The 224,559-nt window shown below is 39.0% G+C and overlaps 1 protein-coding gene across 2 annotated transcripts; it reads left to right on the top strand.

Moving 5' to 3' along the window:
* The first annotated feature begins 29,496 nt into the window (after positions 1-29,496).
* Positions 29,497-181,805, top strand: khdrbs3 (KH domain containing, RNA binding, signal transduction associated 3). 2 transcript variants are annotated; one of them, XM_077195035.1, is made up of 10 exons: positions 29,614-30,006; positions 112,140-112,258; positions 128,747-128,863; positions 132,412-132,558; positions 133,022-133,161; positions 137,995-138,181; positions 160,092-160,174; positions 176,504-176,562; positions 179,262-179,383; positions 181,780-181,805. In XM_077195035.1, the coding sequence occupies exons 1-9, from the start codon at positions 29,916-29,918 to the stop codon at positions 179,351-179,353; spliced, it is 1,035 nt and encodes a 344-aa protein (XP_077051150.1). In that variant the 5' UTR covers positions 29,614-29,915; the 3' UTR covers positions 179,354-179,383; positions 181,780-181,805. The 2 variants fall into 2 exon arrangements, with proteins under 2 accessions (XP_077051149.1, XP_077051150.1); XM_077195034.1 differs by lacking the exon at positions 181,780-181,805 and having other exon boundaries at positions 29,497-30,006; positions 179,262-180,626.
* Positions 181,806-224,559: the final 42,754 nt, after the last annotated feature.

The raw sequence follows: 224,559 nt of genomic DNA, 5'->3' as shown, positions 1-224,559 counted from the left end.
TATTGAAAACATTAGTAAAATATTTATTAAAAAATAATTACGAAGAGTGTGAAGAATAGTGAGAAAATAATTGTAAAAATCGATAATTTTTACTTTCCCCTGGTTATTTGTCAATCTGGTATGAGGCCATTTATGTCATTATATCCTGTATCAAAAAGGAAAAAGAGAGGGAGGGAAGGGAAGGTGAGGAGAGAGAAAATATCTGAAGAGAGATCAATTTGAAATGTAATGGAGTGAAACCTTGAGATTGATTTTATAGCCGTTTTGTGGTGGTCAGTAATTTTCCTGGCCGTTGAGTGATAGCAGTTGTGTGTGTGTGTGTGTGTGTGTATGTGTGTGTGTGTGTGTGTGTGTGTGTGTGTGTGTGTGTGTGTGTGTGTGTGTGTGTGTGTGTGTGTGTGTGTGTGTGTGTGTGTGTGTGTGTGTGTGTGTGTGTGTGTGTGTGTGACGCCCCCTTTAGTCTCAGTAAAAGCTGGTCTTGTCGCTACAGGTGAGATATGAGCCAATCAGCATGGCTTCAGCACACAATCAGTATGAACACATACATAATATACAGCTCCCTGCTTGATTAGCAGGATGAACGACTGGAACAGTTGCTCTAAACTGAGGCAATTATTATATTTCATAGGCTTTTGTAAGACTTAGTCCAAACGTTGCAAGGGATTTTTGTAAAAGTAAACCGAGAGCATACTAGAACATTTCAAAATGGAATATCAGATGTGAATGTGTTTAATGAAACAGATCACTCATAAATTAACATTTTGTCATTATTTTGTGTATTATAGTGCCTTCAAGGTTATCAGCCCTTGTGCAGGGAATCAAGCTCATGACCTTGGCATTATGAATGCCATGATCTAGCGGTTGAGCTACAGGAACACAAAATCAATTCTTTGTCGTATTCTGTTGTCATTCAAGTACACTCAATGGGCCCTATCATAAATCTGGTGCAATGTGGTTTTTGTTTTGTTAATTTCAGCCTGATGCAGTTATCTTTTCACGTCCTGCTCACGACTTTTTCACGTTGTTTAAATAGCAAATGTATTTGCGCCTATTTGTGCGCCCGTAGGTGTGCTGTTCTGAAAACGAGGTGTGTTTGGGCGCATTGCTATTTTGAGGCAACTGAAATAGACTGCGTATTTAATTTAATTTAAAGGGCGCATTAGTAATATGTGCCTATAGGTGGTTCCACAACGCGCATACACTTACACTCTGCTTACTACACACACAGGGACGCCCAGCAGCACGAGCCCGTCCTCATCCCAATGCGTCATATACGACGCTTTTGCCAAAGCGTACATATCTTACGCATATGGCACCTTTTAGCATAAATATGAGACGCAGATATATATGGGGCAGAAGGCTCCTCCTAGTGGTCTAACCCTAACCCTACCCCAGACCTAAACCTACCCATACTCTGTGCGTGTTATATTTACGCTAAAGGGTGCCATGTGCGTAGGATATGTACGCTTTGGCAAAAGCGTCGTATATGACGCATTGGGATGAGAACGCGTTGGCAGCACACAAACATGCCAAATATTAAAAATAAAAGGATTACAATGTAACAGATTAATATTGTATACATAAAGATATGGTGGAATCCGGCTTGTCCCGTAGATGGTCTGCTTAGGAGCTTTAACCTCGCGCACGAGCAGATCCGTTTCCTCTCTGGAGACGCGTTCAGTCTTTCCACTATCAAAGTCCGCCATGTAAATAGCGAATCCACTTTAAGGTAGATTAACAACATTCTGAGCCTTAGTAGTACAATGTTAAAATATTAAAATTTTATATAAAATATATATAATATTAAAATGATAAAAATCTTTGTAAAAGAAAGCTGCTACAATCTAGCGACGTTGCTTGAGATATCCCGCCCTCTGTCTGAGCTCCTTGGCACTGTCCTGCCAGATTTATGTTTTGTATAAAGTAAATGCGAAGCTACTCATGTTGTCTCACTCTATCAATGGTAGATACATTAGTGATATCTACTACGTGCGAGAACACTATTCATTACCTCGACCTGTCCCTGCAGGGGCGCAAGCAAGCTTGTAGGAGGTAAAGAGCTGTATCTGCTTACTCCTCGATGGGACCCGGGCGTCAGGCTCTGGGTAATCGATGCCCATCGAATGGAGGGAGGGAATAGAGGGGAGGTACAGAGACGGTAGGAGAGGAATCAGGATGAAGGCTCACAGACTTTGCTTCCATAGACTTGCATTTTCAGGTTTTTGTGAAGTCTGGCCAATATTGCATCTTACATGCCAGGGGTGTAGAGATCAGCTCCTCAACATGTCTGCCTGGAAGTTTAGTAGTAAAACCTTGTTTATCTGTTCAGGTTTAATTAACTGGGGTTGGAGCTGAACTCTGCAGGACAGTGGCCCTCCAGGAGGAGGATTTGACATCCCTGTTAATACGCCAGAATATGGAGCTACTGTAGCAACACCATGGCCCATGACAATCATGTTGCTACAGTTCGATTTCCCAGGAATGCAATGTAATACAACTAATAAAATGTGTACCTTTTATTTCAAATAAAAGCAGTTCTTTTGAACATTCTATTCTAAATACTGAGACTGGAGCTTTCAATGTTGCTGCTATAGCTTCAGATAGATAAAAGAAAGAAAATAAAAGACTTTGCAAATGATTTGTTGAAAATCAGAGAACAGCTCAGCCGTTCCCTTCAACTAAAACAACTAGATAGTGTTGCCCATATGTGTGTGTGTCAGTTTATGCACACACTGTAGGGTTGAAGCCACTGGGCTATAATAATATTCATATATCTAGCATATATGACGTGGTTTTTTATGATCTGGCTATAGGCGACAGCCTATACACTGGTCAAAATCTTAAAAATGATCGGGAGCTTGGAAGGTGCTCGTAAGGTACTCTGCTTGGCATTTTATTCCTCTCACACAATGTAAGCCCTATGATTTCCATGCGATATCTCTCGTCTGATGCATATGGAACACATATTTAAAAACACTTTAGAAGTTTCGAAGTCGTCATTGGATTGGTTGAATTCTACAGAATTTCTGCGTCGCGTTCTTTAATGATCTGCAAACCCCCTCATGGAAGAAGAAAGCTGTGGTGTTTACTACTGTGACAATGAGCGCTTATCAGGAGCAACTAAATACTGGATTTTATAAAGAATGATCCACTGCATAGACTCTGTAAAATACACACGCCGGTCTGTTATTGTAGGGATGACTTTATAACGACTTTCATAAGGCCCAAATTACATTCGATCCTCCACTCTATTTGAAAGTTGCTATGGACTCCAGATCTTCTGCCGTCAGTCTGAAGGTCTGGCTACACGAGACTAGGAGGATAGAAAAGACACAGGGGAAAATGAGCAAGTTAGTGTTCTCTGCCTTTTCACTCTCAGTATTGCACAGCATGGCCGCGATGAAAGGCCTCAATAATAAGAGAGTTTGCACGTTTCTGTCAGCACCAAAGTGAAGCCACGACCTCTATTAGAGTTGACGCTTACGTCCAGTAAAGTCTTCAGCGACTGGGAGTGCTGTTCTAGCATTCAAACCGCCTCTGTGTATATGTGTGGTTGTGTATACATGAGGAATAACAGGCTCTTGAGTTGTTGTGTAAGTCTGGCTAAAGGTCATTGTGTGGGATCTGTCAGTGAGGAAAGCCTTGGCATTTATAACCTGCAACTTCAAGCCGCAGTGTGCAGAATACACACACGCACAAACTCAGTTTGCTTCAAATCATTGTAATGATGAAGTTGATGCTTCCCGAAACATATTGCCGTACAATGTCGAAACAGTTTAAAATATGTTCAAATATAGAATATGAGATGATTGATTTAGTGATTAGCACACATGCTCTAGATATGTTAAACCATCATACAGGTGGGGTATCCATGTTTGAATCTGGCTACTGTTTTTTTTTATATACATACATAGTTTCACTACATTGGATATTCAAGTAAAACTTTTTTTAATTAAGCATAGACCTTCAATTCTATTTGAATTTTAGAAAGAAAACTATTTGCCAGTATGGTAAAAAAAAATACATGAACATTCTATGTAATTATGAAATTCAAATACTATATTTAATATGCAGAAAATTCCCAGAATGCACTGTGACAAAATAAGTTTTGATTATAAATGTAATTACTGAATAGCTTCAGATAATAATTCATTAATACATTCTCTACTGAATAAAATAGTTTATTTTAGGTTATAGTTTATTTTACTCAATATTTGTGTGTGCTGTGTATTTTTATGTTTACTAGAACTGTCCAAAAAAGCATACAAATACACAGTGCTCACAAATATTGAGTACCAAAAGTTCCTTTTTAATTGCATTGAATTATTTTAGGACATCATGGAAATTCCTGAAAGGTGGCCCACTTTGTGCCTGATAGGCTTATGGCCCTTTGACGTGATGATGCTCTTGAATTGAAACAATAGATCCCTATATATGGAGCTATTCACACCGGGCACGATCAATCGTGGCGCGACAAAAAAAATTTTTTTCTTTTTCGACCAGTGTGTCGAATATCTGCATTGTGCTCTATTTGAGTTGCTGCAAACATATGAAGACAGAGCATCCAAGTCAGAGATCTCTGTTGCTTGTATAATCTAAAAAAAAATCTAAAATGTTCCACACAACTTTGCTTCTAAAGCTGTCTTGTTTTAAGGATGTTTAGATGTATTGGAAAACAGGACAAAAATATTGATTAATAAAATAATATTTTGTGTGCTTGATTCAGGGAGGTCCCGAGCAAAAGGTTGGCTTCTGTTTGGATAAGCTCTGCACGCTCTGGATGTCATTGGCACACAGAAAGCAACATTCTGACGGAGACATGCTGAGTTATGATAGACTGAGTGGTAGAAAGAGAGCAGGAGTCACGCAGGAGTGCAGAGAGATGATCCATATGACCAATCAATATCTACTGCACTCCTTCTCAGCAACCTACACTCGCAGTGAGTGTGTGCGTGACAGGAACAGTTGTAGAGATCCCTTTAACCTTGTATATGGACAGGTTGTTGGAGCCCTGCGGTTTGAATTTAATCACATCCTCTGGTTATTCACCGTTACAAGAATGAGATACTGCTATCTGCAAGAATTTCTCTCCCACTTGTGTCTACTTTTTTTGGACCCAAACTTCCCGTACAAAGAAGTAACACATCAACACATAGTTTCAAGCCAAGAATAAGCATGTGTGTGTCTTTCAGCTAGGGTGTGTGGTTGCAAGTGAAGTTTTTATCACGTTCAGACCATCACCAGTAATGATTTTTCTATTGCTGTCATAACATGACATTGATTTGACAGATTCCATTTCAGATGCACACGTTTAATGAGATATTTTCAGCCTGGAGCCAAACTATGTGATCACCTTTTCCCGATGGAATTGCACACTGATGAAATAATCATGCTAAAAGACAGTTAATTGCCTTTGCATTAAATGTCATGTTACCAACTTTTTGATTTACCAACACTTTAAGTTAATTGGTTTGTCTGCAAGGACAACATATCAAGACCTATTTAGATAAAAATGTTTTGTTTGTCATATTTCACAAACTTTTTATTTAATTTCTTCAGTTCGTCTTTGATCAGTTAAATTTCTTCTAAAAAACAACCTTCACTCTTAAAAATAAAGGTTCTTTACGGGTTCCATGATGTGGATCCAAATGCGCTCGTTGTGTGTGCGTAGCCTACATATGGTGGTATTTTGACCAGCTTAGAACTCATGAAGAGTTTATAAAATGTCAAGTCTTTTCAGTGGCCCCGGTCCGCTTGTTTGATGCACACCAGGGTACAGATGGCAGTGTTCACACTTATTCAAATTAACCGCACTAATATGGCAATCGCACCAGGGTTCATTTTAATCAAACTAAACATGCCAAGTCTGAACACACCCCTAAGAAAAAAAATGGTTCTCTCAAGAACGGTTCCCAGATGGGTTCTTTGGGGAACTCAAAATGTTCTACAATTGCATTGTTATGAAAATTCCCTTTTGCAACCTTACTTTATTGAAACCGACTGATATTCTCAGAAAATAATTTTCTAATACTGTTTTAAGGATGAAATATCACTTGTTTGGTTAATCTTTGACAAGTTCACATTATTTTCTATTAAACAGTGTCTGTCTATATTTAAGAACATATGGAGGCATATTTACCATCTCTTGCTTCCTGGATTTCTTTATTTAGCTTCAGTCTCAAATGCGGCATGCAGTTTATAGATTATTTTTCCCTATTTTTTTCTCCACTGTTGCATGTTGATTGTAGCTCCTTTGTGTTGCTTCATTCATTCTCAAATGTTCAATCATGAATACTTCAATATCGCTGAATACATCAGTCTTTGTGGAGCATTATTATTGTACATTAAAGTGTGCAGTTTGTGTTGTGAGTTTGCTATTACACTTGTTACCTCCAACTGAGCCCAAATTGTATGAAAGTGTGTGTATGAGTGTGGGAATTTATAAATCCACCTGCCTCACGTCTATGCGTCATATTCCACCCTGTGACCTCTGTTCATCAAACCAGCTACTTACACAGCATGCATCTGGAAGCAATTGAGTAACACTTTGTAAATGGCTTCTCCTTTTTTTCTTCTTAATGCTAATGCTAAGTGTGCTGTCAGTTTTGTCAGAAGTCTTCTGCTTCCTGCAGAAAAAGGCAATGGTCAGGAAGAAGACAGGCAACTTGTACTGTGAGACTTAATGCCGAAATCAAATGCAAATTCTCTTGCTTTTAATTAATCGTGGGCGATGGCTTTAGTGCTTGAGCAGTTATTGAGAGATGCTCACATCTGGTATGTAAATTCTATGTTTTTTCTAAATGTGAATGTTTTTTTTATTGGACAGTGAGACAAACTACAGAATGAAGTTGGTTCCTGTCGATGGCCTATGATTGTATTTTTATTCTACTAAACAAAACTGGCAAAAACGCCATAAAAGGTCTCAAAAGGACTGGATTAATTATATTCTTCATTTATTTGAACCCCTTCAGTGAACATCACATTTGAACCAACCGACTGGAGCAAACGTCAAAACACTCGGTTAATGGTGAGGACATTGCAGAATAAGTTCTGTCATTTTCCAAGATACAAAAGGCTAAGGCCCCCATCCACACTACTACGTTCTAGTTTAGAAACGCAGACCTTTTGCTACGTTTGCACCTCCCGTCCACACTAAAACGGCAAAAACGAAGACCTAAAATAGAGAAGTTTAGAAGCGCTGCCGACCCCGTTTTGAATCTCCGGAGGGCGTTTTAGTGTAGACGGCAGTGTTGCCAACTATTTTCAAAGGAAAGTAGCTAACGCCTTCCCTAAAAGTCGCTAAATTTTGCTAGATGACATCATACGTCAATTAGTACATTTGTGACGCCATCGCGTAGTACTTGCGTTCTGCTTGTCTAATGTTTTTTCTCTATAAATAAATGCTCAGCTTACATACTGTATTAAACATATTATAATATAATATAGCCGAATGTAATATAAAGCTGTTCTCATTTCCTATATATGTTTTCTCAGACAATTGAACGAGTAGCTATGATATAGGCCTAGTGAATGACAAAAAAATGTATAGGCCAATGTGGAAAATTATCTGAATTGAGAGAGTTCGGGAGCCGGATGAACAAAAGCTCTGTGATAGTGAGTATTACAAGTAATACCGTAAGCACAAGAAAAGGAAGGAAACTAAATTATTTAAATAAAATAAAAAAGAAAAGCAGATAAGTGATAAATCCGTTGAAAAACACTGCTCATTCACGTCTCTCAGCGGCCGTGCACTCAACAGATGAATGTGCTACTGCTCCTCTCAGCCATTTACTGAACAGGGTAGACGTAGCTAGAGTGAGTGACGTTTGAAAAGTCGCTAAAAAATAGCGACTCATTTGCGCGATTCTTTTGCACTCTGTACGCGGAGGGGTGAACATCTCCTGCTCTGACTGCAGCTGGGAGAGGCTGCTGCGCGAGGACTGGGACGACCGGTGAGTGCCTTGGGACAGGGGTGGGACCCACGGCAGCACCCGCTGCTCGTTGAGAAGAGTAAGAACGATATGTGCTTTCACGTCAGAGAGTCTCCAAAAGTCTCCAATAACAGCAGAAAAAGTCGTTAGATTTGTCGCTAGTAGCTTTTTTGAAAATGTGTCGCTAGAGGGGTCTAAATACTTGCTAAATATAGTGACAAAGTCGATAAGTTGGCAACACTGGTAGACGGGTCAAAACGGAGGACTTTAGAAACGATGACGCAGAGGCTCACGCTCGGCTCTCTGGTTGGGTGTCATCAGTCATGGCGTATCCTTCCCTGATTCGTCAACCACCCATCACATGACCTGCCCCCCGGAAGAAAACATACAACAACAGCCTGGACTACCAGTTATGTTAGTGACTGCAACATGGATAGCGAATTACAAGCGTTACTGACTTTGATGTCTTTGCTAGCTGCTGTTGTGCTGCTGTTGTGTGAAGTAAATTCTGCATTTTACAATGCTATAACTTGCTACATACGCCGGAGGCAAGCTATTATTCGAGCGATCTATGACAATTCCCGTGTGCAGCAGCGGTATCGACCGTACATGGAGCGTCGGTTTTGGCTTAAGCCGGGAAGAACCAGCGCATGGTGGGCTAATTTTATCAATGAAGTTGTGGTTCCTGAGGAATGGTGCGAAAACTTTCGAATGTACAGATCGGCACTAATCAACCTCAGCGAAAAACTACGTCTGCACGTGGAAGGAGCAAAAACAAAAATGAGGGACCCGTGGATGTAAGAACAAAGGAGTGATGAGGGGAGACTTCGGAAAACCGCAAATGCATTTGGTCTATCCCGACAAGTTGTTTCACTAATCATCCGACAGGTCTGTAAGGCCATCACCATTTTCATGTGTCCAGACTACATTAAAACACTGAGCACAGAGGCCGAGGTGAAGGATCTTGTTGTGAACTTCTATCGGACACACGGGATGCCACAATGCCTGGGGGCAATTGACTGTACACACATCGAAATCAAACAACCCTTAGCCAACCAAACAGACTACATCAACAGAAAGGGAAAACATTATTTGAATGTACAAGCTTTGTGTGACCACCAATATCATTTCATGGATGTTGTTGTAAAATGACCGGGGAGTGTACACGATGCGCGCATATTTGCCAACTCGAAACTGTGTGCTGACCTAAACAATGGGACAATACCCTCCTGCCCTAGAGAGTTAGTGTAAGGTGAAGATGCTGTCCCTGTGTTTCTTCTGGGGGATCCAGCTTATCCCCTTATGCCGCACCCCATGAAGGAGTACCCCAACGGCGGAGTTACTCCACAGGAGCAGTATTATGGCCTATCTCTTTGCAAGGCGCGGATGGTGATCGAATGTTCATTCGGATGTTTGAAGGCATGGTTTGCGGCTTTGAGAAGGCAGATGGACATAAACATGAAGGACCTTCCTTTTGTGATCTATGCTTGCTTTGTTCTGCACAATTATTGTGAAATGAACAATGAACCTGTAAACGAGCAATGCATAAATGCTGCTCACCAGTACGACAGGGATTTCCAGCCACACATGAGAGATTGTAATGTGAGAGCAGATAACAATGAATATGAAGGGAAACGAGTGAGACGTGTGTTGAAGACATTTCTTGACCCTTAACTAAAACTTTTATTTTTAACGTTTATAAAAAAACAGGTTTCCCAGTACAGTGAAAGTATTCCTTTGCCTTTTGCTCTGACTGCCATGTGTTTTTAAATGTGTATACTGTTATTAAATGCAACCTAAAAAAAGATGTGATTGAATAAAAAGAAAAATTTTTGACTTGAGTATGTGAGTTTGTACACTGATTTACTAGATGTTGTCATCCTCTCTCTTTGGTGTGTATACATGTATCTAAGTATCTCTGTAGAAATATCAATATACCTATATATATATATATATATATATATATATATATATTGATAGATGAAAAAGACAGCAAATACACAATGAATAAGTTGTTTAAATGTCTTTTTTAAAATAATTTCTACTGAGCAAATAACAAATTATTAACAACAACACCCAAATAAACACACCATTAAAAAAAAATACATATATATTTATATATATATATATATATATAAAATACAAGAGCACTGTTTTTTAAGTTGCCTGTACTAAAAAACATTTACAAATGTGTGTAGTATCTGTACTTTGCAGGTGGACTGCTGTGTTGGCTATTAGAGATGCATGGTTGGTGGTTATAGCCGCGGACTCCGCGGATAAACCGCGGATCGGGCGGATGACGTGACGGAAAAAAATATTTTAGTTAAATACGGGCGGGTGGCGGGCGGTTTCTAGTCTCGCGGCTGTCATCAACAGCGCCATGTATCAGCGGATGGCGGGCGGGAAAATTGGTCAAAAATGTTGGTGCGGATGGATGGCGGACGGATGATGAGTTTTGTGATGCGGTTGCGGATGAAATAATAGCCCATCCGCGCATCTCTAGTGGCTATGTCCAGGGGAATTGTATTCCTGGAGTGGCCTACTTAAAGGTATATGTCCATGGTTATGGGTTATTGTGAATGGTGTGTGGTGACTGTGGAAGCATATAATGAGGGGTAGGGCTACCTGAACCCACAATATGCTGCACTAGCAGTTCAATATTTGAGTTCAGTCGGTCCATTTTAGATGACCACCGGCCCATTGTCTGCACAAAGTCGTCATCTGTTGCCTGTAGTCTGTTAAGGAGCTGTCTCTTTATGTCCTGGTCTTCCTGTGCAACGGAATCTACGGAGAGTTTTCTCTTCAGTCGTTCTCTCCTGTGGCCACAAAGGGTAGCGGTGAGTCTCTGGCGTCGATTCTCCGTCATCTCGGGCAGACACAGCACTCTCTTGAAACTGGTCCGCAGATGACACAGCGCCAGTTGGGCTGGAAAACTCCTCCGGGGCCTCAACCGCCACGGTTGCAGGAGAGCCTCCCCAAATCGACTAGCAGAGCTCAAAATAGAGCAAAACTACTCGACCATGGCCAATTCGAAAGACAGACTTCAGACTTCAGCTTCTTTCTTCTTCTTTCGTCAAATCTGAGGAATAGTCGATCTGTTTCCTGTTTACACCGGCACGCGCATGCCCAGTGTAGGTGAATGGTCACGTGATCCACGTTTTTAGTCGTTTTAATGTGGACGGAGATCAATTCTAATACGCATCTAAAACGCGGTGTGGACGGAGATCGTATTTGTTTTAATTCTCAGTTTCTAAACTAAAACGCAGTAGTGTGGATGGGGCCTAAGAGCAAGCAAGTATCAATGAGCAAGAGGGCCACGGGGGACAGAAAAAAGGTCTAGATTGAAGGAATTATGGGAATTACGACATGTGACACTTTCTATTATCCGCTGTGATCAAACGGCCACTGTGTAACTGACCCTGTGAGATAATAAACATGGCTCTCAAATTTATTATTGCATTTAACTTTGTTTCTCTCTCTCTTGTTAGTGTAGCACTGCCATAAGCTGTGTAAGTCTGCCTGGAGTAAGTCTTTTGTGTAAGTGTCATTCAGAGCTCAGGGGAAATTGTGTCTTTTGGCGCTTTTCCATTACCAGTATCAGCTTAACTCGACTCGACTCGACTCGACTCGACTCGCCTCGGCTCGCCTTTCACTCCGTTTTCAATTACAGACAGTACCTCCAAAATAGTATCTGGTTGTCATAGCGACGCCACAGGAACTACGCGACACACACCCGCTACCCACACACACACAGGACAATGGAGGAAATCGAGTGTATGCTGTTTTTGATCCTCGGGATGTGGCTATTTTTCACAGCAAGAAGACAAACGTTGTTTCAGGACAGTCTGAGGGCAGCAAAACGAAACACTGCTGGAAAAAATAGCTCCGTGTAGTGCGTGCAATGATGTAACGATCGTCACTATTCACGCGATGGCGTGTGAATAGTGACGATTCTCTCTGACCAATCAGCAGTCTGCAGTGTTTCACGTCACATTTTAGTATCGCCTCAGCTCGCCTCAGCCCACTTAGAACCTCGCCGGAGGTGATACGAAAAAAAGTACCCTAAAGCAGGTACAGGTACAACTTTTACACAGTGGAAAACCAAACAAAGGCTAGTCAAGTCGAGTCGAGCTGGTACTGTGTGGTGGAAAAGCGCCATTTGTCATTGTCTGTTTGGATATGTTTAGAGTCTTGACTCTTGACACAATAAACACTCATTGGCCTATTCAAATCTACTGCACAAGTACTAAGCCAACAAAATTTGTTTTTTTTATACCGATGACTTTTTTCTGACTTAAACTCCTCTTAGATCTTTCAGCCACAATACTGTAAATCCAACAAATTCAGAACAGACCTTTAGCTTGTTCTGACTTTTATAACTGATCAGACTTTTTCAGAAAACTCTGGAGTGCAATCTAGAGCTGTAAAGCTATTAGGCTTGTGTGATATTCAGCATTGACTTGAATCCCTTCTAAATTCCTATTCAGTTCCTGAACTTGAACAGGTTGGAGAATTGAAAATTACATTTTGTGAGGAAGTAGAATGAAAATGAACTGAATTTCAAAGAAATTCACATGACTGTTCACATTTTAACTAGAAATGCAAGGTTTGTCAAGATAAACTGTAAATGTTGGCTTCAAACAAAGCCTTGTTAGAAAGTTTGAAAATTTGTTATAGATAGATGGATGGATGGATGGATTAAATACAATTGCAGTAAATTCCTCTTGTAATTCTAATTCAGATTCCATTTCAACTTCCTGTGGTCTATGGGCAATTCAGTTCACCTCCTTTTCTATTTACAATTAGTGTTTATCATCACTGTAAAAAAAAAAAGGGGGGGGGGGTTTGAAATTGTAACTAAAACAGATCAATGGAGAATGTTTAGCAAGACAATACCATTTTAGTTTTTCTACTTCAAAATGTCATGTTTAATTCTCGATGTTTCCTTATAATTATTTGTTGAAAAATTTTTCATTTACAGTGTTCTAACATCTCCCTCTATCTTTCTCTGTGTCTGTCTTACTCTCACTGGTCTGATCAGCAGTTTAAATCACAGCTTCTCATTACTGATGAGCTTCACTCAGCAGCACAGAGAGAAAAGTCAAAGGTCAGATCGATATATTTGGTCTGTAGTGCCTGTTTCATTCATCTGACCTGAGAGCACACACACACGCACGCACGCACGCACGCACGCACGCACGCACGCACGCACGCACGCACGCACGCACGCACGCACGCACGCACGCACACACACACACACACACACACACACACACACACACACACACACACACACACACACACACACACACACAGTGAAATGGACAGCACATTACTGTCCTCCTGTCTGTTACTAACTCAAGACTCCTAGAATGTGAAGGTGTCTGAATTGGAACTGAACTTAAAAACTTCAGCCCCATCCGTCCGTCAATATTCCGATTCATCTCAATGCCAGATGCTTGCCTATGTGCATACAGCTAGAAGTATGCAATCTGGATCCTACCATCTTTGCTCTTGATTTAATCTGATTTGAAATAATTATTTCATTCAAATCATGCAAAGTTATTAACGGCCAGACTTAAGTATTCCAGAAAACCATAATAAATGTTGATATTGTGACTTTGACTCATGACACATTTGACAGGGGGCAAGAACTGCATTTTATATAGGGCCGCCATATATTGTTTCCCTGTTACAGTTCACACAAATAATCTGCATTTAATATGATTCAGTTTTTTCTCCTCCACTAAATTGATGTAAATGTAAAGTTTAGTACATCCTTTTTCCTACATACAATACTAAAAGTTGAAATCTTTACTTGTAAGCCATTGTGTTTTGGTGGTGTCTAAATAATTTTCTGTCGGATTGAGTTCTCCAAATTACAGTATGTTCTCTCTCTCTTTTTCCTTTAAAATGCCAACGGCATTTCAGTCGAAGTAAGACATGGTGCAAGAAAGAGTAAGACAGTGAAACTGTCCTGATCCAGAGACCTTTAATTATATATTATTTTCTTGATACAGAGAATCTAAGTAAGCATTTCTGATTCTTTTTGTCAAAGTAAAAGTGCAGTTGTTGCTGAGTAACACCATGTCAAGGTACATTCACACTGACCAGGGTTCAATTTTAGAAGTTTTCTGTTCTGTATTTTGCTAGTAGGCGTTTCTACTCACAGGAGAACTGCAGTATCCAACGAGTTCTATAATAGCGAGAGAACGCTATTGGAAAGTATGTGAATTAAATTCTGCCATTTTGCCCATGGGAACCACGTTTAAAAAAAAGAAAACAATCACTTGAGGGGTAACGTACTCGGTTACTAACGTAACCTCGGTTCTCTCTAGAAGAGGGAACGAGTACTGCGTAATATCTTACGCTATGGGGAAAACCTATTTTCCACGAGATATTGAAGCCAAAAATTATCCTTCATTTTGAATTAATGTAAAACGCTTTGCAGCAGCATGCAGACAGCATAGGCAAGGTGGCTTGGGTGCCTATTGGCTGACCTGCGGCAACAGCAGCAGCCTATCGAGAGAGGCCCTGCGTGACGCCATAATTAATGGGGGCGCTTCGCGCCCACTACGTCACGTCCCGCCGAAATAGGTGTGGTCTTGACCTATAAATATAGGTCGACAGGCTGATACAAACTGGTTTTTCATCGCCGAAGTGAACCAGAGCATGTTGTAAGCATGGCAAGATACTCAGTACTCATTCCCTCTTCTGAGTACGTTCTCTTACGAGAGGTTCTCTCGTACTGCATAATATCTTACGCTATGGGGAACACAGTGTAAAACGCCATGCGTACTGGGAATGACACCAAAGGCCCAAGGGCAGTAGCCCGGGGCTCATATAGTGCATAATCACCACGGACTCACAGAGAGTCATAGAAGAGAGGCTAGAAGCATCATTCCCTGTAAATAGCATCCTACTGGAGCTAACCATATTAACATTGTACCACGCAGTCAGGGTGAAAGGCGTTCAGCCTGAACTGGGTAGCAGTACGGGTCTTTCAATACCCATGGAGTTGTTCTATCGATCAGTGAGCGATGCACAAGCAAAACTCAGCATTCTCAGCCGGAACGGGGCAGACAGTGCTAATTTCTAGACCGACAGAAGCTTAGCCTGTAAGGCGGGAACCTCTAGGTTATAAAACCTTATAAATGTAGACGGCGAGGCCCAGCCTGCCGCCGTACAGATATCCTGCAAGGTAATCCCACTAGACCACGCCCACTATGAGGTCACGCCTCTTGTGGAGTGCGCTCTTACACCCAAAGGGCACTGAAGGCCCTTAGAAGTGTAAGCCAGCACTATGGCATCAACTATCCATTCGGATAGGCTCTGTTTTGATGCGGCTCGTCCTTTAGAACGTCCGCCAAACAAAACAAAGAGCTGCTCAGTCTGTCTAAAAACAGACAAGCGGGACACATATGTTCTCAGCGCCGTAAATCCCCAATGCGCTTCACTGAAGCGAGAGCCATAAGAAACAGTGTTTTGAAAGACAAATGTTTCATGTCTGACAAGTGGATTGGGTCGAATGGTGCACCTTTCATGGCTTCCAAAACATAGAAAGGTCCCACACGGGGATTGAAGGGGGTCTGGGAGGATTCAGCCTCCTGGCTCCTTTGAGGAAGCGCACGACCAGATCGTTCCTCCCCAGTGACTGGCCAGACGCTGGTTTAGTAAACGCTGCTATGGCCTCCACATAAACTTTGAGCGTGGATGTGGTTCTGCCCTTATCCAGTAGCTCTTGAAGGAAGGAGAGAACTTCCATAACCCCGCAGTCTACGGGTGAAAAGCTCTGAGCTTGACACCAGCCAGAGAACACAGACCATTTTGAGGAATAGAGCAATCTAGTAGACGGGGCTCTAGCCTGCCTGATCGTGTTTAACACTCCCTCCGGGAGGTTAGCGGGTACCCGTTGATGGCCCATGCCTGTAGGGACCATAGTTCCGGGCGAGGATGCCAAATCGAGCCCTTGGCCTGAGAGAGGAGGTCTTTCCTCATCGGTATAGGCCACGGTGCAGTGCTGGTCAGCTGCATCAGGAGTGGGAACCAAGCCTGGTTCGTCCAGACCGGAGCCACAAGCAGCACTGAGCATCCGTTTTCCCTGATTCGTTCCAACACCTGAGGCAGGAGAGAGACGGGGGGAAACATAGAGAGGGCAGTGGGGCCAGACGTCGGCCAGCGCATCCCTGCTTTTGGAGAAAAACTTCGGACAGTGAGCGTTCTCTTGGGACGCGAACAGGTCCACCTGCGCTCTGCCTAATGTCTCCCACAGCAGTCGGATCGTCTGCGGGTGCAGCGACCATTCCCCTGCTGGAACATTGTTTCTGGACAGTCTGTCCCGGTCCCAGATTCAGGTGACCAGGCACATGCGCTGCTTTCAATGAAAGCAGATTGTGCTGAGCCCAGACCAGGAGACGTTCCGTCAGCCTGTAAAGGTTTCGGGACCCGATGCCACCCTGGTGATTTATATATGCCAACACTGACATGTTGTCCGACCGGACCAAGACGTGGTGACCTTTTATCTGGGGACAAAAGCGCCTCAGCGCGTTTTCGACTGCCATCATGTCGACATTCCATCATGTTCAGTCCGCGTCCCAGCGACAGACGCGCTGTCATAGACAGAGAGTCCAGTTCTGTGCCCAGAAAAGAAATTTTCTGACTGGGAGACATCAAACTTTTCGCCCAATTGACTGTGAGACCCAGATTCTCGAGATGCTCGAGTACTATGGTCCTGTGTTCTATGAGCTCTGAGTGTGAACAAGCTAGAATCAGCCAATCGTCCAAGTAGTTCAGAACTCGCATGCCCCAAAGTCTCAGGGGTGCGAGAGCCGCGTCCATGCACATCGGAAATGTACAGGGTGCCAGGGACAGGCCTAAACGGATGGACTGTGTATTGATATGCCTGGCCCTCGAAGGCGAATCTCAAGAATCGCCTGTGACGTGACGCTATTTGAATTTGAAAATACGCGTCTTTCAGATCTATTGACAGAAACCAGAAATCTGCAAGAGGATTTTCCTGGTCGTGAGCATTCTGAACTGGCGTTTCACAAGCACTTTGTTCAGCTGTCTCAGACTTAGAATGAGTCTGAGACCCCCGTCTTTTTTCGGTACCAGAAAATATCTGCTGTATAAACCCCCCTATCTCGGCTCGAAGTAGATGAGCTACTTCGCTTTTTACCGTAGTTTCGACCCGCACCGTGTAACGGCAGGGGCGTCGAGCGAACTGCAGCAAATAGCCTCTCTCTATAGTGTTCAGCACCCATTCTGATACCCCGGGAAGTTTTGCCCACGCATTTGCATGAATGGCTAGGGGTAAAATGAGATCTGGGCTCTGGCCGCAACTGAACGGCGGCCGCAAGGCCCCGGTGTGCTGTAAAGTGAACACTGTGCTTGCAGCACCTGAGGCGGGGAGCGCGCTTGTCATAGCGGGCGGTCTGGCCGCGCTCGATTTCTCTATGGCAATTTGCGACAAGGAAATGAACGGGGTGAAACCCTTGGGTTTTAACATATCTGTGAGTGAATGTGGGCGCGGGACAGCGGGCACATTTACTGCACTGAAAACACCGTCGGCCTGAGCTGACTGAATGTGTGTGTTGGTTTCGTTTTTACAGAAACCGTGGGACATGCATTATGTAGTGTTTGTGGGCACTGAGTTGTGGGCACATTCACTACATGTAATGCACAATTGACATGAGTCGATTTTATTTGTCTGGGTCGCCGTGAAAATGGCTTGTCTGTGCAGGCAAGCGGACCGTGGTACCAGCTTGTTTACTGCAGAATAGACTGGAACAGTCGCGTTTTCTGGAACTGAACGAGCTACAATTTTTCGGTGCATTTTTTTATTACACTCATAACACCATCGGCCGTGGCCGGGATACCAGAAATTACATTCTTCATGTGATTTATCTGGGTCACCCTAAAAACGGCTTTTGCGTGCAGACAAGCGGGCCGTGGTACCGGCTTGTTTACTGCAGAATACACTGGAACAGTCGCATTTTCTGGAACTGAACGAGCGAACACATTTTTGGTGCGAGTCTGGCCACGGCGAGACTTAAACACCGTTGCTTACCTAGGAGGGCTAGGAAGACTTTGAGGCCTCAGGCTTTATCTCAATCTTCGGCCGAGATTGGCACACGTGGAGGGGGGCGCCGTCCGGAAGAGCGAAAGCGCGCAAGAACGGGCTGCGCGGGCGCCTTCCACTCAAGGCCGAGGCTCGCCGCTGCCTGTGAGAGCAGATGTATCAGCTCGGATTCGATGCTGGCCCGTTTCCCGGACGACTTGCTGACAGGGCGGGAGGTCCACAGAGCTCGCCCAATCCTCACTGTCCGACGCCAGGATAGAGCAGCTATCCTCCTCCACAGAAGCAGCTATCTCGTCGTCACCAATGGCGGAAGCGTCGGCGGACGGCGGCCGCTGTCCGTCGGTGAGCGACTCGAGTGAAGCTGGCGAAGCTGGTGGGCGAACCGGCGAGCTTTGTATTTATATGGCGCGGCACTATAGCGGGTGGAAGTGCAGACTGAGAAAAAATGCCAGGCGAGTCCTCAGAGTCACCATGGCAATAGCTCACAATGATGGCAGCCGCCATCACGAGCGCGAGAGCTGCGTGATCCTCACCCAGGCAGGAAACGCAGATGAAATGGCGGTCCTCGTCGCCAAGTGCGGCTCGGCACGAGCCACAGGAATGAGGCATCTTTAAAAAGACGCTTGCTCTTTTAGATAAGAGAGAGAGAGTGTGAGCCGCGGCGGCGAACACACACTCGGCAGAGTAAAAGGATATATACGCCGGAAAGCGTAGCAGGTATGGCGTCTGGAGGCGGCAAGATGAAGGCCAGCGGCTTCGGATGCAAAGGCTCGTCCTGCAGAAGGCTTTTCTCAGACGGCGCGGCTTCTTCACTCTGGATCCAGCGATGCGTGTGCTTCGCTGAAGAGATGAAAAATCAGTTTGTATCAGCCTATCGAGCTGTATTTATAGGTCAAGGCCATGCCTATTTCGGCGGGACGTGATGTTGGATATGGCGTCACGTAGGGCCTCTCTCGATAGGCTGCTGTTGTTGCCGCAGGTCAGCCAATAGGCAGCAAGCCGTCTTGCCTATGTCTGCATGCTGCTGCAATGCGTTTTACATCAATTCAAAATTAAGGATAATTTATTAGTCGTATTCCTTAGTCGTAGACCTCACGGTAGTGTGCGATTTTATCTTTAACAGGAATGAAACCGAGGCTGTGAGGAACAGAAGTACATGTGTTCAGTTGAGGCGACTTTCCAAATAACATACATTAGACAAAAATTTTGAAAATTGCATGTCACCTTGTTCCTTTAGTGCATGCCATTGTAAATCCCTCACAGTCTTGTTTTCATCTGCATTGACTTCAGCATGGAAAATACCCTGACTAGGGTCTAATTGTGTACTTCTTATTTATGTGCATTATGGGATTGAATGACTGTGATATTCTCCTCTATATTTTCGGACACCCCTAGAAAATGGCTGACACCCAAAATTGAATAGTATATACTCAAAAGGGCGTGTATATACTACACCCCCTTTATATAATATAGTATATACTCAATGTAAGGGGGTGATTTCAGAGGTTGCTCCCATTATAATGAATGATGCTTAAGTACAGTACACTTGCAGTGTAGACATTTTTGTTGATTGTAATGGGAACAATCTAGTTTTGTCACGATATGTCGCTCGCTCTCAGTGTAGATTGGGGGGGCTGTAAAAGAGAGAATGTGAGAGATTAAGAAAAAACGTGTAACATCACACAGAATACAGATAAGCATGTTCCATTTATCAGGTCTTTCAGGATGCGGGTTTAACGTAAACCTGTTTTATCTTCTCTGAAGAGCTGAAGTGCTGTCTCTACAGATAGGACGCTTTAGAAGAAGACAAGATTGTGTTATCGGGTGACACCTCCCAGGACAAGGTGCGTACACAATGTTTCAGGTTTTTAAAAGATAAATATGACATAAAAGAAAAGTTAGACAAAGTAGAGGTGGCTCTGAATGAAAACCGAGAGAGAGAGAGAGAGAGAGAGAGAGAGAGAGAGAGAGAGAGAGAGAGAGAGAGAGAGAGAGAGAGAGAGAGAGAGAGAGAGCATAATGAGTGGGAATAGGCTGATAATTTGTGGTAATTTGCATCTCTCCCTCAAACTCTTTGCACCCCTCATCTTAATTTAACTTTTTTACTTGACTTTGAGATATGAACAACCTTTTGTTTGTTTGATTATGTAGTCAAATCCAAAATTACAACAGCAAGCATTTCAGACTTCAATTGAAGTGATGCATTGTTGGGCCATTCTAATATCCCCATTATGTCTTCATTTTTTTTTATCCTAATATTTAGGAAAATCATATTGTTTAGTTTTAAACCATTATACTACTTTGGTTTGAGTGGATGCTCATTTTTGACATGTCTCTAGGTGCCCCAATAATGCCTCACATGAAAAATGCTTAATTTAGTTTGTCTAATCAAAATGCTTCAAAACATGCTGTTTATGAGTATTTACACCTAAAACTGCATTGAAACAAAGACAGTCTCAAAAACGCGGTTTGAAATCGCTGGTGTTTCTGACAACACAAACTACCTTGTCAACCAATCTTGTCAACGTGTGATTGTAAACGAGTGGATCTCTGAGCTGGTGTGAGTGAGAGGAGGCGGGGCTAATTAGCATATTCATAGAACCGTATTCTAAATTAGGCAAGGGTGTAGAGTTACATTCAAGCTATTTTAAGGCATGAATACTTTTTTTTCAAGGAAAAAATGGGTTACACTTTATTTGAAGGTGTCATTGTTACAGTGTAATTTATATTTAAGTACTGAGTAATATTAAGTAACTACATGTACTTAGTATAAGGTTAAGGTATGATTAGGATTTGGTTGAGGGTTAGTTGCATGTAATTATGCATAATTTACTGTTATTACTATGGTAAGTACATGTAACATAATGTAACAAGGACACCGTAAAGTAAAATTTTACCATTTTTTTTTTAAATATGTAGTTTTGGTGATCAAATAGGAGTTTTAAGGGGTTCAATTATTGACTACTAGGGGACTTTAATTTGTGATCAATTAATTGGTTTTCCTATGTCCTTGGTATTACTCGTTATTTTAGTAATTTGCAGAATCTATTAAAAAAACAAAAGCAGTTCCATAATAACATCTTCTTCCAGGAAGTGACAATATTTTAGAAGAAAACTATACCAGCATCAGTAAGTATTGGCAATTTGTGTGATGTTTTGTGGTGCATTTAGTATGTCATTGTAAAACAGCTATTTTGTTTAATGAAATGACAAAAATCAGTATGATTTTCAGAAGATGAATAAAAAAATGAAAATGTGATATGTAAGATTACTATCAATCCCTTTAAAATTTAAATTCTGTTCATTTTCTTACCATTGTGTAATAAAGTTGTAATTAAAAAATGTTTAAGTGCAGGAGCATGACCAGAACAGGTCTACAAGTATGACATATACTTTTACAGAAATACTTAATTTACTTGATTGAAGAAGGTACTGCCCTAAGAGAGAGGCAAAAACAGAAGCCAGAGTAAAAATGCAGTATTTTTTCTTACTCTCTGTATCTATCAATACGCCCCCATACTCAAGCTGGAAGACTCCTTGGAGAGAAGAAGCAGTGAGAGAGAGAAAGAGGAAGGAGTTGAGGCAGAGGAGCCGGTCCTCCCTCCTACCTGCTTCCCACACAGAGAGCGGTTCCTGAAGATCTGGAGGAGGAAGCACTCCAACCTGAATTCTCCTTCTTTCTAAAGTCTGCTAATAACCCTCTCAAGCAGACCATCATGACTATTTTAAGTTTGTATACATCCCACTCCTGGCCGCGTCATGCAGTTATTCAATATGCTTTTTGAGAAATTGTAGAATGTAAAGAAAAAATCCACGAGCTGATGTTTTCTTAAGGAGAATTGCATGTGCTTTTGTACTGAAAGCAAAAGCAACTTTGAATATGTTCTGTGTGTGTATAATTGCTTCATACCTTGTAGCTGTTTCAAAAAGCAGAGTTTTCAACCAATTTTGAACCACTCTGATCTAATCAATTACTGTGCGCCCTCCCAAAAAGGCTTTGAAGTTGAATTATTTCAGTCATTTTCACACTCAATTTTTGTTTCTTTGCTGAAATTGATGCAATCTATTAGTGTAGATTCGACTCAAAATGCTGAGGCAAATTCTCATTTCTGACGACACAAAATATAATTACTTGCATCGCAAGTGGTCCGTTATTACTAATATTAGTTCCGTCCTATTTGGCTGGAGTTTTTAACCAGTTTTCACATCGCTGACAACCTAAAATCACGGCTGAAATGCCTCAAAATGAAAGAAACTTTTACACTGATGAATTTAAACCACAAAAAATTCACAACATCATGTCTGCATTCTCTGCAAGTAATCTGGGAGCTTACCACAACAACCGAAAAACATTGATTCTGGGAGGTATTTTTACTTTTATTTTTATGTTCATTCGTTACCAATGGCTGCATTCTCCTCACAGATTTCTCTCCATAATCACAGGAATTTATGGGAAAGAGCCATCTCACCTTCTGCTGCCTGACAGGGATTTTTGACAGCCACCATTCGCTCTCGAAATCTCACTCTCCTTCTACTTTTTCTCAATATCCACTTCTCTCCTCACACTCTTCCCTCACTTTTCTTTTCCTGATGCCCCCCTCCTACCGGGTTTGATGGACGTGTGGATTTCACAGACTTTATTCTATTGCGTTAAAATCCTGACAGGCTAAGACATGCAGGTGTCCCCTCTAGCTTCCATTCAATGCTTACAATGAGAAAAATATGTTAATTGCATTTTGAGTCAGCTCTAGTTAGGTTGACTTATGAAAGGTTGAGTTTTTGACATTTCTGCTCCAGGAAGAGACCTCGGTTTGTGTAATTTAATTAAGTCGAATGTTTCTCAGCTCATCTGAATCTATGAGGAGAGGTTTTTTTTTTCTTTCTTTTTTTTTTTGCATTTAATTATACAGCATGTCCTCTTTTTAAAATAGGTATTATGATATTAAATTTTTTATAGTGAGAGAGCCAAAGCCTGATCTGATTTGTGTCATTTTGTGCCATCTAAAAAAAAAAAAAGAACAAAAAAATTTGCATCAAAATGTTTGACTTTATAATATATCAAATAGTAGTAACTTTGTCAGTCAGTGAAACAATATTCTTTTTGGTTAGGCCTTACCTTTCTTACCTTTTAACCAATTCAGAGCTCAAGAACAATTCAGAAGTAGAAGCCAATAAAAATAAAATAAAAACCCATGCAGAGCATTATGGGATTGTCATTTTTCTTGTAACGCCCTGGCATCTAAAGAGTTTGCCCAGTCCATATAAATAATATTAAATTATGTCGAGTTTCAAGAGTAATATTATTGGCCTTCACGGCAAAATGATAATTTCAAATGCATTTGAAATGATCATATGCAATGGCAAATGGAGACATTATTTAACAAACAGCTGACAGGTCTTCCTGTCTGAGATGCAGAGAAGAGGAGAGATCAGGTTGAGTCCCTGTGAAACCACAAACTCAGTCAGGGTTATGAAAGGGGAAAATGGAAAGGTAGAGAGAACGTGTGAAAGAAATAGATCATAAACACAGAGGAAGGGTGAGAGAGACTGTTGACCTTGTGAGCGCTTCCAGTCTGGGTGCCATTGATTTGTTTACCTGTATTGAGCTGACAGCTCCTCATTACGATTTCCTTTAGAGAATGAGAGAGAGAGAAAGAGAGTAAAAGGGGGAAAGAGAGGAAGGGAGATCAATTCCTGTGAAGGATCAGGGCGTGCAAGATCACTCTGTTTGAATGGCCATTTAAAGGATGGGTTGTGTGTGTGTGTGTGTGTGTGTGTGTGTGTGTGTGTGTGTGTGTGTGTGTGTGTGTGTGTGTGTGTGTGTGTGTGTGTGTGTGTGTGGCCTGGTAAACCCTACCTTATGGCAAGGTATGCAAGATATTGCCACCCTAAGGATGGCAATATTTGAAATCTTTGTTCGTGTGGGGACATTTTTTGGTCCCCATGAGGAAAACAGCTTATAAATCATACTAAGTGATGTTTTTTGAAAATGTAAAAATGCAGAAAGTTTTCTGTGATGGGTAGGTTTAGGGGTAGGGTTAGTGTAAGGGAATAGAGTGTGTGTGTGTGTGTGTGTGTGTGTGTGTGTGTGTGTGTGTGTGTGTGTGTGTGTGTGTGTGTGTGTGTGTGTGTGTGTGTGTGTTGGTGTGTGTGTGTGTGTGTGTCACGAGTGGGTCACAAAGGTCCTTTTTAAGTTATTCATAGAGCTGAGTTTGTGAAATGAGTCAGTTTGGTCACTGGTAACTAGTGCTAATACTTACTGGGTGTAGCAACCATAATTAATAAGACATTCTAATCATTGTTTATATTCATTTTATATCAAGATTAATAATTATTATTATTTACTCCCTGGGTTTTACTTTATTTCAATGGTCCACTTATATAGATACTCAACTGACTATACCTAAGTACTTTGCAACTAACTCTCATTAGAGTAGACTGTAAACTGTAGACTGTTATACTGTAGGTTGTTATGATTGGGGTTAGTGGAATAAGTTGACATATAGTTGCATGTTACTTGGCCTATAGACAGTAGAATGTCAGAAGTGGACCATCAAAATGAAGTGTTAGCAAATATTAAGCAGACAGTCTCCTAATACTCCAATGAACATGTAGTTGGAAAGATAGTAGAATGTCTAAAGTGGACCATCAAAACGTGTTACCACTTCTTGGGAAATAATCATCAATAAATAGTCAAATAATCATATCTCAATCTGTTCGCTTTTGGGATTGTTTCTCTTGCAGAATATGTTCAAATATATTCAAAATATCTCATTTTCCTTACAGAAAATAATAGCATAAATATCTATAGGCCTATGGAAACCGGACCACAGAAAACAATGTGAACTCCTAGTCGGAATTGCCTTATAAATGAGCATTTTCTTGAAGGTTATTCTTCAATAACAATACAACGAATTCAAAATTCAAACTGTCAGAACTCAACATTCACACTTAGCCCCTATAATCAACACTAGTTTATATTTTTTCTGTCATGACAGACTGACTCTAAAACAGATTTTTTTTGTTGCTGTTGTTGTTGTGGCTTTTATGGCTTAAAGGCAGCTTGGAAAACAAATAGTTACGTAATGTGGTTACAATTAGGTTTAATATGAGCTTTAACTGAGCTTGACTCACTTTGTAATTCCAAAACAAGCGGAACTACTTGTTATGGCCACATGGAGCCAGTGTTGCCACTTCAAATTCAGGCGCGCACTTCTCTCATCAGAATTCGCGCCTTTTTTATGGGCTCTACAAGACGTGCACGTGTTATATTTTAATGAGCATTGTGTGATTTCTCCTCGAGAGCGGCAGGATACAAGTGAAAGTCACGCAGGCTATAAGATCCTCCCAGTGACAGGCGTGAAACTTTCAAATGAACCGCTAAATGCCTATATGTCAGCACTCTTCATTCCTAAGGTGAGACGGAAGGTTGTCATGAGAGGAATTCATTTATTCGTTATAAGGCATGTGTAGCCTAGTCTATAATAACTGTTTTTATTCATTAAATGTGTATATGTATTTAAACTTAACATTATTACTAAAATATAGGCTTACAATTTGGAAAGCTGAAATGACTATACAGTTGGATTTAAAATTGTGACTTTCTTTCATAGTCTTACTTTTTACCTCAGAAAACATAGCTACACATTCATACTCTAATGGTTTTATAGTGAAAACAAATGCCTGCAGATGTTTAGCTTCTTGTGAGGACAAAAAGAATCACAACACCCAAAGGTGTCAGTCATTTCCCCTTGGCCGTGTAATTAACGTAGTATTTATGAGACAACTATTAAATGGAGATTCTCCCGGCAGCGCTGTCAAGCAGGTAACCTCCCTTTGCGATGATTAAAACCACTCTCTGTCACAATAACGACCACTGGGACGCAATTGTTTCGCTGCGCGTCTAGAAACAACCAGCGTATCATAACCAACAAAACCACTCAGCAAAGTTTATTTATCATTTTATGGTGTGATATATTGCAATTAGGAGCAGGATGCTAAGACAAGAGCCCATTAATGGAGCAGATTTATCTTGTGCCGAAACGTTGGAGAAGAACAGCACCAGATGGCAACCATATCTATAAATAAGTCATGTTTCAGAGAAGGAGATTAGTGCTTTTATGCTTGTTTTTAATGGTCTCTTTCAGAGATTAAAATATTGACTCGTAAGCTTTACAATAACCTTTTTTCTTTCAGAGGCAAACATGTGTAAACAGGTACCATAATCCAAGATTGCCATGATCATGTAAGAATTTAAAGATTGCAACCCAGCATACATGTTCCTGTTTTTTTCTCTCTTAAAGGTGCAGGAAGACTATACTTTCATTCGAATGCATGTGAGCACTAGACCAGAAACACAAGCACAAGTGAATAAGTTTTGTCTTTGAAAGCAGTCCGAAGTGTAAGTCTGGTAAACTCTGACTTGTCAATTTGACCAGCAGGGGATGTACAAAAATATCACAGATTGACCTCCTTGCTGTCATATTTAAAAGCTGCATGGTTTGTAGAGTTATGGCATTCGAAGTGATTTTGTAAAACTTTGATTGCTGCCTAAGGCTTATTTAAGGTAAGGATGGATAGTCCTAACCTTCTCGCATCCCTGATTTTGCATAGTGTATACAATAGCAGTTAACTGTCTCCTATCTCTAACTTTAGCTGTTCTCAGAGCTAACCTCTCCATGTACTCAACCCACTGGTACCTATAAATAAACATTTCATCGATTGCTTGAAGCTTCCCATCCACACAGTAAACATACAGAGCGTCACCTCAAAGTTTGATGTGGATGAACATAAAAGCGCTGATATACATATACGTTTTTTTTCTTCCGGTTTCAGAACCATGGATCAGGGTTTGCGAAGATAGAGTGGGTTTGGCTCATCAGAACTCTGACATTCTGAGTTATGCAACTTGTTTCCGCAGCCTAGAGTCCAATACGCCCACCTAAGCCTCCACCTTTTTATTTTTCAATTTCTGACAACTGAAGAGTGGAGAACTGCCCCTGACTGGTATAATGAGACAGCCCACTTCACTACTGGACGATTTTGTCTCATTTGGCTCTTCAGCCTCTCGTTTGGGGGGTGTCTGTTGACAAACGTATACTGTAAATCATCACAGATGGTAACAGAAAATAGCCTTAAACAAAATTGTGACCTGAATTCTCTTCCGTGGGTTTCCTTTGTGGTGACTCTTGAGATCGGTCATTAGCAGTGAGGTGAAAGAACCTGCTGAGAGTTTGAGCCATTAACGGAAGATGAGATCTGATTAATCACACACACACACACACACACCATGGTGCAAGAAGATCGGACGATTTCACCTGAGTCTAGTGGAGACCTGGCCCAAACATCATATGCCCAGTGAATTGTGATTCTGTCTTTTAGAAATGAAAGTGAGGTGTATTTATTTCCTCTAGATAGATAGATGGATAGATAGATAGCATGTGCTTAATCTAATGCAATGCAAATCAGTCAAGACAGCATACAATTCCTGCATTACTTTAAGAAACATGTCCAGATGTGCCGTAATACATTTCTGCAAAAATATTCTGGATTGGTGATGGGATGAGATGCAGGATTTGAAAAAAGGTAAAAAAAAATGTATCCTACTTAATTTAGTGTGGATTTTTGATTAGCTGTATGCGATGGTCTGACAGCGACCTTTAACCTCTTCACCCACTCTTCTCCTCCAAACAGGAAAAGAGGTGCAGCGGGGAATGGATTTTTGCTCTTCATTTGGCTGTGTCTCTCTAGAGAAAGTAATCTGAGTGCGCTTTTGCCAAAATAATCAATTTTTCAATGACTGGATCCGGGAGACAATGAAAGGAGCAAACATGGTAAACTACCACATACATGGTGCTACCAAACACAATAACTCAATAAGTGGGCAGATAGCTCCCCTGTGAAATACTGGCAGCATCTCTTTCCCGTTTTCAATCTCTAGTATTACACATGCATGACCTCATCAGTAAGATCTGAGCTGGTATTTTACAGATACATGACTCACTCTTGAGTTAAGTTTAGCCTTCCCCAGGCTGAAGATCTGTAGAGATCAGGCTTTACAGTAAAATAGCTCACATTCCTATTTTTGACATTTTAGCTGTTCATTTGAAAAATCTTAATTTGGGCATGTCTCTTGCAGCTACTGACCATGCATGTGCCATGTCCCTCATGGCATCACACATCAGTTTTGACTGGCATCTAATGCTGCTGCATATTGACATGGAGGCAGAGTAACTCTGCGGTTGGTAGGCTAAGCCTGCAGCCATGAGACCACTTTGACCTTACTTTGGTACGAATGTTGTGGGCTACACAGATGTGTAGGTTTTTCTGAATATATGCATTTTGTTATATTTTATATAAGTGTTTATTTGGTCTGTTTATCTTCTGGGACGGATATCCAAATTCTGTTTTGCACTTGTAGTTCCAGAGTAAATTCTGCCTTGAACAGCTCTGATAAGCCCTTTTGTGAACTGTCTCACAATTTAAGGGCTTAGGGTAAGTAAAAAAACAAAACAATAGAAACTCATGATACACATCATGTTAAAATCTGCCAAATCAGCCCAAGGTCTTTTATTAAGGTATCTTCCCACCACATTGCAAAGATCACCACTTATTCAGAACGGGTTATATTAGGCTAGATATTTTATTTTTTTTAATATAATTTTTATTCAGAACCAATTTCATTTAAAATATTATAGAATGATTTAAGGATGTTCAACTACTTCAGAACACTGTGCTAAAATGACTCTTGTGGGTCAGTTATTGTAGTGAAGCAAACCCATACAGTCCGATTTCCTGAATCCATCACTGATGAGCCGGTTCTTTTCAGTGAATTAAAAGCACACAGCATGGCCATCTATTGTCCGAATTCCGAACATGACACGAAAGAATAGTGATGAGACGGTGCTTTTTAGCTTATTGAAACAACTTGGAGTTGACTCGCTAACTGAACCGTTAAAAGTGATTTGTTTCGTAATCTCCAAACCGACAACGTAATCAACGTATGTTGCTCTTAAGGACCGTGAAGCTATTGTATGTCGTGTTGACTGTGATTATCATAATAGAAACGTGTGGTTAAAGATTGTATGGACACATTAGGGTTTTGTTGTAGCCTAGTAATCGCTAGGCTATTCTATAAAATAAATTAAATATTAATCTGATTATTTTTATAGGCTACGGAAGAAAACCAAGCATTAGTTTGTGTTTACCTATAAAATGGTTATAAATAGCCTAATGTAAACCCACCTTTTGGAAAAATTCTAGGGAGATTAAATGCAACAAATATTTTTTCAAACCAAATACAAATAGTAAATGGAACCGTTAAGTCCTCGGAATGTTAAAGATGATTATTATGATTCAAAATCATAAAAATCATTCAAAATCACAAACGTCAGATTCCTTTCGATTCCCATCTCTCAACACATTTCGCGAGAAACTGCAGCACCTCGGACAATTCCTCACCCGCCCCGCCCTCAGGGAATGATTGACATCTGGGTATCCGATATCTCACGAGCGGCACCAGCTACATCCAATCAACGGAAGATCTGGGACTTGCAGTCGTTGCCCGTGGATACAACAGGGGGAGCTTCAAAGCGGTTGTTTACAGTTGCGAGCGGCAGTCTGACTGGACGGAGGCATCGACATATTCCTGCAGATGGGCTAAAGACAAACCATTTGGGAAGCGCATGGACAGTTATCTTCAGCACAACTAAAAAAAAAAAAAAAAAAAAAAAAGCCAACTCCAGGTTATGTTGCAGATGCTTACCGACAGCTAATAGAATCCCTGGGTTCTTTTCATAGTACGACTGGTGCGCATTTTGCCTGGGTTGCTTTAGGACAACAGCAGGATCTAACATTCTCTTACAACTGACAATCTTTTTGTCGGACCAAACTCACTGGGCAAGATGGATAACGAAAAGTACTTGCCAGAACTGATGGCGGAAAAGGATTCTCTGGACCCGTCCTTCCAGCACTCATTGCGTCTTCTTGATCAAGGTAAGTCCCGCTGTCTCCTGTCAAACTATTCGTGTCACACCTCTTAAATTCCTCTACGCGATGTTCTGTGCGTTTTGCGCGATCACTCATTGAAATACTAAGGAGATGATGATTATGATGAACTGTTTATTTGGTTGTCCTATTCGCTTATTGTAACATATTCAAACATACCTACTATAAATATATGCATTTGTACATTGTGGCAAGCCGTTTTAACACGAACTAATTTTTAATTAGAGTAGCCTAGCCTAATGGCGGCTTTTTTTCAGTTTTACTATCAATTCATTAGGCACTAGTTATTCCAGTAGTGGATATCTATCTGTTGAATTTGTTGTTGTTGAACCACTACTTTTCTATTGCATACTAGTACTTGTTCCTTTGCTTTAGTCACAAATAGTGTTGGTGGTAACAAATAGCATTTTTCTTTAACTATTTGCTAGTAGTACTAATCTCATAGAAACTAATACCCCTTAGGTATTAGTGTGTGTTCATATTGTTTCTATAGTAATATATTGCATCTTCCTTTACCTTTTTTTTAATTACAATTGAACTGCAAACTAACCTTTACGTGACAAGTGAAATAAAATGTAACAAGAAATGTTACTAGTGATATTTGGGTTAGAGTCTCTCTGGATATGCTAATGACTAAATGTAAGGGAGAATGCAGTAATCTAAAGAGGAAGCATAAACATACTGGTTTAATTTTTTTTCATATGTGTATTTTTCTGTTCTTAAGCATGTTCATTCCTCAAGAGCATGAGCTCATTTGCGCTTCTCTCAAGCAAGCAGAGCAGATTTTAGTCTTGACTCTAGAGAGAGAGCGCAGACTCATTAAATAATCCGTTTTAAGAGCACTGCACAGAACCAATATCATTGATAACGAATGTAGCAGGTGCAGTTATTCACGTCTCTGGATTGGATGCAAGACTTTTGGGGCTCTCAGGCAAATAAGCGCTGAATGGAAAGTGTGTTTAAGCACCAGAGAGTTCCATCCAGATATTTGTGTTTTAGAGTTTTGTTTTGGCCTTTGCATTCAAATGCAAAGACATAAACATCTGTCCATTCTACTTATCTTTATGAGCAGCTTAAAGAAAATGTTAAAGGGATGGTTTGCCAGTTGGTGGGAACATTCATAATTCAAACAAAGACTCGCATGTCCGTGAACATGTTCAGAATGTCGGTGTTGCATGGAGAATGTTGCATGAAAGTAAGTCTGGCAATATAGGCAAAATGTCATTGATTTATTCCAAACCTTTCTTTATCCTACCAGTTAAAAAAGTTTGGCATGCCATAGCGCGCTCACTTGCAATGCACATTGCTGTCATAGATGTGCGCTCCATCTCTTTCTCTCATCCGAATGCTCTCTGTTGCAGTGTTGCACAAGTAATAAGTCAAAGTTATTTACTCATGAACATTTTTTATGCTGTTGCTTGAGATGTGTTCCTCGTCGTGCGATCCAATGAAAAATTCCACTCGATTCACTGGGCAGAATGGGCTGTAGTGTCTCCAACTAAAACCGTAGAGCTTTAAATCTGGTGAACCAGTGCGTAAGAGAGTCCGTTTGCAGCTTTAGGCATGATGCAGCCATTCTTCAATTAAAGCTGCACTTATGCAATAGAATGTGTTCCCTGTCTGTTACTCTCGGTTGCACTTTGCCCAAGGGGGTGACTGAAGGTTTAGGAGCTCTAACACTAAGGCATATGAGGTTTGATAATAAGTTGCAGAATCAGCATATTGTGGAACATGCTCTTTCTGTGCAACTGTTCATATATAAATGGGGTATGGCATTGTGACTGTTGTTTGAGTGTTAAAGTAGTAGTACAACCAAAATGAAGCCATTTTACTCATGTTGTTCCAAACCTGCATGGTATTTTTTAAACCAGAAATATAGAAGTTTTTATTTTATTTGTATGCTGTTTTATTCTTTACGGCATTGAATAGTGAACACGTCAAGCTCCAAAAAACACAAAACAACAACAATAAATAAATAGATCACTATAACTCATCCGCTTTGTTGCACAGAAAAAAATAAAATTGTAACTGGGTGGTAAATTTTGGGTGAACAATTTCTTTAAGATCACAGGGCTGATGAATATGTGCAGGGAATTGTGTAAAATCAAATAAAACATTTAAGAGATTTAAATTAAAGAGAGAACAAAGTTTCACTTTTTCATAAATGTAGTGATACTTTTTGATGATTTTTCCTGTATTCGATATCCAAAACAATATGTCTAATAAGGGTCATTCCAGTCTAGCTTTGCAGCTTAAAGCTGCCAAATGCAGATGTCATTAAACATCAAACCTGGCTCATTTCTCAGCAAAAACGGTGTGGTCTCTCTATCTCTTTCTCAAAGCCACATCAAGATGCCAGCGTGGAAGATATTCAGATGAGTTCTGTCGACAGTAACCGAGATTTCTGCACAGACCGCTAGGGTTTGCCGTGAGGACGGTGCTTCTGTCAGAGTGAAGAACCGTGGGGTATGACCAGCGTAGCGGATAACATTTTTCACACTTTCACACTCAGCACTTTTCTTACTTATCACTCCATCTTGCTTCCTTTCACTTTAAATTGCAAGCCCTTTTAGCAGGATATTTTGAAGTTAGAGGCATGATGACAGAAGGACAGAGTTTTAACCTCTTTTCAGTTCTTGAACAGTTTCGCTTACAAAAATGAAAATGAGAGTGGGAGCGAGAGAGAGAGAGAGAGAGAGAGAGAGAGAGAGAGAGAGAGAGAGAGAGAGAGAGAGAGAGAGAGAGAGAGAGAGAGAGAGAGAGAAATTGAGCAAGCCAGGAAGAAAGAGACTGCTTCATAAGTGTATTTGCTTGTTTATTAAGAAAGATGCAATTTGCAAGTAATTAGCTAACATCTCTCAATGTTTTATTGGCAGAAATCAGCATAGGCGTCCTGGGGTTTGGAGATGTTTGCGTGGCTGCCAAATCTTGAGAAAAACTTGCGCTCTTATCTCCAGTATACTACAGATGGCTCATGATGTCATGTCGAGTAGCTCTCATCTTAGAATCCTTAACTAAATTATGTAATTGGCAGGAGAAGAGGAACACAAAGAGAAGCAACTTACAAATACACATTCACACATGCATTCACACAGTTTGCAATGCTACACAGGCCGCTAAACAATTCTTAACTGGCTAGAAACAGATGCAGTGGGAGTTTTATTAAACCAGCGCACACAAACAGCCACCAAACTCCATAAATCCCACACAATCTTTTTACTTAAATGCTTTAGAAAGGCCTTTCTTAAGAGAATGTGAGGTGCTAATTAGGTATTTAGTGTAATTACACTGCATTAAATGAACAACGGATCCATAATTGGGTCTCAGAAAAGTAAAATTGAATGTACCAGTAAAGACTTAGACCACATACCTGTGATTACTTGAATTATTTGAATTTAGTAAGCAAATGTTTTTCTGAAGATGGTTGTGTATGTACAGTTTTGCAAGTTTGGGTGTCACTTGATATACATCATGAATAAATGCATAGTAAATTATGCCAAATTTACGTATTTCAAGTGACATCACCAAATGCATGAGGATGATTCAATGTTGCACACTTTCTACACTTTTGGACTTTACAGTACTTGAGTGCGACACTTAAAAAAAAGGTTAGTTTTTAGAACTTCCACATTAGACAACTTGCTTCTACATTATTGAACTCAAAATATCAATGCAACGATTGATGCAATTTTGTGAGAAAAACAGTCAGCAGTAATTTTGCATGGGCAGATAGCTGTGCTTTACCCAGCGGTCAATATTTAGCTGGTTAGCATAAATTAACTTCTGATGGTTTATTCTGCAAGCATATACATTGAAAGTATTTCATTATATTATAGTAGATGTTTTAGCAGTGACAGATTATATGTGATGGTCTCATGTAGGGCTGCAGGTAACGATTATTTTGATAATCGATTAATCGGACGATTATTATAAAAAGTTTTTACAAAATTCAATTTGATATTTTGTTTATTATAACTAAATAAAACCCTTAATCAGGGTATTTATGTGTGAAAAGTGTACTTTTAAAAATGCAAAAGCCACACATTGAGTTTTACTAATATAATCTTTAATTTTGACATTTTAAACCTTAATATATTGATAAGTTAAATATAAAGACCGAAAACAAGCGTGAATGTAGTAGAGCCGCAGTAGGTTGCGTTTGAAAAACAATTAAAACTTAGTAAAAGAGAACGGAATGGAGGTACGCAGCAAGCTAACAGGCTTGATTAAAAGGACAGGAAAAATGATGCATTAGTGCACAAGCATTCACTGAAAACAACTGGCTACAGTGACTACAAAACAATCTTTTACTGCTGCTGTTATTAACTGCCTTTATATTTAGCGCTTCACTTTGTAAACACCGTTTTAATTTAACCTATTTCTGCGGTAGCGCTATTTTAATCCATCACTTATGTTGCAAGCGAACTGATTGCCCAACCTGATGCTCGAGACAAAACAGATCTAGTGTGACTGTCCCGAAGTTAGCAAACAAAGCTGTTTACACAGTATTACTGAATTAAACTATACTATACCATTTTCACATCTTCATATATTGAGGATATACAGTTTTTGCTTATCGTGCTGATGTGTCACCTTCATCCGCGACACCAACATGTTCCCTCTTCATGTGTTCGTGCATCTGTGGTACTTCCATGCCACACAAACTCAGCTTTGCATAACTTGCAGGTTACAATCTTCTTTGCTGCATTCAATGTAAAATGCCTTAAATGGCAGACTTTTTTCTGCTGCCGATTGATCTGTACTCTCTGCCATTTCGCGTGTGACTGTGTTGTCATGAAAGTGACGCCATCAGTAAACGCTCCCCGTGACGTGAGCAGACCAACTAATCTATAATGACTTTCGTTGACTACGATTTTCATAATCGATTAGTTGTTGCAGCCCTAGTCTCATTTACCAGCTGAAATCCAATGGATCACTTTCTCCAGGTATTATAGACCATCTTGGTTTTGCCATGTTTATATCATATCCCAGCCACCGTTTACCCAGAGGAAGGAGAAGAGGAATCCTTTAGCTCATGCATGCTGCATCCCTGGTTGAAGAATAAACAAATGCTTGTGCAAAATCCCCAAAACACAGCATGTGCTGTGTAAGATGGTCTATAAGATACATTTAAGATTCAGGAAGGGACATTGATTCCTGCTATGATAGAGAGTTCTGTAAAAAATGTGTTATTTTCTCTCTCTTTGCCCTTTGGTCCGTGGCTCTGGTCTGTGGCTATATGCCGGCTTACAAAACCACCCACTAGCAAACAGAAACAGCGCCTGGCAGTGCATCAAATGCCTTGTGAACAAAGATAGATAGAGACAGTTAGAGAGACAAATTGCAAGTAGAATGGCACTTGATTGAGATAATCGCATTAATATCTTATCAGTGTACGTGGATAGCTGTCAATGTGAGTTTCTGACCTGAGATCAGGTCGGATTTTGTTAATATCACAGTACTGGAGAGCATAGGATTAGGATAACTGATCTAGGGTCAGATCTCATGAGTATAGATGCTCACAGGCAGAGTGAACAGATCTTTACAATCTCTTTTCCATTTTAATGAGTGTGATGACGGGTGCTAAGATGATGTCATCACTACCGCGATAATGACAGCATGTGAAATCTTTATTAACTGTTTGTGGGCTTATGTTTCTTTACATTTGTTATTTATGGTTTTGTGTGTCTGTTGACTATGGTACGGTTTATTAGGTCTATGATATAATTGCTTAATCTGGTTTATTATTTTATAACATGCATTTATAATAAGTTTAAGATATGCTGTTTGAGTTGATTGCAGATAGGTGTACATATCAGCGGTCATACAACATGTTATGTATTCTATATAGTTGCCCTTTTATGTATTTTTTCCCATTAACCACACAGAGACAAGTTAGTGATGTATTTTTGTTATTTATTATTTCAAATCTGTATTTATCCCCACATGGCAAACAGTTACCTCACATGCTGTCTACTCACCATATCCTGTTCCTGTGACTCCTCAAAGGAGGGGCTGGGATCACAGCTTCCCTTTTTCTTGTGTTGGCTTAAACCATTCTTATTAATAGGATAGGGAACTTAACCCTTGGTGATGTAGTATCATAGATGTCTTATGGTGTTTACATTTAGTTTAAGTTGCCGAATGAGTTTATTTTGTTTATTTTTGGAAATTAAATGGTCCTATATTTAGGCTACAAACTTTTTGATATTGATGCCCCTGCAGTTGGTACGGTCTTGGGTGTAATGAGCCTGTCCTAGGCTATATAAGACAGTCTAAACTGCACTTTGGGAGGTAAAAGATGGGGTCATATGGCTGAATGTAGCAATTTGTTTTCCTTTGGTTTGTTGATACCTCAAAGTTAGCACTGATTCCAGTGTTTGTTTATTTTGTAAATATATTTATTTTTGGTTTAATTTCATATTCCTCATTGGCATATCATTGTGACTATGTGCACCCCTACTTCTTTACTGGCATTCAATAAAAATCTTCTTTGGATGATGTGTGAGTCCTGAGCCTATCTACCACCTCCCCTTGGTCTCTACGGGACATGTTATGACAATGAGTGACCTTAAAAAAAAGAATGACAACATATCTTCAATATGGACGATGCATCAAGTATCTCTTGAATATGTATTGCTCTCTTTTATTGCAGTGAACAGATGTGCTGCTATCTTGAAATTAATGTTTTTTATAGTTTGGGAGTGATTTTTAAATTTAAAGATTGTGATTTATTAGATTTGCATGCATCAGAGGGATACAACAATAGTGCTTTCACTACAAATGAATGTAAACCAAATGCAACACGACAGTAGGATGGTGTGTTTTCTGTGTATGACTCAGTTTTTTTAAAGGGCCCCTATTATGCTATTTTAAAGTTTCCTAATGTTGTTGTGGAGTCTCCTACAACATGTTTACATGCATCAAAGGTAAAAAAATGTATAATTTCCTCATAATATACATTTGGACATGATCACATTTTCACTGAATTTTCAAATGACTCGTCAAATGAATCAATCCCTCTAAATCCCACCTTTGCGCTAGCTACTCTGCTCTGATTGGCCAGACAGCTCAGTCTGTTGTGATTGGCCTACCGTGTACAGCGCGTCGAGAACAAAAACGCCCATTGCCATAACAACGTCAGCTCTGCATGTCCTGAGGCTTCCTACACTGTAAACTAAACACAGTAACGAACAATGACCTTGATTTGACCATATTAATGTGAGCGCGAGTCCGATGATGAAACACTGTTATTCAACCCGAACCTCCATCGCAAGGACGACTTGACGTTTCATAGTGATACACTACTCAGTTTGAGGTACATTATAAGATGTTGCAACTGTAATTCCTCACCATCAGCATTAACAAGTGCATGTTTTTTACTTGTATACTAATTTATTTACCGAGTATTTTTCTAATATATTGCAGTGAATACGTGGAAACTGTATCAATAACAGTGCATGTATGCAATGTACATTAGCCGAGCTCTAGAGTGAATGATCTGATGTAACATAAACGTTGGTAAAACAAATAATTCCTCAAAGTAGTGAGAACGACAGATAATCTGCATTAATAGACAGAGTTTTAGGTAAAAGTGGCCCACAGCTGATCAGCAGAAGTATTTCAGTAATACAGTAATAATGAGAGTTAGCCAGTTAGCTGGAGACCTACACAATATAAAGCTCAAAACTAATGTTTTTGAACACCATCTTTCAAGAGCAAGCGGTTTGCGAATCCTGCATTGAACTCCGAGATTTGAGAAGCTGTCATCAGTAAAATAAAGGGAACACAGCAAAAGTTTAGGATTATACTGCTGTGATATCGTGGTAAAGATGAATTTTAACCACTGATTCTTCACATGCTCATCCTTAGGGAGTGAAAAATAACTGTCTGTACCGTGTACCTTCACATTATGGAGCACAGCGTCTTCTCGACATGATGCTGTCCAGTACAGGAATCAGCTGAAGTGCTTGAGGTTTAAGTTTCCCTGGTGTCTGCGCGTGCAATACATGGGCGGGCAATATACGGGCGGCCCATATACTAATGTTTCGTCTTGACATCACAACGAAACGGCTAATGACTCATTTGGAAAATGATTCATTTCATTGACTCAGAGTCGACTCTTACTTTTGAAAGACAATAACTTTATATACGGTGCACTTTCAGATTTAAAACTTTGCAGGATGTTTTCATTCACTTAGAGCTATGTTGCACACTACATGAAAGGTCATTTTCAAAAATCCATAATAGGGGCCCTTTAATTATTCATATCCTTGTAACGAATTGCCAGAAGTTCGCATTAAAAATACCTTACTTTTTATAATCTCATGCTATTTTTTTTAAAATCTGCTTTTGCTCTGTAACTTCTTGATCCTGCTTAGGCAGCTAATGACAAGTTATTATTGCAGGATGTATTTTACCGAGAGGATTTTAGACACGCAGCAATGCACTTGCTTTACCTCTGTGTGAATTGAGAACTGTTTCCTTAGAGACTTGAATTGTTCCTCATAAAATCTAATGACTGCTCGTTAACTGCAGTCAACACATATTGATTTTACCCTTAACATCTGATTAAGGTTCCACGTTATGTCAAATAAATGACTAGACGCCAGTGTAATTTACTGGTTTATGTCTTCACGTTGTGCTGGGTATGTCATTTCTTGCACCATTAGCAGCACCAAACAGGTTTACACAAATAATGACAAGCTTGTTTTCCTTTACTGAGTCCCACCCTTAAACTCATGGCGTTGGCTGAGCCGATGTTACTATTTCCTCAAACAAACAGATTGCAGGTGCTGCTAGTCGTGCAGAAATGGCGGGGTTTCACCTTTAACAATCAAATAAATCAATTCAAGTATCATGAATCAGGTTTACAGGACTTTTATGAGAGGGAGTAGTCCGTGCGTGTCAGATGTGACATTGTTTTCAGAATCTATTTTTACGTTCGTATTTACTAAAATGCAATAGATGTTTGTGCGTCACCTCAGATTACTCCTTCCCGGTCTCAAGACGCAGTCGTTTCGCGGCTCGTCTACAGGTATAATCATCTCCAGCGGCCCTTGCGTGATGGGATGGGTGATTTTAAAGCATTCTCATCCCCCATAAAACGCAGCGATGTGGAAAACGTGCCACGCTTCTCATTTTCTGTTTGACGGTACAGAAAAAAGCGGCGTTTTTGTGTCTGCGTTTGTCAGTCTCAGCAGTTTCTATGTGGGGGGCTTTCTCAGGTCAGCTCGAAAAACAAATGAGCCTGGATTCTCAGACGCCGAGCTTTGATTCGACACGACGGGTCAGGGATAATGAGCCGGAGCGTGTAGCTGTGAAATACTGTCTCTGTGAGTTTGAGGACGAGAGGCACTCTGTTCCCCCTCCCTTCCTCTCCACCTTGCCCTTGAGAACTGGAAATCTGTAACGTAATATGTAGCGGTCTTACCGAACAACCTGCGGTGACCAATAAACCCCCTCGACTGCAATATTTCCATAGGCTGCTGTGAGAGAAACTGAGTCTTTGTACAATTCACCCAAAAATGAAAATCTTGTCTTCATTTACAAACTCTCATGTAGTTTGAAACTTTTCTAAGACAACCCCTTATTTTGGCTACATACATCAATGTTTAAAAGGGGGTCAGTAAGATTTTTTAGGGCAGTAAAGAATTTTATATGTTACAAATAGGGGTGTAACGATACCCTCATGACGTTTCGATACATATCACGATACTGAACTCACGATATGATATTATTGCGATACTCCAATGGTAAAAGGTTAACAAAAAATATACTGTTGATTAAAATGGTAAATTTGGTATTACATTGGGTGTGTAAATGAATAGGCTTGGACTTGGTGTTGATATCCCAATGCACAGGACCATGGTGACACCAGAATAAAAATATTTATGATTCTGAAGCTGAAAATACAGAATTATTTTAGACGAATATTCTTTTTACTGGTATAAGACATTTGGCATTATCAGGACCCACAAATATTCCCAAATTGTATTATTATACATTATATTAAACATATAGAGTTTAATGTACTGACACTAAAACTTTTTAAAATGAAATTTTATTTTGGGTGAACTATCCACGATACATATTGTCACTATCCACGATATTGTAGCATTTTTGTATTGCAATATATTGTGACACGTTATATTGTTACACCCCTAGTTACAAAATATTTATATTTCAAATAAATGCTGTTCTTTTGAACTTTCTATTAATCAGAGAATCCTTAAAAAAAACAAAAAAAACATCACAGTTCCCTTAACAACATTAAGCAGCACAACTGTTTCCAACATTGATGATAAGAAATTATTCTTGAGCAGCAATTCGGCATATTAGAATGATTTCTGAAGGATCATGTGACACTGAAAACTGGAGTAAGGATGCTAAAAATTCAGCTTTGCTTTCACAGAATAAATTATATTTTAAAATATATTACTTTAGAAAATAGTGATTTTAAATGATGTTTTATTAACAAGGTTCGGGAGGAGCGGGTGCAGATAATTAATCCAATCAGCACAAGTGGAGATCAATCAGTAATCAACTCAGGACAAGATAAATAACAGCAGAACCCACCTGTGTTTTTTGACGGTTTATCAGCATCCCACCTCCACCCCATCTCCTCACTTTTAGTTCCATCTCTAGTTCCATCTACTCTTACCAACGGGGGGAGTACTCTGGGTTCGGGCAGAAATTCCGAGCTTGGAGCCATCCACCCTGACAGCACGCCAAGTACGCATAACCTTTACCATAATAATTATATGTAGATGTGAAATTGTAATAATATATTTCACAATCGTACTGACCCCAATTGTTTTGTAGTATCTGCATAATCATTTTTTTATAATATTACATTTGATTTATTTAAAATCTAAATTCATTAAAATACTTTATTTCTCAAATTTCATATGCACGAGAAGAATTTAGCATGTCAGTGTCAATTCTGAAACGTGAAAAACAGTGACATTTGGTGATTTAGTACTTTCAGCTCTAATTGTACTAAGTTTAAATCCATTCTGCATATTTAACCAGTCTGTAGATTCCGTCTGGGTTGACTTCAGAAGTCTTAATTCTGTCAAGTGATGATACAATTGTCATTTTTTGGTGAACTGTTCCTTCGAATCACACATGCTTGCTTTGCTTTAGGATGAACATGACATGGGTTCGACACAGCTAATCAATCCCAATCTGTGCTCAGGATTGTTCGGTACTTACATTAGGGAGCTCGCGGTGAGGCTGTCTGGCAAACCTTCAAACCGCGGCACTCTAATGTTAATCTAGGCCACCAATCCACCCCTGTGGTGCTCCCCTCCTCATTTATACGGTATTAATCTTTTACTGCTGCAGGATGTTAATGCATCGCTCAGAAGAGCAAGGGACAGTACAACAGCAGCCCTGGATAACAGAGGATTAGAGAGACACTGAGTGAGAGAGAGAGAGAGAGACTCCGTTAATCAGTATGTCTTTGTGCTCCGGGCTACAGTTTGAATAAGGCCGCACTTCTCCGCAGGGACAAAGTTATTTATGAAGGACTGCCACCAAATTAAATTTCAAAAGACAGGGAAAAGGCAATAGGAGCACGAAATACAGGATGAAATTGGAATTGTAATGGGTGAAAGAAATAGGAGGAGGGAAAACAAGCAGGAAAGATAGGAAACCAATAAAGCTAGAATGAAAGTAAGATGAGAAATAGAATATGATAGTATGTAAATAAGAAGGCTCTTCTTGGTGCTTGTGATTGCTGTGTGACTGAAGATGGCTCTCGGAGACAGACAATGTGGCGGAGACTCTTATAGCTGGCAATGGGTCCAGATTCGTCGGACTCGCTGGGTATCACCGGAAGGCGGGACACGCTTGAGTGTGATTTCAGAGAGTTCTGTGATCTTCACAGATCCAAAGGTGTTTTTGTCTCTTTTCCCCATGCAGGGTGTTTCTCAAATGCAGATGCTTCCAAGCTAAAATCTCTGACAGTACTCACAGTATGGGTGTGATTTGTTAGTGTATTTGTGTGTTGATGTTTATAGTGTGTGCGTTACATTGACACAGTGGCTGACGTTAATTCCTGTTAAGACGTTTTTTCTTTATTCTGAAGAAGAACAACAGAAGGAAGATCTTGAACCACGTCTGAAAGTTTGAGTTGTGATCAAAAATACATTGGAAGTCTACTGAATGTGAAATTAATAGTTCACCTTTAAAATGTTTGTCTGAGTTGAGTTTGAATCTGGATCATAACAATTGTCAAATTGCCATTTCCTTTCCCTTGTTTCCCATTATTTCCTGTCATCTCTCCACTGTAGCTATTAATAAAAGTGGCAAAAAGGATTAAAAAACAGATTTGCTGTATTTTTTTCCCTCACTTGTGTTGACATATTCATTTTTTATAATCGTAGTTTAGTTTAGGTTAAAAAAAAAAGTCTGTTCCACCACAATATGCTATGCATGTTTACACAACAGTTCATTTCATGTGTACAATATGCAGTCCAACAGCACTGGAACTATTAATGTTTATCACTTGTTAGTATTTATTCCAGACGTCAGTCTGTGTATTAGTTGTAGAGATCAGTGACTCTGTAGGTTATATTGTTACACTAGTAGGTGACTGTCTTTAGTGAGTCACTGAATCATTCAATCATTTGAAATTATTTGTTTAAATGCTGATTCATCCATGAACGAAACTAGTGACTTTAAATAAGTCATTGATTCATTCAATCAATCAATCAATCAATCAATCAATCAATCAATCAATCAATCAATCAATCAATCGATTTCTTGATAGATTTGTTGCACTTCATTCAGGGATGAATCATCACTAATGCAACCGCACAAATATATTTAAGCCATCTTTATATAGCAAAATTGTGAAAATCAGCGGCTGCATTAATGATGATTCATCCCTGAATATAGAGAATGTCTATTCATGATATTCATTTTGAATTTAAAATTAATTTGAACTAAAAGTGAAAGAGATATGAAGTGTGTGTATATATATATATATGTTATAAATGCAGTTTTTCAAGTCATACACAACAGAGTGTTTTATTGTTTTAAGCACAAATCTAATAAAATGTAAAGTATGGATTTAATACAGAAAGAACAAACATTGATTTATAACTTTATCAAGATATTCTCTGAAGCCAAGTAGATTGACTTTTTAAAAAATGTTTTATGTTTTTTGTTTAAAAAATGGTTTTACTGCTAAACAAGACAAATACTGATTAATAGCATTTTTTCTTTTGTCAGTGAAAGTGCAATATGATTTTCTGCTCAACGAATCTAATATATTTTAATAATGAACTGTTTTTAAACTTGTGTCTGTCTAATCAGATGAAGAAAGAGCATGTGAGGATGAGATAACGCTTGTAATGGTCAAGGAAGGGCCTTGAAAAGTCAAACCTCTCTCTCTGTCTGTTTCCTACGCTACACTCTGCACATTACCGAATAACTTCTCTTTCTACAAAAGCCTGAAAATCCACTTAAGTTTCATTTACTGATATCCTGTTTCTTCGCCTCTGTGCTATTAAAGATTTATGCCCCTCCATAACCCGGCGAGATCCTCACTTTTCCCCATTATACCCTATAACGGTGTGTGTGTGATGTCGTTCCTCTTGTGGATGAGAGTCTAAAAGCTCTGCAAGAGAAGCTTTATGCTGTTATTTTTTTATTTTTATTTTTTTATACAGGCTTGCAAAGAGAAGAGGAGCTTCCTCTGTCAATTTCAAATGGCTCCTGGGGGTCTGGTTTGCTCTGCTCTAAAAACATGATTACAGGGCATTTTTCCTCTTTATAACATGGTCAGTAAAATCCAAAATAATTATTGCAACAATTATACACTTGAATTGTTGGCCTTGGTGCTGATACAACACTTTTGAATGCTAATGAATCATGGGTAATCCAGATACAGACCATCTTGTGTGTATGCATTTTCTCACAGTCTTTAATGGGGGCCATTATTCTGCTCCTGTTTTCCCCAGAAGTCCACGTATAATGCTTTTTTGTGACCATTCTCCACCAGCTCTCTGACCCTGTATATTAAACAGGCTCTTTTTGATGCTGTACCTTTAAGAGTTTTGTTTTTATGGATAACCTTAAAATAGGGCAGGTTAAATAGGTATACTGCATGTGTTGATGTGTCTTAATGAGCTCATGGTTGTGATATCATAAATATAAAGATTTTTGAATGAGTCAGTTTTGCACTTTAGTTTCCATGGTTTCAGTAGATCTTTACATTGTGCATTTTAGAGCGAAGGTGAATTCCAAACTGCGTTTTTGCGACCTTGAAGGGCACTTTGGGAAAGGGATGCCATTTGCCATTGGCAACTTGCGTTCACGTCTCAGCTCGAGGTTCAGGCTTATTTGTTTATTAATTATATCATCAGCGACTAGTCGGCGTCGACTCGACTTTAATCACTTAAGCAGGGGACACACTTAACAACTGTAAGGCCGATTATGAATGTAACTTGATACTTACGACTGATCATGCCCAAACGCAGCGAGTCAGAGACAGTTGCGTTCAGTCGGTGTTGACAGTCGGTGTTTAATATCTGTTCCAGTCAGTGGAAACAGTCTGTAAGTGTGTTCAGTTCAGTCTTAGAATGTTTTAGCTAGTCGTTAAGTGTCCCCGGCATTAAATGTCGACTTAAAAATATCTGTTACATAGTATTCACAAAACAATAGGCGAAAAGTCCTCAGATGACTGAATACTTCTGCCGAGATTCTGAAATGTGCATACGATGGACACTTTACTATCCCATGAGGCCATGGAAGAGGGTTTATGAATGGAAGTGAAGCGACGCAACTGACTCTGGTAGGTCACGTGACAGTAACAACATGGCGGATGTAGTGCGTCCGAATTGTATTCACACTATCCATTCATACTGTATAGAGCAGAGACGGAGAACATTGGTTCAAGAGGATGAATACTCACCTGATTGTAGCCTTAGTGATCCTGAAGACATTGATTAGCTTGTTCAGGTGTGTTCGATTAGGGTGGAAGCTAAAGTCTGCAGGACAGCGGCCCTCCAGGACCAACGTTCCCCACCCTTGGTATAGAGCGTACTTTTTGAAGGTCACCAAGTAAATTCTAATTCTAATATAGTACTCAGACAGATTTCGGAGGCAGTGATTGTCTTTAATTGCTCCCATTGTCAATTGCGGGTCCAAACGGCTACATTATGACACACAAGTGCCCTGCTCCCTCCAAAGTCACACTTCAAGGGCTCTGCCCTTCGGATTGAGTAGGGCATAGGGATGCTCACTTCCGATTGTAATTCACACTATTTCTACATAGTACATCAGACTCTTATTTCAAAAGAGGAAGAGAAATCCTGTTCTTTTTCCCCATAATTGTGCAGCTTTTCCAAGTACCACTTTTTTCAATGAGTAGGTTTGTGTTGCAATCATAGATAGACTGTAAAAATGTATGGACATAGTGTCCGTGACGTCACCCGTAGGATTCTGAAGAGCATTTTTGAAGCCTAAAGTGGGCGGAGCCGGCCTTTGTCATCTTTGTTGATGATGTAAAGCCAATAGTTAAAAGTTCCTGTTTTTGCGCTCCGAAATATTTTAATAGTTAAAAGACATAGCTACAAGTGAGACTATGTATCGTGATTCTGTACTATTCTGCTAGTTGAAAATGTATTATGCAGTAACTTACAATATTACTCTGAGGGTGTGTGTGTGACAGTGATTTATGTGCATACATGTCAGTCACTCTTTTTTTACAGTCTATGGTCAGTCAGCGTGTTAAATAAAAAGTTAAATAAGCATACCGGTAGTCTCTTATTTCAAAAGAGTAAGAGAAATCCTGTTCTTTTTCCTCATAATTGTGCAGCTTTTCCAAGTACCACTTTTTTCAATGAGTAGGTTTGTGTTGAAATATCTTTTTTTGTCAACTTTGTATTGTACACTATTGTATCGCACCTTTGTTTGAACCTTTATTATTTATAAGAATTTTATGAAAACTCTTCAAAATGGTTTTAACGATGCTATACATATTAAGATGTTTCTAGAATGAAACGCCTCATTCATTCTGTTCATTCATGCTGGAATAGCTGCAAAATGCTAGAAAGTGGAGCAGGCTTTATGCTAATAGGAATGTGAGATTTATTTAATGCTTCATTCTTTTTTATTAAATTGACAGTGTGTCTTTTACCAACCATTATTAGATTAATGTTAGATATATAAGCCTGCAAAGAAACCTTTTCATTTCAATTCAGATTTCCACCATAAATATTGTTTTAAAGCAGCTTTACAGTCGATTGTGCCTCACAACCCCCCAGAGCGAGCTAAAGGTGACAGTGGTGAGTAAAAGGATCACAAATAAAGGTATGTAAGGACATGAAAGTAGGTTGCAAGGAAGATAACTTAGAAATAGATAGCCTAACCCTAACCCTAAAATAAATAAAATAATTATAATCAATCTTATGATTGCCAATTGTTTTTTAGAAACCTGAATGAAACAGTAAAACAGTTTCTTGTCTTTACTTCTGAAATATTATTTTGAAAGCCTTTGGACTAAGGTATACATTTAGTGTCAATACCAAGGTAGCAGAGGCCTGTATATCATACAGAATTTTTGCTATTGATCCAAACCTACTACTGTATTCTGCTCTACTCTTTTTCTGTAATACCACATACAACTTGGCAGTGAAAGCTCACCAGTGTTTTTCGCAGTGGGAGAGACCGAGAGAAAGGTCTCTTATATCAGTTGACATAACCAGCAGGCAGATGATCATTTTGTCTTAAAGGTCACAGAACATACTAAACAGCAGCTCCAGTATTATCGGAGCAGCCGATTGTATTTTATTCGTATTCGCCCACTGGGTCTTCAGCTGTATTTTATGGCATGTAGCTGTCTTCCATTTAGCGAGGTTGTTTTATTTTACCGCCCTGCCTGACTCTTCATTTTCTCTTCCTTTCTCTCTCTCACCTTCTTTCTCTCTTTTTAATGAAAGTCTTCTTGTTCCTCATGCTGTTTACTATTGTTCTCCATTCAAGCCATTTGAGTCCTGACCTGCTGTTGGGCTTGGTTCTCGTTAAGGTTGGCACACGCTTTGGGTCTTTTGGCTCGTTACCTCTATGACCCCTAAGCAGGTTTGGTCGGTGTAGCTCATTAAAGACAGCAGTACGCGCTCACCCCTCCTCTCCTCGTCGGTTTGCTTTCCTTGTCTGGAAACTTTTAACGGCAGGCAGTCTGTTCTTTTGCTCGCTCTTTCTCTCCTGCTTTTGTCTGAAAGCTCATTAGCTAAGATGTCTTGGTGGTGCTGAAGCCAGCGAGGGTTTTCAGACCAGTTGCTGAGTAAAGGGGAATTAGAACTACCTGAAAAATTAGCAGACATGCAATTAAAATATACATACTGTATATACCGTATATACACACTGATGAGCCAAAACCAATAAGACCAATTAATACCATTTGACCACCTGCCTAAAATGCTGTTTAGCAGGAGATCCTTCAAGTATTGTAGTTTGCGAGGTAGAGCCACCGTGGATTTGTTGACCAAACTTGTTGGTCCAGCACAGGCTATCTGTTAATTTGATTTAATGGAGCTGAGTGAACATGAACTAATGATGAACATTTGTATTTTTTTGTTAACAAAAAATTATAAATACTTTTTAGCTTTATTTTTTTATTTCAGATTTAGTTTTAGTAATTGTAGTATTTCATCCTAAAATTAATTCGTTGTTTTTTTTACTTTTTATTTACGGTTTTCACCTTTAACTTTTTCATCGATAATTTATTTTATTTCAGCTTAATTTGAATGAATAAAACCAATTTTTAACAAGTCTTAGTTAACAACCGTCTCAAACTGTGATTTACTCAAGTAAATGAAGACATCATAGCTGAAATGATCATTTCTTTATGACATCCGTTGTGTTCGCACCAAGCTTTTCAAGCTGTGATTAGAAAAGAACTGAACATTTCCATTGATTTCGGCTTGAAGTGTCGCATCTCTTTCTCTGGAGACATGATTATGATTATCCTGCAGATGCTGCAGTACATACACGCAGCCCAAAGCTCCTGTGAGAGCGATGTAAGTGAGAGCTTGCTGAGATAAGGGAGATAGATGCCGTCCTGGTTATAGATCTGCGGTTGAGAGGTGTTGAGACACTGGGTCTAATTGCAGCCGAGGTGTGATTTTACTTTGCTGAGGTAGAGGAGAGAAGAGGATGTATTTTGGACAGTAGAAAAAAGATGTCACTTTATTGTACTAACACATAAAAATGCAGGAAAAGTAAGTGACCAACCACCATCCCACCCATTGCGAGGGCTATATATAAAATGAAGCATTCAATTGACGATTTTTGTTTCCTTGGAACATTTCATTAGAGTAATTTCATGGTCCTTTCTTGTCTCACAACTTGCAAATATGAGATTTTTTAGACAGATGTTTCAGCGTCTTGTTAGAATTAAAGTCCCCTGCAGACAATAATTTTATCCCTTAAAGGGTCACTCCACCCATTTCAACATTAATCTTTATTGAAAGTGGGTTATATATGTAGTCGAAATGTAAAAGAAATTTTGAATTTGGTGCCCTCTTGACCGAGAAAAGACAGAAAATAACTTTGGGGCGCATTTGTATGTAAGACAACAACTCCCACAATGCAGCTCCGCAAGCCACTCCCACTAATCCAGAACAGCGCAAACATCAGAGAAATCACTCTTCCGTCTACAAGAAAGCTAGCTGCCAAATGAGTTTGAAATTCATTTCACAAAAAATGTCTAGTTAGTTGGCTGTGGCGAGCAGGACGAGGGCGAGGGACGTGAGAGGACGACGCGAGTGATAATGAATGACACCTGTGCAGCGGTCTCATATCTCTCACGGAGGAGCGGAAGCACAAAAGGAACAGGCCTGATTTTATGTTTTGTTTCTGTTGTGTGTGGCCAGCTGGCTTATACTTTTGTTTTGTATTTGTTTATTTTACTATTAAAACGTTCAAATGTTCGCCGGTTCCAGCCTCCTTCTTCCCACAACAACGAACCCCGTTACATTGGCAAACTCATTAGTGAATTACTCGTTTGTATTTCTTTCTATATGGTGAATTATTGCATGATACCTGGATGTTCAGTCAGGCGAAACTAGGATGGTTCACATCACAACACAAACGTCCGTGTGGTCGTCTGATTCAGAGATTTCGTCCAGGAGAAATTGCGATCGTTGAAATTCTCTGCAGCAGACAGACTCTATCTGTGTCCGTAGCGCACAGCGAGAGCACACGCACCAGCAGCCCGCCTCAGCTCGACCCAGTCCGGGCTCCTCGTCCGCGACAGGCAGCCGCCTCCTGATCCTCCATCAGCCTCAGCTGCTCTTCACTATATTGCGGCTCGTAAAGATAGCCACGAACAGCGGATTCGAGCAGCAGAATTTCAAAATCCTCTATTCCATATCATGTTTAGTTTCTTCCGTCATTGTCGTAACTTCCTATATCCACAGCGCTTGTTAGCTTAGCTTATAAACAAGATGGCTGATATTGCTTTCAGTATCTGCAAGTGAAGTCCCACCCACTGATCTGTGATAGCTCTGTTAGCGCATTAGGCACAACCCCCTATGGGCGGGTTTGAAAGGGTGGGAATTTGTGCTTGTAGTCTATACAGAAATCTCCCCTTTTTACACTTCCTCCTACAATGACGTCAAATGACGATTTTTGCGTCATTGTAGGAGGAAGTGAAAAAGGTAAATAGTAGATTTCTCTCGTCTCAGGGGAAAATGAAAGAATGTCGACGACCATTCAATAGTATGACTGGTTGTCTAACAATGGACCTCTTAATGCAAATGGGTGGAGTGTCCCTTTAAAACTCATCTTTGATCACCAAAATGAAATATTTAAACCTTTTTGTCCTGTGAAATTTTTTTTTCATGCCTTAAAATAGTTTGAATGTAACTCTACACCCTTGCTTCATTTAGTATATGCAGATTCATGAATATGCAAATTAGCCCCGCCTCCACTCACTCACACCAGCTCAAAGATTCACTCGACCAACTTTACTTAAGTTACTGTAGTAAACGCTTGTAGAAAATTAGCTCTAAGAAATATTAATAATAAATAATAACTTGTTATAATTGATTATGAATATTTGTATCAGTTAATTGAATTAACTTCATCAATGTTTGTCCTGTGAACACTCAGTGTTAATTGTTTATTAATTCTAAGAAATGTACATGGGAAATGTCTTTCTTACTTTACAGTATTACTAAGAGCAAGTAGTCAAAATCTATGATTAACCCTCAAAGGGGTTTTTGGGGTCCTTGAAGTGTTCTGACATGCTCTGACATTTGTGCTTTTTTCAGTTATTTATAAACATGTTAATGGCAAAGGTGTAAATTCACTCTATATAACACAAACGTGGCTACCGTAATATGTGAGCAACATGTATGTACATGTTTGTATTTCTTAGAGAATAATGTTTATGCGTGGTTATTGAAAAAACTAAAACTTAAAGTGTCTTAAATAAGGCCACAAAACACATACTAAATATATGTTCACAAGACTTTTGACTAATGAGTGTTGTTGCCTAGAATTTTTGCTTCAAAATGATCTGAAAATCATCCTGCCTAATCATTTACACAAAACAATGCATTGATTTAAATTTTATAAGACACCTTTTGTTTGGAAAGGCAATATGCGTGGAGGCGTGTTCACACCTGAGAAGACAAAGGCCGGATAATGTGCCACATATATAATGAGATGCATATTAATTAGCCTTTCACACAGGTGTGTCATAGAATCCCAAAGAACGCAAGGACAAAAGAAATGATCTATATATACATATTTTACAATTAGAAATTGTAGCCAATTACAAATAGGTTACAATTACAACAACAATTACAATTTTAACAATATTTCAAGTGTATTGCTTTGTAAAAAGTATACATTTTATCATACGTATTAAAAAAGGTAAGGATTCATTAGTTTGAATATTGGAACAAACACTATAATAACATCTTAGTTAATAATTCAATATACCTACTTTATTTTTGACAAAACATCATACTATAGCAGGGCTCGACATTAAGGCTTGTCCGCTTGTCCGGGACAAGTGGATTTTTTGTAGGACAAGTAGAAGAGAAAATTAGTTGTCCGACCGGACAAGTTAAATTTCAAACAAAATAAAATGCCATGTTACTTCACGTTATGTGCCACTCGTTACGTCTATTTTACAGATTTAATTTTACAGATTTGAAACGAAGACATGTCCTGAATGTGAATGGCCTGTGAATGTCCTGAATGTGACTCGCAGAAAGACGCGCACCAGTATGATGCGCATGCACAGACCGCGCGCCAGAATACAGTTCTCTTTCGCGCTTGAACGAACATCAACACACACAATTAAGCCAAAATGTCATTTGTCGAGTATCTTCATAACACAAGAGCAGTCTTATGATGGACATAAAGAGTTGTGACTCGTGAGAGAATGAGGCGCGTGTGAGATCCGCGTCTCTGTCCACAGCGGCTGCTCTTAAAGGGCCAGCTACCAATAAAGTGTTCTGTCAGTAAAGTTAATGAAAGAACAAAGGGAACAGAGAAAATTACTCACTGCTCTTGACTAAAGAACTTGTGTAGCTTTAATAAGGAGTAGTCTATATATAATTTATAATTTATGCTGCGCAGACTGTTTGATAACTTTATTCAATTTCTGTATATGTCCTACCTGTTAGACAGTTCATTTTTATCCAAACATCAATGGCTTATTGATCATTATAGGTGTTATCAATCATTTAGTTGTTATTGCTAATTTCAGAATTATCACTAATCTGTGTGTGCATTTGGTTTAGAACCAAACAAGTTGACTCATGAAACCATTTGTTTATTATATCGCAATAGCATATCACAACCGCAATATTGATCTCAATAATAGGAATATGACATTTTCCCCAAATCGTGCAGCCCTAGATAAAATTATAAATCTTTACCCGGACAAGTGAGTTTTGTGCATGGACAAGTGAAACATAAATTTACTTGTCCGAAGGACAAGTGCCTCAAAAAGTTAATGTCAAGCCCTGCTATAGTATATTTAACTATGAGCAGAAATTGGTGAAAAAAAGCTTACCTATTTAATGTGACAGTAGTCTTTTTTTACAGTCAAAACTTTATAATCTATCCAAAACTAATCACAAAATCTTGTCTAAACATTCATATTTAGTCTGTAACATATTGTGTATGATATATTAGCATATACATGTGAATTTTCAGTTCGTTGCTTATAAAGACATTTTATTTCAACATATTTCAGTCTATTTTTACTCATCTTAGTAGGCTATAGCAATACAGTTTGGATGTGTTCATGTAAACATAACGTTTACTAATGTAGGTGCGAGAGTGAATGAACGGCACAGACGCGCTGTATAACTGTAGTAAACAAAGCGCACGCACGCCTGTGCCGTTCATTCATCATTTAGCCTACACACAGACACGCAATTCATATTTAAACAGTCTTTTTGCGGTTTACAGTCAGACACTATTCAATATCGTGATTACAACAAAGCACTTAAGAATAAATGACTTACTACGTCAGCTGGATCCGTTGCTCCTCGAAATGAAACTACCAGCACTTCTGGTACATTTTCCAGGGTTATTAGATAGTATTATTGCTCACAGCGTAGATATACGCTGTGTACACGGCTGTAGTGAGATACTTACTAAACACGATGTGTTTTATAATCCAGCTGGTGGGCGTTGGCATGTTTGAATGGCTTGCCTTAGATAATTTGCGTTTGAATACGGTGCGCTCTCCGTGGGCGTGGCACATTAACGCGTGATCAGGTATAATGAGCTGGAAAGAAAAAGACTGACATCTCTCTCTATTCATACAGATTACATAAACTGAGAATATTTGTTTTTTTATATAAATTAATTAATTTAAAAGAAGAGAGTTCAAGCTTCATTATGGAAAAACACTCATGCCTGTATGACAAGTATTTGCGGAATTACAGTTAATTTTCGGACGCATTTCAGAATGGACTTAACTGACAGAGAGAAGGCAGAACGCGCATCATGTTTGTTTTTCTTTATTTGGCGAAGAGCACAACACTTTGTTTTTATTGTGAGTATCCACAAAAAAAAATAGACACTTATCAGGATCTAATGATGTACAACACTTAATATGTAAGATCAAAATCAACAGAGTATTTTGAGTTTCTTTTGCACTGATAAGAAAAAAAGCGAGACTATCACGCCCGCGTGATAGTCGACCTCAGAGGGTTAAACTTGTCCCTCAAATCTGATTGGTTGATCTGAAAGTTGTTCCAGGATCAACAAAGATGTTGATCCAGGAACATGTGGTACTTGGTGAAATCATGTTCTCCGTATTTGCTCTGGAGAGCAGAACAGCGGCATAGGGATCATCGTCGCCATATTTGGGTCCACCAGACCCTCCAGAGGCGAACCCAGTTTGGCGAGTTTCACCATTTGCTCCAGGAGCTGCGCCTGGTTGACGGCCGCTTTCAGCGGTTACTTCCACCTGGCCCGCGCCCAGTTTGATGACCTGTTGTCCCGCATAGGAGCGAGGATCACCCTCGCCCTCACTCACCTAATCTGTAATTTATTTTTGTTTTGATGATAAATGGAGCCAGCCTACTACAAAAGTGATTAAACTGTCCTGCTATTTATTTTTCTCCCACACAACACTGTCCAGACACGAACTAGGTTCTTGCACTAAAGTATGTTGGTTGTCTTTATATTAGAACAATAATGCTTCATATAATCTAGATTAGATATGGAATAAATAGCATTCAATACAAAATTAATGTCTCATATATTAAAATCAGGTTTTTATGTGATAAAATATTTACTTCACCACGTGACAGCAGCAAGCAGGCTCCTGATTGGTTAGCGCGGCGCGGATTGACGCAGAAGTTCAGATTTTTCAACTCGGGCGGCAGACGCGAATTCGCGTCAAATGCGTGAATGCACAAAAAGCACTAAATAAAATCATTCTACCCAGTTGCGCTCTTCGCCTCATTCACGCCACAGGAATTTTTTACGCGTGCAACGCGTCTTTGCATTGACTTAACATTGAAATCACTTTCGCCAGATGCTCTATTCGCGTCTGGTGTGAACGCACCATTACATACACATACAGACATGCATACAGTTTACCAAGGGAAAGCTGAAGCAGAGTACAGTAAAGCAAGAAGTTATAGCATTGTTTGAAATTCAGCAGATCAACAGCCTTGAGCAAACCATCAGTTTAGTTCTAACACGCCCTTCTTTTAAAGGGGGTAACGATACTTAATCTATCAAATGATGAGACTAAGTTTGACACGTGCATGTCTCACCCATTTGAATTAAACTGTCCTGATGCAATTTGTTGAGGCTCCAGTTGATCTTTGCTGATGTTGTCTTGATGAGAGAGAACCAGTGGGAGTCAGAGGATCTTTGGTGAATGGAAAGACAAGGCCGCAGCCTGGCACACGTTTGGGGGTCCTTAGAAAACTTCTAGTTCAGCATCATCTTTTCACATCAGGATTTCAGAAGGGGACTAAGAGAGTTAGAGGCTAAAAGGCGTGATCTTGTGATCAATGATTTTTAAAGCGTGAAGAGGTCACACCCTCTGGATGGTTGTGAGCCAATAAGAAGTTGTTCCCTTTGGAGGGAATTTCTTTACGACCCTTTGTTCAAGCAGGCCTTTGAACATGTAATTTGATTGGATGTTAAACAAAAGAATCTTCAAGATTCTTATAATACTAATGTGTCACAAAGTTAGCAAAATGTAATGAAAATTAACAAATGGCGGGTGAAGATTGGAGTTTATAGAGACTAAACATGCCACTCATATGATTTTGGTTAACCATAGTGTGCAAGTCTGAAACATTAATCCAAAAGAGTTTAAAAAAGTACATAGGCCAAACCACCTAAAAGGAAAATCATGAGATGGGAAAATTAGATACATTATTTCATTTTACATTTCTCAAGTGGTTATACATAGAATACATAGGATTAAAAGGGTTTATTTCTCCTTCTCAGCAAGAATTAAGTGAGATTCACAACTCTCTGCAAATTCCTTTTGGGGTTGTAAAATTCTTATCAGTCTTAATGTTTCCTGTAACAGGAGACTGGGTTCTGCCAGTGTGTTAGCTTCATATTAGTTTTGGGAGAAGTTTCATAGACCTTTGTTGGGAGAGTGAGTTTGCTGGATTATTAAATATAATGAATAATTTGTGTGTGTCTAATTGGTCCAGATGCAACACGCTGCACAACGTGAGACACATAACGGTAATTAATATGATTAGCCTTTTGCTTGACTATGTTATCAAACAGCTAATAATGTGTTGCTAATGTTGCACAAGTCAGCATCCTCCATACAGCCATACAGTTCATCATAACATCGTAATATACATCATACATAATTCACACGCTATATTGCTAAATCTACCTGATTTTTCATGTCAACAGAAAATATACAGGGATAACCTGGCGTCTCTTGAGACTTGAGCATTTAATTATATGCTAAAGCCCGCCCCCCTCTTGATGTGATTGGTTACACGGTAGTTTGTGCCGTAAGAGTCACCGATGATTTCAAACCGTGTTTTTGAGACTGTCCTTGTTTCACTGGACTTTTTAGGAGAAAATACTCAGTAATGGTGTTGAATCTGAATTTGCACATGGTTTGTCTTAAAGCCTATTAAAAACACCACATAAAAAACTTGATTTTCACAACAGGGGGTCTTTTAACTTCAGTAGCAAACTCTGCATTAGACATAGTAAGCTAATTTCAAACTGTTCAAACGGTTTATTTCAGTGAACTGATTCAAACCACTGATTCAACGATTCAATTGCTTCCGAGAAAAGTTTACAAATTCTGTGTCTATGGTCTAAAATTATATAACTGCTGTTTATTTTTTACTTTTATTGTTATATTTATTCAATATCGTAGGAGCAAAGGTGTGGAAAATGTGCCTTATTTTTAATTCGATTTTTTCATGAGTCTGTTTGATTCTAATTGGCAACAGAGGTGGAAATGATGGACAAACTTTCTGAATTGAGTAAATGCACAAATATTGATATGGCCAGAAAACGTATAAATATTTAAATGTAACGCCAAATGCTGTACAGCAACTCTGCTGCGGTGGGGAAAATATTGAGTGTTGGTTGTGTGTATAGTTACTTGTTTAGTTTGCAAGATGGTAGTTGTATCAAATGTTCTCTGTGTTAGTTGCTGATAGAAACAGGAGATGGCTGCGATAGGAAATGGAGAAAGTGTGTGTGTGTGTGTGTGTGTGTGTTGTCTTTGTTCTCCTTTCAGTAGAATCAGATAAGGGTTTCAGAGAGGCGATACAAAAGCCATTCGAGCTCATTTTACACATCCAGAGACATAAGCCCAATCCGCAGCGAGACACAAACACTCAGGAAGATTGAGTGTCCGGCCTCAGCCGAAGAATGGATCAAAGAATCAGTCCCGCATCTCAGACAGATAGAAAGAAACAAGGGCCAGACGGATGAGCATGAACGTAGTTTTGTAGCTGCGAGAAATTGAAGGAAAAGGAAGGACAAAAAAGGGGGGGGGGGGGGGGGGGGGGTGACAAATCAGCTCCACGGGTGAACTCATTATGAGAAATCAACGAGGCACAGAAATGCTCTTTTATCAAACTCTGACGCCTATAAACAGGACAACAACCCACTGGGATAATGCTGTAATGAGAGGTGTGTGCGAGTGAGAGAGTGTTTATGTTGCACCCTAATAGTCTGTTCTTTGAAAAATAACACTTAGAGTCCACCAACGGTTGCCACAGTCCCTTCTAAACACAATGTAGGCTATTGCTTTAAAGAATGAATGCATCTTTCACGTTTTTAGTTGTATGGATTATTAGTCACTGCTTTCAATGCAGTGTAGATGAAAAGCTCTTTTGAGACGGGGTCAGTCACTGATTACAGTTGTAAAGGCATTTCTGAGTAAAGTAATCTGTCTAATTGATTTAGCTTATTTATTCAGACATGGATCCAAACACATCGCATAAGATTTATTCTTTGTAAAATTAGATTGCTTGTGCTATTTTGCTCTTAAAATTAGAAGATTTGTGTAATGCAGCAGGTCTGAAAACACATCACTGATTTTTCACTGAATGTTTTAGGGAGTTTAAACAATAGAACTTTTGATGAATTTGTTGTGTTGAAAGCTGTTTTACGAACTTGTATATGCATTAAGAAAACATGCCTGAGAATGCTTGAAAACAAGGGTCTGGTATACAGTTTTTTTATGTACTATATGATTTGCCTTATATGTTGTATTGATATACACTACCATTCAAAAGTGTGGGGTCAGTAAGATTATTATTATTTTAAAAAGATTAAAGAGTTAGATCACCCAAAAATAAAAATAAAATTCCATAATTTATTGACCCTCAAGCCATCCTGGTTGTATATTACTTTCTACTTTCAGCCAAACACAATTGGAGTTATATTAAAAAATATCCTGGCTCTTCCAAGCTTTATAATGGGACTGAATGTTGTCATTTTATGAAGCCCAAAAAAGTGAGAGTCGAGTTCGGGGCGTATGACGTAGGTGTAGCTTAAAGGGCACCTATTATGCCCCTTTTTACAAGATGTAATATTGGTCTCGGGTGTCCCCAGAATGTATTTGTGAAGTTTCAGCACAAAATACCCCACAATTAATTTATTATAACCATTTGAAAATGTAATTTTTGTTGCCTGTTTTAAAAAGAGCTGTTTTGGTGTGTACCACCTTAAATGTCGGTAGAAGCAGAATGGCTGACATTGAGAGACCCGCAGTTTCGTATGGAATTCAGCCGTACATGTTTGAACCGGAATCAGACCCAGAAGATGAAGAGACTCCGGCAGAAGAAACACAAATGAGAATGGACCAGGACGTCTCGGAATGGTTATTTGATACATGTATGTACTTATAGAGTTGTAATCACGTCATCTTTGCAATTATGGATGTGCAACACACACACAGACACACACAAACTGAGATAACGTTGGGGCAATTTTTTGAAACTACAAACACAAATACTGTGATAACGTTTGCTACGTACAAACGAAATTACATTTATGCGAGGGACATTTTGCGTCATGTTTACATTACTTGTCGTACAGGAGCTTATGTGCTAAATGTGAGAAGATGGCTACAAGAAAATATATGCTGCAGGGAGATAGAACATAATATTATATTATTTACATTTGTAATTGTTGCAAAAAATAATACGTGACAAAACTGTCTGACGCTATTTGTTGTATGAAAGGTTACAAGATGGATGAAACAGCAATTTTGATGTCTTGTCTTTACAGAAAACATGCACAGTTTTTAATACAATATCTTTAAAAAATATATTTATAAATGTGTGGTTACACACTATACAAACAAGGTTTAAATTATTACACAGACATCCTACGACGACGACAACAACTTTAGCCGCATTTGTTGTTGAATTGGCTGACATCGACTGAAATGACTATTTGCTCAAAAATCATAAAATACACTTACTTCTACCGGAGGTGACGTTGGATCGCGAACAGTAGGCAACGATCAACACTTGAGGATTAACTTTGAAGCAAGACCTGCTATGAATTGACCCTCGTTCACAAAACAGTCTGTCAGAAAATGATTTGCGCAAACATAAATGTATTTTGGAAGTTTAAGTGGCGCCTTTACTTCCTAAATAAAATCCATCCACTGCGTTTTCAGTGGGTCTGATGTCGGAAGTAAGTGAAAACTACTATGAACATTACTACATCCCACAACAGAACAGTTATGTTTCTTAGGAGACATTTTCGACAAGGCAGCACAAATCGTCAGAACACCGGCTGTCGTTGAGACAATGGAGGATGGTGAACAGATCACCGAGGGCGGGGTCTATGCCAAAACCACAGTGTCAATCAAACCACGTCGGTGGGGCTTGCTCAATTCTACGTCACACTGAGCCGAATCAGCTCGTTCTGAGACAGTGCTTATGATTTATTGAGATTGTAAAAAAACCACTGGGTGGATTTTTATCATTCTAGGGTGGTTTTGCTCACACACTGCCAACACAGATTTATGTTCAAAGTGAATTTTGCATAATAGGTGCCCTTTAAGGTCTGGTGAGAAGTAACAAACGTCATACGCCTAAGTCATACACTGGAATTTGACTCTTTTGTGAACGCGTGGACAGCGGTTACCGGAAGCCAGAGATTTTAGACTATAAAGTTGTAAATATGGATATTTTTTCTTACAAAAACGAAATGCTTCACTTCACTTCACTTCAGAAGGCCTTTATTAACCCACTGGAGCCGTATGGATTACTTTTATGATTAATGGATATGCTTTTTTGGGCTTCAAAAAAATGGCACTATTTACCCATTATAAAGCTTGGAAGAGCCAGGATATTTTTTGATATAACTCCGATTGTGTTTGGCTGAAAGAAGAAAGTTATATAAACCTAGGATGGCTTGAGGGTGAGTAGCCTAAATTATGGCATAATTTGACACATTTTTGGGTGAACTAACTCTTTAATACTTTTATTCAGCAAGGATGAATTAAATTGTTCAAAAATTATAGTAAAGACATGTATAATGTTACAAAACAATGAAAGAATCCTGGACAAAATGTCACATGGTTCCCACAAAAATATTGAGAAGCAAAAACTGTTTTCAACATTAATAAGAACCATTATTAATAATTAAGCATCAAAACAGCACATTCGAATTATTTCTGAAGGATCATGTGATGATGTGGTTGAGCCACAGTTTCCATTCTTTGTGCTTATATCAGTGGTGCAAAAGTGCTGCGTTTTAAAGCACAATTTTATGACAAGAAAAAATATGTGCATAGTTGGAATTCAAATCTGGTTTGGATCATGCAATCAAACTCGTGAAAGTGTGAAATGTTTTCTTGATCTGCCACGCTGACTAAATAAAGACTGACCGCATCCCAAACTCCAGATTCTCCACCTAACTCCCAACGTCATCCGGAAAGCGTTTTCAGGCTGTTGACTTTCTTAAGATTTCCCACATTCATTTGTGCATTCGCAGCAGGGGAGTTCAGGCACCTCCAGAACGCACACAACTGCAGCTCTAGCAGGACTACTATTTCCTTGCGTGTAGCAAGAAGACGTTCAACCGGAATCCCAGCGGCGTCCATCAAACAAACCTCGCTGTCGTTCGCCAAATATTACCCAAGCTGTTTATCCAGGCTTTCCCCGCCTAGAATAAACAAGCACTGATTAATTAATGACAAACACACACAGAGATGAGATGCAAACAAACACAAATGAATATCCACAGAATGAACAGACGTGCTCTTGCTCTTGTGTAGTTTAGATCAGCGTGCTGCACTCCTGTCTCGGTCTTATTTAAATTGGCATACTTTGAAACAGCTGGGTACAGCTCTGTCAACCACACACAAATAACAAACACCCAGCCCATAGATGGATGAATTATCATATTTATGGTGTCTTGTGACCCCGTGAGCTCTGTAATAAAGAGCCCTGATTCTGATCGGATGGGTATTTGATGCACAGATGATGTGAGTCTAAGTGTGTGGAGATTGAGGAGAAAAGAAAACACATGGGGGTTGTGAATTTGCATCCTTGTATGTGTTTGTATGCATTGCGCCGCTCCAAGAAAGAAGCATATTGATGTGCATCTTGCACTTGTCTCTCTGATAGATTAAAGATATTTTCTCTTATGATATTCTCTCAAACATTTGGTTAACGTTCTGGCAAGGTTCTCCCAAAGTTATGTATATATAACAAACGTTCTTCCAGTAATGTTACTTGAATGTTCGTTCAAAGTTATCTGGTCTTTAACTCTTTCCCCGTCACTGACAGAATTTTTCCGTCATTTATGATACAGTGCCATTTACGATACACCATTGACAATTTTCCAGAAATCCATGTTTCACTGTTATACGGTAGGGGCGCTATTATACGCATGCAGCCCCTAAAGGGACATAAAAATGAGATGGGAGGAAAAATAATAAGTCAATGCTTTTGCGCTTTCTCGCAAATGTTTTCCGTTCCTTCGCAAAAATGTGCGTTCCCCCTGACAAACTTTGCGTTGTCTCTGCACTCTCTCACAAATGTTTTGTGTTCCCCTGAGAAACTTTGCGTTGTCTCGCAAAACCTTTTGAGGTTTGACCTTTCTTGGGGGAACACAAAACATTTGCGAGAGAACGCAAAAGCATTGACAAAAACTTTTTCTTCCATCTCATATTTTTTTCCTTCACCATGTCCCTTTGGGGGCTCCATACTATTACGCATCTCCTGAATGAGTACAGAATCTCTGGATCAAAACACAGATGAAAAAGAATGAGCGTGTATGAGCTTTTTTAATGAAGCCCTGTTATTTCTTTTGATATATTGCATGTTCAGATATATTCATACAAAATATTCTGGGGGCCAGGAAAGTTTTGTGAAAATGATCAAAAATGCTGGTGGTTGCTGGCAACTTAAAAAAGAAAAGAAAAACGCTGGTGGGGAAAGTAGATTATATTTAGCTCAAAAACATTCTTTATCGTTCATGGAACGTTTTTCTGAAACCATTTCAGTTAAATTCTTTTTAAATGTTACTACTTGTTTCAGAATGTTCAGAGAACATTCAAAAGTAACATTCCCATGTTTGCAAAATGATCAAATGGATTGTTCCCTTAATGTTCGCATAACCAAGAAAGAATGTTTTGAAAACATTTAAATAATTAACATAACGTATACGTTAGGGAAACGTTCTTAAGGTCCTTGCAAAAGAGTCCCGAAATTTTCGCACGTTAAAAAATATATATGACCTCACGTTGTGTCAATCACGTTTACACACTGTCTCCGAAACTTTCGTCCGTCATAAAAAAAAGTTTTCCGTTTTTCGCATCTGTAGCAAGCATTTGGGAGGTGTTTTGACAATTGATGAATACGAAAAAACGCATACGTAAAAGCATGTTTCCCAAAAAAAAAAACATATTGTTTTTAGTTGGGTAGCATTAAATCATACTAGGAGAGCCATAATCTCTCCCGTATTATAGTCATTACTACGTTTAACTAAGGCTGATTGTTTTCCCAGTAGCAGGAAAGTAGCGCTGGGCTTTGAGCAAGACATGCTATTAAACAGTCACATTTCCAACACAACTGACAGTGTGTCACCGTCTAGAGCATTTCCGATATGGCCGCCACCCAGCTGTGATAGGAAGGACGATCCATCAGCGGAAAAGCATTCTGTCTTTGTGAGGCAGTATTGAGTGAAAGCACAGTTGGATGGGATTCTCTCCTTCCTCGTCTGAGCTATTGATTCGCCTCAGGTGAATTTATGGTGACATTCCTGTAGTTTGCACAAAGGGAAAAGCATTGTTGTCTTTGTGGAAATCAATCACCAAACTGAACAGCTCGTCAATAGGCAAGAGTGACCTGTTTGGCTTGGATTTGAGGATGTCAAAAGTTTTAAAGTGTACACACAGACATGCTTTAAAAAGAACTATACTCTCAGATCAGTTTCAGTGGACTACTCAACTGAGTGAAGGGGAAAAAAGAAGTGAGTGAAAAAGGTCTAAGTGGCCCTGTCCCAAATGGCACACTTTATATGCACTTACGGTCTTGTGGGCTTAAATGGGCGCAGTGTGCGCATGATTGCGCAGTCCATGAGACCGTGGGATGTCCCATTTGTCAGTTTAGGTTTCAGAAGGGAGCTTGTGAGCGCCCCCTTTATGACCAATATGCGCCCTAGGAATGCACACTTTTGCTGAGCCTTCACGAGGGTGAGCTCCGCGGCAGATTTCTAATTGACAGTCAAAGTGCTGTTATTTCACGAAAGTGTGGACTAAGAGGAAGACACTGAGGGGTTAGGGTTCCATTTGGGACAGGGCCGGTCTTTACACTTTACACTCGTACTGTACTCTACATTAACTTGCAAGCAGGTAATAAATAAATAAATAAATATATATATATATATATATATATATATATATATATATATTTATTTATTTATTATCATTTATATTATTGTATTGTTACTATTTAATGTCAATGTCAGTGTCACCTTTATTTACATAGCACTATTAAAACAACATAAGTTGACCAATATGCTTTACATCATCACCGAAAAGTAGAAAAAAATACTACAATAGTAATAGAATAAAACAAAATAAAATCATTTAAAAAAAAATCCATCAAAAGGATGAATAGGCCATGGCAAACAAATATGTCTTAAGTTGTACTTTAAAAACATCTACAGAGTCAGCGTCCCTAACATGTAATGGTAATCTATTCCAAAGTCGTGGCGCTCGTCCCCGAATGCACAATCCCCTTTCTGGCTTAACTTGGTCCTTGGAATTTTCAGCAGATTTTGAGTTGATGATCTCAAAGTTCTTCCTGACTGATACTCCATTAACAGAGCTGATAAATAAGTCGGTGTAACGTCATGGAGTGATTTATACACCAATAAAATAAGTTTAAAATCAATCCTATATTGTACAGGGAGCCAATAGAGAGATCAAAGATGGAGTGATGTGTTCACGTTTTTTAATATTCAATAATAATCTCGCTGCCGCGTTTTGAACCTTGTTTAAATGTGTGCGTTGCTGCCAATGAAGCGAACGAGAGTGTGTTGCGGAAGGAACGACGGGTGTTTGTTGCTGCGGATGGAGCGAACGTGTGTGTGTTGCGGATGGAGCGAACAAGTGCATGTTTATATATTAATGAGAAGGGTTGGCCTGCTTATTCAGCATAAAATAAATTCATTACGGGCTACTAATGTCACTGAATATGTTCATCATCTCATGGGAAAAAAATAAAATGGCTGCATATCAAGAAAACTGTGCACAAGGTTTTTGTTTTGGTGTTGCCTAGGGCTACGTAACTGTAAGGTCGGTCAGCCGGTCAGGTGACATGTGGATTATTTATTTTGCATGAATTTTAATGTTTTTTTAGTGTACTTCTAATCAAAGCTATTATTAATAATATTAATATTATTAGAAAACACTGAAAAATTAAAATCACTGGCGACCCATTTTTTAATTCTTTAATTAGAATTAAAGAATTCTTAATTCCATTTTTTTATTTCAATACCCAGGGTTTGAAAACCACTGATTTAATCTATTTATATTTATTTGTATTTATTAATTAATGAATTACTATTATTTCTATTATTATGTTTTTACTATTACTTACATTTAATTTATATTATTTCTTGTATTATTTATATTTATTTATTTTTATCTATTTTAGATATAAATGTCTAATCTCTTTCTGTGCATGTCATCATTACCTTTGATTTAACATTTGCCTTTATAGGGTAAAGTAAAGTGAACTTGGAACGCTTTGCATTCAGAATGCATGTTGTCAGCGAACCCTGCGCAGATTTAAAATGAACTGTACAGAGAAGGCATCCCAAGATGGTTTGAGTCTGAATCGCTTTTCAGTTCAGTTCACTTCTAGTGTTCATGTATGTCATATATGTCAAAATTAATTCAAATTGCTTTCAGACTCTCACACAACCGTTGTAGTCACTAGAACCAACATCTGTCGCAGGAATGCTGCTGTGCCATTCTAGTGGATTTTAAAGTGGATCAAACGCTGCAGCTTTGCTCATGTGCTGTATTCCACTAAAAGCATGATATTGATGAGTGGCTTGGATTTCCCTTGTGTTTGAGCTTTTAGGTTAAAACTATTACATTGCTTCCCATAGTCTCCGGTACACGTGTAATGAATAAAAGTGAATATCTTTTGTCTCCCCAGAACAATAAGGACATTCCGGGATTCCGGGACCATAAAGGTATTTTTTAATGAAAGTAGTGCAACATGTTTTTAGATGCATTTTTTGCAGCATCATTATTCAAGCCCTAATTATTTTAATTCTCCTGAACAGATTTTGTCAGATGGTGTGTGGTTTGAGTTGTTGACGTCCCTGGGATGTGATGGTTTACTTTTGTAGAAGAGAGTGTGCCGTGGTTGGCATGACACATTTGTGTCGTCTGCAGTCGAGAAATTCCACTTCTTTTATTAGAACAGCAGCTATTATCAACTCATGAGATTCCGTCGCCACCTGAATCTTTTGTCATTCCTTTATCAGAGAAACGCTCTATTTTTATTTAAAAGAATTCCAAGGCTTGTTTACCAAGGCTTCATTTGTTGGAAATAATACAGTAAACACAGCTAGTATTCGGAAGCATTATTATAATTTAAAGGGGTTGTAACATGAGAAATAAAATTTGCCTTGATCTTTTGACATAAAAGAGGTCTTTGTATCATTAAAACATCCTGCAAGTTTCGTAGCTTAAACATCCTCTTCATTATAAACAAAGCATTTATTTAATCAAGCTCTAAAAACTGTTTCCTATGGAATGACGTTAGAAAAAAATGGATGCCTTAAAAACTGATCATTTCAGTCAGAGGGTCAGAATGAGGGTTAAAATAATCGTTTTTCCACATATATTAAAGTATAATACAATACAGTAAAGTGGAGGGCAAAGCTGCAGCATCATTGCTCCAGTCTTCAGTGTCACATGATCCTTCAGGAATCATTCTAATATGCTGATTTTCTGCTTGTTTTTTTTTTAGTTTAATCGTACATGGTCTGGCTTTTCAGGCTTTTCAGGGAGCTTTGTATTCTGAACTTTGTGCACAAAAGAGCAAGGAAAATTCATTTTTTTTAAAAGATTTTTAAGTCAATTTCATTATTACTTCTGTCATTGTTTGATTGGTAGTCTGATTGGTAATAACTGGTGTTTATTTATTTATTTATTTATTTATTCTATCAGTGTTTTCATCATTGGTACTGGGATTGTAAAACAAATCTTCGGAATAATTTTTATATGATTGTTCAAAGCAGAAAAGATATTCCAATTTCATATCCCTAGAGTTTGGTGATTCTCAACTAGTTTAACTTCAAGATCCAGATTTTACATTAAAAAACAAGTAATCTAACAAGGCACCAAAATTTCTTACTCCACAAAAAGGATAAAACAAATCCTTAAAACCAGATGATGAAGTGTTGTTTTATAATAATAAACTATGAGCATGACAAACAAAAAGGCAATTTTTGTTTCCAAAAGTTAATTGGCTGATCTGCTTTTTCTGTCCTAACTTTGCATGATTATAATTTTATTATTTGCATTTAGCATCCTTTTCCCCCATTGTCAATGACTCTTATCAGAACCCGGGAACTACAGTATGTTTGGGCCACAGCCCAACAGTTGTGAACCACATGGCTTATGTTTTACAGATACTGTGTGTTAAAATAAGAGGATATAAAACAGAGGGCCAGAGAGATAAATGGGACATAAAACCTGCGATGTTCAAGTGCTGTTCTTTAAACACATTACTCACTTGGCAGGCGCTTTGCCTCACAGTTAGAAAGCTGTTCCAGTGCCCAGCGGCCTGTGGGTTTAACTCCCCAGATTGGCAGAAAAAAACAAAAAAACAGCGAGAGGGAATCAGGCAGGTTTGAGCCATCCTACTATGATTGAGCTACCTGGCTACCACGGTTACTTAAAACCTGACCATTCACACTTCAAAAGTAAGATTTATGCATGTAAACGTGCAATATGAAAGGGTACAAGATATGAATGGGATCGTTCTACTGCTATAAGGATTTTCTCTCATCATGACTGCACAATTTTGCAATCAACCAATCAGATTTGAGGGACAAATTTATAGTTGATGTCAAATTTAAGCTTACAACCTGATTTAAGTACTTCTACATCAGTGTTATTCACAATAATTTACCTCTGATAGTAGGAATAAGTTATGGTTGAGTTAGGTTTAGGCGTAGGGATAGGGTTAGGACTAAATTTTTTGGCCCAGGAACATATCTGACTTGGCAAAATCACAGTGTCCCTATGACTGCTGATGAGTTTGGTTGAATCTTACCTATGTTTTCTCATCACAGACCTTTAGCATTTGTGTGCTTTTTTTTAAAGCCTACACACTGAAGAAATTTGTATATTAAAGCTTTTTAGTGATTGACATGAATGTCTCGGTTGTTTTTAGCCTTTAGATTAACCCTTGTAACACACATGCAGACTCATCTCAGACACATCTAAATGGATCTAAATATAGAATTGGAGCCTCTTACACAGTCTCAAAGAAATAATTCTATCAATCCGTTATTCATTAAATTTCACATGAGATATTTACAGCCACTCAAGTCTCTGGCCAAACACTTAAAACGTATATGCTTTACCAAAAATGCACTTTGATGATATCATATAACTGCTGATACCTGAACTACCTTGATATAGCATAGCACTTAAAGGGTCCCATTATGCTTTTTCACTTTTTCAACTTTAGTTAGTCTGTAACGTTGCTGTTTGAGCATAAAAATGATTACCATATTAATTTACCATGGTATTTACATGGTTCTCCAAGGTACATGCCTTGGTACATGTCTAAAACCACATTGGTTTATATGGTACCATGTCTAAAATATAGTATTTCAATATAGTTAATTTAGTCATTTGTTGTTATTCTAGTGAAAAAAATTAGGGAACTGGCTGTTTTTTTATTGATGAAAGCAATGTGCATGTGTGTATCTTAACAGCCACACACTCTCTTTTCAAATAAATCAGTGACTGTCTCAGAGTTTTCATCATGACTCACTCACAAATATGTTTAGACAGATTGACCAAATGAATGTAGCAATTGAAGGCTTTATTGCGTCGTGTCCAAAGTGAGAGACTTGTATCAACAGTGCTAACATGGCTTAGCTTGACAACTTCCCCTCAGTGATCTAATTCATGTCAACGCTACTATAGACCCGTGTAATGAAATTGAAAGATTGAGAATCTCTTTTTTTGTGTTCTTTGTCAGAAATAAATCCAGGCGATTTCACTGGAAGATTAGTGCCAGTTTGATGGTTCAGATTAGCAGTGACAGCTCTGTTGTGTCGGCTAGTTTCTTCAACAGACTCCGGTAATAACAGGATTGAGACACGTCTGAGCCGGATAAAACATTTACCCCACGGTTTGGAGACTGAGTGAGTTTACAGTTTTCTATCGGTAATACAAACAAAGATTTTAGCAAGATTTGGGGTATGATAGAGATGTTAAGAGAACTTTCTTGTGTTTTCTCAGGTTGTCTACAGCACAATTTGTGGTACCTTTTAGTTAAGTTGAATTTGGCTTTTGGCAGATTAAGCAGTGTACTGTCAGTGGGTATTAACCACATGTCTGTTTATAGCAGTTTTTGCTGATTTTGACTGCCAGTTCCACACAGGAGACATGTCAGGAAATCCAGCAGGAGAAATAACTGTCAGCTCATGTGTATTGACAGATCTGATGATAAAAAATATTAAAAAGTCCAATCTTTTGGATCCAATCTCCTGAAGACATAATCTCAGTGGGCTTCCTAATATCATGCAGAATAAATATCTCTGTTTGTTTGTTTGTTTGAGAATATTGTTAGAGTACAATTGTTTTGCTCTTTTTTGAAACTTAGTGTGCTACCTTGCTGGCTACTTCCTACATACACAACATTTGTGCATAAAAATGAAGAAAAAAATAGGCCATTTAAAATCATATTTATCTATTTTAAACTGCCATTTCTTGAATTATATACAAATAAACAATTTAAATGAAGCATATGTATAATCTAATATTAAATGGTAAATGGACTGCATTTATATAGCGCTTTCACAGACCCAATGGCCACCAAAGCGCTTCGCACATTCATTAATTTTGCCTCACATTCACCCATTCACTCACTCATTCATACACCGACGGCAGTGTCAGCTTGTCGGGAGCAGCTGGGGTTAGGTGTCTTGCTCATGGACACCTCGACACTTGGTCATGTGGAAACGGGGATCGAACCACCAACCTTTCGGTTTGTAGACAACCACTGCCACCCCACTATCATTAAAAAGTTTTGGGTTGCTAAGATTTATTAAAGTTTTTAAAAAAAAAACTCTCTTATGCTCACCAAGGCATCATTTATTTGATCAAAAATACAGTAAAAACAGTATTAATGTGAAATATTATTACAATTTAAAATAACTTGTTCATAAAGTAATAAAGTAATAAACTTCAGCATCATTACTCCAGTCTTCAGTGTCACATGATCCTTCAGAAATCATTCTAATGCTGATTTGCTGCTTAAGAGAGATTTCTTATCATCACTGTTGAAAACAGTTGTGCTGCTTAAAATTTTTGTGGAAATTAATATTTTGTTCAGGATTCTTTGACAAATACAAAGTTCAAAAGAACAGCATTTGTTTGACATGGAAGCCTTAACTGTCACTTTTTATCAGTTATGCATATCATTTAGCCAAGTATTTAGCCAAAATAAGGTTGCTTAGAAGCAAAAATATGTTGTCTACATTTTAGAACAGCAACAGGAGCAAATTTGTTGCCACAAAACGTTACCTTTGTCACTAGGATTTGGAACAGAGCCGTAGATTTTCATCAACTACGAATGCGCGCGAGGCTCATAAAACATCCCGCTGTGCGTAAGCGACTGAGTTAATGAGCAAACACTCCTATATGACGAGATGGGTTTACACCATTAATATGACACTTCAATCTACCAGTCTGTGTGTATCATGACAATGACACAAACAAGCAATCACAGACTTGCTTTGAATTTCAGTGTGCCTTCAAAGGTAATTTTTAGAACACTGCAGATGAAAACAGTCTCATCAGCGGAATACAGCGCAAAGCGCGACGCAAGTGTTTTTTTTCTAGTTTCAGCCTGACGCAGTTATGATTTTCACGTCCTGCGTTACGTTGTTTAAATAGCAAATGCATTTGCGCCCGTTTGATCGTCCATGTTTGTTCGTCCACGCAGTCTATTTCAGTTGCCTCAAAATAGCAACGCGCCAACAATGCGCCCGAACACACCTCGTTTTCAGACTGAAATAGACTGCGCCATTGACCAACAAAAAAAGTCTTAGGTGCACTTTTTGGTTATTTAAAGGGCGCATTTGTAATATGCTCCTAGGTGGGTGCACAACGCGTGTACACACACAACGCTTATTACACACACAGGGACGCCCAGCAGCACGCAAACATGCCAAATATTAAAAATAAAAAGGATTACAATGTAAAGATTAATATTGTGTACATAAAGATATGGTGGAATCCGGCTTGTCCCGTAGATGGTCTGCTTGCGTGCTTTAACCTCGCGCACGAGTAGATCCGTTTCCTTTCTGGGGACATGTTCAGTCTTTCCATTATCAAATTCCGTCATGTAAATAGCGAATCCGCCATGGTGGGAGCGCAACTGGCTTTTAAAGGGAATGAGAAATGGTTGGTTTATTTCACGTTACGCCCAAAACACACCCATTACTCATTAAGAGAATTGGAACAACCCTTTGATTCTTTTTCCCGACGTTACAGTAGCAAAAGGGATTCGGACAAGCCTTAAGTGCACTTACACCTTGAGCTTTAAACCATGCGCTTAGACCGTTAAAATAGGGCCTATTGTGTCTAAATAGCTATTTGATTGGTGAATCATTTATTGTAAGATCAGGAACGTGCATTCAAGTAAATACGGTCAGTTTTGATTGAATGTTGACTTTGTCTCCACACTTAGGGGTTGTTGAGTACATCCGTGAGTGTGTGTGTGTGTGTTTCTGAACCTCTTCAGTCACCAGCATGTGGTCAATAAGGACGTCTCTACATCAGCCCAGCTGGCTGGATGATCCAGCTTTCATCTCAATATCCTGCTCTCCTCTGGCTCCTCGAGGGATCTCAGCACAATGCCTCATTATCCGGAGAGAGATCATCCGCTGCCTGGGTACATGTCGCCTCTCACCAGCTCCAGTCAGGGTTAGGAAAGGAGATCTCCCTCTCCAAATTAAACATGGCTCCCGTAATGTAAGATCTCCAATAAAAGATGCAGAGCTAAGCAGCTTCCACAGGATTTGGGCTGAAATCAGTTAATTACTTTGTGATATGGCAAATCTTAAGCCTGTGTAATTGGAGGCCCCCGCAGCAGACAGAAAGAGAGACCGATAGAGCCTCAGGTTAGGCTTTTTACAGCGTGGCACAATGCCGGCACACAGAGGCATATTGTCCACGTCCGTCTTTGTTCCAGACACACACACACACACACACACACACACACACACACACACACACACACACACACACACACACACACACACACACACACACACACACACACACACACACACACACACTTCAAAGGCAGCATCCTAACTGAACTGCAAACTCATAAAAGTAACCAATTTGGAATGCTCTAAATGGGCAGTAACTTTATCCTCAAGCAAAGCCATAGATTGTATAAAACACTCAATGATTTCTAGCTAAAGAAGCCCAATTTATGATACAATATTTTTCCTGATTTTGTTGTTGATTAAAAAGTGTATTATTGACATAAAACGGAGATTTTGGTATTTCACTTCTCAAGTAATTATCTGCTATACTACATGCATGTATCCCACATAGAAAAGCTGCCCTGGGTTGTTATCTAGATGGCCGCCGAGTGAACTGACTTCACAAATTTAAATTCTGTGAGTAATTACTCACCCTCATCCAAATCCGTAAGACTTTCGTTCATCTTCTGAACACAAATGAAGATGTGTTCGCTTTATTTATAAATTTAGGCTTTTATTCACATATAAACATTCATCAGCTCACACATCAGTTGTGGTAAACGGAAGCTCAAGCATGTTTGCTTGAGTGCAAGAACCAATGATGTTTATTCTCGTGTTACGCAGCACGTTTGACCTTCAGCAAGAACCAATGAGGTTCATTCTCATGTTACGCAGCATGATTGAGCTTCTGCAAGAACCAATTAGGTTCATTCTTGTGTTGCGCAGCACGTTTGAGCTTCACCAATGAGGTTTGTTCTCGCACACCAAGCAGGTTCACTTGAGCTTCTGTTTTTATTATATTTTTTATATTTGCTGATAAATGTTTGAATGTGAATAAAAGCCTAAATTCAATCTGTTCATCATATAAAGCGATCAAGTCTCATCAGAAAATTCGGACTAAACCGCTCAATTCTTATTGATTAGTTTTATGAGCTTTTTATGAACTTTTTGAAGCGTCAAAAGTGTCAGCTGCGTAGCTGTCAATGAAAGGACAGAAATCTCTTAGATTTGATCAAAAAGATCTTCATTTGTGTTCCGAAGATGAATGAAATGTTTATGGGTTTGGAACGAAATGAGGGTGAGTAATTAATGACAGAATATTCATTTTTAGGTGAACTAAACCTTGAAAGGTACATGACGAAGACTTTGACTCAACTGATATCAACAGAGTTTATATCATATTATTATATTATATGAAATTATATTATATTATATTATATTTATTATATTTATTATTTTATACTTTTCAGTATCGAATGAATTATAATCATATTTTAAATCAACACTTTTCATTGTTTGCCAAATTGGGTGATATTTTTCCCCCTCTTAGATCATTGTAGAGCATTCTGGGATTGAATGTTTCCTTCATAGAGAAAGCAATGCTGCCTTATGGCTGATTTATACTTCTGCCTCGGACCTACGCCGGAGCCTCTACGCCGTAGCCTACGCTTTGGTTTTAATTTATACTTCTGCGTCGTTGTCCGCGTTGACGCACGCAGAGGGAGCATGTGAAAACCCGAGGAAGCATTTTGAGCAGACCAATCACAGCGCTTGTGTCCGCGTAGAATAGACGCGTTGTTACATTTTTGGAGAGGTGCACGTCAGGGTACGCCGGAGGGAACGCGCGCTACGCACAGCCTACGGCGTAGCTACGGCGTAAGTTCGACGCAGAAGTATAAATTGGGCTTTAGAAATGGGACGCTACAAAATTTGAATGCAAAAAATTTGAGGCACATTTTAATGAGCACATTTATGTTTAATTGCAACTGAATATTAAAACAATAGATTGACAAAATGATTGCATTGTTAATGATTGCATTGTGGGAGATCAGACTGGCTAAATCTCAATTTTAAGGGCATTTGATGCATCTTTTCATGCTAGACTAATTTAATCCTAGATAATACCATACTTAAATGTTTTTTTTTTTTTCAAAAATCATGCAATTTGTGTCTGTAATACTGTAGAAACAAGTAATAAGACACTAAAGTGTACCATTTTCATGTAACGTGCCAGGCTGCTCACTAGGGTTTGGAACAGAGCTACAGTCTCTTTCCTTTTATCCCTGTTGATTTTGTCTTTGGCAGGTTTCCTGCTCGTGTCTCACTGGTGTCCCTGGTTAGTGGTGGCTTCCAGGGAATTGAATGCACGCTGAGTGTGTGTGTGTGTGTGTGTGTGTCCATGTTCCAATGCAGCAGTCTTGACAGTCTCCATGTCTCAGCACCTCTGTGCTAATTTAACCACTCACAGATGCAGAGCGGGGGAACAGGGACCCACATGTGAGCCCTGTTCATTAAAAAAAAAAATCTGTAGTTTCTTTCCTCCCTCTAATAGATTAGACAAGATGAACCCAAGAGGAATTTGAGCGTTCTTCGAAAGGCACTGTGACTCTGGCTCGCTTTGGCATATCGGATGTCCTTGCCTTTTGATTTTATGGGTACTGCATTTTTACTAAAGATAAGCTATACACTAAAAGCACTGTATACGGACAGACGACTGTACGATTGGAAAGGATCCAATTTCTAAAACATCCTCTTTTGTTAATTTGTTTTTTGGCAGCAGCTTTCTGAACTAAACTCTTCGCTTTTCCAATGGAGCGGTACACTTCTCTACCTTGTTTTCTAGGCGGAGTGTCAGAATTCAAATGATTGTTGTAACTTTGTATGTGTTCAAATGTATTGTATTTTATCTTATTTTCATAGGGCTTCAGAAGCTTTTTGTAAACCTAGTAAGATTGCTTAAAGTCTGTTAGCTTAAAACACAAGCTCAGTAATGGATTTTCCTTTTTCTGTTAGAAAATCTATAGATCAAATGTATATATATATATATATATATATATATATATATATATATAAAAACATATATATCTTGAAAAAGAAACCTTTTTTGCTCTATTTTCGTCTACTGTATTTAAAATATGAATATGACATAGATGTGAACTGTGATTGCACAGGTGTTGCATGGCTTCCTTTGTGAGCTGTGGCTTGCAATCATGGCCAAATTTTTCGATATGTTTGTGTGTAACAAGCATCATAACAGGACGGTTTCTAGATTTATGGAGAGGTCACCTGGGTCCTGTTTGAGACGTGGTCTTACACTGAGTTTTGGTAACACAAACACCATCCATCCTCACTATGAGTGTTTATACAGGTCACACACCACTTACATATGTGAATCTCATTATTTGGTAAAGAATAGAATGTCTAAAGATCTTCTAAATCTGTCAGGTGCCAAGGAGCAAGAGAAATCTAGAGTATATGGATGTAAGCAGTTATTACTTACACACATATGACGTGTAAGTTTGAGGTCTTGAGCCAAAATGATTCAGGGATTCAGCTTATTGATTATATAGATGTCACAATACTATGTCACGGACTAGTATTAGTTTGATACCCTCATCGATTTGATCCCCTGATCTCTAGCCACCCTTGCGTTGACCAGATGTCAAATCTCATCTTGACGAACGTCCCGCCCCCCTCTGCGGTTTCGCAGAGTAATGGCCCATGTAGGCAGGGCGGCAGAGGGGGAAACAAAAATAAAAATATATGAAAACAATACGGCCATCGCTCCTCATAATTAGTGGGCAGCCGATCAATGGCTGATAGGATGGTCTGGCCTACAAAATGATTTCTGCTGCATTTGTTAGTGGTATAGATGCATTAGAGATGGCCATCCTTGAGCAGGAAGATGAGACTCCATGGTTCTTTTCCAAAATATGCACTGCAAAACAGGATTTCCCAATGAGCACTTTTGTACTTATACTGTTTTCCAGTACAAATATGTAAAAATATTTTAAAACCAGATTTATTTTTAAGTTGACATTGCATAACATAACATTATATAACAAATAAACAATATAAATAACAATATAAACTATTTTCGCCCCATTAGCAAATTGCTTTTTTTCTAGTTTTAAGCATGAATCGGACAGAAGTTAGAGACATGTATGTGATGATGTGATAAGATGAAATATAACTTCTTAACACAATTATAAGGCTGCACAGAGTAAGTGCTTTTTGTGTATGTGTGGTTTCAGTTGTTCCTGTTTTTTTTTTTTTCTTTGGGATAAAAGCCTTTTGGTGAATAATTTGTTCATGAATATGTTTGTATGCAGATTTCATGCACAAATTTATTGAGACTTGTTTCTGCCACGAAATTTTCTTTTATAAAGATAATTGTGACTTTTTATCGCACAATTCGGACTTTTTTTTCTCAAAAATGCAAGATGTAAACTTGCAATTGCAAATTATAATGTCATAATTGTGAGATATAAATTATTTTCTCTGAAAAGTGAGATACAAACTCGCAATTGCAAGTTATAAGCAAGTTATCTTGCAATTGCTCGTTATAAAGTCGGAATTGCGAGTTTATATCTTGCAATTATGACATTATAACGCAATTGAGAGTTTTTATCACACAATTCTTACTTTAAACTCGCAATTGCAAGAAAAAAAAGTTGTGAGATGAAATGTCGCAATTTACCTTTTTAAAATGTTTTTTAATTCAGTGGCAGAAACAAGCTTCCATACATACGTGTGTATACGCATGCTTAGTGGATGAGACCCATTTCCTTTTTAGAGCTGCTTTACAGCTGAAACTGTTCATTTCATAATAGGAGAATTTTCTTATTACTGTGAAGCTGCTTTGAAACAATCTGTATTTTGATCAAAGCGCTATATAAATAAATATGACATGACTTGACTATAAGACTTTACAGCGTTCCATTTGTTGTTTTAGGTTTCCGTTGGACATGGAGGATGACTGGAAGGGCTTAGTGTGCCATTTAGGACACATCCTCTGTAGGCAGACAGCAAGGCATCTCAATAGGATTGGAGCAGAGCTCATATGATTAAAAAAAAGATATCGCCATCCGTGGCTGCTACATGTATAAGAACATTTCATTAAGCCTTCTCTCAGATTTCACCTTCACTCTTTTACTCTCATCCTTTTGTCTCATATTTCCTCATTCTTCATCCATCCATTCATTAGTCCTCTTTCTAATCCTCCCCCGCTGGTGTCAGTAACCTTCATGTTTAGCTATTCATCAAAACCCCAGCAGAAGCAAAGGTGAGCTGAGACACAGGTGGAGTGTCAGGTTCACTTTTATAACAGCTTGCATCCCTCTTTTTCTCTTTTCTTATCCTTTCTTTTCCTTTCCTATGAACACTGCATTTAACAAGCTTTATTTTTTTAAGTGCAATTGCATTACTGGCTGAGTAGAAATGAAGTCCGCTCACATACTCTAGTTGGTAAAACATGAGCAAAGAATGTCCCTGAGATAAAATGATATAATTGAGTAATCACTGATGACTTCATTATTTCTTTTAATATGTCTATTAAGATTTTCTGAAAATTTTTAGTACAGAAAATCAGGCAGGAGCTTAAGAAAGACTGTAATATCAGCTGATCGCTCTATTTTCATTCTATACTTTGCTTCTTGCAATACTTGCAATTTTACAGTGTCTTTTTAGTTGATCTTTCACCAATGAGGAGACATAATTGAGTGTTCAGTTGAAGTATCAGCTTTGTGACAAAGTAAGATTTAAAAACAACATGTCTCAACATGGATTTCTATATTGATGAGAAATGATGTAGAAAAATCTGAGAAGCATGAGCCTGAAGTCTCAATTTAATCTCATTGTTCTTCTGGAGTAAGTTCAGATATAAACGAGATCTCGTACATATTTTTTCTTTTGTTTTATTTGGATGAAGCCAGAACTACATAAGTCGGGTGGATCTGAGCGTAATATTATCAAAATATTTGAGTTCAGGCCACTTTCACACAGCAGCAGAATACGGTTGTTAGTCCTGTATTTGAGTTTTTCATCACTCACAGTCACAGTCACATCCGCATTCTCGAAAGAGTGGACAACTAGTTGTCTGTCACGTCACACAGTGCGAGAGAGCTGCTCTGCGCTGCAAAAACGTGTCTACAGTGTGTTGCAGTTGCGACCTTTTGGTTTTGGTAACTTACAGTGATGGAGATACAGTATGAGCTGTGTCATCTGAAGGTTTTACATCCAGTCTGTTCTCCACCAGAGCCTCTCCCATCAGTTTTGTGTTCTCTCATTCTACTAGGGCTATGGAGCCCTCTAAAGCCTTGTTATCAGGGGTTTCCCTTCAAGAGGTTTGTGATGCGGCAGGTTGGTCCTCACCACTCACATTCGTGAGGTTTTATAGCCTGGACCTGGACGCTGCCCCAGGATCTCAGGTGCTTTATACTTAGATTGCTGACAGTTTTCTTACAGGCTATTGTAAGTATGGCGTCTTTGATTCAAGGTTGATTCCCAAAGCGTCATGGACGCAGCGTGAGTTCCCTTGAAAGGGAACGCCTCAGGTTACATCTGTAACCCTGAGAAGGGAACGAAACGCTGCATCTCCCTGCCATACTTCCTGCATCCCTGTGATCGACTTTGCTTCGGCTCTCGAAGCTAGCGTCGGTTGCACCGGATGTGCCTTTATCCTTTCCTGGTCATGATGTCACCTGCCCGTTTTCTTTCCATTGGACTAGTTGACATACGTGCTTCATACTCGCTGGTTTTTCTGACGTCACAAACTACCTTGTAACCAATCATGTCAACTTGTGATCGTCAACGAGTGGAGCTCTGAGCTGGTGTGAGTGAGTGAGTGAACCGCGTACACTCAATGAGGCAAGGGTGTAGAGTTACATTCAAGCTATTTTAAGGCATGAAGAATTTTTTTTCCAAGGAAAAAACATTTAAATGTCATTCTGTCGATCAAAGATGAGTTTTATGGGATGAAATTATTGACTACAGGGGGACTTTAAGATAATACGGGCTTGACTCCTGTTGTACACTCATACAGAGAATATTCAAGACGCTACTCTAAGTTGATGACAGTTTGACACATTGTTAAGATTCTGAAACTCTAGAAGAGATATGTGAGATTAGCCCTTAATGATACTTTTGGTTGCACTTTGTTTTACAGCCTGTGCACAGTGTACTTATGTAAGAATGTACTGGGTATTGTAATATAAGGTAACTACATTGATTAATGTTAGATTTAGGTGCAGGTTCAGGCTTAGTTATTACCCAGTTATTGCAGTTACTAAAATAAGTACATAGTATGTGGGGAACAGGACTGTAAAGCAAAGTCCTACCAAACTTTTTGCTGTCTATAGGACTAATAGTTAAGAGATTAACAAGTTGATTTGTTCCTTTCCTACAGAGTAACTTGTAGAGGAAAATAGCAAATTAAAAAAATCCTTGTAGATCGAGGGCCAGAATTATATTGGAGACAATTTTTGTCTTTCACCTGACAAACGGTTAGTCAGGAGATAAATGAGCCACATCCCGTGCTTGTGAATGCATAATCAGCGAGAGTCAGTTTGCTAAATGTCTATATTGGATCAGTTTCCTGGACACGAGGGCATTTACAGTCTGTGCCTCATTAAACATGAGCTGTGTCCTGTTCCCATGCATTCGGCTCTATATTTAGAATCATTTGTCCCGTTTCTCATTAGAGAGTGAAAAGAGAGCGAGCGAGTGAGCGAGAGAGTGAGTCAGATCGCTATTAGTGGATCTGATTCCTGAGACTGATCAGTTTCTGTAAGAGGATCTGCGGTGAGTGGCCCCTGAGCCGGCTTATCAGAGGAAATGTTCACCTCATCAGTCTACTATTCATCATTCTGTTGGAGAACACCCACATCAGTCAAACGTTCAGCTGTAATGACATGAGTGAGGAATCCAGGCCATGATGTGGTGGCTCTGTCTAAAGGAAAAAAAAAAAACTTGTTTGCTGAAATATTTACGTATGTTATGAGTTTCACTGCAAATGCTCTTTTGTATTTTTTCCTGTCACTGTCTTATGCTTAAATACTTTCATCCAAATCCGTTTGCAGTCATCTACAGTATTGTTCAAACATTTTGGGTTAGTAGGTTTTTTTGTTTTTGAAAGTAGGTTTTTTTGTTTTTGAAAGTAGTCTCTTAATCTCACCAAGGTTGCATTTATTTGATAAATTATACAGTAAAAACAGTATTACTGTGAAACACTATAACAATTTAATTTAACTGGTTTCTCTGGGAATATATTAAAATGTAATTTATTCGTTTAATGTCAAAGCTGAATTTTCAGTATCATTACTCCAGTCTTCAGTCACATGACTCTCCAGAAATCATTCTAATATGATGATTTGCTCCTCAAGAAACTTTTCTTACTATTATCAATGTTGAAAACAATTGTGAAGTTTTTGTGGAAACATGATATATATTTTTATATCTGAATAGAACATTCAAGAGAGCAGTATTTATTTAAAATACAAACTTTTCTATGAAACCATTTGTTATAAATCAAAAATCAAAGTTTTTTTTTTTAATTATTGTATTCAAACTTTTGAACGGTAGTTTATTTAGTAGTGTACTATTTAAAAGGTTTTCCAGTAGATATACGTACATATTTAAAAAATGCAGTATTAATTGGATAGGGAACAAAAAAGAAGCTATTTTAAAGAATGTCTGAAACCAAACAGTTGCTGCTCCCTGTTGACTTCCATTGTATGGAGAAAAAAAAATACTATGGAAGTCAATGGGGAGCAGAAACTGTTTGGTTACACACATTCTTCAAAACACTTTCTTTTTGTGTTCAACGGTAGAAAGAAACTCATACAGGTTTGGAACAACTTGAGGGTGAGTAAATGATGACATGGCCTAATTTTTATTGTTGGCTGAACTATCCCTTTAAACCCAATTAAGCTTCTGAAAGATGAGTTGCTATTATATCGTTCCTATTGCCGTTGCTACTAATGTTCATGAATGACATAAGGGGATGTCTTCTCATGTTATTGTTATCAAATCATTTTTTTGCCAATACAAATAAACATTCTGAAGGGAAACTATGGTAGATAAATTGAATCAGTGCACAATATCAGAGAAACAACACATGCTCTTTGTTATTGCGGCTATATATGCAGTAAAAAAAGCTACAGTATCTGGGTTCCTGAGACCATTCAGGCTTGTATAGCCAGTATGACAAGTGACACTGACTGGGATGAGGTCCGGTTCCAGCTGTACTCAATGCTCGAGAAAAAGGACAATTCAAACACAAAGCCATATCTCTTTACAAACGGCTGACAATTTGTTTGTAGTGAGAGTAGTCTTGATTTAATATAAAAAGCTTATTTTTTACCTTTACCTGATAGGATTTACTTCCCCAACATGCCGACAATGCACTGCAATATCAACCAGACGACAGCGCATGTGCACTCATTTCCATTGGTAGTCAATCCCCAAAGTTACTGCTCATTTGCATAAAGTTCAACTTTTCTCAACTTTGTCTTGTCGCTGTCATTTGTGTCACTGGATGTCGCCAGCTCTCATTAAAAATGAATGAGATCGTGTCTTTGGCAGTGTGAGCTTTAGTGATCTCTGACTTTAGGTAGCAGACTTTGTTGCCTTGGCACAGTACGAGACTTCATCGGGATTCTTCTGAAATCCTAGAGGAGACCTGCGAGATTACAAAGGTCGTAAAAGTGGGCTCAATCTCATTGGTGTTTTATTTGTGAAAAATAATGGTCTGTTTGGGAAGATTGTATATATTTCAAGTCCAGTTTAGTTTTGGATGCCGGTGCAGAATATCTTCAGAATATATGTGCCTTGTTCCTCACTAGAATTGATCAAGGTTGCTGTCAAGAATGCAATTTGTGCTATACTATACTTTAGTCCTTTAATCCTAGACTTGATTTAATCATGAAAACAAATCTCTGACAGTGAACACTCAATGCAGCTGCTCTCAGGAATAAGAGGATTCTTGGATTTTGTAGTCTGTTCCACACAGACTCCCCTCGTACATAGATCAAATTCTTTTTCCAAACCAAATACTGCAGATATGATTGTTCTGCCTCTGCTGTTCTTGAAGAGCACTTGTTATTCTATTTCAGCATAGATAGTATATCTTATAGAGAACATGGCGACACGCACCCTCAATCTGATTTTGACCACTAATGAAAAGTCCTGCTCTGGCAGCCAAACTGGATTTTAAAGGGGTCAAGTGTCTTTAGATTGGAGGAACCTGGGACCAATCTCCATGACAACCAAACTTTCAGAGAGACATGAAGCCTATGATATCTTCCTCCTCCCATAAATATTTGATCATATTCATCTCGTATACTAATTACATTTCGGACAGCTCATTAGAGACATCCTAGAATAGAGATCTGAAGATAGTCCATAGGTACTTTTAGCAAGTCTTTGGTTTTCTGATTAACATTTATTTTAATATTTCTTTAATGATAAAATTAATCAGCGTCAGTATACCGTTAAGTATATGCATTAGCTGTCCTGAATCATTTTTTTGTGTGAAAAGTTTTCTGTTTTAAAGATGTCTTGTATGCTCTTACATTCTGGGTTTGTATGTATATAAATTCTTTTAAAATATCTTGAAGTGGTTATTGATTCCTTTGAAATGTTTTGAAGTTGCTTGTCGAAAGTTTTTCGTTTGAAAATATTGCAGCCGCTATAAGTGCACTACAGAATAAATTCAAAGTATGCTCTAAACCCCATAGAGAATATGTTGTTTGTATTTTCTGCATTTCATGTTTAAAAAGTGCAAGTCAATATCGTATGGTCTATTTATCTCAGAAAATCATCACTTGCTCAGACTGTATTAAAAATTTATTTAAAATATTTATAACAGAATATGTGCATTAACCAAACTTTAGAACTGACATTTCCGTTAATCAACCAAAGGGGCCACGATAATCTAAAACAGCCAAATGAATTGGCCTGATTATTTTTAGGTCTATCATTACACATTTTTATGCATCAATTGACATTTAATTATATTTTGTGACATTTATAAATAATAGACTTATTTTGGAAATTCCACTTTCCTAATTTTGCTCATCTGCACAGATTGATAAAGATGGAAATTCTCCATTGAGTTTTTCTTGCATACTCTGAATATTTCATAGTGCACTTCGAGTAGCTTTTATCTTTCAGATGAAGAACTTTTAAGAAGCCCCTTCAAAACCTTTATAGGAGAAGAATCTCTAGGAAAAGTTTTTTGTTTTCTATTTAAGTGAATAGTTATCCCCAAAAATTTAGGAGAATGAAATTGAAGAATATTCATTTTGATCACTTTTATTCAATGAAAGTGAATGGTGACTTCCGGCTGCATAGACCCAAAATATGACAAAAGACACCATCAAACATTGTCCATATGACTCATATGCTATATAAATAAAGTCATAGAGTAGTTTTGTGTGAGGAACAGTGAATTTGTCTTAAAAATCTTGTGTTCGCCATCAGTGTTGGGGTAACGCATTACAAGTAACGCGAGTTATGTAATCAGATTACTTTTTTCAAGTATTACTTTTAAATTTACACAAAAAATATCTGAGTTACTTTTTCAAACAAGTACCACAAGTTACTTTTGTTTTCCCATGTATTGACTGACAGCACTCCTGTCCTCATATTGAGAGAAATCGTAAGTGCAGAGGTGTTGTGTGTGAACATGATGGATATTGTAGATCTAGACTAAATGTGAGCATGCATTTACTCAACTCACCTGCACAGAAACAGATTTAGTATTCCTCAAAATTAATAAAATCACTGAAACAAAAACTCAGAATATTAATACAATTTTATTTTTTAGGGAGTAATGTGTAACACATTATTTTAAGGTGACACTGTACTATGTAGGCCTACTATAGTAATAACAGTAAATGATGCATAATTAAAAGTAACTAACCCTAAACCAAACTCTAACCGTAACTCTATAAGTACATGTAGTTAATTAATATTACTCAGTACTAATGTGAGTAAGTACAATGCAACTACGTCCCCTTAAAATAAAGTGTAACCGAGTAATGTAATATTGTAAAACATTACCTTTAAAAGGAACTTTCCCCAACACTGATCACCATTTACATTCAATGTATGGAAAAAAGATAATAACACTAGAAGAAAGAAAGTAACTCATACAGGTTTGAAATCACACGAGGGTGAGTAAATGCTGACAGTATATTCATTTTGGATGAACTATTCCTTTAATTGGTGTATTGGAGAAGCCATTGTGATATTCAAGAGGTCTCATTTGTGATGTGTTCTAGCCTTTGATGCTGTATTACACATCATATTTTTCATCTCTTGAATACAAGCTGTGGGTTGAAGCAGCATCTGTTGAGCTAATTGCATTAGTGAGACTGTAGGAACAGAAGAGCTCTCTTGCCTCTCGCTTCTATTTCTAACGCTGCACACGTTGTGTCGGTCGAGCTCCGCTCCCCAAGCAAAACGCCCGGATGTCTCAGGCTACATTTCAGATGTCTGACCCCCACTTAATCAAGATGTCTTGTTGTAGCTCTGCGCTTCTGTTTAAATATCTGAACATATGCCATTGTGCTCCCAATAAGTTATTTCTCTCCTTCTCTTTTTCATTTCTCTCATTCTCTTTTTGCTCTATTTGAACCTTCAGACAAGTCATTAGTTCTTCCCAACACTTTTCTATATTAATTTCATTAGATTTGAGACTAGGAGTGTACTTTTAAATATCTTGAATTGCAAAAACAACCCAAAAGTAAAACTTCTGAATGCATCAGCATAGTGAGAATAACATCACAATTAAAACTAGTTGATAATGGTCCTAGAAATATACTTTGTTTTATGTATGCCTGCTTTTCTTTTTTAAGCTTTTTTGGATTCAAGATTCAGAAGCTTTTTTTTTTTTTTTTTTGAGTAAAACTATAAAAAGGTAATTGTATGTTTTAATCCTTTAATTGCGATGTTATATACCACAATTGTGATTTGTTTCTTGAAATTGTACTTTTTTATCTCTCACAATGTAACTCTTATTCCTTATTTAGTGTCACATTTGTTTTGTTTTTACTCTGAAACCCCATGGAGAATATATTGCTAAAAACTAAAAAGTAAAGTGCAGGTCAATAAATCATGATCTATTTATCTTTGAAATGTATCACTTGCAGAAACTGTATTAAAAATCAATTTAAAATATTTAAAAGAGAAAATTCCAAATCTTAGAACTGATATTTTGGTTATTCAAACAAGGGTGGCATAATCTAAAAAAATACTGAAAATAGGCAAAAAATCTCAAAATAGGCAAATTAATTGGCCTATATTTTTATATAAATCTATCACTAATTGTAACACCTTAAGTGACATTTATTATCATATGAGAATTGTATTGAAATGCCATTTTCTACATTTTAATCATTTGCACAGATTGATACGGATATAGTTTTAATTTACTCACTTCCATTTTGTCTTTTATATGAATATGTAAAAATGAGGAAATACAAACAATACTTTCCTTTATTTTTTTGACATTCAAATCTGTGTTTGCACTGCCGCTGACCATTTCAAATAACGATTGTATCAGTTGTGCCACCCGGTGGTGTAAAAAAATGTATTTGTCATTGAATCATTCATTCAAGAGATTTGTTCAAAAACACTGATTCATCAAGTAGTATTTATGAGTGAGTCATTGAATCATTCACTCCAATCGATAAAAAAAAAAATTCATTCAAATGATCAATCAATCATTTTTTTATGTTGTGTATATGTCTATGTGGTGTTTTTAATATGCTTACAATAAATTGTATTAATTATTAATTGTATACAATTAACATGCACATAAGACAAACCATGTGCAAATTCATAAGTCAACCATCAGACCATTGCTGAGTATTTTCTTTTTATAACTGCAGTGAAAAAAAGAGTCTCAAAAACGCGGTTTGAAAATCGCTGGTGTTTCTGATGTCACAAACTACCTTGTTACCAATCACGTCAACGTGATCATCAACAAGTGGATCTCTGAGCTGGTGTGAGTGAGTGGAGGTGGGGCTAATTTACATATTCATAGGACTGCGTATAATAAATGAGGCAAGAGTTTAGAGTTACATTCAAGCTATTTTAAAGCATGAGGAATTTTATTTTTTAAGGAAATGTCATTTTGGTGATCAAAGGTGAGTTTTAAGTGATAAAATTATTGACTACAGGGGGACTTTAACAATTTAAGTTGAAGTGACTTAAACATCCAAGTTGATTGTACTTAAAAATTTAAGGCAGCAATTTTGTTTACACTGTATTTGAAACAAAGATTGTGATTCTCGGTTTATTCAGAATAGTGCAGCTCAACTGTGAATGTTTTCTGTAGTGCACTTCCTTTAGTTTTTTGAGTAAAATGTTTTGAAGCCTGTTTTCGCCCTAGAGTTGAACATTAAAAAAGGTAATTGTGACTAACAGTATATAGTCCCTTAATTGTGACTTTATATCTTACAATTTGACTTTATATTGCACAAAAGTAACTTTGTTTCTCATAATTGTGGCTTTATATCTCACAGTGTGACTCTTATTTCTTATTTGAGAGTTTTTTATGTTTTGCTCTGAAGCGGAAACAGAGTTCCATAGAAATTCGATGTGAACATCATTTCTTTCAGCCTTCTAATTGGTGAATCAGTGGATACAGGAAATGATTACTCATAAATATAATAAGCATATCCAGAAACAAATAGCCAAGCTATAAATAAAACACATTTTCAGCATCTTTACTTAGAATTCAGTTTTTAAAAATGGAAACCACAGCTGTACCATAATTAAATTTAATATTGAATCCTGTCGATATGGAGGACGTGCTGTCCTTAACAGCGATTCCTTTTGTTCATTAGCCCGGTTCAACCGCCTTCATGCGTTTGTATAACCGGAAAGACCTAATGAGCTTTTCCTCATCAAAAGTTCATCTGTTCGGCTCAGCAATCATCCGTATTGTAATATTTTCCCTGCCATCTCTCCTCTAATTGTCACATGGAGTCTCTTTTAGGAAGATGGAAATACCTTGCAGCCTTAGTTCAGTCCAGTCGCTCTAAATCAAATAACCTGATACAGTATTTTAGTGTTTTTCTCCGTAAGCCTTTACGGTGGAAATCGACTAGAAGGCAATTGCTATGCTGGACCTTTATGTAGGCATGAGTGTATTTGAGAGAGAAAATGCGCTGAGGCTGCATATACACAAGATATTTTCTGCCTCATATCCCCAGTCAGTGTCAGTATATAGTCAACAGAGCATCTTTGCCGTGGTTTCACCTGATACCAGCACGTCTTCAGATCAAGACAGCGATGTACGCTGAGAAAATCAGATTTCTCATTTTGCTCGTGTCTCTTAAAACCGCAGCTTTTTGTGCAGAACGGACGGTCGTACGTGCTTCGGTAATTATGGGCAAATGCACTTTAAAGTCAGTGTTGGACATTTGTTTTTGTTCTTTATTCCATGTGTGAGGTCTGTCGAAGGTGTAGTGTTCATTTTGAGTCGAGTTGTTTTCAGTGTAGAGAGAGATAAAAAAAGATTAACCTTCACATACAGTATGTGGTTTTCGTTTACACTTATGAGAGAAACATATTGCCTGTTCATATACTCAAGGTCAAGCTGTTATTTTAGAGAAACAGAATGATGCTCAGAAACGCTGCTGTTTTCAAAGGGGCCTTTTCATGAAAAAACATGATTTTCCTTTCTCTCATGAAAATAAGTGTAAAAATATTGTGCTGACATTTCAACTAGGGGTTCAACGGGTTGTATTACATCTGTATTCACAGATTATATAAAGCAAATCTATATTAACACAAAATTAGCATCAGCAATTCATTGTTAACTTAACTTTAACACACACTACCATTTAAAAGTTTGGAGTAAGTAGGATTTTTTCAAAATAAATTACTAATTTTATTCAGAAAGGATGCCTTAAATTGATCCAAAAGTCACAGTAAGGACATATATAATGTTACAAAAGATTTACATTTCAAATAAACGTTCTATTCATCAAAGAGTCCTGAAAATAATTATAAAAAATGTTTCTTGAGCAGCAAATCAGCATATTAGAATGATTTCTGAAGGATCATGTGACACTGAAGACTGGTGCTGAAAATTCAGCTTTGCATCACAGAAATAAAATGAATTATAGTATATATTACAATAGAAAACAGTTATTTTAAATGGTAATAATATATCAAATTTTTTACGGTATTTTGATCAAATAAATCAGCCTTGGTGAGCATAAGAGACTTCTTTCAAAAACATTTAATACTTTACTATATACAAGTGCAGATCTATAAGTTTGAATTTGCCTTTTGAATAACGCAGGTTTTTTTGCACGACTCTTCTCTTAAATGCATCTAGTAACTTGCATTTCTTTTTGAAGACCAGCAATAGTGATTTTCAAGTTCCTACAGCCTACTTTGCCTACAGCATTTCACAAACTTTTGGAGGGACTCAAAAAGGTGCCCGTTTTGTTGAAAGACCCCCTAAAGTTCCTCTGTCTCTCCCCCGCTGCGTTCTGCGTCTCATTCAAGTGCATCATCACCCAGCCAGCCACCACTCTTCCCTTCACTTAGGCTATCGATCCTTGTTTTTTCTCATTCTCAGCGCTTTGTGTAATGGAATAGATCCAACACCAGCTTACAGGACCAGCGTCGAGCAGTCGCAGTCTATTAGCGAATATGAATAATTAATCAGGTATAGCTAGATTGGAAAAGGATACGCGCATACAGAATCCATATTAATTATGATGTATTGTGTCAGCGTATCGCAGCGAAGACGGCTAGGACATCATTCCTATAAGTGCACATTTTGAAGTTTCGCTGTGTATCCTTAGGTGAAATGATGTTATGCATCGATAGAATGATTACTTGACACAAAGGGACAGGAGGGAATGAACCTCGGGGATATAAACGACAATACAGCTGATTAAATTCTTTTCATGAATGGGGTACAAATTAGGGTCGATGAGCTATTTAACTGGCAACGTTAATGCTAATTGTCAACCTTATTTTTTTAATAGAATGATATAATTGTCAAGTAATACTCGAAACAAGGAAAATTCAAACAAAATTTAAATATCTACAGTTTACATTTGCAATATTTTGTGATTTAAAAAAGAAATTTGGTAGTGTCTAGCAGTTATTGTGAATGAACAATATATGCCTTTAAACAATTGATGTGAACCGTTAAATCAATCCCCAGTTAGCAATTTATGCTATGCATACACACATTTTGAGCAAATGTAATCCTGCGACATAATATTAATGGAAAGACTAATTTGATTTTTAATCAAATATAACGATTTTAAGGACTTTCAACACGAATCAATTCGGTATGCATATAGTGATGCAGTAAGCGTATGACACACTGTTTATGGCTATAGCACTGGGAATTTAATTCGCTATGGGAATTTAACTATATGCCTGACTAAACTTTTGAATGTTCAGTCTAGACTTAAACAACAAGACTGTCTGAGTCTTAGGAGCCACGGATAAAAATGCTCTTCCTCCTCTCCACATGTAGAAGACATTCTTGGCACTCAGATGATATGTTTTAAAGGAACCTGAACTGGCATCAGAGGTAATATGGTGATCTGCAGACTATTAAGAGCTTTTTAAGTAGAAGCATTTTATAATTCATACAGACAGATAACCAGTGATGATAGGACTGGACAATCATATAGCATAATAGGATAGGATTGATACAATCATATTTTCCAGTTATAGCTCTGATGGCTGCATTTTGAACAAGTAGCAGATTAATTATGGAGACATTGGGGAATCTACAAAGTGCATTGTTATAATGAAATATTGACATCATGAATGTATGTTCTGACCAGCATTTGCCATTAACTTTGACATAGTTAAAGTTGAAATTAATTGGTAGTATTTGCTGATTGTTAGTGTGAAATTACAGTATATTCCAGGTTAATAATTGCACGACTTTCACAGTAAATCCACTGTAGGACTCTTGTATATAACTGCACTCTTGGAATATCATACTGTATTATTACAGTATGAAGGTACCCAGCATTGCGGCATGCATAGATTATGCTGTATCTGTGCTCCTGAACTTATGGTTCACTTTTAGCAGTTTGTGTTGTTTGATTATTTTGTAATGTTCAGAATATATCTTTTCTATTATTATGATTTGTTGAGTGTCACCATTCACACCTTTCAAAGATAAATCTCAGCAGCTGCTTGAATATCCGTCTGCAAACAATTATGAATTTGAAATAAGATATTGGTAAATCTTTATCCTGAAGTAACGCTAGTAATAATAGTATACTTTATAATAATAGTATAATTTAAAATCAGCCATTTAGCTTATTTTTTATTCTAGCTTGTCATTGTTTTAACACATGTTTTCATTTGTCACACTTATGCCTTAGCTAGATCAGAAAATACTCTTACACTACTAAATAATATAATTTTTTTGTGCCATGGTTAAATACAACTTTTTAATGTGAATTCACTGTAAAACAAGAGCAGTGAATTACTGTGATGTCAGCATCATTTTGCTTCGTAAGAAATCGACCCAGCATGCATTCATTTCACTGTACATTTCTGACTACAGTAATTTATTGTAAAATAGTACTCTTTAATCCTGTTAATTCCTGGGTCAAGTTGCTGAATATTTATTGTTGATATGAAAATGTAGGTAGAAATTTCAATATCTAAAGTTTACATATGTGATTTCTGATTTTTTTTTCTAGCAAAAACTATTAAAAGTCCAAATAGAATATTTGATATTTATATTATATACTGTATATGTATTGATATATAAATGTAGTAGGCAGTTGAATGTTAATGGGTGAGGAAGCTTTGTGCTATGAACTCTTTTATTTGAAAAGAGCAAGAAAAATACAGTTTTTTTTATAGCTATAAGCTACTTTACACTTATAGATTAATCTTTCATTTATAAAGGTAAAGGAATTTCAGCACACATTTTGTGCATAAACACTTTGCACAAAGACAGTGAATAAAAAGGCTCTGTATTTGTGTGATATAGTTTACACAGGCCTCACTTCACCCTACACCAGACCTTAAAATTGCCTGCTGTAATCACGACAACTGGCAGGCCATTACAGCATGTCAACAGCAAAGGCTTTTAATGAATAACAATGCTGTCGTATCCTTCATGTTGTCTCCAAACACAAGGTGATTTTGGAAGCTCTGATGCCAGTGGCTCAGCGATTCAGGATCCCAGAGGAAATTTTTATTGGCTTCACTTTCATCACTCAGGAGACTTGATTTCTCAGATATGTTTTTTTTTTAAATATCAACTTTGTCATGCTTTAAATCTCTTAGGAGAAATACAAATAGACATCGACTTACAATAATCAAATACAGTCAATAAAGTCAGTTATTTATATAGTGCTTTAAACAATACAGATTGTTTCAAAGCTTCTTCACAGTAATAAACAGGGAAACGAAAGAATCAATGATGCAAATTTCATCAATTATGAAAATTGAGCTATAAGCAGCTCTACATAAAACAATAGTCTCTTTATTCAGCTCAAGTCGGTTTAGTGTTTATTTAGTTCTGTTCAATAACTGTCGATGTTGCAAAATTAATCAATTATAAAACAAAAGCGATTCAGATTTCATCATCCAGCTGAATTCAGTTCAAGTTTTGTTCTTATCCGATAGTGCAGTCAAATTGATAATATTTTATATAGTATTATATCGATAACATTCAGGGCCAGATTTACTAATAGCTTGCACCAGCACAAACCCTCTTTTTGTGGTTAAAAAATAACTACCGTCAGGATTTACTAAAGACACGAAGATTCTTGTGGTTGACCTTATTGCATATGCATTTATAAGAGTTTCCCCTTCAGAGCCAACATTTATGGGAGGAGAGTGTTTAAAGTAATCATGCAAGATAGTTTACTAATGTTTGCGCTAATCAATTTAATGCGAAGTTCTGGTATGAAACTGATGGTTCAAGCTGATAGCATCGCCGATCGCATCACCATCATCTGTAGCGCAACTGATTTGTTGCTGTTGCATCAGTGGCCAATGAGCTGCGGCTCAACATACAAATACCGATAGATAGTGTTGCTGTTAGCGGTCTGCAGCGCTTTCAGAAACCCTCCACCTCCCCCAGCTCCACCTGTATAGATCTGCTGCGGGGGTTATTTCATGTCTGTTATATGTGCAGCAGCAGTGTGTCTAAGGGTGTACTCACACTAGCCAGTTTGAACCGTGCCCGAGTGCGTTTGACCACCAAAGCGCGGTTCGTTTGACTAGTGTGAGTGCTCCGAACCGTGCCCGGGCGCAGCTCGATTGGCCGGCCCTGGCCCGCTTGGAAGAGGTGGGCCAGAGCACGGTTCAGTTGGACTCGGGCGCGGTTCGCATGCAGTGTGAGCGCTAACCGTGCTGGAGCACGGAACAGGACGCGTGATGTACGGGAACTGTAGTCCGTAATCAAAGCTGCAAAGTCCTTGCTGCACTTCAGCTGGTACCTTGCAAAGCTCCTCATACGAGCAGCACGATTACGTGAAAATTTTCGCGCCACTAAGGCGACACATCTGTTTAACAAGAGGCTGTGAGAGGGCTGTGGACCAAACGACACAAAATTATCCACAAAGAAAACAGACCGATGGACTCCATTGTGTTCAGAGAGCGCCGCTCGTCTTGTTTATTCCGAAACCGTCGCACCATAATGACGTAAGCGTGCTCCGGCACGAATCCTGAAACCCTATGTGAGTGCAGGCCAGAGGGGGAGTGGGGAGGAGGGACAATCGTACTCGGGCCCGGTTCATGGCAACCGTGCCTAGTGTGAGTACACCCTTACATACTCACAGCAAGGTCTGTGAATGTATTGGCAGAAGCAAGTCTCTGAACTTGCCCTGCAGCAGCAGCAGCATAGCAGATCTAATCCGCCAAGTCTAAATACATTAACATTGCCATATCCATTACCATTACCATCCCAATCTCTCTGAGAGTTGTCATGATAGAACTGGTATTTGCGCAATTATTTACCACCCAAAAACAGCATGTCTTAAACCAGACACTAACTTGCGCTGCTCTTGGTAGATTGCGTTGGTCATTATGGAAACGATCCAGCCACGTCTGTGTTCCTTCATTTGCACGTCGTCAGTAGATCATGTGCAGAACTCTCCACTCGCATTGGTGCTTTTTTTGGAATTGTTACGCCAATTTGCCCTATTTAGTGAATCTGATCTTCAGTGTTTTTTAAACCCCAACTAAGCAAGCCAATGGTAAGAGTATAGAGCTGTAAAATTAAAGTTTAATGTAAATGAAAAATTACATTTTCAACTTTCTTATGGTGTTAATGTTTCTGTTTGAGCATGGAAAAGGTCTGCAAAGTTACAAAGCACTAAGTTACTCCAAAGGGTGTTGTTCTCTATATCTCGTAAGAACTGCTTCTGAACTCTCTGAAATGCCTCCATTGAAGTCTTGAATTCTCTTCCGGGAACCAGCACATCACAATATTCCTAATTTGAATGATTCCAGCCCAGTGCATATTAAAAAAAAGGGACGAGGCCTGATTGAGTTGTGTTAGTAGTGTGCTGAAAACCCACGGTTATGGGAAGGGACGTGACATTTCCGAAATGCGCTCAAAGCCGTTGACCAATCACAGCACACTGGTCCAGCTGACCAAGGGATTCATAGAGACAGGAACTTAACAGAGCGTGACTGACAGACTGGGATGAGAGGTGCTGCAACAATGTCAAATTGAACATTCAAGCATGAAAACCGCAAAACCCCCAAAACAAAAAGACTTTACAAAAGGGCATAATATGGCCTCTTTAAAATTAGATCATTTAGTCTCAGAAGGAACTGATGAGTAATGTTCGAGTTCATATTGAGATCTCTGTGCATTGTTTTTGGTTTCTTAAAAAGGTTTATAATGTTGTAGAGATTGCTTCTGAAACTAAGGGCGATGTGTGAGGTTACTAAAGTCTTGTTCCCAGGAGAAACATATCAGACTTTAGAAAAATTGTGTTTGATTTTCATTTAAACTGGTTGTATAGAAGAAATAGCTGAGCTACTAAAGAGATCCCCTTTGTAAATGTTCTATATTTCTGGCTTTACCTTTAATAATTAGTGAGGAGAACTGACAGTCTGCGTCTGCTGCAGCTTTGCTCCATGCGAGCTCCATTGAGGTCTGACCTTGACGTGAAAAGTCTGCCTCTTTCTGTCTCTCTGTCTGGAATGGCAGCTTTGCCCTGACAGGACGACAATACCTTGCTCACTTGACACGTACCTAGGAAGGGTACTGCACCTCTGTCCCCGTGTTTTATCTCCTCTCTCTTTCTCTCCAGGGTTCACTCCCCTCAAAGGTCCCGTAGCACTAAATAATGGAGAGGTAGGAGCAGGACGGTGTCCCTGAGAAACTCAAGCCTGCACAGTGAGCTAGCCTGGCTCCTCGACCTCGTTTTTAAAACCACAATCTTGGAGCATCACTTTTAACTTTCATTCCAGTGCTTAAAAGATGAAGCTTGTACAAGCACGGAGATGTTTTAGATAGTCTTTAGTGCTCAGGGTGTTTACTGTGCCACGTTAGTTGACAGATTTCTGTCTTCACTTAGAACAGTATGTGGGGAAGATCGGCTGTAGTGCTCGAAGTAAAGCGTGAAACACTGAGAAGACGAGAGAATGACAGATGTTTGGAGAACACAGCATCGTTTGACTGCGAGTTTCGGCCCACACAAACCGTTTTGTAAAAGCCCTGAAAAACTTCTAAAAGGAATAGTTTATCCAAAAAGTAAAACTCTGTTGTCAACCCAACAGCTGGTTGTTCCAAACCCATGTGATTTTAGAATTTATGTATTAATATTTTGAATTAGCAGTTATTTTTATATTTTTAAATTTCCTTTAAATTTCAGTAATTGTGTATGCTTTTATCATTTTTTTTTTTTTTAAATATATATATTTTTATTTCAGTTTAACTTTGTTATTTAGTACAAAGTTTCAACTTAAATTATTTCAGTTAGTTGCCATTTAAGTTAATTTTTTTCCGCTAACATTTGCAAACGAGATTTCAGCTAACATTAACATTTTTTTCAGCCTTCTTTCAAATTAGGAAACCAATTAATTTTTAACAGCCTTAATTTTAGTCGCAATTAACAGTAACAGCACTAGGACATAACTAGTTGTATGGTTCTTTTTTGTCATTATTTTTTGTCCACATCTATTTTCATTGTGTGGAAAAGAGTAGATATTTTTGCAAAATTATGGCAGATTTTTCTCCTTTTTTACCCTCCATTTGCTTCATGTTTTTTTACTTTTGCTTTTTAAAAATTCTCAGTTCCCTTTCAAGGGAACTCGAGGTGCGTTAAGACGCGGTGGGAACGCTCTGCGTGATTGCGTCGTGAAGCACGTGTATAATCAGTCCAATGGAAGAGCGAGACGTCATAGGCGGGTGACGTCATAGACCAGGAAGCTATAAAGCACCCCTGAAAACAGTCCGCGACAGCTTCTGCGCCTTCAGCAAGCGATCTGTGTATTCTGTCCTTGTCATATTTATTGTTGTCTGTCAAGTTTCAATATATATATATATATATATATATATATATATATATATATATATATATATATATATATATATTTTTTGGCAAAAGAGAGCAAGCAGCTTTGTGTTGTTCCCTGCCCACGTTATATCACGGGTGGAGACACACACATCAGCTTTTTGTGGGAGTGGAGCATGCCACAGTCAGTTCTCGAGGGAGCTGACTGTGAGCATTGCGAGAAGCTGTCCATGAGGACACTCCGCTCCCGCCGGGCGTTCTTCGAGGAGGACGGTTCGGTTCGTGCTCCCCGCGCGGGTCCCGCTGTTGCCGAGGCACGGCGGTGACTCACATTTTGGGGTTCGCAAATGGATCTGACAGCGGGGGTTGGGACGGGCTCCGCCCTATCTCAGCTATCACCTGCCAGATCCAGTGTGCTGCGATTTCCAGTTCCGAGGAATTGGTATCGTTAGTGTTTTGTTGAGAAAAAGTGAACAAAACAAAAAAAAAATATTAAGAAAAAGGCAGATGTTTGAGTTTTCAATAAATAAGTCAGCTCATAACTCTTTTGATTAAAGCGGAGCTTTTAAAAGGAGGTTTTATCTAGTGCTGTTAGTTAAATATTTACTGGTCAGCTGAACATTATGAGAGTGGAAATAAAACGAGTTTATTAGATTAAATATATCTAAAAAAAAGCAGGAAAACTCTGTATCTCAGCCTCCTTGTCGGGGACTACTGTTTTTTCCCTATCTCCACACTGAGGTGTCGAGATCGTGCAATAAACCGGTTTCTATTTTATATGTTTAATACCCAAATGTCTAAATATAGTTTTGTTATGGGTATTAAGTATCATGGTATGACAGTGCCTTGGTTTAAAGAGACGCTTGCGAGCTTTCTCTCTCCCGAGTCGACGTCATAATTTCTAACCCCGACGTTACCCACCAGCCATCTTTAATAATAAATGAATTTTATTAGGCAGCGCTAGTGGGTAAAGTATATAAGGACATGGATGAATGTGAGGATGTCAGCACTGACGCTATTCGAGAATTGCGTCGTGCAAATACGGATAAACTATACCGGGGAGGGACGGTTTCGAGAAATCGTTTCTCCTCTGCGTCCTCTGGGAGGCGACTCCCTGACGAGGGTCGCAGCGCTGCCAGTTTGGTTGTTTTCCTGCTGGTGGCCATGGAGTGATATATATATATATATATATATATATATATATATATATATATATATATATATATATACGTTTTTCTGATATAAAATTAAAGATAAAAATATGTCTTTTCTTCTGACGTTCCGCTTTCAAGAAAACTAAGAAATAAACCTTTCAGCGGCGTTCCAGACGTTTCCCTACTCACCAATCTAATGTTCCTGAGACTGCTGGGCGGGAGCAGTCTCGGCCTACTAAGCTCCTCGCAGCACAGAGTGCAAAGAAGAAGACCTGATGCCAAGGCTATCAGGCTTCTAAGGGTGGTCCATTCCGGGGTAGGGACGGTTTTGAGAAATCGTTTCTCCTCGTTGCCCTCTGGGGTGCGACTCTCTGAGGAGGGTCGCAACGCTGCCAGTTCGGTTGTTCCCTGCCGGTTCCCATACGATCCTCCAAGGAGGGTCGTAGAACGGTCAGTTCGGTTGTTCCCTGCCGGTTCGCCGCTTTAGGGCACCGTAGTGACTGTTCAACCAAATCCAGAGGCCAGTCTTGAGAAACTGGTTCCCCTGTAGAATTTCTGGCAGCATGGAAACTACTGCCACAAATTTTTCAGTAAGGCCTGCACACTATAGAAAAGGGTTCAGAATTCAGTTCGGTTCTCGTCCACCCAGATTTCTAGGGGTCCTCCCCACTGTGGTGTACCCGGGCAGGCTTTGGTTATGGAGCAGGAAGTACTGACACTTCTGCAAAAGGAGCTGTAGAAGGGGTTCCTCCTCCCAGGAGACAGCCAGGGTTTTACAGCCATTACTTCATTGTTTCCGAAAGAGGATTAGGGGTTGCGTCCTACTCTAGACCTGCGTCAATTAAACAGCAGGTTTCAGAATCACAAGTTCAAAGTATGCTTATGCTAAATATGATTGTGTCACAGATTCATTCCGAGGACTGGTTTGTCACAATAGACTTAAAGGACGCTTAGCTATCTATCCATCCTCATCACAGGAGGTTCCTGAGGTTTGCTTTTGGGGGCAAATCATACCAGTATCGGGTTCTTCCATTCGGCCTAGGTTATCACCCCGCACCTTTACAATATGCGTGGATGCAGCTCTGGCTCCTCTGAGACTCCAGGGCATTCGCGTATTATATTATATCGACGATTGGTTGATCCTAGCTCAATCTGAGCATATGGCAGTTCGGCATCGAGATGTCGTTCTTTCTCATTTAAAGATGTTGGGGTTGCCACTCAACGCCAAGAAGAGTGTGCTCCTCCTAGCTCAGAGGACCACTTTTCTAGGTGTAATATGGGTTTATCTAGGCCAGTCACTCACTGTGAAACAACTTCAGACTGGTGGGTCTCATGGCAGCTGCGTCCAACGTAATTACTTTTGGCCTTCTGTATATGAGACCCCTGCAGTGGTGGCTCAGGACCAAGGGATTTTCTCAGAGGGGAAATCCATTTTCGCATGATCAAGGTCACGCGGCTATGCCTACGTGCCTCGGTCATGTGGAAGAACCTTGGTTCCTCGCCCAGGCCCAGTGTTGGGGGCTTCTTGTCGACGCATAATGCTATCGACGGATGCTTCCCTCACAAGCCGGGAGTGATCATGAGTGGTCGCTCGGCGGAGGGTCCGGACAACACACTGATGGTCTCGTATATCAGAGCAGATATCCTGTTGAGGCAGGGGCTGTGGCCCGGGGAATGAGGACTTCACCCTGTGGTGGTGGAGCTCCTATGGGAGAACTTTGGTCAAGCTCAGGTCGATCTTTTCGCATCATACGATACAACCCATTGTCTGCTATGGTTCTCCGTCACATATCCAGCTCCTCTCGGACTGGACGCTATGGTGCAGGTGTGGCCGAGGCTGCACCTGTACGCATTCCCCCCGATATCAATGCTCCCGGGAATTCTGGAGAGGGTTCGCCAGGAAGGGGCTCATCTATTATTAGTAGCCCCGCACTGGCCGGCCCGAGTGTGGTTCTCGGACCTAGTGTCCCTTCTGGAAGGCTCTCCTATGGAGATTCCTATCAGAAGGGACTTGCTATCCCAATATTTCACCCTCACCCGGAGTTGTGGAAACTATGGGACTGGCCTCTGAGGGCGCCCAGCTCAAAGAATCTGGTCTCTCGACTGAGGTCGTTGAGACCATCCTTCAATCCAGAGCTCCTTCCACGAGAAAACTAAATACATTGAAATGGAAACTGTTCTCTACATGGCGTGGAGAACGTTTTTTTACATCCTGTTAACTGCCCGGTTGGTACAGTTCTCGATTTCCTACAAGACCGTTTCTCTGCTGGATTATCTCCCTTCACCTTAAAGGTGTACGTAGCGGCTATATCTGCTTATTGCACCCCTCTGGGGGCTTCTTCTCTTGGTAGAGATCCTCTATTATTCGTTTTCTCCGTGGTACATTGAGGCTGAGGCCTGCACTGCACTCTAGAGCACCGGCTTGGGATTTGGCCATTGCACTTGAGGGTCTGGCCTTGGCCCCCTTCGAGCCGATTGAAGAGGTTTCAGAGAAGTTCCTTACACTAAAAACTTTATTTTTACTTGCTATTTCTTTCATCAAGGAAATTGGAGATCTGCAAGCCCTGTCGGTGGCTCCTTCATGTTTGGAATTTGCACCTGGAATGGTGATAGCATTTTTACACCCTAGACCGGGTTACATTCCTAAGGTCCCCACTAATGTGGCGGGCCCTATTGTGCGGTAGGCTTTTTGCCCTCCACCTTTTAATACCCCAGATCAGGAAAGTCTCAATCTGATATGTCCCGTTAGGGCTTTGGATGCCTACGTTCACAGAGCTGCCCTGTGGCGTAGATCAGAGCAGTTATTTGTCTGCTTCGGTTCAACCAAGAAAGGTTGCCCTGCATCGAGGCAGGTAATGAGCAAGTGGGTAGTTGAGGCTATCTCACTTGCTTATGAAGCGGCCGGACAGCCTTCACCTATGGCTGTTCGGGCCCATTCTACAAGGAGAATGGCTGCCTCTAAGGCTTTAATTTCGGGTGTTTCCCTTCAGGATATTTGTAATGCGGCAGGCTGGTCCTCACCACATACATTTGTCCGATTCTACGACTTAGACCTCTCCACTCTCGGGGCTAGGTTGCTTGCTTCTTAGTGTGCGCAAGGACTTCACACAGAACGGGCATTTCTCATTATGGCGTAGTGGGTATGGGGTTCCCACCGCGTCTCAACGCAGCTCGAGTTCCCTTGAAAGGTATGTAACCCTGGTTCCCTGAGAGGGAACGAGACGCTGCGTTCTCCTGCCATACTTCCTGCATGCCCTGATCGACTTGCTTCAGGCTTATCAGAAGCTGTCGCGGTCTGTATGCAGGGGTGCTTCATAGCTTCTTGGTCTATGACGTCACCCGCCTATGACGTCTCGCTCTTCCATTGGACTTAGTAAACACGTGCTTCACGACGCTATCACGCAGAGCGTTCCCACCGCGTCTTAACGCAGCGTCTCGTTCCCTCTCAGGGAACCAGGGTTACGTACGTAACCTGAGACGTCTTTTTCTTTAATTAAATTTTTTTTTGGATGAAGTATTTCCTTCCAATGCTAACAAAAATTACAGTGATAACCATTGTTTCTGCCAAATTGCAATAGTTGTTGCAATAAAAGTTACTGTAATAAAACTGCTAATTTGGTATTAGCCACCACTTTAAATAAATAAATAAATAATATGTATTTAAAATAAATATATTAATAAATAAATATTCCGAAATCTCCTTACATTTGAATGATAATGTTCATTTCAAATTAATTTATTCTAACAATAACTGCATTAAGTGAGCATTAATGGGGTTAATATGCTAATCTTTCTCATAATGAATGGTATAAAATTTTTGTTACTCAGCATATTTCAGATGTTTGGGTCATGAAAATATTGCAGATTTTTCATCTCACATAAGTTCAAACTTCATATTTCCTTCTCCGCGCTTCTTCTTGTATTGTGAGTCAGAGCTCCAGGCTGGAGAGCTCAGCCCTGATAAACTGGAGAGTATGAAATTTCATTCATAACAAATGATTATGAACATTTGGACTGCTGCCGCTCAGCCAGAATTTTCTGCTGTCTCATTTTCCTCCTTCATTTCTCCTTCACAGATCCTCACCGGATTTAAAAGGTTTTAAAAAGTCAGCCACCCGCCATTTTTAAAAAGCCGTGTAAACACACAGTTTACATATACTACTCCACGAATAAGGAAAACAGCGATAGTTAGCTTTTACCTGTTGCCTTTTTCTGCGGCATTGAGTTCTTTTCTCAGCCTCGATGACACTGCAAGTCGTAGGATATTTTGTCTCTTAGCACTCCTTTTTGATCTTTCAATCACATAACTTGTAGATCTACATTCCATATCTGTTATCACGAAACCCTCGACACACAACAAAAACACTGCTCCGATCACGGCATCCTCCAGTGTCGCTGTCGACCGGCTCACGTCACTTCAGATTTCCAGCTGGCTGTGTGAATGCAACCAGGAAAATGGCCTATGGGAACATTTTGTTCTCGGGGGACGGCCCTGGTGGCGAGTTCCTATAACTACTCGAAGCGAAAGCTCTTTCATATGCTGATTTTCTGCTTGAGAAACATTACTTATCGACGTTGAAAACTGTTGTGCTGCTTAATGTTTTTGTTGCAACCGGGATCAATTTTTTCATGAATTTTTTTTTAGCTGCATTTATTTGAAATAGAAATATTTTGTAACATTATAAATGTCTTTGCTGTCATTTTTGATCAATTTAGTGCATCCTTATTGAATAAAAGCATTAACTCTTAAAATTAAAAAAATCTTACTGACCCCCTTATTTTGAACAGTGGTGTATATACTGTTTAAAATGAAGTTAGTTTTCAGAAAAGGTCACAAAGCATTTGTTTGAAGATGCAATTTGGTTAAACATTTTCTATTTCCAAATACTTTTAGGGGTCACTTCAGGCGATAAACTTTATATTCATGTAAAGACTTCCACGAGTTTGCAACACTTTGATTAGCATAAAACGATTTTTGGAAATTTTGTGCGCTCAGAAACCAGATAAATGTTTTGAGGTGCATAGGAATGATTCGAAAAGTAGGTAGATGCATTATAAATCTCATCAGCTTCTCCTCACAAACATGGTTTTCAATGCCTAATTGCCACTGACAATCTAATATGACAGACCTTTTGTAAGCTTACAAACGTAACTTTCAGAAATGGCGACCATAAATGGTAATAATAATAATAATTGGGCCTGAAAAATTGTTGACAACTATATGAATATAAAAGGCACAATCTATTTCTAAGCTGACTTCTCTTTTCACTGTTTTTCTAGTCTCTCTTCAGGATGTTTACTTTCTGTCAACTCAAACTGTGCCAGGCGCTCTGTAGGTCATGAATATTAATTACGTAATGCGAGGTTTGCCCTAACTGATTTGCTGAAAGGCTGTTGTGGGTAGGTGACAGAGGGTCAAGGTTTGACTGGTTAGTTCTTGCTGGCATATACAATAACTGTATCATAATGGGTCACGTCATCATGTCGGTCATTCAAAATTGACAATGACATCCAAGCTACATTATACAACAGTCCTTCAATTTGATTGGGCTGTTTGTTTGCTCATGTCTGTTATACACAATCCACCTCTAAAGATAATTAGAAAAAGAGACTGATACAAAATGTGGTTTTTTTTGCAAGCCCCCCCACAAGATAAGAGTTATAAAATATGATATGACAGACAGAAGAGGCCGACTTCTGGTGGAGAGCAGAACAGATGCCCTATCTCATCTGGATCTCTCTCTCTCTCTCTCTCTCTCTCTCTCTCTCTCTCTCTCTCTCTCTCTCTCTCTCTCTCTCTCTCTCTCTCTCTCTCTCACGATCTCTTCGTCTGTCTCTCCACCTGCATTCTTAACAAGCAGGTCAAATGGAAATGAGAAGTAACCAGGATAGATGTTAAACCCCAGTTTAACATTTAAACACACATATATACATAAAGCCCAGGTCAGTAATGAAGTACTAAAGTGTGCATATAGTGTGTACACCTGTGGGATTGTGTGTCTGTCTTTGCTCATGTTATGTTTTGTTGCAGAAAAGGGAATATATGACGAAGAGTAAGACTTTAATAATACATAGGGAATTCTCTTTTGCTTATATAACGTCTCATGTGCGTACACACACACACACACACACACACACACACACATATATATATATATATATATTTACTGAAAAATAAGAAAATCATTTTTTCTGCAGTGTGTTTCTGTATTACACCGAATGCAATTACTGTGATTAAATGTGTGTTTCCGCACATTCTTTTTTATTAACATTTCATGAATCACTTCAAAGAAGGGATAAAAGAATATTATTAGCCATAAAAGTTGGGGTCCCCTGTTGTTTTGTTGAGAAGCATATTATATATTTCAGCAGTCTTTGAAAGAACTTAAGCCCTTAATGATAAACCAGAAAGCATCAAATAATAAGAGTTTTTTCCCCCCACAGCATAAAGAAGTGAACGTTTCCCTCCTGAAATCTATTATAATTCCGGATAATTTTTTTGCAACTGAATGCCTACGGCATTATAATATTCATGAGCGAATGGCGTGTTAATGTTTGTGTTCCAAATAATTAGCATTTCTCATATTCCTACAGAGGACATTGTCTCACATTCCATCTTATTAACACGTTCGATTCCCGTCATCTTTTAAGATTCACGGGTGGAATTGTTCGCAGATTATTCCGTGGCGTAAATAACCTTCAAAAAACAGACAAGCTTTTGAGTTTTTCTCTCAGTTCTGTTCTGATGAGCTGTGCTGATCCGGGAAGCGGTGGGAAGGCGAGATTACGGCCCGCACATCTCAGACTTCTCCCTTGGCCTCTTTTTTCGGGCTCTGAATGGGACGTCTGTCAGACGCTAAAGACGTGGGGCTTAATCTTGCCAAGGCTGAAGATCAGACTAGAAATGCAAGTTGCACAAGGTCAAAGCAAATATGTTGCACTCTAATCGTACATGGAGAGAAGGACATGATAGCTTGAAGAGAAATTAGATCTAAATAACCGGTATGAAAAGTATTCGTTGCAGTTACGTTAATGCTACCATTATATGGACTATTAAGAAAATATGTATTTGTTGACAGAGACATACACCATTAAGAGTTCACCAAGATTATTAATGGATATTATTCATTAATAATGATTATTATTAATGTTGACATTTATTCATTATTATTCATTTAATTATATTATTATTATTATTAATGAACACATCACTCCGTCCTTGGTATCTTTAAATGGGCTCCCTGTACAATATAGGATTGATTTTAAACTTCTTTTATTGGTGTATAAATCTCTTCATGGCCTTGCACCGACTTATTTATCAGATCTTTTAATGGAGTATCAGTCAGGAAGATATTTGAGATCATCAACTCAAAATCTGCTGAAAATTCCAAGCACCAAGGTAAGCCAGAAAGGGGATTGTGCATGTGGGGTTGTAGCGCCAATACTTTGGAATAGATTACCATTACATGTTAGGGACGCTGACTCTGTACATGTCTTTAAAGTACAACTTAAGACACATTTGTTTGCCATGGCCTATTCATCCTTTTGATGATCATTTTTATTCTTTTTATTCTATTTCTATTGTACTCTTTGTCTATCTTACTGTGATGATGTAAAGCACATTGCTCAACATGTGTTGTTTTAATAGTGCTATACAAATAAAAGTGACATTGACATTGACATTGATCTAGGTCAATCACGATGTCAAAAGAGAAGGTTTTCATTGGATAAACAGGTCAGTTGTCTTTTTCAACTACATTTTCTCTTTGTTATTTTGGTTAATGTGACAGACTCTCAACCTTTTGACATCACAATGATAAGGATTAGGAGGTATTGATTATTAAATTGTAATAATTAATTAATACTCCGGTGTATGATTTTAGTACATTTCACAAAAAGTTGGGTCATTGACAAATAAAGCTTCAAAAATTTTTTTTTTTTTTTGTAAAATCTTTTCAAAACTGATGTAATGTATATTTTTAGTCGTGAACAATGTGTTTAAACACGCTTTTTTGACTCTTTTTATGTCTGGCGGTACAACCAAATAGTTGTATGAGTATATAGTGTAGTTTTACCACCTGACATGGAAAGTGTACCAACCTACCCGTACTTGAAATGAGCCGTTTTTGCCAGGATTTGAGAGAGATCTACAAACCTTTTCATCCTGCCACAAGGATCAGTTGGGCTCCTCTGGATGATGCGTTATCATGTTTACTGCTAATATCTTGTCAGTTCATAATAAAATAATGTTTTAAAAACATTTAAATGTGTAACTTCGGTGATCAAAGATGAGTTTTAAGGGATTCATTTACTGACTATAGGTGGAATTTTGAAAAAAGTGTTACCAAATATTATTTACATATTGATTTATTAATATAATCAATATTAATTATATTCATATTATTGCATGTGTTTTTTCGAAAACACAAGGGCACCTCCTGTGTCTACATCGGACAGATCAACAGTCTAAATAAATGGCCATTGAATATCAGGCAGTGATGAGCATATGTATAGTGAACGTAAAGTCTACTCAGTGATTTTCTTGTCTGGTACACTAACGATATAATTAATTAATGGGCAATTAAAGGCAGTTAAAAAAAAAATATTACATTTTTCGACATCCCTACTTAATGTTAATAATGAAGAATTGTCGAACTCTTTATCATTAAGATGCTATTTAAAACAGGCAGTGATGAGCATATGTATAGTGAACGTAAAGTCTACTCAGTGATTTTCTTGTCTGGTACACTAACGATATAATTAATTAATGGGCAATTAAAGGCAGTTAATTAAAAAAAATATTACATTTTTCGACATCCCTACTTAATGTTAATAATGAAGAATTGTCAAACTCTTTATCATTAAGATGCTAATGCTAAATAATTCTAGAAGCGCGAACATACAGAACAGCTGTTCTTGAACTGTGTTCACGGCTCCAGGATTTCCCTAAACATTCCTTAGTAATCTCTACAGTTGAGTTAATTTATCATGTAGAGTACACTACTGTACCAACCCATTAAGTGGTTAGTATAAAAGGGCAGCCTGACCCCACTTAATGACATCCCAGTGGTCCGCACGAGATGGGAATTTTAATGTGGTTGCACAGCACGCTGAAGGATTCTTATGAAAATGAGACTTTGCTGAAGAACTTTCACTAATCAGAGTTATTGAAGTTTCTTTCAATGCCTTTAAAAAGAGTAATATGATCTACCGTACAGTATATCAACTAAATAGCTTATGATGATAGCTTGAGGATCAAGTTTGTCTGTTTAATACAGAGATGATGGGAACACAAATGCATGCTATCACATGGATCTGTTGTATGTTTATTATAGGTGTAACGGTACATGTATTTATCCCAAACCGTCATGGCACAGACGTCACGGTTCGGTGCATACAGTCAGACGACAAATACAGTCAGTCACAGGCGATCCACAAGCTTGGTAGTAGATTCATTTTTGTGACATGCTCCACAAACTTCACGGAAAGGAAACCAGGACGGCAGAATGTGGCATCCTGTTTGTTTTCTTTATTTTTAAAAAGTTTACACGAATAAAAATAGACACTTTACAGTTTCGAATATTTGTAAGACCATAAATGACGAACAATTTTAAGTTGTTTCTGCCGTTGTAATGACACAAAATAATTTGGCCTTGTGCCGATTTGTGTCGTGGAAGTCTCTCTACAGTCCTGTGATGAAATGTGCGTGTCCTGGAAATGGGAAGCCTCAGGAGCAGCTTCACTTGATGTCTCCTTGTGGGAAGGTGAAGTAGGCTCTTTTTCTCCTTCTCGCTCATCTTTCGGGGATTTCTTGAAAAAAAAGCGTAATATTGAACTTTGTAAACGTAAATGTACCAAACTCGAATCAAACCTTGACCCCAAAACCAGGTACGTACCGAACCGTGACTTCTGAGTACCATTTCACCCCTAATGTTTATGTGTGTCTCTGTAAACCATGATGGTTCCACTGTGTAAGCAATTAAACATTTTATGGATTGGTGTTTGAATGGCAGTGGATGTGTATATATTTGATGGTGTTGGTCTTAAAGGGACCATGTTCTTTTTTTTAAATATATCTTTCTTGTCTTGTCTTGTCTTTCTTGAAGATTTAACCTGTTTAAACCCAAAACAGTTTCTTTAGTTTCTTGGGAGCGTATTAAAACATTTTTGATTTGGACTTCTGACCGAACATGTGACATTAAAGACTGGAAATGCTGAATATTCAGCTTTGCATCACATGAATAAATTACATTTTTAAATATATTTGAAATAAAAACAGTTATTTTAATCTCTGATAATTTCCCCCAACATTGCTGTTTTTATTTTATTTTTTAATCAAATAAATCGAGCACTGGTGAGCATAAGAGACTTCTTTTAAAAACATTAACAAAATCTTAACTATTCAAATTTTTCTCAAGTTTTGTAATTGCTAATAATCATTAGGGTTTTGTTTGTGTAAATAATCAAATGAAAGTAAGTACATCTCATTTACCATTATATTTAGTTCATTGCCCCCCCCCCCCCCCCCCCCAAAAAAAAAAGTATTATCACATGTACTGTATGTTTAATGTAAAAGCTATTTCTTAGATTGAATCTTCAGAAAAAAAATCACGTTGTTATATGTACATTTAGATTCAGTATTGCTGTGATAAAATAATCTGGTTGTGCCATCCATCCATTGTCTTATTATTTAGGATGGATTGTTTTTGTGCAAAATGATTCATGATTTATTAGAAAGCAGCTGTAGAAATATCACAAATTCATGGAAAGCAGATCAGCGTACGCGCTGGTGAGTGAGACCTCCCGCCGTGCCGCCGTCACCATCTCCCTGTGACTTATCTCCTTTTCATTACAGCTTTGCTTGTAGACAGAATTGTTTCATAATGAAGAAATATATTTTCCCTCTGCCTCATGTTCATTTGCTTTACAATCCGAGCGCGTTGTGGGAACACGGTGTGGTGTGAGAGAGACACCAGAGATTATGACAAAAAAAACGCCCTGACGATTGCTCCGAGTTAGTTAAAAATGCATACAGATAGATATTCATGTTCGTCGGGCCCCACTGAAATAGTGGCACAGGAAAACCGCACTGAGAAAGCGTGTGTGTGTGCCTCTGAGGGCACACTCTCTGTCACTCCAGTCTGCAGCTTTAACACATCACATCTCAACATGCTTTTCCCGTGGGGGAAAAAAAGAAATGTGTTGGTTGTCATGGAAATCTATAGCCATTTTTCTTTCTCTCTCAGCATTGAGCGGGTCTTAGTCCAGAGGGAGGGTTGCAGGAATGAGATGTGGGCAGGGTGACACGGGGCGATGACAGCGGGCAGCCGCTGGTATTGATCTGTGATCTGTCACGGCAGCCCACTCTTAAAAAAGCGCACTAAAGTGTTTCACAACACGTATCTTATTTTTCATTTTCAGCCACTATTCTGTTACGCGGGCGCTCCACGGGCCTGGCTAAGAATTTGACTGCATGCAACCGTAAAAACAGAGGAACTGGAGACTTCAGAAATATATGGAAATCAATAACTACACCAACAATGTTTTGCATGCTTCTTTCAGCCGATAAATATCAACATGGAAGCTTTGTCTCTTTGATTTAGAGGTACATTTTGCCCTTTTAAATGTGCCTTCTGCTCCTCTCAGAGCTGAGTTGTGGCTTGAATATTGTCTTTAGATCCTGGTCACCGGCATGAGATACTGGCATTGTCGCCAAGCACCAAATGCACATAAAAATGGCTGGCATTACTCACCAGTTGGTTTTAACTCTTTCCCGGCCATTGCCGGAAATTTCTGTCAATGCTTCCCTTCCATTGATGGAAATTTACGGCTTTCCGTGTTGTCACTGTTATACGGTAGGGGGGGCGTTATTAGGCATCTGCTGAATCTCCTGATCAAAAGACATGTGAAGAACAAGCTGAAACAAGTGATAGCATATATAAGTAGGCTATATGTAAAATAACTCGAACATCAACATTAAACAGCATATAAATTGAAACTGCTTAATGTTACTGAATGAAATGTCTACTCAGGGCGAGCTGTAGGACTGTCCAAGCTTTTGCGGTGTTGATGGACTCGATCTACTCCATCTATGTTTTGATCATCGTTCTGAATGCGATCTGGATGTAGTCTTTGACAAAAATGCGATTTACTAAACTTGTTGCTCAAAATGTTTTATTTTTATGAAACTTACCCACATTCAAGTGTTGATAAAAAATTTGTGTTTTACCAATTTTCGTCTCATGGGAAAATGTACTATTTATCTTGGATGCCTATAGTTTTTTGTTTTTCTTTGAGAACTCCATGTGGTGGCACCATGTGCAATATTCTTGCCACCAAAACTTTATGACTCCGTCTATCTCTGTTTGACTGCCTCATCTTGTATATGGTGCTGTTGGTGTCAAAACTACTTGTTTGTCACCATTTTACAAGATTTTTTTTAAGTCTTTTTACTTACATTTATCATATAAATATATCGTGATTTTTTTGTTTTGAATTAGATTTTAGAATATTTAGAGATTATTCTCATTTGTAAGTCTCTTTGAATAAAAACAATTGCTAAATTAATTAATATAATGAAATGAGTCTATAGCTTGCCCCTTGCAGGGTGTAAACCTAAAGTTTTTGTTACAAGCCATGCTCTTTAACCGCCAATCTGTGCCAATTTTTAGAAATGGGATTTGAGCCCACGTCTCTTTTTAGAAACCAGAATAGTCCTCACCTGAGTAGGTTGAAGCACCTCATGGATTATAACTCTTAAGGAAGCAGACTTTTTTGTTCCGCCTAGTTAAATTCGAAAACACTCTGTGGTTGGTGTCTATTTCAAGAAGCACAAGACATTGTTTGTGAGCTATAATGCAACACGGGCTGAATTCAGCAGCTGAATGCCGCAGTTTGACACCAAATTCTATGCACTTTGACATTGTTTGCCATCACAAAGGTTCACATTTGATTGTGATCGTGCTCTGTTTGCTTTTCTACAGGGCAAGAGTACAAAAATTAAATGGAAAAAAAACACAGAGAAAAGAGAAAGGTGGAGAAATGTTTGTACTTGAGCGTGTAATGTTCAACATTTGTCAGCTGTTCTGTCAAGTGTGACCAGCATTAGTTTGGATGTTTGACACATCTTTCATCATGAGAAGTATAGCTTTGTATTCCAAACATCTGAAAATGCTTTTGTTGTTTTTTCCTAAACACATATGTTGTTGTTTTTGTTTTTGTTTTTTTTTGTTCAAGCTTTTTTCTCAGTAACCAGTGAGGTTGTTTTTGGACCTGTGCACAGACCATTTTTAAAATCAGCTTTAGTTTCAATAAGTGATAGGACAGCAAATGAATTTCCACATGTGTAAAAAATGTTTTTTTAAATATACATTTTTGTCATTTACATGTAACACATGCTACCTTTAGAAGAGTATACTCATTTCTTGTCTTCATTATATTTATTTGTATATGAAAAATAAAGTCTTAATTCATTTTGCTTAGAATCATGGATTCCTGAGCATTTTCAAATCTCAAAGAGCTTCTCTTTCTGCCCCTTTTTGTAAGCAGGAAGTGTAATTTGAGGAGTCAATGGAGCGTTTTGTGGCTCTCCTCTGTTGGAGTCTTAAGAGGGAGTCCTCCATAATCCCACAAAACATACCAGCTTATGAATTTTAAATTGAAATGTCAAAATGTCTTTCCTTTGTACTATTCATTTTGGCCCACCTGAGCTCCGATACTATGATACTGGCCTACACGCATTACAAATGACTGGAAGCTTTGGATGGAAATTAGATTATCCAGACATGTTAAAGACAAAAGGTGAGACCCCATCTTCTCAAAGCAATAAACAGCTGCGCCACTTCATAACTCCGTATTTCAGCGCAAACCCCAGAATCGTATTCACCAACCACCCGCAATCTAGTTCAAACAGGTGCAAAATGCACTAAACTTTTTTATTTATATATATATGTATGAGTTCAATAATTTTCCAATATACTAATATAAAGTGCATGTTATGGTCTATGATCCCATGCTATTGTTCCAGAGCTTAGATTTGTTGGTAGGTCACAATCTTCTGAATGGAGATGATTCTGCTGTAAAGGCTTCTGGTTATTTAAGGAGGGAAATTTATATTTTTTAAGTATTCTCTCGGGTTTGTTTTGTGCCCCCCGACTAAAGTAATAATGACATGAAACAAGGAGATGAACCTCTGAATCCTCTGTCTCTGTGGACCTGGGAAGCAGAGTGAAGAAGGCAGCATTTGCTCTCTTACCAGCTCTGAGCGTAGCTATACATATAAGCTAATTTGATGTTTTATGAAAAATTATGAAGCACAGATCCAGATGAGACATGATAACATACTCTAACTAGGCGACGTCAAATTTCCAGCATCAAGTAGTTGTTCTGTCCTAACTTAAAGAGAGAATGTTCCAATTTAACGGTTAACTATTAGCTTTGCAGTTCTTTGATTGACATCAAAGTCTCCTAGAAACCCAATTGTAAAGGCTATGCAATGCTAGCATGAATATTCACTGATTAATATTTATGAAAGTTTATTCATAAATATGAAAAGACTAATCTTGAAAAAATATAGATTAATATCATTCATGCTTATTTAAAGAAATACATTAAAACAAAATGGTTCATGGTCATATTGGGTGATCTTATTAAGTCTTATCTGGTTTAAGTCATGTCATTTAAATTTTAAGTAATTGTAATGTCATGACATACTAAAGTATATTATCGCTGTAAAGTTTATTTTGTAATAATGGCCAAATCTGGGCCTCAGATTCATGGTCTAAAATGAATAGTATTCGGCTTTATTTTTGATGACTCCGTAACAGGTTGAATAGAAATGACAGAAATGGCAGATTAGTCGAGGGATTGGAGGATGTCTTAATTTTGCATAAACTATCCATACCAAAGTTAAGAGTTAATGGTCAGGGTTTACTGGATAAGTTTTTGGAAGTTTGGAACCTCAACTGGAACTGATTTTGATTCAATTGAGTGAGTCATTAAAAGTGGAAAAATAGACTCCCTATATTGTTACTTGGTGTGTCTTTTTTATCTTACACCCTTTTATCTAAACCAAAAAATTATTCAGGTAGGGTAAGGAATAGTCAAATCTAGCCTAAACCATAAAATACTCACCCGGTAACATTGCGCCCAACGTGGGGCAATTTACTGGTATTTGTGGCATTATTTACCACCCAAAAAAAGCATGTGTTAAACCAGACGCTAATTTGCGCTGCTGTTGGTAGATTGCGTTGGTCATTGTGGAAATGATCCGGCTGCATCTGTGTTCTTTCATTTGTGTGTCGTCAGTAGATCACGTACAGAACTCTCCACTCCAATCCAAGTTTTTTTGGAATTGCGCTCGCACGCTAATTTGCCCTGTTTAGTAAATATGGCCTAAGCCTCAAAAAAGAACAACCACAAGTCTTCTACGTCATGCCTACTGATGTTACTTTTTGGTTTTAGACTACATTTTCTTTAAATCAATATTTTTGAAATTCTCCACTGTTTAATTTGATTATGTAATTCCCAAAGCTTCATAGTTCTTTCCCTTATTCTCAGATTAAGTACACCGTTTGGTACCTTTGACTTTTTGGACAGTTTTCAAATACTATTTTCTTCAAATCAAAGTTTGTAACATAACAATTCACCGGTTGGTTTGTTTCATGGCTTATAAATCTTAAATGAAGACTTTGCCTTTGGGGAAAATGAAAAAAACTAAAAAACTTCCAGAACCAAGGCTGATGATACAGTGGATGGGCTCTGTTGCATTCTTTTGATGACTTATCTCATTTTTAATTAGTAATTGTTTCAGAAACTTATTAATATTCATAAGCAAAGCTTTTGATATAGAAAAACTGGTGTATTGCAATGGGATGAGAGAATTGTATTGTGCCAACTTGAGAGGACCTTCTTGAGGTTTGCTTAAATATTTTTTCACAGCCCTTTACTTTTTGGATAAATATTTGTGAACACGCAATTCTAACTGAAATCAATATGTTCTGATCCATAAATCAGGTCAGCCGTAGAGTATTTTCACTTAGACATTAAAACTGTACTGTCAAATTCAATGTGAAATCATGGTTAAAAATAGGTTTCTGGCTGTTTGCTGGCACAAGATAAATCTTGCTGTTGATATAGCAATTTAATCATTGTACTCTCCAGATCATGTGAACTCAAATTTAAAGTTTGATGTTTTGTGTGATGGACTTTTTGATTTACCTATCTGCTTGTTGTCGTATAAAAACATTTTCCATATCGTTTTTTAAGTACCTCAATGAACCAACTCTGTCTCAATGCAACGTATTACGAGTACCCACAGTGATACTACGACCCTCACATACAATATCTCATTAATGTGACTAATATCTCAACACCCCACTGTGTGCCACAACAACAAAGACTTCTGTGCGTCCTCGAAGAGCTCATTTACACACTTTAATGTCTAATCAGACGTCACTTGCCACAAAGACAGAAATATCCTCCAATCACAGAGAAATGTCTATCAGATATGATTATAAGCACATCCAATCGAATTACAGCATGGCCAATGGAAGCTATTTCACAGTCCACTGATCAGTCAAAATACACTTGGTACGAATGACATCGGGCAAATGGCAGGACTGTTATCTGGGCTTATCTGAACCTGAGATTCACTCCGATAAAAAATCATTTTACCTAGATTTGACTAACTATCCCTGTCTTTCTCTCTCAACAGAAATTGAAAAGATTCAGAAAGATGAAGACAAAGAGGATGAGAAGTTCATTGATGTGGTCATCAACAAGAACATGAAACTGGGACAGAAGATTTTGATCCCTGTAAAACAGTTTCCCAAAGTGAGTACAACAAAAAGTTTTTTTTTAAATTGTGTCGTATCATATAAGAGGTTACACTCAACTGGTCACATACACTAAAGGTCAAAAGATTGTGGTCGGTAAGATTTTTTGAAAGAAGTCTCTTCTGCTCACCAGGGCTGCATTTATGTGATCAAAAATACTGAAAAACAGTAATATTGTGAAAAAGTATTACAATTTAAAATAACTGGTACTGTCCCTTTTGATCAATTAAATGTGTCCGTGCTGATAAACCAGAAACTGATTCATAAGAAGTAGAGGAGGAGTGAAGTATACAGGGTCATCTACAAGTCGTTAAATCAGAATGCTAATGCATTTTATGCCAATGTAATATTATAGGTGTTATGTATATTATAGCTATTATGTAGCTATCTAATATTATATGTCCTCAAAATGTTAACATTGTTTCTTCATTTACACATAGCACCAATATAGAAGTTTTCTGGCAAAATTCCAGTCCATAACCCAATGAATTGCTGTAGCTGATTTGTTGTTCAATTTGACAACAGGTCCTGTGCTCACTTGACTGTTAAATATAGCTAAATTTCGCACTTGATATTTTTGCAGTGATGGCTAAATTATTGATTTATCATAATATTTTATAAATATCCATTGACGATTTTCAAAAAATCGAAATGATTTTATATATTTGCATAGTACCAGCCCCATCTCTTTATCTATTGATGGTTCCTTTTTAGAGCCGCAAGATGAGTTGAAGAATTTTGGAGTCATTTTTGACTCATGTTTAATGTTCAAACCCTCAGTGTTATTAAGACATCCTACTTTCATCTCAGAAATATTGCATGATGACGTCCAGTTTTGTCCTTTACTACCGCTCCAAGATTAATTAACTTCTGTTGTTGTCTTTTGTAATGCGCTACTAGTCTGCGTTTTGAAATCAACTCAATAAATTACAGTACTGTATATGCAAAACTCGGCAGCTTGTTTCCTAACTGGAGCTAAGGTAGGTGATACATAACTGGCTCCTGGTCATGTACCGAGTCGATTTTTAAAATCCTCATGTTAACCTATGAAGTACTGCACAATTTAGCTCCACAGTATTTACCAGACCTTTTAATTCCTTATATGCCCATGCGTAATTTGCGTTCTTCTCAGAGTGGTCTCTTGGCTGTCCCTAAACACGACTTCGCTCAGTGGATTACAGGGCTTTTGCGTTTTATAGCCCAAAATTGTGGAATTCTCTTCCAGCTGACATTAGGGAAGCCAAATCCCAGGGTATTGTTAAATCCCATCTTAAAACTTTTTATTTCAGGATGGCTTTTAATTGACTTTGGTGACTTTGGCATTGTGCATGCTTTATTTTATTAGTGGTTATTATTGATGTTTTTTGTACTTTGTAAAGGCACTTTATAAAATAATGTTATTATTCTATGTAGTGTTATGGTGTAAAATAATTCGATGTTGTATTTAAATTCAGTGGCAGAAATTCCTGAAGTTCGTTGTGTTTTTCGCAGCTGATAACCTTTCATTTGTTTAAAGGGATAGTTCACCCAAAAATGAAAATTATGTCAGTATTTACTCGCCCTCATGTTGTTCCAACCCCGTAAGACGTTCATCTTCGGAACACGAATTAAGATATTTTTGATGAAATCTGAGAGCTGGATCACTCCTCCATAGGCTTCTTCAGGGATTGACACTTGCCAGCCCGGAAAAGTTATTAAAGATATTGTTAAAATAGTCCAAGTGACTACAGTGGCTCAATCTTAAGTTTATCAAGCGACGAGAATACTTTTTGTGCACAAAAATAACGACTTTATTTCAACTCTTCATTTCCTTCTCTATGGGCCTCTAGTCAGTTAACTTAGTGAGATTGCGTAGAGCTACGTCACACGTAGGCTCAATATTGGCCGACGCTGGTCATGTGTGTGATGCATGTGACGTACAACAACAGAAGCTTACGCTATTATACTAGTGAACTGATGGAGGAGTGATCCAGCTCTCAGATTTAATCAATATATCTTAATTCTTGTTCCGAAGATGAACTAAGGTCTTACGGGGTTGGAACAACATGAGGGTGAGTAAATACTGACATCATTTTCATTTCTGGGTGAACTATCCCTTTAACGTGTTATCTATCACACGGCATGGCAACACTTAACTAGATATACAGACCACAGTCATTTCAAAGAATGAAAAGCACTTGTTAAAATGAACATGAGTTTGATAATGAAGCATGCATGGGGCGATTCCAGCAAATGGTCCTAATTTCCATGTTCTTGCTGTTAAATGTGTGTTATTTGATTATTTTTTTTCCTCTTTCCCAGACATAGAGGTGAACTTGACCTTGACGGCTGACTATCACATCATCATACTACTCAGCGTGTGTGTGTGTGTGTGTGTTCATGTGATGTGTGCATATATTCCCGCTGTATTCCCAAATGATTCGCACACAAGGACCAATCCTTTCTGTACATCATTTAGTATGTGCTTTCGTAGTTCTCCAAACATAATTTAATGGGCTTCTTTGTTTGCCTGGTTTTTAATTCACACCGTTCCAATCTTGAGAGGATGAAAAGGTGACACACAGAAGGAGAATAGAGAGAACTGGAGAAATTGAAGCAGCAGGTGTAGATGTCTGACTGTCTCTTTTAGGGCAGTGAAAGGGTTCACATTCTAAAACTTTTTGAGTTTAGGTGTACTATTAGGTACCCAGCATGCATTGCAACATAAAGCTTTTCATTTTTCATGACTTTTAATCTCTATTGATGACAACATCAATGTGCAGTCATCACTGGATCACTTTTCTATAGCTTTTTAGCTATAACAATTTTGCCTTTTTAGACACATAGGTAAAGCAGTCAGGTAATAACTAATTTTCAAATGTCAAGGGCAAGAGCCCAACTAAAGCCAACACTTATCACCATTATGGTGAATATTTTTAAATTAAATTAAACAATAATTCATCAACATCTAAACCTTTGTTAATTCTCAATACCGTCTGTTGCCGAGGCCTGTGCTCGTCCAGCCAGGTGTAGAGCCCCTTGGAAGCAGGGGTAGATGCGGGTCTTTTCACGTGACCAGGCAGGTTTTTGAATACCAGTGGTTTTTTCTGCCTTTTGATTTGTGATGTGGTGTTTGAACCCCTCCCCTTCCTTATGAAACTAAACATATCAAGTAATCTCTGCTAAACTTGATTAGTGCGATGAATCTTTCAGCTAAATAGTACAAACAACTAACGTTGTTTAGTAATGATAGCAGGTTTTTACAAAACATAAAAGAATAAGTAATGATCACCCGTATGTTTAATTAGAAACAAAATCTGGGTTTACAGTGAAACAGCGTGTTTATGTAAGTGTTTGAGGAGGCGTTTTAGGGAAGAAAGAGAGGAATAAATGAACAGGACATGTAGAAGGAGAATAGCATGTGCTCACATTTCTTTAAGTATCATAGTCATCACTTTCCACTCACTTTTATTATTATACTGAGCTATTGATATTTTCTGAATAAGCAATAAATAAATGAATAAAAAATATGAATTATTACAAACTAATATATATATATATATATATATATATATATATATATATATATATATATATATAAATTACAGTAAGCTTTAATTTATTCTTGTGATCAAAGCTGAATTTCCGATATAAGGCCGTGACGTAGTTGTGATTTAGTTTATTTATTTTCTTTTTTTTGGTTAGTAGAAGTTCTGAATGGCCGGTAACTTAAACATTTATTAGCCAAATTGGCCAATTACGGCCAATTTGGCTACTAAATGTTTAAGTTACCGGCCATTCAGAACTTCTACTAACCAAAAAAAAGAAAATAAATTAACTACGTCACAACTACGTCACAGCCTTTTATATATATATACCGAAAATTCAGCTTTGATCACAGGAATAAATTACAGCTTACTGTATATTCACATAGAAACAGCTGTTTTACATTGTATTTCACAATATTACTGTTTTATTTTTATTTTTAATCAAATAAATACAGCCTTGGTGAGATTCTTTTAAAAACATTAAAAATCTTACCGATCCAAAACTTTTGACTGGTAGTGTATATAATTTCTTTTGGATTTCATACATTCATTTCTTATTCAAAAAAAATCTATCATCTAGCCATCTCCTCTCGTCCAACTTTACCCTCATCTTTTTCACCAAAAATGTATCAATACAGTACAAAGAACATCAAAAAAATTTAGGATGTTGAAAATAACATAACATTTTTGTTAACTACCGGTAAATTATTTTTTATCTACGCAATTTCTTCAATGCAAATGAACATGCGTGCCGTTATTTGTTGCGTAGTGACGAGTATGTTCAAATAAGTCAGACATGCGCAGATTCTGCACAATACGCTGTATTTAATATATCATGATGACTCACGAGTTGAGTATTTGCGCTAAATCTGCGCAGATTTAGCTTACACGAACTTTCCAAATCCGGGTTGGCGGGTGTTAATTTAAACTCCAGTCTTCAGTGTCACATGATCCTTCAGAAATCATTCTTGCTCTAGAAACATTTCTGATTATTATCAATGTTGAAAACAGTTGTGCTACTTAGTATTTGTGTGGAGACCGTAATACATTTTTTTATTCCTTTTGATGAATAGAAAGTTCAAAAGAACAGTATTTACTTGAAATAGATATCTTTTGTAACACTTTAAATGTCTGTCTCTTTTGATCAACTTAATGCATCCTTGCAAAAAAACGTTTTAGAATGATTGGACGGGCTAGTACTGTATATGTAGCTGATGCAGGCAATAAAACCCTACTTCAACAAGTGAATTGGCATGACAAAATTACGAATTGGCCTCTTTCATGACAAATGGACCCTGGACAGATGAACAACTCATGCTTCTTACATGAGAGCAGAGGGACTTTTGGCAGCTACATACATTTGTGCACATATTTAAACACGTGGTATTCGAGCAGCCATGTGTGTGCGCACACATTCAGAGAGTGATAATGTGTGTGTGAGCTATTTTTGAAGAGGGTTTGTAAATGGGCTCTGGGATCCCAGAGGGAGTGTGCTGTGAAGGGTAACACACACAGACACACACACACACACACACACACACACACACGCACACACTGTAATAAAGTCCGCTAAAGTCAAGTTGAAGATCCCAAGTGCAGTTTATTTAAATCCAAAAGTGAACCAAAACAAAAACTTGAAACAAACATGATTTGAAACATAACATAAACAAAAACATGAACTTGACTTGGTTACGTGAGACTCACAGACAGGTGGTCAGAACATGACACATAAAAAGGAGAGCACATGGCAAGAGCAATACATGACAGAAGACAGGAACCAGACTACAAAATAAAAGACATGAAAACACAACACACACACACACACACACACACACACACACACACACACACACACACACACACGCACACACACATGGTCTCATGGATTTTGTCAGGTCACAGGGTTCCGTTTACTGCTGCATTGTGCTTCAATTGAGTTCCCATCCAGACCTCTACACTGTCCAAATGTTAATCAAACACAAATGTCAGCTTGTGTTATTAAACACAACTCCAGCTTTTCTTGTGACTCCTCCACCCACAGGAGCCCCCAGTCGCCCAGAGATGTTTGTGGATCATGAAGCATGTTGGCTGTGTGGTTCCGTTATAGCTGGACCTTATAATGAGATTATTATCTATTCAGTATGAAATTTGTCACAGTGCAGTGAGTCGAATGATCTAGTTGTATGATGCGTTTCCACGCTGCAGTGTCGTGAATATAATTGTCTTCTGTTCCAGAGCCTCTCGCTTTCACTGGATGATCAGCCGATTACTTTAATCACAGTATATGGTAGAGTGCCTGCCAAACTCAAACAAACTCTTCCCACTGTCCATCATGTGCACAGAAGCGGTTTGCTGCTTTAGATTGTGAGTGATTCATTGGTATCTTTACTTCTAGTATCTTCTAGTGTCTTGATATCTTTATGTCAGCACGTTGGAGCTGTGGTGCTCACATGGAACTCAGAACTCAACATTTCCATCCTTAGCATAATTATGTTTGCATTTTATGCTAACAAAAACATTTGCATGATCCATTGTAATATCATGTTATTCAAATATCTTAGAGTACCTCATACATACCTTGGTGTATGAATATGATTACCCGTAAAAAAAACCCCCATAACAACATGGTATTGTCACGGGTGGTGTATGGCAGGAAGCACGAGGAGACGAGGAATTCAAATAAACAATAAACTTTACTATAAATCAAAACAACAAACAGGTACAGGCAGACAGAGTGGATGCAAACACCAGTTAACATAGACGACAACCGACAAAGACAGACTGAAACGAAGAAACTAAATACAGAGACAAATGAACCATAATGATGTGAAGACAGGTGACACAGATGATGATAACGAGGAACAGGCTGGTAAGTGAGGGAGTGAGTTCAGGTGTGGAGACAAGGAGGATTCTGGGAAGTGTAGTGCAGACAAGGACAGACAGGTGCAGACGAGGACTGTGACATTACTCCCCCCTCCCGGTAGGCGTGACCTCACGCCTTAAAACAGGGGTGGGAGGGTGGGCATCCTGGAGTCTGTAACGGGAAGGCGGACCGGGTGCAGGAGGATGGACTCCAGGATGGACCAGGCGGCCATGGCGGAGCAGGACGTGGGCGTGGCCATGGCGGAGCAGGACGTGGGCGTGGCCATGGCGGAGCAGGACGTGGGCGTGGCCATGGCGGAGCAGGACTTGGGCGTGGCCATGGCGGAGCAGGACTTGGGCGTGGCCAGGGCGGAGCAGGACGTGGGCGTGGCTGAGCAGACGAAACCTCGGGCGTCCAGGGTGGAGCTGTCGGACCCTCGGGCATCCAGGGCGGTGGGGACCCTTCGGGCGGCCATGGCGGTGAGGACCCTTCGGGCGGCCATGGCGTTGAGGACCCTTCGGGCGGCCATGGCGTTGAGGACCCTTCGGGCGGCCATGGCGGTGAGGACCCTTCGGGCGGCCATGGCGGTGAGGACCCTTCGGGCGGCCACGGCGAGGGCCTATGGCCCCCCCCAAAAAAATTAAAGGGGAGAGTGACAGAGTCATTACCAGTCTCTGGGCTGGACGGAACCAGCGGTGAAGGGGTCTCTGGGCTGGACGGGACCAGCGGTGAAGGGGTCTCTGGGCTGGACGGGACCAGTGGCAAAGGGGTCTCTGGGCTGGACGGGACCAGCGGCAAAGGGGTCTCTGGGCTGGACGGGACCAGCGGCAAAGGGGTCTCTGGGCTGGACGGGACCAGCGGCAAAGGGGTCTCTGGGCTGGACGGGACCAGCGGCAAAGGGGTCTCTGGGCTGGACGGGACCAGCGGCAAAGGGGTCTCTGGGCTGGACGGGACCAGCGGCGAAGAGGTCTCTGGGCTGGACGGGACCAGCGGCGAAGGAAGCTCAGGGCTGGACTGGACCAGCGGCAAAGGAAGCTCAGGGCTGGACTGGACCAGCGGCAAAGGAAGCTCAGGGCTGGACTGGACCAGCGGCGAAGGAAGCTCAGGGCTGGACGGGACCAGCGGCGAAGGAAGCTCAGGGCTGGACGGGACCAGCGGCGAAGGAAGCTGAGGGCTGGACGGGACCAGCGGCGAAGGAAGCTCAGGGCTGGACGGGACCAGCGGCGAAGGAAGCTCAGGGCTGGACGGGACCAGCGGCGAAGGAAGCTCAGGGCTGGACGGGACCAGCACATCATGGGACTCGGAACTGGACGGGGCCAGCACATCATGGGACTCGGAACTGGACAGGGTCAGCACATCATGGGACTCGGAACTGGACGGGGCCAGCACATCATGGGACTCGGAACTGGACGGGACCAGCACATCATGGGACTCGGAACTGGACTCATGGGCCAGAGCTGATGTGCGTGCCGCCCACACACACAGAACAGCCACAATCAGTACCGTGTCCTCATGAGCAGATCCAAGTGCGGCGTATTCAGTCTCTGGCGGGCAGGCGATTGGCTCCGGTTCTGGCAAACAGGCGACGGGCTCAGGCTCTTGCTCGAAGACTGGCTCTGGCTCTTGCTCGAAGACTGGCTCTGGCTCTTGCTCGAAGACTGGCTCTGGCTCTTGCTCGAAGACTGGCTCTGGCTCTTGCTCGAAGACTGGCTCTGGCTCTTGCTCGAAGACTGGCTCTGGCTCTTGCTCGAAGACTGGCTCTGGCTCTTGCTCGAAGACTGGCTCTGGCTCTTGCTCGAAGACTGGCTCTGGCTCTTGCTCGAAGACTGGCTCTGGCTCTTGCTCGAAGACTGGCTCTGGCTCTTGCTCGAAGACTGGCTCTGGCTCTTGCTCGAAGACTGGCTCTGGCTCTTGCTCGAAGACTGGCTCTGGCTCTTGCTCGAAGACTGGCTCTGGCTCTTGCTCGAAGACTGGCTCTGGCTCTTGCTCGACAGGGCGGATGAGATGAGGATTGGGCTGGACGCAGAGATGTTGATACTGAAAAAGTCTAGACCCATATCCTCCCCTGTGACCTCAACGGTTCCCACGGAACACAGCTTGGCGGGTTCCCACAAAGGCTTGTTTCCAGATCTCCATCTTCCTTTTTTCCTTTCTTTAAGGTTGGTCGGTTCTTCTGTCACGGGTGGTGTATGGCAGGAAGCACGAGGAGACGAGGAATTCAAATAAACAATAAACTTTACTATAAATCAAAACAACAAACAGGTACAGGCAGACAGAGTGGATGCAAACACCAGTTAACATAGACGAGAACCGACAAAGACAGACTGAAACGAAGAAACTAAATACAGAGACAAATGAACCATAATGATGTGAAGACAGGTGACACAGATGATGATAACGAGGAACAGGCTGGTAAGTGAGGGAGTGAGTTCAGGTGTGGAGACAAGGAGGATTCTGGGAAGTGTAGTGCAGACAAGGACAGACAGGTGCAGACGAGGACTGTGACAGGTATCAGATGGTAATACCGTGGTACTTTGAATTATACTATATACATGGTTTTATATGGTACTACCATGGTACATGTCCAAAATACCATGGTACCATCTCCAATAAACTGTAGTAGTACCATACTCTTCAGCACATTTACCCAAAAGTACCATAGTATTACCAAATTATTTTTAGATATGTACTGTACCATGGTAAAGACCATGTTATTCTTTAAATTTCCTTAGGGTACCATATAAATACCATGGTATTTGAATATGATAAACCTTAAAAAAGACCTGTGGTAGTAACATATTACTTACCATGGTATCAGATGGTAAAACTGTGCTGATTTGAAATATATTAAACTATATTATGTGCCATAGTTTTGTATAGTGGTAGATGTCCAAAATACCCAATTTCAGAGTATTTCCGAAATTCATTTACCATGGTTTTTATATGCTACTACCATGGCATATGTCCAAAATACTATGGTACCCTCCCTAAACACCATGGTACAATGTCCAAAAAACATGGTTATACTAAACTTTTTGTAAGTGTAATCGTTCAGTACATTTACCGTGGTGTTTAGACGTGTGCCATGGTATTCCTGGAAGTACCTTGGAGTACCATATTAATACCATGTACTGGATGTGAATATGATAACCTTTTCAAAAAGTACAGTGGCGGTAATACCATGGTATCATATGTTAATATGTAGTAATTTTAGATACACTGTGGTACTGAAATTCACGCACCATGGTTTTTATATGCTACTACCATAATACATGTCCAAAATACCATGTAAGTATACATATTCATCATAATTTAGTACATTTATCAAAAAGTACCATTTGTATTGTACAACCATGGTTTCCAGACATTTAAAACTATGGTATTCTTGAAACTAACGTATAAAAACCATAGAACATGAATTTGGCCATGGGCCAAACTCAAACCTGAGCTCCACCGTTCAATGTTGAACAGTTAGCTTTGTCATAGCGGTGCATTATTGGACGAGTGTTTGGAAGAAAAAAGATCTGGACATCAGGTTCTGTAAATGAAACTTCATCTCAGAGCTAAAAGGAATGTCAGGGTACGTGAGCCCTCAGCGTTACAGCAGTAATGATAGGCCTCTTCAAATAAAGCAATTATCAGCGACGGAGCGAGAGCGCCAGTGTAATGTCATACGGCGCGGCTATTCACGTCGCCCGCATCACACTAAACAGATTGCCTTTGACAGCTCTGATGACTGCAGACACTAATGCGCTGTTTAGAGCCTCAGAGAGCTACTGGAGGAAGACAAATTCAATTTGTCCAGTCTGACAGGTGGATGTAGAGAAAGAGCGAGCGCTTGAAGGGTGAGTGTGATGAATCTGATTGGAACAGTTTTCCTCCAGACGTCACCTCTAGCCTCATTTATGCTGCACGTTTACAAGACAGGGACACTTTCTTGGCTAATTTCATCTCGTGAGGTCAGGGGAGCTGGTTATTGGGATTAAAGAAGAATCTAATATTAGAGAGCAAGAAATATGCATTTTAAGTGTTTGTTATAGGTGAAGCATGTCTTTTCTGTGCCACCAGTCATAGATTTGCCGTTGTTTTCTCAATCTGTCTGCCATTGGTGAGTCAAACAAATAGTCCTGCCCCAAACTCACGCTATTGGTTGAGCTGCAATGCAAGTCTGGTTGGGATGCTAAAGGGGATAGTTCACTCAAAATTTTTAATTCTGTCATTAATTACTTCCCATCATGTTGTTCCAAACCCATAAGACTTTCGTTCATCTTCGGAACACAAATGAAGGTCTTTCTGATGAAAACTGAGAGATTTCTGTCCCTCCGTTGACAGCTACGCAACTACCACTTTGACGCTTCGAAAAGTTCATAGAGATTGTAAAACTAATCCATGTTAGAGAGGTTTAGTTTATTTAATTTAGTCTTTTATTCACATATTCCAAGTCGTATAGCTATTTTTGTGAACAGCAGGTTAAATTACTGACAATCCCATCTCTTTTTAGTCCGGTTCAGATTCAGGATGAAATGTGCCAGTTTTGAGAGCTACAGAAAAAGTTAAGATTTTCAGCGAAAAACATGCTAAATGTTGATTTATTTCTCACATAAATTTATGGCTTCAGAAGACTTAGAAGACTTAAGACTTAGACTTAGATAGTAATTTAATGTAACTTTGCATAAAAAGGCCTGCATATTTTTTCTTCAGAAATCATTTTTTTTTCTACTCTATGGATAAAATAACAGCATACGGGTTCAGAATGACGTGATGGTGAGTAAATAAGGACATTATCTTCATTTTTAGATGTATTATTCCTTCAAATTAAAGTCTTATCAAAACTTGGTCTCTGGCTGTTTGTCTGTGAGGTCAGTCTCATTGTGAAGGCTGTGTAGTCAGACCCAAAGTGTGCCGGCTGTTTCGTCTGAAACCGAGAATGCAGCTTTCTTTTCAGCTGCGTCATTTTGTTTTCCAAACCGAGCTTTATTAGCGAGGCAGAAATTTCCATAAAAAGTAAACCAAGCTTAATAGCCTAAGTGACACGTGGATCTCTTTTGAAAGCTTTTGAGTGAATACTCTATGTGATTTAGCATCTGCGCCAGGACAATATCAGCTGAACCATCTGTAAATTGCCCTCATTACCTGATGTAATCTGCAATTAAAATTAATTCATAATGAATAACATGGTGGGATATCAAAATTTTGCCTGTGAGCTATTACCCCATTTTTCCTGTGCCTTTCCTATAAGCCTACACACATTTTCCTAAAGCCGCACACAGTTATAACAGTTATTATCCTCCTCTAGTTTTTTTTTTTTTTTTTTTGTCGTTAGGCGGTAATATTTAAAGGAAGCTCTACAGATTGAAAATAATAAAACTTGTACTTTTTGCCTACTCTTTTATGAGTGCTGTGTATTTTTGGACATACTTATTTTGTCACATACTTTTTTGTCGCCTACTATATAGGGAAGTTTGTGATTTCGGATGCAGCCTCATTTTTCACATTCAGACAAACTATTGTCAAAACGATCCCTATTCGCACGGATCCGTGAAAACGAATAAAAACCTGTGTATTCTGCTGCCATTAGATGGCGATGAAACAATATAGACATATAGGTGATGAACTCGTAATACACATGTACGTGACGTCATAGTCTTCAGAGATTCGTGTTTTTCAAAATCTTACACTTTGAAACCCGTTTTCAAAACTTTGCGTTTTCAGGCACCCAAAACGCAGTTGGCGTGTAAACGAACGTCCAAAACGTTTTTAAAAGTTTTACGTTTTTGGTGTAGTGTAAATAGCCCCTCATATGTCAGCAAATTTATTACCACTTGTTAAGCAATTGTCATATTCCCAATATTCACTGTAAAGCCTCTACGCTTTAAAACGACATCTATTTTATGTTGGTTAAGCAAGTGGTTATTACGTAACGTGATAACTTACTACTGCCCCCGTTTAGGATTTATGAGATTAAGGTAAAAGATTAATAGATTAATTGATTATTCATTTAAACAGCAATCGATTATGGGAATTTATGGCACTTCTCAGGGGCAAACATACACGACATGTCAGTTGAAGCATTTTATATGTGTGCTTTTTGAGGAGATGTGTGTTTTAATGTGTGTGTTGGGGTGCGTTTAGAAGATTTAGAGCTTTCCGTAAATCCTCACTCAGCTCGGTGTTGTGTTTAATGTCCAGATTAAGGCCCACGCTGTCATTTAAAAGCCTTAATATCATCAGATTACACCATTAAAGAGCAGCCAAACAAAAACCTCAGTAAATAACAGGCATCTAATGAAAGCATCGAAAAAAACAGCCATCAGCAGCAGAACAAACCGCGCTCTTAAAATCCCACACCCACTCACTGACACTTAATGGGAGTATAAAGCAGAAATATACGTTATACTATATAGGTTACATTTATAGGTTAATGTTTCTTATAAATGACATGGATATGTGGCATATGCAAAAGATCTTGCTAGCATCATAGATTCAGTAGTAGATCTTTACAGTGTCCATTATAGTCCATTTATAGTGACATCATAGTCATCAGCTCCATCCTAATTTGCATACTTCCAGAACTACAAAGTATGCGAGATTATTATGTCCCACAATATGAGGATTAGTGCATCTCAAATCAAAGTGTTTTCCCATTGGAATTAAAAAATATATATATATTTTAACATCTCAATTGTTTCGTCTAGAGAGCAATGAGATTTATAGCAAATGGAAGTTTCATGGAACGTTTCTCCGTTAGAGTTTCAGAAGAGATCTCAACTGTGTCTTATGCAAAGACTTGGCAAGATACCAAAGTCTACATTTACAGGACAGAGAAAAACTCAAACATTTCTCATTAACACTTTTGTGGTCTTCAGGTGATTTTGACCCATGCAGAGAAAATCTTCTTTTTCACGAAAATGTTAGTTAATTTTATCTCATTGGACAAAAACTTACTGACTTTGACTCGAACATGGTTATAACTACTTGCCAAAATTACGATCAATCAGTTTAAAAAATAAATAGAAAACCTGTCCTAACTGAAAGAAAACAAGTTGACACAAAGATTGAACCCAATATCTGGTGATAATATAGCATAATGAGAGATTTAAAACCTTTTTTTTTTTTTTTTTTTTTGTAAAGGCTGGTCATTTTTGACCATTTCGGGAACACCACAAGTGTGACATCTTGTACAAAATAGAAGCATTTAAAAAAAAAACTTCCTGGTTAAATATTAAAGCACACTAGTGTGATAAATTGCATTTTTTCCCCCATATTTTGTTGAACATTGACAAAATTATCGAAAAATAATGTTTTTTTTTCACTCAAAAACTGCAGTGCATAAGCTCATATCAATAAGGCCTACAATCAATCCAAATTCAATATTTGTTGATAATAATACAGCATGATGAGAAATTTACAAGCAATTTTTAAAAGGCCGGTTATTTTGACTGGAAACATCAAAGGTGTTACAGGGTTTTCAACACAGCCAAAGGGTTAAATTCTTCTAAATGCAAATACAAATTTGAACTTCTGTATATATGTATTGTATAGTTATGTACTGTACAGTGTGTCAACAATATCTCTTCAGATAAACTCTTCAAACTCTGAGCAGTAAAAGTTGAACGTTGTAGATAGAAGAAGTTTGTCTGTTGGAACTGTCAAAGTATGCATCCATTCTTCTGCAGCAGTTAACCGAAGTTCATGAAACAATGCATTTTAATGAAAGTAGTTGAATGCTTACGTTCACATGCGTACTGACATACTATGAACTCAAAAGTGTTTTTTTTTTCATGCTTTTAGTATGTAGTAGAGATACAGCCATTCCGCACTTTCTGCTAATTCTGGGATTCGTATTTTACCAGCAGATTCAGTGAAGCCTTTGTGTTGCTGTGAGTTTCAGAACATGTCACTAGTCTTTCTCTAAGGTCTTTATGGGTGGCAGGATTTGATCTCCCACTCCAGGTTCAGCGCAGAGGCCGCTAACAAGCCTAGACAGCAGGCGCAGATGAAGCGGTTTAACAAGAACATCCGAGAAACCGTCTCACCTCCTCAGCCTATACGCTTCCTCTTTCTTTTGTCATCCTTTGATCTCTCTGGGGTGTTTCTTCTTCCTTTCTTTCTCTTTATTCTCTCTCTTGTTTCTTTGATCCTCGCCACCTGTATCCATCTGAATGTGACACAAAACTGTGTGTGTTTTAGATCTTGAGTCTCTTTTGATTCAGTAAAGCGTCTTTTACAGATACAGTTCTGTCAAGAGTAACTTTGTGGTTTTGTCCCCTCGCAAGCACTAAATACTGGAGATGTAGCACGGTAATTTAAAATTGTTATTTATTAAAAGAAATGAATATTATACATATTGCATAATATTTTTCTTTTATTGAAGCAATTTGAAGTTTCATCTTAATTTTTTTGGGACCTCAGTGATTAGTTTATATTCGGTTAGATGGAAATAAAACTGTTCTGCATATAAAGCAATCGTATCTCTTTAGAATATTTTTACTAAACCGCTCAATTCATATGGATTAGTTTTAAGATCTCTTAATGAACTTTTTGAAGTGTCAAAGTGGTAGTTGCATAGCTGTCAATGGAGGGACAGAAATCTCTCAGATTTCATTAGGGCTGCACAATTAATCGCAATGAAACCACACGCGATTTGGCAAAGGGCTGCGATTATTTCGATTAAATTTACGATTATGCGCAGCTTGTCAGTGCATTGCGGCTGATCGGTAGTAAATGCTGCTCCATCTGAACACCAGAGGGCGCTCTCACGCAGACACTCCAAATATGCCCCGTCGCAGAAGTACGATAACGAACATCATTCCAGGATATCCCTACTATGGGCAACATACTATCCGTAGCTGAATAAACAGAAGATTGAAACGCTTTGATTGATTAAACAGGACTAATAAACACACAACTGTCTTATTCTGTGTAAGAAGCCACATCATCTCTCAGAATGATGCTCAACTGTCATTTTGAAGTGAGTTTGGAGTTAAAGCATGTTATTAAATGTTGTCTTTTGTTGGACAAGAGGTTCATATATGTTTCTCATGTTTGGAAATATGTTTGCTTTGTCAATATGTTTGCTTAGCAAATAAGTCTGAATCTGTCAACGTGTTGCTTTTTCAAATGCACATTATTTCATCAAAAAGATCTTCATTTGTGTTCCGATGAACGAAAGTCTTACGGGTTTATTATTAGTTAATATTACTAATTTAGTAATTAATAGCATAATTCAATTTTTTGGGTGAACTATCCCTTTAAGCAATATCACATGAGTAACGACTGCAATATTACAGGAGTGCTTGTTCATGTCCAAAAATGAAAATCAGGTTTATTTACATTTACTCACGCTAATGTTGTTTTAAACCTGTATGATTTTCTTTCTTTTGCAGAACATAAAAGCTATTTTGAAGCTATTTTTGGTCTGTAAATATATCTAAATACCAATTAAAAAAAATGATGGCCCTTGTAGTCTAAAAGTTTATGTGTAATAAATTCTAAGTTGAATCAGATACAATATTTATTTCTAAAGCTACTTTTTGTAATGTCTATTGATGATTTTCTTATTTAACACAATAATGACTTTAAATGATCTTTTCAGGGTAATTTCTCAGCCAAATTTGATGTGCAATTAATTAGATTAATTAATCGGCACATCATGTAACTGTGGTTTTTTAGTTTTTTTATAATTAACTAATATTTATAGAATTAATATATATATATATATATATATATATATATATATATATATTAACTAGCTAATTTTAAAAAAATCATAATTTGTAAAATATTAATACAAAATTTGAACAAAGAAGCTAGTACAGTGTCTTACATAAATATTTGATCATTAAAGCATACATAACCAGTAAAAAAAGGGGGATCATGGGTAATGGAAAGGAAAGTGGCGCTGTTTAATTGGTTGATGTGGGCAAGAAAAATACAATGTTTAACATACCAGTGTGTGTTTGATAAATGTTTAACTACTTTTGCAGAGGAAATATTTAGCATGTAATTCTGCATAACTGATATAGAAAGGAATAGTAATTAGAAGACAGTACAATGAAGTGTTAGTAAAACTCTTTGTTTTTTCCCTCTTTATTAGTTTAATTTTGTGGGTAAACTCCTGGGCCCTCGAGGGAACTCATTAAAGAGACTACAAGAGGACACGCTGACCAAGATGTCCATCCTCGGCAAGGGATCCATGAGAGACAAAGAAAAGGTATTCTTTTTCCCCTTATTATCAGTGTTTTTCCTTTGGGCCGTTAATCAGAGTGTACGAGGCAAAGCTGGTGTTCCTGTCCCGTCTTTCACCGCATCGTCTCATTGTCTCCGCTGTCACGGGTGAAAAGCGCTCTGAACGATCTCGACTGCGTCTGTCGTTTTTCTACGTGCTGCACCGCTGATTGAATCGATCGATAGTTGCTGATGCCCCCCCAACACACACACCTCACCTGGAAAGAGGGATACAATGTCATAAAGAAATGCTAAGCTCAGCATCCTGTCAGAGAGAGAAAGAACACAAGAGACAAAGGGACAGAGATATATTGTCTTGACAGGTTTGGGGTTATTGGAAAACAACAGATTATTTCTTAAAGCATTTCATGCAACTGACTTTGGCTGTTCAAGCAATTCAGAGGCATTCTTCTATTTAAAGTGGTCGTTTTGTTCGATTTAGTGGTTTTCCCCTCATATTATTTTATGCAAGCCAAGGTTTCTTGGACCAAAAACAGCCCAGTTCTGGTCTATAATTGTTTTCAATACAAGCTCTAACTACCTGGATACTACTACCTAGATACAGTTGGCAAATTGGATTTTCCAATGTCCAAAGTATATATTTTAACACTGTGGGGTTTGAGGTGTTTTCTGGGCAGTGGTTGTGTTTTGACATGCCCTAACATTTGTGCTTATTTCAAATACTTATAACATTTGTATGGCTTAAAACACTTTAGGGTGTAAACTGCATTTGAAAACTGAATTCAATTAAATAATGCGTAATGATGTGCTTTAAGCACCAGAAACTGTTGGCAGATAATGAAAATCACAGCTTTCACCCCACAGTGATTGGCTGCCGTCCAGCATTTTTGCACTTCTCATTTGCATAAAGGTTTTTCAATCCCACAATCCCCTCACTCCCAGCTCCAATAGAGAATACAGTTAAAACATACACTACTTTTCAAATGGTTGGTAAGATTTTTTTGAATGTTGTCATAAGTATTTAAGACTTTCATGCTCACCACGGCTGCATTTATTAGGACAAAAATACAATAAACATTAATGTTTTGAAATGTTATCATAACTTATAATAACTATTTTCTATATTAATACATTTTAAGTTGTAATGTATTCCTGTGATGCAAAGCTGCATTTTCAGCATCATTAATCCAGTCTTCAGAGTCACATGATCCCTCAGATATCATTCTAATATGATGATTTGCTGCTCAAGAAAGCATTATTTTTTGTAAATCTTTCGCACCATAAACATTTAGAAAAGGCTGTACTTTTAAGACTGTTCTAAATGACCTATGCTCTAATTCGTTAACTTTTTTTTTTTTTTTGTGCGAAATGTATTTCAAAAGAGTCAGGAAATTCCATGACATGTATCCTTTAAGTGATTGACATTTCCCCCCAGCATATTTCTCACAGATTTGTGTGTGTGTGTGTGTGTGTGTGTGTGTGTGTGTGTGTGTGTGTGTGTGTGTGTGTGTGTGTGTGTGTGTGTGTGTGTGTGTGTGTGTGTGTGTGTGTGTGTGTGTGTGTGTGTGTGTGTGTGTGTGTGTGTGATGTTGATTTTGGGCCCCTTCTGAATAGCTCGACTGCAGATGATTTTGATGTGTGCATGTATAAGCGTGCTCGCAATTACATCCCCTGTTCGCACAAGCAATCTTCTCCCTTCAGACAGCTGTTACAGAGCTCAGGGTGTTCTGGAAGGTTTTATCTACTAATTGGGCGTGTTGTTATTGACTGCTGCTCTCCTCCGGTCCTGTCAGATTTAGGTGAACAAGCTCTCCATGGAGAAAAGTGAGAGAGGGAGAATTGTGTGGTGCAAATTGGACGGTTTGGATCTGGAAAGCTCACCTGCGCGATTTTAAGCCGTTTGGAGATTCTCCTGCAGTGCCGTCCCACAGCAGAGAGGAGAGATTTGCTTAAAGCTCATAATTCTCTTTGATGTTCTAGAATTTGCAGAAACGAATTTCACAGAATTTACCAAACGATTTTCATAGTAAACATACACGCTCCAAACCCTACAAGAGGTTGTTTTTTGGAAGCAGTTTAGAAAACTTAATATGTATATGTGTGTTCACCGATAAATATGAAAATATGCTCTTGAAAGCACTTTTCTCAAAGCTGTAGACCATACAAATATAACATAAGTATTTTTATAATGAAAACTTTTACGTCCTTAAAGGTGCAGTAAGTGATTTCAGGAAAATCAACCCACACAAACACACCCCTCCCTTAGTTGCTCCTCCCCCAAAATGCGCAAACACACAACGCAAGAGTGGATGTCTCTTTATCATATCAAAATAATGCTTCGCGAAAGCAAAGATGACGAATGAACGACAAGGAAGAACAAAAAAAAGAGCCACAAGTGTAAATACAAGCATTTATTGTCGTTATTCGTCAGAAACTCCAGACAAACAATGACACTCAGAACTGTACTATAGCTAACATTACAATAACAGCATATCTTGGTTCTGTGAAACAGCAAAAACAATGTTCCATTCATACTGCCATTGCACGCACACACTCTGTTACCTCACCATATCTGCTCTAAGCTCACCTCTTTCAGTAAACAGCCGATGAAATTAGCACCTCATTTGCATAACAGCGACTGTTTTAAAGAGATCAGATTAACTGCATTACATCAGAGGAAGCACAGGAGACATACACACACACACACACACACACACAAACACACACACACACACACACACACACACACACACACACACACACACTTAACAGCACGTTTTGCTCTCCAGTGAAAAAACATGTTGGATGAAGGAATCTCACCCTGCTTCATCTGTGCATTTGACGGGTTGGCTGATGTAATTCTTTGCCATGTTTTTGTTTTGTGTTCCTGTTAAATTGCTCTTTTGCTTTGCGTCAGCTCACAGTTCTGGATCCCACCACCACCACCACCAACACACACACACACACACACACACACACACACACACACACACACACACACACACACACACACACACACACACTCCCTGCCCAGTGTTAATGGATTTGCATATGGAATTTCCATTTTAATTGAATTGAATATGCATGGCATAATTACTGTAGTTTATTAATTTTGCTTGTTTATTTATTTACATCCCTTAGTATCCAGGGTGTGGCATTTCAAAGGTGGAAAAGGGGTCTTTCCTTCCTGCATCTTCTATTTTTAGATTATTATTTAAAAAAATTATGGATTCTTTGATGAATTTATTTGAAATAGAAATATTTTTTAACATAATATGTCTTTACTGTCACTTTTGATCTATTTAATATGTCTTTGCTGAATAAAATTATGAATTTCTTTTAATACATTTTTTTTACATAAACTGTAAAAATTTTGAACATAAACAGGCTGTTTTTGCTACTGTACTTTAAAAAAAAAAAATATATATATATATATATATTTAACTTTTTTAATAAGTAAAACTGATGGAAAAAAAAAGTTGACAGTTAATTTACACATTTTTAGTTACTGAAGCAGAGGACGGTGCTGGCGAAAGTGTGCAAATGCATAAATGTTTGGTTTTGCGTTAACAGGAAGAAGAACTGCGAAAGAGTGGAGAGGCCAAGTATAATCACCTCAACGAAGATCTTCACGTGCTGATCGAGGTGTTCGCTCCCCCCGCCGAAGCGTATGCGAGAATGGGTCACGCTCTGGAGGAGATCAAAAAATTCCTTATCCCGGTACGTTTGCACACAGGTGTGAGTGCGATCTGCGGAACAAAAGTTGAGCATCAGCATGTTTGCTGTTACCTAATTGCAGTGTTTATTACCTTGAGACCAAAAATTTTAAATTTAATTTTTACCAGGCACATTTTGCCGAAGAAGGCCTGGTGCCCAGAGGACAGTTTTTTTTTTTTTTTTGAAAATCCTATTTTAGTTAGACCAACAAACACTATGCATATGTACATGTCTGTGCACAGTATTGGCTTTATGTATTTAACATCTCACAGGCGCATCTGTTATGCTAATGGAAAGCTATATTAAATGTTACTATTTATATGCAGAATTCTTCCTCTTGGGGAAAAACACGTGTTGGTGCATGTTTGGGGTTGCAGGGGGCATATATTTCCCCTTGAAAATCAAGTGGACCATTATTGCACGTTCCAGCTCATTAACTAGTGCCCATATGTGTGTGTGTGTACAGGACTATAATGATGAGATCAGACAGGCTCAACTACAGGAGCTGACGTATCTGAACGGCGGGTCGGAGGACGCCAAAGTCCCGGCTGCGAGAGGCAAAGCCAGCACACGAGCCAGAGGAACACCAGCGCCAGGACCGCACAGGTACGATCAGATTTGATTGTACTTGCTATGTTTCCAAAGTTTGTCATCAGAATGACTTGGTTTAATTCCCTCCCAGAAGCGTCACCTGATTGCATTCCCAAACACCAGGCGTCCGAACGCAAGAAAACATGACTGCGTTTATTGCGTTTCATCTGTGCAATGATCATTTATGTCATGTATGATATAGGAAGAAAGATAATGGCAGCAACATCCTTTTTATTACAGATATTTTGTGCCAGTTCCCATTCTGTTCTCTTGAACACATTGGAAGGAAATGGTGCTTTATTTGCAAATGTTTTATGCAATATTCCAATTCTGCTCATAAGTTAAATTCGCAAGTTTGGATGAAAACATAGCTACTGAGAACATTTACCGCTTAGACTACAAAACGTCTCTGGTTACGTATGTAACCCTAGTTCCCTGAAGGGAACGAGACGCTGCGTGACAACGCTTTGGGAACGCCCCTGCGTGAGTGCGTCATGAAGCACGTATGAAATCAGTCCAATGGCGAGACGGAACGTCATAGGCGGGTGACGTCATCGACCAGGAAACTATATAAGCACCCCAAAACACAAGCGCGTCAGCTCTGTGGACCTAAGCATCTAGGGCCCTAACAGGGCACAGCAGATTTAGTTTCTCTTGGTCCGATGTCAGAAATGGAGGAGGACAGAAAGCCTGCAGTACAATAGGCCTGACCACATTGGTTGGTACATTGGGAACGTATCCCGGCCTAGGGAGGAGGAAAGCCTTCATGTCGATATTGTCCCAGGGATCCCCTGGGACAATAGAAGGATCTGCCGAGCCAGCTTGTATAACGGGCAGGAACTCAGACCCCCCTGATGGTTTATATAAGAGACCACCGATGTGTTGTCTGACCGGACAAGAACATGGTGACCTCTCAGGTCTGGGAGGAAGTGTTTCAGAGCCTAGACAATGTATGTGCCAATGAAGATGATGGTCCTGCCACAGACCCTGGGCCGAGCGACCACTCATGATCGCCCCCCAGCCTGTGAGAGAGGCGTCCGTCGTTAGTGTTACACGACGACACGGAGCCCCCAACACAGGCCCTAGGGACAGGAACCAAGGTTCTTTTCACATAGCCAGAGCACGGAGACACCGTCGCCTGGAGTCGCAGCGGAGCCAGAGCTGCATCCATACATTTCGTGAAAGTTCGGGGAGACAGTGCTAGGCCGAACGGAAGAACCCGATACTGGTACGCTTCGCCCCCCGAAAGCGAACCTCAGGAACTTCCTGTGTTGTGGAAGGATGGAAATGTGGAAGTACGCGTCCTTTAGATCTATCGTGACAAACCAGTCCTCGGACCTGATCTGTGACACGATCTGCTTGAGAGTAAGAATCTTGAATTTGAGCTTCTCTACTGAGCGATTTAACAGGCGCAGGTTGTATTAAATTGGATGCAACCCCCCATCCTTCTTTGGAACGATGAAATATCGGCTGTAATAACCCAACTCTCTGCTGGGAGGAAGAACTCGTTCTATAGCCTCCTTCAGCAGGAGAGTTTTCACCTCCTGTTCCATAACCAGAGCCTGCTCGGGGCCCACCACTGTGGGCAGAACCCCTCTGAAGCGAGGCGGGCGTGATCTGAACTGAATCGCGTACCCCTTCTCGATAGTCTGCAGGACCCAATGAGATACATTTGGAAGGCTTTTCCACTCTGCCAAAAATTCTACTAAGGGTACCAGTCTCTCGAGACTGGCCTCTGGAATATTTTGAGTGGCAGACACAGTGCCCTGTAACGGCGCACCGGCAGGGAACAACTGGTCTGACCACTCTAAACCGCTCCTCAGAGCGGGCGAGCGTCCCTCGGGAAAGCGCTCGCTAGGACCGTCTACGCCCCGGCACGCAGGCGGGGTTGGCAGAACGGGCCCCTGAGGGCACCGAGAGAGAACGGGCGCTGTGTACTGCAGCGAACACCTTTCTCTCTTGGTGGGGACCACCCTCAGTACCCTGACATTTCTGGCGTCAGGGCTTCTTCTTCGACGAATGCTCGCAATGCTCGCAACCAGCTCCCTCGAGAGCTGACTGGGCATGCTGCACTCCCATACAAACAACACACAGATCGTGAGTGTCCCCACCCGTGATATAACGTGGGCAGGGATGAACACACTTTCTGAACTGCTGTTCGCTCGCCATATTATATATATATATCGTCTCCTTATAGTTTTTTTACATGTGAAAAACTCCTGCCTAGCAATTTCTAAGGACAGACGAAAACACTTGAGACACAGACTGATATATTCACACACAGAGCGCTTGCTGAAGACTCAGAAGCTGACGCGCTTGTGTTTTGGGGTGCTTATATAGTTTCCTGGTCGATGACGTCACCCGCCTATGACGTTCATACGTGCTTCATGACGCACTCACGCAGGGGCGTTCCCAAAGCGTTGTCACGCAGCTCGAGTTCCCTGATAGGGAACTGTGAAACACCAGAAAAACATGTAAATAAGGCAAATTAACTCCTTAATATCACCTTTTCTGTTCATTCGAATTTTGTCTGCTGTTTATTGAGCAAAGAATTTTAAACTCCACTGAGAGTTTAATGCGGCATAACTGGCAGATTTATGCTCACACGGACTGACACTAATGTCATTACCTCAAATCATTCTCATTTTCATCATAGTTGGAGAGAAAAATTCAATAAAACCATTAAAGCAATCTTCCATTAGAGCAGTGGTTTCCAAACTTTCCAAACCTCCTGAGGCGTTAACATCCTTCTGCGCACCTCCTTTTTTCTTCTTACACTTCACTCACACCTTTTTCATTAAGGGACTATATTTGTCCCTTTAAATTGATTTTCAGGTGCGTTTTTTTATCTCTTTCCCCTCCAGTGTATTTTTAAAAAGTTGCCAGCTGACGCCAGCATTTTTTATCATTTTCACAAAAGTTTCATGGCCTCCACAATATTTTGTTGCGTGAATATCTGAACATGCAATACATCAAAATAAAGGACCTAGCCACTGCTTTTAAACAAAAAACATGTTTTATTCAAACTTCATGCATTCTTTTTTTTTTTTATTAACACTTGAATACGGGTAAGTTTCAGAAAAAAGCAACATTTTGAGCAAAACGCTAAGAAAATCGAGTTTTTGTCAAAGACTACTTCTGGATCATATTCCAGAAGTATATGATCAAAACACAGATGGAGTAGATCGAGTCCATCAACACCCCTAATGCTTCACAGTCCTTTAGCTCATCTGTTAGAATCATTACTTTGTTGCAAAATAGAGCTAACAATATTGACAATACTGTGTTTAAAATCCACACCATTTTTTATGACTTTTTTGCATTTTGAACTGTTGGATTTATTTAGTGTCACATATGCAATTGTGAGGATATTCGGGGGAAAATTGTATTCTTGCTCGTATAATATGGACATTAAAAACAAAAACTCACATAGGGTATGTTTTTGTACCAAAGAGAGTTTGAGTCTATAATCGATCCCTATGCACAGTCTGTGTGTAAATGTGTTCTTCATGCAAGTGCTAAATCCCCACTTTTACAAATGTATATTGTCGAGAACAGCAGTAATGTAGCAAAAAAATAATAATAATCTGCACACAACCTATTATATGCACACTGCTTGTGTGGATGCAGTCAGTTTTGTAATTGCATTGGATGTCATGTATTTTACCTTTTACAGTACTCCAATTTTCCTGTTTTTACAAATTTTGCCTGTTAGAAATACATGTTTAGTTTTAATGTTATTTTAAGGTGGGACAGAATCAAATAAACGCAAAACTCAGCATTTTGTTTGCGCACCCCCTTGGTCACCTCACGTACCCCATTTTGGGAACCACTGCATCAGAGGATAAAATATAGTTTTATTTTGTAAATAATAGCCAGAATATAGACTAGATCTGTCTGATCTAGCTGAAAGATTCATTGAAAATCCAGTGATTTCTATATAACATTTTAATATTATTTTAAAATTTAATTTACTCCTGTGATGGCAAAGCTCCAGTCTTCAGAGTCACTGAAAGTTCAACTCAGCATTTATTTGAAATTTAATTTTTTGGGATAATACATGATAACACTGCCAAATGCTTTATTGTCAATTTTGATCAATTTAACACCTCCTTATTGAATAAAAGTATGAATTCCTTTTTTTAAAAATCAACAAAATAGTCCCAAAACTATTGAACGGTAGTGTGCACTATAGTCGATTAAAGGAAAGTCATCAAAACTGTGGAATTATGGGAATTACATAGGGACAAGCAAAATGTTAAATATATTATGACTTATACTTTAGCTTCTACTTAGTTTTATCTATAAAACCAGTGGCGCAAAAAGTGGGAATGCACTATATGCGACGCATAGAGCTGCCAAAGCAATGGTAAAAAATATCGCGAGCGATCGGGGTCGCCGTGAGCGCTGAGCGAGCTGGTACGAGTATTGAATTGTCGTCGAAAAAACGGATAAAGCAAAAAAGCTGTTGGGAGCTAAAAATAGAAAAAGAAAGAGGGAAAAGGAGATGGCAAGTCAAGGGATTCGACAGCAGCTAAATAAGTGGATGCTGACAACTGTAGCTGCATACTCCTCTGACACTGGGTAGTTGTGCCCCTGTATAAAAATAATTCAAACATTTAAGCACATATTGTAGTTGAAATGTTTTTTTAAACCACCAATTTCAGGCAATTTTTGTAAAAAAATGTCAAATGTATATACATTGTTTTGGGCTTTTTTTACACTATTTTGTTCATTATTGTTCCTATTGTAATGTTTCACATAGGCCTATGATTCTTTCAAAAAATTGAATTGATTGACATATGAAATTTCGTTGATGTATATTGAGCTGAAGTGTTTGTCCTGCAGGAGTAGAGGGGGTGTTCCTCCGCCTCAGGCTGCAGTCCCCCGGGGGGTGGCGCCCAGAGGAGCTCCGCCCAGCAGGGTCCCGTCCAGCAGAGGGAGGGGGGTTCCCTCACAGAGAGCACGAGGAGCTCCGCCCCCACCTGGGTACAGACCTCCTCCTCCAACCGTGCAGGATGCCTACGGTGAATACGTAAGTAACTGTAACATCCATTACTACACTACAGAAGTCACTCTCCTCAGGGACTCTAACAAAGCGTATATAGTATGCAAGCTCAGAATGGTGGCCAGATGAGGTGCTATTTCTGCTGGACTTTTGAAATATTGATGTATGCTTTTAAAGCTACACCTTTTACCATGCAATTGAATTTCGGATTTTCATTACACTGTAAAAAAGTTGCTGCCTTAAATTTTTAAGTACAATCAACTTGTTTTGTTTCATTTCAACTTAAATTAGATTAAACTGACTTAAAAAATGAGTTGAATCTTGTATAATTTATTTTGATGAGTTTTGATAAGCTATGTAAAAACATGTTGTCATAACTTATTGATCATATATTTTTTTACAGTGTAATTCATACGTAATTGCGTACTTTACCATCAACTGTGCAGATCTGCGCACTTTAAGATTCTACCATAGTCTTTTGCCAGTGCTATTTTATTATCATTATTTGATAGTATTATTGTATTTATTAATACTTTTGAGCATTATCATTTCAATTGTAAGTTTTACTAATTTTGTTATGTGGCTTTGTCATATATATATATATATATATATATATATATATATATATATATATATATATATATATATATGTATAGGTTTAATTTATTTTTATTTCAGTTTCATTTATGTAATTTTAGTACTTTATATTTAACATTTTATTTAAGGTTGGTTGTCAATGTAACATTTAAAGTTTTTAATTTTTAAGTTTGTCATCTGGTATCTATAATTTATTTTATTTTTGATTTATTTAAATTAACAAAAGGGATTTTTTAATAGTTTTAGTTTTTATGAACAATAACTGCAATGCTATATGGAATTTTATATACCGGTATGTAAACTTGTATATGGAATTGTTTTTGTGAAAATAATTCTTATTCCTCTCTCTAGACAGAAAGTGTTATCTATGATATATGCCTACAATAGCTTGTTTTTTATTGTTGACATTTCTCATATCGATAAATATATAAAACAAACTCAATAGCTTGCCAAAGCTCTCACAGAAATTAATGTTTTCCGACACAGATCTCATTTGTCAGTCGTAATAGAACAGTTCATGATGCGGCTGTCTACCGGAGACATCCTAAATCATTTCATCTGCTTGATTTACTTGTTTTTGTTTGCGATTATGTGGGAAAAAATCTTATTTGTTCATCTGCTTCTGACACCAATTTAGATTTCCTCTGCTTTGAGTTTTAATTTATCAGAGAGAGTTGCAAAATAACCAGTTCAAATACATTGGAGCTTATTTGAATGTTCGCCAGCCCCTCTTGATGTTGCACGTCTCAGAGGTCTCCTGGCTCGCGTGTGGCATATTTAACAGATGGTGGGCCCGGAGAGGTGGGTGGAGTTGGCACAACGCCCCGCAGTGCCCGTATCAAACCGCATCTGACAGGTTTATTTAGGGGGCGCCGTTCGAATGCACTGGGGTCAGAGGAAACGACTCAGTCGCCAGCTGTTCTCTATCGTTTCAACGGCCTCGAATCACGCGTCTGTGCAGGAGCCTGAAACACCGGGAATGATTCAAACATCTGTGGGATGATAAATCTGAAGCTGTCACTCTGAATCAGTGTTTAGATGTTCCTCGTCAGGAGTGAACTGGAAAAAGATCTTTTGACTATCTTGAGAGTTTTGACAAGTCATGAGAAATTAACAAGACATCTTTTTAGAGGAATAGTAATGGATTAATGAAAAGGCTGTCATTGTTCTCTCACCTTCATGCCTGTCACGATGAGGTGGAAGCAAGGAGGAAGCAGGATCCAATTGCAGCACACTTTATTTAATAAACTCAAACTACATAAAGACACTGGCTAGGGCACAAGACTAAGGAACAGAACCACCAACATCAAGGTACAACAACAACATTATTAAGAACTCACAAAGACTGGACTGAAACACAGGGCTTAAATACAAGGCCAAACAAGCTAAACAAGATAACAAGGGGGCGTGGTATACATGAACACAAACGAGGAGCGGGAAAACTGAACAGGACTGAACCAAAAGCACAAAGACCGGGGGAACACAGACAGACATTACAACATAGCCCCCCCTCTACGGGCGGCTCCCGACGCCCATCAAAACTAGAGACATAGTTCGGGAGGGTGGTGGAGCGGAGGCGGTCCCGGGGGAGGGATGGCGGGCCAGGTCCGTGCAGGGAACGGGACCGGGGTCTTGCGATGGCGGACCTGGGCCATGGAACATGGGCGGAGCTGGACGAACAGACTGCCAGGGCGGAGCAGGCTGTGGGCGTGTCCACGACGGAGCAGGCTGAGGGCGAGGCCACGGCGGAGCGGGCTGAGGGCGTGACCAGGGCGGAGCAGGCTGTGGGCGTGTCCACGACGGAGCAGGCTGAGGGCGAGGCCACGGCGGAGCAGGCTGAGGGCGTGACCAGGGCGGAGCAGGCTGTGGACCCTCGGGCATCCAGGGCGAAGCTGTCGGACCCTCGGGCGTCCAGGGCGGAGCTGTCGGACCCTCGGGCGTCCAGGGCGGAGCTGTCGGACCCTCGGGCGTCCAGGGCGGAGCTGTCGGACCCTCGGGCGTCCTGGGCGGAGCAGACCCTTCGGGCGTCCAGGGCGGAGCTGTCGGACCCTCGGGCGTCCAGGGCGGTGAAGACCCCTCGGGCGGCCACGGCGGTGAAGACCCCTCGGGCGGCCACGGCGGTGAAGACCCTTCGGGCGGCCACGGCGGTGAAGACCCCTCGGGCGGCCACGGCGGTGAAGACCCTTCGGGCGGCCACGGCGGTGAAGACCCCTCGGGCGGCCACGGCGGTGAAGACCCTTCGGGCGGCCACGGCGGTGAAGACCTTTCGGGCGGCCACGGCGGTGAAGACCCTTCGGGCGGCCACGGCGGTGAAGACCCTTCGGGCGGCCATGCTGGAGAGGACCCTTCGGGTGGCCATGGTGGTGGCCTACTGCCCCCCCCCAAAAAATTCTTGGGGGTAGCTACGGGGTCGTAGCCTGGAGAAGGCACCGGCTCAGGAGAAAGAGGCAGAACCAGCGGTGAAGAGGGCTTTAGGCTGGGCAGGACCAGCGGTGAAGGAAACTCTGGGCTGAACAGGACTGGCGCAGGATCAGCGGGCTCTGGTGCAGGATCAGCGGGCTTTGGCGCAGGATCTGCGGGCTCTGGCGCAGGATCAGCGGGCTCTGGCGCAGGATCAGCGGGCTCTGGCGCAGGATCAGCGGGCTCTGGCGCAGGATCAGCGGGCTCTGGCGCAGGATCAGCGGGCTCTGGCGCAGGATCAGCGGGCTCTGGCGCAGGATCAGCGGGCTCTGGCGCAGGATCAGCGGGCTCTGGCGCAGGATCAGCGGGCTCTGGCGCAGGATCAGCGGGCTCTGGCGCAGGATCAGCGGGCTCTGGCGCAGGATCAGCGGGCTCTGGCGCAGGATCAGCGGGCTCTGGCGCAGGATCAGCGGGCTCTGGCGCAGGATCAGCGGACACCGGCTCAAGTGTGTGCGTAGCCCACACACACCACATGGCTGTGGCCATAATGGCCAGTGTTGCGGTCACTGAGGGCTCAGGCGGCGCATGCGTGGCGTGATCAGTCTCTGACTGGGAAGACGTGACGAGAACGGTCTCTGGCTGGACGGTCTCTGGCTGGACAGGCGGGACGTGGATAGGCTCCAGGGATACTGTGAACTGGCAGGGTGCTTCATCAGCCAAGCCCACCGTAGATGCCGAACCCCCCAAGTAAAGGGCCAGGTCAATATATCCCTCTAGGGTCCAACCGGTATAATCATCCGGCATCAGTTGCGCGATATCCGCATCCAGCCCGCTCCAGAACAGGTCCATGAGCTCAATGTCATACAGCGATCCCAGATGGCAGCAGTTCAAAAAGTCCCTCACATACTTCTCGATCCGCTGGCCATCCTGAAACATAGAGGCTAGAAATCTTCTTAGTACCTGGTTGCTAACAACTGCTGGATCCATTGGCGGTGAGTTCTTCTGTCACGATGAGGTGGAAGCAAGGAGGAAGCAGGATCCAATTGCAGCACACTTTATTTAATAAACTCAAACTACATAAAGACACTGGCTAGGGCACAAGACTAAGGAACAGAACCACCAACATCAAGGTACAACAACAACATTATTAAGAACTCACAAAGACTGGACTGAAACACAGGGCTTAAATACAAGGCCAAACAAGCTAAACAAGATAACAAGGGGGCGTGGTATACATGAACACAAACGAGGAGCGGGAAAACTGAACAGGACTGAACCAAAAGCACAAAGACCGGGGGAACACAGACAGACATTACAACAATGCCATTCCAAACAATTATGGTCCTATTTTTTAAGTGGAACACAAAAAGAGAAGTCGAAGGATTTGGAGGCAAGTATATTTGTACAATGACAGAAATCAGATTTAACAAGAATCATATATGAATCGAATGTAGTTGTATGGACTATGTTTATAGTGCGTGTTTGTCCTTTTTGTTGCTTGATAGACGTGTTTAGGATGAACTGTCATTGTATGTAAAGTAAATGCAAAATGTGTTCCATGGGAATGGGGTTTGGAACAAAATAACCATCCCTTTAAGAAGATGTCTTAATCTGTTGATCTTGCATTGAGAAGCCTCCATGTTTTTATGCAGGGCTAAGCTTTGGCTGTGTTGATCACGTTGTGCTCATTGTGTTGTCATTGGTTTTCATGTATCTATTGAGACAGCTTTAGACTCAAGAGTGTCTTTTTGCACCCATATTGTTGGAAATGACATCAGTGTTTCAGGGTTGAACAGAAGAGTGTGTCTTGAAGATTTACAATATGATCAAATTTTTGCTGGCTTTGAAAATGCCACTTACTATTTATTCTTCAACTTTCATTCTTCATCTCTTGCATTTCCAAATTCAGGCCTATTTATGCCACTTAATAATAATTTGATAAGGAAATATATTAAGTTTATTCAATATATAATAAAATATACAGGCCTACACTGCCTGGCCAAAAAAAGCCACTGTTTGGATTTAAATAGGCAAATGCTTAAGAGTCTATGGATGATTATTACCATATTTATTATATTTCTAGCATGTTATATGTTTGGCAACAGTTCTTCTAACCCTAATTGATGAAGTGTAGCTTTTAATTTCTTAAACAACCATTTAGGAAGACATCATGACCATATTCCATGATTCATCAGGCTCAAACTGTGAAAGAATGGTTGGAAGGGAGCATGAAGAATAATTTTCACACATGAATAGGCACACATCAGTCCAGGCATTCACTGAAAGTCTTTGGGATATGCTGGAAGAGACTTTACAGAGTGCTGGACTCTTGCATTGCCAATACAAGATCTTGACCAAACATGTTTGCACATCTTGATGGAAGTAACATCACAACATTTATTTCAATCAAGGTGCATCAATTTTTGGTCAAGATCTTGTATTTACAATGCAAAATCTCAAAAATCTTTCTGAACCCCAAACTTTTGAAAGACTATTTCAAAACTTTTTTTTTGTTCTTTATTGTAATACTATAAATGGCTAAACCGAATATTTTATTTTCAGTATTTTTATGAACTAATTTATAAATTACTAAATTCTTAATTTTTAATTCTTACTAATACTAAACGCTTAACCAAATGTTATTGTTTATTAATTGATTATTTGATACATTTTTAATATCTCAACTGATTTATTTATTTATTGATTGATTATTGAGTGACACATTTGGGTCTCCATATACTTAATCTCTTTTCCTTTCATTTTCCCCAAATTTGCAATTTTTTTACTTTTACATTTTTACTTCTTACCTTGCAGTTTCATCTCCACCCCATGTGGCATCCCGTCAGCCAATCACATCTAATCTTACCATTCATATTTACATGGATTACCGAGTTATATCTGCTCTCAGGATCTGGGTTTACATGAATCAACTAATCACATTCGCTTTCCAAAGTCTGGAAAGAAAAGATACATCATATGAAACGTCTGCGTGATTAATACATCTGACCCAAACGTGGTCACATATATTTATCTTTATCAAGCTCTGAGAATGAACTGAGGTCAGCATGAACACGTCTCTTATGCAATTTGAAAACATTTTGATCAGATTACCGCAAAGGTGGATCTGCTCGCCCCTGTGTGAGTCATTAATATGAAGTAATTTCATCAGCTGTTCGTTCCCTCTCAGGGGCCGCTCTGATACCTGAGTCACTCTCTGCGGAGGGTTGCATTATGGCATGTATTATCCCAGTCTGTATCTCAGAACCTCTGTTTCCACAATCAAAACCGCTTGTCACTTTGGTTTAGCCTCATAATTACTGAGCCAGTTGCGATACCATCTCTCCTTTGGTCGAGTGCTGAAATTATTTCCATTGTCACCAGTGCTGTGTTATGAATGCCTGTGTCCAGCATGATGTTTCTCGAACCAACACAAATCACGGGTTTGTTTCCCAATAACATGGCGAGACATATGGGTTCGCCTCTGGGCTCCTCGGGTTCCTCTGTTGGGCGGTTTCATTCTGTCCACGCCGGTTTTTATCATGCTGTAGTACTTTTGTGACATGCAGACTAGTGTAGGAGTTGTTATTGAGTAAGTGACGACACTTCAAAACATCCTGAGCCTCAGGTCTTCAACTTTAAAAGTCTCTGTTTTTAGTAGGTGTAGTTTGACACTTTTTGTTGAAAGTGTGGTAGTGTGAAGGGAATGTCAAAGGAAGTCAAGATCCGATTAGGTTTTGAATCAAAGTGACAATCTGATTCTTGATGCATCTAAATTTTTTAAGCTGCAGTGTAGAAACAAATCTTCTTTGACAAGGTAATACGAGATGAGGACTTTGGGTTAGAATTGTTGCGTTATTCCAAATAAATAGATTGAGATTCACAAATAAATGTTGAGATTTACAAAAAAATTATCAAATTCACCAATGAATAGATTAAGATCCACAAATAAATAAGAGTTTCACAAAAATTAATAAAATTCACAAATAAATAAAATGTGATTTGCAAATAATATATATAAAAATATATATATATATACTGTACAAATGGGTTTTATGTCACAAACACAACTCTGCCTGGCATTCATTTGTGAATCGCTGCATACATTGAAGAATCACTTCTTGTGCATTTGTAGATCCCCGCACACACGAAACATTCTGAAACAGTCAAGACGTGCAGACAAATCCACAAATAACTTGACTCCACCCACCGTTTACTCAAGCCAATCAGATAAGGGCCACATTGCTACCGATCGTAGCACGTTCTCGCTACAAGCGATCATGTTTTGTTTGACACTTGGGGTGGGAACAGATTCGGTTTGCACTCCTGAAGGAACTGTATTCTATGGGTGCTTTGTTAAATTGAGCTGAAGGGCTGTTCGTGTGGTTAAAACACCCCTTTTTCAAAAAATTATTGGAGTTTAATGCTTTCTTTATACAATATTTTCATCAGAAACAGTGAATTAGGATAATTGTGAATCACAAAGGTCATTTTGTATCTTTTAATTAGGTGTGCAAATAAATTCCAAACTGTTTTCCTTGAAATTATGTGTGTACTGTATAAGTTGTAAGTGCCATGTTGCGTGTCGATACTTTTGAGACGTGTAAATGGCTCACATTTATTTGTGCATTTGCGCCGAACTTTTGTGCAGTTTGGTGTGATTGGCACTTTTGCAATAAACTTTTAGAATGTTCATAGTGAGTATTATATCTAATGAGAGCAACATTTCTTATCATATAACAAGCGAGAGACAGAGCATGAAATTCCATTAAACGGATAATGTCATGCATACTTCCGCCTCATAGTTTCAGTCTGACTACCCGAAAACCCATAAATCAGTTATATTTATGCAAATATTGCCAGAGCCCCATGATAGCTCAGCGTTTATGACTTCCATCCTCTCTCAGTTTGATCACCATGGCAGAAGCCTTGTGTTAATTGCAGTTGACAGTAGTGTAGTTTAGTTCTGTGTGACCAACGCAAGTTTATTAGTCAGGCAGAGGATGTTCTTGAGTTCTTCAGAATATGTCTACTTCATGAGCTGCTTTAAACCACCTGAATAGTTTGGTTTTTATGAATGGTTTTAAAAGTGAGACGGATAGAGTAAAGAGCGTTCATCAATCTTTGAGTACATTAGTGCTGTTGTTGCTACAAAACAAGCCCTTTTTTCAGTCTAAAGGATATGTTTCACCATACATATAGTGAAAGAATAAAGTTTTTATTCTTTATTTGATATTTTAGTTCCACTGTTGGTTTGGACTAAATTTTCAGACGGGAATGTTATATCAAAATATGCTGGCCTACGGACATGTCTCACTTTCTCATGTAGGCTGTGTAAGTTCAAATTCGGCTCATGTCACTTCCCTAATCCATTCTCTTTTCCCCTCCCAGTGATTTACATCTCTCTGTCAATACTATGGATAAAAATGGCAACAATACAAAAAAATATACCTTCATAATGTTGTTGCACTGTAAATTGCATGCTCATATTTGTTAGGTGTTCAGTATTCCGAGAGAGTGAAGCCGCTCAAGACATCTTGGCAGACACGAAGCTCTTGTTCTGATCTGTGAAACTATGAAATATTCCAGAAAACTCAGTGACTGGAGCAGAGATGAGCAACTATGATGGAGTTAGTCAGACAAGCCATGCGTTTGTGTGTTTGTGTGTGTTTTTAGATCTTTCTCAGGTAATGTGTTATGGTATGTTTGTGTGTCTACAAAAACACTCAAAGCGTTTCATTTTGTCACTTTTTTTGTTAGTTTAACTGTATTTTAAGCAGTAAAGGTCTGTAGTATGTCCTCATGTAGTTAACTTGTTAAAGTGTGTGCTGAGGTCTCGCGGCCTCTACGGGCAGATCTTATCTTCTAACAACCTGTCTTTCAGCCGACTGTGTCTGTTCTACCAGAACACTCACCTAGGGATGTGGCTGTCTCTCATTCAGGCTGTAGTGCATTTGTGTGTCTTTTAAGCGCGTCGACGTTCTCATTATGTCTGATGTAACGTGTGTGTTCCTTGTGACCCTCAAACACTGTTGCAAATCTCTGAAGATAATGAAAGATCAAAGATTCAGACACAGAAGATGGTGAGTTATCACAGCAATGTCTATTCCAGAACAAATGGCTTTTGCCAACATGCTTCTGCCTGAAGGACATTGTGTTTGGAGGCAAGTAACGTCATGTTTTTGGTGGTTGCTAGGGTGTTCTGTGTGTTTGCTAGGTCATTACTAGGTGGTTTCAAGCTGGTCACAGGCTGTTCTGTATGTTTGCTTACTGGACCAAGTCAAATGAGTCCATCCTCAAGTCTGGCCTTTAGATATTTATTTAGTGTATGTTTGCTCATCGGCCACTGTGGCTAGTGGTTTTCCAAAGTTACTAGCCACTCAGAATTTTCACTGGCCACAATTTTGACATTGATACCATGGGAACAACTGCCATATAGATATTTTTAATATTATCTCATTTGGCAGCAGATATATTAGGCTGCTGTCACTTTAACACGCGAAGCACGGACCCATTACTGCTACACATTCGTTTTCTTTCTCATCTGTTTACGTTCACCTAAAACATAACTGTTACGTGAATTCTCACTAAGAGTGGCATTTTGACATTATTTTGTGTGTGTTTGACTGTTCAAGTGCAATAAGCAGTGAAAAAGACCTCAATTTAGTACTGAGAGGCGGCTTGATGTACGCACACTTTGGGTGTGAGCACAAAATCCGAGGGAAAGAGTAAAAATATGTGCAATACGCTCAATCCCACTCTGAAATTCAAGCCCTGTAACACTAGCAATATTCATCCAGAGCAAATGAAACGAGTGAGTGAGGGGAGGTGGGTTTGTGTGTTAACTCGCTGTTGGAAAGATGAAAAAGGGAGAAAGTGCAGCTGGTATCTATTTTGCGGGAAATGAGTATTGGAAATGTATCAGACATTTTAGTATATATATGTTTTGAAACATCACTAGATTGCACTTAGTTTATTATTTCAGATGCCTTTTTAAAAGACTACAATTTAAAAATGAATATATTATATACAAAATTCAACCTGCCACAGTGGATAGTAGTAGTGACTGCGTTACACGCAACTACTGAAATCCACCCTGTTAATGTCAAGCCCTATGCATGTATGTATGTATGTATGCAAGTAAAAGTCGCGCACCACTAACAATGTGTTTTTTTTATTGAGAAAAAAAAACATTATTTTGGGTTAGTCTATAGTTATAACAATTATCTTTAATATCTTTAAAAAATATATAAGTCTGTACCCTCATTGATATAAGTAAAAACATGTCTGTGTGTGCGCAAGAGAGAGGCTAAACATGATTGAGTTTGTCTGGGTCTCTCTGTGTCTCTAATGTGGCTTTGCGTTTCTGGCACCGGTCTGAAGGAGGCAAATGTAATGTGATTACATGGCTTTACTCCGCTCTAATAGAGCTCTCTCCAGAACACCGCTTACCTGAACTCCGGCCAACAGTGCTCTGATAGACTCACAACTGAGACCCCAGCTGGCAGCTTGAATAAAGATCCATACTCTCACAGGCCACGGATCGCAGCCGCAATGTCAATCGCATACTCAAAATTAGAGTGTGCGCAGGTGAGATTGAAAACAGGTCATCCGCTGCTGTTACAGAAACTTTGAAACCTCTTCTGCTGATTTAACAACGGGGTAAACATATATTAACCAACTCAAGAGCTTCACTTTAAAGAACTCTTAAAACTTTAGCTCACTTCACTTTGCTTGAAAACTTGCAAAACTTTGTCAGAACTGGCGAAAATTTACATCTGATATGTGTTTCAGAATTGGGTGGGGCAAAATAGCTCGATAGCGCCACCTATAAAAGTTCAACGGAGTGCGCTTCCAGCTACGTTTCACGTACGTGTACGAAATTTGGTACATACATGTAATTACCCAATACCTACAAAAAAGTCTCTTGTTTTGATTGTCCTTTTTATTTGAAACAGTTTTTGATTCCATATAGATCTTCTTATTCACTTAGACATATGCACAAGGGTGTAACTTTGGTTTGAGAAGTGGCGGGGACACAAAGTGGGGGAAAATATTTTCGATTTGAATCCCATTTCCTGCATTTACAGACATTTAGGGACAATGGTGATGCAAAATCCAGGAAATCATTTGATTTGCCAAAAATAATAGTAGGCTATCTATGTATATAAGAAAGAGAATAATTGTATAAAGTAAAAAATGTTAGCTATTAATGTTTTGTGTGTAAATGAAATTTAAATAATGTGAGACTCAATTTCCACTGTAATGTAGAAACAACATAAAGACAGAATAATGTCTCGATGAAATTAGGCTTCATTTTATTAGGCTTCAAAAAATAGTGAAAAAAGTGAACTTAAAACAAACCTCACATAAAACCATAATAGATGTCATATTATGTTGACTTTCTGTCTAACAGCTGTGCCAGTTGTCTGACATGTATGAAATATACAGACATTTCAGAAAGTTTATAAAACGGCATAAATTATAAATTAAATATTAATTTAAATTAATTAATTTAAAATATTTTATTTGATTAATCCGTTCTTTAGTCAAGAGCAGTTAGTAATTTCTCTTTTCCTTTTGTTCTTTGGTTAACTTTACTGACAGAGAGAATGAGTGGCTCCTGTCACTTTGCCGCTGCTGACAGGATCTCACGCGTCTCATTCTCTCACAACTCTTTACTTCCATTTAAGATTCTATTTAACTACTGTTCTTGTGGGATACTCGACAAAACGGACATTTTGGCATAAATGTATGTGTGTTATTGTTAGGTTCTGTCTTGACTACTTCGTTGCTGACAGAAAATGCAGCGGTTTAAAGTGGACTCTTTTTTATGGTAGGCCTACAGAATGTTTATTTTTTAGTAAGCTACACAGAATGTTCTACATTAATATATTTAGCTAACACAGTCTGAAGTTATTTAGCAGCAGTGTAGCTCGCCTCAGTCAACGTAAGGCTAACATCAACAGGTGTAACGTTAGACAGAAAATATGATTATCCTGACCTGAGCAAATTTACTGAATCAACCAATTCACATCTCCTTTCTTTCTTTTCATCCATGATGACATTAAAGTCACCTGTTGTTGTTTCTGGCGTTGCGCCGCAACCGCTAACGTTATTCCTGCTCATTAGAACTTTCAGTGAGCTATTTTTAGAGTGCACGCGAAGTTCCTGGACGTGGACGCGCGCGTCGACACAGGCTCGGTCCTGCTCCTCCGTTGCGATGACGGCGTGCGGTTTAAAATCATAACAAACGAATTTGAAAGTGGGGGGGGGACACAAACGGGATTTTGAAAAGTGGGGGGGACATGTCATCTGTCCCCATAGGAAATTACGCCCATGCATATGCAATATACTTATTTGCTTATAACTGCTAAATAAATATTTCACTTGGAAATATATCACATTAGTTAAGTTAAGGACATTGCAAATAGTGTTTCGTGTTGCTTTTATGCTGGTTGAATTGGTAACAAAGGATAAATCAGCCATTCTTCACTGTCAACGGCATTGTAGGAATTTTATTTTCTAATAAACCACAAACCTGAAAGAGTCCTCGCTTCACATGCGGTATGAGTTTGATCCAGCGTGAAAGAGATGCTGTGAACGTCATCAAATGCTCGCTGCTCGCTAACGACAGCTTCATCTTAGCGAGAAGTTTACCAAACAATCTGCGATCAGTCTCTCATCTCAGAGCGCTCATCGCGACTGCAACACCAGAGATCTGCTATCCTCTTTCATACAAAGCTGAGACATTGTAAGTACAACCAAATTTGAAAAGATTTGACATGCCTTGCGAACAGAGATTTCAGTTTCTCCTTGCTTGGCGTGTGATGTGTACATGTCTAATTTCAGCGGCTTGTGCAACGTTGACAGACTTGATCAAACGTGAGCCGATCCTAATGGCACAGTGACTGTCAGCAGCTTTCAACTTCTTTACAGCAACTTGGAAATGAGATTTTTTTCGTTCTTCAAGGAAAGTCTCATTTTCTGTCTCTCTTTCTCTCTCACACATGACCTGGTTTTGTTCTCACGTTCAACCAGACTAATTTATTTGATCAGTGCGCAAAGCCGTGCATAACTAATCTGCAAAGGTAACAGAGTTTCGCTCTTCAGAATACGAGAGGTTTTTACCTTATGATATATTCATATTGCTGCAGATAGAGATCACTGTCAGCCGAGATGGCACAATGGAAATATCTTCAGTTATAAATAGCTGAGGGAGTCTAGTCTTGTTTCAGCTTGGAAGGAAGATGAGTTGCTCACCGTTGAGCATTTTTATTTAAAGGTTCTAATGCCATTTTGCATTGATTTTGACCCTTTTCCTTTTGGATAAAGAAGGGAATTAAAGTGTTTGGCTTCTCATCAAATATCTGAGCTGCTGTTATTTGCCAGTAACCAGCATAGAGTAGTAGGTCTCTAGACTTCAGCCTGGCAGAGGTGACCTACTGGAGAGGCACTGAAATCCCTGTGAAACATTGTGGAGCTCCAGGTTTTCCAGGGGGATCAATTCTCATATCCTTTCTCCAAATTCATTTTACAGTTTCCATTTTGACCTCATTTGATGTATGGGTTGAGGACGTTTTTTATTGATAGACAAGAAATGATTAGTGGAAGGATTAGGGTGTGTTCGGGTTGTGTTTAGTGTCATTGTGTTCTATTCTGTTTCCGTTAGCCTGTTTTTCCTTTGCTAATTAGTCTCCATGGTTGTTAATGTTACACCTGTTCCCTGTTCTGTTAATGATCTCCCTTGTGTATCTATTTAAGCCCTTAGTTTGCCTCTTTTCTTGGTCCTGCGATAACATTATGTTGTAAGCGGGGGTCACCACATTTGAATAGGAAACGATATTTGGTCTATAAAAGACGTCAAAACTCCACAAAGTAAAACAACCGTATCGGTGAGAACACTTGTTTAAAAAGCATACAAATGTGACTATTTTTGACTTGATACTGCCTGCAATCGTAATGCAAGGATTCAGTGTCTGCGGTCAGATGAGATTTTGTCAAGCTATATGTCAGAGTAATTTTTCTAATGTTATTTCTCGCTGTATATCACTTATATACTCATATAATACTCATTATAAATAATGCACAAAAGAAATTAGGAGCATTAAATGACTATGGTGGCTCATACCAACTTACCAACTTTATTGATAAACAAAAACTAGTTTGGGACTTAGTAGTAAATTACAAGCAGTTAATTACATTAACTGCAAACAGTTATATTACATATTATATATATATATATATATTTGTATATATATATATATATATATATATATATATATATATTACATATTTAAATTCCTTAAAATAAATTAGGTCACAGAAAATGTGGGTCCCATGCTCAAAATAGTTGAGAACCCCCGTCTTAAATGTACTCTGCATTAAATTAGTCTCCCTAAATAATACATCTAAATTATTATTATAATGCAGTCTGTTTGCCAATGCTAATGCCATCAGCGGCAAACCTTCTCTCTTTATTTTTTGCAAGTAAACTTCATTATAAAACTCATTTTAAATGTGACTTTGCTTGTGGATTAAAGATGAAACTGTGAATAGTGTGCTTTGGCAGCAGCGGGCCTCTGATCGGACAGTAATGCCGCTCTAAGACTGCGGGGTGTGTGATGAGAGCGGTTTTGTCTTTGTTTTCATAGTTGAGGAGGATTTTACGAATGTGAATTGAGGGCAGATGGATTTGGAACTGAGCTGGGCCCGGATATGTTGGACCAGTCACAAGGGGTTGGAGCCTTTTTGTGGAGGACGTTTATCCTAAATTAGCAGGAGAAAAGCAATACTAGGCTTTGATGTTTGACTTCTGTGAGAATATTTTAGAGAATTTGACAATGTAGGTGCATTGAGATTTGCTTGAAATCAACATTTGTAATCTGCTATGTGGCATATTTATGAATGAAACATAATACTCAAAAGAAATTTAATGCGGATTTGATTTTAGGCATCAGGAATTGATTGGATGGTGAAAGCGTCTCAGGTTACGTATGTAACCCTGGTTCCCTGAGAGGGAACGAGACGCTGCGTTGAGACGCGGTGGGAACGCTCTGCGTGATTGCGTCGTGAAGCACGTGTATAATCAGTCCAATGGAAGAGCGAGACATCATAGGCGGGTGACGTCATAGACCAGGAAGCTATAAAGCACACCAGAAAACAGACCGCGACAGCTTCTGAAAAAGCCTGAAGCAAGTCGATCAGGGCATGCAGGAAGTATGGCAGGAGAGCGCAGCGTCTCGTTCCCTCTCAGGGAACCAGGGTTACATACGTAACCTGAGATGTTCCCTTTCAAGGGAACTCGAGCTGCGTTGAGACGCGGTGGGAACCCTATACCCACTACGCCATAATGAGAAATGCCCGTTCTGTGTGAAGTCCTTGTGCACACCAAGAAGCAAGCAGCCTAGCCCCGGGAGTGGAGAGGTCTAGGTCATAAAATCTGACAAATGTATGTGGTGAGGACCAGCCTGCCGCATTACAAATGTCCTGAAGGGAAACCCCCCGAAATTAAAGCCTAGAGGCAGCCATACTCCTTGTAGAATAGACCTGAACAGGCATAGGTGAAGGCTGTGAGCAAGTGAGCCTCAACTACCCACTTGCTCATTATCTGTTTAGATGCAGGGCAACCTATCTTAAGTTACCCGAAGCAGACAAATAATTGTTCTGATATACGCCACTGAGCAGCTCTGTGGACATACGCATCCAAAGCCCAGACAGGGCATAACAGATTAAGTTTTTCCTGATCTGGGGTATTAAAGGTGGAGGACAGAAGGCCTGGAGCACAAATGACCCGCACATTTAGTAGGGAACTAAGAAATACAACTCGACCTGGGGTGAAGAAATACTACAACCAAACCAGGTGCAAATCCAAGTACGTGCAGGCCTCAGCCTCATGTACCACAGAGAAAACGAAATTAAGGATCTCTCCTCAGAGATAACCCAGCAAAGAAACATTCATTACAGAAATCAAGTACTGTACCAACAGGGCAGAAACAAGATTCAGAAGGCGTTCTCTGCACCAGGCAGAGAAGAGTTTCCATGTCAGTGCATATTTAGTCTTCTCGTCGAGGGAGCTCTGGACTGGAGTATGGTCTCCACGACCTCGGTCGAGAGACCTGAATCTATGAGCTGGGCCCCCTCAGAGGCCAAGCCCACAGTATCCATAACTCCAGAGCTCCCAGGAGCAAAGATATCGGGAATACGTACAGGTGTAGCGTCAACCACACCTAATACATCACGTCCAGTCCAAGCGGAGCTGGATGCGTGAGGGAGAACCACAAAGGGCAATGCATTGTACAAACGATGCGAAAGGTCGACTTGAGTTGACCGAAGTTCTCCCTAAGAAGCTCCACCACCTCGGGGTGAAGTCTCAATCCACCGGGCCACAGCCCCTGCCCCAACAGGATATCTGCTCTGATATACGAGATCATCAGTGTGTTGTCCGGTTCTTTCGCTGAGCGACCACTCATGATTGCCCCCGACTTGTGAGGGAAGCATCCATCGAAAGCATTATGCGTCGACAAGAAGCCCCCAACACTGGGCCTGGGCGAGGAACCAAGGTTCTTCCACATGACCGAGGCACGAAGGCATAGCTGCGTGACCTTGATCATGCGAAAATGGATTTCCCCTCGGAGGAAACCCCTTGGTCCTGAGCCACTACTGCAGGGGTCTCATGTACAGAAGGCCAAAAGTAACTACGTTGGACGCAACTGCCATGAGCCCCAACCAAAGACCTTTCACAGAGCGGCCACTCATGACCGCCCCCCATCCTGTAAGGGAAGCATCCGTCGATAGCGTGACGCGTCGACAAGAAGCCCCCAGCACTGGGCCCTGGGCGAGGAACCAAGGTTTCTTCCACATGACCGAGGCACGAAGGCATAGCCGCGTGACCTTGATCATGCGAAAACGGATTTCCCCTCGGAGAAAACCCCTTGGTCCCGAGCCACCACTGCAGGGGTCTCATGTACAGAAGGCCCAAAGTAACTACGTTGGACGCAACTACCATGAGCCCCAACAGTCTCAGAGACTTCTTTGCAGTGAATGACTGACCTAGTTTACATTCTTTACGGCTGAGAATCGCAGAAATACGTGCAAGAGACAGACGTGCTTGCATGTTGTCGAATCCCATATTACACCTAGAAAAGTGGTCCTCTGAGTTGGGAGGAGTACACTTTTTGGTGTTGAGCCGCAACCCCAACCTCCTTATGTGGGACAGAACGAAATCTCGATGTTGAACTGCCAAAAGCTCGGACTGAGCTAAAATCAACCAATAATCGATATAATTTAATACGCGAATGCCCTGGAATCTCAGAGGAGCCAGAGCTGCATCCACGCATATTGTAAAGGTGCGGGGTGATAACCTAGGCCGAATGGAAGAACCCGAGACTGGTATGCTTCGCCCCTGAAAGCAAACCTCAAGAACCTCCTGTGATTTGGATGGATAGATAAGTGTCCTTAAGTCTATTGTGACATACTTTGAGCATAATTTGAACTTAAGATTCTGAAACCTGCTGTTTAAATGACGCAGGTCTAGAGTAGGACACAACCCCTCATCCTCTTTCGGAACAATGAAGTAATGGCTGTAAAACCCTGACTGTCTGCCGGGAGGAGGAACCCCTTCTACAGCTCCTTTTGCAGAAGTGTCAGTACTTCCTGCTCCATAACCAAAGCCTGCTCCGGGTCCACCACAGTGGGGAGGACCCCTAGAAATCTGGGCGGACAAGAACCGAATTCTGAACCCTTTCCTATAGTGTGCAGGACCCACTGAGAAATATGTGGCAGTAGTTTCCACGCTGCCAGAAATTCTACTAGGGGAACCAATCTCTCAGACTGACCTCTGGATTTGGTTGAACAGACACTACGGTGCCCTGAAGCGGCATACCGGCAGGGAACAACCGAACTGACCGTTCTACGACCCTCCTCGGAGGATCGTATGGAGACGCTGACACCTCGGTGCCCTGAACGGTGAACCGGCAGGGAACAACCGAACTGGCAGCGCTGCGACCCTCCTCAGAGAGTCGCACCCCAGAGGGCGCCGAGGAGAAATGATTTCTCAAAACCGTCCCTACCCCGGAGGAGCCCTCAGAAGCCTGATAGCCTCGTTTTTTGCGACAGGACTTCCTGTCTAAGCTTTATTAGAGATGACGATAATCCTCAAATCTTGCCTACCTCTAAATAGCTTAGTTCCTACGACCCTCCTCGGAGGATCATTGGAAAAAGCAGGCACCTCGGCACCCTGAAACAGCGAACCGGCAGGGAAACCGAACTGACTGCTCTACGGCGCCCATCGGAGGATCGTTTGGGGACACTGACACCTTGGTGCCCTGAACGGCGAACTGGCAGGAAAACCAAACTGGCAGCACTGCGACCCTCCTCAGAGAGTCACACCCCAGAGGGCGCCGAGGAGAAACGATTTCTCAAAACCATCCCTACCCCGGAGGGGACCACCCTTAGAAGCCTGATAAACTCGGTGTCAGGGCTTCCTCTTTGTCCAAGCTATTTTAGAGATAAAACAGTCCTCAGATCTTGCATATCTCTAACTAGCTAGACTGCTACCGCCACCCAGGTCCCCCTCGATTGTGGAGGAGGCCAAATGGTAATTTTCGTTTTGCACTCTGTGCTGCGAGGAGCTTAGTAGACCGAGACTGCTCCGCCCAGCCATTATGAGAGTGAAACATCTCGGGAACATTAGTTTGGTGAGGTAGAAACCTCTGGAACGCCGCTGAATGGTTTATTTCTTAGTTTTTTTGAAAGCGGAGCGTCTAGAAGAACAGACATAATTTATCTTATTTTTCTTTATTTTTAAATCAGAAAAACGTATATATATATATATATAAATATCACTCCGTGGCCACCAGCAGGAAAACAACCGAACTGGCCGTGCTGCGACCCTCCTTGAGAGGACGCAGAGGAGAAACGATTTCTCGAAACCATCCCTCCCCAGTATAGTTTATCTGTTCTTGCACGACGCAATTCTCGAATAGCATCAGTGCTGACATCCTCACATTCATCCATGTCCTTATACTTTACCCACCAGCGCTGCCTAATAAAATTGATTTATTTAAGATGGCTGGTGGGTAACGTCGGGGTTAAAAACGATGACGCCGACTCGCAAGCGTCTCTTTAACCCGAGGCACTGTCATACCATGATACTTAATACCCAAAGCATTACTATAGTTAGACGTTTGGGCATTAAACACATAAAATAGAAACCGGCTTATTCCACTATCTCGACACCTCAGTGTGGAGATAGGGAAAAACAGCAGTCCCCGACGAGGAGTCTGAGATACAGAGTTTTTCTGTTTTTAGATATATTTCATCTAATAAACTCTTTTTATTTTCACTCTCATAATGTTCAGCTGGCCAGTAAATATTTAACTAGCAACAGCACTAGATAAACCTCCTTGTAAAGCTCCTCTTTATTCAACAGAGTTATGAGCTGACTTATTTATTTATTTATTTATTGAAAACTCAAACAACTGCCTTTTTCTTAATATTTTTATTTTTTTGTTCTCTTTTTTCTAAACAAAACACTAACGATACCAATTCCTCGGAACTGGAAATCGCCAGCACTGGATCTGACAGGTGAAAGCTGAGATAGGGCGGAGCCCGTCCCAACCCCCGCTGTCAGATCCGTCCCAAAATGCGAGTCGCCGCCGTGCCTCGGCAACCGCGGGACCCGCGCGGGGAGCGTGAACCGAACCGTCCTCCTCGAAGAACGCCCGGCGGGAGCGGAGCGTCCTCACGGACAGCTTCTCGCAAAGCTCACAGTCAGCCCACTCGAGAACTGACTGAGGCATGCTCCACTCCCAAATAGTAACAAAAAGCTGATGTGTGTGTCCCCACCCGTGATATAACGTGGGCAGGGAACAACACATAGCTGCTTGCTCTCTTTTGCAATAATATATATATATATATATATATATATATATATATATATATATATATTGCAACTTGACAGACAACAATAAATATGACAAAGACAGAATACACAGATCGCTTGCTGAAGGCACAGAAGCTGTCGTGGTCTGTTTTCTGGTGTGCTTTATAGCTTTTTATGACGTCACCCGCCTACGTCTCGCTCTTCCATTAGACTGATTATACACGTGCTTCACGACGCAATCACGCAGAGCGTTCCCACCGCGTCTCAACGCAGCTTGAGTTCCCTTGAAAGGGAACTTATTTCATGTTGATTGATCTGATAATGGTTGCATGCATTTACATGACTTTAAGCTTAATTGTGTATGATTGTTTATGTAAACACTTAATAATGGGGTTCTCTCAGCTCTCTTTAACACATTTAACAATATTTAAATCTATTTAGCAAGTTTCCCCCCACAATCGGCATGGTAAATGTGGGGGAAAGGTGCAAAGTCTGTGTTTTAACAGAAATAACATTTCTAAAAAGTTCCAGCTTGTTCTTATGACCTCTCCTGAGACTTCACACACTTCATTAGTTTTCATAGACATATCAAACGGGGCTTTGCGACATCTGACAACAGGCCACAAAGCCACGTGTGTCATAAAGCAATCTGCGAAATGTCACAATAATAGCTACATCAGATATTAACCCCCATGAAGTTTCATTATCCACTCTTAAATGGTTATTATGCGATGTTGATTACAGTGTCAAAATCATATCAGCCCCTCGACTTAATGAAGCACTTCCACAACCTTTCATTTAAGTGAAGAGCTGCTTTTCAGTTTTAATGCGTGGCTCTCTGCTATTTCTGCTCTAGATATATTGAGTATTAATGTCGACTGGGGTTCAGCAGAGTAGATTAACCTCTAAGTAGAGTTTGGGAGTGCGTGAGTGAGTGTGTGTGGATCCAGGACGGCTCGAAATGCTTCATCATTAGAGCAGATCTCTTGACCCTCATGAAATGCAGTATGTCCTGTGGAGACTGTTCGCCGCTCCAGACTCCGGCCTGCAGTGCTGCATTATACATGCATTTATCTCTTCAAGGGTTCATATCGAGGAAAACAGTATTTTTCTTGCTCTTTTAAAAAAAGAGTTTAATGTACTACTTAGACACACTAATGGTCGAAATAAAAAGCTCTCTCCCCAGACCATTTCTTCTCTAAAACTCCACAGAAATTAAAAGAAATTACAGAAAGTGACAGTCTTTAAGAGTGAGTCATTGAATCATTCAGTCAACCGATTTGTTCAAAACACTGTACTGAAATAAACACTGTACAATGTCTCACTGGACTAAAAATTGTTGAGAAAATACTAAAAACTATTATGAAACTATTTACTGTAGTGTCTTTATAAAAGTCTTTGAATCATTCATTTAACCAATTCGTTCAAGGCACTGATTCATTCAGGAATTAAACTATTCACTGTCTTTATGAGTAAGTCATAAAATCTTTCAATCAACCAATTTGTTCAAAACACTGATTCATTCATGAACAAAACAAGTGACTCTCTTTATGAGTGAGTAAGTTAAGTGATTGATTCAAAACACTGATTCATTCAGAAAATTAACCAATTTCATTGTGTTTTATGCAATTGTAATAAAAGAGAATTAAATTAAATGAAGCTATTTACTGTCTTTATGAGTGAGTCATAGAATCTTTTAGTCAACCAGTTTCTTCAAAATTTATTTATCAACCAATTTGTTTAAAACACTGATTAATTCACGAACAAAGCAAGTGGCTGTCTTTATGATTGAGTATTTGAATAATTCAGTCAACCAATTCATTTAAAAAATGAGATTAATTCAAGACCAAAACGAGTTACTGTGTTTCTGAATGAATCATGTTATAATTTATTCAGCTAAAACTAAAACAGAATCATTCACAACCAATAAAAAAAAAAAAAGTTTTTTTTCTGGAAAAAACACCTCAATTTGTGTTCTGTTGCCTTAAAAAAGCTTTATATAGCAAAAAATAAATAAAATCATCTGGATATTCACAGCATATATGTTCTTGCCCGTAGGAATACGATGATGGATATGGAACGGCCTACGATGACCAGGGATATGACTCGTATGACAACAACTACAGCAATCAGGCGCTGAAGTAAGTTTGTGTGTGTTTTGTCTGCTGTTAGTGTAAAGGGCATCACTCAGAGTGCCTTTGTGTGTCTATCTGAACGAGAGAGCTTATTCACAATGTAGGTCAGTGCTCACCTCTCTGTATCGAACCAAAGAGTTTGTGTAGTCCGCACAGAGCTGGACTTGGAGGTTTGCTGCATTGGAAATCATTCAGGCTAATGTAGGGGGCAGCTTTGAAAGCTCAAAAGAGAGAAGCGGGCTTATCGCTAATGAATCACTCCTTTATCTCGCAATATTCTCTGCAAGGAAACATTTCATGTTGTATGACAGGGTCAGTTGTCACTGTGTACCAGAAAAGGTCTTATGAACACCATAGTTTCCTGAAGGACATTTTGACTCATAATTAGTGGGTGTTAACATAAAACATGTTCATGTTAAAACAGTCTCAAATTGGACTAATAATAACTAATAATTCTTTATACTAGGTTTAATTTCAAAGATATAATATATTTTTATTATTTGTAATATATGCTATAATAAAACAATGGTAGTATATGCTAAAATAAATAAAAAATAAACCAAAACGATATATATATATATATATATACAGTATATATATATATACATATATATAATTTAATTGCAATACAATACATTTTAATCATCTTTCTGGTTTATTTTTGTATATTGCAAATATTGAACTATATGATTTAAAGTACGATTTAAATTCTGCAAATTTAGAATTTTTTTAGTGTCTTTAGTTTTGACCACTGTTTTTGATATGGGTCTCATTAAAAAAAAAACACATGAAGAATCTCACAAAAACTATTTAATAGAATTTGAGCAGAAAATGAGCATTGGCACTTGACACTTGACTTACGGTGTGAACAGACCGAAAAAGACATGATGCTGGATTTATGGCAGTGATGACATGTCACAGTAATCTTCAGGTGGACTTCATCACACTCTGACCACTACTGTTCTGTCTCCGGAGGTTTTTGTCTCCAGAGGTTTCTGTCTCCAGAGGTTGTTTACCCATGTGTATACTTAAAACTGTATCAAAGACACACAGGCCTGGTCTCAGATCAGTATTTGGAACATACTCATTTAAGATTAATGTCAGTTGAGGCTTCTTCCTGAGCTCAAATGCTTTTTTAAGAGCTCAAAAGACATTGACTAATTAATGAGGAGTCTTTCGACAAGCCTACATGTACTTCATCATACGGCAGGTTTCTTTGTTCTTTGATTCATAAAACATCGTCTGTGCGTTACTGAGCTGTGGTAGATTCCCTCATACCTCATCCTGGTGCATCTTTGATCTTGTAATATGTAATCCAGGGATATGTAAACCAGAATTTCTTTTAATCATAGAATATACAGTGATCCAGAGGTGGTTTACCCTGTGTATACTATGTACAGTATCTCACAAAAGTGAGTACACCCCTCACATCTCAGCAAAAATGAGTATATCTACTCAAGAGACAATACTATAGAAATGAAACTTGGATATATTTTTGAGTAGTCAATGTGCTGCTTGTATAGCAGTATATATTTACTGGCCTCTGAAAATAACTCAACATACAGCCATTATTGCCAAAATAGCTGGCAACAAAAGTGAGTACACCCTAAGTGATAATAGCTGTACGTCGTTTAACCATGCAAAGCGACATGTCCTATTCATCATGTTCATGATTTTATCTGCTTGACAGGACCATACAAATTGTTGCATCTTATATTAGAGCAGTTAAAATTTGTGCCATGAGAACAATTCTCTCATACTGACCACTGGATGATCAACATGGCACCCAATGGCAAATAACTCTCTAAGGATTTGAGAATTAGAATTGTTGCTCTCCACAAAGATGTTAAGTCCTTGTGCTGTGCGTCAGGTGCAGAAGCTGGCTTCAAAAAATGAGACTAAGATGAACTTGTTTGGCTCAGATGGTTTCCAGAATGTGTGGTGATGCCCGGGTGAGGAGTACCAAGAAAATTGTGTCTTGCCTACAAGTAAAGCATGGTGGTGGTAGCATCATGGTCTGGGTTGCATGAGTGCTGCTGGTACTGGGGAGCTGCGCTTCATTGAGGAAAACATGGATTCCAACATGTACTGTGACATTCTGAAGCAGAACATGATGCCCTCCCTTCAGAAACTGTGCCGAACGGCATGATAACGACCCCAAACTAGGGCTGTGACGGTTACCGCATTACCGCAATACCGCGGTCACGTGACTCCAACCACGGGTCTGAGCTCGTCACCGTCATCACCGCAAAAAAAAACAAAAAACATTGGCCTGCACATGTGTGCACGTTGTGTCTAATGACATGGATTCATTGATCTATTAACATGGATTAGGCTATGTCTAATGATATTGTGTCTTACATGGATTCAAGGTTTTCTAAACAAAACTTATCATCAAAAGATGGAGCAAGTCCGATCTTTCGTGAGTTGGGGAGCGCAATGTTCCATGACACATAATAACATTCGATTTGTATTAGAGATGCGCGGATGCGTCATTATTTCATCCGCAACCGCATCACAAAACTCATCATTTGTCCGCACCCAAATTTTTTGATCAATTTTCGACCGCATCCGTTACGCCGACTGCTTTAAGGTCCATGAGCGATGAAAGGCGCTGCTGCCGCGAGGATAGAGATCTTGGCTGTTCTAGAAAGGAGACTGATCCAATGCAGCAAAGATATTTAAAGGCTAAAGTCCCTAGTATAGCCTATTGGCTATGTTGTATCACCAGAATATCAGCAGTGAACTCCTTCCGATCGGCGCACAGGGATAAAAATAAATAAATAAATAGCCTATAACGCACATCAGCAAACCTGACCTTACCTGACTAGGCTACTGTAGCCTAAAATTGTATAATTTCATTTTGAATTTTGTTTAAAAGTAGACATTTTAAACTATTTCTCATGTCTGTGAGGCAAGTAGGCCTAGCCTATACGCCGATTTTCAGTTCATTTATGAGACGAGCTCCAGTTCACGTGCAAGAGATCACACCGGCGCTTCCACGTCTTCCTGATTATAGTTCTGCTATATTTGCTTCTTATTTATTAATTCCAGGCAATTAGTTAATGAAACAGTGATTAAAATTAAGATACAATTTATACAAAACGAAATTTAATTTAAAGAAAGGCTTTCTACAAAACAAAACTTAATAAAGTGGTCAAAATCATGTCTGACCCATCTTATGATCCTATCTTACTCATGCTGTTCACTTTTCATATAAGCGACATAGATTATATAAAAAATAACATTATATTATACAAACATAAATATGGAATATCATTTTTGTAATTAAGACATGTTGGAAAAGGTGTTCATCTTTCATTTCCAATGTGAACATCATCATTTATTCTCCTGAAAATTATGAATTCAATGCGAATGTATCTGAGAATATTCTTAAATAAGGAAATCTATTCAAGAATTGGTTCATGCCAAATTACTGCTTGATGAAAATTGTACTATTTCAAATTGTGTTCGTTTTTTATCGGATGTAGGTGACATTATTTAACAAAGTCTGTATAGCAAAAACTATTTCTGGTGGGTGCGCGAAAGTCTGTCCGGGGGAGGGGGATTTGGTGTGTGTATATTTAAAGCAGTTTACCGCTATACCGCAATAATATCTTGCTTTTCAACCGCGGTTAGAAAAAATCCATACCGCCCCAGCCCTACCCCCAAAACACATCGCCAAGATGACAGAGGAAGCTGAAGTTGAAGGTGATGGAGTGGCCAAGTATGTCTCCAGACCTGAACCGTATTGAGCACCTGTGGGGCGTCCTTAAGCGGAAGGTGGAGAAGCCCCATGTGTCTGACATTCAGCAGCTCCAAGATGTCATTATGGAGGAGTGGAAAGAGGATCCCAGCAACAACCTGTGCAGCTCTGGTTGCCTAAGAGGATTATGGCAGTGCTAGATAACGACGGTGCTCACCCAAAATATTGACACTTTGGACAGAGTTTTGACATATTCACTTAGGTTGTACTCACTTTTGTTGCCAGCTATTTTGACCGTAATGGCTGTATGTTGAGTTATTTTCAGAGGACAGTAAATATATATGGCTATACAAGTAGCACATTGACTACTCTAAAATATATCCAAGTTTAATTTCTATAGTATTGTCCCTTGAGAAGATATACCAAAATGTTTGCTGAAATGTGAGAGGTGTACTCACTTTTGTGAGATACTGTAACTATATCAAAGCAACAGCAGGCCAGGTATTTATTCATATTTTGAGTTCGCTTTTATTTTTATGGTTACAGTTTTTATTTTTTAGTAATTTTGTTTTGTTATTTTGTCTTTTTTTATAGGCTTTGGTTACACTTTATTTTAAGGTGACGTAGTTACATTGTACTTACTCATATTAGTACTGAGTCATATTAATTAACTACATGTACTTACTATAGAATTACGGTTATGGTTTTGTTTAGGGTTAGTTACTTGTAATTATGGATAATTTACTGTTATTACTATAGTAAGTACATGTAGTAACGTGTAACTAAGTCACCTCAAAATAGTGTTACCTTAGCTTTCAAGGTAAGTGACATTTCTAATTTACATTTACATGTTTACGTTTTTCGTTTATATTTTATTTCAGCTTAATTTTTTATAAAAAATATTTTTACGTTTTCTTTTAGTTTAAAAACTTTTGTGAACTGTAACAGACTTGCGCGTATAGCCTCTATAGCCTCTTTAGTAAAAGAAAATTGATCGATAAACATAAAAAGTAAAGTGGTTCAACTGTAATGCATGAGCACGCAAAAAAATTGGGATTTCCTTTGTGTCTTCACTACCATTTTACTATGAAGAAAAATGAGAGTATGGAATAATTAAAGATGGCTTTCTTTAGGGCAGTATATCTCAAATATGACGGGCGAGAAACTGAGCCATAAAATAGGCTAATGGCACAATATGCCGCAATAGTTATAAAAAAGTATTTTATTTTTTGCAAAGGTGTCATGACTTGAAAGTTGTCCGATGTGTCTTCACCATGGCATTCCGATGCTAAGAATAGTCTGGCGTTACCCCTGTTAGAGCAAGGGGAGAGCTCAGAGATTAAATGTTCACAGAGGTGGCGTGGCGGGTTTATCTCACAGGAGCATTAAAAGGGTCAGAGGTCAAATGTTACGACTTTGATGAAAAAGCCTTTACTGTGTGATTCTCCCAGGTGTGTCACCTTCTTGTGTACCGGTCCAATACTCCACACGTGTGCACTCGGCGTGTTGCAGTCGCACTCCCGCTGGAAGGGCTCAGGGGTGTGTGAGTGTGTCTGACAGCATTTAAACAGCTAGTCCCCTTCTTCAGAGTGCTATAGAGCACCATATGGCCCACATAACCCACACACACACTGAATGTCAGAGCGGCTATAGGCCTCCGCAGAGCAGTTTGTTGTGGAAAATGTCAGTGCAGTGAGTTCAGAGACTGCTGCTTTTCAAAGGTTAGCACTGCTTCCGGAGACACGACTGAGAGCTGAGATTTAGAGGGGAAAAGAGCAATTATAGCGGGAACTGATTAGAAATTCCCTCTTAGGAGATTGATTGATTGATTGGGAGGTTTTCCTCGCCACCGCCGCCTCTGGCTTGATCTCAGAGGGGTTTATAAGGCCACTGTTCTTTGTAAGATATGTTGGAATGGTTTGTGCTGTACAAATAAAACGAATTCAATAATTGATGTTTGCAAACATTTAATTTAATTTAATTCTAGTGATAGCGGCTAGGCAAGTATTGGACCACTTTAAGATGATTAGCATTGCACATTAATTGTGTTTTTATTCACCCTTTTGCAAGTTTGAAAATCTACCAAAAGTGTTGTTCTGTTATTGATAATACACAGTTTTTATTTTCAACTTTTAACAGTGAATCATGAGTACATTTTTTTTCAATTATCTTTTTATTGGTTTTTAACATTTTGTTAACAACCAAAAAGAAAAATAAAGACTAAAAAAAATAAAAAATAATAATAATATATATATATATATATATATATATATATATATATATATATATATATATATATATATATATATATATAAATACAGCAAATTAAATCAAGTCAGTCCATGGTCACAAATCACAATTCATTCTTTATGAATGATATGTAAACATGCCAAACCCTGTCATGACATGGTAGTGTCAGAGGTCCATAAGCGTTTCCCATATCCTTCGGAAGGCATCCCCCTTATTTTTCAGGGCGTATGTACGTTGTTCCAGTCTTAAAGTTTCATTTAGGATTTGTTTAAACAGATTGAATGATGTTTTTTTTTTTTTTTGATTCCAATTGAGCAAGATGCACTTCTTTGCTATATAGGAAATTATGATAATCCTCTTTCTGCATGTGGTGTCCAGTGTCTTGTCCAATTCTGTACGTAAGAGGTACCGTGTTGGTGTAATGTCCAGCGGGATTTTTAAATTCTTAACAGTTAGGTCATGTACCGCCTTCCAGAAATGTTTTAATTTCCTGCATTCCCAGAAAACATGCAGAATTGACCCTTTACATATTTTACAACGATGACATCTGGGGGATGAATTAGGGAACATTTTACTTAAGCGGAGCAGAGTAAGGTACACCCTGTGCATGAATTAATAATTTTGCTCAATTATTTTATTACAGGACAGTGAGGAAAAAACATTCTGACATATTTCCTAATCATGAGTACATTTGAGTGAAATTTGAGTACACTATATTGGCAACTCGTTCATACGACTTTGAGTTTAATGGAAAATTGCTGGCTTCTAGTTTGTATTCATACAAATAATAATTAATAAAATAAAATTTTACTCTAAAAAAAAAACAAGGCAGATGTTCAAAGAATCATCGATCTTCTAAAGTCTCCTAAAAGTTAAGGTCAGTTCTACCAGAAAGACTCGGCAGGTAAAGTAACGTAACAAGCATACATTTATTAACAGCCCAGCAAGCAAGTATTGTGATATAAAGTTTTTTGGCGTAGCTCGCAAACCGAGGGTACGGAATCTGCATTTCCTGCTTGAAGATGAAAGCAGGGGCGCAGCCGACCCCCTGGAAGGTATGTGAAGGGACCATCCTGGTGGTGGTTGGGAGGATGGAGGTGAATTTAGGCGTCAGCATCTGCGAACGATAGCTTAATTAGTAAAGTGGGCCACTTTCTTCATTGTGAGAAACAGTGAACCTGAAAGGTACCATGTGAAGACGTGCATAATGCATTTATACATTTTTATATTTTCTGCTACTGTATTTTACATTTATGCATTTGCTGGGGCTTTTATCCAAAGCGACTTACATTACATTTTAAAGTCGGTTTACATTCTATATCAGTTCTTGCTTTCCCTGGTAAACAAATCCATGACCTTAGTGTTATAAGCTCCAACGTTCTACTGTTTGAGCTACGGGAAAGACGTGTTGAAAGGAAGCAAGGAGCTGGGGAATAGTGGAACATTAAACCGAGATGAGGGCTAAAATAGCCACATAGAGACAAGCCATTGAAAGCCACAAGCCATGATATACCACACAGAGCAAGGCCGCGATGAACCACACAGAGCCAGGCCACTATGGACCACACAGAGCCAGGCCGCTATAGACCACACAGAGACAAGGCCATGACAGACCGCACAGAGACAAGGCAGCGATGGGCCACACAGAGACAAGGCTGTGATAGATCACACAGAGACAAGGCTGTGATAGATCACACAGAGACAAGGCTGTGATAGATCACACAGAGACAAGGCCATGACAGACCGCACAGAGACAAGGCAGCGATGGGCCACACAGAGACAAGGCAGCGATGGGCCACACAGAGACAAGGCTGTGATAGATCACACAGAGACAAGGCTGTGATAGATCACACAGAGCCAGGCCACGCTTGGCCACAAAGAGCCAGGCCATAGTGGGCACACCGAGCAGGGCCACACTGGGCCACACGGCCATGATAGACCAAAGAGAAAAGGCTGCGATCAGCCACACGGCCTTGGTAGACCATAGAGACAAGGCTGTGATCAGCCACAATGGCCACTAATGCCACATAAAACAGGAGGTAAGACTAGGCAAGGGCACACAAAACCAAGGCCACGATGGACCACAAGACCACGATGGACCATAAGTACAAGGCAAGGCAACGATATGCCACAAAGCCATGATAGACCACACAGAACCGAGCCACAAGGCCATGATAGGCCACATAGGACAAGACCACGATAGGCCACAAGGCTACTATAGGCCACACAGAGACAACGGCCACAAGGCCACACTGAACAAAGGCCACAAGGCAATGATGGACACATATAGGACACAGGAACGATATGCCACAAGGCCTCGAAGACCCACACAAGAGACAAGGCCTGCTTGGCCACGAGGCCGCTAATACCAATACAGAGACAAAACACTCAGACGAGGCCGTTAGGCCACATATAACCTATGACCCGAAGCGCTACACTGCCACGATAGGCACAAAGGACAAGGCAACGATATGCCACAAGGCCATGGTAGACCACACAGAACCAAAGCCACAAGGCCGCGATAGGCCACATAGGACAAGACCACGATATTTATACACCAACACCAGTATTTGCATGAGGATTACATTAATCGTTGCTGGAAAGGGCTTATTGAGCTTTGAGGATGATTTTGGAATCGGGTCTTATATAGGATTCGAATGCAGAGGAAGACCATCTGCCCAGGATCTTGATAGCTGACGTAGAAATGCCGCGTTCACCCGCTGTATAGTGGCTGCCCCGATAATGAGAGGGAGATAGACTGCAGCTTTTGAGGACAGTAACTAGATGAGTCCTGAACCTGAACCTTAGAGAGAGGTGCTCCGTTAAATAGAATAAATAGGGGGGAGTGATCTGAGGATCTAGGATGGATTTTAAGGAATTTAAAGGGACAGAAACTATTATTAATTTTAGAAATTGTTAATGTGATACCAGATCCTTGAGAGTAATTCTTAGAGTGCGTAAGAAAGAGAGTAAAGAAATTAGGTGAGAAGCGTAAATCAGAAAAGGAAAGACCACGGGCAGGATTGAATTGAGTAGAATCACGGCGTCTAGTAGAATATACAGTAAGTGTAGATTACAGAGCGATTGCGTGTGAATTAATTAGTCTCTCTACTAATAGTGCAGTTACTTAGTTTTAGTTACTAAGAAATGTATGCTAGAACTTTTCAGTTTCTAAGCTAATTTATTGATAAATCACAGAACAGTGTTGACAATACAGTTATATTTTTGGATACTCTACCCACCTCTGGCTATAGCAGGCCCTAAGTACATGTTGCTAATTATTATTACAAATGTAAAAAATACACGAACACCTTAAAAAGGTGTAATTTTACCAAAAACTATAATGTTACATTAAAACTAACATAAATAAAAACTTTTTTTAATGTTTCAGTTTCATTTTACAGTTAATCAGATTGGAGCAACCAAAGAACTTTCAGCTTTTTAAGACACACCCTATTAGACAGAAAATTTTGATGAGACTATGTTAATAATTTTAAAGGGGCTATCCTGGTAAAATAAAGGACAAACTATTAAATAGTCTTTTTCTTTTTCAATTTATTTAAATGTCAAAGTTTTTTTTTTTAATGATTGAATTTTTTTAATGATTCATTTAAAAATATTTTTTAATAAATACAATTATTTGAATCAATAAACTTATGTATTATACATTTGATTAATTTAGTATTTTGAATTATTATTCTATGAATTTATTTTCTAATTTATAAATTGATCATTTAGTTATTCTAGTTCTGGATAATGGCAGGCTCTTTTATCAGTGGAATAATCTAGAAATCTAGATCTCAACAATGTTACTTTGTATTTCCGGTTCTTTTGATCCTGTAAATATGGAGGCAAAAAAGCTGTTCCACACCTGATGAAGAGGAACATTACAGAGTTCAGCTCTGCAGGTCACGATTATCACGATTGATTACTCCTTTCAAAGCATCAGACTCGGCAGGTTTCTCTCTCTTCTACACCTGTCTTCCTCTCTGTTCCTTTACTCACACGTTCTGTCCTCTGTCCCACTTTCTCTGAGACAGACGTGCTGATATTTTTAACTCATTGCAGCTCTATTTTAGAGGTTTGGTGTCTTCGCTCTCGTCTCTGTTTCCATCTCTGTGGACCTTTGGTTCTGTTCAGTTCTGTTAGCAAGACAAGAAGACTGTCACAATCTAAAAATAGATTCATTTACATCTGAGAAAAGAGCTTCAATTTCTGTCGCAAATTCCACAAGCATATGCAAACCATGATTTTGCCTGTAGCTTGTTTGAATAGACAGATTTTCCCATTTGTATGAGGAGACCATAAAATGGGTTACACACATACATATTTGCACATGGCTTATGGTGTGTACACAACATGCTAGCTATAATAAATGCACCTTGAATGCTCTAGTTCAGCGTTAAATTGGTGTAGAAGACTCACTAGAGGACAAAGGCCTGTGGTTTTCCATTGTCTGTTTTTAGACTGTATAAATTGATTTCATTTTAGTCTTATCTTGAACGAACAACCTTAATGACTTTAAACCTTAAAGTATGGAATGAGCATTTAAAACATGCTCTACATGCGTGTTCACTCGAAGTAGCATTCTATTTTCATTTTTGGCTGAACTGTTCCTTTAAGTAAACTTTGTGACCCACGTATGAAAAACATAATTAGCGCCGTGTGATGTTTATTCACCTTTCTGCCCTCCAAACCTCTTCCAAACTCTTTCTGTTTGAGTGCGGGAGAATGAAGCAGTAATTAGTGATTAGTGATAAGCCTCTCTCAGTAGATTAGACCAGCGAGACTCGTCACAGCCCCACTGCTGATTTACCAGCTGTGAAAACAAGACGAGAGAAAGAGGAAACACAGAGATCACCTGGGACATGTAGTACATCATTTAGATTTAACCCCACCATCTGTTTAACCGAGAGAGAGAGATAGAGAGGAGAGAGAGAGAGAGAGAGAGAGAGAGAGAGAGAGAGAGAGAGAGAGAGAGAGAGAGAGAGAGAGAGAGAGAGAGAGAGAGAGAGCGAGAGCAAGAACAAGGCCTTTATGAATGTCAAGTCAGCGAGCGCCCATCCTGAGGAAACGTGCTCACTTTGTCAAACATCTGGGATCTGCTTTTTATTTTATTTTATTTTATTTCCCCCCCCCCCCCCCTCTTTTTTATTGTTTTTTTATTTAATTTTATGTATGCATTTATGTTTTAATAGACTTACTACTTTGTTTAAAATATTTTTTTTAAATGATGATTGAAATAATATATTTACAACTCTGCACTTTTCTTGTTCACTAAATTCAACTAGTAAGTACAAAAAGTTAGTCAAACAGCTGGTCAAATGTTCTTGCTTCTACTGAAGTGCAAGATATTCTTTGGATCATCTCAGATCATTCTGGAGAATATGACCATCACGTTTTGTTCATGTCAGCTCCAGTACTGCTGTCAGTAAAGCAAAATTAATTAATCATGTGTCATACTTTTCACTCAAATTGTTATGCTGACAATATAATTTGTAACAAAAACCTTAGAAAATGCAGAATCGAAGCATGTGTACTAGTAGTCTTGACCCCACCAGCTGGTAATCTACCTGAGTAAACAAGCTAGCAGGGTATTGTTGTAATTCCATGGTTACTTGAAGTAAAACTCCCAGCAAACACCTGTGGAGTACTTCATGGTTTCAGATCTATGTGACAGAGTTACTCAAGCTGCAGATATAACCAATCACTGAGAGATTGAAGTGTTTCTATACGCCATAGTGAAAACAGTTTAAACAAGCCAATCTGTTATTTAATCTGTTTTGAGAACGTCAGATATACACACAGTGTTAGTGCACAACGGCTTTAGCTGTATGTATGAGAGGAAAAAACATTATGTAAATAATGTCTCTTATTTTACAAGAAATAGGTTCTAACTGGTTCTAATTATTGTGTGTGTGTGTATATATATATATATACAGGTGCTGGTCATATCATTAGAATATCATCAAAAAGTTGATTTATTTCAAGAATTCAACTTAACAGGTGGAACTAATATATTATATAGACTCATTACATGCAAAGTGAGGTATTTCAAGCCTTTATTTGTAATAATTTTGATGATTATGGCTTACAGCTTATGAAACCCACAAAGTCAAAATCCCAGAAAATTTGAATATTACATGACATCATACAGTAATTACACAGGAATACCATGGTCATTGAACCAGGTTTTGGTTCTTTTGGCAGTGTGGGCAGGTGCAAATCCTGCTGGATTATGAAGGAAGCATGAAGTGCTCTGAAAATGTCCTGGTAGACGGCTGCGTTGACTCTGGATTTAATAAAGCACAGTGGACCAAAGTCCTCTTTTCTGATGGGAGCAAATTTTGCATCTCATTTGGAAACCAAGGTCCCAGAGTCTGGAGGAAGAATGGAGAGGCACACAATCCAAGATGCTTGAAGTCCAGTGTGAAGTTTCCAAAGTCTGTGTTGGTTTGGGGAGCCATGTCATCGGCTGGAGTTGGTCCACTGTGCTGTTCACTCAACGCAGATGTCTACCAGGACATTTTCAGAGCACTTCCTGCTTCCTTCAGCAGACAAGCTTTATGGAGTTGCTTCCTTCATTTTTCAGCAGGATTTGCACCTCCCCACACTGCCAAACGAACCAAAACCTGCATGGTTCAATGACCATGGTATTCCTGTGTAATTACTGTGTGATTTCATGTAATATTCTAATTTTCTGGGATTTTGATTTTGTGGGTTTCATAAGCTGTAAGCCATAATCATAAAAATTATAACAAATAAAGGCTTGAAATATCTCACTTTGCATGTAATGAGTATATATAATATATTAGTTTCACCTGTTAAGTTGAATTCTTGAAATAAATCAACTTTTTGATGATATTCTAATTATATGATATTCTATATATATATATCATAATTTGCCAGCAGATATATTAGGCTGCTGTCACTTTAAAACCTGACGCACGGATCCATTACTGTTACCCATGCGTTTTCTTTCTCAACTGTTTACGTTCACTTAAAACATAACTGATTGTTTATGTGAATACTCACTAAGAGTGGCATTTTGATATTAATTTGGGTGTATTTGACTGTTTAATCACAATAAGCAGCAAAAAAGAACTCAATTAAGTACTGAGGGGTGGCTTTATGTGCCACAATTTGGGTGTGAGCACAAAATCTGCGGGAATGAGTAAAATGCCACTCTTACTGAGTATTCATGTAAACAATCAGTTATGTTTTCAGTGAACGTAAACAGTTGAGAAAGAAAACTCACGAAGAGTGACATTTTGATATTAATTTGGTTGTATTTGACTGTTTAATCACAATAAGCAGCAAAAAATAACTCAATTTAGTACTGTGTTGCTTTATGTGCCACAATTTGGGTGTGAGCACAAAATCTGCGGGAATGAGTAAAATTATGCGCAATAAATGCAGTCCCATGCTGAAATTCAAGCCCTGTGACACCAACAATATTCTTTCGGAGCAAGTGAAACGAGTGAGTGAGGGGAGGCGGGTTTGTGTGTCAACTCGCTGTTGGAAAGATGAGAGAGCGAGAAAGCGCAGCTAGTATTGTGTATCTATTCGATATGTATCGATTTTTTTTTTTTCACTACACTCTTAATTTAGTTTATTATTTCAGATGCCTTTTAAAAAGACTACAATTGACAAATGTGTATATTATATTTGAAATTCAACCCGCCAAAATGGCTAGTAGGAGTGACTGCTTTACAGCCACTCCTGCATTTTGCGGGTTGGCGGGTGTTAAATAATCAATTACTTTTTTATTCCTCCAAAGCATTTTTGATACTTGCAGTTAACAGTAATATGCAGCGTACCTGATAACTCCATTAAGTCTCCTCAGAGGAGTGAAATGTTCCTTTGGGTGATTGTTGTTCATTCGACAGCGTGTTTGCAGTGTTTACACGTGTGTGTTGCTAATTGGAGGAATTGGACTGTGTGTGACTTAAATGCATCATCATTTCTGCTAACGCTTTACCTCGACTGGAGCAAGCTGAACAGGGTAATTGAGTAGAACAGAACAAACTCGGCACTGGAGGAGAGGGAGAGAGACGAATTAAGGAAAGAAGGAGTATTGACGATGTGTCAGGGATGAAATTAAAGGTGTCTAACTAGGTTTGAACCCAGGCTGGTGTTCAGATTGGTGAGAAGAGGTTCTTTGTGGTGTGAAACAGCAGAGAGAGATGCATCTGGCAGCAGGTTGTGAAGTTGACTGATGCATTACTGAACACAAAAGCTTTAGGTCTCTTCAATTTCACCTTCATGCGCGGTGGAAATGGGGAATTTCATCACACATATGATATAAAGCCTCCTCCCAGCCCTCACGTGTGTGTTGTGTGCTTGTGTGTTGGAATCTGAGGAGAATAGGGACCCTAGTTTGTGCTCCATAGGTCTTCATATATGCAATCCCGGCAGAACCCTCTCTCTCATTCTCATCCTATCTTCTTCTCCCTGGTGTGCAGACACATTTTAAGCGTGAAACTAACAGTAACAGCGGGCTAGCGATAGGCACCTCTGTGTGAGCTTTGACATGGGATTTCCTCTCTGCATAACAGTTTATGAAAATCAAAGACACTCTTTTCTCAGCCACTGAAGGTTGATTGTTTTATGTGTGAGTATCTCTTGTGAATGAGGGGAGGAGTCAATAATATTATGATTGGAATAAGGGGAGGGGTTTTGAAAGTATGATTGGAATGAAGACGTGGTTATGATACTGTAGGAAAGAGGATGAGTTACTAGTGTTCCCCACAGGATTTTGAGAGACTACCCAGAGGAGAAATGTATTGCTCAGTGGTTGCTTTTCCTACGCTTCCTAAAACTTAGGAGAAATAAGAGTATAGAGACAACTGAGATGTGAGAAAGTCCTGAAAGTCCAAATTGAGAAACATGGGAACATTTCATGACATTGGATTTTTTTTACACTCTGTACACTCTGCTTATTACACACACAGGGACACCCAGCAGCACACACACATGCCAAATATTAAAAATAAAAGGATTACAATGTAAAAGATTATTATTGTGTACACAAAGATATGGTGGAATCCGGCTTGTCTCGTAGATGGTCTGCTTGCGTTCTTTAAACTCGCACAAGAGCAGATCCTTTTCCTCGCTAGAGACATGTTCAAATCCGCCATGGCGTGAGTGCAACTGGCTTTTAAAGGGAATGGGAGATGGGACTCTGGTTGGTTTTTAGAATGTTACGCCCAAAACTAATCCATTACTCATTAAGAGAATAGGGACAACTCTTTTAGACCATGCGCCGGGTGCGCCGACCATTTTCCCCCTCGTTAAACTAGCAAAAGTGGATTCGGACATGCCATAAGTGCACTTGCGCCGTGCACTTCAGACCATGCACTTGGATCGTTAAAATAGGGCCCAAAATGTCGAAGACCTTTTATGTTATTATGAGAAGGTCAAAAAATATGTCAGTATATTATGAAACTGTAGTGAGAAAGAATAGGCTGGGTTATTATAGAAATTATGTGAGGAGTTATTGAAATTAAGGAACCAAATATAAAATGTAGTTTCTATAGAAATAATTGGACTAATAATGGGAGCTTCGACCAGGGAGTATTCTTCAGATTACTCCCTGGTGGAAGCTGAGAGAATTATTTCAGTAATGCTTCTAGTTCTTGTAGCACCATCCATACTGATGGGAGGCCAGTGGAATTATGGGAGCATGAACATCAGGATATGGTTAGCAGTCAGCTGTGATTGGCACTGGACAGCTCAGCTGAGAGGCCTATGGGAGAAAAACTCAATTTGGAAGCAGAAAGGGAACAGAGACCCAGGAGCAAAACTTCTGAGATACAGCAATAAAAGGCAGACGCACCGCAAATCTGCTCGGAAAATAGCTCCTCCAATGGGTTATTCTGCTTCGTGTGCCTGCTGAGATGTTGCTTTGTCAATTTAAATAGGGAGCAACTAGTGTCAGAAAAGCAGACACATACCTTGAACTTTCACCATCTTTCTCTCACTTTGGTCCTCTCTGTCTTTAGTTAGTTCTTTTATTTGAAATTTGTCAAGGCAGGATATTGCAGCACACAAAAAAAGAACAGTTACTTTAGCAGCACAAACTGAAATGTGTCAAACATAACACATAATCAAACATCACATGTAGGTACAATTATAAAACTATTTAAATGCACACATAGACTTAAAAAAGAACAAAAAATCTAAGCAGACACATACCTTGAACTTTCACCACCTTTCACTTTCGTTCTCTCTGTCTATAAATAAATGCACATACAAACACACAGTGTCAATAGAAATATGTTTTTTTTTCTTGACAATGGATCAATAAAATGGATCAGCCAGTCAGCAATGCATTCATTTTATTTTTCTCAAAAAATGTCTCTTGTTTCTTTCCACAGCTCAGAGGATTATTATGAATACAGCCATGGTATCAGTGCAGAATCATATGACTCTTACGGTAAGTGTCTTTTTTTTCTTCCCTCAATGCAGTTTTATAATCACATGAAATTACTGCAGTCTTGCTTGATTTCCTCTCTTCTAATGCAATTTTATAATAACGCCAGTTAGTACATGAACCTTGAGTCTGTCACTGTCTTCTTTTGCCTGTAGCACGCTCGGCTCCTGCTGTACTGTTGTTATAAATACTGCTGGCATTGCAAGCCTTTTGGTTGCAGTATCTATACAACAGTATTGAATTTACTTGAACAGACAGTTACAATGAATGTAAACAGGAGACGGGTTTGGATGCAGCGAAAGAATCAAAATGCTGTCGGACCAGCGTTCCATGGAAGGGAAATAAGTTTGCGGTTAGGAACAATGTCGGTACAAAAAAGCATAAACATGGCAGAGATATCTAGAAAAGAATTGCAATGCTCTGGAATTGCTGATGTTGCTGTTGTAAGCTCATTGTCCCAGCCAAAAAAGATAAGATGTGCCATTATATTTCTCAGCAGCTAGAATATTAATGTGTGTGTGCTTTTAGTTTGTATATACAGAAGCATTTGTGCAGACTGAAGCATTTGTGTGAATTTTTGTAGAATATATAAATGATATTGTAACAGAATCAACTGCTAGTTTTGTTTACAACATAGTTTTAAAACTTAATTTTTTTTTTTAGCTTTGGGCACTAGAAGTTGATTTTCCCTTTAAAAAGATATTTAAAAGCTGTTTTCCACGTGGAGCTCAAGACATGTCCTCACAAGGACAAGTATTTCAGATATTACCTTTTTTGTGGGGACATTTTGTCCTCATAATGTAGGGTTTACCAGGACCACACACACACACACACAATCCATAACACTCAAGTTAACACTTTCCAGGTGGTACAAAACACAGACAGCTTGTCAGTTCAAGGAAGAACTTCCTATTATCCGGCTGATACACATCCCTATTCTTTCTAAACGCAAGGACAGTGCGTGTGAACCCTTTCCTTGAAGCTAGCGCGGGCTAACCTGAGATTGACAGCTCTCTAATTAAAGATTATTGGCTATGGCTCCCATTCTGAAAAACAAGTGATTTTAGAGAAACGGCCTTTGTGCCTTTCTGTCCCTAAAAAGAACTGAAAACGAGCAAGATCACACAAAAGCTGCCGTCGATAGCGCTCTCGCTCATCGACACGGACGCTCGTGAATGAGCTCTGCTGTTACGCTAATGGTGGCGGTAACCTCTCGCCTGAGGGCACTCCACTAAACCCCTTTCAAGTGGCTATTTGATCCTCTGGTGCAATTAAAGTAGTTTTGTTCTTTCTGAGGTGAAGGACAAAAGGAGGATGTTTGGGGACGTTTCTCTTTGATTGTCAGTGTTAGTTGGGCTAAATGATCAGAGATCCCATAAGCTCAGAAAGGAAGATATTGGGTGGTGTCGTGACTCTTGGGATTTGTTACTTTAAAGATTGGTTTTGTTCTGTAAAAGTCGCATTTGAAAGTGGTTTGGATTCCGGCATGTTCCACAACTATAAATCATTAACACAAACTTACAAGGAAATTACACTTTACTGTCGTCGAAGCATGCTCGAGGTCACATCTTACCCCAAAAATGCATTTCATATTTAAAAAAATATGTATAAAATATGCTGCTTAGAGAAAATGAAACTTATTTTTAGGGGAAAAAAGATTTATATTTTATAATGTTTATTAAATGTTGACAATTACCCAAATTCCCCCCATTCTCATGTCAATGAGTCCAGAATGTATTAATTTGTTTTATTTATTTGTCTGTTTTTTTAATTGATATGCATTACTATAATTTCAAAAGCATGTATTAAAGTAAAAGAAAATGATAACATTTTAATTTTATAATTATAATTATGTATGTATATATATATATATATATATATATATATATATATATATATATATATATATTATACATATATATATATATATATATATACTACAATTAGTCAAATAATATTGTAATTTAATATTACAATACAATGCATCACAATACCAAACGTTCTTATTTGTTGTAAAATATGCTTAATTTTCCTAATGCAGAATATCATTTCTTTTCATTTTTATTTTGGGGTAAAATATGATCAAGTTTGTTTATTTATTTATTTATTTATTTTTATTTCAACTAAACAATCACAACAAAACAGCAGTGTTCATAAATTATGATGGGGGAGTTAAAAAAGTAAATATATATATAAAAAAAAAAATCTTGACAGGTTGCCCTTTTTTTTTTTCACCAAAACATGACACTGGTAATATTTTCACCTCATTTAAAAATCTTGTTTATTCTTTAAAGCTTATATTCACGTCGGTAGTTGGAAATTCAAAGTAGTCCATTAAAATGACTTTAAGTCATCGTTTAATCACATTTTATATGTGACTTTTGATGTGTGTTATCACATCTGTATTGTTAGTGTTCTTTCTGCACACGTTTCATTGTCCGTTTACATACTGTATTTGACTACAGTGTAGACAATCATCACACAAACTGATTTAATTCACCAAAATACATTTGTGCATGTACTCAAACATGTCGATGTTAGCCTGTGACGCAGAAAGAAACATATCTTACAAATGTTGTTCAGTGTTTTATGAGCATGTTTCACTACAGAATGTTCGAAGAATGTTGATGCTTTCTAACAAAATCTAAAGGACTGTTTCACTAATAAACTTCCTGACCTCTGCTCTTTGTCTCCCTCTTCAGGCCCGGAGGAATGGGCAAACAACCGCAACAAGGCGCCACCAGCAAGGACAAGCAAAGGAGTGTACAGAGAGCAGCCGTATTCCCGGTTCTGACCAGCTACAATTCTTCGTGTGCCCTCCCAAGTAATGGATTTTCTATGGACTCTATTTCCTTTTTTGCAAATAAAATCAACCAAAACAACAAAAATAGAAAGTTGAAGAAGTTGATGGGTAAAACTGACATGGAAGAGACCCCCACAAACGGAATATTACGGGATCATCGGATTTTGTAGTTTAAATCAGAGAACCAATCAGAATTCAAATAGACTCACTAATGTCAGAGGGAGGCGGGCACTAGCAGTTGGGGGCGGAGTTATATGAGGTGTACGATGTTTAGATTTAGCAGGTCAGTTTTTTGTAGATACTTTTTTTTTTTGATGGGTGATCAGCTTCAATGTGTCCCTTGTAAATTTGACCTTTAATGAAAGTTAAGTAGGAAAAAAGTAAAAGAAAATCTCAGTGCACCTGTTGTTTTTCTTCTTTTCTCTTTTCTAAATGGAAGGTTCTTCAGCGTTAAAGGGCTTATAGGAGCATGTCGTAAGAAAAAAAAAAAAACTGTGTGCAGTTTTAGTTGCGATGAGAAAAGCCTGCATAGTTTTGTCTGGTTTTTGTGTTGAGCGTTTAAACCCTTTAATGAGCTCTGTGGTAATAGGTGTTTCTCCTAGTGAGCAATCTACTTTTAGACCTTCTCATGAGCATCTAAATCAAAACTTTTTGACTTTTAATCTGACTGAAATTCACAGTAAAATGATTGTGGCTAAAATACCCAATTCAATTTCCCAATTTGAGTTGATATATGATAGATTCCTTCAAGAAATACATCAACGTATTGACGTTTCCGCACACTTTCCTGTGCAATTCTAATCCTTTATAGCACATATAATCCTTTATACACCACTAATGTTGGTTAGTCCATTAGTATGTCATATAGCGTGGATGGGTTAAAAATAGTGACAGAGCATTTAAAAACAAACGAAAAGCTTCGCTTGTGATAGTCTATGAAATTTAAAGGGAATCCAGCAGTTTTTGGCACATTGTGTATCCTTTAAACCTTGTTGTAATGCATTTTAAGTGCACAGCAAAGTGTTACTGGTCATTTCTAAACCAAATACTGTTGACTAAAGTTTAACTAGTACTCTTTTATAAAACTATTAAAGTCTAGTCAAATGTATGCTGAAGTTTAAAAGGTGATAGTAATGAAAATTATTGTGGTACTGGTGGTGGCAGTTTAATACATTTCTGTTAAGAGCTATAATATTTGTAAGCTTGTGTAAGCCCTTTAATTCTCGTCTCAGTTGATTATAAAATAAACTTTTTGAAAGCAAAATTATCATTGTGTTTGAGAGCACATTTTGTCCTTGTTCACTTTGTTAAAACTTCATAATCTAAACTAACATCTGATGTGTATTATCATTAAAAAAGTGTAGCGTACGTCATGAGAAAAAGGAATGGGGGAAAAAATCCATTAAGCCCACATAAATGTGAAATAAACCAAAAAGTTTAGTTACCCCAACCCCTCATCTTAACATTGTAGTACCCCATAAAAAAAAAAAAACTGATGCATGTGACTATTTTGACAAGAATTCCCTCTGTAGAATTAAATTAATTGCAACCAGCACAATTAAATTCATCTGTAATATACCGTATCCAGCAGCTTCAAAAAAAATTCCAATTATAAACCTACCTTATTATCTGTTATAATTATTTCTACTTGAAAACACATGAGACTCTTCTGTGGTAAAGCATATGAAGTTAATTATCTACTAATATATCTTTAATCATACTCCTTTACATAATTTTTGCAAGACTATATAGATACGGTACTATTGCATCAGTAAGATGTTGCACATGGAAAGTAATTCCACATATTGTCTTTCATATTCTAAGATTCAATAATGTAAGCAGTGGCTTTTTGAACTTGGTTCTTTTTGGGGATTTCTGCTTGCTGTTTTTGCTCTTTCTTCCCCCCTTCTGGTCACATGACCGTCTCTATAGTCCACTAAACAGCCCGCCCCCACATGACCTCTAAATGACCCCAGCTGACCTCAGAGCTGATGAGGATGGCGGTAGCTGTATTTACAGGCCTTCGTTCCACAAGGTAAACAACCTGTCACAATCTAATCTCATCTAAACTAGCCCTTAAACTGGATAAAACAAAAACAAACCTGTTCATTTAAAGTTTTTCTTGGCTTACGGTTTGCTGAGGAACTTAAATTAGAAGTAAAATTGTAAAAAGATTAATAAATAGCTGTAATATTGCTTTAACAAATCATTATTATCACCAATTATGTTTAAGAAGGAGCTAAACTTATTTATTTTTATGTGTGCTATAGCTTTAAATAAATGAATGTTTAATATTATCATACTATAAACTTTGTAAACCATTGCACATTTATGGTAAACTTGAGTTTGTTTGTGTCTTTTTGTTGTTGTTTTTATCAGTACAGCTTCAGGTTTTATGTTTCTCTTTTCTTTTCCAGGTTACGATAGCTGAGCCTGAAGCCGTGAAACGCCACTGATGCTCTTCTCAGATTGTTTGGGGTGAGCTTGATATTTTGAAAAAATCATTTTTGAACTGTTAAATGTGTGTGTGTGTGTGTGTGTGTGTGTGTGTGTGTGTGTGTGTGTGTGTGTGTGTGTGTGTGTGTGTGTGTGTGTGTGTGTGTGTGTGTAGTGTATATTTTTCAGTTTGAATAGAGTGTGTTTGTGTGTATGTGTACTATTTAAACTGTTGAAATATATGATTTATTTATTTATTTATTGATCAATTAATTGACTGAACTTTATCCACAAATGTGGAAATTTTCCTTTGGTTGCTCATTAAAAAAACTTGTATACATACAAAATAATGCATTTATTTTTTATTTATCTTTTGACTAATTGATTGGGTCTTACTTGAACTGTTAAATTAATCTAAATTAAATTAAATAAAAAAAAGTGGAAAAAAGAAAAGTGTATGAGTGTATGTGTGTGTGTGTGTGTGTGTGTGTGTGTGTGTGTGTGTGTGTGTGTGTGTGTGTGTGTGTGTGTGTGTGTGTGTGTGTGTGTGTGTGTGTGTGTGTGTGTGTGTGTGTGTGTGTATTATTCAGTTTGAATAGAGTGTGTTTGTGTGTATGTGTACTATTTAAACTGTTGAAATATATGATTTATTTATTTATTGATCAATTAATTGACTGAACTTTATCCACAAATGTGAAACTTTTCCTTTGCCTTCTCATAAAAAACAATTAAAACACAAACAATAATCATAATCATACAACAAATTAAAAACAACCACCTAAGACTCTTAGAATTAATTACTTTCGTTAAATATTCTAATTGCCACAGGTATAAAAGAGTTTTTGTAAGTTGAAATAATAGCAAAAGTATTACTTCATTTACATGGTTTTATACTTTGTCAATTAAAAAAAAAAAAAAAAATGTAAGGCAAAAAATAAAGAATGCATTCCAAATCAGTCCCTTGTGAGGCAGCATTTCAGTTAGGATGCTGTTTAGAAACTTGCTGTACTGGATGAAAATTGATCTATGTAAACACCCTTACATCAATTAATGACACTCTTTTGCAGTACTATCTAGATTAATCTGCCTTTCAGGGAACACGGACACTTATTCCTTCCCTTAAGATACTCTCTAGGTGGTCTCTAGTATTATTGTAATGATACGAGGCATTTAAATACAAATGAGGGGTTTAATTTGTAAACTAACCGAAGTCGTCTGTCAGTGATGATGAAAGCAAGAGTTCTATTAAGTGCGTCTGCTGTTAAATCCCCGCCTCGAGAGAGCAGACATGCTTTCCTCCGGCGACTGTCAAACAAGAGCTTCCCTGGCATGAGAGGATAAAGAACTGAGACGTCGAAGAGAGAGACGGGTAGAGATCTCATAGAGTAATCCTATCAGTGCGACTGCTCTCCGTGTCTGATGACTGCACTGAGTGCCACCCTCTGCCTCGACGCCCTGCCACTCGTGATCTAGTCTCGCGTATGACTGACGGCAGAAGTTCTGGACTCCTTCGCAGGTTTCACTGGCCAAGAACCCCCCAAAAAGACGTCTGACCGTCATGTTTAGGGGATGTGAAATTGTAAAGTCGATATCACTACGACACGATAGGATAACGGCGTGCACCCACTAAATTAATCATTCAAGAATGTTGTTGCAAGGCTTTCTTTTTCCATGAGGGGGTTTGGCTCCACGACTGCTTTGTTTCCAGCTGGACCTTTAAAGAACGCGACACACGCGGGTCTCGGAAATTCTACAGAATTCAACCAATCAAACTCCCGAAGTCTGTATTTCCCATTTTTGTGTGCCTTATGCATGTTCGGTTGTTCAATGTTCGGTTAGTTGTTATGTTGGTGTGACGTCTGAGGCTTGAGACTACCCATGATTCAACAATACTGGCATAGAGAAACATACTTCTTAGTACATATTTTCAAAATACAATGATTGGGGATGCACTAATCCATACATTATCCTTTGCAAGTATGACTGCATCTATTTTCAGCTGAAATTGATCAGATTAGTAAGTTAACGGTAAAGTTGCAGGTCAGTTAAACGTCTTTTATGTTGTTTCTTTTGTCTAAAAGTAAGGTTCTAGTTTCAGCAAATAACTCTTATCAAGAACTGTTTTTTTTATCAAGAAAGGTTTCTCAAGTGTTTTTGTTCCCACAACCACACCCCCCACCACCACCACCCCACCCCACCACAAGAACTGAACTGAGAAATCATGAAACGACAGTGTTTATCTCTCTGTAACCTCCCTAGATAGACCAGAGAAATGGCTGCATAAATAGTTTTTTCCAGATTACATCCTGGTCATTCGTACAAAAGAAATGAGCAAACAAAAATCACAGAGAAAAATACATATGCTCTTTTTGACAGCATACTCGCTTTAAACCCAACACATTTTCTCCATAATGAAGGAGATTTCAAGACAGGCCTTCCATGCACTCTGAGGGTTTACTCAAAGGAATCTACTGCTGTACGAGCCATATATCAGTCTGTTATGGTTTGAAATGAACTTTAATACAATATTAAAGTAGTTTGTGTTATTATTTAATTGTGTTAATGTTTGTAATTCATTTGAACGTTTTAAATAAGATTTTTTTTGTCTCAGAGAATCGTTGAGTTTGCCGAAAAACAGTTGGTAATTTGCTCTGGAATTTTTACTGAGGTTTTGTGAGAAAAACACAGACTTGGCAGTTTTGGACTGCATTAAAATCGCAAAGTGAAAAACGAATTTCTCTTAACATCCCCCTGAAAAACTAGTCCCATCCGAATAGAGCTAAAAAGTGTGTTTGCCATTTGTTTTTTTTTCGTTTGATCCAACTTTTTCCTGTTTTTCTCTTGTTTTAGGGAGGTTTGGCCGCATCATCTGATCTTGAAAACTAAAACTGCACGGGTGCTACCGTAGAGATCTTGTACTCAGCAAGAGAAGCACAATGAGCAGACTTAAAAGTCCCTTGCGTCCCACAGAGGAGCATGACACATGAGACTCAATTTCTACTGGAACTTTCTCGAAAAGGTCTACGAGGTCACAAAGCGACACACTAAGAGCGTTAATGTGCCAATAACTGGCAGACGAGCGGTCCACCCTCCTCTCTCTCAGGAAATGGTGCTCTCTGGTCCTCAGGGGAGGCCGTGCTGGGCAAATGATGCTCTCACAGCTGGCTCAGAGGCGCGCTGTACGCTCTACATGCATTTTGCAGCAGGTTGCACTGAGGGTGAACCCACTTCTGTCTACAGATAGACTTATGGGTTATGGGGGCATGTGTCATGTGCTAACACATTAATTTACTCTTTTCACAGGAGCCGAAGAGAGAAAGACAGTCTATCTATCTATCTATCTATCTATCTATCTATCTATCTATCTATCCCTGAAATATTGATTTCAATGCATCATTAAATATTATTTTTATTATTATCTGTAATAATTGTGGGGTTTTTTGCTAGAACATTTGCAGAAAATTTGAAATTTTCACTACTTGTACATGTTTCATGACTAACGTGAAGTGGAACTTGTGAAGAAATAAAAATAAAGTGAAGACAACATTTTGTGTCACTTTTTCGCCACAGTTGCATGACTGTCATGCTTTCTAGGGTTGTAGGTGACAAGTAGGGGGTCATTGTTTCTGTCATGTTTCTATGGACTTTTATTATTAATTTGTCTTGTTTCGTTTTACTTATTTTCACCTGTGTATACATAGCCTTTTGTTTGTCCCAGTCCTTTGTCTGGTGTTGATTGTGTTTGATAATTTCTTGGGGTGCTTCTCATTTCTTATTTGTGCATCCTCGCTTCCTTTCTTCATGACTTAGCTCCACTCCCTTATACCTGGCCTGCCACAGACTGTGTGATTTCTGCAATCCTGTAAGATCATTACAAATCACACTGTACGACATGGATCTAATAAACATGGGTTCTACATGTATGTAGACTGTACGATGATGACACCTATTGAATCGTAGTCTATGATGCAAGTTGGTATAGAAGAATAAAACGTCATCAGCATGTGCTAGTAATAATCAAATACAGCAAGATGAATCACACTTCGGCAATTGTGGTTTTAATTTGCGCTGAAAAAAGAGGAGGAATCGAAAGAGGAGAATATTGATGCAGTCATGGCTAGGGAAAAGAGGCATGCAAGGAAAAATAATTTTGCAAATGGAGCTTGAGGTAAGTTATTTTGAGTTTTAGGGTCATATCGCGTTGATCAATACGTCATTTCATGTTGCATTTTTATTGACAAGTCAGTACACGTAAGTCGTGGCAGAAAACACACTGTGAGATGATCCTGCTAAATGTCACTGTCAGAAAATTATCGCAGGCTATTTTTGGTCACAAGACTGTGACAACGGCCATCTTTGAACCTCTCTCACTGTATGACGTTGGACCAATGTTTAGGAGCCCCGACCATATATATCGCCATGATAGGTCACCTTTCGTCTGGGATAGCTAAAAATAGTACAATGAGTACTGGGCATTAGGATACGATGGAAGGATACACCTGTGTATCCTTGATCATGACTCCTCAGATGCCCTTAAAGATGGCTGAGTTCGATCGGAGGACTGAGGATCGAGGAAACAAGGAAGCATCTATTTGAGTATTGAGAAGCACCCTTGGTGATTTAAAAAATATATGTTTGTTACCCATACTCTTGTAGCTGGTTGCACAGAGCACACATACACATGCCAACAGCTCACATATCTATAACATCCTGCAGTTATAGTCAAAGTTGTCAAAATTAACATTTACCATCCAATCTTTTCCTGCTGGATAAAAACAATAAAAACAAGCCCCGCCCAAATTATGTTCATGTTCAGTGTTGTCCTGCTGAGCTGTCTTTCAGCACCATGGGCAGCGACCATCTCTCCACCAACTGAAGTCCTTACTGTTGGCAATCTGAAGGTAATCCGTACCTATCCTAATCTGATTATAGTCCATTCACTGTTTTGGGATTTAAAAAAATATATATTCTCACTGTAAATAAAATCTGAATTTCTTTAGTGAGTCAACAACACTAAGTTGAAGGGCATATTTATAGTATCGTTATGATATATAAACATTAGATAGATATTCTAATTGAATTTATTTATAGTACAATACACGTTGTGATGGTATTTGCATCATATAAGCAAATTACATTTTATTTTTTTGAAGCATATGTTTATTTAGGCCATTTGAGGGGTTTTTCCTGAGCTCCATCCATTAAATAATTCAGAAATCAGTTTTTTCTTTAGTTGAGCTAGAGCTGAATGCCCATATGAAACATATATTGTACATATTGATCAGATTCACTTAAGTGTTGTTGGCTATGATCACATAAGGGAAACTATAGTAAGTATTACTGCATGTTCACGTATCACCATAAACAAAGGCTTATTTTACTCTTCCTCTGGTTTCCATTGATCAGTGTGGATGTTCTTCACTTCTTCTGAAACAGATACAGTGGATGTGTACACCTTTCAACCTGTTAATGGTTTTATGTGGTCTCATAAAACATTGAAAAGTGAATTTGAGAATCATTGGGAGCACAGAGCACACATCAACATTCCAACAGCCCACATACAGTATCTATAACATCCCGCTGATAAACTCAACATGAAATCAAAATAGACTCTATTTACATTCATCCAATCAATTCCTTGATGAAATCAAGACCAGCCCAACTTATTTTCTTATTCAGTGATTTGGTTCACTTAGAATTATGTCACATTATGCACATGAAATTGGTTATAAATACCATTTCATGCTGAATTTGAGTGGATACGATCATTCTGGATTTATTCCTATATACTACTAATATTTATGAGGAACTAACTTATCTCATTCTAGTCTAGTCTAGTTACACACTGTTCTTGAACATTTATAAAGAGCTAATCTGTTGTCTGAGGAGTGGGTGTAATTTAAAGGGGCCATATGTAGAATTCAGAAACTCTTATTAGCAACACCGGTGGCCGTTAAGTGAACTGCAGCCATCAACTTATTGCTCGTCTCGCAGTCATGCAAAAGTAAATTACAAGCAGTGCTTTAAGTGGGCCGGTACGCGCCGGTACTCAGTACCGCCACTTCCAAATATAGCTCTTGAGCGTACCGCCACCTCTCCGTGCGCCCAGAATGTGCTTTTAGCGTACCGGTACGCTCATTTGCACATCTGTTTTAATCCTTTGGCTGCGCTGCCGCTTTTCAGAGCGCCCTTCACAATGCACGCTTCCTAATTCGTCCCACCGAGAGCAGAGACTACATTACCCATACACCCTTGAGTTTTACAAGTGAAAAACGCATGCGTCGCTTTTGCCGCTGTCAGTGTCAACCAATGTGGTCCCGAGAGAGGGACATTCTAAAACTCTTAACGTGAAAAACGCTTAACGTGGCTTACTGTACTAAGACAGTGATATTGAAAGACCAAACTCGGTACACATCATATTAATAAACCATACTATGTATAAAAAAAATCAGATGAGCCCAGAATATGAACGCAACGCATTTAATTACACATTAAGCGTTTTCCTCCCATAGAAAACCGTTATAAGAAAACGCTTATATAAAAAAAAAAAACGCGAATAAGGTTTTCTATGGGAAGAAAATGCTTAACGTGTAATTAAACGTGTTGCGTTCATATTTTGGACTCATCTTATTTTTTTATACATAGTATGGTTTATTAATATGATGTGTACTGAGTTTGTTCTTTTAATATCACTGTCTTAGTACAGTAAGCCACGTTAAGCCTTTTCTTATAACGGTTTTCTATGGGAAGAAAATGCTTAACGTGTAATTAAACGCGTTGCGTTCATATTTTGGACTCATCTTATTTTTTTTATACATAATATGTTAATTCAATGCCCTGATACTTATAGTGACATTCTTTTTCGCTCTTTGCTTAGAAGTAAAAATAAGTTGAAAATAACTTTGCAGCAACATACTGTGAATGAAAATCCACACACTGTCCACGCTGCTGATAGTGATGTTAGGATGAATATGTAAATATGTTCTGCGCGCTTAAAAAATTAGTTGAATGTCACATCCTTCTGATTTTCTCGGCAAAAACGTCCAGGTTTTCATAGACAACCGAGGAAGTCTGGGAAGGTAAAGTTTTTTAATTTTCGTTACATGAATTTTAATTTATACCCTGAACAAAATTATAAACGCAACACTTTTGTTTTTGCCCCCATTTTTCATGAGCTGAACTCAAAGATCTAAGACTGTTTCTATGTACACAAAAGGCTTATTTCTCTCAAATATTATTCACAAATCTGCATATTTTGGAGTGGCCTTTTATTGTGGCCAGCCTAAGGCACACCTGTGCAATAATCATGCTGTCTAATCAGCATCTTGATATGCCACTCCTGTGAGGTGGATAGATCATCTCGGCAAAGGAGAAGTGCTCACTAACACAGATTTAGACAGATTTGTGAACAATATTTGAGAGAAATAGGACTTTAGTGTACATAGAAAAGGTCTTAGATCTTTTAGTTCAGCTCATGGAAAATGGGAGCAAAAATAAAAGTGTTTCGTTTATAATTTTGTTCAGTGTACAGTACATTAAAATTCTTACATACAACCCCTTTAATTCTTGAAGGTGTGCAACAAGTTCTTTGTTTTATTTAATTTTTTTCTGCTTTGTCTTACGTACAGGACTCAGACATTTTTTTCATATATGGCACTTGTCACGATTCCTGTCTTATGTTTTCCTTGTCTTGTGTTGACTTTTGTTATTTCCTGTCCTGTGCCATGTTTTGTAGTCCTTTGTAGTTTTTCTTGTTTATTAGTCTCTCCAGGTGTTTCTAATTAGCCCCGCCCCCTTGTTATCTTGTTTGCCTGTGTATTTAAACCCCTGTGCTTCAGTTGTGTTTTGTCGGTCGTTGTTTTGATGTTGCTGGTAGCTGTTCCGTGTTCCTGTCCTGAGTCCATTGGATTTCCTGTTTGTTTTATTAAAGTGCTTGCATTTGGATTCTCTCTCCGCTTCATTTCTACCACATCGTAACAGACAACACACACACTGGCTCGGGCTCAGGAACAGACAACACACACACTGGCTCGGGCTCAGGAACAGACAACACACACACTGGCTCAGGCACAAACAACACAAACACTGGTTCTGGCTCGGGAACAGACAACACACACACTGGCTTGGGCTCGGGAACAGACAACACACACACTGGCTCGGGCTCAGGAACAGACAACACACACACTGGCTCAGGCACAAACAACACAAACACTGGTTCTGGCTCGGGAACAGACAACACACACACTGGCTTGGGCTCGGGAACAGACAACACACACTCGGGCTCGGGAACAGACCACACACACACTGGCTCGGTAACAGACCACACGCACACTGGCTCGGGAACAGACAACACACACACTGGCTCGGGAACAGACAACACACACACTGGCTCGGGAACAGACAACACACACACTGGCTCTGGCTCGGGAACAGACAACACACACACTGGCTCGGGAACAGACAACACACAGAATGGCTCGGGAACAGACACTGGCTCCGGTTCTGGAACAGACACCAGAACAGAAACAGCCACAAGGACAGACGTAAACACAGAAACAAACATAGAGCGATCAGGTTCAGGCGTGACTTGAACAGTCTCTGAATCGGCAGACGTGACTTGAACAGTCTCTGGATCGGCAGACGTGACTTGAACAGTCTCTGGATCGGCAGACGTGACTTGAACAGCCTCTGGATCGGCAGACGTGACTTGAACAGCCTCTGGATCGGCAGACGTGACTTGAACACTCTCTGGATCGGCAGACGTGACTTGAACAGTCTCTGGATCGGCAGACGTGACTTGAACAGTCTCTGGATCGGCAGACGTGACTTGAACAGCCTCTGGATCGGCAGACGTGACTTGAACACTCTCTGGATCGGCAGACGTGACTTGAACAGCCTCTGGATCGGCAGACGTGACTTGAACAGCCTCTGGATCGGCAGACGTGACTTGAACAGCCTCTGGATCGGCAGACGTGACTTGAACAGCCTCTGGATCGGCAGACGTGACTTGAACAGCCTCTGGATCGGCAGACGTGACTTGAACAGTCTCTGGATCGGCAGACGTGACTTGAACAGTCTCTGGATCGGCAGACGTGACTTGAACAGTCTCTGGATCGGCAGACGTGACTTGAACAGTCTCTGGATCGGACGGGACCAGCGGCGAGAACTCTGGGCTGACAGGAAGTACAGGGAGGACTTCCAGGCATTGCGGGACGCGGGAAGTCCTCTTCATCTTCCGTCTCCGAGAGCGAGAGGGCGCTGGGCTGGACGGAACCAGCGATGAGGGCGATGTGCTGGACGGGACCAGCGGTGAGGGCGCTGTGCTGGACGGGACCAGCGGTTAGGGCGCTGTGCTGGACGGAACCAGCGGTGAGGGCGCTGTGCTGGACGGGACCAGCGGTGAAGGATCTGTGCTGGACGGGACCAGCGGTGAAGGATCTGTGCTGGACGGGACCAGCGGTGAAGGCTCTGTGCTGGACGGGACCAGCGGTGAAGGCTCTGGCTGGAAGTGGCTGACGTGAAGCTCTGGCTGGACGTGGCTGACGTGAAGCTCTGTCTGGACGTGGCTGACGTGAAGCTCTGGCCGGACGTGGCTGACGTGAAGCTTTGGCCGGACGTGGCTGACGTGAAGCTTTGGCCGGACGTGGCTGACGTGAAGCTCAGTTATGTCGTGGTGAAGCTCAGGCATGTCGTGGTGAAGCTCAGGCATGTCGTGGTGAACGTGAAGAACAGGTGATGACGTGGCGTGCCACGGGAGGAAGCTCTCCAGACATCTGGAGAGTGCCTCTCTCCAGTCCAGACCGGAGAGATCGGGGAGCTCCCTCGGGTCGACCTCCTTAGTCCCCAGCCGGTAACACATCTTAATCGCCTCATCACCCAGAGAGCAGGAGGCAGCGAGGGGAACAAACCCCCAGGTGTACTGGAACAGATCAAGGCTTTCCAGGGCCAAGGCCGCGATCTGTCCAGCGAACTCCCGGTCTAGCCTGTGTAGATCAGGCGAGATCCGTGCTGCTGGATTCATATTTACGGTCGGTCGTTCTGTTACGATGTGGTAGAAATGAAGCGGAGAGAGAATCCAAATGCAAGCACTTTAATAAAACAAACAGGAAATCCAATGGACTCAGGACAGGAACACGGAACAGCTACCAGCAACATCAAAACAACGACCGACAAAACACAACTGAAGCACAGGGGTTTAAATACACAGGCAAACAAGATAACAAGGGGGCGGGGCTAATTAGAAACACCTGGAGAGACTAATAAACAAGAAAAACTACAAAGGACTACAAAACATGGCACAGGACAGGAAATAACAAAAGTCAACACAAGACAAGGAAAACATAAGACAGGAATCGTGACAGCACTAATTCACCTGTGATCTCAAAAATTATTTGAAATTACACTGTAAAAAAGTACAGTCAATTTAAATTATGTTAAACTGACTTGAAAAATGAGTTGAATCTTGAATAACTTATAAAAAAGTTGAAATTTACTTATTTTAAAGCAATTAAGTTAAATTGCTTAGTTAAAGCAATGTAAAAACTTATTGATAATTATTAAAAATAATATAATTTTTCACAGTGTACATTGATGTGTATTTTTTATGGTGGCTGAAACTAAATCAATGTTCTATGCCATGCCATAGTATGCACAGCTTTTTAAAATTACCTAGCTAGCTTTTTTCATTACATCTTTGCATCTCACACTTACTTTTATTTGCTTAATTAAATCAAAGTGTCTGTTGCTTTTCTCCAATATTAAACCACTGTGATCACCTTAAAAGTTTCTTTATCTTCCTAAGAGGCTGCAATCCGCAAAGATCAATAAACCTTTAGTCGAGTGTTTGAAGTTGGTTTCCTGGCAGAGAACCCGTTTTTCACAGGATTTTAGGGCAGGCGCAGTGGTGCATGAACACATTTAGCCAGCGACCCGTCCTGTGTTTCAGTCAGAGGTCAGGATCAGCGCTGAGTCATGGCCTCGTCATCTGTAGTACCACTAGGTTTAGTCATTTAATAATTAGCCTTGTGTTTGGTAAGGCCTAAATACACAGCTTTTAAAAATGTCGCAAAGCCTGTGACAATTATTAAGATGGGACTGGTTTCATAAGAATAATTATGAACATTTACATAATTCTGTTAAATCATGTTATTAGCTCTAAAGAAATATTAATAATCAATCATAACTTGTTATAATTGATTATGAATATTTGGATCAGTTAATAGAATTAACTTAATGTAGTAAAATTAATATTACAATCAATCAACCTGTTCATCCCGTGCACACTCAGTGTTAAATGTTTATTAATTTTAAGAATTGTTAATTTCCGGGGAAGGGAAATGTCTTTCTTACTGTACAGTACTACTAAGAGCTTGTACTCAAATTCTAAATCGTAAAATAAACTCTGTTGCAAGCAGAGAATCAGAATCAAATACATATTGTGCACAAATTTTATTAACTAAATCACATAACTAACAATTACACATTCATGGGTAGATGGTAAGCGACAGAATGAAACCGCAAATGAAATGAAGCTACGGAAAAGATTCATTGAACATGAAAAGAACCATCAGCTTATTCTTTTCAGAGCACCTCATTTAAGCTGCAGGGCAGAATGAAGGGACTTGAATGTTTACAACTCTCATGCCCCTCCCCCACTACCACCGAAAACCCTCCCATCGAGTTCGTGCTCGTGAGTGCGTGTATATTGTAACGTGCGTGAGGGGGGAGGGGGATCTGTGGCACGGTGGATTTTTGCAAAACAAATAACAAGCTCTAGGTGGAGGTAGAAGCGCAGGTTTTTTTCTAAAACCGGCTGATTTATGTTGTTCTGTCGAAGCATAGTGTCGGTTTCAGTGAATATGATCAAAAAAATCTTGCCGACTGCAGCTTTAAATGTAAACTTGCATGGCCTTTGCAGTGAAAGCATTTCATGAAGTTCCTGAAAAAGGATTTTGGTTCCGTGAGTGTCAAACGTTGAAGTTGCAATCGCTTTCTTCTCCGTTGGATGAAGAAGATATGATGAACTTGCATGGTTAGTTCGACTCTGTTCTGGTTGAAAGTTCTCTCTCTCTCTCTGTATGAGCACATGGCTGGTTGTGAGTCAAGGCCTGCTGGGGCCTGCTGAGGCAGCACAGCACCCCAAACGTACCGAGAAGGCCAAGAGAGGGAAGGGCTTGTGTCTGATTTGTCTGTCGTTACAAGGAGTTGTTCAAGCCAAATATATACATAGATAAACACAGTAAAACAAACAGTGGCCAAAAGTGAGGAGATATTTGTTTGTAATGGCTCAATCAATCAATCCATCCATCCATCCATCCATCTATCTATCTATCTAGTCACTGTAGGTTGACAGTGTAGTTTAGGTATTTGCGTGAAATCAAATTTTCCATCATGTTTAATATTGTATGTTTTCTCGGCTGCTTCTGTAAAAGCTAATATTTATATCTGTCCGTGAAATTTTTATATTTTCTTGGGACGTTTCTCCCAGTGTCTTAGTAAAAGAAGTCCACCTGGTGGTCCTTTTTCTGTATCCCATCCTCTCTCTTTGTTAAACTTCATCACAATGAAACAAGCTTGAAGTGTAACTTCAGAGAATTAATAATTTTGAAGCATATGGGCTGACAGTCCCTCATGATTTACTGCTCCTTATTCACTCATCAGACGAATGAAAGTGCTTGAAATATCAACAGAATACGTTACTTTTTGCATAAGCAATGAAATATAAAAAAATAAATAAAATAAAGAGAATGCCTTCAAAACTTTCTGTCTTTGATCATTTGTGTTCCCTGATCTTCCATAAATATGAAATAATAATAATAATAAATAAATAATAAACGTGTGGTGTTTAAAACTTTTGACATGATTTAGTATACAATCATAAAAAACATAATAAGGTTTATGAAAAATAATGAAATATTTTTAACTGTCTCATCAAGTCTTTATAAAATTCCTTCTCCTTCCTCATGCTTAAACATACCGGTTGATTTTTCCAAAGGAGTTAACACTGTGTCTGTTTTGCTATCAAAACATTTGAATAATTAATTTATGAGCTCAGTTTTCCTGTTCAATATTCAGCCGTATGTCGTAATACACAGTTTAACGTGAATCAAGAAATTGACGGGAGCGAGTGCTAGATAATCTGTCTGTCTCTCTCTCTCTCGTATTATTTGACATTTGGTACATCAGATTTAGAGACATGGTCAAATTGACATTTAATTCCCCCACTTCTATTCCATTCTGTGTTAGTCTTCCTTTCCTTAAAGAAGAGAGGTCAAAGTTTGTTTCACAGTTTGCCGGGATTTAAATCATCCTCACCATAAATTTATCAGGAAATGAGATGAACTTTCTCTCTCAAGTATTGACACATCTCAATCTTTTCATCTAAAGCTCTTGGTGATGACCCAGGTCATTTGTAAAGAGGTTAATTTTAAAAGGAGATTAATGGCCTCAAGTTAAGCCACGTTGCATGATTCAAATAGACCTCAATGAAACTAAGGGATTCAAAGCAGAGAATAAGACACAGGGATAAAACCGGGTTTATCTCAAAGAGATTATGTGCAAGACATGTGTCACTGCAATAAAATAAATGTGTGGCTATTCTCTACTTCTGTTTAATCATTTTTATCAATCTTTCTTTTTTTATTTTTTTTTATTAATACAAATAATTAACTGCATATGCTTTCATAGAAATGCAACATGGATAGATGTCTAATAGTAATAATAACTGAACAAGCAATATAAATATATCACACATAATATATGGTTAATTTGCGTAAACAAAAGTTGTCTCCTCCTTCCTGTCCTTGGTAACCCAGGCCACAACACTTCCGATGAGAACAAACAAAACAGTTCTGCTTCATAGACGCGCCGGATTTAAGATTTTCACAGAAAGGTACATTGCATTTAATTTATTCCTCACACAAAGCTATAATGACTTGGAATATAGCGCATAGAGCCGTAATTATTACCTGTATGACGCTGTTATGGTACTTTTTGGCCTTTTTGTTCGTCAGCGCCTGCTCGCACTCGCACATGTCTTTAGTATAACCTTGAATAGAAGAATACATCCAAGTTTTACTTTTTAAACATTTAAATTTCATGACCTGACATTGACACCACCATAAAGCTGTTTTGATATGCAATCAACCTGACAGGAAGGTGACAGTGATATTGTGAAGAGTTTATCTGCTCAGAGAAAATATATAATATGATATAAGTACAGAATATATAAGTACAGAATGATGTATAATACAGCAGAAAAGAGTCAGCTTGTCTTAGAAGAAATAAATGAAAGGTTTTACTCTCATGATGCTGACTTCTTTTGAATAGCCTATTGAGCTGATTTTTTCCATACTCTATCCTTGACTCTATAACAATAAGTATGTCCGTGGTTTTAGACCATTAAGATCTCAATTAGTATAGTTTCTTAAACCGTTTCACTTATGAGGACCTGTGGCTGGTTTATATTGATGTTGATTTGTGTGTGTGTGTGTGTGTGTGTGTGTAAACAGTTTACTTTATATGTCTACTTGTAATAGATTGTGGACATTGAGACATTGAGAAAACACTCAGGACTTCAGTCTGTAATTTGAGTAATTGTCTGCTGGATATACAGTAGTTAAGTGACAATATAAGTTTTCTTCAAAGGCAAGATCTGCCAGTCTGTGTGCCATGTGTTAGTCATTCCATCTTGTATTGAATGCATTCTTCATAGGTTATGGAGTGTACCTCTCTCAAGAATGCTAATTCTTTGGCAGATATATCGATTTCTCAAAAGAATGGCATTAATGACTAACTTGTTATGTCTGAAAAATGTGAAATGGCAGAAAATCGGTGGCGTCAACCCTTGATGTGAATGTAGCATTGACGAAAATGTAGCCATGTGCAGGCATTGGCACCGCATCATGATACATTGTGATATTGAATCAAATCAACATATAAAACACATATTTGTCTGCAAGTCATGTGCACGGCTCCGTACTAGGATATTATATTCTGGCAAAAGTTTTATGATATTCTTGTTATGATATGTCTTCAGTAACTTTTTTGCCTGTTTTTATTGTCCATTAAAACTAGGAAAGTAAGTGGATAGAAGGGGGCAGGGTAAGAAAAAAAAATGATAGAAAAGTGACTTATTAAACCCACAGTTTGATTCGACCAGTTCACTTTGCCAGAAGCTGTGAGCTGTTACAGCACTGGCGCACAAAAAAAAACAAATGCGAGTGGCATTTATTTTCAAAAAAATTGCTGGCAAGGCCTCAGAGGCTGCAGCTCTAACTGCCCTCCCCTTCAGCTACTGTTCCCCCACATCAGCATCAGAGACTGGCAGCTCGCTTCAATCCTGAGGGGGAGAAGCCGTCTCTGGGGAGACCGGCCTGCATGGCACGGCCTAATTGGGGCCCGAGGATGAGGGGCCTGCTGCAGCTGCCCTGTCAGAGGAACGAGGGTCCCGCTACAGCCACAGTTACAGGTTAATGAAGAGGAGAACCACATCGAGACATGGCTAGAAGAGAGTTGAAGAGGCGGCAACATCTGAAGGCTGTACACTTTTTTTTTTTTTCATAACACAATTTCATCTTCGAAGATTAAGCATAAGTGCTTTCAATTCTGTAAAAGTCGGAGAGAGACGGAAAGAAAGAAAAAACTATAAAAAAAAAAAACAATGAAAAGATAACAAAAAAACAATCAGCCATTTTCCTTATCTCGGTGCCCGTAGGTCACAAAATAGCCAGTCAAACGGGAGGGTTTATAAATTAGAAATATGTAAATTGAAAGGCTTGATTTGTATTCCAGCTTGATTCGTGTTTCTCTGAGACTTTTCCCTCATATATGACCATTATACTGTTTTAAAAGGATTATGGCTATCAAAAACCATACTCAATTGAGACAGTGAGTAGTTATAATGAAAACGGCTCCTTCAAATGGAAGTAATTTGAATTCAAAAGCAAGAGGGACTGATTTTTAAATGAAGGAACCAGAGTTAATGAAGAAATGTGGAGGCAGCGTTCGGCTGCTAAAGAACAACAAGATGGGATTTGCAGGATTTGAGAATACAAGGTTGATTTTCAAATACAGCAATTTTGTGCCGTGCGCAGAAATCAAATTATAAGGCTGCTTTGATTTTATATTTGCAGGGTGGTGTTTCTTGTTTGTCGTTTGGTCTATTTGGTATGCATTAAGGTAATTGCAAGGATCGTCTGAGTTTATTTTAGCTGCAGATTTGTTCTGCATTTGTTTTGTCCCAAAGGAACTAAGATCTGTAAGGAACAGTGAGGCTTGTTTCCACACTGTGGGTTTTGGCACCGTATCAATCCTGATTCCTGCCTCAGCATTTCAGCGTGTTGAGACCCAGCTTACACAGCCTTTGCTGTCCATAATAGAGAGTCAACAGTGACAAACAGGTACGTTTGACATTACCCTTGACCAAGGACTTGAAAACCCCAGGAAAACATGTACACACACATACACCAAAGTTCTCCCTCAAACCTATTCAATGTGCTGATTTCCCTCTGCTCTCATTTCCTATTTTCTCTCTCCTATTTCTGGTTTTAAATATCACTGACCAACATTTATGCAGACAGGAAGAAGGGAGGCAGCCTTGTTAGACTGCAAAATTGAAGATGCTCTCTGTTTAACAACAAAGTGCAAAACAATTGTTTTGTCATGATGTGTAATGGATCATCCAGGTGTAATGGATTATCGAAAAAAGTAAAAAAAGTTGGACGTGGGCTTAAGCTGTGCGTGGGTTGTTGTTTGGATGTTGAGATGTGGCCATTAACAGATGAACATGAGCTTGCCGACTAAATGATTGAAGAAGTCCTGCGTACTGTACATCACCACAGCGAAGTCCAGTTTCAACGTAAAGTGTAGTTATGACATTGGTCATTTGTTGTTTGCCTGGCTACCAGTTTCTCTGTAGCTGGCTAAGTGCGCTATTTGAGCGACGTAAACACAAATTATTAATACAATGAAAATAAATATCTGATCATCCTCCATAACACAGTCCCTATATTTACATCTGATATTGTCTGAAAACGCTTGTCCTACCAAGGCAATGACTGACGCCTGTATTCACTTCCAAAGAGCTCTGTTATCAGCCCTGCAGTGGAAAATGAAACCATATCCATTTCGGCTGGGCCAGATCGTCACAAAATGGAACGGTTAAGCAAAGAAAATGGTTTGGGCCGATGGTGGAAAAGTGGCTTTTTGATGATAAATTTGATTTGTAAAAAAAATCACAATAAGATCTATAACATGCATTTAGAAAATTTGAATTACATTTCATGTCATGCTAATTTTAATGGTGAGAAGTTGTTTTTTCACCTTATGGTGTCTAGTGTTGTTACTAGGGGTGCAATGGATTGCATTTCAATTGATCCGTGATCTATAATGACCAGGCCCCATGTTTCAGCACACATGTAATTCGTGGTTTAATTGCTCAGTTTAACCATCATAGAGTGAAAGTTTATCATTTACGGTTTTGCACGTGTTTTTTCTTGACAATTTACAATTCATGCGGTTTTAAACCATTCAAGTGCAAGAAGAGGTGAAAGAGAACTCGATCACGTGCACACACAGAGAGAGGCACATTCCATATGGTGATAGCGTGCAAACACTGAATTGATTCCTCTTTCGCTTCAACGAACACACACACACACACACACAATTATGTAAAAATACGCATCTCTCAAGTATTCTCATATACACAGTCAGTTATGTCTTAAGTGAACTTAAACTGTTGAGAAAGAAATCAAATGTGTATCATAATATTCGATCCGTTCATTAGGTCTAATGATTTCCATTACACGAGAGTAGATGTTAAAACTTCATACTGATTTGTACTCGGCTTTCGCCAAGATAAGCACCAACTAAGACATAGCTTTACAGTAACCTATGCTTCTCCATCCATTTACGCTTCTTTCCATATGGTGATGCAAATCTCCTTCTGTCTAGTGTTTACACACGTCAGCACACACAACGGCTGCAACCACAGTGCGGCCCCCCATGACAACCGTCTGGATTGAGCTGAGTAGGGGACATCTCTAGGGTCTTCAAGTGGGCATCTTCCGTCCTCAGTGTTTCGTCGACTAGCCCACGACACCTAAAGAGGGCTCGACAGTGACTCTGGCGTCCCAGAGTCACCCCCCTCCGTCCCCCACTCAACTCAACCCAGCTTACTGACCTCTACTTCCCTCCTGCTGCTGAGACCTAACCACAATCTCTCCGCAACCCAACCATACGAGCCAACCCGTTTGACTAAGGCTGTCGAGCCCCACTGGTGCGTTAACATGCAGTTTCAGTGGCAACGGTTCCGTATGGCATACCACCTACCGCAAAACACAATATCTGCCCAACCACCCGTCATTCACGCAATATACACAGGAACGTAATGACTGTAAATACTATACAACCTATTCAAATAAACCAACAGACTCTTCAAGTTTCAAGAATTCTACGAAACCGTAGCATGGTGGCCTGTACACAGCCATCTAGAATCTTTCCGTCTCAACCACAGCCAGTTGCTGCTCCTTTCTGCTGCTTCAGATAAGTTATTTACTATGCGACGCAACTCTTGGCCACTGAAACGGACGTAATTGAGGAACCGGGTTGTAGAGTGTGCCACAAAACCTCGACAACCCACTTCCACTGCATAAACCTGGACTCTCCATCCTCGCTGTTCTGCTTCAGTGGCCAGATGATTATACCGCAGTTTCTTCCTCTCATATGCCTCATCTACCGCATCTTCCCATGGCACTGTTAACTCTATCAGTTGAACAATGCGTGCTGATCCAGACCACAAAACAATATCTGGTTGTAGGTTAGTGGTGACAATCTCAGGTGGAAAAATAAGCCGTTGATCAAGATCAGCCAGCATCTTCCAGTCCCTAGCAGCTTCCAGTTGTCCTGGGCGAGAATAGGTGTTAGCATCTTTTCTTGGTGGTTGCTCGCCTGGGCGGAATGTTTAGCTAGAACAGGCAGCAACTTATTGGTCATACTACGCTTGCCTTCCAATGCTAAAGACAAACATCGCAATACTTGGTGATGGCGCCAAGTAAACCGACCTTGGCTAAGAGCCACCTTACATCCTGTCAAAATGTGCCTTAATGTGGCAGGTGATGAACACAAAGGTTTAGAGGTTTAGGTTCTGCTGTGATGGGAGAACATCACATGTTGACCTAATAAGGAAACTGATCCTACTCTCTTCCATTGACCAAAGGTCTTGCCAGCCCATTTTGCGTTGTTCCACACTCTCCCATCTCATCCACTCTCCCTGCTTGGCCTGGGAAATGGCCTTTATACATCTCATCCTCTCCTCCTGCTTTCGCACCTCGTTGATTACCAGCTTCCTCCTTTGAGCTGGGCTGCCTTCTGCCATTTAGGAGGAGCTAAACTGAGCCCAAAATCCCTTCTTCCATGACTGCACCTGTCCCACGATATCTCCAATTTGAAGGTCAGCCTTTGCCTCTAATACAGATTACTTTGCTGACCACTTTCAACCAGTTTTTACCACAGTGGCTGCCTCCCTTACACATTTGTCACGTGACTCTGCTAAAGTCATTTCTGGTCTGACCTTGGCACACTTAAACTCATCGGTTAAAGCAGAGACTGGCAGCTGCAATACTCCTTTACTATAAAGTCCCACTCTGCTGAGGCAGCGTGGACAACCATTTCCTGATGTATGAACTTATTAACGATTCCAGCTTATCCACTGTTGTCAAAGAAACCTCGTACACAGTCAGTGGCCACAGCAACCTTGGCAGTAGACCAAACTGAAAGCACCAGAGTTTTAGTTTGCCTGGTAGAGCACAGCTGTTTATGCTCTTCAACCCTTCCACTGCTTGTCGTCTAACTTCTCCCACTCGAACTGTGTCCTTTAGATCCCCATCGTACCATCTCCCAAGACTCTTCACTGGCTTCTCAGAAACTGTTGGTATTGCCTCACCATTAATGAAGAATATTTTATCTACTACCTTTCCTTTAACTATCGAGATGCTCCTTGATTTAGAGGGCTTAAATTGCATTCGTGCCCATTCGATATTATCTGTTAACTTACCCAATAACCGATTAGTGCAGGCTACTGTTGTAGTCATGGTTGTCATGTCATCTATGTATGCTCTGATTGGTGGTAGTCACATCCCAGAATCCAAGCGCTCTCCTCCTTCTACCCATCTTGATGCCCTAATGATTACTTCCATTGCCATGGTAAAAGCCAGTGGAGAAATGGTGCATCCTGCCATTATTCCAACCTCTAAGCATTGACATACGGTGCTGAATTTTGGAGGGGAGAAACTAAATTGCAAATCTCCAAAATAGGCTTTCACTAAATTTGTTATTGACATTGGTACTCTAAAAAAATCAAATGCTGCCCAAAGAAGCTCATGTGGCACTGAACCATATGCATTAGCCAAATCCAGGAATGTCACATGGAGTTCATTCCACTCCTTTTTAGCTGATTGAATTCGTTGCCAGATAACATTGATGTGTTCTAAGCATCCTGAGAACCCTGGAATGCCCGCTTTTTGAACTGAAGTGTCAATGAAGCCATTCTTTAATAGGTAGGTTGACAATCTCTGCGCAATAATGCTGAAGAAAATCTTACCTTCGACGTTTAATAGTGAAATAGGACGAAACTGACTGATGCTTGTAGCATCTGTTCCTTAGGTATAAAGACTCCACCTGCTCGGCGCCATGCTCTAGGTACAACCTGCTTTTCCCAAGCCACTTTTATCAATTTCCACAGAATTTGTAGAACTCCTGAAGCACTCTTGTACACTCTGTACGGACCTCCATTAGGCCCTGGAGATGATGAAGCCCTTGCCTTTCTCAAAACCTGCTCTATCTCTTTCCACTTAGGTGCACAGACCTCCATTTGGTATTCTGGTGGATTGATAGGTGGGATATCTGACGAAATTGACAAGGCTCATGCCTTTTTGCATCTGTATGCGTTTCCTCCAAATATCTCTCTAGCTCAACCCTAGATGCTTTTTAAAGTGCCATTCTTCTCACTGTTGAATAACTTCTTTACGGATTTGAATGGGTCTTTATAGAAATTAGCCCTCGCATGTTCCTTCTTTTTGTAGCGTTTCCGTAGGCGCTCAGCTATGCGTAATGTTGCAAGCTTATCTTTTATGGCCCTTTGTAAGAGATTGAGTCCCTCCTTCTGACTTTGTTCTGCTTTTTTCCATCGCTTCCTCAGCTGTCTCCTTTCTCTAACTAACCCTTCAATTTTCTGCTGCCGTCTTGATACAGCAGGAGTAGTTTGTACTTTTTCCTTCCTTTTTTCCATACCAAACCTCTAACTTCCATATGCGTAAATGATGTCCCCAAATTTATCCAGCTTATTTTCAACTGTACCAGTTAATCTTTCCAATGCAAAGCATAGATCTGTGTTTACCGTGTCCCATGGAGTTTTCTCACAAGCTCTTGGCCATCTAACTCCAGGCCTATGGCCGTTGAGGTTCTTTTCTCTCTTATGCTGGTTAGTCTGACCGGGTTCACAAGTATGAATGTGTTCATCACTAACTGTGCAAACCCTCATCTCCTCTATGTCAGGGGTACTGATATCCTGCGAACTGTGGTTTGCTTCTGTTGTGGTTTTCAATCTTTCCGAAAAATAACTTCGCAGAGATCTTTGATGCCAGAAATAATTAGACTTTATTTTCGAACGCCTTCCCGTTCCATAGAACGGCGCTCTAACGCTCTGGCCCTCTGGCCCACTGGCCCTCTGGCCTTCCAGCGCGCTCCCGAGTATTTTTTGGTTCAGAGTTATATACATACATCTTCTTCCAAAGAAGGTAACACACCCTATAGATAGTTTTGGGCAAAGGTCTTTTACCATGTGACTTCTCAGAATAGAATTTTCTGCAGCAAACAACATTCCATTCAAGGTCTTTCACATACACAGAGGAAATCCAAAGTCACAGACAGAAGAAATAATTGTGTCCAAATATATAGCAAAATTACTTGTTTTCTAAATAATAAAATCTTCAATATTTCCTGTCGCTGGATTTCATTCGACTGACTTGACTGACTTCGTAAGAAGTACTGATCAATGCGAGGCCCTTGTCCCCTCTCCCTCAAGCATTTCATTTTCCCTTGATGAATCTTCAACCCCCTGACCGTTGTCGCCTTGCTCCAGCCACAGACACAAGCTTGGAGTTCAATGACTTTGCTAACAGCAGAACCTGAACTAGTCTTTTGTAAATTACTCTCCATACTCATATCCGTTTCCATTCCAACGTCGTTAACCATGTTGTCCAACATTGAGTCATCTTCCGCCCCTGCTCTCGCAGACTCTAGGGGTATCTAAAGCAGCCTATAAAAATCTGCTGATGTTCATGTCATTAATGTTAATCAAAAAACAAAACACATCTTTTACAAAGATACATCTATACTTATTTTATACAGAGAACACTATAGTGTTATTTTACATTTAATGAATACATTTCTGTACCTGAATATAATACCTTAATTTTTTGTGACTTTGTTGTATTTATCTATGCTTGTAATTTGTGTATTTAATTGTAATTCGTGTAAAAAGCTAGATTTTTGCTGTGGTATCGGAGTACTTAAAGTGGGCTGTAAGTGATTAATGAAAAATAAGTAACATTAACCCCCCCGCCCGACCACACACAAACAATTTTATTTTCTTTTGATAATCTGATCGGTGACTCAAGAACCGTAAAACATATGATCAATACATTTTCACCTTACTAGATTTTTCCAGCATCTTGAATGTTCTAGTGCATTGTTCTGACCATCACTATATATGGGTCAGACAATCTTCAAAAACCATTTGTTTTAATATACCAGTCTTAATCCCTCGTTTTCACAGACAAGGCTTAAACCTAGTCCCAGACTATAAAATGCATGTTTGAGCTGTTTTAAAGCAACTTGCACCGATATATCTTATAATATGTCAGAGCCATTGTTTTGTCTCAAGATGCACACCAGTAATGTTTTTCTAAGGTTCGTTCATAAAAGCCATTTAAGCCCTGTTTGTGAAACCGGGCTATAATTTCTAATTTAATGCTTTAGCGTATTGAGGGTACCATTAATACAGTATTTGGAAACAGTGTTACCTATTGGTCAAAAGTAATTAGCAATTGCATTTTGTAATTCTACAGTACTTCAGATTAAAATCACCACCAGGGGGCAGTTGCATAAACAGCCACTAAGTTAAGATTGTGTCTTAAGAAATAGTCTGACCAACTAGCAAATAGTTTGGGCTTATCAGTCTTATTTTTTGGGGGATTTAAATTAGACTAATCTACCTTTTTATAGAATTGACTTAAAAGATGATGACCTGTCTTGAAAAAAAAACCCCGTAATGACTAACTTTTAAGACCCGTGCAACCTGGCCACAGAATACTACAACTATTCAACATTTTTACCCTTGGTGTGCTTATCTTTCCAACTGCTTCTTGCATAATGACAGTAATGGCTGTCTGTCTATACATATCCTCCATATTCTAATAAATATGTTTTAATAATGTAATAATTTGCAGTCCTTCCAAGTATTAGATCACAAGGCCATTTAAGTTGCTTTTAGCAAGATGGTATATTAGCATAAAATTCAAATAACATTTATTTACTGGTGTGTTTATGATTTAGAACTTGAATATGGTTTAATTGTATGTATTTGGTGAATAGCTTGGACACTGTAATGTGCAAAATGTCCGTTTATGCTGAAGGCTAGTTAAATGTAGCCTGATACCATCAGCTCTAAATGAGAGATAGCCACATCACACTAATTACCAACAACAACAAAAGCTCATTATTATTCCCTGCATGTACTGTTTTGCAAAGCGATGAACCGCCGTGCCTGACATCTCCATCATTACGTTTGACTGAATCTCATTTCATCACCTTTGGTGCTCATGTGGTCGAGAAATTGTGCTAACATGTAAAAAGTCTTGCCGTCAGCAGTCCCTGATCTTTTGAGAGCCTCTCTTTAGCTCTGAAGGGTGTCTGGGATAATGGTGTACGCCAAGACTGGCTCCGAGCAAACGCAGTGTGTGCTGTGCTCAGAGACAAACGGCCACGTCGGCATCTCAAAATGAGTTCACACCCTCAATTTCATACCTGCTATTCATTTCTTCTTGAGATACGCAGCTCAATTTGTACGTATTGTTGTGTTGTGTCTTGTCGCTGTGGCAAGAATGAGGGAGTTTTATGAGAATGTTATCTTTGCTAATATTCATATGCAAAGTACAGTGCAGATGGGTCTAAATGGACAAAAATGCTAATTTCACCAGCTTTAAAATGGCATCAGATTTAGTTTACCTAAGCTAGCCTATTTGGCACATTATCATGTCATACTGTTATTGTTGGCACTGATAGAGAAAACAATCGTGAGGTGCTTACAACATTGTGAGTTTGATTTATCATAAGGCTGAATATACAGAGATGGGCTATTTCCTCCCAGGATGATGGCCTGTTTCTGTGGTCTCAAACTGATTCACTCTGCTTCCATGAACATAAAGTTGTTTTGTAACTTTAGAAGGTTCCTCTTACTGGTTGTAACAAATTTTTTAACTTTAACTTTTGTTTTTAGCCCCTTAAAGCAATAATAATATACGTATGGCACATTGTGTATTTTATTTAAACTTAATTTTCAAGAAAATAATAATTTACAGTTTGAGGATAAGTTGTAGATTTCTATGCAACAAACTCCCAAAAGCAAAAATAAATAAATAAAATAAATAAATAATATGTTGCATAAAGAAAATGTAATGTAATATTGGTATTTTTTTAGCATTGGGACATTAATATTATATTATATTATATTATATTATATTATATTATATTATATTATATTATATTATATTATATTATATTATATTATTGTATAATATACTATATTCCAATATTCCATTTATATTTGTAATATTTTATTGTATTATATTTTTGAAATTCAACAATTTATTTTAATTTTAAATTACAGTAATGCTACATTTATTTATGCTTAGGTTAAAATAGCTTAATGCTTTTTTTATTTACAATAATGAGATGAGACTACAGTAGCCAACATTTGAAGTGGATCAAAAAAGTTCTTTCTTTCTTTCTTTCTCTCTTTCTTTCTTTCTTTCTTTCTTTATTTATTTATGGAGGGGAGGGGAGGAATGAAATTCTCCAAAATATAGGATTTTTTTTTTTTCAAAGTTTGAGACACAACAGCACAGAAAAACCTCAGAGAGTAACAGAAGAACAAAACTCTTCTCGGTCTCCAGTATACCATCACTCTTGTTGTGTTTCTTGCCTGAAGGCGTGCATGAGATGGGGGAGAGAGAGAGAGAGAGAGAGAGAGAGAGAGAGAGAGAGAGAGAGAGAGAGAGAGAGAGAGAGAGAGAGAGAGAGAGAGAGAGATGCCTTCCAGCAGTGCATAAAAATGACTCCCTTCCCTCCTGGGCCATTCTCTCTGGGAGCTAACCCTCAGATCGTCTTTAAAGAGGTCAGAGGTCAGTGTCAGACTCACCCAGTGGCTTCACGTAATGTCTTCACATGATCTGACATCTTTTGCTGTCTGATATGTGTCCTGTCATAGCAGCCTGTACAGTATGAATGCTTACAGATGTATAGATTTGAGTAATGCATGAAATAAAGCCTTTTCAACTTGACAGTTGCATGAATTCCAGAGGCTATGATTAGAATGTAGCAAAACAATTTGACATCTAAGCATAACAAAATTGTATATTAAGTTATGCGAACAGTATCCGAAACTACTGTATACACAAGGACATTTTTCTCTATGGCTGTAACAGTCTCTGTTATCTTTGGACTTCATTTCGGTGCAAATCATAAAGCCTTGGCTATCTCTGGACCTTGTTTAGGAGGATTGCGTGGCTGTTTTTATTGTTGACTGACTGCGCCACAAAGCCCAATGCATATTTATATTCTACCTGTATAATAATAATATATACCTATTGGGGAAGATTTGAGATACCATACAATATATAAGCTACATTGTGCGAAGGATCTCAGACGGGGGAGGAAAAGAAGAGATTTATGATACACAACAATCTATTATGGGGTTGAACATAACGGCACAATCAAAGGGAGGAAATGGTCTGGAAATTCTGTTCTTCACGCCGCAGTGATTCATCCTTCTGAGGGAAAGACCTCCACCTCATCAGCCTAAACTGATTTGGAATCAGAAAGATAAATGGTGATATTGTGGCTCTTTCATTGTAAACTGGACTCCTGAGATCACTGAAGCCGGTCAAGAAAAGGAAATGACATAACCTATAAAGCCTAATGTACTGAGATGGGACCTAGATCTTGACTGAGCACTAGGGGTGGGAATCTCTAGGCACTTCACGATTCGATCCGATCCGATTATGATTCAGGGGCCTGCGATGCTAAAACGATTATCGCTGCATCGTTTTTGTGTGTGCGACTACTTTGTACTTTTAAAGCAAAGTATTTATAATGACCCATGAAGAATTTACTTCCAATATATTTTATTAATAAAACAAATGGAAGTGATTTGGCAAGTCAACTGTAAGGTTTCATTTGCCAGCATATGTCGCAACATTGCAAAGAACCAGCAGGAAAAGAAATGTGTGTCTGAACTAGCAGCATACTTTTAGTAAATGAATACAAACTTCAGCATATTCTGAATCTCTAACATAAAATAATAAACTTCTAACCAACATCCTCCTGTTATGTGCAATGAGCAATATAATCCTTCAGACAAAAAACAAATACAAATTTTTTTGTAGCAAAATCACAAACAGCTTTCATACAAAAATATAGAAATATACCAGCAGCTCTCAGTCTAAGACTTATGCCTTGAAATTGTTGCTGTATACCACAATCAAAAAAAGCTTATACAAAAAAAGTAAATGATCATCAGCAGAGAGCAGAGTCAAAATTTAACATTTTGTGACTGGCATTGCGACTGTGGAGGGCAGTACAGTAAACCTACGTGTAATGTACGTATAACAGATCTGTTTACAGCATATTGATGCTTGAAAACAAAACAATACAGAAAGCAGCTCTCATACCAAAAAAGAAAAAAGGCCTCAATGAAATTATGCCAATTTTCCATACGTTAGCTTTTAACGAAGAGGGTGCCGTTCAGATTTCGCGCTCAGACATCATGCATCTCTCTTATGCGCACGCCACAGACTGTCCGGGCGCTGCACTTCTGCGCTTCAAAGTTCGGCCTTTTGCGTTCTGTCAATATTACGTTATTATAGAGAAAAAAAGAAAAGAAAAAAATCTATTTCCCCCCCCATCCCTACTAAGCACAGAAATTAAAAATGATCAAGGACAGAAATGTTGACATGTACTATTTCAGTACAACATTATAGCAGATGATGCAGAATTAAGACCGATTTGCTAATTTGACTAATTATATAAAAGTTCTGTTTCATTTTTCTCAACAGACATAGCCTGGGCATTTTTTACTTTTCTTAAAACGTTTAAATAACATGAGACAGGCTATTCAGGCATGTTTCACCGAACCATTTTTTACCGGAAAGGCCTTTTGTTTTTTTCCACCAGCTGTCTCTCTCTTTTTCTGTCTATTTTCCCTTCCCAGAGAGCTGTGCATTGACACAGTCCAGCCCAAGGGGATGTAGTGCGGTCTGCAACACAGTAGCTCACGCTGGTCAAGGCTGCACTGAAAAGCTTGTCTGCATTCCCCAAACCCTTAGCGAGCAGGTTGCCAGGAGTCGTTTTCATTGCTCTTTTTAAACTCTACTGCTGGTATTCCTTAACAAAACACTGACCTCTTTGTAGTTGGGATGGTTTAAGATTGCTGGTGTGAACCTGAAAGTTTGATCCTTGAGCAAGACAGTTAAAGGACAATTCTGGCCAAAAATGAACATAGGGCTAAATAACTCATGGGTACCGATTCAACCGTTCTCTGGGATGCGTTTTCATGATAATTGAATGTACCCAGTTTTAACGTTATTTTTAGTTTAACCACAGATTAGCTTATAACGCTAGTGTATGGGGCATCGAATAAGTAAAAATAAAAATCGCTAGTTAATACCACTAACAAGGCTCAAAGTGTGCAGACAGTTTAATAAGAAGATACTTTATAAAGACAGTACACTTCGCGTATACAAGCAGGAGCCATCTTTTGAAAACAGTCTCGGCCAGTCGAACAACGAACGCTGTGCCACGTGTTTGTCAATAGTCACAGTTCAGCTCACGTAGTACGGCGTTCGTGGTTCGACTGGTCGAGACTGTTTTCCAAAGATGGCTTCTCCAAAGAAGTATCTTCTTTATATCTTCTTTATCGTGCTGCGTAACACGAGAATGAACCTCATTGGTTCTCGCACGTCAAGCAAACATGCTTGAGCTTCCGTTTACCACAACTGATGTGTGAGTTAATGAATGTTTATAATTGAATAAAAGCCTAAATTAAATCTGTTCATCATATAAAGCGATCGTGTCTCTTCAAAAAATTTGGATTAAAACCTCGCAATTCATATGGATTAAAGTATCAAAGTATACGTCAAAGTACGTCAAAGTATCAGTTGCGTAGCTGTCATTGGAGGGACAGAAATCTCTCAGATTTCATTAAAAATAAATCTTCATTTGTGTTTCTGAAGTTAAAAGAACGTATTATGGGTTTGGAACGACATGAGGGTGAGTAATTAATGACAGAATTTGAATTTTTGGGTGAACTATCCCTTTAACCTCAGGTTACTACAGGGTCTTAACCTGTAATAAATGTGTTGTGTGTTGCTTTGGATAAAAGTGTTAGCTAACTACTTAGACATTTACAGAAGAATTTTTGGTAATAAGTATACCAGACAAGCCTGCATGTATTCAGTGGTGCAGCAGTTTTCGTCCTGAGGTTAATTTAGTCTCTCACTGTTGTGTTGAGACAGTCGCTGAGAACAGCACCATTTCCGTCAGACCATGACCTAGTAAGAAGTATAAAAAGTATCAAAGAATAGTTCAGGCAAAAGTGAAAACTTTGTCATCAGTTGCTGCTGAGCTCCATAAATGCTGTTTTGCTCTGTCGCAGCTCTAAAATAGTTTTTGTTCATATTCATACAAATATGGCTGGTCAGGTTTGATGTCAGCAACATCCAAAATCATCGGTTCTCACTTCTCTACTGATTGTCGTTGACGTCAAACCTTACGCCACGTGTCATGACATTTAAAAAGATGCAAATATGAATGTGGTTTGAAAGCTGCGATGGAGGACGTTTGGTGCAATGGTGTTAAGATGTTATGGTGCTTTTTGTCATTATTGGAGCTCCTGTTTTATTTTTGGATTATTTATTCCTTTAAATTGTAATAGTAATATACTAGTATTTAATAAGGTTTTAAAAGCTTAAATATTTTTAAAGTTTTTGACTCTCTTTTTCACCAAGGCTGCATGTATTTCAAAAAAATACAATCAAACAGTAATATTTTGAAATATTAACATTTAAAATAACTCTTTTCTATTTAAATGTTTAATGGTGTTTATTGATGGTATAGCTGATTTTTCAGCATCATTACTCCAGACTTCAGAGTCAAAAATTCTTCAGAAAGCATTCTAATATGCTGATTTGCTGTAGTTTATTATTTAAACAATGCAAAAGCATCTTTGCCGAAAAATAAAATTACCTATTTAAAAAAATATATTACCCTAAACCTCTGAAATGTAGTATAAATGATTAGTGTATTATTATTCTGCTGTAGCAGAGCAATTACAGTATCTATGTTGTTATAACCTGCTCTCCATGGTAAATGTTTGTAAGGGCCTCATAGTGTATCTCTTATCATACAATTCTCAGAACAGCCATAAAAGTATTTTCCTTTTTTTCTTGTTTCTTATTGTTTTTTTGAATTGTGTTTATATTTGGAAGCAGTTCACTTTATAGAACCTCATAGTTCCCTTTAATTAAAACCATATCTCACTGTAGGAGTCAGGAAACACCCATTTATTTCCTGTTTTTATGTTTTAGATATTTTTACCCTCTTGTTTCCTCCTATAGCTCACATCTTAATTTCTAAAATGTCTCTCCCAAAAGCTTTGGCATATTCCCTTAAGAAGGTCTTGTGCCGAATTCAACTTTCTGTGGATCCCACATGTGGCTCCTCACATCAGAGCTGCTCACACCTCCTCTCTCCTTTCTCTCTGTCTCCTCTGGGGATTTTACAGCTGCTGTTTCTTCTGTCTCTGCTCTTGATCGCACGAGGTGGTGAGGTCTTCATCGCTAAACCCAGTGGATGGCACGAAAATAAATGTTGAAAGCTTGGCTGTTGAGGTCACATCCGGCGAGACTCACTCCATTGAGCTGGGGTAAATCGGTTCAAGAGAATATTACAGCCATATTAATGTTATTCTTTATGTGTCTAAACACAAGCTATAAAATCACATGAGCCAGCTGAGTGTAACCATGAGTTTTACAATGCTTAAGGGTTTTTGTAAGGCTTATTGCTACTATAAAACAACAGCAACAATCCTGTGATGAAAGACACCAGTGGTCAATAAAAAAATTAAGAACAATTAATTTTCAAATGAATTGTTCATTAGCATAAAAGGTCATATGAGATATACGAAGTTGGGGCATTGATATAGAATTTATGTATCAGATTTTATGATGACTTTAAAATGTGGATCATCCAATCAGAATTTAGAGACTTGTCAAGAATTTGTTTTATTTTCATTTGTGGTATATTTGTTAAAGATATGGGTAAAAGGTTCTTGAAATGTAGTTTATGTGGGTCGTAAAAAGCTTGTGTCTCCCTTTAATGTATCCCTTAAACCTCTTTACTTGGACTTAAAAAGGTCTTAAAGTCTTAAATTTACCTTCATAAAACCTTTTAGATTAGTGCTGCACGATTAATCATATCGCAATTGCGATGTCAAGCCTATGCGATGATATAATGCAAAATGCTGTGATTTTATATGAAATAGCCTAAACAACTTAGGGCTATTAAACACAATCAACGCAGCTTCTGTTAACTTTTGTCAACATTTAGCTAGTGTTACATGATCCCGCTCTTATTCATGCAAATACTTTTAACCATTCATGCGCAACAAGACAAAAAAAGAGTATCATGCCCGTATCATGTGTGTGCACAAGACAGCATGCCAGAATACAGTTCTCTTTCGCGCTTGAACGAACAATAACACACAATTATGCCAAAATTTGTATCCAGACATCAATGGCTTATTCATCATTATAGGTGTAATTATCAATCATTTAGTTGTTGTTGCTAGTTTGAGTTGAGAAATACACATTTCAGCATTATCACTAATCTGTGTGTGCATTTTCCTTGAGAACCAAACAAGTTGACTCATGAAACCATTTGTTTATTATATCGCACCTCGCAATCGCAATATTGACCTCAATAATCGCAATATGACATTTTCCCCAAATAATGCAGCCCTACCCTGGTTGAAGTCAACATGAAATTAAAATTGACCCTTTTTAATTTTTAATACATTTATCAGTGCACGTTATCTAAATGTAACTTTCTCTGCCTCTTTTCGTGAAGATGATGTTACAAAGCGCTCTTATTTTTCAGCCATTAAAATGAAGTTTCTCAATAAATATTCATTGACAAAATATTACATTACGTTAGGAAAATGGGCTGTGAATATCGTTTTATGTTGACTAAGTCTTTAAGACACTGCAATCTGAGAAATCAAATCTCAGAAATGGAGAAACAGAGCTTGTGAACAACAAAGAGGTAAACAGATTTGTTGACTTCTTTTGAAGGATTATTCCTGATTATTCTACAGTAAATGTTCTCTGACTCTTGGAGGACTGATCCTCCCCGACTCTTCATTTGTAATCAGTGCAGACTTTCAATCTAGTTTATTACTGATATTAATTTAGATTAAACAGAGGAGTGAAACTCATTAACATGACTTCATAATTGTCAACTCTTGAAAAAGTGTGTTATGGCATGTGGTGTATTGTGTTGTGTGCATGTAGTGTATATAGGCTGGTGTGTGTGTGTTAACTTTGTATAAACTTTGTAAACCATTGCACATTTATGGTAAACTTGAGTTTGTTTGTGTCTTTTTGTTGTTGTTTTTATCAGTACAGCTTCAGGTTTTATGTTTCTCTTTTCTTTTCCAGGTTACGATAGCTGAGCCTGAAGCCGTGAAACGCCACTGATGCTCTTCTCAGATTGTTTGGGGTGAGCTTGATATTTTGAAAAATTCATTTTTGAACTGTTAAATGTGTGTGTGTGTGTGTGTGTGTGTGTGTGTGTGTGTGTGTGTGTGTGTGTGTGTGTGTGTGTGTGTGTGTGTGTGTTGTGTGTGTGTGTGTGTGTGTGTGTGTGTGTGTGTGTGTGTGTGTGTGTGTGTGTGTGTGTGTGTGTGTGTGTGTGTGTGTGGTTACGAGTGCTTTGGGTAATGTGTTTGTATCTGTCCATTATCTAATAACGTATTTACATATGATTAATGTTAGAAACTGTGCTCTTCTTCAGTTAAATAGATTTTATTAGAAACTCTGACATATCTTTGGTTCAGGCAAAATGCACTTTAAAATGTAAGGAGTCAAGGACTTATTTATTTTATTTAATTTTTTTTATTTCAGTTGATTTCATTTCATTACATTTTATTTTATCCTAGTTAATTCCATTTCATTTTATCATTTTATTTTGTTTTATTCCAGTTAATTCTGTTTAATTTCATTCTACGTTATTTTACTGTATTCCAGTTAATGTCCTTCTATTCTATTCCATTTCATGTTTTATTTTATTTTATTTTATTTCATTCTATTCTGTTCTATTCTATTTTATTTTACTCTGAAGCAGTTACTGTAGTCATTTGAGCTCTTGAGCTAACGTTTCATTGATTGGAACTAGATTGAATAGTGGAACATTCTGAAAATACATTTTGAAGACATGTTAAAATAATAGCTCCGAGTAAGATTAGTTTAATATCGGAAAAACATTGAAAGACAAAAGTTTCTGAGTTTAGTTTAATCTACCACAACTCCAAGTGTTCAATATCTCCATTGAGGTGGAAACACTTGCTGCCAATCACCACATTAACACATATTTTTGCTGTCAGTTTGCTGTTGTGAGCATAATAGCAGCTCGAAAGACATTAATGTATCCTATGCAGCGTAAAGATATTAGTGACGGCCATTCCATGACCCCTCTAACCCTGTGAAACCGGTCTTAGAGTGAAGGACTCTTCATTTACAGGCGCTGCTATGATAACCTCTCCGTAAGATACACCGAAGGCTCCTTTTTTTCTCTTGTAGATTGGTTATTGATTTCTATTTTTTCCCTGCCTGTTCTGCTCACTGACCAATTTTATTCACCCCTCCCTCCAATCCAGCCATCTCTCGTACTGACCGTACACGTCTGGTTTCCACTGCTATCCCGTTGCATGAAATATACTAAAAATAATTCTCTGTGTCATCTGGCCGGACCTTTGCTCATAAATAACGATAATTTCAGAAGTCAGCCCATTGAGCTCTGTAAAGCAATATTTTCTGAAGCATTTATTTCCCGTTTTCTCTGGACTGCTCTCATTTATCATGAGGCATGAAGGTAGCGGCTCCTTTCTCCATAGAAGCAGACGGGCGATATTCCACTCTCAGAAATTTTTGTCCCCTCAACTTTGGCCTTATTTCAAGCACAAGTCCAACATGAAATAGAAAACCACTTTTTTCCCCTCATGCCAGGTGTGAAGTGAGTGAAACTAATGGCTGATGCTTTGTTTCGGGGACCTGTATTTTGAAGGTACGGTCCCGAGGGGGATGGTTCCTCTCACTGGTGTCTGGGGACAGAGCCCATCTGTGACCGCACTTGTGGGAATTACACTGACACTTCATGTGCCTCTGTGCTTGAATAACCTGAATGAATACATAGAAGTCACAAATCTGAGACTGTATTGAATCCAAGACGGTTCAGTCCAGCAAATGCATATCTGTGTCTGTCTGTCTTCTGCACTTTTGTAAAAAAAAGAATTCTGTCATTTTTCTATTTCTTGATTTTTTCTTCTTCTGCACTTTCTTGATTCTTTCTTGCTTTTGCTTTTTCTTGGCTAATTAAACTCTTTAAAAAATTGCACACCCTCTCCCAATTGGGATATTTACAACAGAAGAGCTCATTTGCAAAAATAGATAACTCCGTTCTTGTTCATTTTCATAAATCATGTTTTTTTTATTATTATTATTGTGCCTTCCAAGTAATATCAATCAAACTGCAGCTGGGTTATTTTGATTAAATAATAAAAACTAAAAAAATACAGGTAACTGTCACAGTTCTGTCACCTCGGTCTGGATTTCCCATGGGTTTGTGACAGGACTGTGACACGGCCGGTTTGTCATGTGTTTACGTCTAGTCTGGTCCTGTGTTAGCACATGAGTGTCTTGCTGTTTCTTGTGCCATGTGCTGTCTTGTCTAATTGTCAACCCCGCCCATCTTGTTATCTTGTTATTGGTTTATTTCCCCCACCTGTCTGCCTTGTTACCTATTTTGTTTGTTAGCCTATTTAATCTCCCTGTGTTTGCTGTTTTGTGCCGATTCGTTGTACATGTTACGTGTTCCAGTTTGTGTCCTCCAGTTTGTTCCTGGGGTTTGAGTTTGTACCTTTCCTATTTGGCATCCGAATAAATCACTCTGCATTTGAATCCGCGTCTCTTGTCTACTTCACGTGGCAGTAACTTACAAAATTAAGTTAATTGAAAGTACGTTTTTTATAAATTAAAGGTTATTTTTTGGCAAAAGCAGATAACTCCACATTTCATGTTTCAGAGTTAAACAAAACCAAGTACTTGCTATGATACATAATAAAACACTCGGTTAATCTTCGTAACGTTGATCTCCTCAGCTGACATAGACACCTGACAAACTTTGTTGTTGTTGCACAATACAGGGAGATTTCCCCTAAACATTAACGTGCTGGTTTAGCAAGGTTTGTGAAAAAGTTTCAGCTTTTATTTTCCTTTTAGGACTCGAAGAAGATATCACGGGTTCACCAAGTTCTTTGAAATTATCCATCCTCGATCACTTTTAATCAGTTTTGACGAAACCCCTCTCAGCTAGCGCGTCTTTTCGAAGTGACTGACAGCGACTAACTGCCTTGTCACATGACCCGAATACTGCGCGCTGGTTCGCTAAAATGGACTTTTCGGGTTGTGTTCACAAACAAGTGTTCTACTTGTCGGTTTCTGCTATAAAACATGATCCCGCGATGTCTTGACAGTGGACAATACCGGCTTTTGTGACGAAACGTGTTTAGGGTTCAGTCAATCTTGTAAGGCGTCTATTTCAGCTGAGAAAAGTTACTTCAGAAGGTTGAGAGTGTCAAAATAAAGGTACCTTATATCGATATTTTATGTGTGGCATCGTATTGTTAGACGTTTGCACGATGCATTGATTCATATCGATGTATTGTAAGACCCCTATCTTCTTGATTTTTATTTTATTATTTTTAAATTATTTTGTTCTTTCTTGACCCGTTTCCTTATTTTGTCTTTCTTGATTTCTCTTTTGATCTTTTTTTTTATCTGTCTTGATTTGTTCTCTTTTGATCTTTCTTTAATTTTTTTAAATTATATCTTTATTTTGCTCTTTCATTTCTTTTGATTTGCTCTTTCTTGATTTTTTCTTTGGCCTTTTCTTGATTTTTTACGCTATTTTAAGATCGAATCTTTCTTTTGCTTGTTGTTTCAGTTTTCCACCCTTTCTTTCATGCATTCTTTTGCATTTTTGCTTATTTTTATTTTTTTTCTTTCCCCCTTTCTTTCCTAGCCTTTGTGCTTTCTGATGCCTTTCCATTTTTTTCCATCATTGTTGTGAAAAACAACAATGCAAAAGGGAACTGAAGGAAAATTCAATTTCATAATGTTGTATTTTATCTTGTGGGACAAGCCTTGACCTTTTTCCACCCATAATATGAGCTTAAAAAAATAAGTTATGTTTGCACGGATATGAAAACAGACACATTATTGTATGATCATATTACTGTCCTCAGTCACTGACCAGACATCAGGTCATCTGTGAGGTGACCTCCAATTGACATGTAGAGTCATCTCTGATATCTAACAACATCTAAAACACTCATCAGTCAGTATAAAATACCACTGAATCAGAAACATGACAGCTTCCACCTATTATCTATTCTTTTTTTTTGTAATTGTACAGATTATATGTTTAGCAGGTGCTGCTATCCATGAGCAAATTGGACAAGGATGAGAAAGCATTTTGGGAGACAAGTGTTAACATAATTAGCTGTGCCAGCTTTTAAAGGCTTTTTCCTTTCATCTCATAATATCTTTCTTATCTTTATAACTTTAAAAATGATCATAAACTAAAAGCTATGCTTTTTTAATACCTTCAGTACATGTGATATAATCATGTTATAAAAAAATATATGTGGAAATAAGTTTAAGGCATATATGAGCACAACATTCCATGTAAATAACTACGGAAAGTAATAAACAGAGCTGGTATATAGAAGATGTACCAGTAGAATTATTGTAAAGACTATGTTGAGCCTCACAATAAGCTTAATGTGGTTTTGTGATAGCACAGATGTTGGGGTTGAATTAGGGCATTCAAATACAGTACTGCGAGTTAGAAGTGTCCCCTGGTAAATCCTTTCACATCTCTGTTTGAGGAACAGCGGGAGCCCACAACAACAACATGAGCCCTGGCATGCTAATTAACCGCTGAATGCTCCGTCTAATTGGATGTTCAATAAAACATGAGGAAGGCCCTTAACGAGACGGAACGATCATTAGTAAAAAGTTGATTACATTGTGTTGATTAATACAATTACTAATGACCAGCAGTGTATGGAGAGCTTCAGATATAATACAGTGGGAATTAAAATTCGCTAGACTGTGTGTATTCATATGTGTGTACATGTGCAGTGTGCGTATTATACAGTGATTTTTGTGGGATGAACATTTTAAAGGTAGGTCATTTCTGGTAGGTCAAGTTCAGCACCAGTCTTTTTTTGGCATCCCAACACTATTTAATTTTTTTTCATTTTTTTTTTTTTTCATTTTACGTAATGTAACTTTTAGCACTTTAAATCATCACTTAGCCTTGACTAGTTGATTTTAAATTGTCCTGCAGTGTGACATGAGTACAAATATGTAGATTCTCAATTAACAGATGACGTAAAAACATACAGACCTTTTGTTTCTGCTCTATTAGCCGCAAGACCACGCCGAACGCTGTGAGTGTGTGTTAGAATCCAGGAATGATGAGAGAACATTTTAGTTGTTATGTTTTTCGTCTTCAAACCAAACTTTAGTCTTCAGCCGATAAAGTTTAAATCCTGTCTGGCAAGCGTGCTTCCCATAATGTTTACGCGTTAGTTCAGTAGGCGCAGAGTAGGCGTCTTTTGCGGCTGTTCAGATCCATTTGACCACATTAGCGTTTACATTTCGCAAAGCAATCTGATCAATTGTGTTTTCCACTACCTCTGGAAGTGGTCGAAAGTAGACAAGCTCAGAACGTTTTAGACCCCGTTTACACCTGTATTTAGTGTCGTCCACTTGTGATCCGACCGACTAAAACACATCGTAATACCAGGTGTAAACAAGGCCATACATTATCTCTGCTTTCAGTGCGTCAGTCATGCTTATCAGGAAACTGAGTAAGAAGAGAACACGCACGAACACACAGTTTTAATCAAATCAAACTTCATCAATAGCGGTTCACTTCTGTGATTTAACACGATTGCATTCATATCAGCAGCGAACTGTAGTGGAGTTCACATGAACCAATACCCAGACCACCCTTTTTATGCAGACTCTGATACGGTTCGAGGTTGCGCACCTGAGTTTGGAAATCAGCGTTCACATCATCCAAACTAACCGAACTCTGATGTCAATCGACACCAAAAGTGCTAGTGTAAAAGCTTGCTAAAGCTAACTTTTGTGGTTTGAAATCACAGCTGAACTGTCCCTAATATGCAGATTTGAAACTTGTTTTAGATGTTTGTTTTGACGTCTTTTGGGAGGATTTGAGTGTGAATGTGTTTATCTGGTAGTCTACCGAGCGCCTGTGAGGTCAACGTGTGTCATACATCTCAACGAGACACATTCAGTTGTCAGTAAGTTCTCTCAATACACACAACGATCTGTTGTGGCTTTGTTTTGCTGCTAAACTGCACTGTACCAAACGGATGGCTGTGGGCCCTCACCTTATTTCTGTCTACAAGCTTCTTTAAATGGGAAAATAAAGTCTGGGCTCATTATGCCCGTGTCCTTGACAGTGCGATGGCACCTTGAAGAGTATGTCACGCTGAAGTAGTTTTAATGGAGCTTTAATCTATCGAAAGATGCCGCGTTTAGCCTGCTAGCACTAAACCATTCATAGCAAAAAAGCTAGTCTCATCATAATGAGGTCGTAGCTCTCAGCGGCAGCGTAGACAGAGGAAATATGGATATGCGTATCAATAATTCATGTTGTTGTCTGGTAGTATTGATTGCACTCTGTGGAGAGAAGATTCCTCAAACATGAAAGTCAACGAAGTTTCATTTAAAATTGAAGAGGAGAGTCAGTGGATAAATGAATTATAATTCCATCTGTGGCTTTTTATTGGCGGCGAGCTAATTTGGAGCTGTTTCCATATTTCTTGACAGAGCAAACTTTCTCATGAGTCCCCCGATTGTCCTTCTGAGTCTGAACTGAATCCCTTATGGACTTTGACAATGCATATGATATTGTGCTCCTGCAAAGAACAAGTCAATTGAAAAGCAATCCTTAAACCAAGAGTGTTAGGGTTTCTTTTAACTCATAGAATATTTATAACCCACTCATCAATACTAAAAGTTGCATGGTGCATTTTAAAACCCTTTATGAAGTCTTCAGTTTAGTGTAAACACACTTAGTCCTATGAGTTGGTTTGAAATGATCATGTATACTTTGCCAATAAAAGATTCATAACTGCTTGCTTATGATGTATTGATAATTTGTATTTGCATGTATATTTAACAACCTCATCTCCTGCACTCACCTTGATCGAACTATATTGAACCACTGACCTTCTTCTCTGACAATTCTGACTCAAAAAACTTCCACAGAACTTACCATATGTTTTAACCCTAATTCTAGATGTAATGCTTGACTCAGCATTGTATTTTTTGTTTTTTTTCATTTTTGCTAATTTAAATGAGAGGATGTGATGTGAAATTGAAGTGCTGAATTTGAACTTACAGTACATCACCCATATAAGTTGATAATAATAAGACATCCTTCCTGTGCAGCAAATCAACATATTAGAATAATCTCTGAAGGATCATGTGACTCTTCATGAAGACTGGAGTAATGGTACTGAAAATTCAGCTTTGCCATCAATATATTACATTTTAAAATATCTCCAAATAGTTATTTTAAATTTTTCAAAATATTACTGTTTTAACCGTATTTTTATAAAATGCATGCAACCTTGGAAAGTATAAAGACTTTCAAACTTTGGAACCGAAGTTGTACAGGAGTTTGTATCATAACTATAATAATAATTTGTTACATGCGACGGCAGCCATATTGTGCCAGAATGCCCACCACATATGGGGATGATTAGGAGGCCAGTGGGCAAATTTGGACCCCTACTCTTTTTCCCAAGAACATCCTGGGATTTTTAATGACCATAGAGAGTCAGGACCTCGGTTTAATGTCTCATCCGAAGGTCGGATTGGTGTAATGTCCACTGTTGGTTGTGATGTGTGCTGTTCTATTGTTTCAGTCCCAGTCCATCACTGTCTTCAAGACTCCAAACTAAACCTGTTGAATTTGAGGGTGGTCTCCATCCATTGAGCAAATCACTCTCCAGCGCGGCAGGGCCCATGTTTCGGCTTGGATATTGATCGTGGTCTCCTGTGAGATTAGCCGTATTACCCTCTCCCTAATTGGGACTTGCTCTTTAAGTGGATCCCTGCAGAGGAGATTTAAAAGTCCATTAACGTCGTTGACAGCGCCTCAGCTAGAGAAAGACGGCCAGGGTCTGATCATTGTCCAAACGATTTCAAGGTAATTGATGATAAAAAATGAGCCTGTCGCTACACAGGGATTGATAACACTGACGGGCTAATTACACAGTTTTTCTTTTTTAAATTCCTTTCATTCTTATGAGAGAGACCCGTCATGACTTTTTCCACACCAAAAGCTGCAGATGAAAAGGAATCATAACTTTCTCTCGGGTCACTAGACAAGAACATAAATGGTCTGGATTGAGTTTATTGACTCATGCATGGCAACCTGATGGATGAACTAATCAGCTGCTGTAGAACTCAAATCAGTAAAATAACACAGACAAGACCATGTCTGAGGTGACTTTCACGGTTCTTCAGGCTGTAGGCTCATCATCTGTCAGAAAAGTGAAGTTTAGTCCAATTATTAGGATTGTAAATCAAGAAATTAAGAAACTAATAACAAACAAACACTGGAACTGAACTGAACTGAACACCTTGTTTTGTTGTTAGAAGTAGTATTTGAATTGATAAATACTTATTTTAATTTTGAGTTAATAAATAGTTTAGACATGGCCTTGCTTCTGTGCTGCAATTGTATTACATGTGTGGTAACATTATTACTATAAAGTAAATTTTGTTTTTATTAGTTTATGCTCCAGGTTTATGCTCATGAGCCTACATTAAGGCATTTACTGTTAATTTCAAAACATAATATAGCCAATTCATGTTCATTCATAATACATGAAAGAAGACCTATTATGCCCCTTTTTACAAAATTTAGAATAAGTCTCTGATGTCCCCAGAGTGTGTATGTGAATTTTTAGCTCAAAATACCCCACATATCATTTGTATAGCATATTAAAATCGCTACTTTTTGAGGGCGAGCAAAAACGTGCCATTTTTGTGTATCCCTTTAAATGCAAATGAGCTACTGCTCATGGCCCTCTTTCAAGAGGAGCTCATGCTCCGGCATACCGGCAACAACAAAACAGGACAATCTCACGCAATAAAAAAAATTCGTATGCGTTTTTTTCGCATTCGTTATTCGAAAAATCCGTCACACACAGAAACCTTGCATGCTGAGTCCGATGCGTATTAATTAATCCGTTGCGAATAAACAATACAAAATGGAGTCTTCAAGCAGTGAGGATGATTTTGTTTGTCCTTATCAAGAACCTGCGGGATTATCCCGAGCGATTCAAAGTTTACTTCAGGATGTCAGTGACTCAGTTTGATGCTTTGCTAGCGATACTGGAGCGACATATTAAAAACAGGACCACCAATTTCAGGTCTGGATTTTGGGGCCCGCTTGTACGGTGTCTCTGAATTGTCAAAACACCATCCAAATCCAAATATTTTTACCTTTTTTTTTTATTTCGAACGAAGGTTTCAGAGACGGTGTGTAAAAGTGATTTACACAACATGAGGTCGTTTTTTTTTTTTACTTTCAGTCGAGAATTTCGTACTCCCACTTTTGAAGTCGTGATTACCAGCTCGTTGCATTCAAGTGCTTACTCTTGCACAATGGTAGCTTTAGCGACATTAGCCATACAGCATGCCAACAAGCTCTTTCAGAAAGACTCGCAACATATAACGTGTGACGAATTTTGAATAATAGGTCCCTTTTAATTTTAAATAATAATAATAATAATAATGAAATGTTAAAAATGTATTGGTATATAGGCTATAGAAATTAAATTCAACCAAGATTAATGAATTCCTAAAAGTTCTTCTTATTAATTCCTAATACTTTTAGCATTAACTTTTGTTATTAAATCAAACCAGGACCGCAAACTGCAAAATATTCATTAAACTGAACGGAATGCCGGAGCAAGCCAAAGTTTTGGTCATCAAAAACATTGAGGAACTGGATAGGTACGACTAACATAAGTTGAAGGTATGAACACACAAATGAAGTAATGCCCAATATGTACCATGACACATTCATTTATATCTGGAGATAACAATGGTATAAATCAAACTATTGATGAACTGGAACTGAGAACTTTTCAATATACTGACCACAATTTACTGGACTTGGAAAATGATATAGATCCTGAGAATAATTTCTTCTCCAATACTAACAATGTTGTTACTATACAGAAGAACAATTTAACCAGTCCATTAAAACGATAGGGAAAATGTCATTAATTCATTTCAATAGCAGAAGCCTGTATGCTAATTTTAATAACATTTAAGGACTATTTAAAACAATTCACAAAACCATTCACAATAATTGCCATATCTGAAACATGGATAAATGCTGATAAAGGTACGAGTTTCGAATTGGAAGGATATGAAGTCAATTATATAAATAGAAAAAATAAGAGTGGAGGAGTAGTGGCTATGTATGCGGATAAAACCTTAAATTATAAGGTGGTAGAAAGTAGGACAACTGTGATTGCTAACTTATTAGAATGCATAACAATTGAAATATGTAAGGAAAAAAAGAAGAATGCAATCATTAGTTGTATATACAGAGGGCCAGGCTCTAGCATGGAAGTTTTCAAGGACTGGATAGAAGGATTTTTTTCAAGAACAAATCAAAAAGTTATTTTCATTTGTGGAGATTTTAACATTGATCTGCTAAATCCAACCAAGAACAAAATGACTGACGAATTCATTAATACAATGTACAGTATGTCTATATCCAAAAATCACCAGACCCAGCAGAATTACCCCTCATAGTGCCACCATAATTGATAATATATTTACTAATGACATTGAAAACAATACTGTGGGTGGACTATTAATTAACGGCATTAGTGATCATCTGCCAGTTTTTACAGTCTATGACAGCAATTACAAGAGAAATCAGCCAGATGATAAACAAAAATATAGACGAATGAGGACTGATGAAACTATGATTGCATCAAAGAATGACTTACTAGC

This window comes from Siphateles boraxobius, unplaced genomic scaffold (genome assembly GCF_051911475.1).
Source record: "Siphateles boraxobius isolate OS27281-9 unplaced genomic scaffold, OSU_SipBor_1 33, whole genome shotgun sequence".
Lineage (NCBI taxonomy): Eukaryota > Metazoa > Chordata > Actinopteri > Cypriniformes > Leuciscidae > Siphateles > Siphateles boraxobius.
Note: the sequence above shows the minus strand (reverse complement) of the source record. Positions and strands in the feature narration are given on the sequence as shown.

Excerpts from the sequence above, each read along its gene's own strand:
- khdrbs3 (XM_077195035.1), top strand. The coding sequence starts at position 29,916 with ATGGATAACGAAAAGTACTTGCCAGAACTGATGGCGGAAAAGGATTCT. Across the intron at positions 133,162-137,994 it reads CCAGCGCCAGGACCGCACAG|GAGTAGAGGGGGTGTTCCTC; the intron begins GTACGATCAGAT and ends TTTGTCCTGCAG. Across the intron at positions 176,563-179,261 it reads AGAATCATATGACTCTTACG|GCCCGGAGGAATGGGCAAAC; the intron begins GTAAGTGTCTTT and ends CTCCCTCTTCAG.